General features: G+C 37.6%; 2 protein-coding genes across 2 annotated transcripts; one reads left to right on the top strand and one right to left on the bottom strand.

Annotated features, from left to right (window-relative positions):
• Positions 1-13320: 13320 nt before the first annotated feature.
• RanBP3 (ran-binding protein 3) lies at positions 13321-21344 on the top strand. Its single transcript, XM_067760973.1, has 6 exons — positions 13321-13475; positions 13675-14078; positions 14157-14294; positions 14369-14638; positions 14711-14860; positions 20070-21344. The coding sequence occupies exons 1-6, from the start codon at positions 13460-13462 to the stop codon at positions 20397-20399; spliced, it is 1308 nt and encodes a 435-aa protein (XP_067617074.1). The 5' UTR covers positions 13321-13459; the 3' UTR covers positions 20400-21344.
• A 23121-nt stretch (positions 21345-44465) lies between these two features.
• On the bottom strand, positions 44466-265667 carry Hmgcr (HMG coenzyme A reductase). The gene is made up of 7 exons (XM_067760972.1): positions 265026-265667; positions 85981-87133; positions 69562-69649; positions 61962-62537; positions 56111-57426; positions 49051-49420; positions 44466-46527 (listed from the first exon to the last, which is right to left on the bottom strand). The coding sequence occupies exons 2-7, from the start codon at positions 86381-86383 to the stop codon at positions 46455-46457; spliced, it is 2826 nt and encodes a 941-aa protein (XP_067617073.1). The 5' UTR covers positions 86384-87133; positions 265026-265667; the 3' UTR covers positions 44466-46454.
• Between the last annotated feature and the right edge of the window lie 5567 nt (positions 265668-271234).

The raw sequence follows: 271234 nt of genomic DNA, 5'->3' as shown, positions 1-271234 counted from the left end.
TTAGAAAAAAATTATTGTTCTGGCCTTGAGCTCGAATCGAACCTTAAATCATTTATCAATAGGCCAATAAAAACAAAAACAATTGTTAACAAGTAAGGAAGGCTAAGTTCGGGTGTAACCGAACATTACATACTCAGTTGAGAGCTGTGGAGACAAATTAAGGGAAAATCACCATGTTGTAAAAAGAACCTAGGGTAACCCTGGAATGTGCTTGTATGACATGTGTATTAAATGGAAGGTATTAAAGAGTATTTTAAGAGGAAGTGGCCCATAGTTCTATAGATGGACGCCATTTAGGGATATCGCCATAAAGGTGGACCAGGCCTGACTCTAGAATTTGTTGTTTGTACGATATGGGTATCAAATGAAATGTGTTAATGATAATTTTAAAAGGGATTGGGCCTAAGTTCTATAGGTGGACGCCTTTTCGAGATATCGCCATAAAGGTGGACCAGGGGTGACTCTAGAATTTATTTTGTACGATATGGGTATCAAATGAAAGGTATTAATGAGTATTTTAAAAGGGCGTGGGCCTAAGTTCTATAGATGGACGCCTTTTCGAGATGTCGCTATAAAGATGGACCAGGGGTGACTGTAGAATTTGTTTGTACGATATGGGTATCAAATGAAAGGTGTTAATGAGTATTTTAAAAAGGAGTGGGCCTTAGTTCTATATGTGGACGCCTTTTCGAGATATCGCCATAAACGTGGCCCAGGGGTGACTCTAGAATGTGTTTGTACGATATGGGTATCAAACGAAAGGTGTTAATAAGTGTTTTAAAAGGGAGTGGGCCTTAGTTCTATGGGTGGACGGTTTTTCGGGATATCGCCATAAACGTGGACCAGGGGTGACTCTAGAATGCGTTTGTACGATATGGGTATCAAATGAAAGGTGTTAATGAGTATTTTAAAAAGGAGTGGGCCTTAGTTCTATATGTGGACGCCTTTTCGAGATATCGCCATAAACGTGGACCAGGGGTGACTCTAGAATGTGTTTGTCCGATATGGGTATCAAACGAAAGGTATTAATAAGTGTTTTAAAAAGGAGTGGGCCTTAGTTCTATGGGTGGACGCCTTTTCGGGATATCGCCATAAACGGGGACCAGGGGTGACTCTAGAATGCGTTTGTACAATATGGGTATCCAATGAAAGGTGTTAATGAGTATTTTAAAAGGGCGTCGGCCTTAGTTCTATAGGTGGACGCCTTTTCGAGATATCGCCATAAAGGTGGACCAGGGGTGACTCTAGAATTTGTTTGTACGATATGGGTATCAAACGAAAGGTGTTAATGAGTGTTTTAAAAGGGAGTGGGCCTTAGTTCTATAGGTGGATGCCTTTTCGAGATATCGCCATAAAGGTGGACCAGGGGTGACTCTAGAATTTGTTTGTACGATACGGGTATCAAATGAAAGGTGTTAATGAGTATTTTAAAAAGGAGTGGGCCTTAGTTCTATATGTGGACGCCTTTTCGAGATATCGCCATAAACGTGGACCAGGAGTGACTCTAGAATGTGTTTGTCCGATATGGGTATCAAACGAAAGGTATTAATAAGTGTTTTAAAAAGGAGTGGGCCTTAGTTCTATGGGTGGACGCCTTTTCGGGATATCGCCATAAACGGGGACCAGGGGTGACTCTAGAATGCGTTTGTACAATATGGGTATCCAATGAAAGGTGTTAATGAGTATTTTAAAAGGGCGTGGGCCTTAGTTCTACAGGTGGACGCCTTTTCGAGATATCGCCATAAAGGTGGACCAGGGGTGACTCTAGAATTTGTTTGTACGATATGGGTATCAAACGAAAGGTGTTAATGAGTGTTTTAAAAGGGAGTGGGCCTTAGTTCTATAGGTGGATGCCTTTTCGAGATATCGCCATAAAGGTGGGCCAGGGGTGACTCTAGAATTTTTTGTACGATATGGGTATCAAATGAAAGGTGTTAATGAGTATTTTAAAATGGAGTGGGTCTTAGTTCTATATGTGGACGCCTTTTCGAGATATCGCCATAAACGTGGACCAGGGGTGACTCTAGAATGTGTTTGTACGATATGGGTATAAAATTAAAGGTGTTAATGAGTATTTTAAAAGGGCGTGGGCCTTAGTTCTATAGGTGGACGCCTTTTCGAGATATCGCCATAAAGCTGGACCAGGGGTGATTCTAGAATTTGCTTGTACGATATGGGTATCAAATGAAAGTTGTTAATGAGTATTTTAAAAGGGCGTGGGCCTTAGTTATATATGCGGACGCCTTTTCGAGATATCGCCATAAACGTGGACCAGGGGTGACCCTTGAATGCGTTTGTACAATATGGGTATCAAACGAAAGGTGTTAATAAGTGTTTTAAAAGGGAGTGGGCCTTAGTTCTATGGGTGGACGCCTTTTCGGGATATCGCCATAAACGTGGACCAGGGGTGACTCTAGAATGCGTTTGTACAATATGGGTATCAAATGAAAGGTGTTAATGAGTATTTTAAAAGGGCGTGGGCCTTAGTTCTATATGTGGACGCCTTTTCGAGATATCGCCATAAACGTGGACCAGGGGTGACCCTAGAATGCGTTGGTACAATATGGGTATCAAACGAAAGGTGTTAATAAGTGTTTTAAAAGGGAGTGGGCCTTAGTTCTATGGGTGGACGCCTTTTCGGGATATCGCCATAAACGTGGACCAGGGGTGACTCTAGAATGCGTTTGTACAATATGGGTATCAAATTAAAGGTGTTAATGAGTATTTTAAAAGGGCATGGTCCTTAGTTCTACAGGTGAACGCCTTTTCGAGATATCGCCATAAAGGTGGACCAGGGGTGACTCTAGAATTGGTTTGTACGATATGGCTATCAAATGAAAGGTGTTAATGAGTATTTTAAAAGGGCGTGGGCCTTAGTTCTATATGTGGACGCCTTTTCGAGATATCGCCATAAACGTGGACCAGGGGTGACCCTAGAATGCGTTTGTACAATATGGGTATCAAACGAAAGGTGTTAATAAGTGTTTTAAAAGGGAGTGGGCCTTAGTTCTATGGGTGGACGCCTTTTCGGGATATCGCCATAAACGTGGACCAGGGGTGACTCTAGAATCCGTTTGTACAATATGGGTATCAAATGAAAGGTGTTAATGAGTATTTTAAAAGGGCGTGGGCCTTAGTTCTATAGGTGGACGCCTTTTCGAGATATCGCCATAAAGGTGGACCAGGGGTTACTCTAGAATTTGTTTGTACGATATGGGTATCAAATGAAAGGTGTTAATGAGTATTTTAAAAGGGAGTGGGCCTTAGTTCTATATGTGTACGACTTTTCGAGATATCGCCATAAACGTGGACCAGGGGTGACTCTAGAATGTGTTTGTACGATATGGGTATCAAATTAAAGGTATCAATGAGGGTTTTAAAAGGGAGTGGCCCATAGTTGTATATGTGAAGGCGTTTTCGAGATATCGACCAAAATGGGGACCAGGGTGATCCAGAACATCATCTGTCGGGTACCGCTAATTTATTTATATATGTAATACCACGAACAGTATTCCTTCCAAGATTCCAAGGGCTTTTGATTTCGCCCTGCAAAACTTTTACATTTTCTTCTACTTAATATGGTAGGTGTCACACCCATTTTACCAAGTTTTTTTCTAAAGTTATATTTGCGTCAATAGACCAATACAATTACCATGTTTCATCCCTTTTTTCGTATTTGGTATATAATTATGGCATTTTTTTATTTTTCGTAATTTTCGATATCGAAAAAGTGGGCGTGGTCTTAGTCGGATTCCGGCCATTTTTTACACCAATACAAAGTGAGTTCAGATAAGTACGTGAACTGAGTTTAGTAAAGATATATCGATTTTTGCTCAAGTAATCGTGTTAACGGCCGAGCGGGAGGGCAGACGGTCGACTGTGTCTAAAAACTGGGCGTGGCTTCAACCGATTTCGCCCATTTTCGCAGAAAAGAGTTATCGCCATAGAAGCTATGCTGTAACCAAATTTCACAAGGATTGGTAAATGTTTGTTCGACTTATGGCATTAAAAGTATCCTAGACAAATTAAATGAAAAAGGGCGGAGCCACGCCCATTTTGAAATTTTCTTTTATTTTTGTATTTTGTTGCACCATATCATTACTGGAGTTGAATGTTGACATAATTTACTTATATACTGTAAAGATATTAACTTTTATTTTAAAATTTGAATTAAAAATTTTTTTTTTCAGAAGTGGGTGTGGTCGTTCTCCGATTTTGCTAATTCTTATTAAGCAGACATATAGTAATACAAGTAACGTTCCTGCCAAATTTCATCATGATATCTTCAACGACTGCCAAATTACAGCTTGCAAAACTTCAAAATTACCTTCTTTTAAAAGTGGGCGGTGCCACGCCCATTGTCCAAAATTTTCTTAGTTTTCAGTTTTGCGTCATAAGTTCAACTCACCTACCAAATTTCATCGCTTAATCCGTATTTGGTAATGAATTATCGAACTTTTTCGATTTTTCGAAATTTTCGATATCGAAAAAGTGGGCGTGGTTATTGTCCGATATCATTCATTTTAAATAGCGATCTGAGATGAGTGCCCAGGAACCTACCTACCAAATTTCATCAAGATACCTCAAAATTTACCCAAGTTATCGTGTTAACGGACAGACGGACGGACATAGCTCAATCGAATTTTTTTTCGATACTGAGGATTTTGATATATGGAAGCCTATATCTATCTCGATTCCTTTATACCTGTACAACCAACCGTTATCCAATCAAAGTTAATATACTCTGTGAGCTCTGCTCAACTGAGTATAATAAACCATGAGCACTTGGGAATGTCAAACAAAGTAATTGACAATAAACAAAAATCCAGCATTATCAGTGATTTGCACCAGATGGCACAACGCTTAATAAATGTAGTTGGTAAAAGGAATAGAAGTAGCAAATTTGCCAGTCAAACAAACCACCGCTGTATAGCTAATGGTTAGCGCAGAGTGCCTAAAGCGTACTGATGATGAAGGCTTAGCACCCTTCGAAATGTATCTATCTGCGCAGCTATGGCAGGTTGTCTGAAAAATTTTCTACTTACTATTCCAAAAACAAAATACAATTTTTCAAATTTAGAAAAATTAAAAAATAACAATAATTATCATTAGAAAAAAATTATTGTTCTGGCCTTGAGCTCGAATCGAACCTTAAATCATTTATCAATAGGCCAATAAAAAAACAAACAATTGTTAATAAACCATGAGCACTTGGGAATGTCAAACAAAGTAATTGACAATAAACAAAAATCCAGCATTATCAGTTATTGTTTATAAACCATGAGCACTTGGGAATGTCAAACAAAGTAATTGACAATAAACAAAAATCCAGCATTATCAGTGATTTGCCCCAGATGGCGCAACACTGAATAAATATAGTTGGTAAAAGGAATAGAAGTAGCAAATTTGCCAGTCAAACAAACCACCGCTGTATAGCTAATGGTTAGCGCAGAGTGCCTAAAGCGTACTGATGATGAAGGCTTAGCACCCTTCGAAATGTATCTATCTGCGCAGCTATGGCAGGTTGTCTGAAAAATTTTCTACTTACTATTCCAAAAACAAAATACAATTTTTCAAATTTAGAAAAATTAAAAAATAACAATAATTATCATTAGAAAAAAATTATTGTTCTGGCCTTGAGCTCGAATCGAACCTTAAAACTATTTACTTTAAATTGAATGCCATATTTTTAAAAAGTGAATGTTGTAACGATTATACTTAAATGATAAATATAACGTTTTTTCGATATCTACTTTGGTTAAGTTAATAAGCAGTAATCAACTGTCATTATTTTATACAAAGAAACCATAATTAAATATACAAAACAAAAATCTTTCATGGCATAGGTTTTATTTCTAATTTAAAATCAAGATAAATTAAAGGTAAGTACTGGGAAAAACTATTATTTTGCAATATCCACTTAAAATGGGAAAACACAGTGTTGCACAAATTAAAACCAGCTGGAGAAAAATATTTTACTAGTTTGAATTATTTTTTATTTCAAATTTATTGCAATTTAAATTCTAATCGATTCAACCCAAAATCTATCTGCAGAAATACAGAGAACATCAACAAATTTACGAGGAAGTCGACTCGCATTAAATCTACTCAAGGAAACCAACATCAGTCAGAGATTTTGGCAACTTTTGGCTCATATATAGAATATTCGGTAAATATTTCCAGATTAAGGCTGACGACAGAGTGGAAGTGAAAAGCTTTGCTATAATATAAACAATAGAAAGCTCTGAAACTGATTTCTTATTGAAAATTGTAAAAGATGACAGAGGGTCAGAAACGTGTCAAGCTTGTAAAATATATAAAAATATGTTAGCAAAGCTTATGGCGAGCATTTTGCGTCAGCCTAAGTTTGAGTCACTGCAAAATACGATGGGTCCTTACACTCCTCATTACATTGATAGGTAACGTAGCCTCCGGCCAGAATACTTGGGTCTTTTGTCTATGGTTCCTAGCACAAACAGGGAGGGTTCGGTACGTCATTTCAATGGCCAAAATCCAAAAGATAGAGGTCAGTGCGATATAACCTCATCAGAATGGAAATGTAGGAAAAAAAACCATCACTTGCAAAGTCTAAAAGCTCTAATAGCCAAAACACAGGACGAAGTTTTTTCTTATGCTTTACATGTAGCAAAAGTTGAAAATTACCGAATTCTAAAGGTCAGATGGCGCCAGTGTCGCTCGATTTGCTTTTCTCCATCAAAGTACATGCTTTATACTGATCTGTCAGAGCACGATCCTGCATCGAAAATCTTATCCTAATAGGGCAGCTCATCCTGAACTATGTATCCTAATTGGATACGAAATACGATTCTAAGGGCTTGGAAATCCTCGCAAACATGAGAATCGGGATATTGCGTTTTTAGATTTGAGAAAACAATTTAGGCTGAACGTCAAAAAAGCGGCCAGAAAATCGACTCGACAAAAAAACTAAGGCCCCTATTATGAGCTTTTTTCGATCTTCGATCTTTGCTGGCTATCGAACAACGAAAATCGAGCTAAAAATTGGTATATTGACATCTAATCTCTGTTATAATTTTCGTTGTGTATCTTATTTTGAAGCGAATAGAAATTTGTTATCGACGCTGTATCGAATTAGAAAAATATTGTTTGAAATTGTATTTGTATTAATATTAATATATACAACAATATAATAATATTAATCGTATATAGTGTAGGATGCTTTATTTTTATTAAAGTTAATATCCACACAAAAATTATTTAAAAGAAAATGTTATATTTTCATGATGCAAAATTGAATAATAATGAAAACTTTGAAAATGGTAAAATCAATATTGAAAATTAAAATATTGTAAAACATATTAAAATTACAAAATTCTGTTACTTTGAATAATAACAAAATTAAATAAAAATAATCAATTAATATAATTTAAGGACCCTACATATATGTCCAAGGTCGTGAATACAAAACAACTGGAAGACTGATTTAATAAATTGGACAAAATACGTTTATAACAAAACGAACTTGCAGAAAGGATCAGGTGGAAAAAATTCCGAGTGCATTCTTGTACCGGATGCTCAGTTGAGACAATCCCTAGCGCAAAATGTGAGAATGGTTGCCAATTTCAAAATGGTTGGAATAGACTTGGCTCTTGTACATTGTTGCAGCCATTCATCTTTACTGGATAGCAAGTCCATGAACCCTTCTATGGTCATTATGAAGTTTAGTTTTTAATACATGTAACAACATGTTCAGAGAGTTACAATGTTTAGAAAGCTACAATTGCGCGTTGAAATTCATTTCAGCGTTTTATACTTCTGGCTAGATCCAGTACTTAAGCTTTTTTCTTCATAATAAATAATTTTCTTTTTATATTATTTGACAGATGGTGGGAATGTGCTTTTCTGAACGGTAGAATGTATCGAATTATCGAACCATGACACTAGTCTTGATCGAATGAGTGCCATAATACCGAATGAAAATTCGTTCGATCAGCTCTTTCGACCACAGTCGAAGATCGAATTTGTCTCATAATAGGGGCCTAAGTTTAGCCGACGGAATCGTGCGGAAGGAATTGCTGGTGGCATAAGTTTCGTGGATCGCACATTCGTAAGAGACAATAGGCACTACAAAATTGGGATTCATCGGTTAGGGCAACTATTTCTACCTAAGCCTTTTCCATGTTATTTTTCTTGAAGCGTTATTGCAAGACGAACATGGCATTCAAACCCCACTGATAGGGCTGGTAGATAAATCTGATTTGGTATTAGATTGCAAAATTATCGATGGGAGTACCAGCAGTTTCCACCGTTACTTTTTTTGAGGCTATTAAACCATTTTATCCGGTCGTATTAATGCGGAGCCAGACAAACAGTTTTCACTTAAATGCAGCAGCAACCCGCGAAAAAAAAATCCATACACATCACTTCTTCGTCGATTTTAAAGCCGCCTTCGACAGCACGAAGAGGAACTGCCTATATGCCGCTACGTCTGAATTTGGTTTCCCCGCAAAACTTATATGGCACCAGTAGTAAAAGACTTCGTTCATTTGAGAACCAGCATCAACACTAACAACAACATCATCTCTGAAATCCAGTGAAGAATCACTCTAGCCAATAAATGCTACTTTGGACTAGGTAGGCAATTAAAAAGTAAAGTCCTCCCGGCAAACGAAAATCATACTCTACAAGTCACTTATCGTACCCGTCCTGCTATATGGTGCAGAAGCATGGGCCATGACAACATCAGATGAAGCATACCAATTTGTAACTAGGGCCTCGAGATAAAGGCCAAAACGTGGACCAGGGTAACACTAGGATGTGTTTTTATATTATGGGTATCAAATTGAAGCTGTTGATGAGTGCTTTAGTGCAGGGTAGTTTCATACCTATTGGTGACTAGGGTCTCGAGATTGGGGGCAAAACGTGGACCCGGGTACCCCTAGAAAGTCTTTATACAATATGGATAACAAATGAAAGCTGTTGATGAGTGCTTTAGTACAGGGTGATTTTCATACCTATTTGTGACTAGGGTCTCGAGATATAGGCCAAAACGTGGGCCCGGACACCCCTAGAATGTGTGTGTAATATGGATATCAAACGAAAGCTGTTGCTGAGAGCTTTAAAGTAATTTTCATTGTGATATTCGATTTAGTCGCATCGACCTGGCAAAACTGATAAATATGCAAAGCCAAAATAAAGACATGAATTAATAATACCCACATACCTATTTACATACGTCCAATTCGATTTGCCTGAAATTTGGTATATAAATTTGCCTATATTAGTATTTACGATCGTTTTTTTCGGGAAGTAGACCAGAGACGGCCTGGGAATTGGATTAGGACTAGGACTGGGACTGAGACTCGGAGTGGGACTGGGACTGGGAATGGGACTGGAACAAAATACATACCACCCTCTGGGACTGGCAATAAGAGATGAAGAAGAATGGGAAAAACTTGAGAGAAAGAAAAGAGGGAAGGAGACTGAGAAAGAGATAGAGTGAGACGAAGATAGAGATGGATGAAGCGAAAAAGACGGAGGGAGGAGTGAATAAAAGGATTAAGAAAAAGTGAAGAGGGTGGGGGGTGGAGGGCAGAGTTAGACGGGAAAAAGCTTATTAAAATGTATGCAGATAGACCAAATTCAGGGCAGAACAACGTATGACGGATCTGCTAGTAAAAATATAAAAATCAAATTCTGTGTGTGTATGTGTATATTCGCTATGGAAACGTTTTTACTACACTTCAATCATCACCAAATTTTGGTTATAGGTTCCTTTGATTAACGGGAAGGTTTTAGGCTAAAAATAATTTCGATATATGTGATCCGGTCTATGGAAAGGTGGCTTATGACTAAAAAAAAACAGCTGTTAACAACTGTTTCTCGCAATTTCTTTTGTGAGTCATAAGCCATCTTTTCATAGACCGGGTCACATATAAAAGGGGCGTGTCACCTCCCATACAAATGGAATCTTTGGTACTGCATAACTTTGAAGGTATACTTGCCAGAACTTTGAAATTCAGTAAGGTGTTATATGAGGTCAATCCCTAACACCACCAAGAAAATGCGGAATTGGGAAAAGGGGGCGTGGAACCTCCCATTCAAATGGAATCTTTGGTACTGCATAACTTTGAAGGTATACATGCCAGAACTTTGAAATTCAGTAAGGTGTTTTATGAGGTCAATCCCTAACACCACCAAGAAAATGTGGAATTGGGAAAAAAGGGGCGTGGCACCTCCCATACAAATGAATATATTATTCTGCATATCTCTGTATTTATTAATGGTAGGATAATGAAAATTGGTAAGAAGCTATATGACGTTAAGTTCTAACACCTCAAGTAGAATGTAGAAGGGGGAAAAAAGGGGATTTTTCAGAACTATGGTGCCGTACAAACTTAAGTTATTTTAACACCTAAAGTTTGACTGAATTGTTTAGTTTGGCTGTTATGCTTTTTGGACGTTTAGTAATCTGCCGCCGTTAAAAAAATTTGTTAGCTTCAATCTATCTACATGCATCTTCTATAAAAATAAAATTATGTGTTTGTGTTCCCTATGACAATGTGTTTCCCATACTTCAATCATCACCAAATTTTGGCTTTAGGTGACTTCGATCAAGACGAAGATTTTTCATATTTCAGAATTAAGAATTTTAAATTAAAATTTTTTTTTTGGCTATGCAAACGGGCAATCTTAGCTCCCAAAAATGATCATGTTAACAAAATCAATGTTAACAAATTCAAAGCGAATTTACTGGTGAAGTGACGAAATATAAATCGATCGACATAGTTACAGATGAAGATAAAATTGTGAATTATCAAATTGAATTTCTAAACTCCTTAGAACCACCTGAAATGCCTGCGCATATATGTATAAACTTTGGAAATTTGGTTCACCAATCATGCTTCTTCGGAATTTAAACCCCGCAATGGAACCAGACTTAGCGTTTAGAAATTAATGCCGAATATAATCGAAGCAACAATCATCAGGGGTAAAAGCAAAGGTGAAGATATGCCCATACCACGGATCCTAATGATTCCTACAGATTTGCCATTCAATTTTAAGCTCTTACAGTTTCCTGTACGCCTTTCTTTTTCAATTACAATCAACAAAGTAAGAGGGCAATCGCTTACTGTTGCAGGATTAAAATTAGAGAGTTCGTGCTTTTCTCATGGCCAGCTATATGTTGCTTGCTCTAGAGTTGGAACGCCAAAAAATTTTTTTATTTTTGCACCGAACGAAAAAACCAAAAATATTATTTACCCACTTGCATTACAATAAGATACAATAATAAAATGTTTTAAACGAAAATTTCACCAAATATGCGTACAAAATTCAATTAAATTTACAGTACAATAAACTAAATTATCAACAAAAAAAACAGAAAAAATAACGGAATATTTATTCGATCTCGGGCGTTACAACGTACGCCGGGTAAAGCTAGTTCTTTATAAGCCGAAGGCCACCAACGCAGAAAGGTGTTCTATGCAAAAAAACTATGGATCGGGACCCATATTTCGGACCCTATCGGGGTCATTCTACGGTTTTTTGTAAATAACTTTCGACAGAAATAAAACTTTTGATTTCCGCTATTGGATTCGTGTCTTTTGATACCACCTTTGATAATTTTTAATAAAAATTAGGTGGGGTGCAATAATTAGGTGGTACGCGAAACCCGCGCCGCGCGGCGCCACGCGTCAGTCGTATTAACGCTGATCTGCCAAGTTACGCTTATATATATATATTTTTTTTTAGTTTATCCAACAAATCGGGAAATAATACCACAATTTTTTTAAATTTATTAGTAACAAGTTGGCCTTAATCTAATTCACGAGAGTACTTGTATTTGAAAATTTGGTTTTTGCTGCTATATATATAATAATTTACAAGATTTTCTAAATCTCGGATTAGCACATATTCGTAAATTTAATTATTTTCAATTTGCACAACATTTTTTTTTCAATCGAGATCAATGATTATACTGGATGAAAAGTGTGATATCTTAGGCTTAAACGCCAAACTTATAAACAGCTGTGATCACCTGATTTTCTACCAACTATATTGCATTCATCCCCCGTTTTTTTCTATCATTCGTTAAAGGTAGGAGTTCCGTTTGGACCGGATGTGCAACCATCTGTTTTGATTTTGAGCGGGTACGATTTTAAATTATGACTTTATTACTCATTTTATAGTATTTTTATATGGCATTTCCAATCCGTACGATTATTTCCAATCTGCATTGGAAATATCGCCATATGCTGTTATTTCTTAAACCAATTGAAATAACGCCATATGGCCTTATTGCGTATAGGTGGTGTACCGTCTTGTAAAACGTTACCTTTTTTCATTTCCGGTTTCAGATTCAGTCTAAATGGCATTTTTTGAAACCTCTCTCGATATTTTTGATCGTATTTGAACGTGAATTATCTCGCAATCGAACTCGAAAAATTAAGGAAATAAAAATTCGCCAATTTTGTTGAAACGATGTCACCTTTATTTAGAGAATCGCCCACAAATTACACACACAAGATTGCGCATTGCGCATGTAAACAAAAGATCAGCTGTTTTTATGGGCAATTTTTACGTCATTTTCCTTTAGCTCTTGTTTTTTTCTCTCTTTCTTTCATTCGCTCAAGCAGTCAAGTGTGACGTAGACGCGCAGAACGAAGCAATTTTGAACTCGTGAATGCACAATCTTCTGTGGTTGATTTGTGAGAATCGCCTTATTCGCAAATCTTCCGATATTACATGCCAACCTAATAAAACCGCACTGCGTTTTTTTAGCGCACGCAAACAACCGGCGTTTTTTGCCCCAACCCAAATAAGCATGCGTTGCGACAATGTAAAGCATGTGTGCAAACGTCAAATCTAAATGTCACGCAGAACAAAAATTGGAAATCGAGTTAGGTTTTCACGCAGCAAATTCAATTTGGGTTGCTCTCAAACAAGTTGTATGTGCATGAGACATTTTTGACAGAAAATGACTTGCGTGCGTTTATATTAGGTTGGCATGTTAATCCCAAAGCTTGCAAATGAAAAATTTATGTCAACTGGGAAATTGCTATTAAAAAGCAATCAGACTTTTACACATTTCTGTTAACACCAGCCCCCAGGTAGTTAAGTTGTGAAACAAACAAACCTATTTGTCACTTTCATTCTTGGCGGAACGATACAAGGTGGCAGCATGGTTACATACCTACAAACATATATACAAATTCTATGTACTTTGTTTTTGTAAATTCGATGGACCAATGTCAAAATCGTACTGCTCCGGAAGTTGATGTATCAAATCAAATAAAAAAAGTTTATAATCAGCTTTCCCATGCTGCTACCTTGTATCGTTCCGCCATGCTTTCATTTGCTTTGCACTGACATTCGGCGAACGCTTCCTTTCTTGGCGACGTTTGACAATTCAGCAGTTCAATTTGCAGAAAAACTCGAAAACACTTTCATTTTTTAACAAATTTAAATAGCTCGGAAAATGTCTGAAAACAATGGTAAGTGTGAAAAAACTGTCAACACTGCATCCGTCATAAATTAAAAGCGGTGCGCAAATGTTTAATAAAAAAATTTTGCGTATGTGTGAATATGAAAAGCGGCACAAATGAGAAAAAGCAATTGGAGAAAAAAGCTACCCGAAACTTTCTGGAAGTGCAAGCCGGCTACCTAAAGTTTGGCTTCATTATTTTCTTTCAGATACCTCCAACGAATCGAACAGTCTTGGAAGCGACTCAATTTTACAATCATCACGATTAGCGGCGGCAGCTGCAAATCCTATAATACGTTCAGGAGTATTACGACCATCCGTACTTGGGCCATCAGTTTTAGGTGCAGGTGCATTGGGGAATAGTACCACGGCAAATGCGATTACTAATTCGACAGCTGCAAGCAATAATGGTGAAAGGGATGAGGACGATTCCGTGAGCAGCACAACAAATCATAACCCTTTTATGCGGGAACAGAAAGATGATGACGATGAAGAAGAGCCTGAAAACAATGAAGCTGCTTGTGCTGTAGAGGGTGCTGTTGGCGGTGAAGTAGCAGAAGAGAGTAAATTGGCAAACGAAAAGAAACAGCACGAGGATGATGAGACGGACGAAGTGAGTATGAAGTTTTTGGTTAATTTAAAATTAGGATAATAATTTAAGTATAAATATCACCTTTCTTGTACGATGCAGCGTACTGATCCGCTCACAATGCTGCGCAAAAATGGGCTGGAACGTGCCAACCTTTTTGCGGCTGCTAAGAATTCAATACCACTTGTCGAGAAATCTGGATTTGTATTTGGACAAAATGTGCACGAACGTGTTTTGGGTGTAAGTATTTTCTTGAGTTATTTGATTTTAAATTTGTTTTTTTTTTTATTATGTTGATATATTTTATTTTAAAGGAAAATGTTAAACCAGATGGTGGTGCAGTGGGATCCGAGAATGCTGAGGCCTGCGGCAGCTCTACATGTGGTGATCTTTTATTCTCTAGTGTAATACAAAATGCTGCTAAATCCGGAGAGAATGATAATAAAGGTGCCACACCAAAGGAGAACGAGACAAAAACACTTACCGATGTGGCGCGTGAATACGAAGAAAGTCGCGCACAGAAACGTAAATATGAAGAGGTGGAAACGTTTACTGGCGAAGAGAATGAAAGAAATATAGTTGATGTAAGTTTAAAAACAAAAAATGCATTGAAGCCCATAAAGTTTAAACGTAATTTTTTTTTTTTTAATATACAGTTAAGCTGTAAACTGTTTGCATTTGTCAATAGCAACTGGGAAGAGCGTGGACGGGGTAGTCTACGTTTGAATGATTCCAAAAACGAACAGGAGTGTTCACGTGTTGTGTTTCGAACGTGCGGCAATCTACGTCTATTGCTGAACACAAAAGTAAGTTCAAAAATTATTTCATTTGTGTATGTACATTTTTGCACAAATTGTTCCAAGGATTTGTGGAGCTCAATACGTATGTAACGAAACACGTTTGACCGAACCCTCAAACCCGTAGGAATCAATGTGTGCGTCTGTGTACATGTACATAACATAATTGTGTGTATATTGTTTACAGCAAAGTACTGTTGCCATTGACCAGTTGGCATGCTTCAGAAAACTCCATAGCACTACCTCCGCGCTAAATGTCATTAGCACCCAGATAAATTGCGGTTTGAATCAATACCCCCACCATAGAACAGTACTCGTAGCGCTAGACCTATCAAAAGCCTTTGATACGGTCAACCATGGCTCATTACTGCAAGACCTGGAAGGGTCTACCCTTCCCCCATGTCTTAAAAGGTGGACCGCAAATTATCTGGGTGGTCGGCAGGCATCGGTGCAATTCAGAAACGAAACATCAAAGCCAAGGAGAATTAAACAATGGGTGCCACAGGGTGGTGTCCTATCCCCACTTTTGTTTAATTTCTACATATCTAAGCTACCTTCACCACCGGAAGGAGTCACAATCGTTTCCTACGCCGATGACTGCACAATAATGGCCACAGGCCCAGGCCCAGAGATCGATGAGCTATGCAATAAAATAAACGGCTATCTCCCTGATCTCTCCAGTTTTTTCGCCTCGCGAAACCTGGTATTGTCACCGACTAAATCTTCCGCGACCTTATTTACAACATGGACGCCCCAAATGTCGACCATATTGAACATCCACGTCGATGGAACTACGCTACCGACTGTCCTACACCCCAAAATCTTGGGTGTGACGTTTGATCAGGATCTACATTTTGGTGCGCACGCAACCGCAATTGTTCCGAGAATTCAGAGCCGTAATAAAATCCTCAAATCCCTTGCTGGCAGTACCTGGGGAAAAGATAAAGAAACGCTCATGACCACATACAAAGCAATTAGCCAGCCGATTACGTGCTACGCGTCATCCATATGGTCGCCAAGCCTAAAAACTACCCACCTGAAGAAACTACAGGCATGCCAAAATACTGCTCTCAGAATCGCCACGGGCTGTCTTCTTATGTCCCCAGAACACCATCTGCATAATGAGGCGAGAATACTCCCCATCAGGGATAGAAATGAGATGCTGACCAAACAGTTCTGTTGAATACCCAGAAACCTGGGCATCCCAACAAACATCTGATTGACGAACCAGCACCGCCTAGGGGCCTAAGGAGTCATCTCCGTAAGCATTTTGAGGAAATACGGCACCTGAGAACCCAGCCGTATGAAGCGAAAAAACACAAGCAGGTCCTTGGTGAACTCCATAGACAGGCGTCGGACTTTTATGTCGGGAATTGCCCGGTGAATCCAGTACTTGAAGAAAAATATCCAGAACTCGCGGAAGAGGAACGCATACTCCCCAGAGAAACGCGTGTCACTCTTGCTCAACTTCGTTCTGGATACTGTAACAGGTTAAACTCTTACCTATCCGGAATCAACCCCGACATACAAAATGTATGCCCCGCTTGCAATGTGTCCCCACATGACACCAACCATCTCTTTAATTGTAATGTGGAACCAACGCTTCTAACACCCCTTTCCTTATGGTCCACCCCTGTTGAAACGGCAAGTTTCCTTGGACTCCCGTTAGAGGATATTGATGACAATTGGTGATCGGTCGCGGCTATTAGGTGGGGCGAGCATTGCTACAACAACAACCAGTTGGCATGCATGCTTATGAAACTTTTGGAATTACAATTTTTCATGGTGCAAATGGCAGAAACAAATAGTGAATAAGAAGTTCTAGTTCATTTATTTGTAACCTCCAATTTTACATAATAAATTTAGGATATTTCAACAAAATTTTAAACGATCATTAGGCCCTTTTGTGAGAGAGCGATCAGCTGACACGTTCTTACGGAAAAACCGAAAATTGTTTTGATTTCTACTTTCCGGGCTACGTACGTACGTGCGTTGAACGTCGGTGAGTTTTCGTTTACATTGCACACTCTTAAGTTAGGTCATGGCAGTTGACACGTTTTTTCTACGTACGTTCGTGGGTAAATGCCGCTTTACTGTTGTAACATTAAAATTACGAATGTCAAGGGGAGTGTTACCAATATGGGCAATCTTTTAAGAGATATGTGTTCGATACGCTCCGGCGCTGGAACCCAACTGTCACGAAAACGAACCTAATAATTGCCAGCTTTTGAATTAGATATTGTCGTTGTAACGATAACACTCTTAGAAGGATAGGGGAGTGTTATCGATGTTGATGCTCCTTCCGGTAACATACACCATTAATTTACTAATCCGACCATCTCGGGAACGATTTAGTATGACGACATGAAACCTACTAGGCCCTACCGCCCCGGTTGCGGCCCGTACGCTATGTGTTTCGTCATATTATATTTTTGATGAAAATGTTCACAGAAACTCCTTGTTAAGCAAATCAATACCTTTTTAACATATTATTATTATTATTATTATTATTATTAGCTTCTTTATTTAGCCGTAGCTATTTAAAACTTTCAGGTACAGTTTAGTATTACAAAATCGGTAATCTTAGCAATAGCTAATTGGCTCATTGTGAGCTATAATGCTCTCTAATATGATATATTATCAGTCTTTTGAATACATTAATATTTCTTTGGTTTTTTTATATTGCTTGGCAATTCATTAAAAAGTTTTAGGCCTTTATACATTAAAACATTTTGTGCCTTATTGGATTTATAAAATTTAATTCTAAAATTATTCTTGTTCCTTAAGCCGTAGGGTTGCACATCTCCTACATATGCTATTTGGCTCGTTAAGTACTTTGGTAGTAGGTGATGTTTCATTTTAAACACCAAAAAAAGTACGTTCATAATTGTTCTTTGATTGATATTTAACCATTTCAGAGTTTCTAACATATATGTGATTGGTGTCAGCCTATTACATAATAGTATGCACCGCATCCCTTTGTTTTGTAGTTTTTGCAGCCTGTTTTTCATCTGTGTGGATCCCAGGAATAAAATGGTCGAACAGTATTCAAAATGTGGCTTGATCATTACATTAAATATCTTTACTGCGCTGTTGATAGGTATATTTTTGCGAATTCTTCGGAAAATTCCAATTTTTTTCGAGATTTTGCTGCAGATATAATCTATATGCTTATCGAAATTAAATTTTTTGTCGATGACAATGCCTAGATATTTAATTTCGTCAACTTTATCTATTATTTCATCATTAACTATAATATTATCTTCTGATTCGCCGTTGATTTCAATTGCTTTCGTTTTTTTAACGTTGAGTTTTAGCTTGTTCATACTAATATAGTTATAGATAAATTTTAAGTTATAGTTCAACCTAGCAATACACTCCACACATGAATTTCCGGTAGTATATAGTAGTGTATCATCTGCAAATTGACAGATTTCAACTCCTTGTAGTATATTAGGAACAGAAGAGTACCAAGCACTGCACCTTGTGGTACGCCTAGTGTTATTTGTGCAGGCTCTGAGATGCCTTCTGCGACTTTCGTGCGTTTATCTGTTACTCAAGTAGCTTTCGAACCACTGATTTTCGACTCCATCAATTCCATACCTTCTCATTTTCTCTACCAAAATACACCTGTCAATTGTTTCGAATGCTCGCTTGAAGTCCAGAAATACAGCAGCTATGCATTTTTCCTCATTCATTTCTGATTTCCAGTTAGAAATTACTAAAATTAACGCTGTCTCACAGCTATGTCGCTGCCGTAATCCTGATTGGTTTTCGGATATCAGTTGATTCTTCTCCATATAGGCTTCCAATTGCTTGTGTACCACTTTCTCAAGTATTTTACTCTCGGTCATTAACATATTAATTGGTCGAAACTCTTCTGGATTCACCGCGTTTTTTACTTTTTCCACTGGTACCACCATGGATATTTTCCAGTTGCTGGGAAATTCACCACTCTTTAGAGAATTTTAATAATTTTCAGGAGGGTTGGTCCTATTATTTCGAAGGCGCACAGTATAATGTTTGTCGAGACGCGGTTGTAATCTTTTTTATTGTTCATGACTTTAATAACGCTAAAGAGATCGTTTAAGTCCAATGTTTTAAATTTAAATTGCGTTCCACATGGCTTAACATAGTTAGTACGTGACACTTAGGGAATATCTCTGTTGAGCTCTTCAACACTTTCTATAAAAAATGTATTAAGCTCATTAGCTATTTCCACTTTATATTTTAATACATGGCCTTTCACAATGCCTATTTCAGTTCTTTCTTCGTTTAATACGAGTTGCTTTATTGTTCTCCACATTGCTTTTTGGTCTTTTGAAGTATCAATTTTATTAGATATATATTTGTTTCGCGCACTTTGGGGCTCCTTAGTATAGTAGTTTATATAATCTTTATAATTTTGCCAATCCGCAAACGAATTGCTCCACCTGGCTAACTTGTATAATTGTATTTTAGTATGCTTCATTTTGCGTAGATTTTTCCCAAACCACCCATCAAACTTTTTCTTTTTTGTAACCATTTTAGTAGTGATCATTTTATCAATGGACTCTTTTAGTTTATTACTTAAAATACTAGCCATGTCGCTTAGACCTCTATTGCTCCTCATAATATTTTCAAAATTTGTATCTTGCAGTTGTCTTATCAAAAGATCCTTATCAAATTTGAATTTTTGATCAGTAATTTTTATTTTATCACGGTTAATTTGCCGGTTTTTTAGATTTATCTCATTTGATTCGTGGTCACTTATTTTATAGTTCATGTTCACCTTAGCTTCAACATCAGGCATATTAGTCACTACATAATCAATCAATGTAGCGCTAGTAATCGTAACTCTTGTTGGTTCTGAAACAACTTGCGTAATACGCCGTGCCCTGCTGTTGGGCTGTCGTACGCAGGCACTGTCGTGGCTTCTGGGGGAGCGCCCTTGTTAAAACATTTAATTTGGTTTTTTTTAAATTGAATTGACGCTTGTCTACCATAAATAGCGAGTGAAGCATATGGTTCCTTTATCTATTGGAGTAGGATTGTTGTTTTAACATCAAAAACACTATCCGTAGGTGTATGAAGGTACTACGGATATGGCAGTCTGTATGCTACATTACTTCGGGTTTAAATATTACTGTCGCCTCTTACGATAGGAATGCCTTTTCGCAGAAAATTTCAAGTCCGTTTACCCACATTCATTATAAATATTGTAATTATTTATTTTCAGGTTTGGGCAGGTATGGTTGCTCAAAGACCCAGCAACAAATCACTACGCCTTACTGCTATGGATAATACGGGTAAAATCAAAATATTCTTAGTTATGGGACGCCCAGCAGATATGGCGTTATTGCACAAAGAATTGCTAGCACGTATCGAGCTGCGCAAACTCTCACACCCCGAAGAATGTAGTGCGCCAGCTGAAACGAAAAATGGTGTCGGATCTACAGCTGAACATGAAGATGAGGTAAAAGAGGCGGCCGCTACTGCAGTACCAGACCACGAGGAGCCCACGGAACCAAGCCCTAAAAAGTCACTTAATACTGAAAAAGAAAACTAATATGTATAGCGTTTTTTATATATTTATATAAAATAACAACAATGATAACGAAAATATTCTAATTTATGATTGATAAGAAAATAAGGAATGAAAAGAAAAACACATTTTAGGAGTAGTATTCATGAATTGCATAAATATGGACTGTGAATGACAACAACAAGGATAAATAATGATGCCCATTTTAACTGCTAAAGAATAAAGCAAAATACAAATTTAAAAATAACTAAAATATCATTATGGTTATATACTTAATATTGGAAAAAAGCAAAAATTAAATTCCCTTTTGTATTGTATAGAAACAACGAATTATGAAATGCAGTAGGTAACAACATTAAATCAAAACGTGTAAAGAGCGCACAAATGATAATAACTGTTTATATGATCAAATATTTATTAAATTTGTTTTGTCAAATTTTTTTTGGGTACTTAGCGGTTAATTAAACAATTTCTCACTCAAACGTGCGATGGTGCTGAAGTTGAAAAACAAAGTTAATTTGAATGCAAGAAATTTTGAAACGTATTCATCTCTGAAATAAAAACATTTTATATTATAAACCAATAAAAATATTAAATTAAAACTCCGATTTACTACTTTTAATTCATTTACTTTTTTAATTTTCTCTTACTTATTATCATAAAAAAATACATACTTGCTTGCACCAGTAAAATAATTTCATATCCATTTTATACATATTTTTATGCGAATTGTTTATAGAATATTTAAATGTATTAGAAAGCCTACCAATCATTAACTAAATACATGTTTTTATGTATGTTTTTGATGTTCCCGAATTATCAATTTTTTTACATAAATCATTAATGAGGTTAGTCTAAATAAAAGAAAGATAATGCTAAGATAATAGAATATTTCAAAGAAATGAAGAAAAATGGTACATATATGAAAATTAAAATAAATTTAAATTTCTGTTCCTTGTATTACGTAAAGTTCTGGTTTTTTCACTTTTGTAGCTGTAATCTACCATCAGCATACTCAGACAAGTTAGCATTTGAAAAAATAATACGTAACCAGAGTAGTCGGGAAGGTTCAACACGAGGAATAGTGGTAAACAATAAACCAGCCATACGCACTTAGGGTTCGCTACAGGAAGGATACGCCTTTTAGTTCGCCAAGTTTATAACAAATTGTAAATTAAAGCAAGACACAGTTTTACTGTCGTATTCATGCAGATACAATGGTTAGTTACGAGTTCTCTGATGAGATTTGGTTGTTATTATTATTCTAGTTTTGTGTCTATTTTCACATGGAAATTTTAATTTTTGATTTCTATTTACCAAGTTATTAAAGTCTAATTATGGCTACATATAAGCCTTATTCATAAGTGTACATTTCTGGCAGAGAAAGGACACGTCAAATTTATTTGCCAAAACATGTTAAGATTTGAATTTGGAATCAATAAAAATGTCTGCTCTGATTTCTAAAAGATTTTGGGTTGATAATAGAATTCGATTTCTTTTCCTATCCTACTTATATTCTAAATGCAAAGTTCTCTTAAACTACTGAAGTAATCATAATCAATTTTTGTAAACTTATTTTTAGGAGCTTTGAAAAGAACACCTTGCATGTGTTGCCACTAAGTATGTCTTTAAAACGTTGCCACCTATTTGAATTTCTTTGAAAATTATACGATTCTTGCAAAAAGGGGTAAGAAACGAAAGCCAGTAGGCTTACCACATGGGGCCTGGTGACAAGAATATTCAGTCTATATAAGGTCTTTATTGGCCGACCAGTTTAACCTAACCTAACCTTACAAGTCCGGGTTGCAGTCTAATGTTACGTACCAATGAAGAGTGATCCAGATACGGGTAGAAATTTAACATGCAAATACAACATCAAATTGATCCATATGGGTCACATTATTGTTGCATTTGTATCTGGATCACGTTTCATTGGAACACGAGGTAAGGATGTCTTCGCGAAGCTAGGTTAGGTTAGGTTGCAAGGGCTGAGCTGAACACTATGGTAACAGCTCACTACTTAGGCCACCAATGGGCCCATTGTAATACCCTGTACGGTCTCAAAAGAGGACCCCTACCCTGCCTAAAGCGGGTCAAACCACCTCGTGGAAATTATAAATTTTGCCAGAGCCTTTACTTCATAGCAAGAGACCTCAGCTAGGTCATGTAGAAAAGGTTTACCGAGGATAGCCATCATACGCCTACTAAGCGCTGGACAGTGACAGAGAAGTGCTGGACGCTCTCTTCCTCCTCTGTACATCTGCAGCTGCGACAAAAGTCGAAGGTCGCTACCCCCATTCTAGCACCGTGCGTGCCTATTAAGCAATGCACTGTTAGAACCCTTATCAGGGACGATAGAGCTGATTTGTTTAGAGTCAGAAGCGCTTCTGTGCGCCCCTTGTCATATGAGGGCCAGGTTTGCCTGGATGTCTCACACGAAGATATGACTGACCATAGTCCATTTGCGATTCTTAAAGTGCTTGTGCTCACACGAAGCGTGAAAGTGGCCATGGGTATGCCTGCCGAATCATTTCCCGGAAGGATATGGTCGGTGGTGCCCCTTCTGGCCAGCTCGTCTGCTCTGCAATTGCCTTCGATATCACTGTGCCCAGGTACCCATATAAGGCTGATACTGAAGTGCTGAGCCATCTCGTTAAGAGATCTGCGGCATTCAGTGACCGACTTTGCGTTGTCGACGAATGAGTCCAGGGCCTTTAATGCGGCCTGGCTGTCTGAGGAAATAAACACCCGTTTACAATCCTTAGGCATAGACCCGAGATAGTTCACAGCCCTGTGTATTGCCAGCATTTCCGCTTGGTAAACACTACAGTGATCCGGTAGGCGAAAAGAGACCTCTAGACCCAGATCCGGCGAAAAAAGGCCTGCTCCAACCTTCCCGTCAAGCTTAGAACCATCCGTGAATATGTTGATGTCACCCGGTACCGTATGTTGTCTGGTATTCCAGTCCTGTCGCGATGGTATATATATACTGTAATTTTTAACGAAGACGTTATTTGGCGTGCAGTAGTCAGTGCGCGCCGGTATTGGGACTGGGGCGCTCGTGCCCAGGTTTATCGCGTGTCCACCAGATCCGTTTGACCAGAGACCTGTCTCCCTTATGCGTAGAGCGGCGATGACCGCTATTTCCTTCGCCACCAGGTCAAGAGGTGGAAGGTATAGCATTGTGTTAAGTGCTTCAGATGGAGTGGAGCTGAGAGCCCCGGTGATGCAGAGTTCCGAACTCCGTTGCACCTTTTGAAGCGTCTTAAGATAGGTAGTTTTAGCTAGTGCAGTCCACCAGACCAAGGCACCATAAAGAAGAATCGGCCGCACAATGGCTGTATAAATCCAGTATGTCACCTTGGGGGAGAATCCCCAGGAGGTGCCAATTGCCCTCTTGCAGGTGAACAGCGCTGCTGCTGCCTTTTTGCATCGCTCCACTATATGGTCATTCCACAATAGCTTCCTATCCAGAATTATACCCAAATACTTGACTCGATCGCTAAACGCTAAAACCGTACCCCCAACTCTTGGCGGTGTTAGATTTGGCACCTTATACCTCCTCGTGAAGAGGACAAGCTCGGTTTTGTCCGGGTTCACTTCCAAGCCTGTGGCTGTGGCCCAGTGCGAGATTTTGGATAGTGCCCCTTCCATTAGGTTGCAAAGAGTTTGCGGAAATTTCCCCCGCATGGTGACGCAGATGTCGTCTGCATACGCGATCACTTGGTGACCTTCCGATTCCATGAGGCGGAGTAGTTGGTTGACGGTAACCACCCAAAGTAGCGGAGAGAGATCACCGCCCTGCGGAGTCCCTCTGCCGACCGGTCTGCAGATCACACATCCACCTAGCTCAGTTTTAATCTGCCTACACGTAAGCAGATTGTATATAAACTCCACCAGGCACGCGTCCACCCCCAGATCGGTCAGCGCCGAGGTGAGGACTCAGGGCGAACGTTGTTGAAAGCACCCGCTATATCTAGGAATGCCACCAATGTGTATTCCTTGAGGTCTAGCGACCTTTCGATAGCGGATACCAGTGAGTGCAAGGCCGTGTCAGTTGACCTGCCCTTAGTATAGGCATGCTGTGCTTCCGAAAAAAGCGACGGCTCAATCCTCCTCCTGATGTGATCCTCTAGAAGTCTTTCAAGTGCTTTAAGCAGAAAAGAAGATAGGCTTATAGGCCTATAATCATTTGGTTTAGAGTGGGAGGGTGTCCCTGCCTTGGGAATAAATACCACGTTGACTTCCCTCCACGATACTGGTACGTAATTTAGCCTAAGACAACCTATAAACATCCCTTTAATCCAGGACCTTATAAGTTCGGCAGTATACTGGAGCTGAGCCGGAAAGATTCCATCCGGCCCCGGCGATTTGTAGGGCTTGAAGGTCTGTAACGCCCAATCTATCCTTTTATCGTCTGTGATTTCGCTTATCAGCTGATCATTAGGTGACCCTCCGCTGACAAAACTTGAAGACACGCCCGTTCCTGCTGGGAAGTGCGTATCCATTAGCAGGTTTATGGTTTCAGCGCTGGAGTCCGTCCAGTGCCCATCCGGCTTTTGGACGTAACTTAGCTGAGTTGGAGATTTTGATAGCACCTTCCTTAACCGGGAGGCCGCGGATGCGGATTCAATCCTGCCGCATAAATCCCTACAGGAGGATCGCTTTCCATTCCGGATTGCTTTTTTATATATATTATAAGCTTTATAAGCAGCCCATGAGGATTCATGTCCATCATGCTTTGCTTTATTGAAGGCCGCCCTACATGACTTTCTAAGTTTATCAAGATCAGCCGACCACCATGGTGGTTTGTGTGTTTCCAAAACCTTTTTAGCCGGGCAAGCCCTATCTAAAGCAATCCTACAATTTTGACTGAAATTGTTTACAAACAAGTCCAGCTCCTCCTCGCTTTCTGGGACTCGTACCTCCTCAGATAGCTTTTTACCTACAATCTTCTTATAGTAGCCCCAGTTAGTTCTTCTAATGTTTTGTATATACTTAGGACTTGCGTGCGCCTGCGATATAGAAAAACTTATATATCTATGGTCAGAAAAGGAGTGCTCCTTTAGAACCCTCCAAGAAACGATAAGGTCACTGAAAGAGTATGCGACCAGTGTTATGTCAAGGACCTCTTTGCGGTTCCTCGTAATGAAAGTGGGATCATTTCCCCTATTACATATACTCAGGTTAGTGCCTAACAGATAGTTGAATAGAGACTCACTTCGGTCATTTGTATCTCTGCTGCCCCACTGGTCGTGATGTGCATTTGCGTCGCCTCCGAGCAACATAAAATCGGTTCGTGGATTTTCCGCTCTCACGAACTCCTTGACATTATCCGGTGGTAATGAGCCTTGGTGATCGTGCGCTAGGTAGAAGGAGGCGAGTTTAAAGATCCTCCCTAGCCCCTCGACGCTGACCGCTGTCAAATCCCCATCGCTATAGTTGGGTAGAAGAAAAACATTAAGAGTAGACTTAGCCAATATATATGTGCGAGGCTTACCCTTTTCCTGAGCGCTATAAAGCTTATACGCTGGTGACCGCAGGCCACAGATCCTATTGCCAGTGATCCACGGCTCCTGGACTAGAACGATGTCTACCACACCTGAAGACAGGTGCAGTAGGAGTGCAGCTGATGCTGCTTTGCAGTGATGCAGGTTTATTTGGAGGACCCGGATCACTGCTTGTTTGTGCTCTCCCCCGTGAGCGTCGCGTCGGAATCGCCATCCTCCAGAAGCTGACCCTCAGAGTATAACCCTCTGAGAGCCAAGCTTTCGCTCGAACTTGCCGAAGCATAGCCCCCAGCTTCTTCGCCCTCGTCTACCTCCATCTCGTCTTCACTGGGGGGGAGTTCAGCCACCTCCGCACGAGATGCAAGGTTTACCAAGGCTTCGACATCAGCCTTATAAACCTTAAGGCTTATATTTTTGAAGCCGTAGCTTACACTGAAATCCTGCCTTTTCAACGCTTCGACGCTTGCGCTGTCGAGCAGCAGGACTATCTGCATCGTGGCCAGTTCAGTCTTCTCAACGTTAACCACCCTCCAGTTTTGGGTCGGTAGACCCGGGTTGTACTCCTGGAGAAGTTCCAGGATATCAGCGGGGTCCGTTGGCGTCACTGGAACCCAGGGTCGCGCCCTTGGTCGTGAGGGGATATCACACGCCTCCATTACCTTGAGGCGCGCCCCCGGATAAACCTCCCCTATCAGCGAAACGGCGGCTTTATAAAGCTTCGCCGATCTGGCGTCGTCACGCGCAATTAGTTTTATATTGTCCTGGAACCACCCCGCATCGGTATAAGAAGGCGGCGGACCAGGGTTATCTTTCTTGACCTTAACGGCCACAGTAGCGAGCGCTGCCTCGAGCCACTTCCACTGCTGTTTCGGGATCCTGCCATCTTCGCTGCTCTCATCCATCACACCAATGATCTGCCGATCCTTGGCTATTTCGGCGAAAGACCGAGTCCAGCCTCCCTGCACCTTGGCCCTTTTCGGCGCCGTAGGGTTGGCTTCATCTATGGACCGCTGGCGCTTCGAGGCTTCATCGCTCTCGACCCAGTCCGATCTGAACTCCGGCAACATTTGCTTCGCCCAAACAAGATCACGCTGAGCCTTTGCCCAGTCCTCCGCGGAAACTTCCCCCTCCCTAACCGGTGAGGAGGCATTCCTACGCAGCATCCGGGCAGCCCAGCGCTTGTCCTGATGACTGGGCTTTTTGCCTCCCTTGACCCTGAGCCGGCCCCCACACCCCTGGAGCCCCCAGCAGCCAAACCGCCAGACGCTTGACGCTGAGTGGCAGCCGTGCTGGTGGCTACGGGATGGGCGGCAGCCGCCCCAAGGGCCTCCCGGTCGGTGGCCCCTCCCCGAGAGGTACCGGCCTTTGGAGTACCCTGACTGGATTTTACCTCAGCCCTTTCCTACCTAGGTTTGTCCTTGGCCCTATAGCCGACCCCTCCCCTCGCCCTGAGGCCCCCAGCAGTTGACCCACCAGACGCTTGTCGCTGGGTGGAGGGCTTGCTGGTAGGGCCCAAGGGAGGGGCGGTAGTGGCACTGATGACCTCCCGGTCAGTACCCCCTCCATGAGAGGTACTGGCCATCGGACTGCTCGAACCGGATAAACTCTCGGCACTTTTCTGCCTATCTGCCGCTGCAGCAGCGAACCTCTGAGGAGTTCTCTCAGTTAATTTTAGGCCCGGCTGAGCCGTAGCCTTAGCGGAGCAAGCTCCTAACGACTTCTTCTTTGGAGAGTCGCCCTCCTTATAATTGTTTAGAATTTTATCCTCCATACTTTATACCCACGAGTAGCGGAGAAGGGGAAAGGTCCACCCGGACAGAGATCCGCGATGTCCGGGTAAGGCTTAATAGCATCGAAGGTCGCCCGGTATTCGATGCACTCCGTTAACCACTGGGCTATTTATGGGCCCCCAGCCAGGCTGATCCTCGGCACGGGTCGTATAACACCTTGATCCAGCCCATTTAAGGAGAGGGAGAGAGAAAAAGGAAAAAGGAAGAAGAAGGAAAAAAAAGGGTTTGAGGAGAGTGGGAAGAGAGGTCGCAGGTGCCACCACGAGGAGGCTCCGCCCCACATGAGGGATGGAGGGTGTAAAAACACCTACGAGTCGAAGGTTTGGGATGACGCCGGTGAGTGCAAGGCGCAAAACACCCCCATGAATGGCACCCTTCGCGAAGCTAGCACCTACTTGAAATTTGGTGAGGCATAATACTAAGTTTTTCAACAGGTACATTGTTAAGTAGGGCTGTCACACATTTATAATCCCTTTTTATCTCGGTAAGGGCTCATCAATTTAGTACTCTTATCAATTAGGGGCTACAGCTACATGGAATTTCAATATCTCAAAGGATTTTGGAGCCATTAACAGAAATGTGACTCAAGTAGCTATAGGGCTGGGAGCTATCAAAAAATTTGTAAATTAGTAGTTCGGGCGTACGGTTATTTCGGAATCATTGCTGGACCAAATAGAGTTTCTTCCGTAACTTCTTAGGGTCTTTGGGAAAGCTTACTGTCGGGATTATTTCTTGGCCCTTTCCGAATGCATAAGAAGATTGCGATCAAGATCAATTCGTTACCATTTTGTTAACAGAATTTGTTTCAGAAACGTCTAAAGCAAAAACTTACAAAATTAGAAACAATTATCAGATTAGAAATAAACAGGGTATGTATATTGTTACAATCAATATGTTTTAAGTTGTCAGTGACATTGCTCGAGGTGATAAATATTTGCGCCGTTTTATAGCACATAGATGCTTTCAAACACGATTCAATTTTGCTTCTGGTGGTAGGGAAATGTATGAAATTTTTGCCGTATTTCCTCATAATGCTAACGGAGATTACCCCTTAAGCCACTAGGAGGTGTAGCTTCATCAATCAGATGTCTGATGGGGTGCCCAGGTTTCTGGGTATTCAACAGAAACTGTTTGTTTAGCATTTCATTTCTCTCCCTAATAGAAAGTACTCTCGCCTCATTGTGTACGTGGTGTTCTGGGGACATAAGAAGACAGCCTGAAGCTGTTCTGAGAGCAGTATTTTGGCAGGCATTAATTTTCTTCAAGTGAGTAACCTTTAGGCTTGGCGACCATATCGGGGACGGGTAGCATGCAATCGGCCGGCCAATTGCTTTGTAAGTAGTAATGAGCGTTTATTTCTCTATACCCCAAGTGCTGTCGGCAAGAGATTTGAGGATTTTATTACGGCTCTGGATTTTCGATACAATTGCGGTTGCACGCTCTCCAAAATGTAGAGCCTCATCGAACGTCACACCCAAGATTTTAGGGTGTAAGGCAATCGATAGCGTGATGCCGATGTCGGGATCAAATAGATTATATAGCGCTGAGTGGTGGGTGATAAGCGCGAGACCGCCTCCATTTCCGCTGTCGCGATCTTTTCTGTGGACTATATGTTCAGAGCAGGTCTGCAGAGCACATATTGCTGTGTGTTTGGTCTCTTGGATCGCTGTAATGCGGATGTTATGCCGTTTCATTAAATCAACTATCTCCGTGATCTTCCGAATTAACCCATTACAGTTTAACGGCAGAATTCTGAAGTGTAACGGGTAAGTGATATGTGACTACGCCTGAGTTGAGGGAGGCCAAAACGCAATTTCTGTTGTGGCCCTGGCACTGGACGTCCCTGGGTAAGCATTTGGGTACCCGGTGTAATTGGGTTTGCGGCCTGACAGCATGGCGCGATGAAACCCTTCGGGGGTTGCTTTCGCTGAGACCAGAACATCTAGGAAAGTGGCACCGTCCAAGGCTGGAGCCGCATTGGCCAGATGTCGCAAACATATATATTCTGTGCTGGCAAATGGTGGTAGGGACTAAGAGTCTGTTTTCCTGACCTACTCGAATGCTAGTGTCGAGCAGAGGGTGAGAAGAAAACAGGGCGGGGGCTGATGCTCGGCATTGCTACCGACTCTACTACGGAGATTGTACTTATGAGTAGGAGCGGCCGTATGAGCTGGTGGCTCCGTAGGGCGCGAGCAGCACCGGGCACTTGTTGTGACTTGCTCAGCAGTGGGGCTGCTAGAAGGTAGTAGGGGCACTAAGGCACAGACTACGGGACGCCCTTGGGCGTGAACAGCAGGAGCCACAAAAGATTTATAAAAGATACGACAACGTCGGGTTTTGGGGTCTAGCCCAGAAAATCCTGTCCGATTCAACCATCCCTTGCGTGACAAGAGTGTGACCGTCCTAAAAAGATTATTTTCCGGCAAACGCAGCAAAACCATTTCTCTGGACCGGGGTCAGGTACAGGTCCCGGATAGAATTCGATACCCTCTCGGAGCAGGAGAATATGACGCAGTCCCGCTGCAAGGACCTGTTGGGAGGATGAAAATTTGTGGGAGGGACGCAACAAATTAAATGGGGTTACACTGAAATGACAGCCCTTGGTCGGGAAAAATCCCGAGTAGCTCCGGTTTATAGAACCGGCTGCCTTGGGAAGCGAGATGGTTTGTAATTATTTTTACAGTGAAATCAAAGCACTTTCACTAGCGATTAAAAAAAATCATAAGCAAGTACATAACCGTTTTTCGGAGTACTTCTAGTACTGCGAGCACATAGCTGTTTTCGATCACTTCTAAACCAAAAGAGATATAAAAAACGGCATATGCAGAAATGTGGGCTCTATATAGTGGTAATAAAATATGCAATAAAAAAATGTGAAAAAAATACATTAGCGCAGCGACGATTTGTTCTTTTATGCTCGTCATATGTCATATGTAAAGTTATTAACAAAAAAGTGCAAAGGAGTTCAGGTTTTGTGCAAATGGTCTAGCATCACAGTTGGTGCAAATAAACGTAGCAAGTGCATAGCCGTATATTTGCAAACTGGTGTAGTATTTTTACACAAAACGCCAACAAATTATACGGCTGTGCATTTGCTACGTCATGGTAAATACACAACATCAAAAACCGTAGTTTATGTTTTCAACATTGAATAGCAAATGATTTGCTCAGTGTTAGACAAACCTTATATCAAATTATGATCCCAAAATTTATCGCTAAGTTGCGATATGTTTACGAAAATTGTCGCTAAGAAGTGACCTCATTTAACCGTATACGTTTACGTTTGCACGTGAAAAAAAACGCCTATCCTAGCTTAGATAATGCTTAGGAGACCCATATAGCGGCAGTGGTTAAATAACTAGCTACAGCCACAGGGTGTACCGAAAAGCAGAGACACAACCCTCTGATGGCCATAGGTTTTGTCCCTGTTTCGTTTTCACCATCGGGATTAAAAAAGTCATGAGCCTGGGTATTCGCGCAATTTTAGTGATGTAAATTGCATGGCGCCAGCGCCAATGCGGTGCCAGCTCAATGGTAGCTCATTTACGCAATGACTCCAAGCGAATTTTTGACGCTACTTAGTAGTGAGTGCGTAGTACATTTCACTTGCGCTATTGAATGAAACGACTTTTGTGTGTCAGGCAGGAGTTTGGTGTTATTGGCGCTACTGGCAATGATGACACTGAGCTGATGACGGTAGCGCTAGTAGTTCAGCTTTTGAATCAGAGAAAGAATTGATGACCCGTGTAAATTATTATGGCTTTGGCTATTATTGGTTGTGTATTTGAACCAAATAAATGTTGCGGACATAACAACCGGAGCCATTTTTGAATTGTATATTTTATATTTAATGCACAATTAATATGGGTGTGTTTGAGCAGCCAAATAATAACAGTAGTATTGCTAAAGTGCTGCTTAGTTGATGGAATGTAGCTAATTTCCTAGTGATGATCAATAGATTGTCAACATTTCGTTCAACGAACGCGCGAAATTGCCACATCTGCTCAAATTTTCCATTGTTGATTTAACTTAAGCTGTTATGCCAATATTTTTCAGCCAGCTTATTTCAAATAGGTCATTTTTCCAAAAGCAAAATAAATTACAGCAAAGATTAAAAAAAACACGGCTATTATATGATATTTAGTTACTACATATGTACGCATGTATATAATATAACAGCGCCACTTTCCATTTAACATTTAATTAAAAGCACACTGATTGTGGGAAAAGATTTATTCGATATAAAACTTAAAGCCCAAAATAGACGTGCACAAGTTCTGCATGCAGCGCTGGATTTAACGTTCTTATCTTTGTCTTGTAGACACATGTTACATCTTTCTAGCAACGCCATGCAGCGCTTTAAGTCAAATTTCGAACGATATCTTTTAAGCTAATTTAAAATTGATGTTAACCAACGAAACTGAATTTTTAAATCGAAAAAATTGCGCTAAGTTGGAGTTTCATATATTTAATAATCAAAAAATGTTAGCAATTTTGTACCGTGTCCGCTACGTTCGTGTATCATATATGAGCAACCTTATACATATATACCTTATACTACGGAAATTACTTGAACGTGGTGAGTTATTTCTGTTTTTCGTATGGGACGTGGCTGTATAGACTTTGTAAACTGTAAACTAAAAAAAAAAAACTGAAAAAAATTAGGTGATTTTCAAATACTTCCTAAAACTTCGTCAAAATTCGTAAAATTTTTGTTTGTTGTTTTTGTATTTTTTTTACTATAATCTTTAAAAAGCTTAAATCTTCAATATTTGTAATTACGAATTACAAAAAAAAAAAAAAAACCGTTGGACGTGGAGCACTTCACGCATATTGTTATATGGGACAGGGAACCTGTTAAGCTTAAATGGCTATACAATTTATAAAGTAATATTTCTGGATTCAATTTTCCATTATACAGTTTAGCTATTGAACACGTTTTGGAAGAAATATTCATCTATTAAGAGTAGCAAATGTTTCTTTGTAACACATTTCGATGCGCTTAATTCGAATCCGCTACAGAATTGGCCTAGCGCACGCAAATTCGGCCATAACTTAAAAAAAATGCACAAAAACCAGTGATTTTTTGCGTTTATAAGGTTAGGCCTGAACCACGACCCTTTAAGTCTACTTTTTTGGTGCCTAGAAGTTCACACATTCATCAAAACAAAAATATAGCTGATCTGCTAATCCAAAGCATGTTATTCGCCATCAGAATTGGTGTGTTTCGTCCCCAACCTAAAAAAAACTGGTAAAGTTACTGGCTATAGAACGATTGAGGTTAGGTCCGAACCGGTCATAAAAAATTGGCGGTTGAGCGACTGAATTGGTACCTGCTAGGCCAATTCTGATAGTAGATTCAGATTTAGCGAACTCAATCGCTTTTAGTTCTTTCGAAGATCTGAATTTTGACCCATGTTATATAAATTTGAAAAGAAAAAAGTTTATATAATTCAAATAAAAAAAGAGGGCAGACCATTACTACATATTTATTTTTTAACTTTTTAAGCACAATAAATAAAAAAAAAGTATGTTAGGAAGAGTCCAATTTACAACTTAGAAAGCAAATATCTAGGTTTTGAATGCTAACTTAGATAACGGCAAAATCCCTTTTTTCTTATGGATAAATCTCTTCAAAAAAATTGGATTGCTACAATACCCAGCCGTGCAGCGTTGTCGACGGTGTGGTAGTATAGTGCTACGCTTGCCACACGGAAGTTCCTGAGTTCAAGTCCCACCACCAAAATTAAAAAAAAAAAAATGTTTTCGAAATAGAAAACAGTTTTTCTATGTGGGGTCTCCCCTCGACAGCGGTTTGGCAAACACTGCAATTGTGTTTCCTCATTCATCTGCCTTGTAGATGCCGTTCGGCGTCGGTATAAAAATGTAGGCTCTGTCCCGCCAATTCGTAGTAAAAATTCAAAAAGCGGCATGACTCAAATTGCTCATCTTAGGTCTCCTTGCAGGTAAATCGCGCCAAATTATTATTTATTTTTTTTTCAACTATTCTTTCTTCCAATTATAAATTTTCGGCGGCGGTCCCAAGTTAAACTTAACCCAATTCAGTGTTCACTCACAACTTGTATGTTGTATCTGAGAAAAGATACCATATGCTAACTTTGCCAATCCATTTTTTAGTTTATTTAATTGATTTTGGGCTGGATTAAGTAAAATGTACCATGGAGCTCAAGGCAACATCCGTCGCAACTTCTAAGTTTTTCCAAGCACAAAACTATAAGCACAGTGCGTTTTTCAAATTTTTCATACTCAACTGCTTCCAGCTCACGGTCTATTATCAGTATTTTTTAGTCGCGTTTTTATACTCAGCGTGCTCTACGCACAGAGTATATTAACTTAATTTGGATAACGGTTGGTTGTACAGGTATAAAGGAATCGAGATAGATATAGACTTCCATATATCAAAATAATCGGTATCGAAAAAAATTTGATTGAGCAATGTCCGTCCGTCCGTCCGTCTGTCCGTTAACACGATAACTTGAGTAAATTTTGAGGTATCTTGATGAAATTTGGTATGTAGGTTTCTGGGCACTCATCTCAGATCGCAATTTAAAATGAACGAAATCGGACCATAACCACGCCCACTTTTTCGATATCGAAAATTTCGAAAAACTGAAAAAGTGCGACAATTCATTACCAAAGACGGATAAAGCGATGAAACTTGGTAGATGGGTTGACTTTACGACGCAGAATAGAAAATTAGTAAAATTTTGGACAATGGGCGTGGCACCGCTCACTTTTAAAAGAAGGTAATTTAAAAGTTTTGCAAGCTGTAATTTGGCAGTCGTTGAAGAAATCATAATGAAATTTGGCAGCAACGTTACTCCTATTACTATATGTGTGCCTAATAAAAATTAGCAAAATCGGATGACGAACAAGCCCACTTAAAAAAAAAAATTTAAGTCAGATTTTAAGAAAAAATTGAATATCTTTACAGTATTCAGGGCTGTCATGGAATCCACGTCGGCTTTGCGTTTTGTCAGAATTACAAACCAATATTGATTTAAATTGGTGTCATAAAACCGTATTGGTTTTGCTCTTTTCGAATGTAAATAAAAGCGATGTTCGAATCAACTGTTTTGCAGTGTTATCGGTGCACGGGCAATTTGATGTTAATTTTTTGGCAAAATTTTATAAAATAATTGTTTTGTGCATCTAAAGAGAAATAAACAAATTTATTGACATCAAAATGGCATCAGCAGTTGTAGCATTTATGTTATTGGAAGAAGAAAGTTGCGAGAAGGTCAAAAGGAAAATTTTGAGAGATCGCAGCAATCCATTTGAGTTGCCAGAGACAGGGTTAAAAAATATTTCTTAATGTGGGTTTCTAAATATTTATAGTGTTACATTACATACTATGTATCGTATAAAAATAGAGGATTTCCGAATGGTATTGGACATCATTGAAGGACGCTTAACTCGCTCGAAAGTTCTGCCAGTGCCAGTAGAAGCACGGTGTCAACGATTTTAGATGATGTGCTTCGCGAAGCCCTTCGCAATATCTGGATGTTTCTCCATAAATTCAGTCAAAATACTGTTTTGCATTGAATTTTTATGTTTTCCCCTATTAAGAATGAAAATATATGTAAACAAGGCGAATTCACCTGGTATGGATTCGCCTTGTATGTAAATTTACATTTATTTTTATAAAATAAACATTTATTGACTTACATTTTTAGAAAATACTCAACTGCAAGAGAAATACAACTATGAAAAAATGAAATCCAACAGCATTTAACTGAATGGATTGTTTCCGACAGCAAAATCGATATTATCGGATTCTGTGACACCAAAAACCGACACTAATGCCAATTCGAACATTAAACCGATAACATTGGATTTCATGACACCGATCCGCCCTTTTTTATTTAATTTGTCTAGAATACTTTTAATGCCATAAGTCGAACAAAAATTTACCAATCCCTGTGAAATTTGGTAGGGGCATAGATTCTATGACGGTAAGTGTTTTTTGTGAAAATGGGCTAAATCGGTTGAAGCCACGCCCAGTTTTTATACACAGTCGACCGTCTGTCCTTCCGCTCGGCCGTTAACACGATAACTTGAACAAAAATCGATATGTTCTTACTAAACTTAGTTCGCGTACTTATCTGAACTCACTTTATTTTGGTATTAAAAATGGGCGAAATCCGACTATGACCACGCCACTTTTTCGATATCGAAAATTACGAAAAAAAAATGCCATAATTCTATACCAAATACGAAAAAAGGGATGAAACATGGTAATTGGATTGGTTTATTGACGCAAAATATAACTTTAGAAAAAACTTTCTAAAATGGGTGTGACACCTACCAAATTAAGTAGAAGAAAATGAATAAAGGGCGAAATAAAAAGCCCTTGGAATCTTGGCAGAAATACTGTTCGTGGTATTAGATATATAAATAAATTACAGATGATGTTCTGGGTCACCCTGGTCCACATTTTGGTCGATACCTCGAAAACGCCTTCACATATACACCTAAGGGCCACTCCCTTTTAAAACCGTCATTAATACCTTTAATTTTATACCAATGTCATACAAACATATTCCAGGGTTACCCTAGGTTCATTTTCCTACATGGTGATGTTCCGTTATTTTGTCTCCAAAGCTCTCAGCTGAGTATGTAATGTGGTTACACCCGCACTTAGCCTTCGTTACTTGTTTTAAATATCTTGTATTCTCTTTTCAAAACTGCAAAAATTTATGCAAAGTTATCCACTATATAATGAAAACAATTGTTTTAATTTTTCTTAAATTTAGTTTAACGTTATTATTATTGTTTTTTAACTTACAGCAATAATTAAAACAATTTAAAGAAAAATAAAATACCTAAACTAAAAAATATGAGAGCAAATAAATAGTACGTTGATTTTAAGTCCATTTTCGTAAGTTTCTATGTTTTACTACGTACGTATGTATATTTTATATACAACTTTCATAAATGACAAGGAAACTCAAAAGAAGTTAAAAAAGATAATTTACAATTTTAGAGTTTAAGGCTTTCGATATTATTCATGATGATGTATGCATACAACAGGTATTTAGTTAAAACATTATGGGTACATGAGTATGAGCTCAAAATAAATAATCGTTTATTACTTAAGATAGCGATGTTAGTATGACAAGTATGAATGTGTCTACGTATGTATGCATACGTGTATACATTTTCAGTGGATTGGGTCAAAAAAGTTGCCAAAGGCTTTATTTTTATTGGGTTTTTGCGATCAGTTCAATTATTTTTATTTATTATGATTTGTAGGCTAGTCTGATCTAATTTATGCTGGGGCAAATAAAAAGATTAATTCACCTTACGCCCGACGCACGGTGGGGTATTTGATCAATCAAGCAATCTAGCTGGCCAAAAGTCGATTTTTTCAATATATTTCAATTTTTTTTTAAATATACTACCTGGCGTTTCTAGATGTCCACTGAATAGTATACATATGGTTTTTATTTTATTTATTCAGTGTTTATTTAAAAGTAAAAGTTCAATACACTCGATGTAATTTATGTTTGAAAGAAAATTGCAAATATAATATTTGGGAATATAAAGAAGCAAATGAATATGAATTGTTATTGTTGTTGTTGTTCACGAAAATTAATTTGTCGAATGACTAATGAAGAGCGGCTGTTGTGTCTACCTCCACGGCTATAGTTCAACTGCTTGCTATTTCTGCTTGCTCACACGACAACTGCTTATTCGCGCATTGTTCACCACGACTTCTCATTATTTCCACTATCTGTGCTCATTCCCACATTCGGCCATTCTGTACTACTCATCTGCCTCAGATGAGCTACTTCCAAATTCAGCGTTGTCACCATAATCAGATAGCTCGTCGCCTTGCACCCATGCTTTCATCTTATCGGCACTTGTTGTAGTTGAGGCGGGTCCCTCACCATCTCCCACCTTTTCCACTTTGTAGCGATCAAACCCTTTCGCTGCTATCACTCTGTATGGGCCCAAAAACTTCGGTTTTATTTTAAGGACGACTCCGAACTGGGTACGTTCGATAGCTACGAGGTCATTTGCTTTGTACGTTGTTGCAGCCTTGCGCTTGCGATGGAATTGCTTTCGGTTCTCTTCTTGAATTTTACCTTTGGCATTTTTTGCGTTCTCACGCGCTTCTTCTCTGCTTTGGTTAAAATCATCGATCCAATCCTCTTCAATTAATTTCATTATTTCCTCTTCATTTTTAGCTCGCATCTTAACTCCTATTAATAATTCGAACGGTGTTGCCTGAATAGCTCGGTGGAACGTGTTGTTTAACACCCTTTGTAACACAGGTACTTGTTGAAACCATTTATCTAACATGTCTACACAGAGCTTCGTTAGTACAGATATGATAGTTGAATTCAGCCTCTTCACCTGACCGTTACCTCTCGGGACACCTGCGGTTACATGTAGAAGTTTTACACCATGGCTCAGGCAGTAATCTCTGAACACGTTTGATATAAAAGCGCCGCCTCGATCTGCGATTACTCGGTTGGGGTAACCAAACGTATCCGCCACTATTTCAAACTTTTTGACGACCTCTTCGGCATTGAGCGTTTTGGTTGGAAAAAGCCAACAAAACTTCGTAAAGCTATCTATCATTGCAAGAATATAGCGATACCCTTTCGTTGTTGTAGATAAGGGACCTAAATGGTCAATATGCAAGGTTTCTAGTGGTCGCTCACCTTTTGGTATGGGATTAAGGAACGACTCCTTCTTGCCTTGCCTCCGCTCCGCTAAAATACACTTCACACAGGAAGCGATACACGCATCGATTCTTTTGGTCAAGTCAGAAATAAAATACTCACGCTCGATTTTTCCTTAGTCTTTTGGTGGTGGAAGTGGCCATCTTCATGTGCTGTCCTAACAATAGTGTTTTTCATCTGCTCTGGAACGACATATAAAAAAGAACCGTTGACATTTTTACACAAAATACCATGTTGAACTACATAGTCCTTATAAGGCCCGTGTTTTAACGCTTCCATTATAGCACATATCGTTCCATCTTTTGATTGTGCTTGGCGTAACCTAGTTGCGATGCCATCTGGTTGCGCGCAAAGAACTACTGGATTTCGACTGAGAGCATCAGCATGCTTCATTCTGATGCCGGAGCGATGTTCAACCTCGTATTGATAATCTTCCAGCAAAAGTGCCCAACGTGCAATGCGCGTAACTAAATCTTTCTTCTTTAAAGTAAGAGCAAAAGCCTTACAATCAGTTACCAACTTAAAAAACTGTCCTAGGAGGTATGTGCGAAATTTTTTCACCGCTTGGACTACGGCCAATACTTCTAATTCGGAGCTTGAGTAACACGCTTCGGCGTCACTAGTTTTTCTGCTCATAAAGCACACCGGATGTAACTGGTCGTCCTTGTTGCATTTCTGCATCAGCACTGCACCGTACCCGTGTTGGCTTGCATCTGTATGCAGTTCGGTATGCCGACCGTATTCAAAAATTTGCAGGCCTGGAGGGTTAACTAATTTTATTTTTAGTTCATTAAAAGCGCGTATTTCGTTTTTTCCAAAGTTAAATTTTGCACCGCTCTTTAAAAGCTGGCTTAATGGTCTCGCTACTAAAGCATACTCTGGAATAAACTTGCGAAAGTACCCCGTTAGACCCAGAAAGCTCTGCACCTGCTTCGTAGTTCGCGGCTGCGGAAAATTCATAACGGCCTTGATCTTGTGTGGAGAAGGGGAAATCGTACCTGCCGTAACCAGGTGGCCCAAATACTCTACCTCGGACCTTAAAAATTGACACTTCGACCATTTAATGCGCATACCATTTTCCTCAGCGCATTTCAAAACCTTCTTCAGTCGCTCTAATCCTTCTTCTACGGTTTTAGCGAGTATAATTAAGTCATCGACGTAAACGATGACTATGTTTTTATTTATTAAGTCTCTGAAAACGTAGTTTATGTAGCGTTGAAAAACGCTGGGTGAATTACATAATCCAAAGGGCACGCGTTGGAATTCGTACTGCCCCTTTTGCGTAACGAATGCAGTGAATTTTCTGCTCATCGGCTCTATTTCCACATGGAAAAATCCGTTCTCCAAATCGATGGTGCTGAATACAGAAGCTCCTTGTAGTTTGTCCAATTGGTCCTCGATAATAGGAAGCGGATAGTGGTCACATCTGATTTTCTTATTAAGCTCGCGAAAATCTATACACAAGCGGTGCGATCCGTCCTTCTTTTTTACAAGAACCACTGGACTAGCATAATCGGAAGAACTTTCTGCTATGATTCCTTTTTGTAGCCACTCTTGTACCTGCTCATCAATAATCTTTTGCTCATAGGGCGGAAACCTCCGCGGTCTCTGGAAGATGGGTACTTCATCCAACGGGATGATTTTCATCCGAACAGGTAATTGCTTCGGTACCGCTGGCGAATATTCTTTAACCACTTTGCAAATGTCTTTTACCACGGATTTGTCGCATACAGCCGCAAAATCAATTTCGCTGCTTACTGCTTCAAGCTTGATGTCGGCTAGGAAACATGTACTATCTTCATTGCGAATGCAATCTTTAGATCCACCTAACCTCTGCACCATTGCCAACTTGCCGGCATTTATGTTTACTACTGCCTGTTCAATTATGTTGGCCCCCAATAACATATTATATTTCATACAGCTGTCGGTCACGATATGCGTTTCAATCTCTTTGTAAATATCGCCATTTATTTCCATATCGAGTTTGCAAACACCTTTAGTGCCCACCTTAGAACCCAATCCAGCCACGGATATTGATTTGCTTCTGTTATAAGATGTCGGTTTTAATATTTTAACTACGGACTCTTTGATTACGCAAATGTCGCTTCCAGTGTCAAGCAAGCCGTCGATGACGACCCCATTGACCTTCATTGGCACACGCATATTGTTCACTGCGACAACATTTACCAACGATGACTTTGTTGCTTTTGGACAATCACTACGCTTATGGCCGAAGTCATTACATCCGAAGCACTTTGGACCTTTGTGTTTTTGAGGACACATATGGAACTCATGCTCGCTCGAACCGCAATTAAAACAATAACGTGATTTAGGTTTTGACTGCATCGTTTTGCTTTTGTCCGAACTTCTATCATGCGTAACTCGCTGTTTATCTTTTTGTACGCTCTCACTCTTTTTTAGTTTCTCGTATATTATCAGTTTCTCTTTGAATTCGTTTATGGAATTTGCCCCGTACAAAATCGTTTTACGCTACCTGTATCGTTGATACCCTGTATAACATAACTTATAATAGAAGCGACGTCTACTTCTGCCTGTGAACCTATATCAATCATTTTGTACAAGTATTCACGGCAACTTTCGTTGTGGTTCTTTTTTGTTGTTGCCATTTTTCTATGTACGTCCGCTGCGTTAATTCTTGGTTTAAACTCCGTATATAATGAAGATTTTAATTCCGAGTATGAGCGAGGTTCGGCTTCACATTCAATGTACAGTTTTGCAGTACCGCTAAGGGATCTTTTACAGAATATGTAGCGTTGCAAATCAGTCCATCGAAAAGTATCGGCGAAGCTCTCAAAATCTTGTAGCCATACCAGCACGCTCATAGTTTCGTCTCCGGTGAATTTTTTGATTATGCCTTCAATATCATAAAATTTATTTTTGTCGTACCACCAACTTCTCTCTCCTCCATTCGCGTAAAGTTCGTCATTGTGTTTTCGAATTCCACTGAACGGTTACTGATCTTCAGGTTTCTTCTTCTACGGCCGCTCATTTCAGTTTTCCGTATCACTACAACAACTGTGCTTCTTTTAAGACGAGAATATCCCGGTTGAGCCCCCACGTTATGGTTTTTATTTTATTTATTCAGTGTTTATTTAAAAGTAAAAGTTCAATACACTCGATGTAATTTATGTTTGAAAAAAAATTACAAATATAATATTTGGGAATATAAAGAAGCAAATGAATATGAATTGTTATTGTTGTTGTTGTTCACGAAAATTAATTTGTCGAATGACTAATGAAGAGCGGCTGTTGTGTCTACGTCCACGGCTATAGTTCAACTGCTTGGTATTTCTGCTTGCTCACACGACAACTGCTTATTCGCGCATTGTTCACCACGACTTCTCATTATTTCCACTATCGGTGCTCATTCCCACATACATACCCCAAAAATCATCTACAACGTTAACGAAGCGAACCGTTTTTTATACCGCATGTTTTAGCTGATTTCTTCTACTTGTAATACTAGTACTTTTCAATATTAAATTTTTAAAAACCTTGCAAACAAAAAGATATATCTTTTTTTCATGGCATGTCATGTCAATAATTTTTTGGCAATACATAAGCTTGTGTTTGTTTCAAAGTTAAATAACAAAAACGGCTGCACATACCCGCGATTGTTTGAGTGGTGCTCAATTTTGTAAGAGACTGATACCCCTATTGGCAAAAGGTGGCAACCTTGTGAAAACAACAACACCTAGGTGAAAAGTCTTAAATGTAATACTATATCGATGTACCAAATTTGATTCAAATCGGTTAAGCCGTTTCCGAGATGGTAGTAGATATACAAGGAAATATAAAAAAGGTGAGGTGGCAACCCTAAGTGGCAACCCTACTTAAGTATCAGTAGAATTGCGGAGTAAAACACCCTTCGTTTGATATTCATATTGACATATGTACATATCTCATGCAATGCCAAAAAATGACCCCGGGGCCCTCCGAAACCGTTGGCTCGACCCATAGTAACTCTGCGCGGAACACCGTGAATTTACTGTCAAATATTTCCTTTCATAACAATGAAGTGAGAAAACTACTGTTTTAACAGAAATAACTGTTTTTTTTTTTTAAATGTATGAAAACATTTATTTGAAGCAATTTTTTAATTTTATAATTTGGGAAAAATTTAAACAACGTGACATCAGGACGGACAAGGCGACAACTGTTTCGATTATACCTTGTAAATCTCTTCAAAGCCTTTTCAGCCGGGAGTGGGAGTCGAACCCGCACTCCTACGATAGTTGAAATGGTTACAAACGCATTCAGCTACGCCATGCCTTCGTTGTTGTAACTGCTGTTTTAATTTTGGCCAGCTAGATTGATCCAATACCCCACCGTGCGACGTTTCGCTGAATATTGCAGCATCCTTAGGGGCAACACTATTTATTTTCAAATTAAGTAAACAAACATTTTTATGTTGAAAACCACATACATACATATAAATTAACACAGTAGTTTTAATAAGTAAACAAAAATTCTACACTTACAACAATATCGGACAATATTAACATTTATTTATCAGTACCACCTTGCGTGTTTTCTAAAAACACAGAAAGGACTATTAACAAGAAGGAAGATAGCGATAATATTGCCGCAGCATACATGCTTTGTTTAGATAAAAAAAAAAATAGTTATGACAAGACTACCACGCAAGGTGGTACTGATAAATAAAGGCTTTATTTTTATTTATTTTATTTTGTTGTTGTTGTTGTAGCAGTGCTTGGCCCCTTACAATAGGTGAGACTACTAACAAAATTTCATTAATATCCTCTAACGGGAGTCCAGGGAAACTTGCAGTTTCAACAGAGGTGGACCAGAGAGAAAGCGTTGTTAGAGGCGTTGGTTCCACATTGCAATTTGAAAGATGGTTAGTGTCATATCAAGCAGGACATACATTATGCAAACTTTTAGGGTCCCTTTGATCTCTGATTGAAACATACGAGTGAGCTAATTATAAATAGCAACAATACTAACCGTAACCAAATTCTACATGGAAAGATCCATATATAGAACAAATATACATCCCTATCAGTTTTACATATGCACATATCGGCAGATGTAGGTCTTAAAATTACGATTACGAGTGCAACATTTTTTTACTTTTCCTCTTTGTTTTTTTTATATTTTTTGAAATTCCTATGCATTCAGATATTTTCTATCATCAGTTTTATACTCAAAAATATGTATTGTCTATATCTCTACAAATGTATGTATGTATATGAAGAATGTATTCATGCACGTTATTAGTATTTTTTGTATTTTACAAAAAAAGTTATTCATACAGCACCGACCTTTAAAATACATATGTATGTACGTATGCATTTATGTATGTTTGTATGTAAAGCACAAATTCTATTTAGATATTTAAAATGAAAAATGAAATAGCTTTGTAAGGCTTTTTAATACAGATTCCCCATTACTACATAGTAGATACTCCTACATATCTGTGATAGCAACAAGCAAAAACAGCCTAAGTTCTATACGCTAATATGGAAGTTAGGCTTTTATCGCTCATGACAACAGATGAAAAATTACTAACACAATAATTGCAATAATGTAAATATTTCTTTGTTTTAAGTATTTTTGTTTTCATATTTTTACATAACAAATTTTTTTAGTAATGATATGCGGGCAATTTCATGTCAAATCGATCATTATTTTTTTATTTATTTTTCAAAAGAGTTATGCGAAATTCGAAGTATGTAGTACTATTTTATGAGACTTTAAACTTTATTTATAGTAATTTTGAAATTTTTCTAGGTGTAAATATAATTCCAATGATTTTCGTCTAAAAAAATACAATACTCTGCAAAGTAGATCATCATTTAATAACAAAATAAAGTTTTAAAAATCATTAAAATTTAAAAGTTTTAAATTTTTAAGTTTTGAGTAAACCCTTTTTCAAAATAAACTTCGAAAAATTCGAAATATATTAAGCTTTTATAGCCCCAATACTCCTGGATTTCTAAATCATGATTTTAAAATTCATCTTGAGAATTTCAAAACATTAATTTGTAAAATTTACAAACTTTTATATAAAAGTTATCTTAAAATTTCAGTATCATTGTTCAATTTCTTAATTCGTAAAGCGAATTTCTTATAGGATCATTTTAGATGCATCATTTAAATTTACTAGCTCTGATCTTGATTTCAAATTTCTTAACAAAAACAATTTTTCAAATTCGAAAAGGATTAAATTTTCATAATCGCTTAGTTTCTAAATTTTTAAAATAAAATTGAAATATTAATATTAATCATATTTCATCATCAATGGGTAATATTATAAATAATTTTCTGAGGATATTTTTATATCCATTATAAGAATATCGAAACTGATATTTGAAGTTTTAGAGTAACTTTGAAACATTTTAAACTTTCATAGTTGTTAAATTTCTTGATTTATAAGAAGTATTATATCTTTTGAGATTTATCATAAGAATTTAAAAGTTGTGATGTTTTAAGTATTTAATAAGAATTTCCTTTTTTCGAAATTTGTTAAATTTTAAGCTCCATAGCTGTTAAGTTTTCTAATTTTGAAGTAACATTTCTCGGGATCTTTTGAGATTCATTAAATTACAATTTAAAAGCTTGGAAAGCTGTTTGTTTCAAGTTTTGAGAAAATGTTTCTGCAAAAACATTACCTTTTGAATTTCGAAATATTTTTAGCTGTCATAGGTCATTAATTTCTTGATTTGTAAGGAATGTTTTACCCATGGCCTTTTTAGATTCATTATTAGCTTTTCAAAACAATGAAATTTTAAGTTGGTAAGTGGGCATTTTTTTTTTTCAAGTAGATAAACTGTTGAATTTCGAAAAATTATAAACTCACAGAGTTGTTAAAAATATTAAAATTTACAAACCATAACTCGTCTGAGGACCTTCTTAGATTCACATCTGTCATTTCAGAACTCTAATATTTTACGTCTTTAGATAGTAATTTTTTCAAGAACATCAATTTTGAATTTCGTTTTAAAAATTCTTGATTTGAAAGGAATAAATCAGAATCTTGATGGACTCATCATTGGAGTCTTAAAACTCTGAAGTTTCAAGTTTGATTAAATAGTTTTTTTTAATGACATTCATTGTTGAATTTCAAAAAATTTTAGCTGTACACTTTTTTTCATGCCATTTTCTTTCAAATAAATATTTCTTTGATTCCTAGATTCATCGTGAGAATTTCAAAACTGAAGTTTCGAGTCTTGGGCAAAATATTTTCGAAAGATTAAATTTTCGAAACTCAATGAGATGTTTTTTGTTTATTCCAACTAATGATCGATTTGACGTGAAATAAGCCATGCCGCTTTTTTGTTTTGCTTGAAGCTGTTACTGTTTTTTTTTTTGTTGTTTTAATTTAAATGCCACATTTATGCATGTTTGCAGTTATTATAATTTGGATTTTTCTTTAATACATTTCGCTTCTTCCTATGAATAAAAGTACTACTTAAATGTTACTCCTAAAGTACATCATTTCGTAAGAATTTTAATTGTCGTTGCACATTTAACAAACTACTATTTTTTTCTTCAAGTTTCAATAATATTCAAATACCTACTACATATTTTTGTTTGCTGCTTTTTTCCCTAATTTTTTGCTTGTTACAAAAAAAAAAAAAAAAAACCAATGAAATAATTTGACTTGTTTTCTACTGAATTACAAAGAAAATTACAACACTTTCAAATACTTTGGCATCCTTTTGCTACGCATTGACGTAATTTCCTTAACTTTGTATGTTAAAATTTATGTTGTTATGATGTGTGATAACAGTCCATCCAGAAACTGGAATACTTTTTAGCTATCTCCATGATATTTCAGAGCTAAACATTTTTGCATTATGTAGTTGAAGAAAAATTGCCACCTGCGCTGGAACACAATCGCTGTCAGCTGGTCACTAATAAAGTTGGCGCTACCATTGTAGTCGCTTTTTTCTTTTTTTGTAAAACAAAACTACTTTTGTGTATGCCTTCAATGAATGCCTGCACAATAGCTCACATGTGAGATAAGAATAATGTTGTTGGTTTAACAAGCATTGCTTGCATATATGTCATTTAGCCTTAGCTAATGTTACTACAACTTGATACCGTTACATTGAGGGGATTTATTTTACCGGGCGCAGCTATGGAAGACCTGTAAATAAAAGGTGAAAAAATGTAGTATAAGATGTTTGTAATTAAAGTTGTGATTCGTATACATACATATGCATATAGGGTTATTCCATGCAATTTTTCTTAAACCTAAATTTCGAAACTTGTTCGAAATTTAAATTTTATTGTGGAAAATGATAATAATAATAATCATATAGAATTATTTCATTTAACGGTTAACGTTTTGGTAGTTATATTGCGATCTTTTCGGGACTTTGAGATCCTTTAAGGATTATTCCGGACTTTTTGTTTTAAGTACTATTTCGAGATTATTTTGAGACAGTATATGGGAACGTATCGGGATTATTTGCATAAATATTTCGGGATTATGTGGCCACTATGTTTAGATTGTATGAAGCCATTTCAATTACAATATCGGGATTATGCTAGCGACTATTTCGGGATTATATTGGGTCTATTTTGGAATCATTTAGCAGGCCTCGTAGACATTCATTAAAAAAAAATGTAAGGCGCAATAACCTTCGAAGAGCTTTTAGGCCGCGCTTTTCCTGCTTCTTTTTAATTTTTCCTGCAAATTGGCGGGATGGGATCTACTTGTTTTATGCCGACTCCGAACGGCATCTGCTAGGCATCTTGGCAGAAATACACTCGGAGTGCTTGCCAAATACTGCCGAGGGGCGACCCCGCTTAGAAAAATTTTCTTCTAATTGAAAACCCTTATTTCTAAAATTTTGATGTTGCTTTGCCCGGGGAGTGAACCCAGGGCATTCCGTGTGGTAGGCGGAGCACCCTACCATCACACCACGATGGCCGCCGTTTCAGTTATTATTCATTTATGAACACAAAAAGTTATCGGGATGTTGTTATATTCAGATTGTTACTGGCATATTATTGGGTTTTTATCGACGAGTTATGGGCTTGTTATCGAAAACAACTTATGGAAGAGTTACCGCTTTATTATTGAGAAACTATCGACGTCTTATCGGATTATTATCGAAAAATTGTCGATCTGTTCTCAAAAAAATTTAGATTTTTATCGACTCAGCGACATATCGAAAAAATATCGATTTCTTATCGAAAAATATCGATTTTTATCTAGAAATATAGATTTGTTACAGAAAAGATCGATACATTTTCGATAAATCGACATTTTTTCGATAATAAGTCGGTGAGTCATCGGTTTCGTTTGCTATCGATAACAAATTTTTAACTTTTCCATAACAAATCGCTAACTCGTCTATACCTCACCGACACCAAACCAATAACAAACCGATATCTCATCCAAAATAAATATTAATCGGGTAACTCGCCGACGAACTTTTCTTATCAAGAAGCTTCTCCCACCCAGTCATCCTGTTCGCCTTTTTCTCCATATCCCTTGTAAGTGGTATAGATAGATCTCTCTGTTGATTTCGCTCCAAAAAACCCCAAAAAACAAAACGAGATTGTATTCAATTGGTGGAGTCTGGTTTAGGCAGATTCAAGTTTTTCAGCTCAGATAGTTGATCGCATATATCTCGACATCAAATTTCATTTCCTCTCCTTCAGTTTTTCAATCATCTCCATACCATGAATACTTCCAGAGATATGATTAACACCCTTATTATGAACTCATACGATACACGATAATCGCTTGCAATCTGTTATACCGTATTATGAAATAAATTCTAGCGTGTGAACCCGATCGTTAGCGTTTATCGTTTATCGTGATATTGCCATACGCTAGCTATCGCATCAGCTGTTAAATTTTCTACGCTAGATATCGTTGATAAATTTTTGCACGATACGTTGGGAGCTATTTAAATAAAAGGAAATATAAAATTAAAAATCCAAAAGAATCTAACTAAAGCCTCATTCGCAACACTCTTTTGCAACACCCTGGGCAAGAAACCTTAAAGTGGCATAAACCTTCAAAATATTTGGGATGGATGACCTATTTTTACGGGCGCGCAAACTGCCTTCTATTTCTGTTAAGACATACTCTGAAATCTATTTATTTATTTCTAGTATGTCAAGTACTTACAGTGTAGAGTTCATTTTAAGAAGATTGGAAGCATCTCTCAATTTTCTTCTTTCTAAGGCCTTTCTGCGAGTTTCGTCAATTTGTTCATGTGAGTTTCCATAAAAGGCAACAGAGTTTGCAGAAAACATGTTATTATTACATCTTTTAAAAACTTTTGCCACTTTTACGTACAAGACAATTGAATTTTTAGTATTTGCTTTTTGTTTTGCTATCTTTTTCGTATAGATTCACAATAATTTGTAAACAAAACTCTGCTGTCATTCACAATAGTCCATCTATCGGGCGTGTGGAAATCGCAATATGAAATCTGATTTTTTACGATACGCTAGCAAGCGTTTATCGTTTATCGTATGAAAATTCATAATAGGGGTGTAAATTTTTCATGGTTTTAGAACATTTTCTGTGATGTATATCGGAGAAAACTGTTGACCGATATACATTCCAATTGAAAGTATAAATTTAACATGAAATGACCCATATACATATAAATGCATGTATGTATTTTTTTTTTTGTATACTCACCTATTGTGTCGCATATGACTCTTTACTAGGTCACTGTTTACCAGCGCTGCCATAAGACTCAGTTCACCAGCCATCACAGTAGCGCATACAATTTGTGCTAGCTTCTTAGCATTCTCACCGGGTTGCATTTGATTGGCGCCGCGTACTCCTAGCATATCGAGACATGCCCCTTGTCCCGGTAGACCAGTGCCACCACCAACGGTACCCACTTCAAGCGATGGCATTGTGCAAGTCATGTATAAATCTTCATTCGCCTCACCCCAGCATTCCATGCCAGTTGAGCAATTACTTGACGTGACATTTTGTGCTGGATCTTGACCGGTAGCAAGGAATACGGCCGTGACCATGTTGGCTGCATGTGCATTGTTACCTGTAAATATATAAATTTGTATGAGCTTAAGAGCAAAGTATAATGGAATTATTGGATGCTGTGTGTATGAAAAATAAAAAAGATATTAAACCCAAAAACAGTTTGAAAGGCCAATATAACGATCTTTGTTGACAGACCGGTTGCTTTAAAGTCAATAGAGTCGAGCTTTTAAAATCGGATATTGTGGGCATCTCGCACATCCTCGCTGGCTTCCATATGACATTGGAATGTCTCCCTTTGGTTGCTCTCTGTGCACAGCAACATAGAAGGGTATGTATTTGCTAATGAGATAGCCAGACAACGTTTCGAAATGAATATAAGCGAAGCGAACAGCTCCATCCATGCTTTATCTCCTGAAGAAAGTTTTCGAGTACACCATTAGGGCAATGAATTTACGGTGGACCAACCGAGATGGTTGTGAATTGAGTGAGAGTACTCATGGGCGTCATCACAGGTCACTGTGCTATTGCACGGTTTTTACTGTCTGGCAGAAAGATAGATCGTTCCCACCTAAAAATAAATAAATGTAAGGCGCGATAACCTCCGAAGAGATCTAAGGCCGAGCTTCTCTTCCAATTTGCGTCGTGCTCCTCTTGATTTTTCCCTACAAATTGGCCGGACGGGACCTACATGTTTTATGCCGACTCCGAACGGCACCTGCAAGGCAGATGAGTTTTCACTGAGAGCTTTTCATGGCAGAAATACAATCGGAGCGCTTGCCAGACACTGCCGAGGGGCGTTCCCACCTACTTAAGTTTAAATGGGAAAGCCAGCGATTTGTTGAAGTCTTGAACTTTTGCCTTCATCCGGTACTAATCGGGCGAATTCAGAATGAGTAAAAATGTCTCCAAGCGGGAAGTTCCTATGTACGCGAAAAACCAACTTCACTTGGCGCGATTCAGAGATTAAGACCGAGCTTCTGCTACAATTTGAGTTGAGCTCCTTTTTAAATTTTCCTGCGAATAGGCGGGACTGTGGAACTCTGTTTTAAGCTGACTCGGAACGACAGTCGTCGCAAGGCTGATACATTTTTTTTGAAAAGCTTTTCATGGCGGAAATATGTACACTCGAGGTGTTTTCCAAACCGGAGGCTACCCCGCTAAAGAAAATTTTTTTCTAATTTAAAATACTTTTTTCAAAATTTTTGATGCTGCTTTACCCTGGACTTGACTCCCCAGCATCTTCGGTGTGGTAGGCAGAGCACGCTACCACCACACCATGGCGGCCACGTTAGGTGGCAAAAATAACCAAGCTGAAAAGACCTGAGAGGTCCAAGTGGTTCGTAGGACAGTCGTGTGACGGCAAGTATCAGCTTTACGCAAATATGAACCTAGTGCAAAGAATAAAAGTCCAAATGATAAAGACGCTCCGCCCCAGAAAGAATTCCTATCGGCACCCTATAGTTGAGAGGGGTAGATGGAGGAAGTCTTGATCTTCCTTGGTACTCCCAATTGCCGTCAGACATCGCGAAAAAGGGATAGCTGGTATGAATTGTTACGCAACAGCCCAAAAGCCGTAGGCAGTTGATCGGAATAAGTATAAAAGCGTCAATTGTTCGTAAGCACATCATATATTTAATTTGTTGCATATATTTAATTTATCATTAAAGTCTGGTATCTTTTTGGATGAATGGAAAACTACTGTCACGGTTATTAGCATCCCTAAGCTATACCATCACTAAGGCGATGCTAAGCGATGTTCACGTCAATAATCAAATCATGTATACACATATATAAAGCAGCCGAGAGATGTCACACACAGATGCATTTACTTATACGCCTATGTGTGTGCGAGAGACTGTAAACTACAAACTCACATACATCTGAGAGACGCTGAAAAGTAGAAAATTGTAAACAAGTAGAAACTATATGAGAACTATAAACACTCGAAATAGTTGGTAAGTTCTGGAAATAGAAGAGCCTAGATGTATGCAGCGTAAACTATAAAAGCGGCACAAGCGAGTAAAATGTAATTCAGTTTGATTTGAATTGTCAAGCAGTTACGAGTAAGACGATATCTAGCAAGCAATAGCACTATTATTTTGAAAGTCAGTTTCCTTTAAGCTATCAGTTTGGTTATTAAGCTATTCGTTGCACAGTTTGAGTGTTATTGTGAAGTATTTTAATAAAGGCCATTTTTCCATTATTCAATATTGGAGTTATTTATTCAACAGTTTAGCGATACGATCCTAGCAAAAGGGCAAATAAGAGGATTTGCAGGAAATTCGTTACAATTGGTGTCAGAAGAGGAATTGTTGAATAAATTCCGAAGATTGGGAATACAACTTGGACATGGCAAAGTTCAGTGAATTGAAGATCCAGCAACTGAAAAAGGAGTTGGAGAACCGTGGATTAAATACAACCGGCAATAAGATCGAACTTCAAGCACGGCTACGAGAGGTAATGGAGTCGCAAGGAATTGATGTGGACGAGTATGCCTTTTATCCTGATGGGGACGAGACAACAACAAAAATTGAAGAGAAAAATGAAACATCGCAGACAGTTACGAGCACAGACTTGAACATGATATTGGCTGCAATAGCTGCTCAAACATCGACAGTATCATCAATGTCGTCACATATATCATCCCAACTAGAATCGCAGGAGACACGCATAACATCGAAGATTGAAGCACAAGAAACGCGTATGTCGGAAATGTCGACACAGATTACTTCAAAGATGGAGACACAACTGAAAGAACAAGAGGCACGCATAACAGTACAACTCGAAGCGCAAGAGGCGCGTATATCATCAAAACTCGAAGCACGTATGGACGAGAAAATAACGCAGTTTGAGGAAAAAATCGAAGCCGAGGTGGATGCTTTGAGAGGTCGTATACAAGAGTTGCAATTAAACCGCCCAGCTGTTTCAGCAAGCAATCCAAAGGTAAAAACACCATCCTTTGACGGTTCTGTTCCTTTCCAGGTCTTTAAGCTACAATTTGAGAAGACGTCGGCAGCTAACAACTGGAATGCTGAAGATAAAGTTGCAGCTCTGTTCGTGGCATTGAAAGGGCCAGCAGCCGAAATCCTACAGACGATTCCCGAAGGAGAGCGGAACAACTATGAAGCATTGATGGCCGCTGTCGAGAGACGTTATGGAAGCGAGCATAGAAAACAGATATTCCAAATTGAGTTGCAAAACCGCTACCAAAAAGCAAATGAGACATTGCAGGAGTTTGCTTCAGATATTGAAAGATTGGCTCATCTTGCAAATGCCGACGCACCCGTGGAATACACTGAAAGGGTAAAAATCCAGAGTTTCATAAATGGCATACGGGACGTGGAAACGAAGCGAGCTACATACGCAAACCCAAAGCTGACATTTGCTGAAACGATATCACATGCATTGGCTCAGGAAACGGCCTCACTATTGAGTAAACCAGCATACAAAGCTCATCGTGTGGAAGTGGACAGACCAGAATGGGTAGACACAATTTTGGAAGCACTGAAGGGATCACAACAGAAAAATGCCGGAGTTATTAAATGTTTCAAGTGCGGCAACCCAGGTCATATTGCACGACATTGCAGCACCGGTCCCAATAGCTGCAACAATGTGGGTGGCCGTAAACGCAAAGCTGGCGGAAATGAGCATGAGCGTGTCGAATGTAAAGAACGAAAACTTGCACCGGCTATTGAATGTCCCGTGATATCTGTGTCGCAAATTGGAAGGAAATCAAGCAGTCTTACCGTCAGAGGGAATGTGGATGGTAAAGAACGTGTACTGACTGTAGATACGGGCGCATCTCATTCCTTGATCCGATCTGACTTGGTCAACAGGAGAGTAAAACCGTTACCTGGAGCAAAGTTGCGTACGGTCACTGGCGAGTATAACCAAGTTCAGGGAGAAGTGATACGTGAAGTATTGATTGGGAAGGTCATGGTTCTACACAAATTTGTTGTGGCGGAGATTGTTGATGAAGTTATATTGGGAGTGGATTTCTTGGTTGACCATGACATCAAGATCGATATGCAGAGAAGGGTGATGCGTTATGAGAACCAAGATGTGCCACTTAACTTTAGTTTGGAAAAAGGGTTCAGCAGTAATCGGGTACTGGTGGAGAAGACTCGACGAAGGCCACGAAATTCAAAGGTAAAGGTTGATGGAACAAATGGGCCAAACAAATCAATACCGAAGGTACCTGTGAGAGAAACACTGGCATTGAAAAGCCCTAACGGACGTACTGAAACGAAGAAAGAATGCAAGGGTGGTTTCAAGCCAAGGCACACTACTGTTGTGAAGCGTCGGAACGATACTGATTATGCAAAGGAAATCCGTCCAGCGCAAGCTCTGCGAAGTAGTTCTTCATTGGTCAAGCAACAGAGTGCGAGGGAACGATCCAGGATAATGAGTAGTAAGATGAAACACAGGTGCGACAAGGAAAATAATTCGAAAGGTTTCTTGGCGGGAGATTTGGTACTGTTATACAACCTTCACCGGCGGAAAGGTGTTCCATCCAAATTTCGGTGCAGTTGGGAAGGCCCGTACAAGGTTGTGAAGAAGATCAGTGATACCATCTACCGCATACAAAGCATTGAGAAACCACGGAGTAGAAGAGTGGTACATTTGGCGATGCTAGCAGCGTTTAGATCGAGAGATTTGTCTGATCGGGACGATCAGACTTAGGTGGAGGGCAGTGTCACGGTTATTAGCATCCCTAAGCTATACCATCACTAAGGCGATGCTAAGCGATGTTCACGTCAATAATCAAATCATGTATACACATATATAAAGCAGCCGAGAAATGTCACACACAGATGCATTTACTTATACGCCTATGTGTGTGCGAGAGACTGTAAACTACAAACTCACATACATCTGAGAGACGCTGAAAAGTAGAAAATTGTAAACAAGTAGAAACTATATGAGAACTATAAACACTCGAAATAGTTGGTAAGTTCTGGAAATAGAAGAGCCTAGATGTATGCAGCGTAAACTATAAAAGCGGCACAAGCGAGTAAAATGTAATTCAGTTTGATTTGAATTGTCAAGCAGTTACGAGTAAGACGATATCTAGCGAGCAATAGCACTATTATTTTGAAAGTCAGTTTCCTTTAAGCTATCAGTTTGGTTATTAAGCTATTCGTTGCACAGTTTGAGTGTTATTGTGAAGTATTTTAATAAAGGCCATTTTTCCATTATTCAATATTGGAGTTATTTATTCAACAGTTTAGCGATACGATCCTAACAAAAGGGCAAATAAGAGGATTTGCAGGAAATTCGTTACACTTCTTTTATTCAACCTATTCATAAAAGTGGTAGTAAAACTGACGTTGCAAACTATCGGCCAATATCGAAAATCCCTGTCATTACAAAACTTTTTGAGAAAACGGTGATGTTTAAATTATCGTCCGTAGTTAAGCGTTATATTTGCCCATGTTAGCATGGCTTCGTTCCGGGCGTTCAACAGTAACTAATCTGGTCGTTTTTTCGAATTACTGCATCTCGTCTTTTACTCTTGCTTGTCAAGTTGACTGCATAATACGGACATATCTAAAGCTTTTGACATAGTTTCGCACAAAGCTCTTTAGGCTAAATTGCGAAAAATGGGTTTCCGCTCAACATGTTTACAATGGATTTATTCATACTTATCCAATAGGATAAATTTTGTTGGTATTGATAACGTAAAGGCATCATCTTACGTAGCAACCTCAGGTGTGCCCCAAGGTAGTATCCTTGGTCCGCTTTTCTTTATTCTCTTTATCAATGATGTAAGTGCTTGTTTCAAGCAATGCAATTATCTCCTTTACGCTGATGATTTGAAAATTTTTTTCAGAATCAAGAACGAGTCTGATACTCTCATACTACAATCTGAGTTAAATAATTTTAATGAGTGGTGCTGTAAAAATAAGCTTGCGCTGAATGCCAACAAATGTTATGTAATAACTTATTCTAAATTATGTAATAAATTGATTTCGTCTTACTATGTCTCTAATAAGCCGTTACTTAGGGTGAATAAAATTTGGGATTTAGGTGTTGTATTTGATTCGTCTTTTACATTCACCGATCACTTAAATTTAATTATCCCCAAAGCATATTCCTTACTGGCTTTTATTAAAAGAAATGGATCCCAGTTTAAGGACCCATATACCAAAAAACTATTATACAATGTCTTTGTAAGGTCAAGGCTTGAGTATGGTTCCATAATATGGAGTCCTTATTATGAGGTGCACAATAAGATAATCGATCGTGTACAAAAATATTCATGAAGTACTGTTTATACGATATAAACTTCGATTTGCCTCTTCCTCCATATATCTCTAGGTGTAAGCTAATTAATCTTCACAGAATATTAGAAAGTAGAAGAGTAATTACATCTCTAATGCTTATTTATGATATTTCCAATGGAAATATTGATTGCCCAATACTTTTAGAGTCTTTGAACTTTTATGTTCCATCACGGACTTTGCGCCAATATACTATGTTTGCAATTGACCAGTTTAGGTCTAATTACGCACTGTATGTCCCGATCACTCGCGCTCCAATTGCTATTAACTCAATCAATTATAATTATTGATTTTTCGATATCTCGTCGAAGTTTCAAAAATATGTTATTTTCCATTTTAAATTAACTTTTCTGTAAAAAAACCTTATGTTTAATATAGTCGGAAAGATTCTTGTAAATCATAGACTGAATAAAGAAATATGAAATATGAAATAAATACACGAATTACCAAAATATTACACTTACCACCTATACTTCCCGCCATAGCGCTTCCCGACATATTCTTTAGTTTATTGCACTCCACCAGCGTTTTGGCGTCCGTTTTCAAAACGGTGCGTAAAGTTTGCGCTGAAATAATACATTCAGTGACTACACGTTTACCGCGTCCCTTAATCCAATTAATAGCTGCCGGTTTTTTATCACAACAAAAATTGCCACTTAACGATATGATTTGCATGTCTGGAAATTCCAGTTTAATACAACGCAATGCCATCTCTGCACCTTTCGACACCATATTCATGCCCATTGCATCGCCTGTTAGCGCAACAAAACGTATATACAACTGTGGTCCATCCATTGCAATAAGTAATTCCTTCAAACGACCAAAACGCGATGTTGAATCAAATTCAGATTTAATTTTTTTATAATTTTGTTCATCGTAAATCCACTTCTTCGCTTCGGCAGCGCGTGAAACGCTCGCAAAACGTACACAAGGAGCACGCGTCATGCCAATATCTTCAACATACGAAGTAACACCGCGTACGGAGAGCGCCTTACAGCCGCGATTCGTAGATGCAACCAATGCGCCTTCGGTTGTGGCCATTGGTACAAAATATTTACTACCATCTAACAGTAGAGGACCAGCATAGCCAACTGGAATTGGTACATAGCCGAGCACATTCTCACAACAGGCATTCATTACTTTACGATAATCAAAATTCAAATATGGCAGACAATCCATACGTTCTTCTGGCAACTTGGCGCGTGCGCTGATGACTTGTCTGCGTATGCGTACACCACGCACTGGATCATCTAACACTGATTCAATTTTGTGTAGTGGACAATGTTGTCCAGCTGAATTGACAATTAAAAGCACTTCTTCATCTGTCAGATTGGCTGGACCACCCCACTCTTCCGTAGATTGTAAAATTTCTAAACATTCTTGTAATGGGCGCGGTGGTCGTGGTTCTTCGGGTTGAAACAACTGTAACGGCAGTAATTGTTCCATATCAATTATATTTTCTGTTTGTGTAGCAGTATTTGTATAGTTGTGTTCTTCAATTGTAAATAATGGTATGCGTGGAGCGATTGCTGCCGCCGGCGGTGACACAATCACTTCAGGAACTTTACCGACAAGTTGAGTTTCAGTTGAAGCCGTTGATTCTGTTTCAAAGGCGGGTAAATCGGTTGGCTGGGTTTGTGATGATTTTACTGCTATAGCAACTGCAGATTGACGTAGACGATCATGTAAATCATTCCGATGCTCAAAGAAGATGAATTTAACAACCAATGCGATGAGTAGTATGAGAATGACAATTTGATCCGCGCTCATAGTAAGCCATCTAGTCATTAAGGGGAAGAAATGGAAGAGCAGAAAAGCAATAAATTATAAAAAATCGAAATAAAACAGTTTAATAAAAATAATAAACGTTCCGCGTCATTCAGTTCTAAGTGGAAAGATGTTTGCACCTGACACTCACTTGATAATGAGTTTCTAAATATATTACATAATATTTGGTCTGGTTTAGCACTGTACGATAGGGATTACACCGATCTATCCTAATAGAATGGTCATAACTTGAAAGTTTTGTTACAAAGTTCGCATCTGAGATATTATTAAAGAAGGTCATATCTTAAAATCCGTAATAAGGTAAAAGAGGAAATGTGGCGAAAAGGAAACAAGACAAATAAGAGAAAAGATAGATATGAAGCTTTAATTCCTTCTCATAAGGACTTAAATGGTTAACATGGTATAGATGGGACTAGCGTACTCGGCAAGACGTTGTCCTGCCCTACATTTGATAGGTGGACCTCCCTTCCCCTTTCACTCTCCATATCATCGAATATACTGCTACTTTTTCCATTTCTCCTTCTTATTCCTGTCCTTAGCTTATTAGCTTGATATCGCTTCTCTTCTCATTCTGCTTCTCAGTTTTACTCCAGAACTGATTAAAACTCCCACTCTAATTCCCACTCCCTCTATCCTACTCCCACCTAAATTACCTACATATGAAATTTATATACATACCAAATATTGCATACCTCCTTCAAATAATTATGGACACCGCTCATTTTTTCAAGATTTTATATAGCCAGACCACGTGAACATACTGTAAAATTTTTGTCAAGACCGGTTGAGTACTTTGGATGCCCATAGCTCACACACACACATAATGTAAATTGCAAACAGATAGCAAACCTGTGCCAAACCTCGGTAGGGGAGTTTAGAATTCTGCACATTTTAGGTATACGAAACTACATTAAAATCAGTTATTATAAAAATGATCGCGAAATGTTCGGTAAAACCAGAGTTCGGTAATATTCGAAAAGTTTTTATTTTTTAGATAATTATTCGAATGAAATTTTTTTCTGCGATGATCACTTCAAAATGTTTTCATACGTTAAGCAGTAAGGGGATCTTTTCACTTAGAAACAAAAATAATTTATCTTTCATTTTTGAACTCTATTGAATAAATTTTCCCCAACTCTGCTTTTCAGTAATTTTTTAATGTGATCACTAGAGTAAACTGACAGTCAACGTGTCAATAAAACGGAAAGATTTTCAGAGCAACCAAAAAGACATTGATTGTAAGAACAACCCCAAAGAGCCTCGAAATAGTCTAGAAAAGATCGCACAAAACAAACTTGAAATTATTGCGAAATGCTGTAAAACAGTCCACACATTTTTCTAAAATGGTTCCGAAAACAATCTTGGTCATAGGTTAGGTTAGGTTGAAGTGGCCACCGATGCGAGCACCAGTGCACTTAGGCCCAAAAAGGTCCCATTGTGATACCACGTGGATCTCTCCCCTACTTAAACCAACAGCTCGATACAGCAAACGTCAGGAGTTTCTTGTGTTCCAACTTAGCCAGATCACAAAGATCGTGAAAGAAGGGAGATCCCAGAAATTTCTCCCTCTTGTGCCAAAGCGTGGGACAATCGCACAGAAAATGTTTGACTGTTTCTATCTCCTCTTTGTCTTTGCAGCACCTGCAGTAATCATTATAGGGAGCACCCAGCCGTTGTGCGTGCCTCCCGATTGCTATGTGGCCGGTTATAAGTCCAACCACCAGAGATATGTCCCGGTATATTCGAGTGTCCAGGCACCCATACCAGACTGAGGGAAGTTTGCTCAGCGATCTCGTTAAGAGATTTTCGGCCCTTCTCTACTGTCCTGGACTTACATGTGGCCGATCCCAGTGCTTTTAGTGCAGCCTGGCTGTCAGAGTAAATACAAATTTGGTTATAGCCGTGAGCGGCCTTCCCCAGGTGATCAACGGCCTCATTTATAGCAGCCACCTCCGCCTGAAAGACGCTGCAATGATCTGGTAGGCTAAATGATAGATTCCACCCTAGTTGAGGTGCAAAGACACCGCTACCCAACTTATAATCCAGTTTGGAGCTGTCAGTATAAATCTGCAGCCTATCGCTCAGGTCCGTCGGCTCCTTCAACCAATAATCCCTATCCGGAGCCCAGTCGGAGCGTAATAGTCCGACGAAGGCGAATCCAGATACTTAAGGTTAGCTGCATGGCCATCCACATTGTCTCTCCATTCGGATAACTCTCGCAACCGCAGAGCAGAAAAGGCTGCACATTGCTTGGCCATTAAATCTATTGGCATGACATTAAAAATAGTGTCCAGCGCCTCCGCAGGGGTGGTGCGCAGGGCACCCCCTACGCAGATTAAAGCACTTATTTGTTCCTTCTGGAATACCCGTAGGTTTGATTTAGTATCTAGGCTCGTCCACCAGACCACAGCCCCGTATAAAAGAATTGGTCTAACCACAGCGGTCTTGGTCATAAAAAGCAATCAAAATTTAGTGCAGTACCCCCAATTATGTCATCGATCTCTACGACCCATTATAAATAAAACAAGTGAGGACGGCTAAGTTCAGATGTAACCGAACATTATATACTCAGCTGCCAAATTACAGCTTGCAAAACTTTTAAATTACATTCTTTTAAAAGTGGGCGATGCCACGCCCATTGTCCAAAATTTGACTAATTTTCTATTTTGCGTCATAAGGTCAACCCACCTACCAAGTTTCGTCGCTTTATCCGTCTTTGGTAATGAAGTATTGCACTTTTTCGGTTTTTCGAAATTTTCGATATCGAAAAAGTGGGCGTGGTTATAGTCCGATTTCGTCCATTTTAAATAGCGATCTAAAATGAGTGCCCAGAAACATACATACCACATTTCATTAAGATACCTCAAAGTTTTCTCAAGCTATCGTGTTTACGGACAGACGGACGGACGGACGGACGTGACTAAATGAATTTCTTTTTCGCCCAGATCATTTTGATATATAGAAGTCTATATCTATCTCGATTTCTTTATGCCGTTACGGGGTACCGTTATGCGAACAAAATTAATATACTCTGTGAGCTCTGCTCAGCTGATTATAAAAAGTGAAAACTGATGGTAATCTTCATTAGAAGCAATTTAATTACCACAGTTAAGGGATGTGGCCAACCTTTTCAACTGGGAGGTGACAGACCGCCTGATTCCCTATCTGCGCTTCGAGGAAGATCTTAAAGACACAATAGAGGTGGATGATTTGCGCAAGGGTCTTCAAATGGCAGACGAGGCGATACATGTGTACACAGATGGTTCCAAAGTAGTGAAGGTGTAGGGTCTGCGGTATGTGCTGATCCGAAAATAAACACATCCTACAAGCTGCCAGATCACTGTAGCGTTTTCCAAGCGCAAGTATTAGCCGTAACCCAAGCAGTAAAAAACTCTGGAAGAGAATAGCTTAAACTGCAGCCGTGTTAACTTTTATATTGACAGCCAAGCAGCAATTAAGGCAATAATCTCGCATAGCATAGCATCTAAAAGTGTGTTAGAGTGCAAGCGGTATGTGGAAAGAATCGGGACAGGGAAAAGCATACATCTATATTGGGTCCCAGGGCAAAAAGCAGATGAACTATCTAAAAAGGGCGCATTCCTTGAAGCTTGCTCCGTAAGAGAAGGCGAGAGGTGCACATGATCGACCAAGCGGGAAAGGCGTGGGTTCACGCGCAGGGCTGGGTATTCTGATTGGTTAAGTCAAGTGGTTTAAGTCCTAGAAAACTTCTAGCATTTGCCAAGAGAACGGAGGTACTTTATAACATAGGTCCTGGTTTTTGATAGGGGGTTTTCAGTTTGGTTGTTAAAATAAACTTCTGGTAACACTACCGACTAATTCAGTCTATGTGAGGTCCTCCTGGACCGGCCACTTCAACCTAACCTAACCTATGGCAATCTTCACTTCACTACTTCTTATTCAGGTTGATCGGCAATCTCTTCTTTGTTCTATCTGTTACTTCATATTCTTCGTTTTTGCTGTTCTGATTTGTTTTTTAATGATATTCTTTGGTATCTAAAGGTTATTTAACTTTCGTCTCGACGGTAGACTTCCCAATTGGGAGAAATCAAAGAGACAGGAGTTGCATATGATCCATCAAACAGGAAAGAAGGGGACAGAAGCGCAGAGCTGCAAAATTTCGAAAGTCATGTACAAATCATACGACGTTAAAACCAAAGTTGCTCATATCTCTAAAGAGAGAAGATTTAAAGCTCACGATGGGCGTACTAACTTAACACTGCCTTCTGGCGTCACATATTTTTAAGTGAGACCTCGTCAGTAACATCAGATGTAGGAAGTGCGAGCTGCAGAAACAAACCATTGAGCACGTTCTGTGTTCGTATCCTGCATCCGCAAGGTCAAGGCTATAGCTACTACGGGCGGCGGAGTTGCCTTTTCTGTCATTTCACTGAACACACAAGTACACAAGTGGTTAAGAGTGAATGTCCACGTACCATACCGTTATCAAAGATGTTAACACATTAAAAAAGTACATATTCAACTATTTACTTCAATTTCTATACTTACTTGATAATCATATCCGACAATTCACCCGACTCCGTACGATTTGTATTTACATTCAAATTTAAATGTGGCGTCAAAGTTTTTTCCACTGTATCATAATCACTGCTCGAGAATACCACACGACTGTAAATGTGTACAATCATCAAACCAGTGGTCATTATAATTTTAACACGTTGCACCACAGGATTCGTCTTTTGCTCTTCATCATTTAATGCCTTCAGCAGTATTGAGTCTTTAGCTTTGGCACGCACCAACGCCATATCCACACCATTGCGTGACAAGTCGAGTATCAATGACAAACAAGCCGGGTAGAAGGTCATAAATACCACATAATTAACTATAACTGACATAACGGCAAATGTGCATAACACCTCCAAACGTTGTACGCCCGACAGTGTACCCACACCAATAACCAGCGTCTCTACAATTGTATCCAGCGTGATGGCTGGTCCCAACAACTCCAAACCACGTGCTATATTATTTGTCACTTCAGCTTGATTAGTACCGGAGAGTGCTAATTGTGCAAGTGTACCGGAATTTGAGAGATCGATAAGTAGCAGCATAAAGAAAAGAGCATCTCTGTTTTTGGAGGGAGGAGATATGATAATTGTTGTAATATAGACAAATATATGTAATTGTCATATCAAATTTATAGTAAAAATGTGCAATTTAATATTTGCATAACGTAATAAGGAAATAATATTTGTATACATTTAGATTTCATATGCAGAATCGTAATTAGTTATGTACGGTTTGTAATTTTTAAGAATTTTGCTCTGTCGAGTCGGGTTCCAAATGAATACTGGGGCGGATTCGGTTCCCTTAGGTATCCAGAGCATAGTCTGCGTGATTGCACTCTATGAAATGTGAAAGCGGACGTGATAACAAAAAAATTCTGTTATTTTTTTTAGATGTATCAGCTTAATACCAATTTCATACAGAGCGTTAATGAAACAATTAGTCAATGTTTCTACATTAAAGCCCTTATTGAACTCAATATTCCATACAAAATACAAATTTTAATTATCTTATTGAACGATCGATCGATCACGTTTTGCTTGATGGGTCAGATTTTATTGTCAATGTAACAAATGACAGTGAAAAATAAATTATTTTCATTAATTTACGAAAAATAGACAAATGCCGAAAAATTAAAATTTTATTTTCGCTGCACTTGCAGCAAAAGATAATATGGCTTACTCAAAAACGGGCACATATTTGGTTAGGTGCAACAGCTCTGAGCAGTTGCGCATGTATTCTATTTGGATAGTCTTAATAGTAAAGGAGGGAACGGCTGTTGTCCATTTTGACAATTTTTTCTAAAAACTTATGCCCCTATTAGGGGGCTAAGATACTTGGCTTGGATATCATAAGTGGTTTCAGGCTCTGGATCAGGGACTGATATCAGTCTTAGACCGGCCATAGTGACGAATGTCACGCGTGATTAGTTATCACGTCCTGCACGAGGTGCCCCTGCTTCTACTGATAATGGCGGATCTAGAGAGGACAACTCGATAAAACCCGCACCCCTTGAGTCATTGTGCCGAGCTCAGGGGAGGGAGAGTCAAGATCGGTACACAACGGTGACGAACTGGACTGTTTAAGGACTTTGATTTCACTTTACATTTTGACTTGATGACATTGGGCTGGTAGGTGCGGTATTCTGCCACTTTAGTAGGTCGGGGTGAAACCCTACCAAAATGGCTGGTAGGCTAATGCTGCACCTGCCCACGTCCCGTTAAAACCGTGGCGGGCCTCAAGGTACGTTCCGGCTCCGTCGCCGTTAAGTTGGTGGTGTAGGTGCGGTTGAAGATTTTCCCGCTTCGCGTCCGGTCTGGCTCTGAACGCATTACTCATAAGGTAATGCGTCAACCCTCGCGTGGCCTCCCTGCGTAGCATAGATAACCACGAGATCGTTAAAGGGCGACTACACAATCGGCTCCGGATAGCGGCCTTGAGGGGGGACTTTTTTAGAATGGACAATACTAATACGAATCCGCCAAGGATGGGGTGCGGAAGAAGAGCGCTTTTGATGGAAATCCGTCAAATCAATCTTCAGCACTCTAAGGCGGCTTCCGCAAATTTGTTGCTCTGCCTTGAAAAAGGCGGAGTGGATATAGTCCTTGTCCAGGAGCCGTGGCTGAGTAGTAACGGCAGTAAGATATCTGGATTAAGGACTGGAAAATTCAACACCTTGGTGCATGCGGAGGCAAGTAGGCCTAGATCCTGTGTGCTTGTTAAAAAAGAGATTAAAGCTTTTATTCTCTCTAATTTCAGCAATGCTGACGTAACCACGGTCTGCCTCGAGCGAGGAAGTAATGAAATGTGGGTGGTCTCAGCGTACATGCCCCACGGGGACGTAGTGGGACCACCACCTGCGATACTGGGTGAAATCACCGCTGAAGCAAGGCGGAGAGGTGTTGGCGTGATCATCGGTGCCGATGCAAATGCCCATCATAGCATTTGGGGAAGCTCGGATACCAACACTAGAGGTGAGTCTTTATTTACTTTTATTGTAGATGAGGGACTTTGTATATGTAATAGGGGGAATGACCCGACTTTTATTACTGCGTTAAGGGAGGAGGTCCTGGACCTCACCCTGGTTAGTAGAGAACTGGAAGGTCGGATATCTGGATGGAGGGTTCTCAACGAGCACTCCTTCTCTGATCACCGATATATTCAGTTCTCAGTGAACGAAGAACGTCCCGGTAAAATATCTTTTAGGAACCCTAAAAGTACTAACTGGGACTTGTATTGTAGGAAGCTGGGAGAGCTACTGCCTGCGGTGCCTATCATTAGTTCGGGCCTGTCCGAATCTGAGATAGACGTTCTGGTGGAAAACTTCACCTCGGCAAGCAATAGCGCCTTTCAGCTGTCCTGCCCATTGAAAACTTACAGGGGGAAGGGCAAGCCGCCCTGGTGGTCGGATTCTCTTGACGACCTAAGAGCGTCCAGTCGGCGGCTCTTCAACAGAGCCAGGAGGAGTAAATTACCCTCGGACTGGGAGCTCTATAAGGTGAGTCTGGGGATTTATAAATATGAAATAAGGATAGCCAAGCGAGATGCATGGCGAAGCTTCTGCGAAAACGTAGAAGGCTGCAATGAATCCGCGAGATTTAGAAAAATACTCTCTAGGAACCCCGCTCCTCTGGGGTATCTGAGAGATGATGGTGGGGACTGGTCGATGAGTAGCGAGGAGTCCCTAAGGCTTTTACTGGACAATCATTTTCCCGATGTCCGAGTTGCGCAGGGATCTTCGCCTGCATGGTCGGCGGTCGTTGGCCATGCAGAAGTGCCTGCCATTCCAATACGGGAAAGTCAGATAACCTGGGCTATAGGGTCGTTCAAGCCCTATAAGTCTCCGGGCCCGGATGGAATCATTCCTGCGCAGCTTCAAAGGTCTTTGGGGATTTCCTGCCGCTGGTTGGCCATCATATATACTAACTGCCTCAGGCTTAACTATATCCCGAAGTCTTGGCACACGGTTAGGGTTATTTTCATTCCGAAGGCCGGCAGAAGCTCTCATGTATCACCTAAGGATTTCAGGCCAATCAGTCTCTCGTCGTTTCTTCTTAAGACGTTTGAGCGGTTGATTGACCTGTACCTACGGGAAAGGATACCTCGGGGGTTACTGTCGACTTCACAACATGCGTACTGCAAGGGCAGATCGACGGAAACGGCTCTCCATTCGATTGTAAAGCAAATAGAGGGGTCCCTAGAACACAAAGAGTATGCTCTGGGTGCCTTTCTAGACATCGAGGGAGCTTTTAACAATGTCTTACCGGGGTCAATCGAAAGAGCTCTGGTGGGTTTAGGAGTCGAGGCGGCTCTGGTTGAATTTATTAGCAAACTTCTATGCGGCAGAATTGTCGCAGCGGAGTGGGGAGGGGCCATAATTAAGAGGAAGGTGTGCAGGGGCACGCCACAGGGGGGTGTCCTATCTCCTCTCCTCTGGGTTGTGGTAGTCAACGAGCTTCTTGTGGAGCTGGAAGCCAATGGTTGTCGGGTGGTTGCCTATGCAGATGACCTCGCTATCCTAGTCAGAGGCAAATTTCTGGGCGCCCTGCGCGATGTTCTTCAGGGCTACCTGGATACTGTGGCTAGGTGGGCTGAATCATGTGGATTGGCGGTCAACCCGGGAAAAACGGAATTGGTCCTTTTCACAAGAAGATATAAGGTGCCCGATTTCAGAACTCCCTCGATTGCAGGGGTACCGTTGGTACTTTCTGATAGGGTTAAATATTTGGGGATTGTTTTGGACAAGAAACTGTCCTGGAGACCCAATGCGGAAGATCGGGCCAGGAAGGCCGCCATTGCCTTGTACTGCTGCAGAGGAGCTATCGGAAAGAGATGGGGACTCTCGCCAAGAATAGTACACTGGCTTTATGAGATGGTGGTCAAACCGATTCTGCTATATGGGGTGCTGGTCTGGTGGAAAGCACTGGACACGGCGAGCACCTCCAAAATGTTAGTGTCAGTGCAACGGACGGCGCTGATCGGTATCAGTGGTGCTCTCAGAACAACGCCTACCTTGGCACTGAACGTCATGCTGAACATATACCCAGTAGATATTGCGGGAAAGGCGGCCGCGGCAAGGTCGTTGGTCAGGCTTCGTGATATGGGATATAGACTTTCTGACCGCGGACACTCTAGCCTTCTTACCAGTTTCGACTTCATCCCGGACAGAACGGACTACTGTATGCCGATAACAGCTCCCTATACAACCTTCACCCCAGTTATTCCAGAGAGAGAGGATTGGGGAAGAGGAATTATCTGGGGCATGGGACCGGTTAACTTGTTCACGGATGGGTCAAAGCTGGATGGAAAGGTTGGTGGGGGGGTCTTTTGTCAAGAGCTAAATTTAAGCCGCAAGTTTAAGTTGGCTGATCACTGCAGTGTATTCCAAGCGGAAATTGCTGCGATTAAGGATGCGGTGGATGGAATGCTATCCAGTGCTACCACGGTTAGGGAATTTAACATCTACTCTGATAGCCAATCGGCTATCAAGGCCTTGAGCTCAACTACAGTGCGATCGAGGGTGGTCTGGGAGTGCCTGACCTCGCTTGCGATTGCATCGAATTATTTTACAATTAAGATTATCTGGGTCCCGGGCCATAGTGATATCCCGGGTAACTGTCAAGCGGATCTCTTAGCCCGCATCGGTACAACTGAACCGGATGAAGATGGCTGTAGGGACTTCGGGATCCCGCTGGCCACCTGTGGATTGCTCCTCCATAGCTGGGCCTCGAATCAGCTCAGCAAACGTTGGGCGGATACCACGTCTTGCAGGGTAGCAAGATCTTTCTGGCCGAAAGTGGATGGCAGGAGGTCTGCTGAAATAATTGGGTTCACTAAGGCTCACCTATCAATGGTCATTGGGGGTTTGACAGGGCACTGTCCCATGGGTATCCATGCGGTACGTCTCAATATACTGGAAACTCCATCCTGCTGCAGCTGTATGGAGGATGATGAGGTGGAATCACCAAATCACTTTATGCTTGATTGTCCAGCTTTTGCCAGAATTAGGCGAAAGTACTTCGGTCGCGACTCACTTGGATCTCCCGAGGATATATCCAAAGTTGAGATCGGTATCATTCGGAGCTTTATCGTTGCTACCCAACGATTCTCTAAGTAGCTGGATCTAGGTCACCGTTATTTTTGGTGTATGTGGTATCACAACGGACCTTCGTGTTGTCCAAGTGAGCTATCCTTATCAGGGATGCTACCACCTAACCTATGCCCCTATTACCGTTTACAACTCAACTCTGTTTCACTTGAAATTTTGCAATTTGGTATTACAGATTACAACGCAACCTCTCAAAAACAGTGTCAGTTGAAGTTGCGTGGTCTAACAACTTTTTGTGGCATTACCGTTTACAACCTTGTGTTGTTGTAGTTGTCAAAGACATCAAAATCTGACTACTGATTACTAGGAGTTGTCTCATACAATTTTGCAATGGTTTTGAAAAACTGGAAACGTTTTACCAGACGGTTCACCACCTAATTTTTAACAAAAAATTTCAAAGTTGGTATCAAAAGATCCTTTTCGACCTCAGTTTTTAGAATCCGCAAGCAAAAATTAAAAATTTAATTTCTGTCATATCATTTCGTTTAAAATTTTCATGTTGTTGTTGTGTTTTGCCAGATTTTGTGTACACACCAATGCAGAAAGGTGTTGGACCCAACCAGGGTTATTTTTAGAAATCGCGGCCAGAGTCCGCCAACGCAGAAATATGTTCTGTGCAAAAAAACTATGGATCGGGCCTCATATTTTGGACCCTATCGGGCATTTTATGGGTTTTTGTTAATATCTTTCGATAAAAATAAAATGTTTAATTTCCGCTTTCGGATTTTTAAAACGGATATCGAATCGTGTCTTTTGATACCACCTTTCATACTTTTTGAAAAAATTAGGTGAGGCACCTTCGGAAAAAATTAAAAAAATGGAAAGCGAGTAATTAAACCTTTTTTAAATTCATTTAAACAATCTTTATAATCAAGAATTTTGTACACATTTATAGAAAAAACAAGTTTTCAACCAAAGATTACATTGAACATCTTTTTGGCCTTCTGGAGCGACAACCCGAAGTTGGACGAGGCAAGGCGCAGTTCGGATGCAGTCAAAATAGGTGAAATTATGCGAACGTGAGTCCCATCGATACTACCCACTACTCCTGGGAATCCTGTTTTAGATTAAAATGCGGTTTTTGTAGCGCTTTGCTCTGGAGTCATATGGGTTTTAATCCACTTTGCACAAATATGCTCCTCAATATCTAAAACCTCTTTATTAACTATAGATGTTGTCCAGTCCAACACTAAAATCATTTCCACAGCATTATTGATAGCTTCGGTCAGCAAGGAGTGTAGTTTTAAAATAGGGGTACAGCCGTCCCTCGTGCAATATTCTTCCTTACTTAATCGAAAATAACTTACAAATCTGCAAAATAACTTCATTGGAAGCTCATCATTTGTCACTTAAACGTTTTCTTACTTGGTGCTTGATAGTTCCAAGGGATTGGAGTGATCATGCGAATTTTTTTGCGTTTTCGCGACATGTCAATTTTGTCACCAAAATTTTCGTCGTTAGAATATAACTTTAAAATTATTTAATTCATATCCATTTTACTATTAATAAAAAAATCACTTTTGCAAATGCTTGAATTTCCGTCACAAATTGATCAGCTGTTCATTTATCTGTCAACTCATCACTTTTTTAGGTTGGCAACATCAATTCAACTTCAACTGAAGTAAGTTGTAATCGTAATATCAAACAGGAGTTGAGTTGTCTTAAAGTTGAGTTGTTTTAATTACAACCCAACTAAGTTGAGTTGTAAACGGTAATAGGGGCATTAAACATCAACATAGAAAAAGAAAATTACTGCTTCCTTATAAATCATTTACGGTATAAGTCCTGAGTCTCGTTTTTGTATCTTTTAGAATCGAGTCTTGCATATTTTTCTTAGTCGTTAATTGTAAAGCACGGAACTCTAATTTTTTGAAAGAACTTGGTTGTTCGCGAACGGTTCACCGATTCTGTACATCACTAACCAGTGTATACATAAGGGTCACTTCTATTTTACATATCTACAAATCTTATACTTACTTTAAATCTGAGATATCGCTGCCCAGGAACTTTATTATTGTCGTCGTAAAAATAAAACTCGAAAAGACCGTAAACAGTCCAGCGATTCCTGCAAAATAAATGTTATTATTTAATTGCAAGTTTTTATGTTTCACAGTACTTTAATGTCTTGTCCATATGTGGAATGGTAAATATGAGTGGGTGCTGCCCAGTGGGCAAGTTTATCTGATTTTAGGTCAAAATCAAATATTTTATTTACGTGTGTGTACATACATAGCTAATTTTTACAAAAGAATTTAAACACTATTGAGTCAGTTCGGGATTGGCCTTTATTTTAAAATGGCAGCCATGGAAAACAAAATCAAAAATTTAGATAAAAAAAGTTTTTTCAGTTATAAACAAGTTTTTCTAAGGTCGCCCCTCGCTATTGGTTTGTCAATCACTCCGAATGTATTTCTGCCATGAGAAGCTCCTCAATGAAAATGTATCTGTCTTGCAGCTCCTGTTCGGAGTCAGCATAAAACATGTAGGTCGCGTTCCACAAATTTGCAGGAAAAATGCATCAAGTATTTATGATGTTTACGATCTTTTTTATCTTGGGATATGTCTCGATCTATTTTCTAGTATATCGTCTGATGACAAATTTTGCCCTCTCTCGAGTGCCCGCCGATTCCAACTCAACAACAAACACTTGAAGAAAGCCATATCAAGGGATTATACTGAGGAGCGTCCTACCTCAAAAATGAGTTGAAGAACACTCCTCTTCCTTTTCGTTTATAACTGGTTCCCAAAAAATCTAGACAATTGGTAAAGTTTAACAAAGCGCATTCATTCTTCCTTTCCGATAACTGTCGCCAGTTGATCTTCACAACCCCACGGGGCTTCTGTAGAATTACTTTCGGGGCAAGAGAATTTGAATTCATTCGCACAGCATGTCTTGCCGGTGTAGCATGTCTTCCTGTGCATGTTGATTTTTAATTCGATACAATTTTTTTGTGTCCATAATTTTTCGGAATATTTTTTTTCTCTCAAATACTGCAAGGATAATCTTAACTGAAGAAGATGGTTATGATAAGAGAAATGTGGAACATAATTTTTGTTCGTCAAGCAAAGCCTATACTATTCCCTCGAGAGAGGAATGGGGGAGGGGATTCATCTGAGGCAGGGGAGTATTTTGTCAAGAGCTAAATGTAGGCCACAAGTCTAAGTTGGCTGATCACTGCAGCGTCTTCCAAGCGGAAGTTGCTGTGATTAAGGATGCTGTGGATGAAATGCTATCCAGTGCTACTACGGTTAGGGAATTTAACATCTACTCTGATAGCCAAGCGTCTATCAAGGCATAGAGTTCAACTATAGTACGATCGAGAGTGGTCTGGGAGTGCGTGGCCTCGCTTGCGATTGCATCGAATTTTTTTATGATTAAGGTTAGGGATTTTGAGATTCTGCTGGCCAGGTGTGGTTTGCCACAGCAAATGCGTCTAAAGTTAGCTCAGCAAGGGTTGGGCGGACACCACCTCTTGCAGGGTAGCAAGATCCTTCTGGCCGGGAGTGGATGGTATGAGGTCTGCAGAAACGATTGGGTTCACTAAGGCTCATCTATCAATGGCCATTGTGGTTTTGACAGAGAACTGTCCAATAGGAATCCGTTACTTGGATAGCCAGACGATTTATCCTAGGTTGAGATCGGTCTCATAAGAAACTATATCGTTGCTACACAACGATTCTCTAAGTAGATATAGTTACGTCTTTTATGTGGTATCACAACGGACCTTCATGCTGCCCAAATGAGATTTCCCCTGCCAAGGCAGCTACCACCTAACCTAAGGCATATACTTTACAAAGGTGAAAGTATTTCGGTCGTGACTTACTTGGATAGCCGGAAGATTTATCCAAGGTTGAGATCGGTCTCATAAGAAACTATATCGTTGCTATGCAACGATTCTCTAAGTAGATATAGTTACATCACCGTTATTTTATGTGGTATCACAACGGACCTTTATGCTGTTCAACTGAGCTTCCCCTACTAGGCCAGCTACTACCTAACCTACCTAAGGCCTATAATTTACAATCGTCTATTCATGGTTACGGTTTAAGGTTTCAAACCTTTTCCTTTTAATAGTGACGTGTTTGCCAAGACGCAGTCCCTTCGACAGGAGGAGGTCCCTTGGTTCGCCGATAGATCCATTGCCACTTTAGCCTGTACTGAGAAGCAAAACAAGAGACGACACTGGTAGGGCCACTAGCGTATGCCAGGAATCGAAGAAGTTGAGTACTTCTACTAGGTTTATCTTCTCCAGCATCGCGTTGAAGAAATCGTACTATAGAATGTTTCCTTATTTGAAACTCTATTTTCTCTTGAGCGGATCGCCAATTCAGCACCCAAATTCCATCATTCTCTAAGGCTAAAACTCCATCGCCAAAAATTTCTAAAACAAGGCGCAGAAAAGTATGCAACAGTTAGTACCATATGGTCTCAAGGATTAACAGCCTAGCTCCCATACTTTGACATAGGACATAGGCCGTTATTCCTTATGACCATATGGCTCTAAATGTTGAATACCTTTCTGCGCACTTGATACTGTTTTGGAATTTTTGGCGATGGAATTTTAACGTTAGCGATTGTTGGAATTCGGGTGCAGAAGAGACGTAAAACGTGACACTGTGTGTCACGCTCCAAGTTTGTTCATGTTTGCTGACTGTGAATGTAATAGGAGCATAAACAATGTTTTCAAAATTGGCGACGGTTGCTTTTATTTATATGTACAAAAGAACTAAATGCTGCATTACGTTTTTGAATCCTCACCCTGGGATGACTACCGTCAGCAAAATAAAATAAAAGGCATTATAGGCTGGGATTTCAAATAACTCTTATTGAGCAAAATTTAAACCTAAAAGATCAAACTGTAGGGGCTATGCCACCTCCAGGAGAAGTACCACCCATACGCTCCTTACTATACAGCTTATCGATAAATGGCTTGGTTTTGACTTTTTTGAACTTTTCTATAAAAGCTTAAAAATAAATAATAATTTTTGGGTTTTTTTAAATTTTATGTACCACCGATCTCTAAGTGTTGGCATTGTTAATGTTTTAGATTTCAACAAAATAGTAAAAAGTAGTATTAAAAGAGTGCTAAATACGACGGCAACGATTAATATTGCCTGCAAGTGAGTGGCCTTCGTTCTTAAACTTTAATGTTTTTTGAATGTGCAGTTTCATTGCGTTTTTGCTTGTGCACAATGTAAAAATGTCGTTTCACTTCAATACTCCAGTTTTGGATGTAATAAAATCAAAAACGTATTTGCAATAAAGCACGTTGAAGTAATTAACAAGTCTCAAAATGTATCTAGCTAAAGCATTTTGCCAAAAAAATAAGAAGATATGGTGGTATGCGCATACATTAGGACAGAGCGACAAGCGACCTATACCGTGAAATTTTTGTAATGAACAATTTAAAAGTGTTGATTCGTCTCAAAAATTGTTTCATCTTAATGCTAGTTAGCTAACGTTGATTTGGGAAGATTGTCTGGTTATTCTTTACTTTAGCTCACAACTGCTAAAACTGGTCCAAAAATATCGGGAGAGGGGTCAAAAGACGCGCTTTGATCCCAGGGCAACGAATCGGAAAGCGGAAATTGAAATTGAATTTTATTTCTTTCCAGAGATATTTGCAAACAAAATTTTTATTTTTCATATGGTCGTTGTAGTTTTGATGTTTTTGTTGTACCCACAAAAAAAAAAAAAAACTGAGTAAAAGTGTTTTGCCCGGGTTTAGAAAGGTGTTTTGCACAAAAATACTATGAATAGAACCCCCGGTTTCAGAGCGCTCCGGGACCATTTCTCGGTTTTTTTTGGAAATATCTGTTGACAGAAGTAAAAATTTTAATTTCCGCTTTAGGATTCGTCGTCCTGGGTCCAAAACGCGTCGTTTGACAACTCTCACGATATTTCTGAACGAGTTTTAGCAGTTGTGAGCTAAGTAAAGAATTGCCGTTTCAGTTCTAAATATAAAATGAAAATGTTTCTAAATTTTTCTAACTTTTTAAACTCTTGAAAGAATGAATGAAATTTATAACGTAGACTTGTACGCCTTAAAATTAGATTTCTATTGAAATATTGAAATTAAAGGGATATTAAAAACAAAAATGCGTTAAATGCGTTGTTATTGTGGAAAAGAGGAACCGAAATGTGAATGGTTTCTTATTTTAGATAAACATTTAGCCCAACAAAAAAGTATTGTATATTTTTTCGTACTTTACAGGAAAAATATGAAAAATTGATACATTTTTGTATTCATTTTTTCCAAATTTTGAAATTTTTGGCAACACGGGCCTTTGATGATTACATGGTTCTTGTGGTATTTTTTCGGTACTTAAAAAAAAGTTGATGCCACTTTTCGGAGTAATGTTATGTTTGGTTTGTGATGTTTTGGTTTCGGAATTTAGCACCAAAATAGTGTAATTTGAAAAAGTTTGGTGTAATTGTACAGTGTTACAATTTTCCGAGTGAAACTAATTTTGAAGTCAACACTGTTCCCCGTTGTATTGAGCAATGACAGATGTGAACAGCAAGCCGCAGTGGTAGCGTGATCCGCCTTTTACACCGATATTCCTTGGTTCAAGACCCAGCCGAAGAAACATTCAAAATTTTTGTGTATTATTATAATTTAAATTTTATTATACTCAGCTGAGCAGAGCTCACAGAGTATATTAATTTTGTTCGCACAACGGTACCCCGTAACGGCATAGACTAATCGAGATAGATATAGACTTCTATATATCAAAATGATCTGGACGAAAAAAGAAATTCATTTAGCCATGTCCGTCCGTCCGTCCGTCTGTCTGTCCGTAATTACGATAACTTGAGTAAATTTTGAGGTATCTTAATGAAATTTTGGTATGTAAGTTCCTAGGCACTCATCTCAGATCGCTATTTAAAATGAACGAAATCGGACTATAACCACGCCCACTTTTTCGATATCGAAAATTTCGAAGAACCGAAAAAGTGCGATAATTCATTACCAAAGACGGATAAAGCGATGAAACTTGGTAAGTGGGTTGACTTTATGACGCAGAATAGAAAATTAGTAAAATTTTAGACAATGGGCGTGGCACCGCCCACTTTTAAAATAAGGTAATTTAAAAGTTTTGCCTGTCATTTGCCAGTAGTTAAAGATCTCATGATGAAATTTGGCAGGAACGTTACTCCTATTACTATATGTGTTCTAAATAAAAATTAGCAAAATCGGATGACGAACACGCCCACTTTAAAAAAAAATTTTTTTTTTGAAAGTCAAATTTTAACAAAAAATTGAATATCTTTACAGTATATAAGTAAATTATGTCAACATTCAACTCCAGTAATGATATGGTGCAACAAAATACAAAAATAAGAGAAAAATTCCAAAAGGGCGTTTTTCATTTAATTTGTCTAGAATACTTTTAATGCCATAAGTCGAACAAAAATTTACCAATCCTTCTTAAATTTGATAGGGGCATAGATTCTATGACGGTAACTGTTTTCTGTGAAAATGGGCGAAATCGGTGGAAGCCCCTTTCGCTCGGCCGTTAACACGATAACTTGAGCAAAAACCGATATATCTTTACTAAACTTAGTCCACGTACTTAACTGAACTCACTTTATCTTGGTATAAAAAATGGCCGAAATCCGACTATAACCACGCCCACTTTATCGATATCGAAAATTACGAAAAATGAAAAAAATGCCATAATTCTATACCAAATACGAAAAAAGAGATGAAACATGGTAATTGGATTGGTTTATTGACGCAAAATATAACTTTAGAAAAAACGTTTTAAAATGGGTGTGACACCTACCATATTAAGTAGAATAAAATGAAAAAGTTCTGCAGGGCGAAATCAAAAGCCCTTGGAATCATGGCAGGAATACTCTTCGTGGTATTACATATGGGGTATTCCATCCCATTTCGACCAATTTTGAACCCGACCTCTTTAGAATTGGCTGAAAATTTTTCTTCTTTTTCTAGCTTTCGAAAGACGTTTTTCAGAATTTTTTCAAACTTTGTCATAAAACTCAAAAAAAGTTATGAATTTTAAAAAAAACACCGTTTTTGTTTTCAAAATGCTATAACTTTTTCAAAAATTGACCGTTTGGGATCTTTTTTTTTTAAATAAGTTTTAAAATGTACTTTTCGGAAAAAATACAAAAAAATTTTTAAAGTTTTTTTTTGTAATTTTTCAGTTTTTCGAGATTTTTCGAATTTCGCCATTTTTGTTTTTTCTCATAAAAAACTTCAATTCTGCAATCATCCCCCCTAATCCCGGAGTGGGCCGATAATTTTTTTTTTATTTAATTGAAAAAAAAAAACGAAAAATTTTTTTGTATTTTTTCCGAAAAGTACATCTAAAAACATATTTAAAACAAGTAAGGAAGGCTAAGTTCGGGTGTAACCGAACATTACATACTCAGTTGAGAGCTATGGAGACAAAATAAGGGAAAATCACCATGTAGGAAAATGAACCTCGGGTAACCCTGGAATGTGTTTGTATGACATGCGTATCAAATGGCAGGTATTAAAGAGTATTTTAAGAGGGAGTGGGCCATAGTTCTATAGGTGGACACCTTTTCGAGATATCGCCATAAAGGTGGACCAGGGCTGACTCTAGAATTTGTTTGTACGATATGGGTATCAAATGAAAGGTGTTAATGAGTATTTTAAAAGGGAGTGGGGCTTAGTCCTATAGGTGGACGCCTTTTCGACATATCGCCATAAAGGTGGACCAGGGGTGGACTCTCGAATTTATTTGTACGATATGGGTATCAAATGAAAGGTGTTAATGAGTATTTTAAAAGGAAGTGGGCCTTAGTTCTATAGGTGGACGCCTTTTCGGGATATCGTTATAAAGGTGGACCAGGGGTGACTCTAGAATGCGTTTGTACAATAAGGGTATCAAACGAAAGGTGTTAATGAGTGTTTTAAAAGGAAGTGGGCCTTAGTTCTATGGGTGGACGCCTTTTCGAGATATTGCCATAAAGGTGAACCAGGGGTGAATCTAGAATTAATTTGTACGATATGGGTATCAAATGAAAGGTGTGAATGAGTATTTTAAAAGGGAGTGGGGCTTAGTCCTATAGGTGGACGCCTTTTCGAGATATCGCCATAAAGGTGGACCAGGGATTACTCTAGAATGCGTTTGTACAATATGGGTATCAAACGAAAGGTGTTAATGAGTATTTTAAAAAGGAGTGGGCCTTAGTTCTATAGGTGGACGTCATTTCGAGATATCGCCATAAAGGTGTCAATGAGTATTTTAAAAGTGGGTGGGCCTTAGTTCTATGGGTGGACGCCTTTTCGAGATATTGCCATAAAGGTGGACCAGGGGTGCCTCTAGAATTTGTTTGTACGATATGGGTATCAAATGAAAGGTGTTAATGAGTATTTTAAAAGGGAGTGGGCCTTAGTTATATAGGTGGACGCCTTTTCGGGATATCGTTTTAAAGGTGGACCAGGGGTGACTCTAGAATTAGTTTGTACGATATGGGTACCAAATAAAAGGTGTTAATGAGTATTTTAAAAGTGGGTGGGCCTTAGTTCTATAGGTGGACGCCTTTTCGGGATATAGTTATAAAGGTGGACCAGGGTTGACTCTAGAATGCGTTTGTACATTATGGGTATCAAACGAAAGGTGATAATGAGTATTTTAAAAGGGAGTGGGCCTTAGTTCTATAGGTGGACGCCTTTTCGATATATCGCCATAAAGGTGGACCAGGGGTGACTCTATAATGTGTTTGTCAATATGGGTGTCAAATTAAAGGTATTAATAAGAATTTTAAAAGGGAGTGGAGGTAGTTGTATATGTGAAGGTGTTTTCGAGATATCGACCAAAATGTGGACCAGGGTGACCCAGAACATCATCTGTCGGGTACCGCTAATTTATTTATATATGTAATACCACGAACAGAATTCCTGCCATGATTCCAAGGGCTTTTGATTTCGCCCTGCAGAACTTTTTCATTTTCTTTTACTTAATATGGTAGGTGTCACACCTATTTTACAAAGTTTTTTTTTAAAGTTATATTTTGCGTCAATAAACCAAGCCAATTACCATGTTTCAACCCTTTTTTCATATTTGGTATAGAATTATGGCACTTTTTTCATTTTTCGTAATATTCGATATCGAAAAAGTGGGCGTGGTCATAGTCAGATTTCGGCCATTTTTTATACCAATAGAAAGTGAGTTCAGATAATTATGTGAACTGCGTTTAGTAAAGATATATCGATTTTTGCTCAAGTTATCGTGTTAATGGCCGAGCGGAAGGACAGACGGTCGACTGTGTATAAAAACTGGGTGTGGCTTCAACCGATTTCGCCCTTTTTCAACAGTTTTCGTCCTAGAGTCTAAGCCGCTACCAAATTTCACAAGGATTGGTAAATTTTTGTTCGACTTATGGCATTAAATGTATCCTAGACAAATCAAATGAAAAAGGGCGGAGCCACGCCCATTTTGAAATTTTCTTTTATTTTTGTATTTTGTTGCACCATATCATTACTGGAGTTGAATGTTGACATAATTTACTTATATACTGTAAAAATATTAAATTTTTTGTAAAAATTTCACTTAAAAAAAAATTTTTTTTTTAAAAGTGGGCGTGGTCGTTCTCCGATTTTGCTAATTTTTATTAAGCATACATATAGTAATAGGAGTAACGTTCCTGCCAAATTTCATCATGATATCTTCAACGACTGCCAAATTACAGCTTGCAAAACTTCTAAATTACCTTCTTTTAAAAGTGGGCGGTGCCACGCCCATTGTCCAAAATTTTACTTATTTTCTATTCTGCGTCATAAGTTCATCGCACCTACCAAGTTTCATCGCTTTATCCCTCTTTGGTAATGAATTATCGCAATTTTTCGATTTTTCGAAATTTTCGATATCGAAAAAGTGGGCGTGGTTATAGTCCGATATCGTTCATTTTAAATAGCGATCTGAAATAAGCGCCCAGGAATCTACATACCAAATTTCGTCAAGATATCTCAAAATTTACTCAAGTTATCGTGTTAACGGACAGACGGACGGACGGACGGACATGGCTTAATCAATTTTTTTTTCGATTCTGATGATTTTGATATATGGAAGTCTATATCTATCTCGATTCCTTTATACCTGTACAACCAACCGTTATCCAATCAAAGTTAATATACTCTGTGAGCTCTGCTCAACTGAGTATAAAAAAGATCCCAAACGGTCAAGTTTTGAAAAAGTTATAGCATTTTGAAAAAAACACCGTTCATAACTTATTTTGAGTTGGAAAACAGTGTTTTTTTCAAAATGCTATAACTTTTTCAAAAATTGACCGTTTGGGATCTTTTTTTTAAAAAAATATGTTTTTTAATGTTTTTAGTTTTTTTTTTTTTCAATTAAATAAAAAAAAAAAACAAAATTATCGGCCCACTCCGGGATTAGTGGGGATGATTGCAGAATTGATTGAAGAAAAAAATGGCGAAATTCGAAAAATCTCGGAAAACTGAAGAATTACAAAAAAAAAAACTAAAAATTTTTTTGTATTTTTTCCGAAAAGTACATTTAAAAACATATTTAGAAAAAAAAAAGATCCCAAACGGCCAATTTTTGAAAAAGTTATAGCATTTTGAAAAGAAAAACGGTGTTTTTTTAAAAATTCATAACTTTTTTTGAGTTGGATGAAAAAGTTTGAAAAAATTCTGAAAAACGTCTTTCGTAAGCTAGAAAAATAAGAAAAACTTTCAGCCAATTCTAAAGGGGTCGGGTTCAAAATTGGTCGAAATGGGATGATGTTCACCTTGGTCCACATTTTGTTCGATATCTCGAAAATGCCTTCACATATACAACTAAGGGCCACTCCCTTTTAAAACCCTCTTTAATACCTTTAATTTGATACCCATATCGTATAAACACAATCCAGGGTTACCCGAGGTTCATTTTCATACATGGTGATTTTCCCTTATTTTGTCTCCAAAGCTTTCAGCTGAGTATGTAATGTTCGATTACACCAGAACTTAGCCTTCCTTACTTGTTTTAAGAATAGTTATTTTCAGCGTTTCTTGGGGATGAAATTCACACCATTTTAGTTTTTGTATAGAACAACACCACACAGTTTTGAACCAACATTTTTTTTGGGTTTCCGAATCGCCGCAGCCTAGTATAATTTATACTCGTATGTGTGTACGAACTACCAAGATGTTGACAATTTCGAATGATAAGATCTTGATTTTGAAAATAATTAAAGCTTTTGAGCTAATGCTCCAATTTCAATGCGAATAACTTCTTTACAGAATTTTACGGCATTCTTATTGTATGACTATAAAAGGTTGGCAAGCCATATCTATGGCCACAAGCGGTAACATCCAAGGTCGCGTTTAGTCGAAAATAAGTTATTGCTGGCGTAATGTGCTTTCTCATGGCTTTTTCCCAACAAGTGACGGGTTTTATGGACTAACAACCAAAACGCCATTTTCTTAATTTTTTTATTTGCTCGAATATAAAGACAATGTTCGCTGAGAAAAACAGCTTAAGTTATTCAAAGATTTTCTTATATTGGTAGCGAATCTCATGCCGTTTCAAACGGTTTATAATATTTGTTATTCAATTTTTTTTATAAAAGTAAAACGGAAGCACAACCTGGTTAATTTTATAGCTATTTTGGCCTTGCCAAAGGTATTCACCAGAAAATCTTTGTATTTTAGCTATTAAAAGTTGTCCTCCGCTCAAACTTACTGTGCTATTAAAACCTTGAAGTTACGAGTTATCGCTTACGAGGCAAGAACCAATATTTTTGAGGTGAATATATGTACATACATATGTAGAAGGTAATATAGTGTGTGGTATTGGTATACTGTATCGAATACTAGGCAGAGATAGAGCGGTAACTACAATGTGAGAACAAATATGGGAGCAAAATACGTGGTGGAGTTGATATGAACGAAATCATACAGCAACTCAAGCAAACACGTCATCTACATATAAGTCTCAGAGCATATACACAATTTTATGCATGAAAGTGCACGAAGAGATGCATAAACTGGTATTTTGTTAGAAATAAAGATCCAGAGATGTGATGGCAAACATGAACAAATGCGTGATTTTTATTACTGGTTAGGTATTCAGGTTTAAGTTGAAATTTGTTCCTTTTTAGGGTTTTGTTATACATGAAGAATAGACTACAAACAAAGAAAAAAAACTATTGAAATATATATAAACAACGTAAAACAAAATAAAATTTTTAATCGACTAATTAACCATCTGTTATCGAAAAGTTTTGGATTTATTATTTATTTGAAGAATTATCAATATGGGATTGATTTGTTACCAGATTTTTATATGTTATCAAAAGGATAATAATTTGTTATCGGAGCGGTATCGAAAGGAGTGTTATCAATTTACTATCGGCATGTTATCCATTTGTTAACGATGACTCATGGATTATTTATGAAACAGATACCTATAGAACTTCAACATAAAATCGATGACACATGTGTAACCCTTCGAGAACAAGCACATAAGAAACCATCAAGAAGGCGATGACAAGATGATAACAAATCGAAACTTCCACGATAATGATTCACTATCCATAATAAACCGATAGTAAAATAATAAAAATTCGGTATCGATTGTTATCGATAACAAGCCGATGAAGCTCTTTTCAAAAGCCCGAAACTATTTTTTTTTGTAAAACAGAGGTACTGTCATGGTTTAACTTCAACCCCTGGGCGAGCTCTAGTTAACTTTAAAACATTTATTTCCTAGACGTACATCGGGTACAGCTGAGCAGAGCTCATAGAGTATATTAACTTTGTTCGCATAACGGTACCCCGTGACGGCATAAACTAATCGAGATAGATATAGACTTCTATATATCAAAATGATTTCGGCGAAAAGGGAAATTCATTTAGCCATGTCCGTCCGTCCGTCTGTCCGTAAACACGTAAACTTGAGTAAATTTTGAGGGCTCTTAATGAAATTTGGTATGTAAGTTCCTTGACACTCATTTGAGGTCGCTATTTAAAATTAACGAAATCGGACTATAACCACGCCCACTTTTTCGATATAGAAAATTTCGAAAAACCGAAAAAGTGCGATAATTCATTACCAAAGACGGATAAAGCGATGAAACTTGGTAGGTGGGTTAACCTTATGACGCAGAAAAGAAAATTAGTAAATAACAGTGGCACCGCCCACTATTAAAAGAAGGTATATATATTTTTTTTTATTTACTCAACATGTGTTGAGGATGATTGGCGACTAACCCGATAATGCCGGATCAAAATGTATATGAAACGATTTTGGTTTTTAATTCGCACCACGCCAGTTTTTAAATCTCATTTCAAGAATTTTCTTTTGTCTAATTATGTGTTGTATCAATATGTGGCTTGTTGTCACGTTTTTTCACTATCCCGTGATATTCCGTTATGTATATGACCAAAAACTGTTTGGTTTTTAATTGCCACAACGCGAGTTCTTAAATCTCAATGTTCCTCCGTTATACACAAAAGCTCCGTTATTCACAGTAGTTCCGTTATTCAATAATATTTAAACTCCGTTATTTCTTATAAATTCTTTTTGGCACCACGCCACTCACAAACTACGCAATAATTTGGTTTTTTAATCAGTAATATAAATATATTTCAAAAAAAAATGTGTCACTTCATGTTGGGAGGAGAGAAGCTATCTTTAAGACAGGCCCAAGGATGCTCTGCCCATCCCAACATCACACGTTCACGATTCAAGTTGTACTGTCAAGAAGGCAATTTAAAAGTTTTTTAAGCTGTAATTTGACAGCTGAGTATGTAATGTTCGGTGACACCCGAACTTAGCCTTCTTTACTTGTTCTCAGTTGCAGTTGCAATTTTTTGGATATATGTAAATTATCGTTTGTTCAAATTCTTTCGTTGCTTTCCAAAGATTCGACAGCCCTAGAGATAATACAGAATATGGCCTTCTTAATTTACGAATATGTTTGCCTTGGAGTTTATGCAAACCTGCTACTCACACTTCTGGTTTTTCGCGTTACCATCAATTGTAGTTTATGTATGTGTGCTTGTGTATGTGTATTATTACACTAAAAGAAAAAAGCTGGTAAAATCAACCAAATTCAGGTCAATTCAATCGATATTTCTGTCAATTTTGATCACGCTACGCCGCCTTGTTCTGGTCCTTTAGCTTACAGTTATTAATGTCACCCTGAGAATACTAACTTAAAATAACAGATGTTAAAATAACAGCTTTCCGTCAGCATTAGATAACAGTGTTGATATGTCGAAGACTTTTGTAGCACGATAGTCATAAGAATAAAGTTAGGTTAGGTTGAACTGCCCGGTCAATAAAGACCTTATATAGACTGAATGTGTCCATAGTGTTACCAGATTGTGTTTGACGACCAAACGGAAGAACCCCAATCAGGTGCCGGGATATATGTTATAGAATAACTCCGTCCTCTTGGCAAATACTAGAAGTTTTCTAGGACCCAGCTTAATTGCTGCCTCAAGATTTGGCAACTCTTCCGCCCCTAATAGCTGGAACCTTGACTTGGTGGGTGCAGGATATGAACACAGAACGTGCTCAACCGTTTCGTCCTGCAGCTCACACTTCCTACACTTCCTGTTACTAGCGAGGCCTAACTTATAAGCATGTGACGCCAGAAGGCAGTGTCCAGTCAGTATGCCCATCGTGAGCCTTAAGTCTTCTCTCTGCAGAGATATGAGCCACCTTGTGAGTTTAATATCGGCTTTGCACATGATCTTAGAAATTTTGCAGTCCCGCGCTTTTGTCCACGCCTTTCCTGCTTGATGGATCATATGCAACTCCTGTCTCCTTCTGATTTCTCCCAAAAGGATTCGGACGTCAGTAATGAGCGTAATTTTCTCGTTAAAATTAGCTGGTGCATTTGCCTAATAACATTGACTGTTGAAATGACCAACGAAATCAGTTATTTTAAAGGAAAATCGGTTAGATTGATTGAGAATCTTAACTTAAGACCAACAATTTTTCTGCTGTTGAAATAACTAAAAAACCTGATTTGTTGATTTTACTAGCTTCATTTCTCTCGGTGTACTAACAATTTGTTGATTTTTATTTGATTTTTTATTTACAATTCAAATTTAAGTAATCACTATTTCAACAAAGCTTCACTGACAATGGCAAACACACTTGGCTACTACATTTTTATTAGCGCGGCAATTAGCGTTTCATAAAGAAAATTTCGGTTGTGGCCATCAGCGTTGAGTAAATAAGACATTGACCTCGAAACTTATGATTAAGGTGTAAAATTCAAAAATTTGCAAATTGTATTGACTGTCTATCAACAAGAATAACTCCGCTAAGGTGAATTTGTGTGTTTAATGGTGAGTCCATGATGACCTTCAACTAAAAATTTGGCGTAATGTTATTTTTATGAACTATGCAACAGTTTACGAACTGACCGGCATGAAATTTGTATTTGTTTTGAGATCATTGAAAAATTTTCAATATCCGATTTTCATGGTGCGTGACTGAGCGGGAAAAACCGCATATATCATTCTTGCAATATCGTGTAATCCAAATTTGTTTCAAACGTTTCGTAAATAGTTATGTCCTGTTCATACTAAAGCATTTGATCTCAGATATTCATTTGACTCGAGCGACTGATTTGACTTAAAAAGGTAGATACATTATATGCAAATTCCAATTAGAAACACTATCGAAACTAAGTCTTTCTTTACTTAGTACCGTTCTTTAAACGACCGGTTAATACTGACTCATTTGACAACAACGGTTGGTGATCTGCCGCTGAATAAAATACATTAACCCGACGAATGCCGGTACCGATAAAAATAGTAACAGGACAGAAATATACATTAATTCATAACCAATAATCGAAAAGCGCAATGGTGTTAGGCTCTATAGCTTGCGAATAAGCCACGATATACATTATTTAATCAACAAGCACCGATGAACGTCCTCAAGTAATATCTAATAAAATATAGCGGTCTTGTTGATGGAATCGTTCAAAGACGAGAAACGACGTGTAGAAGGGATTCCTGAACACAAAGGAAAATCTGACAATTATTTTACCTACGACCTTACCATACAGCCCGCCAATCTGGGGAAGGCATTTTCAATGTGTAATCCCTTCTATGGTTTGGATTTGTTTTCACTGGGTGAGCTACTATAGCTAGATGATAATAGAAACACAAATGCTGGTTACCTTAGAAAATCTGGTGCTGCAACATTAAAAATGGAGGCAATAGGTCCCAGCAAATGAATATGATCGCATCGATGCAATTATTGGGCCACCAAAAGAGCCTTCGTTGGTTTAGGCGTCGATGGAGATTAAGTTCAATTTATTAAAAATAATTTGTGCAACAGAACTGTCGCAGCGAAGGGATGTGAGCCCGCAATCGACAGAGCAAGTGCGCAAGAGACAAGTTACAAGGCATAAAGCTAGAAACCAGTGGGTGCCAAGTGTTGCTCACAAAGATGAGTACGCATGCGTTCCAGGCTTATCTTGGTATAGTGCTTTTATATAATATGTATATATTATATAATTATAATATCCGCCCTCAGAACTCTTTTGATTAAGGTTAGGGTTAAAATACATTAAATATTTTAGACAAGTCCAGCAAACGCTTGTCAGACACTACCTCGTGCAAAGAACCGATATACTTTTGCCTTGGAAGTGTATAGCAGACGGTCTTCGAAAATTATTGGGATCACAAAGGGTTATGATGACTAGGGTTCTGACAAATCCATGTCCAATTTCCCCTAAAGCATTCAAGTAAGCCTTTGCCTGTGCTGAAAGTATTTGGGTCATACCTCACTTGGATTTCTGGAGGACCTATACGTTTTTATTCAAAGTATATACATATGTAGTTGCTAGATAAAAATTATCCAAATAGCTAAAGGCTACGTCACCGTTATTTTATGTTTTATGACACCGAACCTTCATACTGTACAAGTGAGCTTCTCCTGCCGGGATAGTTACCACTCAACTTACTAAACTACCCTACCTACAATCTTACAGGAATCAGAAGAAGAAATAAGTTCTTGATTTGTTTTTAGTTTAAGTTTAGGTTGAACTAGGCGACCCGTGAGGAACTCATATAGACTGAATAAGTCCATAGAGCAGACAGAAGTTTGCTCAACGACCAAAAATACAAAAACCAGGACCTATGTTGTAGAATAACTCCGTCTTCTTGGCATATTTGCTTACTAAGAACTATGCTACTTAATGCTTCTAATCTGATAGCTGTGCCACTCTTCATAGCTGACCTGGCGAGCAGAGGGCACGAGCACAAAACGTTCTCGATCATGTCCTCTTCCAACCCACACTTCCTATATTTGCTATCACCAGACCAAAAAATCTGAGATAATTAAATGAATCAACCCTTTACCTAGCCTTTTGGCGGACACTGTACATACATACACAAATTAATTTTATATACTCACCTAATATGTATTTGGAACCAAGCTTATGCAGATTGCAAAACTGATAGTAACAATAGAGTACGGCCGTACAACGTACAATTGTCATCAATATAACATCAGCCGCATTGTATTCGGCTTCTAGGCCATCACACGACTGACTCCAACCGCGACATGGACGATGACGACTAGATGTTGCCGACATTGAAGGTGGCACAGATGAGGATGTTGGTGATGTACCAACACCACCCATACCACCGACATCAGGACCAACACCAACGCCTACACCCACGCCGACGCCGCTGCCAATGCCAACTTGTTTGTCAACTGTCAACATACATGCTGTCAGTGTGAGTAGTGCGACAATCACCTCCCACGGATGGGACGCACAAAATTCACCGTGTGCACGAAATAAACGTCCAATCATTTTGGCTATGAATCTCTGGTTTAAGTACAATTTTGGCTGCGATGTACGTAATGTATAGCCTGAATAGAGAATCTTGAATTTGAAGTCCGTTGTTAGTGTTGTTGCTTGTGTTGCTGCAATTTGTAAGCACAATTTTTTCCAAGTTTTGGAAATGTTGCTTTGTAAAATGTAGGGCGCTCTTGCCACTTTACAATGTTGTTGTTTTTTTCTATTGTTCTGTATTCTATCGTCTGTTATACTTTATGTGAATGCAGGAAATGCAAATATGTACGCAGTAAAACTCAATAATGTTGGTGGAAGGTAAGTAAATGTTGTTGCATCGAGGGCGTGTAAGGAAATTGTTGAAAGTAGCAAAATTATTGCAATGTTAAGTAAATATTTTTATTTTTAGTTTTGCTTTAGTTGTCAGTCAAGCACATACGTTGTTTCTAATGGATCAGCACAGCTGGAAGCAATGCTGGTTGTTGTTGTTGTAGCCGCAGTATGTTTGCGCTAGGAATCCCTCCCTTGTCACTTGTTTGCTCGGCAAATAGTTTCAAGTGCCAACTCGTTTCTTGTTGACGGTTTTCAAGTCCAGACTGCGTTCCGTTTACACTTTACAAACAATTATAAATAAATTGAAGTTTTATAATTTTGTTTTATTTAGTATTTTTATTGAGTTTTGTTTACGTTTCTTGTGGTTTGCTTGCTTTTTCAATGCTTTTTTTGCTGTTCTAGTTTAACATTTGTATTATATCAGTCAACCGAGATCTGTAAATACAAGATAAGAATATTTACTATAATTTTTATGATTGCTAACAAGAATATATTTTTATTCTAAAAAGGGAAAGTTAGTCGAGTGAGAATAGCATATTATAGTTTAAGCAGCATTTCACGGTTGGTACGGGACAAATCGTATGGTTTTTTCATTTTTCGACCTTAATTATTATTGTTAGTTGTGTTTTTTATACTCAGCTGAGCAGAGCTCACAGAGTATATTGTGACGAATATTAGCAACACTAAGGCATACTATCATCTCTAAGCCGGTACTAAGCAGTCACTTGTATCTACATAAACAAATCAATCATTATGTCTACACATATGTACATACAGCAGCGGAGAGGTACTCACAAAAGTATGCAATCATCAGCAAAGTAGTTCTCACACATACACATGCATATTTCTGAGATACTCACAAAAGTATGCAATCTTCAGCGAACTAGTAAATTCAAGAAGAAGAAGCGCCTAGAAGTATGCGAACGAGGAAACCGAAGAGTATAAAAGAGCGCAAGCTGAGCAATCATGGAATCAGTTTGATTTAAGCAAGCTATTGGTTGTGAAGTATCAGTGTTATTGTGAAGTACTTTAATAAAGGCCATTTTGCATTATTGAATATTAGAGTTATTTATTCAACAGTTTAGCGATACGAACGTTAGTAGAAGGTGTAAAATAAGCGGAGTTCACAAAATTCGTTACAATATTAACTTTGTTCGCATAACGGTACCCCGTAACGGCATATACTAATCGAGACAGATATAGACTTCTATATATCAAAATGATCTGGACGAAAAAGAAATTCATTTAGCCATTTCCGTCCGTCCGTCTGTCCGTAAACACGATAACTTGAGTAAATTTACTATATGTGTGCTATATAAAAATTTGCAAAATCGGATGACGAACACGTCCACTTAAAAAAAAAAATTTAAAAGTCAAATTTTAACGCAAAATTTAATATCTTTACAGTATATAAGTAAATTATGTCAACATTCATGTCTAGTAATGATATGGTGCAACAAAATACAAAAATAAAAAATTTCAAAGTGGGCGTGGCTTCGCCCTTTTTCATTTAATTTGTCTAGAATACTTTTAATGACATAAGTCGAACAAAAGTTTACCAATCCTTGCGAAATTTGGTACGGGCTTAGCTTCTATGACGACAACTGTTTTCTGTGAAAATGGGCGAAATCGGTTGAAGCCACACCCAGTTTTTATACACATTCGACCGTCTGTCCTTCCGCTCGGCCGTTAAAACGATAACTTGAGTAAAAATTGATATATCTTTACTAAACTTAGTTCACGTACTAACCTGAACTCACTTTATCTTTATTGGGCGAAATCCGAGTATGACCACACCACGCCCACTTTTTCGATATCGAAAATTTTGAAAAATGAAAAAATTCATAATTCTATACCAAATACGAAAAAAGGGATGAAACATGGTGATTGGATTGGTTTTTGACGCAAAATATAACTTTAGAAAAAACTTTGTAAAATGGGTGTCACACCTACCATATTAAGTAGAAGGAAATGAAAAAGTTCTGCAGGGCGAAATCAAAAGCCCTTGGAATCATGGCAGGAATACTGTTCGTGGTATTACATATATAAATAAATTAGCGGTACCCGACAGATGATGTTCTGGGTCACCCTGGTCCACATTTTGGTCGATATCTCGAAAACGCCTTCACATATACAACTTAGGGCCACTCCCTTTTAAAATACTCATTAACACCTTTCATTTGATACCCATATCGTACAAACACATTCTAGGGTCACCCCTGGTCCACCTTTATGGCGATTTCTTGAAAAAGCGTCCATCTATAGAACTATGGCCCACTCCCTTTTAAAATACTCTTTAATACCTTCCGTTTGATACCCATGTCATACAAACACATTCCAGGGTTACCCTAGGTTCATTTTCCTACATGGTTATTTTCCCTTATGTTGTCTCCAAAGCTCTCAGCTGAGGTGTAATGTTCGGTTACACCCGAACTTAGCCTTCCTTACTTGTTTACATCTATAGACGTTTACGCTTAAACTTTATATGGACTGGTAAGCTTCAAACTTTATCTACTCTTCTGAAATTGATGCGAATAAAATGAGTACTACTAAATTTCAATACGCATTATACTCAGAGGTAACTGAAATATGTGTCTATGTTTGACCTCTACAATAATTCTTGTATCACCTCTTAAAATGGTGCGTGTCTACAATTCATCGCAACTGATTGAGCTATGTGTTAAGCACTATGGCCATCAGAGGGTTGTGTCTCCGCTTTTCGGTACACCCTGTGATGTAGCTAGTTATTTAACCACTGCCGCTAGAATAAACGTATACGCGTCTAAAAAAACACGGCTATTATTTACGACCTCGATGCATCTTTATTTAGATCTATTGTGGTTGACCTTTCACCCTAAGACTGTGTGTGGGGCTCTTAATGTATTTAAGAACCTTTTCAGGCTTTTTACTCCATATCACGAAGAGATAAAGATTCCGCCACACAGCTGTTAGATCCTTTGCCTTTCCAGAGCGGCGCGTTCGCAGAGATTGTGAAACGGTATCTCAACATCCAGCTCACAAAAGCGACAGATTTGTGTATCGGATAGATTTAATTTACTTAGGTGATATCGTAGACTACAGTGTCCCGTATAGTACCAAGTAAGAGTTCGTAGGTAATCTATGCTTAGATTAATGAGTTTGGCTAATACTCTCTTTGCTGGCAGTATAAACAATTTGGTCTGTCTTTTGGTTTCTTTTGTATCCCAGTTACTTGTGGTTTCCATGGTGTGTGCCTTTGTGAGTCCGCAGAAGAGCTCTGGACCATAGAATGCTGCTATAGCACACTGTTTGGCTAGGTAGACTGTCTGTTCTGATACCCGGGAGACCATACTAACCAAACCTTTCTTTTGCTCTCAGATCATTTAGGACTCCAATGCATTCATCCACAAGCTTAGAAGTAAATGGAGAGACTATGAGGCACGTAAGACTGTCTGGCTGTCTCAGGATAATCCTCTTAGTAGATATTCTCTACCACAAACTTCTATTGCATGGATTTCTGCCTGAAAAAAGTGAGGTAGCATCCCATTGGTACCCATTTCTTGAAGTTCGGCCTATATATGTCAGATCAAAGTTTTTAAGTCATCAATTTTTTATCCATCCGATTATAGGATTTCCTGTTGGACACGTAATAAATCCGTGTGATGTTGAGCGTAGGCGACATTGCATCACATGGTTGCAATACTGGATTTCCTATGAATTTTCTTATTACCTGTGCCTCTTTCCTTATTAGAATAGAGAAGTGAGATATTCCCACTAAGGCACTAAGCACATCAGCACATAGCACCCGTTATCCCAAAACAAACTAGTCGATTCAATTTTCTTGATTATGTTATGGCTGTTTTTTGCGTTTCGGCTACCAAACTAATGAAGCATATGTTAATATCGTCTTGGGAGATAGCCCCCATGTTTTGCCATAAAATCGTGTGCAGGCGAAGAAAACTTTTCCTGGTTGGTTTAAGGTAGCATCTAGATGACCGCTCCACGTAAGCGTTCTGTCCAAAGTAACCCCTCGGTATTTTGTTTTTATTAAAAATTGTTTTTTGGTGCCACACAGCGATCATTCTTATATGGAAAATTTTCTTCTCCGGTTAAAAGGCACTAGGACAATTTTGTTAGGATTGATAGAAAGTATTTTGATCAAAACTTGTTTGATAGCTTGAAGTGTCTTCTTATAGAAAGCATCTGAAATGCCAATAAAAGCACAGGGGGCGATATTTTTAGACCTCAAAGCCTTTTCAATTTTTACCGCGAGGCTATGAATAACCGTTTCTGTGGATTTTCCTGATTGATAGGCAAATTGAGTCTTAAACAGAGGGAGTTTGTATAGGTTTACCTCCCTTATATGCTGATTCAAAACTTTCTCCACTCCCATTAGGAAGGCTAATTGGTCGATCCGACGAGGGCAGTTGCTCAGATTTTCCTGGCTTTGGTGTGAATACTACCTTAACCTATGTCCACCTGTTGGGTATTTAACCGTGCAATAGAAAATCCTTATGTAAGTTGGATACACTGAAAGAAAAAGACTGGTAAAATCAACCGAAATACGGGTCAATTCAACCGAAATTTCTGTCAATTTTTATCCATCGCAACAAGATGTTGAATCAACTGCGCATAAATCGTTGATTCGTAATTGACCGTTTTAGTAGTCAAATGAACAAAAAAAGTTGTTGCGACAGCTTTGTACGAAAGTACCTATGTTGCCATATACATACATACGTAAATAAGTGAATACATAAATACATACTGACATACTAAATAATTTTTTCATCGGTTCCAGCACCAACTCCAGCTCTGTCTCTCCTGAGAGGATGCCTGAACTTGTCAATACTTTTATTAATACGTTTGAGTTTAAGTGTGTTAGTGAGTGTGACGTAATAAAGTCTATCTTGTCTATACAATCGTGTGCCGTGGGTAATGATGGGGTTTCGTTAAAATTCGTAAAAATTGTTCTTCCTTTTATTGTAAATCCTCTGACCCACATTATTAACCACTGTTTTACAAGTGGTTGTTTTCCTTCTGCTTGGAAGAAAGCAATAGTTGTGCCTGTGCCTAAGAAACCGCTTGCTGCGGATCCTTCGGACTTCAGACCGATTAGTATCGTACCATCGTTCTCAAAAGTGTGTGAATCTTTAATGGCTGAACAAATATCTAATTTTGTTAGAGAAAACAACTTGCTCTCACCTCTACAGTCTGGCTTTAAGCCTAAACACAGTTGTGCCACTGCTATGGTAAAAATCATGGATGACATCAGAGGGCCATTTGATAATGGCGACCTAACCATTCTTTGCATGTTGGATTTCTCTAAGGCATTCGATTCGGTCAGCCACGAGCTATTGTGCTGGAAACTCCGTCACTTCTTTGCCTTTTCTGATAGTTCCATTAAAGTCATGGCTAGTTACCTCCAAGGTAGGGAACAAAAGGTCAGAGGAGAGAAAGCTTCGTCAGAATTCAAATCCATTAAAGCAGGTGTTCCTCAGGGATCAATTCCTGGTCCTTTATTATTTAGTATGTTTGTCAATGATGTGTTTTCCGTGTGTAAGTATGTTAACGTCCACGCATATGCTGATGATATTCAGTTGTACCTTTCTAATCGTGTTGGCCTCGTTGAAGACTTATGCTTCAAAGTAAACTGTGATCTGTCTGCTGTTTTCTGTTGGGCTGAAAACAATGCTTTATGTCTTAACGCTGCAAAATCGTACGTTATGCCGATATCCAAAAATGAAATCGACCCTGAAAGTATTCCATCTTTAAAGATTGGCTCGCAGGCACTTAGTACCACTGACAAAGTTAAAAATTTTGGCTTTGTATTAAATAACAAATTAACTTCTTTCGACCACGTTAATAAAGTAGTCCGCAATGTTTATGTTATACTGCGGACCTTACGCATATCGGCACCGTTCACACCACAGGAAACTCGTCGCAAGCTTGCAATGCAGCTAATTGTACCCCAATTCACATACTTTGAACTTGTGTATACTAAACTTGACTCGGAGTCCGCCAACAAGATCAATGTAACCTTCAATAATGTTACCAGGTACGTGTATGGGGTAGGTCGATACGATCACATATCACCCTGGAGGGATAAAATTCTGGGATGCAACATCCTTAATTACTTGGCTACCAGAAACTGCATGTTCATGTTTAAACTATTAGAATGTAAGCTCCCCAAGTATCTTTATGACAAACTGCATTTTACCAGGTCTCAAAGAAACCGTAAATTGGTGGTTCCGATGTTCAAATACTTAGCGTCTAGCAGATTGTTTTTTATTAGCGCTGTTAGACTTTGGAACGCTATTCCCGAATCAATTAAAGTAGGGCTGAATAATAGAAATTCAAAAGCATTATATTGAAATACTTCGCAGATGTTGATATTTCTTCTATATTTTGACTAAAATACTATTTCTAAAATAATCTTTATGTCATCTAATTTCCTTGCTTCTCCTTTCATTGTTTTCTGTACCTCTGCTATTCATGTGTCTCGATTAATTTGTAATAGTTATAAGATTAATTTAAGTAAGTGCATATATTAAACGCATACTTTTATGTCAGTAGGTAAATTTTAGTTTTCTTTAAATTTTTATATTGTGAACTTCCCATTTACATAAAATGTATTAGCATAAGTTTTTAATGTCAGTTGATGTGCATATAAAAGACTTAAGTTCTTAGTTGTACAAATTTGTTAAATAAATGAAATGAAAAAAATGAAATGAAATGAAATTTGGCTCATATTTGGAACACATAATACATGCAAGAATAGAAATCGACCTGCGTAAAAAATCGACGCTAGGTGCCGCATGGATCGAGATATTCGCAAAATTCGCATCTGTGGTCCGATTTGGCTCATATTTGGAACACATAATACATGCAAGAATAAAAAGCGACTTATGATCGAGATATTAACAAAAATCGTATTTGTGGTCCGACTTGGCTCATGCTTGGAACACATAACACATACAAGAATAGAAAGAGACCTATCAAAAAAAAATCGCCGCTAGGTGGCACAAGGATCGAGATATTCACAAAAATCGTATTTGTGGTCCGATTTGATTTGGTCCATATTTGGAACACATAATACGTACATGAATAGAAAGCGACCTATGATGCCCGATTTGGCTCATATTTGGAACAAATATTGCATACAGTTCAGTAGAAGTGACATCAAAATATTTTGGAGTTGGAGAAGGGACAAGCATACGTGGCGCAGAGTCGAGTAAAGTCTTTGGAAGGATTATGTATTGAGGACTTAGGTTGTAACAAATTGTCAGGAAAGAGTCCTTGTAATAATGAGTCACTAAATGAACTAAATAGAATGAGAAATAATGGGCAATTAAATAAAGACTAAAAACTTGAAAATAAAATAATTAAAAAAAAATTTTTAAGTTAAACGGTTTTATTGAAAACAATACTTACATGAAATAATAATAATACGAAAAGCTAGAAAATAATTAGGTAGGTTCTAGGTACTAGTCATCACACTCCTTATCAATCTAGGGCGTTGATCCGACAATTAAATAAAAGCGTTGGACGCGTCATATTTCTATTGATAGTCATAAGTAAAACCAACTGAACCTTAATCAGGTTATGGTACGCCTCACATTTTTAGAAATTTCCCGCGCCCAACGCTTTTATTTAATTGTCGGATCAACGCCCTAGATTGATAAGGAGTGTGATGACTAGTACCTAGAACCTACCTAATTATTTTCTAGCTTTTCGTATTATTATTATTTCATGTAAGTATTGTTTTCAATAAAACCGTTTAACTTAAAAATTTTTTTTAAATTATTTTATTTATTATCTTATTAGATACGTTCGCGTGAGTGAAAATTCGTAAAAACGTTAACAAAATGTTACTAACTTTGGAAAAATATTGTTCGTTCAAACAAATCTTTTGCAACAAGAGGGCGCAATTTCGCATTTCGCTTGGAGGAGAAGTTGCAAAATTGTACCCGATAAATAGGTGTCCCCGTATCTCATAATTTTTTGCACAGTAAATTCAAAAAAAGGGTTTTTCGTTTTGTATTGATAACTGAAAAACTATTTTTGTTGTTCTCCCATTTTGTGTGTTTTTTCGATTTGGTGGTTTTCTTCTTTTGGTCGCACCATCGTCATAAGTAAAAAGTAGAGAGCGCAGTGAGCGTAAAATTCTCTTTGGAATTTGCTCATGTATTGACTGTTGATCGCTGTTGAAATGACCAGTGAGATCAGTTGTGTTAATAAAAAAATCAGTTAGATTGATTAGGAATCTGTCAATTTTACAGAATTTTGTTAACTTAAGAGCGGCAATTTCTCTTCTGTTGAAATGCCTTAACTAATTTGTTCGCTTGACAAAGAACTCGGTCGAATTAACCATAATTCGATCAATGGTTGATTCAGTGCTGTAGCAAAGAGAATGGGCTGAAAATAAACAAAGCCCCATTGCGCTCGCTAGATGAGCTTTGTTTCTAGGCTTTATTTTTCGACCAGTAATGGTGGGCAAGCCTATCATTATATGTGGGTGTCGATAGCCTGCAATGTGGTCCGGAAAGTGAGTTTTAAATAAGACTTGTTTGCTTAACTAATCAATCAAAATATTCTCTACAACATTCGACCAACATGTGAGGGAAAATATTACCGTAGCATCCAATACTATATTTTTTTCCATCTACAAGCTACGTTGTCCACAGTAAATATATTTTCAATCAATTTCCTTTCAAAAAATCAAAGAATTTGCGTGAAACCCGATTACGAAATGAAATATCTGGTTAACATTCAACTGCAGAAAATCACCAACAGATTTAATGATTACAATTAAAGAAGATTGCGATAATATTGACAACAGTTTTAACAAGTAAAGGTGTCTAAGTTCGGGTGTAACCGAACATTATATACTCAGCGTGAGCTTCAATTGTACATTTCATTACAGATAAATAACTTTTCTACATAACACGTGGCACCCCCCGTATAAAAAAAAATTTCTCCCCATTTCCTCTTGCAATAAAACTTGATAAGTCAAATATCATTGATTCAAAACTATTTTTTGCTAAGCTATAGCTTATTATTCTATATCCGGTGCCACGCCCACTTTTTAAATTTTGAAGTTTTTCCTATTTACTGTTATAAATCCACTTGGGAAATGAAATACCATTGATATAAAGCTCTTTTTTTTTGCAAAGATATAGCTTATTTTATTCGTCCAGGACCCTTTTAAAAATCTTTTATATAAATGGGGGCGTGGTCCTTAACCGATTTCGTTAATTTTTCTTCAAAGCATTCATTATAGTAAAGGCAACCTCTCTGCCGAATGTTGTTACGATAGGTTTAACGATTTTTGATTTATGATTAATAATATTTGTAAAATTGATTTTATCACAAGTGGGCGGTGCCACGCCCATTTTAGAAAGTGTTTTCAAATTTTTATCAAGAGTCTCAATATCAGTCCACATGTCCAATTACAACATTCTAGGTGTATTATTTACTAAATAATCAGGTTTTTTGTGTTTTCCAAAATGTTATATATATATATAAAAAGTGGGCGTGATTATCAACCGATTTCCCTCATTTTCAATACCAATATATTCTGGGTCCAGATAAGCTCGTGTACCAAATTCGGTGAAGATATCTCAATATTTAATCAAGTTATCGTGTTACCGGACAGGCGGACGGACGGACGGACATGGTTCAATCAAATTTTTTTTCGACACTGATGATTTTGATATATGGAAGTCTATATCTATCTCGATTCCTTTATAGCTGTACAACCAACCGTTATCCAATCAAAGTTGATTTACTCTGTGTGCAAAGCACGCTGAGTATAAAAAGAGTTCACTAACCCAAAATGTATCGCTCTTATACCATTACAAGGACAACAGAAACTACATACCCACTATGGGCGGCTTACAACAATGGGACACCGTGCAACAGAGTGCATTTTTTAAGTAGATATGCATACATATACATTGCAACACTGCATATAATATCAAAATTGATGTAATTTATCGATGAATGCTTGACATAATTTCATTATAAGAAAATTATTCACACTTGTGACTAGCAAACGGAAAGCGGTTTACTGGATCGATGGTAGCTTGTGGCATTATCTGCTGCCAATCGCAAGTGGCCAATGGCCAAGATGGGGCAGTATGTTGAATTTAGCTTTGGCAAGCAATATGATTTCTTTCATTGTATGAAAGCAGCTTATATTATGACAACTATGGAAAAAAGAAAAAAAGGAAAGAAAAAACGGTGTGACAACGGGTTGAATGTAAGGAGATATAAAAAAATGCAAAATTTACTATCTGAACTTGAGCAGCTTGAGCTTAAACAGAAAAAGCATTAAACTGTGAGCCGTAAAGAACAGCAAATTACAAGTAAGGAACTCGTAAGTTAGGATGAAAGTCATACTGAATACTACACTAGGTTGTACGTTTTGGTAACAGAGTTGAATATTTTGGGAATTTGTTGCCTTGACTTCGGCTGTGTGAATCTGGCACCCGCCAGCGGATATGGGAGTGTAAAGATGGTCAAGATTTCCAAAGCAAAGCTCCAGACGTTATCAAAAAGTCGCGTCGGCGTCCAGATGAAAGCCACATGTGAATAATGAAATTAAGAGGTAAAGCGGCAGCTAACAAAAATGGTTGTTGGTTATCATCGTTTCGACACACAGCCATGAGAAAAACGGCGACTAGTGACGACAAGGTAACGCATTGTGGGATTCTCTGGAACAGAGGCAAAGATGCAGGGCGTTACATCTTAACCAATCTGGATCAGGAAATGATAACTTTACTCAGGAGGAAGTCACTGTGGCGAATGTTATGTTATGTAGTCGTCTACACTATGCAATTCCAAACTCCAGCCAGTAGTAAAAATGCGCTGCTACAACAACAACACCGTAAGCACAAGATAACGAAAGCTACACAAAAACATTTACGCAGGAACGAAACCAACAGTCAATGTCTAAAAATTTTGAGAAACAGAGAGTTGACTGATAGCTGGACGATAGAAGATTTAAGACTCTAGCACATTGGACGATGAGCTTGTTTTTAACTATTACTATTTGTATGCAGTATTTGCGTGTATTTTATTTTAACAAACTAGTGAAACGCACCAAGAAATGCTCGGTATGCTAAGCGCAACAGATTATAAAAAAGGATACATAAACAGAAGTGTGTTTAAGTTAAAACCGATTATGTGACTTGGTATGAGTGTGTATAGGCCGGTTAAAGGAATTGACTTTTCTGCACTGTAAGAAGTTTTTTTGATGAGTAGCAGTTACACTATTAAAATTTTTTTAATCTTTAAATTACTGTTTGATGCCGGCACTGCTGGACCGGGTTTTCAAGTAAAATAAAGAGTTGTGTTTATATTAGTAAACGAGAACAATCGATTACCGAAACAAATAAAGGAAAGGAAAAAGGAAAGAAAAGGTAAAAATATAACCGCTATCGGATCAGATTGTTATCGGCGGGTTATGGTAGTGGTATACATTTATTTTTAATGAGTTATCGATTTATTATCCATTTGTTACCGGCGATGTTTGGACGAGTTGGCGATTTTTTATTAAAGAGTTATACATTTCTTATCGATAGCAAACGTTATCGACGACTCATCGATTTATTATAAAAACAATTTCGATTTGTTATAGAAAAAATATTGATTCGTTATCAAAATTTCATAGCGAAATGTTAGGCCGGTTGACGACAACCCTATTCTTTTCCACAGCAAGCCGACATTTTTCTGATAACAAATCGTAATCGTGATTTCTTCGATAACAAATCGATGTTTTTTCGATAGCAACCCGATATTTTTTTGATAAAAAATCTATAGCTTTTCCGCATTAAACCGATAGCACAGCCATAATTCAGGAACTGTAAACCGGCAACTCTTCGATAACAATTTTTATCGACAGAAAGCCGAAAACACGTCGATAACAAACCAATAGCAAGCCAATAACAATCCGATAATAATGCAAAAACAGTCCCGAAATGACCTCAAAATAGTCCCGGGATGATCCCAATATTACTGCAAAAAGTCTCTCAATGATACCAGAATTCTCCAGAAACAGAACAGTAATGATTTCAAAATGGTCCTGAAAATATCTCTGAGCATGCATTTAAAAAAAAAATTCGAAAGCTTATAAAAAGGGTTTATATTGCTACAAATCGGGCTAAAATCTATTCGAAGGTATAAAGCGCCTTGTCTTTATTTATATTTCTAAAAATACGACTTTTATAAAAGGACTAGGGTACCCCACAGACTTTGCTCTGTCCGAAAATTAGTTTGCCTACATTTAAAAATTAAACATCGCTTCTCTTCATCATCTATCCCATTCTCTTCTACTCTATCTTCCATTTTTTTATAATTCTTGTCCATCCCTTATACCATTAGTCTGCCTCCCTCTCCCTAATCCCAACTGCACTCCCAATCCCATTCCTACTCCCACACCCACTCCTACTTCCGCTAAACTTCACATTCCCATTTACAGTCCTATTTCCACTCTCACTCCCTAATACCAACTCCACTCCCAATCCTATTCCTACTCATCCCATTCCCCCCATTTCCCTCCTTCTCTCACCTCAATTTCCTCAAATATGGAATCTACATACCAAATTTGTATTCTTGCTTCTCCTGTCCGACCGATTTCAATATCTTTGTTTGTCCAAACCTTTACGAAACTATATAAAAATTACTCAACTTTTAAAATCGCTATCATTTTTATAAATAAGATACAGATAGATAATTGACCCGTTCTCCTGCCCGATAATATTCCTCACGGCGATGTTATTACTCTACAAGTAAACATAGGCAATTGTCCTATTGTAGCTTCTGCAAACAAAAAAAAAGCTTTTAACTTCTTGCCTCTTTCTCCTTCTCACCATAATTGATCACTCTCACTCCTTCTTATCTTCTCCCTGCTTCCTTGCACATGCTTTCTCTCCTTTCCATCTTATCCTCGCACTTTCTTCATTTTTATCTCCTTTTTCTACTCACACTTCCTTTCTTCTCCCTAACCATCACTTCTCTTTCTTAAATTTCCACTCCGATCTTTTTGTTTTCCTTTTTCGAAAGGCTGTCTAAATAATACATTTCAAACAAAATTGCACCACAATTTTTTTTTTGGAATAGGTCGGCCTTTGGTCCACATGGCGGAAAGAAAGATTTCCATATACATATGTACATAGCTTGTCGAAGCGAAACTCCTGTACTAAATTTTAAGCAAATCGAACCATAAATAAGATTCCCACTTATCTCAAATATTAAGCTAGACAAAGAGGTACCCCTGTACCAAATCTTAAGCAAATCAGAACATAAATACGATTTATTACAATAGGTCGAGCCTTCGTGGACTTTCCGAAACGAAAAGTTTGTATTAAATCTCTGGCAAATCGCACAATAAATACGACTTATTACAATAGGCCAGCCCTGTTCCAGCTTCCGGAAAGAAAAATTTCTCAAATAATTAGCTAGTCATGGAAGTACCCCTTATAGAGAATTTGAAGCAAATCGCACCATACACTATTTTATTTAGTAGTGGCCCCTGCTCCACTTCCCGCAATGAAAAGTTTCTCAAATATTATCTTTGTCAATGAATTACCCCAGGTACCAAATTTCCAGCGAGTCGCATAATAAATAAGATTATTTGGAATAGGTGGGCGCCTGGTCAACTACCCGGACCAAATTGTGAATCTACAGCTTCCTTAAATCCCCTTGAACACACACATCAATTTTCATCAAAATCAAATTATATACATACATATAAGATATTGAAATTGACTCAATTTTAATTAAACGTACCATACGAGAAGTGCAAGGCGTACGTATTAATTGTGGGCGGGGCTAGTATGAGCATAATCTATTTTAAATTACATGTTCTAAAAACCGATTACCTACATTCGTATTGATGTGCGCGGTTTAAATTGTTGAATTCAAGTTTGCCTCCTTTGATGGCATTACTGCAACAACGATTCACTGAATCACGAATACTACACATATAAATGCACCAAATATCACACAGTCAGTGTGGTGCGGCATGTGATTTTGCGTCACGTCACATGCAGGCGATGGATTGTTGTTAGCTTGAATGATTTATTATTAAATATTTGCCGCGCTGTCGCATACAGATGCGGCACCACCCTTGTCGATGTCAATCCTTTAGCATTTCGCTTTCGTTATTTGTAACTCCTTCATAAGATATTCATAGTATTTCGTTATTATTGAAAAAACAAAAAAAAATATGTGCATAAGTATCGATGAATATGTACTATGTTAACTTTTTCCGATGATAGCGTCATTTTTTGGATGCGCATTTAGATATCCCAGACACGTTCTCGGTTGGATTATTTTGAAATGACAACAATGTACACACATATTTATACACACTTACATAGATATTTGTGAGTACTTTCATATGAAAAAATGTGTAAAGCATTGCGTTAAAAAGTACTTCACTTGAAATAAATTGCTGTGATATCCATAATGATCAAATCATATCATCATACAAATATGTGTTCAAGCATATTTATATTTGATTTAGAGCTGTGTGCGGGATATTGGAACTTCCGTAATTAATTTTAAATTTGGATGGGCAGCATAAGTATAATATTGAACAATTTTTAGGGCGACACTATAATTCAGCGGGGTCGGATGGTATCTTCCCGGCTCAAGCACAGTTAAGGTTTATATTTGTAAGCTGTCCTTTGGCTTAATTATGTACCTGCATTATGCAGGAAAATTAGGTTTTACACTAAAGGCGTGGAAATCCTCTCACTCCACACCCAACGATTTTAAGCCTATAAGCCTATCTTCTTTTCTTCTGAAATCTTTAGAAAGACTTTTGGAAGATTTTATCAGGATATTGATCGACCCATCGCTTCTTTCGCAAGCTCAACATGCATACCGTAAAGACAGATAAACCGAAACTGCTCTACACTTATTGGTTCGACTTCAAATGATACACACTGGTGGCATTCTCGGAGATAGCAGGTGACTTAACAATGTTTTTCCGTAGTCAATCACTCCGGCCTTAACAAACCAGCGTATCGACATATGCTTTACTTAACTTAATTGGCGTTTAACCGGTTATGGCCTTCCAACAAGGTGCGCCAGTCGCTACTTTTCTCTGCCAATCGACGCCAATTGGTCACACCAAGTCCTTCCAGCGATGTGGGGCCGTCCTCTGCTTCGACACATCGACGCATGCCTAATGGAGTTAATATACAAACTGTTTACTCACAGAAGGATTTGTACACAGCTAGGTGGTGATAGGGTCCATAGGTTGGTAAATAGAGGTACCCCGTGAGGTGATCCCTCGCAGCTACTTTGGGTAGTTACAGTTGACCGACTACTACAACTCATGGAAGTAGAGGGCCATGAGGTCAATACTTCAATATCGACTTGGCATAAAACACGTTACTAGCGAATTCGGCATTTTAAAGTAGTCTGTCGGGATCGGGATGTTTACTGTTTTGCCCATCTCAAGTTTTCATATATCAATGTGGATATTGTATGAATATATGTATGTATGTCGGTAGGCTATCATGTTAGCATGCAAATACATATACAAAATATTTTGTTTTTTCTAGTGATTAAATATTAAAAGATGGGTGCGTCGAAATATTAGATTTGTTATATGTGACCCGGCCTATGAAAAGGTGGCTTATGACTACAAAAAAAAAATTACTACTACTAAGAAACTGAAGAAATGCATTGTTTATCTTTAACAGCGGTTTCTCGCAATATCTTTTTTGAGTCATAAGCCACCTTTTCAAAGGCCGGGTCACATATATTGTTGAAGCGCGTGTGGTTTGAACTATGAGTGTGCGCATGTGCAGTAGATATTGGTCTGATTGAAAATTATAATCAAAGCGGTGCGCATCATCATTAGTTTGTGCTTAACCGCCTCAGCTATTTTGACCTTTTCTCGATAAGTGATGCCAATTGTGAGCACTAACGGCGATTAAGTCTTTTTCCACCTGACTCTTCCAACTCAGTGGAGGAATTCCCTTTCCTTTGCGGTATCGACTGAAATACTTCCTTGCAGGAGCGATTTCGTCTGTTCGTATAACATGACCTAGCTAGAGAAGTCTTTGAGTTTTTATTCACTGCACTATCTTCACGCGTAAAACTCATAGAGCTCATCATTATACCTTCTTCGATACTCGCCCTCGTCATCAAGGACAGAACCATACATCTTTCGAAAAACTTTTATTTCGAACACTTTAAGAGCCATCTCATCTTCTCTCAATACCGTCCATGATTCCGAGCCATAAATCAGAACAGGCATGATGAGCGACTTGTAGAGCGTGAGTTTCGTTCGTCGAGAGAGGACTTTACTTTGTTGTTGTTTGACATTGTTTTTGTTGTTAATGCTGGTTCCCAAATAGAGGAAATCCTACACATTCTCGAATTTATATCCAACAGTGCCGTGGCTGCCAAAGTGCGAATGCGCCGATTCTTTCTTCAATGACAGCAAGTACTTCACCTTGTCCTCATTTAGCGCAATACCTAATTTGTTTACCTCTTTATCTAATACAGAGTAGAAAGAACTAACGGCGCGTTTGTTAGGACCAATAATATCAATATCATCAGTATACGCCAGTAATTGTACGCTTTTACCATAGATTGTACCACCACGGCTTAGTTCTGATGCTAGATATATGTTCTCCAGCATTATGTTAAAGAAACCTCCCTTTCGTGCGCCTTGTCTGAAGCTTTGTTTGGTTCGAATGCCTTGGAGAGGTTCTTCCCGTCATTTGGTTCGGGGTCATTTCCGGACTAATTCAGCATTGATTTCGGGACCCTGTTTATGTTCGTTGCAGGTTTCTTTCTTTAATGGATAATTCCCTGCTCGGGGTAGTTCCTTCCTAGCATTTAGTTCGAGATCAGCATTGACTGACTAATTCAGCATTGATTTCGGGCCATTTTATGTCCGTTGCAGGTTTCTTTCGTTAATGGATAATTGTGCGAATACTTGGCAGTTTTGGAATTCATTCCGGTACCATTTCGGGACTGTATTACGATCACTTTGGGACTGATTTGGAATCATTTCCGGATAATTTCAGTGTGGTTTTTAGGTCATTTCGAGACCTCTTCGGACTGTCTTCGAATCACTCTGGGATGGTTTTCGCGAGAATTTTGGAATTGTGTTCGAGATAAGTTTTCACCTTTAAGTCGGGTTTTTTACGGAATCATTTGGGGACCATATGCTGATCGTTTAGAGATTGCTTTCAGGGTTGATTCCAACTTATTTCGTAAATATTTTCCAAATAATTTCAGCAGCATTTCGAGAAAATTTCGGGATTCCTTTCAGGATCGCCTCGTTTTTTTTTTTTTTTAATCTTTACAACTCAGAGTTTATTCGAACTCGACAAAGAATATTTTGTATGTGGGTTAGAGCGATATCCAAGCAATCTTGGAAAAGGGGACAATGCAATCTTGGAAAAGGGAACAATGTGGCGGGTATTTTGTTTGTATGGCAAAAAAAAAAAAAAAAACAAAACAAGTCATATTTTCTTAAAAACTCGAGTCTGACTAAAAGCTCACTTTTTATGCATAAGGCCTTTTATCTTCGCGCAGACGGAGCCAAAGAAATCAGAAAATTAAATCCATTCTGGTTACCAAGTTTTTCGAAGGAAAACTCTCTAAATGACTTGATATTGAAAAGCCTCTATATAATACAATGTCATGCGTCAATCGTAGTAGTGACGTAAACTTTCTATCGATTTCGCTTACATCTTTGCTATTGAATCTTTATAAAGTTGGCACACACATTTCTTCTAATAAGGGATATCAAATTACAAAATGTATCATGAGTAATTGGAGAAAAGTCATTAAAGTAATATTAGTTAAGCATTGTGCAACTGCAACCAATTACTTAAATGAAAACAAAAATGCCTTTTTTTTATATTTTACTTTCGTCATAGTTTAAACTTATTTCAGATGTTCGAATGTTATGAACAAACAAAAAATTAGCAAAAATAGAAGCAATCAAGCTTTATGTTTACGTTATTGGTAAAATAAATAAATGAATTCGTAAGTAGAACAGATGATTGCTACATTTTCACACAACTGTAAATGTTTTAATTAATTTTAATATGCGCTTTTGCTCTAAAAAAACAACAAAAACTAAAAAGTACGCACGGGAAAATTGATTTGCAAGAAGTAACTCAGAACTAATTTCCTTTACTTATTATACAGTTAATATGTATAATTTATATGTATGCAGAAAGTCAAGTTGCTTTTAATACCCAGCTGTGCTTGTACATAGGGTATTATAACTTTGATTGGATAACGCTTGGAAGGAATCGAGATAGATATGTCCGTCCGTCCGTTAACACGATAGTTTGAGTAAATGTTGAGATATCTTCACCAAATTCGGTATACGGGCTTATCTGAACTCAGAATAGATTGCTATTGAAAATAAGCGAAATCGGACGATAGCCATACCCACTTTTTCGATATCGAAAATTTAGAAAATGGGAAACGTGAGATATTCGAAAACGAATACCGCTAATCTAATGAAATTTGGTAGGTGGATTGGTTTTATGACGCAAAACATAATTCCAAAAAAAATTTGAATATGAGCGTGGACCCACCCACATTTAGAAGAAGAAAATTTGGAGGTTTAACAACGGCGATGGTTACTACGACATGTTTATGAATTTCACTTCTTCATCAGCTAGCTTTTCGCGAGCTGAGTATTGAACTCGAGATCTCCAACACTCATACTTTATACTAGTGCAAAGGCAGATGCCTTTATCCACTCGCTTTGCAAAACGAGCAGAGGGGCATTCATATGGCTGAGTGGATAAAGACCTTTGCACTAGTATAAAATATGAATGTTGGAGATTTCGAGTTCAATACTCAGTTCCCGAAAAGCTAGCTGATGAGCAGTTTAAGAGAAATAGTAAGTGTACTATTGTGACATATGTAAGGGTATATTCGTGTCAAAAATTGGGCAAAATGAAGCATTGAAAGTAAAGCACCCTATATGTACAGCCTCTATATCCTTTTTGTTTCTTTTGAACGAAAATGAGTTGAGAATAGAACCTTATATGTATTATTGCGCAGTCTTATAACACTATTAACCACGCACAACAAACAACAACAGCGTTTCAAGTCCACAGTGGGGTATGTAATGTGCGCTTTCACCCGAACTTAAACTTTCTTACTTTTTATACTCAGTTGAGCAGAGCTCACAGAGTATATTAACTTTGATTGGATAACGGTTGGTTGTACAGGTATAAAGGAATCGAGATAGATATAGACTTCCATATATCAAAATCATCAGTATCGAAAAAAAATTTGATTGAGCTATGTCCGTCCGTCCGTCCGTCCGTCCGTCTGTCCGTTAACACGATAACTTGAGTAAATTTTGAGGTATCTTGATGAAATTTGGTATGTAGATTCCTGGGCACTCATCTCAGATCGCTATTTAAAATGATATTTTAAAACGATATCGGACTATAACCACGCCCACTTTTTCGATATCGAAAATTTCGAAAAACCAAAAAAATGCGATAATTCATTGCCAAAGGCAGATAAAGCGATGAAACTTGGTAGATGCTTTAACATTACGACGCAGAATAGAAAAAATTTTTAAAAGTAAAATTTTAACAAAAAATTTAATATCTTTACTGTATATAAGCAAATTAAGTCAAAATTCAACTCCAGTAATGATATGATACAACAAAATACAAAAATAAAAGAAAATTTCAAAATGGGCGTGGCTCCGCCCATTTTCATTTAGTTTGTCTAGAATACTTTTAATGCCATAAGTCGAACAAAAATTTACCAATCCTTCTTAAATTTGATAGGGGCATAGATTTTATGACGGTAACTGTTTTCTGTGAAAATGGGCGAAATCGGTGGAAGGCCTTTCGCTCGGCCGTTAACACGATAACTTGAGCAAAAACCGATATATCTTTACTAAACTTAGTCCACGTACTTAACTGAACTCACTTTATCTTGGTATAAAAAATGGCCGAAATCCGACTATAACCACGCCCACTTTATCGATATCGAAAATTACGAAAAATGAAAAAAATGCCATAATTCTATACCAAATACGAAAAAAGGGATGAAACATGGTAATTGGATTGGATTATTGACGCAAAATATAACTTTAGAAAAAACTTTGTAAAATGGGTGTGACACCTACCATATTAAGTAGAAGAAAATGAAAAAGTTCTACAAGGCGAAATCAACAGCCCTTGGAATCTTGGCAGGAACCCTGTTCGTGGTATTGCATATATAAATAAATTAGCAGTACCCGACAGATGATTTTCTGGATCACCCTGGTCCACATTTTGGTCGATATCGCGAAAACGCCTTCACATATACATCTAAGGGCCACTTGCTTTTAAAACCCTCATTAATACCTTTAATTTGATATCCATATCGTACAAACACATTCTAGAGTCACCCCTGGCCCACCCTAATGGCGATATCTCGAAAAGGCGTCCACCTATAGACCTAATGCCCACTCCCGCTTAAAATGCTCAGTAACACCTTTCGTTTGATACCCATATCGTACAAACATTCTAGAGTCACCCCTGTCCCACCCTAATGGCGATATCTCGAAAAGGCGTCCACCTATAGACCTAATGCCCACTCCCTCTTAAAATGCTCAGTAACACCTTTCGTTTGATACCCATATCGTACAAACAATCTAGAGTCACCCCTGGCCCACCCTAATGGCGATATCTCGAAAAGGCGTCCACCTATAGACCTAATGCCCACTCCCTCTTAAAATGCTCAGTAACACCTTTCGTTTGATACCCATATCGTACAAACATTCTAGAGTGCACCTTGGTGCACCTTTATGGCGATATCTCGAAAAGGCGTCCACCTGTAGAACTAAGGATTACTCCCTTTTAAAATACTCATTACCAGCTTTCATTTGATACCCATATCGTACAAACAAATTCTAGAGTCACCCCTGGCCCACCCTAATGGCTATATCTCGAAAAGGCGTCCACCTATAGACCTAATGCCCACTCCCTCTTAAAATGCTCAGTAACACCTTTCGTTTGATACCCATATCTTACAAACATTCTAGAGTCACCCTTGGTCCACCTTTATGGCGATATCTCGAAAAGGCGTCCACCTATAGAACTAAGGATTACTCCCTTTTAAAATACTCATTACCAGCTTTCATTTGATACCCATATCGTACAAGCACATTCCAGAGTCACCCCTGGCCCACCCTAGTGGCGATATTCCGAAAAGGCGTCCACCTATAGACCTAATGCCTACTCCTTCTTAAAATGCTCAGTAACACCTTTCGTTTGATACCCATATCGTACAAACATTCTAGAGTCACCCCTGATCCACCCTAATGGCGATATCTCGAAAAGGCGTTTACCTATAGAACTAAAGCCCATTCCCTTTTAAAATACTCATTACCACCTTTCATTTGATACCCATATCGTACAAACACATTCTAGAGTCACCCCTGGGCCACCTTAATGGCGATATCTCGAAAAGGCGTCCACCGACAGACCTAAGGCCCACTCCCTCTTAAAATGCTTAATAACACCTTTCATTTGATACCCACATCGTACAAACAAATTCTAGAGTCAGCCCTGGTCCACCTTTATGGCGATATCCCTAAATGGCGTCCATCCATAGAACTATGGCCCACTCTCTCTTAAAATACTCTTTAATACCTTCCATTTGATACACATGTCATATAACCACATTCCAGGGTTACCCTAGGTTCATTTTCCTACATGGTGATTTTCCTTATTTTGTCTCCACAGCTCTCAACTGAGTATGTAATGTTCGGTTATACCCGAACTTAGCCTTCCTTACTTGTTATAATTTCATTTGATTTTTCAGTTTCATGAAATCATATGTGCACACGATATTCATAAAGAGTCTGATTTGCATACAGCGAAATCTATAAAGTGTAATTTGGTTGTTACTTAATAAATTTGTGATTTTGTTATTGCAATTGCTGCAGTTTTCCATAAGTTTCTTTCAAGTGTTTTGGCGCGTGGCAGTAATGTGAAAATGTTTTATACAGATTTGTTAAAAAAGTAAAAGATTATACTGGCACGCAAAATAAAAATGTGGTATACAGATTGGAACAATCCTATTATTATTATGACAAGGCCTCGATGCACTGCGACCTTTATTAAGATCTATTGTGCTTGACTTTTTGCATATTTCATATTTCATCCTAGCGCTCACAAAATCGAATGATTTGTGTATCGGACCGACTTCAATGTCCCGAATAGTACCCAATGAGAGTTCGTAGGGGTTTTCCGTGAGGCTTTGAATAGCCTTCTCCGTGAATTTTCCTGACTGATAGGCATATTGCGACCACCGCACGTGGCATTTTTGCTTGGTTTAGACGCGAAAAAGTAAAAATTTTGAAGTAATTTTTTGTTTTTTTTTGAAATCTGAAAGCAGTTTATTTTTAAAATGTCCACAGTATATAACGGCAATTATCATTTCTTATAATTTTTGTTCTTTATTGAATAATCTGCTGTCAAACTGTGCGTTGTTGATCACGCGTTAAGTAGTACAATTTGCAGAAGTGTGAAATAACGCGTGGTTTAAAATTAAATACAACTTTGTAGTGAAACAAAAGCTAAAGCTTGGTTATTCAAAATCTACACGTAATTATATTATTTTCCCAGTGTTCAAAAGTTTTTTGGTTGTGTATTTTTTACGCAATTATGAGTTTTTTAATGTGTATTATTTTTGTGCTGAAAATATTATAACGAATTTACTGCAAATCCTCTTATTTGCCCTTCTGCTAAGTTCGAATCACTAAACTGTTGAATAAATAACTCCACTCTTCAATGATGCAAAATGGCCTTTATTAAAGTACTTCACAATAACACTTATATTTCGCTTACTGATAACTTGCTTAACTCAATATGAAACTAACTCTACTATTGCCCGACAGATTGCGTGCTTAATCAAAACTGATTCTAGCGCCTCTATCTGTCGCCGCCTTTTATACTCTTTGATTTCCTCGTTCGCATCTTCTAGGCGCTTCCATTTCCAGAATCTACTAGTTGATCATCAGCTATCAAATTTCTCAGCTGTAACTACAATTCCACGATTTTATAGCTTCTCTCATTGCATACTTTCGGGAGTATCTCAGATATATGCATGTGGTTGTGCGTTGCTTCTCAGCTGCGTATACGTACATATGTGTAGACATAATGATTGAATTATTGATGTGCATTCACGTCACTGCTTAGCATCGGCTTAGAGATGACAGTACCCTTAGTGTTGCTAATATTCTTTACAATATATAAAACCGTGAAAAGAAAAGCCTGCCAAAAGTTTGAACCACGCTGTACCACAATAATATTTGAATTTCTACAATAATTCAATATTATTGCATATAACCAGGGCTGCTCAACTCCTATACACTTGTAGCACTTCATCATAGCACTTGGATATGATATAAAAATTTACAAAAACAAATTTACTATAAAAAAAATATAAAAAAATGTGACAGCACTGAAAAAAATTGTATAACAAAAAGTTTTCATATATTTGGTGTGTGCGAATTTTGGAATTAATAGCGAGTAATAGAATTGTCCTTTAGTAAAGAATGGGACCATGTTCCACTTCCCTTGTTTAAGGATACTTTTGAATGAGTATGAAATTATAGACTTTGATTTTAGTTACATGAAAAGCAGGTTAGAAAGCTTGAAAATAAGTTTTCAGAGCCGATTCAAAGATTTCGACGGAATTAAACAAATTTTTTTTACAGTCCCATGACTTGTGATATATTATCGCAAAGTCCACAGTTTCAGATGGAATTGTGCAATTTACAAAGTGATTCATTCCTTAAGGAAACAAAATTACAAGGCATTGATTTTTGGAAAAGTACGATTATAATAAATTAAATATTAAAATACTTGTCTATGTTTAGTAGTACATATATGTATATGTGAAAAAGCCTTTTCCAGCCTTAAATTAATCAAAACGAATTTAAGAAACTCCTTGATCCGAGACCATTTAGAAGCCATTATACAATTATCCACATATAGTGCAATAATAGACATTAGGGGGACTCATGTAACCATATAAATGCCTTATAAAGTGTGTAAACGTATAAATTTATCTAGTGCGTAAACGAGCTGTCAAATTTTGTATGAAAAATCATTTACACAATTTGTATAAATTTACGCGCACATTTCATTGTGTAAACGCGGTATACCAAAGGAATGCAACCTTGCAGACATTACAGCAGGCATTTTCATCAGAAATCTCCAACATCAGCAAGTAAAGGCGTTTTAGTTTTGATTTTTCACTTAATCTTGGCATTTTTTAATTTGTATAACAATCAAAAAAAATTTGTTTTGCAATAATACAGCTGATAAACAATCAAGTTTATCAAGAGTATTACTAGGTGCGTTCATATAACCGCGTGTGTAAATGGATATAATTTTACACCTTATAAGTTTATATGCTTTCATGAGTCCCCCTATTGAAGATGTTATCAAAACATTCAAATAAAGTTGTGACAGGCAACATAATTATATTAAGTATAGACATTATGAACTTGTTACTGCGTTTATTCCATTTAACTTAATGCCTATTCAATGTTTGTTATATTATTATATGTAGATCTATACATACATAAAATTGCTTGAACTGTATTACAATATTATTTACAAAAAAATAATTCCATTTAAAAAAAAGGACGTGTGGCACTCGGGGACTGCCGCGGTAAAGCTATTGCATATTATCAACTTATGCAATTATAATATTTATGCAACATTTTGTTTTCTTTGATATTAATTCAAGTTACACTTTTTAAGCGTGGTGACCGATAAGAAAGCAAATTTTTTACTTTTATTGAATAAATGAGAAGATAATATTGGTTAACAAAATTTTTATTATTATCTTACAAGATATGTACATACATAGGTTATTCAGGAATATTTATAATTGAAATTATAGGTTTATGGAAACTGCAATAGAAAACATACTGTTACGAATATTAGCAAAACTAAGGGGTGCTGCTATCTCTAAGCCGATGCTAAGCAGTGACGTGAATTCACATCCATAGAACAATCATTATGTATCTACATAAACGAAACAATAATTGCGTCTACACATATGTACCATGTACGTATACGAGCAGCGGAGAGTCAATGCACAAACACATGCATATATCTGAGATACTCCTATAAGTATGCAATGAGAAAAACTATAAAATTGTGCAAATGTAGTTACAGCTGAGAAGTTTGAGAGCTGCTGGACTAGTAGATTCTGGAAGCGCCTAGAAGATGTATAAAAGGCGGCAATTGTAGAGGCGCTGGAATTCAGTTTGATTTGAGTTGTCAATCAGTTTCGACTAAGACGCTATCTAGCGAGCAAGAGCAGTATTATTTTGAATAGTAGAGTTTTATTTGAGCTATCAATCAGTTTGGTTATTAAGCAAGCTATTCGTGGCACAGTTTGAGTGTTATTGTGAAGTACTTTAATAAAGGCCATTTTGCATTATTACAAATTGGAGTTATTTATTCAACAGTTTAGTAATTCGAACTTAGCAGAAGGGCAAATAAGAGGATTTGCAAGTAAATTCGTTACAATTGGTTTCAGAAGAGGAATTGTTGAATAAATTCCGAAGACTTCGAATACAACTTGGACATGGCAAAGATAAGTGAATTGAAGATCCCGCAACTGAAGAAGGAGTTGGAGAGCCGTGGATTGAATACAACCGGCATTAAACTCGAACTTCAGGCACGACTACGAGAGGCAATGGAATTAGAAGGAATTGACGTGGAAGAGTATGTCTTTCATCTTGATGGCGATGACACAACAAAATTGGAGGAGAAAAATGAAACACCGCAGACAATGGCGAACACAGACTTGAACATGATATTGGCTGCAATATCGGCACAAATGTCTGAAATGTCATCACAAATATCCACCAGCATGTCATCACAGCTGGAAGAACAAAAGACAAATATAACATCCTAACTGGAAGAACAAAAGACAAATATAACATCCCAACTGGAATCACGTATAGCATCCCAACTTGAGTCACAGGAGACACGTATTACATCCAAGATGGAAACTCAACTGGCAGAACAGAAGACATATATGGTATCCCAAATGGAATCACAGGAGATACGTATATCCGAAATGTCGTCACAAATAACATCCAGGATTGAAACACAGGAGGCACGTATATCCGAAATGTCGGGAAAAATTTCAGCACAGGTATCATCGCAGATCTCTGTACAACTAGAAGCCCGTATGGACGAAAAAATAATGCAGTTTGAGAACAAAATCGAGGCTGAGGTAGATGCTTTAAAAGGTCGTATACAGGAGCTGCAACTAAATCGCCCAGTTATTTCAGCAAGCAATACGAAGGTAAAAACACCATCCTTTGACGGTTCTGTTCCTTTCCAGGTCTTCAAGCTACAGTTTGAGAAGACCGCAGCAGTGAACAACTGGAATGCGGAAGATAAAGTTGCTGCACTGTTCGTGGCATTGAAGGGGCCAGCAGCGGAAATCCTATAGACGATTCCCGAAGGAGAGCGGAGCAATTATGAAGCATTGTTGGCTGCTGTAAAACGACGTTATGGAAGCGAGCATAGAAAACAGACATTCCAAATTGAGTTGCAAAACCGCTACCAAAAAGCAAATGAGACATTGCAGGAGTTTGCTTCAGATATTGAAAGGTTGGCTCATCTTGCAAATGCGGACGCACGCGTGGAATACACGGAAAGGGTAAAAATCCAGAGTTTCATAAATGGCATACGAGATGTGGAAACGAAGCGGGCTACATATGCGAATCCAAAACTGACATTTGCTGAAGCAGTATCGCATGCACTGACTCAGGAAACAGCCTCACTTTTGTGTAAGCCAGTTTTCAAAGCACGCCGCGTGGAAGTAGAAAGGCCAGAGTGGGTAGACGCAATATTGGAGGCGCTGAAAGGATCGCAAAAGCGGAGTGAAAAAGTTATCAAATGCTTCAAATGCGGGAAGTCCGGTCACATTGCACGTCATTGAGATCTTGATCCTAGTACCTAGTTCCAACAATGTGGGTGGCCGTAAACGCAAAGCTGGAAGAGATGAGCCAGAGCGAGTAAGAGGTAGAGATCGAGAGCTAGATCCAGCTATTGAATGCCCTGTGATATCTGTGTTGCAAATTGGTAGAAAATCGAGCAGTCTTACCGTCAGAGGGAATGTGGATGGTAAAGAACGTGTACTGACTGTAGATACGGGCGCATCTCATTCCTTGATCCGATCTGACTTGGTCAACAGGAGAATAAAACCGTTACCTGGAGCAAAGTTGCGTACAGTCACTGGCGAGTATAACCAAGTTCAGGGAGAAGTGATATGTGAAGTCTTGATTGGAAAGGTCACGGTTCTACACAAATTCGTTGTGGCGAAGATCGTTGAAGAAGTCATATTGGGAGTGGACTTCTTGGTTGACCATGACGTCAAGATAGATATGCAGAGAAGGGTGATGCGTTATGAGAACCAGGGTATACCATTTAACTTCAAGTTGGAGAAAAGGTTCAGTAGTAATCGAGTACTGGTGGAGAAGACTCGACAAAAACCACGGAAGTCAAAGGCAAAGGTTAATAGGTCGAATGGGCCAAATAAAGCAAAATCAAAAGTACCTGCGAGTGAAACACTGGCACTGACAAAACCTAAAAGAAGCAGAAAAACGAAGCAACGAATTTCCGAGAAAGAATGCGAGGGTAGTTTCAAGCCGGAGCGCACTACTGTTGTGAAACGTGGGAACGATACTGATTATGCGAAGCCAATCCGTCAAGCGCAAGCTCTACGAAGTAGTTCATTGGCCAAGCAACAGAGTGCGAGGGAACGATCCAGGATAATGAGTAGTAAGATGAAACACAGGTACGACAAGGAAAATAATTTGGAAGGTTTCCGGGAAGGAGATTTGGTACTGCTATACAACCCTTACCTTCGAAAAGGCGGCAATTGTAGAGGCGCTGGAATTCAGTTTGATTTGAGTTGTCAATCAGTTTCGAATAAGACGCTATCTAGCGAGCAAGAGCAGTATTATTTTGAATAGTAGAGTTTCATTTGAGCTATCAATCAGTTTGGTTATTAAGCAAGCTATTCGTGGCACAGTTTGAGTGTTATTGTGAAGTACTTTAATAAAGGCCATTTTGCATTATTACAAATTGGAGTTATTTATTCAACAGTTTAGTGATTCGAACTTAGCAGAAGGGCAAATAAGAGGATTTGCAAGTAAATTCGTTACAATACGTTTGAGACTTGATATCCTCTAAATATCTTGAAAATACCGCGTCAATGGTGGCCCCATATTTTGTTGGGGATTCTTTTGAATCATTATTTATTTTCAAATTGAATTTTTCAAAAAGAATAACTTGTCAACCGCTCTGATTTTTTATCAGCGAAATTGATGTTGAAATCGCCGGCCAAGATAACTAATGAAACTTTAACTTTCACTTTAACTTTATTTTTAACTTTAACTTTAACTTTATCTTTCACTTTAACTTTAACATTCACTTTTAACTTTAAATTTAACTTTGACTTGGACTTTAACCTTAACTTTAACTCTAATTTTAACTTTAACTTTAACCCTAACTTTCACTTTATCTTAAACTTAAACTTTAGCTTTAACTTTAACTTTAAATTTAAATTTAACTTTAAGTTTAACTTTAACTTCAACTTTAACTTTAACTTTGACTTTAACTTTAACTTTATGATAGAGATCCAATTTTATGTATTTGGCCTGTTGCTAACACCGAACCTCTTTCGAACCTTTTTTGACAAATATCCGTTACGGTTTTTTTTGATTTAGTGACCAAGCCCGCGATAAAATCTATGCAATAGCTTAAAAAATATTTTAGTTTTTCTCATGTATGATCAATTATGAACAAAAGAACAAGATAAGGCTATAAGAAAGTTTTTGTTTGGGCACGACGCAAATTGGTATAGAAGCTCGGCCTAAAAACTCTTCGGAGGCGATCGCGCCTTACATTTATTTTCATTTATTTATAGGAAAATTGAGTCCTACACGGACAGAGATAGACCCCATCCAATTCTGGTGACTTGAATGGGCCTGAAAATAGAAAGTCTAGCTTTGTTGCTAGAATCTAAAAACCCAACCCCACGGTGTAACTGAAACACTGATCAATATCCGTTGATCGGCCGCCCAACTAGTTGGTACCAATCAGCTGAATTGGGTATTCAAGTCAACCAGCCTTGGTATGGCCGGGGAGGACTATCTAACCTCGCCATTCCATTTTGGGTTGTTGTTGTTGTTGTAGCAGTGCTTTGTCCCACCTAATAGCTGCGACCGATCACAAGTTGTTGGTGTCATGTGGGGGCACATTGCAAGCGGGGTATACATTTTGTATGTCGGGGTTGATTCTGGATATGTAGGAGTTTAACCTGTTACAGTATCCAGAACGAAGTTGAGCCAGAGTGACTCGCGTTTCCCTGGGGAGTATGCGTTCCTCTTCCGCAAGTTTTGGGTACTGTTCTTTGAGTACTGGATTCACCGGGCAATTCCTGGCATAAAGGTCCGACGCCTGTTTGTGGAGTTCACCAAGGACGTGCTTGTGTTTTTTTGCTTCATACGGCTGAGTTTTCATTTGCCGCATTTTCTCAAAATGCTTACGGAGATGACTCCTTAAGTCCCTTGGCGGTGTTGGCTAATCAATCAGATGTCTGTTGGGATGCCCAGGTTTCTGGGTATTCAACAGGAACTGTTTGGTTAGCATCTCATTTCTCTCCCGGATGGGGAGTATTCTCGCCTCATTATGTAGATGGTGTTCTGGGGACATAAGAAGACAGCCCGTGGCGGTTCTGAGAGCAGTATTTCGGCAGGCCTGTAGCTTATTCCTGTGGGTAATTTTTAGGCTTGGCGACCATACAGGGGACGCGTAGCATGCAAACGGCTGGCCAATTGCTTTGTCTGTGGTAATGAGCGTTTCTTTTTTCTTTTCTCCAAGTACTGCCAGCAAGGGATCAGGGATATACCCGCGGTAGGTATGCCTGTCGTAAGAGGCGACTAAAATACCAGATTCAAGGGGCTGTGTAGCGCAACCCTTCAGGTTGCCAGCGCAATATATAGCTTCTCCAAACCCAATTGTCAACCTCACCTATCCGCGGCGAATCCTGTTTCACTAACAGACAAGGCTCTGGCTACCCCAAGCACCTCATGGAACTTGGGGGTGGGGAGGGAGGGAATGGCCTGAAGGTTTAATGTGGCCACATAAATCGTTCCCGAGATGGTCGGGCTAGCACCTTAATGGTACTATGGTACTGGAGCATCGATAACACTCCCAAAGCATTCGGGGAGCAACCTTATCGCTACAACAACAACAACAACAAGGATTTTTTACAGCTGCGTGTTCACCAAAATGTAGATCCTGATTTCGGGTTAATGGCACCCGGTTGCACGGCAACTCCAACGCGAGTTCCGTGCTTGTCTCAGTATCCCTATTTCATTGATTTTGTTATCTCAATATCTGATTGACATGTTAATCAACATGAGATTTGTGTTTTGTCGCAATTTAGGAAATGTGACCAACCTTTTCTGCCCAACCCACAGTGGGCGATTTGGATGCTCTAGCGGCGTTTTATTCAATTTTCAAGTTTAATAATGCAGAAATTTTGCATTTCCTATCGATAACGCATACTTCAATTAGTTAATAATCGATAGTTAATTACCACTTCCAAGCAAATACGAACAGCTGTTACCTATCAAACACAACATATTTTTTAGCAAGTGCTTTACGATTTTTTTTTTTTTTGCCTTATAGAATGTTCTTTTCATTTCGCTGTAAATAATAACATTTTTTCCTATTAACTTAAAAGTTTACTTTATAGTTTACAACAAGTAAGTACTACATGTAGAATATGTTTGGTTGATCTGTTTATGTATGTGTTACTTATAAAACTCTGTTGAATTTAATTGTATTAACAACATGATATTGGTAGCCTACACCTGTATTTCGTGGATTAGAAATTAATAAAATTCAAGCGTATTCAAGTTAAGTTTAAAGTTTTGTGAAAGCGTGTTTTATTGTGTGTTCAAAATGTCTTAGTTGAACCGCTACTACCCACTACCCATCAATTTATCATTTTTTAGACACAATGACCTCAGTACCAAAACGCAATTTTTACTTAGTATGGCTGGACGAAAAAATACCCAGGAAGAAGTTTCTTGCTATCGAAAACTACGCTTTCGGCACAGTTCTTAAAAATAATAACCTAAGTATTCAGCAGCGTTTTGATTGTAGTCTCCTTGAATATGGATTATCAAGTCTTCATGCCTGGATTAGGTTTTTCGAGTGTGTCTTGCACATTTCTTATAGGCTTCCAATAAAAAAGTGGAAAGTTCACAGTACTGACAAAAATGCTCTTGAAGAAAATAAAAAACGCATACAGGAAAACATACGAAAAGAAATGGACCTATTGGTGGACATACCATTGCCTAGTTCTGGTAATACCAACAACGGAAACACCGCAAGATTTTTCCAACAACCACATTTGGCTGCTCGTACAACAGGAGTGGACGAACTTTTGATTCGCCAATTCAGTGTAATCCTACATTGGTCTGCAGTGTAATCCTGCATTGGTCTGCGGGGGTGACATTAACCCGGAAGCATTTGGGTCATGCGCTTTGGACACTGCCGAACATTTTGTTCGTTTGTACCCCTGGTTTTACATGCCTTCCTCTGTTCATAGAATTTTGATTCATGGAAAAGACGTTATATCCCATTTTTCTCTTCCACTTGGTATGCTGTCGGAGGAAGCCCTTGTGGAGATATATTTATAAAACAGGCGGTGTCACTTTTATTTCCAAAAATGTATACACTATTGCATTTTGCACCTTCCCTTTTATGAAAACTTCTATCCTGCCAAGTTTTATTTTGATCGGACAAGAAACAACTGACTTATTAGTTTAACGCCGCTAGGGATATCAAATCGCCCACTGTGCAGCCGTGCCACAACAATGTATGATACACTGTTGACGACGAACTGGTCTGCTTAAAGGCGGCACCTCCCTCCAACGCTATGCACCATCTTGTTATGATCCAAAACGCCCGTTAGCTATGAACCAACTACCGATGTCATCTATCAGCGCAAGTGTCTTTTCAGCATGAATAATTACTTAAATGTTCCATAGAGTGAGAGCGTCATATAATTCCTTGTGTATAAAACTATCTGAATAGTCAAATATCAGACAGTGATGTTTACAAGTACTTACGACACAAACACTCACAAGATACATCAATGTTCCATAAAGCGATGTGCCCGTTCGTTGTGAGTATATCTATCTGAATGTCATGTGCCACCAGACAGTCATACTCACAAGTACTTACGACACAAACACTCGTAAGATACATATTCGTTAAACATGGTACCTAACCACTTGCACAACAAGATACATCTCATTAGTCCCAGGTACTTGTGCGCTTAGGATCATGTTGCAACTGAATACAGCCAAACGTTCCATTCAGTTTTATCTGCAACTTAGATCTGCATTATTTGCTACTTATACATGCCCACATATATACCTTCAATTTGCTACAGTGGTATACAACTCTAAAAAACTCCCTTGTTGTATAAACTTCCTGTTTATTTTTTTCAATTACGCTCCGTTTATCCACAACCTTTTCAACCATAGACCTGTGTTGGAAGGCTTTCCCGCCCCAAGCAATATCTTAGCAAAAGCAGTCCGCCCACTGCTGTCATCTGACATCGTCAAATCTTACCGCATTTTTTGATGTGGGCATCCATTCTGCGAGCACCGGCCCACTCGTACAATTATCGATTGTTTTCAGCTGACGATAGACATACGCTTCTCCTTCTCGCTCCGTGTTTCAGCGGTTGTCACAATTATTCGTCTGCCACTCAGGGTCAGCTTTTCAATGAAATTGGGTATATTGAGACAAGCAAGAGACCGAATTCCCTTGGGTCTTTGGCCCTCAAGGGAAAACTAGTCTACTCAGAGCGTGTCATAACGTGAACTCTTTTTTGAAACCACAGCCACCGCGATGCTCCCACAAGGGGGCCATCCCAAGACAAGAAGGTGAGACCTGGATATAAGGCAGTATACTCAGATCACAACTGGCTTTTCCTGCGCCCGCGGTGGCACTTTTTATAAGAACCATGCTTAGGGTCCCGCAGGGTGATACGCCGCGCCCACTCTGCTCCCTTGCGAGTAAAGTCACCTTACTCATGGGTTGGTTTGCTATGGTATTTTGGTCGCTTTTTACGACCGGTATACCTACCGTGGGCATATTCTAACCACTAACCCACAGGGGGAAGCCTGCTATACAGTCCCGAAAGTGAGTTTTCAGTAAGAGCTTATGTAAGCGATCTACTGAATTCGAATCAGATGAACCCCATTTTAACATATTCATGCCCTGATGTACAATTCAATACTCATTTCACCAACTTTAGATTTCCAAAATATTAAACGAATATATTGCAAACTTCACGAGGCGCAATAATTTAAAGCGTTTATGACATTTATTATTTAAAAACAGAAGCAAATTTATGAAAAGTTCATTGGAGCAATAAAAATGCACTCTTTTGTAAACGACAAAACGCACAATTCACTCACCTATTAAATCATTATGTCAAAAGCGCAGAGCAATGACGAGAGCATTGTTGAAAATGCACATTATATGTATGTATGCATCTATAAAAATTTTGTGTAAAAAAAAAAAAATTTTTTAAGTAAAATACATAAATATGAATAAAACAAATATGTCAACAATTTCGTGCGCTTATTTCGTAGAAATGCAATTAAAATGTTTTATGCGCTAAAGCATTTCACAGATAATCGAGCATGCGATTCCTTTAGCTCAGATGACAAGAGCATTTGGAAATTAGGGTGGTCGAATAGCATGTTTTATACAATTTGAAAACAATTTCGGTCGTTGAAATTTATCTTAAACGAAGATATCCCAAAATCATAAAAAAATCTTAAGTATTTGTGGTCATTTGCAGTTTAAAGTTAATCATTAAACAGTATAAGGCTATAGAATAACCGAATCTTATCTGTTATAGCTAATATCTGTATTTACATTTTGGTTTGCACCAAAAAATAAGCAAAATTTCGGAGTGTTCTATGAAAAAGTTTAGATTAGATCGCTAAATTTTCTCTCTAGTTTTACTTTTTATATTGTGCAAATGATGCATTCAGAATTCCTATAAAAAACATGAGTCGGTGTCTCCGATGAACGCCCAAAGTACTCAACCGATCAAAACCATAGACCAGCAAAGCCTATTCAAATTATAATTCAACAATTTAAAACTGGTCAGAAAATTACAACAAAAAAAATTTGATGTTGACGAAATTTTCACAGCAATCTCTCGTGGTCCCCCGCACTTTTTGTATCAATATACAATTTTGCAAAACTGGGCAGAGCCTCGCCCCCGGCCAACATAAATTAAATTTTGCCAAAAATCCGGCATGTTTGGCTAAAGCTATCATATATAAGCATAGACACTCTAAATATTTATTTGTATGGAATTTTGGTAAAGTGGGCTGTGCCACATCTCCTATTTGGAATAAATTGAGTTCGCTATAGCTCCCCAATTTTAAGCAGGGATCCAATATTTGGTACAAAGATTCCATATATGAGGAAAATTATGTGGTAGAGTTAGAAATAGTGGAAGTCGGAGTGGGAGCGAGAGTGAGAGTGGGGGTTGCGGTAGTAGCGTATTTTTGAGTGCGAGTGAGAAATTAAATGAGATGAGAATTGCATCTATATTCAAATAACAGACAGGAATAAAAAGTTAGCGAGGGTGGGATGGATGGGATAAAGAGTGGTACGCGGTAGGAAAACCAATTATCGGAGAGAACAGCATCTGTCAGATATGCTAGTTAAGAATAATGTTGAAACGAACTACACAATTTTGTCTTACCATCATATTGTGGGCCTGTTTTTCTAAAGGTATTAAGTTGTAGTTAAGGCTCGTTAGAATTCCCTTGAAGTGATCTTGGATTTAGTCGGGTTCATCTGGCTATTATTTTACGAATTCTTTTGAAACCAAGTAAAAATTGCTTGTACAAATTTTGAAAATTAATAATCTGTTTTTTTTTTTATGGGAAACCGGGTGTCAGCAAAACTTGAATAATCGTGCACCCTGGTGGTATGTATTGCTGATGTGATGATAATTTAGAAATGAAATTGTACCACTGTATTAAAACCAGAAACGATATAATAGAGAGACATTGCATAGACGAAAAATAGTGTGAGGCAAGCTTCACAAAATTCTAGTAGGTCACATTCACCACTTACCACAGCAGAATTTGTTAAACTACCACTGTCTTTATTTGTTATTTAATAATTATTTGTACACTTTTTATTTAGCTAATGTGTTCAGAATTTTAACTTTTACTCACTAAAACTCCTATCAGTGTATTTCTGTGCTTAAATTATGTTAAAAATTGTGTTAAAATTTTTGGTGTGGTGAAAGTGACCTACTAGAATTTTGTTACGCTCCGCTGCTTTCCACCGAAGTTCGCGCATGCAATATCTTTATATTCCAAAATTTTTGTTAAAACTATCGGCAATTGAATATCCATCTTTTTATATGTGCACAAAAATGTATATTAGACCGTATATAAAAAGCAGCAGATTGTCTTACATCAGCGAATAACAAAATATTACTAACATTTTTTGTAAACACCCAAATGGATGCCACTTTTGAATATTTTCGTAATTTTTTTTTCGGCAGCTCATTTAAACATATAAAATACATATGTTTGTTGATTAAATCAACCATAAATTATCTCTCTGGTGAAAACATTTTCATTTTGGGGTATCATACTTTGGAAGGAGCTAGCCGAGTTATAGATTTTGCAAAACTCGCATTGATTTTTGACAATTTTTCTTCCGACGTGTGTTTTAGATTTTCCTCAATACAAAGTGTTAAACATTTTTTTAAAATGTAAATAAGTTTGAAAAACACACGCAGGTCTTACAACCTTAGACTAACAAAGTTGCTTCTATCATTAAAAAGAGAGGACTGTAGACTCATGACGGGTATTCTGACTGGACACTGCCTTCTGGCGTCACATGCCTTTAAATTAGGCTTGGTCAGTGATAGCAGATGTAGGAAGTGCGGGTTGGAGGAGGATACGATCGAGCACGTTCTGTGCTCGTGTCCTGCGTTTGCCAGGCTAAGATTCCAGCTATTAGGAGTGATACAGTTGTCAGATCTAGAAGCAGCAAGTGGCTTAAGTCCTAAGAAGCTTCTAGTATTTCCCAAGAGGACGGAGTTATTTTATAACATAGGTCATGGTTTTTGATAGGGGTTTTCAGTTTGATCGTTAAAACAAACTTCTGGTAACACTACAGACTCGTTCAGTCTATGTGAGGTCCTCGTGGACCAGCCAGTACAACCTAACTTAACCTAAGTTTGAAAAACAATTGTCAAAAATCAATGCGAATTTTGAGGGACATATAACTTGTACTTTGTTGTTAGGCCAAAATTGATTGTGCTACAAAACTGCGAACTTAAAAAAATTCAGAGAACTCCAAATAAAAAGTTAGATATTTCCTATAATTTTCTCCGACTTTCGAATTATTTCGTTTTTTAGATTGGATTGCGTAGTTTCAGCTTTAAATTTCATAAAAGTCTTCTCTTAAAATATCGAAAATAAAAAAAGAATTTAATTGACGAAATTTTAAAAAAATGTACACTGCTATGTTCCTGTTCGCTGCTGTATTCAGTGGTCGCCTCTCTAAGCATTGCACCAGTTCAACTGACCTAACCACAATTTCCTAGTTGAAAACAATTAGAATTTAACTTTTAAATTCCCCCATTATCATTTTCCAACACCCTTTTATCCTTACCATAAAAAATATGTTTGCCAATAGATCGGTCCATAGTTCACCTACAGAAAACAGCATCAAACTTCATCCCTATGGTATTCGGTCGTACAAATATGTCAAGTTAAGCCTTGAATTAGCGAAATTCGCCATGTAGGTAAATCGTTTGTTTTAGATAACGAACCTAAGTTCCCACACATTTACATTAGCAGTTAAACTACCGTTGGTTAAACGACACTTTTAAGTAAATACAAGAATCGATAGCCTCCGCAGAGATTTTAGGCCGAGCTTCTCTTCCAATTTGCGTCGTGCTCCTTTTTAATTTTTACTACAAATTGGCGGGACGGGACCTACATCTTTTACGTTTACTCCGAACGGCATCTGCAAGGCAGATGAGTTTTTCCTGCGAGGCTTTCCATGGCAGAAACACACTCGGAGTGTTTGACAAATCATTAAAGGATTGATGTTGCTTTGGCCGGGAATCGAACCCATGATCTTCGGTGTAGTAGGCGGAGCACGGTACCAGCGCACCGTGGCGACACCTTTTTTTAAAAGGATATTTAGCTGAAATCATGCACAGCGTTCGTTAATTCGAATACTAAAATTTATTGGCGTACGTAATAATACCGAACATATCTACACAGTAATGCATCTATTCCATTTTGCTATCAAGTGACTGTATCTACTACTTGGATTTTCAACAATATTCGCCTCATACATTTTAGTCGATCGATTTTTGTTAATGAGTAATCAACACTTCATGTGAAATGCTTTCCATTTTTGAAAATTCTACAGAATCAAGACATAGCCGATGGTGGCCTGTGTGAATGCTTAATAATGTAAATGTTAAATATTACAAAAAAAAATATTTAAAAAGGAAAGCAACGCAAAATGTGGGGAGTGTCATTGCTAAGTGTGGCATAGCATACAAATTGAGAATATTCGATGATGCAAGAAATACCAGCAAATGTGGCAAATTTACACTGAAATTTAACATACAGTAAAAGAAAAAAATCTGGTAAAATTTCTGTAAATTTTTATCCATCGCAAAACGCTGTTGAATCAACTTCACACAAGTTGTTGATTCTGAGTTGTTGTCAAATCAACAACGAAAAAACAGTTCATCAAACGTTAGCCATTGCTTTGTTATAAAAACATAGATACGAGGCGTCATCCTACCTCCCAGGAAATTTTTACTGAGCTTCTTCTTCCAAATAGAAAATTTTGTCTCTAATTGAAACAACTTTTTTCTAACGATTTTGAAGTTGCATTCTCTAGGTTTTGAACCCAAGACCTCCATTGTGGTAGGCATACTACCATCACACCGCGACGGTAGCGTATCTATTGTAGCTCTCTATTTAACAATTATTACTGTCACCCTAAGAATACAAATGAAAACTGTTGAAACAGCAGATTTCCGTCTGAGAATAAGAATAACAGTGGATGTTGATATGACAAAGATTTTATTGGCGCCATAGTCATAACAACATATTAGTGAGCGCCGTGAGCGTAAGTTTACTGTTGAAATGACCAATGAAATCAGTTCTTTTAACAGAAACATTAGTTAATGATTAATAATCTGTCCTTTTTATAGAATATTGACAACTTGAGACCAACCGATTTTCTTGTGTTGAAATGACTAAAAAAATTTATTCTCTTGACAAAAACTCAGTTCTATTAACCATATCAATTAACCGATAGATTTAACTGAACGTCTGTTAATTCAAGAACAATACACTTTATTTGTTGACTTTACTAGCTTAATTTTTTCGGTGTAGGTACATAAATAACAAAATAACAAAATAACACAAATAAACACCCTCCGATACAATGAAGTAACTTAAGTGGCGTAATTATTTCTTGGTAATATTAATATTCACAAAATATGGACGTAGGTATTGAAAAAGCAAAGAGAAAAATAAACTGTCAAAACTCTAAGAGACAAACCAAGAAAGACATAGAAGATATTCGTAAGCTGGCAGTGCTTGTACAACGGATTACTATGGGGAAAGCCCAGAGTCAAAAGCTTTAGACAATTAGAACGTGTACATGTCTGTACTTACTTACTTACAAACATACATTTTATACAGCTTAATTAAATTTTGCTGGGGCTCACTCACTCACAAAGCATAACATTTATTATCCTGGAATCACCAAGTACAGATACTAAGAAGAAGATACATTGCAGCATCGCAGCATTTAATGAAATTGAATACAAAAGATTTAAAGAATTTTCAGCATCACATAAGTTTAAAGTCAATGGTTGATTCTTCAGAATTTTTGCATATACACTCATGTTCAAAGTAATAGGTACAAAACAGTTTTATTCGCCACCAAATAATGGGTGTGTTCGAGCCGTCAAATAATAACAGCATTATTGCTAGAGTGCTACTTAATTGATGAATATTGTTGCGCAGTGAAATTTTTTATGTTGCCCTTTGATTTGCTAGTGATGATCAATAGATTGTCAACATTTCATTCAATATACGCGCAACGTTGCCACAATCAAACTTTGCCGGAAAACGTAATTCCCTGTCAATAGTTACACTGCTGCAACAACTGCAGCTTCAACAAGTAAGGAAGGCTAAGTTCGGGTGTAACCGAACATTACATAATACGCTGATAGCTTTGGAGACAAAATAACGGAAAATCACCATTTAGCAAAATGAACCTAGGGTAACCCTGGAATGTGTTTGTATGACATGGGTTCAAATGGAAGGTATTAAAGAGTATTTTAAAAGGGAGTGGGCCTTAGTTCTATAGGTGGACGCCTTTTCGAGATATCGCCATAAAGGTGGACCAGGGGTGACTCTAGAATGTGTTTGTACGATATGGGTTTCAAATGAAATGTGTTAATAAGTATTTTAAAAGGGAGTGGGCCTTAGTTCTATAGGTGGACGCCTTTTCGAGATAACGCCATAAAGGTGGACCAGGGGTGACTAGAATGTGTTTGTATGATATGGATATCAAATCAAAGGTGTTAATGAGTATTTTAAAAGGGAGTAGGCCTTAGTTCTATACGCCTTTTCGAGATATCGCATAAAGATGGACCAGGGGTGACTCTAGAATGTGTTTGTATGATATGGGTATCAAATTAAAGGTATTAATGAGGGTTTTAAAAGGGAGTGGCCCTTAGTTGTATATGTGAAAGCGTTTTCGAGATATCGACCATCGGATCGGATTTCGGCCATTTTTTATGCTAAGATAAAGTGAATTCAGATAAGTACGTGAACTGAGTTTAGTAAAGATATATCGATTTTTACTCAAGTTATCGTGTTAACGGCCGAGCGGAAGGACAGACGGTCGGGTGTGTATAAAATCGGGCGTGGCTTCAACTGATTTCGCCCATTTTCACAGAAAACAGTTATCGTCATAGAATCTATGCCCGTACTAAATTTAACAAGGATTGGTAAATTTTTGTTAGACTTATGGCATTAAAAGTATTCTAGACGAATTAAATGAAAAAGGGCGGAGCCACGCCCTTTTTAAAAATTTTCTCTTATTTTTGTATTTTGTTGCACCATATCATTACTGGAGTTGAATTTTGACATAATTTACTTATATACTGTAAAGATATTCAATTTTTTGTTAAAATTCGACTTGAAAACAAATTTTTTTTTTTTTAAGTGGGCGTGTTCGTCACCCAATTTTGCTAATTTTTACTAAGCATACATATAGTAAAAGGAGTAACGCTCCTGCCGAATTTCATCATGATATCTTCAACGACTGCCAAATTACAGCTTCCAAAACTTTTAAATTACCTTCTTTTAAAAATGGGCGGTGCCATGGCCATTGTCCAAAATTTTACTAATTTTCTAGTTTGCGTCATAAGGTCAACGCACCTACCGAGTTTCATCGCTTTATCCGTCTTTGGTAATGAATTATCGCACTTTTTCAGTTTTTCAAAATTTTCGATATGGAAAAAGTGGGCGTGGTTGTAGTCCGATTTCGTTCATTTTAAATATCGATCTGAGATGAGCACCCAGGAACCTACATACCAAATTTCATCAAGATACCTCAAAATTTACTCAAGTTATCGTGTTTACGGACGGACGGACAGACGGACGGACATGGCTAAATGAATTTCTTTTTTCGCCAGATCATTTTGTATATATAAGTCTATATCTATCTCGATTAGTTTATGCCGTTACGGATTACCGTTATGCGAACAAAGTTAATATACTCTGTGAGCTCTGCTCAGCTGAGTATAAAAATCTCTTAAAAGAAAATAGTTAGAGTTATAGCTAGAGGTGTTATACTTATTTCCAATGATCAGAATAACGGTAGCTTTGAAAACCACCCCGTGAGCAGCACTGTATGATATTCTGCACATCCCACCTGTAGTAGCTCAGATTATAACTTTATCATATGCAACTAGGCTTAATATCTCCATATAGCTTGAACGAAAGCCGTACGACCAGAGTAGTATAGCGTCATCTATATTGAGGCCGACAGACTACTTCAACACGTGGCCGAGCTTCGATGGCGATCTTTAAGTGAAATGTCCCAAAATACGGCGCTGAGGTATAACGATGGTACTAACCTCAAAAATAGGGGTAAGGTCTGCGGGATACTGCGCTGATCCTGTTTTAAATATATCAGGCGGAAGTGGCAGCCGTGGCCAAAGCAGAGATGGAAGAAAATATTGACAACTGGCAGCCATAAAATCTTTAATCTCGCATATCACAGTACCTGAAAGAAATGCGTTGCCTTGAATGAAATAAAAAATGTACGCATTGAGTTATCAAACACCAAAGCTGACAGCACCAGTTATCAGGAAAAACAATTTACAATGACAATTCTTTGAAAATTTAGGAAACTTCAATTTGCTCATATTAAATCGTTCCCTTAATTGTGTTTGTTGCCGGATACCAGATCTATATCCGACAAAGGACCATCAACATCGATAACACTCGCCAAAACCTTAGGGAAGTGTCTTTATCGCTACAACAACAAGAAAAGACTAGAGATTGGAATCGATTAACAACGTCAGCCGCACCAAGGCGTAGAAGTTCAGCGCTATCATCACATTCTCGCTAGTGTTAGTGCAGCAAAACCACAAAACTTTAGTTATTACTCATGCTGAGCATGGAACCAAGCGCTTAAATTATGTCTCAGTTCATGTGGAAGTCTTATAGCATTATGCTAACAAAGTTACCCTTATCACTGAAAAGGGGGTGAATATACTTTCATGAAAGTGCTGGTGTGAAATTTTTTTAAATAAAGCTTCTTCAGTAATAGCAGATTTAAGTAAGTGCGGGCGGCAGCTCTATTACGATACAATTTCATGTTCATTCAAAAAGTTAGTTATGGAGAAAAACCTTACCCTCTCAAGTGACATATCATCGGTCTCATCGAAGACTAGCAGATTTCACGATCGTTAAACGAGCTGTGCTGTGCTAGTCGTCCACGCGAACAACGAACTGTGCTAGTTTCCCATGCAAAGAGCAGGGAAGGTTTAGTCTTCCATAGAACCGACGATATTCATTTTGGTAAAGGGGCCATCGCAATTTTTTCGTTTAATAAAAGAAATGAGTAAAAGTCTTCCTAAAGTTATGTAAATTAATATGTCTTCTATGTAGTATTTTGTATGTATCATAAGTAACAGCCTAATATTCAGAAATCATATTTAAATTGGGGATATAGTGGCACACGAAATGTGGCACTTTGCAGTTTGTTTTTCTTCTTTTCACAAATTCTTGGATGATTGATGCATGTTTGAGTTATGAATGAAATAAACAATTTGCTCCTTTTGTTATTGTGAGGTACTTTGTTGCTGCGGTTTTGCTAATGATTGTGGCATGTTTATATTGTAACAGACATTCGAATTTTGGACTGGAATGTCAAGCAGATGGGATTGGGCTTGGGTTGCATAATGGCAAATTATAAAATACGTGTTTGTTAAAATTGTTTAAGTTGTAAAATTGTAGAGCAGCCAAATTATTGATAACGTTTCCAATACCCACTTATTCATTTCAATGAATCAATATATTTTGTTATATATATATATATATATATAATACTCACACTATTGATTATTTACTATTTATTTCGATTTGATCTTTTCTTTTAATTTTTTATCATTTGTAACCACTGTGCCAACGTTAAATAAGCACTATTATTATTTCACACAAACACAGGATTTTATTATTGTAGTTTTTGGTGGAAGCAGCAAAAAGTACCTAGAGTGCTACTCTGTAAAAATTTTCAAAAATATTTGTTTTTACAGTTATTTATTGCTCGCTGCTTGTCTTTTATCGTTTATCGATGAGAATTGTGAGTTGAGGTTGAGGTCAACCACAACATCCGCTCTGTTTTTGTTTGTACTAAAACATTCTCATTCAAATGTAAAAATCGTCATAAATCTAAAATACAAAAGGAGTAAGTGTAAAACCCAATATAAATACGTATACAAATATCTACGTACCATTCTGTACTAAAGTACCTGTGCTTTATATTAGGCTCATTTACTTCAATAGTGTCATAACTCATAAAGCATGATTTTTGAGTTAATAATGTATAAAGGTACCCAATATCATGATCTATGTTGTATAAAAAAAACTTTGTAATCCCTTAAAAACTGAGCAGGTGCTATAAATATGAAAAGAAGCCTTTATATGCGCAACGCATGGCAGTTAAAATCTTTGAAAGATTCCCTGAAAAGTTGTGGTTTTTGAGTTAGAACACTATTTAAGTAAATGAGCGATATTTATGTACCTTCACACCTATATGTGCGGGTATTTTTGCGTGGATATTTACATTTATGTATATTTGTATAAATGATTTTGACAGCCAAGTTTTGTTACGAAATGTTTACAATAGATTTGGTGCTAAATTTAAAGATTTCACCACAATAATTTAGATTTATTTCATGAGTAAACTTTGTACATACATATGTAAGTATGTACTTGCGTATGTGATACAAATTGTATATCGACAAATGTGAATGAAATATGTGAATGGATTAGGATTTTGAGATTTGGTATAGGTAGCAACAAAGCAGCACTTAAGGGCGCGAATAGTTTTGAAAATTTTTGATCATAATTTATATTTGCAATTAATCATATGCATCACATCAGTCATTTCATAGCTTTTGATTTCACATCATCAGTCATGTTGCGCTGCCAATTCAATCCGTCCGATTGCAGTGAAACATTCTCAAAGAATAAACAAAAATAAAATATATAATAAATAAGAGCCCACGCTTACCAGATCACCGCAGTGTTTTTCAAGCTGAGCCTATAGCTATCTAGGAAGCTGCTCGCTATCTAATCAACCTGCCGGCGACTAACTCTATTTAAAATTTTTCCGACAGCCAAGCTGCCATAAAATTCCTACAACGTAGTGATACATCGTCACTAGAAGCGTTAAAGTGCAGGGAAGCTCTTAACAAGCTATCGGATATGTGCAATCTGAGCATAATATGGATTCCAGGCCACAGTAACATCTCGGGAAACTGCGCTGCTGATGAGCTAACAGGTGAAGGCACTAGCTTGCAAACAATCACCTCTGGGTGAATCTTGCAAGCACTGAATGCGATACCAATTCACGGAATAACCTAACACGATATGGGCCATGAAGCCAACATGTAGGATGTCCAAACAAATCTGGCCCAGGCTGGACGAAAACAGATCGCAATCGGTCATACTTCTTAATCGCCTCTCTATTAGCCCATTGTTGGTCTTCAAACAGGTCACTGTCTTATGGGCTCCCATGGTGGTTACATGGACCTGGATTGTCCCGCTCTGTCGAAGACAAGGTTCCGATGTCTCCACAGACACTCCTTTGGGTGGCTTGCGGAGCTAGAATCAGCAAATATAAACGACATTCTGCGCTACATTAGGCAAACGTAACCAGCGCATTTGCTTAATGGGTGTATGAATTTTTTTCTACAGAAACACTCTACGTAAATCCTCGCTTGGTGCTGCGGAGGTGGCCGCTTTCACCTAACTTAATGCATTTAGTTCAATGTGTTTGATTTTCGCTTTTCTTTTGAAAAACATCCAATTTTAGAATTTGTTTGAAGAATGCCCCATCTCTGAATTTTATTCAAAACGCGCTATTTCAGAATTTGTTTCAAATACTAACGCTCTATTTAAGCAAAAGTTTCAATAAAGAAACTCACGCAAATACCTCGTAACCATGGAAACTTCGTAAAGAAAATAATTTTCCATATGAATTTGCGAGATTTACGACATTTGACAGGCTTTTGCGAGTTACCACGAGTTGTTCTAATATATTTTGACGCGATATGAGGTATTCTTTAACCAAAATCTGAGATAACGAGGATTTGAAGCCAATCCCGAAATAGATCGTTTTTGAAAAACATTCTAAGGGAACCCTTTCAAAACAGGTAGCCGAAAAAAGACGATATTCCACTCATCGGTCGATATCATATCACCAGTCACATATGACATGATATCATTTGAAATAATCGAGTAAGTCGTAATATTTGAGTTATAAATGCAATCCTGAGTGTATGTTTGGCTCGAGCCAAGTAGCTAATGAAAAGCCGCTTTGATGCCATAAAACTCGTCTGAACCTACTGAGTACTACATGTATTTGTTTTACAACCAACCTGAGTTGTTTATAAAATCAAGAATGTTTGCCATCCCTATTTCCGCTAATCTTCCTAGATCTTCCCAAAACGGGCTTCCGAATGAGGGGTTCTAGCCAGAGCCGGGCATTTACACAGAAAATGCTCGACATTCTCTTTTTCATCTATGTCCTTACAACTTCTGCAGTGGTCATTGTGCGGAATATCCATCTTTTCCGCATGCGTGCCTAAAGCCCAGTGACCAGAGCAGACCCCTATAGGTCTATGAGTGTCGGCCCTGGATCTCCCCTAGCAGATACTTTGTTTTCCTTTTGTTGTAGTCCGACCAAATAGCTTTTGAAATCGCATAAACCGCGGTGCTCTTCCATTTTTGTCGAGCTTTGTTCACATAAAAATCTCGAATAACTCCTACACTGGTTATGCCCCAGTGTGACGGTAATTTGAGCGACGTAGAAATTTCTAGGGAGTGCGAGAAGATACCAGCTCCCACCCCTGAGTCCAACTTAGAGCCATCAGTGTAAATTAGTATGCCGCTACCCACTGGAGCCGCTCCCCTCTTCTAATCATTCCTACTTCGAATGATAGTGCTGATGATGCCCTCAAACTGAAGTTTACGGGGATTATAATCTATTTCGGAATTTAGTATTCCCGTCGGGAGTAGATTAATGAGACTGGCATGCCTCTTCTGAGTATCCTTCCAACACCCAGACTGTCTAAGTCTCAGTGCGGTCTGCGCCTCTGTACATAGTATGTGCATGTCTATCGGAAGCAGGTTTAAGATGGGGTCCAAAGTAGAAGTTTAAGTATTTATTGTAACTATCCATTGAATATAAGACTCAAGCGTTTATTGCCAAAGGTATAGAATTCGTGTCACATTACACCAGTTGATCATATTTTATATTCCCATCTTATTTAATAAACCTGATCTCATAGTATCACCGATCATTTCAGTTTGATTAAATTTTAATCTTAACTTTTATTTAATTGTTTAATTATACTATTTTAATTTATTCTTAATTTCAATTTTAATTTTGAAATACATTTTCTTAGCATACCATTTCACATAAAATTCATGTCTCTTTTGTTTAATATACATAAATAATAGACGTCAAGAAATGTTTTCAACAATAATCATAACTCTTTCAGCTATTTGCTAATATGAAAATAAATACTGAAAAAATATGTCGACTCGTGAACAATCACATAAATATCAACACTACAGCAGATACATATGGCAGCCACAGTGGTGTGGTGGTAACATGCTCCGCCTACCACACTTAAGATCCTGGGTTTAAGCCTCGGGCAAAGCAATATCAAAATATTACAACCCAGTTTTTTCGATTAAAAACTTTGTTTTTAGCGGGGTCGACCCTAGGCAGCGATTTGGCAAGAACTCCGAGCGTGTTTCTGCCATCAAAAGCTTCTCCGTTAAAACCGCCTGCCTTTCAAATGCCATTCGGACTCGGCGTTAAACATGTAGGTAGCGTCACGCCAAGTTGTAGGAAAAATTAAAAGGCGTACGACGCAAATTGGTATAGAAGCTCGGCCTTCTCTTCGGAGGTTATCGCGCCTTGCACTTTTATAACAGATATATCTAACGCTCAATGCTAACAGCTCCGACACATAAGCAGTTTTTCATATAGATGATTTTAACAGAAGCTTATGCATTATGAGTAGATTGCACGTATTTTTATGGAGAACGGTAGAATGAGCGTCACTGGCGCCATCTGATATTGAAAAGTAGCCATCTCCCAAATTTTGTTCCAAGCAAAGCATAAGAAGAAGAATTTGACAGTTGCTTTGGGTAAGGGTGTTAGCACACTTTGCAAGTGAAATTATTTTTCCCACTGGCTGGTAAATTTTCTAACATTTTTCGCAATTAAAAACTGCAATATAACAATCGATTACGACACAAAATATGTTAGCAAGTATTTTTGTTGTATAGGCAGAATGTTTATAACAGTGCTTCGCGAAATTTTGTATGTGAATGGGCAAGGCGTAATAAACTTCAATTGCCACGTCTGAAGTTCCTTCATATTTACAAACGCAACATCTTGGTTGATTGTGGCGATGTTATTGGAATGCATAAGCTTGTGTTAAACGCATCTATATGAAAAATGTCATTGTGTCACCGCCTTAACACATACATTCACCCCTATTATGGTTGTCAATAGTTAGAAAATTAGTGTCGATGCTCATGAATTGGTATCGGCGTTGTCAAAGTTGATAACTAGGCTAAAACAATATTGAAGTTTTGTTGACGTGACGGGGCCATTTTATGGGTTTTTGTAAATATCTTTCGATAGAAATAAAATGTTTAATTTCCGCTTTCGGATTCTTAAAACGGATGCCGAAACGTGTCTTTTGATACTGCCTTTGATACTTTTTGAATAAAATTAGATGAGGCATCTTCTTGTAAAACGTTGCCGGAAAAAAAATTAAAAAAATGGAAGGCGAGTAATTTAACCTTTCTTAAACTCATTTCAACAATCTTTATAATCAGCAATTTTGTACATATTTTTGATAGCTGCCGTCAGCAAGGAGTGTAGTTTTAAAATAGGGGTACAGCCGTTCCTCGAGCAATATTCTTCCTTACTTAACCGAAAATAACTTACAAATCTGCAAAATAACTTCATTAGAAGCTGATCATTTGTCACTTAAGCGTTTTCTTATTGGTGCTTAGTAGTTCCAAGGGATTGGAGTGACCATGCGAATTATTTCCGTTTTCGCGACATGTCAATTTTGTCACCAAAATTTTCGTCGTTATAAAATAAATTCAATATTATTTAATTGATATCCATTTTGTTATTAATAAAAAATCACTTTTTTAGGTTAGCAACATCAATTCAACTTCAACTGAAATAAGTTGTAATTCGTAATACTTTGAACAAGTTTTGTTCAAACTACTACGTACTACGATGCCAGATTTTATACTAATGGGAGGGAATGCGAATATTAAGCCTTAAATGTAGTTCGCCATGTAAGACAGACTAGAAAACCTTTTAAGTTGGAAATATACATTTTCGTGTCTTTATATATTGTCTTTATTAAATTTTCTTCGACATGACCACTCAATGGAATGGGAGACGAGATTACGGGATTACCACAAAGGTTTCAAACATTCGTAGTAACAAAAAAGGGCATTATTGCTAATTGGAGTCAGAGTTGACCTCGTTCATAAACCAAATAACAAAAAGATTGCCAATATTCGCAACATCACTAACATTTATGTATATATATTTTTAGTGGGTTTTGGGGTCACAAGAATTTGCTTGGACGGTATTGGACGTGTGCTTATCCGCACATCCGCATCCGTACACATTGCCGGGGCAGACGATCCAGCGAGTTAATGGATTTATAATATGCTAACAACAAATATATGGCTTGTATATTTATTTTTTTCATATACATATGTATGTATATTTGTAAATATATATGTATCTAAGATATATATCTGGTTGCACCGGCATTTACATTTGTATATACATATGTATGTGTATCTTAATAATAAAGATTTTCCACTTGGCTTCCTGTTAATGCTCTTTTCACCTCACTCACCTTGATAAGCTCTTAATTTTTGGGTTAAATTGTTGCAAAATCGTTAGAGCGAAATTCATCATAGCCAACATTGCTTGCATATCACCCAGAAAGGCGCACATTTCTATGAACAATTTGTACATGTGACCACAACTAAATCGCTGCCATGTCATTTCACTAGATTGAGCAGATGTAAAGTTTTGTAACATTTTGTATTCACTTAACACTGTTGAACCCAAAATTTTTTAAATTTGGAAAAATTCATGCTTTGAATCATTTCACAAACTGTCGAATTTGTTGTAGCTTAAAATGATGCAATCAATTACAAAAGACCATGGCCACGTCCAGAGTGATAGGAGATTTGTTAAAAAAATTGAGTGATTTCGGTCTACAGTTACTGTGTCTTGTACAAACTACTCTGAGTATGGCTGAGACTTTGCAACAAATCGAATATCGAATGGAACGGAATGTCAAATTATCTCAATTGGTAGGTTGAAAACGCCCTTTCGCAAAATATTTTTCACAAACGCCCTATATTAGAATTCGGTTGAAGAATCCCCTGTCTCAGAAAAATTTTACATAACGTCATATCTACATCAGTAGTAAATAGTCGTGAATTTAACCGTGGAAAAAAAAATTGCCTCGACCATATTTTCAAAAATATCGAGTGGCATTCCAACTTTATGTGAAGTTAGATAAGTTGTAAATTTACCCAATAGTTAATTCCTTCCCATGTAAGTTGTTTTGCCAACTGCAGTGAGGTTCCAAGATAGGGTGTATATTCTACTCAGCAGTCGAGATGATATGTTATCTGCCTTTGCTTAGGTCTGTTAATTTATACCGAACTTCATACACTAAGGCCCGGTTTTTCAGTACAAGTTTGTCAGTTAAACTACGATTAAACTTATTTTGCAGCTATTCAGTCTACTTTAACTGAAGTTTAAGCTGAGCTTAAGCGGTCGACCTGACAGAGATTAACTCTAGTTAACATATTAGTTATTTACGTTTGTTCGCAATGTCGTCGAATATACCCAACAAGCATTTCGGCTTGAGTAAGCCACTCGAGCTCATATTGATAATTAGCATATTCCTAAAATCTCAAGAGTTGTTTCGAAACAGTGGCTCAACTTAAGAATCATAGTGTTCTCAGCAAAAAAGTAAATTTGGTATAAAGCAAAAAATGCTGTTATCATAGTTGAAAAAACATAGTTCTACACTTCTTGAGTACAAGTTGTGATTCCCTAATTAGACTCAAATGTAAGATTCTTATACTACAGTATTTTTACGAAAATAAAACAAAATGTATAACTTTTTTCTAATTTATAACGCTACATTACTGCTACCAATCAAGTGTTTAGTGTTGGTGGTACTACCTTGGAGAAGATTTTTTCAACTTCATCTCAACTCGATATCCGATGTAGAATTTCAATTGGATACATGTGATGGATATTCATTTGAGAACTAGTTATTTTTCAAAATCTCTCAAAGATTAGAGAGTAATTTGAGACTAACGTTGGAGATTAACTCGAGAACTACAAATTTTACAAAGTTTCTCAAAGTTTGGATAGTTATGGGAGAATGATGTTTTATATCAACTTGAGAACTATCAGGTCTAAGAATAATTAAAGACTTATGCTGGGTATCAACTTCAGAGCTAGATATATATTTCTATAAGGGTGGCGAAATATTTTTTCCGTGTTTGTTGGGTAAACAAAATCCAGTTGCTGCCGTATCTATAAATTAAGTAGATAATAAACGAGTAAGGAAGGTTAGTTCGGGTGTATCCGAACATTACATACTCAGCTGAGAGCTTTGGAGACAAAATAAGGAAATATCACCATGTAGGAAAATTAACCTAGGGTAACCCTGGAATGTGTTTGTATGACATGGGTACCAAATGGAAGGTATTAAAGAGTATTTTAAAAGGGAGTGCGACTTAGTTCTATAGGTGGACGCCATTTCGGGATATCGCCATAAAGGTGGACCAGGAGTGACTCTAGAATGCGTTTGTACGATATGGGTATCAAATTAAAGGTATTAATGAGAGTTTTAAAAGGGTAGTTGTATATGTGAAGGCGTTTTCGAGATATCGACCAAAATGTGGACCAGGGTGACCCAGAACATCATCTGTCGGGTAGCGCTAATTTATATATATATGTAATACCACGAACAGTATTCCTGCCAAGATTCCAAGGGCTTTTGATTTCGCCCTGCAAAAATTATTCATTTTCTTCTACTTAATATGGTAGGTGTCACACCCATTTTACAAAGTTTTTTCTAAAGTTAAATTTTGCGTCAATAAACCAATCCAATTACCATGTTTCATCCCTTTTTTCATATTTGGTATAGAATTATGGCATTTTTTCATTTTTCGTAAATTTCGATATCGAAAAAGTGGGCGTGATCATAGTCGGATTTCGGCCATTTTTATACCAAGATAAAGTGAGTTCAGATAAGTATGTGAACTAATTTTAGTAAAGATATGCCGATTTTTGCTCAGCTTATCGTGTTAACGGCCGAACGGAAGGACAGACGGTCGACTAATAAACACTGGGGCGTGGCTTCAACCGATTTCGCCCATTTTCACAGAAAACAGTTATCCTCATAGAATCTATGCCTCCACCAAATTTCACGAGGATTGGTAAATTTTTGTTCGACTTATGGCATTAAAAGTATTATAGACAAATTAAATGAAAAAGGGCGGAGCCACGCCCATTTTGAAAATTTATTTTATTTTTGTATTTTGCTGCACCATATCATTACTGGAGTTGAATGTTGACATAATTTACTTATATACTGTAAAGATATTAAATTTTTTGTTAAAATTTGACTTTAAAAAATTTTTTTTTAAAAGTCATCCGATTTTGCTAATTTTTATTTAGCTCACATATAGTATTAGGAGTAACGTTCCTGCTAAATTTCATCATGATATCTTCAACGACTGCAAAATTACAGCTTGCAAAACTTTTAAATTGTCCAAAATTTTACTAAGTTTCTATTTTGCGTCAAAAGGTGAACCCACCTACCAAGTTCCATCGCTTTATCCGTCTTTGGTAATGAACTATCACACTTTTTCGATTTTTCGAAATTTTCGATATCGAAAAAGTGGGAGTGGTTGTAGTCCGATTTCGTTCATTTTAAATAGCGATCTGAGATGAGTGCCCAGGAACCTACATACCAAATTTCATCAAGATACCTCAAAATTTACTCAAGTTATCGTGTTAACGGACAGACGGACGGACGGACGGACATGGCTCAATCAAATTTTTTTTCGATACTGATGATTTTGATATATGGAAGTCTATATCTATCTCGATTAGTTTATGCCGTTACGGATTACCGTTATGTGAACAAAGTTAATATACTCTGTGAGCTCTGCTCAACTGAGTATAAAAACAATGTTGCCGCACACAGAAGCCTACCCCAAAGACGGCCTTAAATTGTGACTGAAAAACTGCTCTTAGTCTAAGCTTAGCTTAGCCAATTACTGAAAAACCGGGTCTAAGCGAGCTCTTCTTAACTTAAAAACATAAGTTTTCCAGACTTACGTACACCCGTATATTTACACTTCGAACTTCTTAAGTACTTTATTCCTTACTGAAATTAGAAATATAAACTTCAGAACATAAAGAATAATGTACTTATGTTTGTACATACACTGTACATACAAACATGTTGAAGAATGTATTAAACTGTCTCGAAAAGAATTCTAATATTTTTAATATACAAAAGGTTTTGATAATAAAAATACTTATCTACAGATTTTTTTTTTATATAAAATACTTGAAGTCATCAAGAGTGGTCGAGTGAACACTTTAAAAGTAGTGTACATATGCATGTACTTGTGGATTTACAAATAAAATTTCATGCAAACAAAATTTTCATCTAAGTACACGCATATGCCATGTAATAATGTTTACGCATAAGCATATGCAAATGCATAAGTACCGCTTAAGTATCAACGAAATAACACTCACTTTTGCTTCACTACTTAAGTGATGGGTGCGGTGCCCAAGTACGAATAAAAATGAAAGTGTTGAAAAATGTAAGAAAGAATATATGGATACCTCTAAGAGCACTGGAAAAAAATGTGGAAAAAATGGAAAAGAGGTTATAGAAAAAAAGAAATGTTTTATAAAGAGGCACGCAGACACTCAAGAACAAGCAGAATTGGGAAAAATCGTTAGGCAAACATGTCATCTCGTTAGTGTTAAGTAGAGATCAAGATTGAGAATAAATTTCAATCTTTTTTACAAGCATTCAAGTATTTTTGCTTGGAAATTTGAAACCGTTTACCGGTTTAAGCAGTTTTTCAAATTCTAGTAAATTTAAAAACTTTAAATTACTTGAATCGGTTTTTGTTGGGATTTTAAATCCAACTTTAGCAAATTTCAAAGTGTATTTAAAAGAGAGCAACAGAATGGCATCTGTCTTAACATCAGTATTAATGCAGGTGTACTAGAGTTCAAAGCACAGAACCAGCAAAGCTAGCTGATAAAGAAGTGAGTGGAGTTCTTATTTGGTGGACAGCCGCACAAAAATGAACGTATACCAAAAAACCTGAGGGGGCATGCAGATTATCAATGATTAGAATACGGTAGCACTAAAAACGACCCTGACAGCATTGCATGCTATTTTACACATTCCGCCAAGATACCCAATGGGCTCGGGGCAGCGTGAGCGCAGGCTTTTTAATATCGGACAAACGAAATATGTCGTCCCGTGCCGGAGCTTCCAAAAAAATCATGGGGCTACAATTGAGCCGGAGGGTTGGCGCCAGGGTGTAGAAATGGCAGAACTTACTATACTACTATACACGTCTATACCGATAGTCCTAAATTAACGAAAGGGGTGTTTACTGTGTCGATCCCATAATAGAAAGATCCTACTGCCTGACGGATTACTGCAGCGTCTTTCAGGCGGAAATTATAGCAAAACTCGCTGAATCGACGGTAGGCGTTCCAATCCGCGTGGGAGAAATCAAAAGGAGACAGGAGTTGCGTACGATCCATCAAGTAGGACAGGCGTAGACAGAAGTTAGAATCACAAAGTAGCTCCTATCTCTGAAGGGAGAAGGCTTAAGGCTCACGATGGACACTGCCCTCTGGTGTCACATGTTTATAATAGGGCTGGGACTACCCGCATATTTGAATATCCGCATATCCATACGGATATCCGTTGACATGGATAAAATCCGAACGGCATGGATATCCGGTTAATATTCGTTTGTGAAACTATCCGGATATCCGGATTTATGAAGATCCGATTAATAACCGTATTTTTGGATATTCAGTGAAAGCACCAAATATTTTTTCACAATATAAACAAATGGCAATCTACAAACATATTTTGTGAATAATTTTTTGATGCTTGCTTCGTGCAATTCTGATATGCAGATATCAACTTTTATATTCCAGTATCCGGACATACGGATATCCGGATTTTGCGTTTACGTATCCGGATAGCCGGACAGCGGATATCCGGATTTCCCATTTGTGGATTCGGATATCTGGAGAGCCGGATTTTTTGCAAAACTATCCGGTTATTCGAATATCCGGTTTATCCGGATAGTTGAAAAATCCGGATGCAGTTCACAGCCCTAGTTTATAAGTTAGGCCTCATCAGTAACTGCAGTTAGGAAGTGCGAGCTGCAGGAAAAAACGGTTGAACACGTTCTATGTTCGCGTCTTGCCTCCCCAGATCAAGGCTCCAGCTATTAGAGGCGGCAGAATTGCCAGATCTCGAGGCATCAATTAAGCTTGATCTTCGAAAACTTCTAGTATTTCCCAAGAGGATGGAGTTATTCTATAACATAAGTCCTCGGGAACAAAACGCTGACACTCGTTGAATGTTTAGGGGAGTGTTGCGGATATGGGCAGTTCTTTGACGGATAGAAAAACTATCACCTTATCGTACTAGCTCGCATGCCTCAAGAACGATCTTTTTTGTACCCCTCGAACCAGCGAGTCTGTAGATGTTTAGAAAACCCTCTAATTAGAGGTTCTAATCTAAATTATAAGCAATCTAAATACCGTGAATGTACTAGTTTGAAAAAAAAGCTTTAAATGTGAAATCCGCATTTTTTAAACTAATTAACAGTGTAATAAAATAAGAACTCCAATCGAAACAAGAATGCTGCAATCCATTAGCATCGCGCTTAAAGTAAGAATTTATACAATTTGAGTGATAATTAAATAGTTATAGACATAAATGTATACACTTTGAGTTTGTTATTGACTGTTAAAATGAACAATAACCAATTCTGCACGAAGCTATGATCTGTCATTTATGAAATGCACCAAGCTTTACTCTAGATATGGGCATGGAACTATGTATTTGATTCGGACTCCGTACGTTTTATGTTGCACAGTGGGATGTTTGAAAAATGCAAGTAATATAACATAATTCTATATCCTGACCACTCATATACCTGTGATGAACATAAATGCGTCAGTTATTTTCTTTAAAATGGAGAAAATTTTATGAAAAAATACATTTTAAATATTAGATTGTGCAACTGCCACGGCCTTGGATTTTTGGTCGAAGTGCTCAGTTTTACAGTCGAGTACTCTTATTCAATGAGCTGCCTCGTACATATTAATATTGTGAGAAATATTTAGTGAAGTGTCATTGATTAAATACAATTTTCCCTTAAATTAATGAAAAGTTGTATGGAAAAACAAGAAATTCTTACAAGTTAAACTGAGATTTTCCTCAATTTAAAGAAATTTTTTAGGAAATGTTTTCCTCATTTTATGTAAGTATTTTTTTGAGTGTAGATGTTGGTTTGCGAAGATCGAAATTGTTTTCAAAATGTTTGATGTTGCTTTGCCCGGGACTTGAACACAGGACCTTCGGTGCGGTAGGCAGAGCACGCTACCATACCGTTTCGGCTTAAAAAACTAAGAAAGTAAAAATGTAAATGGGTCTGCCTTATTTATTTTAAAAGTATTATAAGGTTCAAAGTGCAGATTTTCGAATAAATTAAAAGCGATAACTTACAAAGCAACACATGCCTTCGATACGCTTAGTCTGATTCCGTAATCAGAATTTTCCGAACGTGTTGTGGTTTGACCCTTACAAACTGGAAACTGGAAAAGAATCAGTGGTGGTAGAGCGTGTTGTGAGGTTAGTGCTGAATCGTGGATTCGCTTGGACAATTATGAAAGCGGTTTGGGATTCAGCGCATCCTTCAGTACGATATCGAACGCTCGACGAGACCATTTTGGTTTACGTATCTTGATATGAGTACTTAAATTTTAGTATTTCAATTCAGAAATGGTTTTGAACCTATCAAAATGTTTTCCATTGTGAACAGTGTATGTTTTTAGCTTTTGATTAAAAAAATAATTTCATAAATAATCTCAAAGAATAAATGTTAGTAATATGCAATTCGATAGCTAATTTCGTATCGACCAGTTTTTATCGAACGTTGGGTACAACGCGACGACATTCTGTAATATGGAAAGCGAAAACGATCATCTGATACTAGTTCTCGTTCGATATCGAACTGCGGGAAGCCACCCCTGAACTCGATTAAAGCTCAGGAGCGTTATTATGTAACTCGATTCAAAAGAAATTTCTTTCGGATTTGAAAAAAAGTATGTGATTTGACAGCTTTCGAACCGCATTTCCAGTCAAATAGAGTTATATTATATGGCCCCAGGGCCCGTATACTGCTATACGATCACGTATCAAAAAACAGTTTCACTCAAACGATAAATATGAAACTGTGAAACTATTCGTTTACATCATAATAAATAATGGATCTAATGAGTACTCGTAGCCCCATATTTTCTAAATCCGATTCAACATTTCAGAGCTATTGCTATACAAGAAACGGATTTCAATCACGCATCGTAGTATAAAACATACTGTGGCGAATTTTCACATCACTAAGCTGTTATTAAAATAAATGCACAACAACAAAAACATTAAAGCAAGCTACATAAACACATTAATCATTATTTACACACATATATAGAATGCGACGAAGAGATTACTCGCGCACACACATGTACTCATCAGCAGAAGTAGTTACTCACCGATACACATGCATATGGCTATAAGAGAAACATAAACTACAAATAGTTATACATGTATATAGCTAATAACCAGCAAGGGATACAATTGTTCTGGAATACAGTTTCGCGAAATGACTAGACCTTAGGAGAAATGGATGAAAGAGAAGACTGACAGTATAAAAGGAGCGCAACCTGAGGAATCACTAATCAGGTGTGATTTAAACACGCTTGTTGGTTGTGAAGTAAAATTGTGAAGTAGTACTCCCAAAGTAATCCTAATAAAGACCAGTTTGCAATACTAAATATTGGAGTGATTTATTCGACAATTTATCGATTCGAACGTCGGCTTAAGGTGTGGAATAAGTGGAATTTCACTAAATTCGTTACAATACCTTAGTTTTTATTTCAATAAACACCCTACTTCAGCTCAAAATGTATTGAATGGAATAGAAGTAGCAATTTGTCAGTCAAACAGACCACCGCTGTATAGCTAAATGGTTAGCGCAGCGTGCCTAAAGCGTACTGATGATGAAGGCTTAACACCCTTCGAAATGGATCTATCTGCGCAGCTATGGCAGGTTGTCTGAAAAAAAAATTTGTTTTCTACTTACTATTCCAAAAAGAAAATAGAATTTTTCAATTTAGAAAAATTAAAAAATAACAATAATTATCATTAGAAAAAAAATTATTGTACTGGCCTTGAGCTCGAATCGAACCTTGAATCATTTATCAATAGGCCGATAAAACCAAAAACAATTGTAAAATGTCTCGCGAAAGTGTAAATATTTTTATTAAAGTTCGAGATAAAAAATATGAATTAAATACATCTCTCATCCTCTGTGAAGCCTACGAAGCATATTTTGGCTGTCCTGTTTGGAATCAATACAAGACATGGGATCCACATATTGGTTTTAGTTATTGTAAAAGATGTTTGGAAGGTAGGCAAATTTTATTTAAACAGTAAATTAAATAAAGTAGACATATTGATTTCTCTTTCTGTATATTAGGTTGGTATCGAGGTGAGAAAAAATCTATGAAATTTGCAACACCAAGAATCTGGCGAGAACCAAAAGACGACGTTAAAGACTGCTATTTTTGCATTATGAATCCAAGTAAAAGACGTAGAGGTGAAAATGAAAAAGCTATCGAATCTTCAACTGCTCCAGTCGCATACGATCTGACACGACCACTACCAGAGCCACCGAAAAAATTATCGCAGAGTGGATCATCTCATAGTTCTTATAAAAGCAATGCCGATAAGGGGGTTTTACCGATACCAGAGCAACCAAAACATCATTTCATCACCACTGAAGATTTTAATGATTTGATTAGAGATTTCAATTTACCCAAAAGTAAAGCAGAGCATTTAGGCTCTTCTTCGAACAACGTTATCAAGGCCAATATAATGAAAACATGATGGGGACTATTTTGGGGTTTATTGAGGGATAGTACCTATGAACATAAAAGAAGAGTAAAAGTGTACGCTTTTAAATCATTTTCCACTTTTTTGTAAGTTATTCCGATATTAAAACTTAATAAAAATATTTATTTGAATTGTTTCATTGTCAAGTATAAACTAAAACAACAGATTTTGAAAAATTTCGTTCAAACGGCTTCCTAACCAGGAAAGCAAACTTTTTCATGCCATATATTTTTTTTCGTCAAATTACGACCTAAAGAATTGAAATTTAATGCTTTGAAGTCAAAGTCAAATTTTGTGTTGACCCGTGTTATCAAGAACATAGAACACACTCTGAACTGTTGTAAATAGTAAAAATTTCTCTGTGTGCACCATAGAAAATGAAATGTTTTTCTTTTTTTTACATTCTATTGTGTATGCATAAACTGCGCGCTTTCAGTGACACAACTTTTTTGATATATTGCCAACATGTTCTCATCAGTTGAGTGATAGAAGTTGATTTTATGAAGGGCAGGTTGAGCCAACTCTCAAATGAAAAAATTATTCTTAAATTTTAAGGAGAACTTCTTAAATTAGTTTTCACTCTTTAAAATATTATGAGTAAAATTTGTATTCATAGCCGACAGTTTTAAAAACGTCAGAGGAGTGCAAGATAGCGGTTAAAGCTCCTCATGGCACTTGGGGGTGGCGAGGGAGGTATGGACTGAAGGTTTAATGTGGCCATATAAATCGTTCCCGAGATGGTCGGGTTAGCACCTTAATGGTGCTGTGTTACCGCAGCGTACCGGATCTGTATCCGGCAAAGGACCATCACATCGATAACACTCCCCAAATCCTTCGGTGAGAAACCTTATCGCCAAAACAACAACAGCGGTTAAACACGTTGAGTGAATTTAGCAAAAAAAAAAAACTATGTTCGATAATTTGACGTAGTATTCGAAGAGTTGAGTTGATCAAAAATACTTAACGATGCGCTCAGAAAATTATCACTCAACAATTGATCAACAGTTGTATTTGCTGAAAGCGCGCATTGTAGAACTTTCTAGATGCAACACTATGGGCACTTTCATCGAACACACATTTTCGTTGATACGTTGCAAACGTGTTTCGGTTGGTTAAATGATCTGCCAAATGAAATAATTATGCTTAAATTTCAAAGAAAAGGACTTAAATTATTTTTCAGACTTCAAAAAATGTTTTCATAACCAATACTTTGATATGTCAAAGAACTGCCAGACAGCCGAATAAACAACTCTACAAGAAACGCTGATAGTTTTACTAATACACTCACACTTGTAATTGACAATGCTGATCCTGCGATGATGTAAACATTGATACTCAAATTTATGTATGTTCATTTGTTCGCTCACGCATGTCCGCATGTTCCCAACGACAGCCTATAATCATGGACATCAAGGACTCAAACTGGGAAAGCTTCGGACACCTGGTACAGAACAAAAGAACATACAGCAGATACCAATATGCATGTGAGACAGATACATAATTCTCAACGGAATTTTATGTATGCGAGAACAGATTATCCGATTTAATCACGTTGTCACTACTGACTGTCATATGACAATCTAATGATTATCACGGTTGTCTTGTTATTTTTTAAATTCCGCCATTTTCAACCGACGAAAACCATATAAAAACAAGTAAGGAAGGCTAAGTTCGGGTGTAGCCGAACATTACATACTCAGTTGAGAGCTATGGAGACAAAATAAGGAAAATCACCATGTAGGAAAATGAACCTAGGGTAACCCTGGAATGTGGTTATATGACATGTGTATCAAATGGAAGGTATTAAAGAGTATTTTAAGAGAGAGTAGGCCATAGTTCTATGGATGGACGCCATTTAGGGATATCGCCATAAAGGTGGACCAGGGCTGACTCTAGAATTTGTTTGTACGATATGGGTATCAAATGAAAGGTGTTACTGAGCATTTTAAGAGGGAGTGGGCCTTAGGTCTATCGGTGGACGCCTTTTCGAGATATCGCCATTAAGGTGGACCAGGGGTGACTCTAGAATGTGTTTGTACGATATGGGTATCAAATGAAAGGTGGTAATGAGTATTTTAAAAGGGAATGGGCTTTAGTTCTATAGGTGAACGCCTTTTCGAGAAATCGTCATAAAGGTGGACCAGGGGTGACTCTAGAATATGTTTGTACGATATGGGTATCAAATGAAAGCTGTTAATGAGTATTTTGAAAAGGAGTGATCCTTAGTTCCATAGGTGGAAGCCGTTTCGAGATATCGCCATAAAGGTGGACCAGGGGTGTCTCTAGAATGTGTTTGTACGATATGGGAATCAAATGAAAGGTGTTACTGAGCATTTTAAGAGGGAGTGGGCATTAGGTCTATAGGTGGACGCCTTTTCGAGATATTGCCATTAGGGTGGGCCAGGGGTGACTCTATAATGTTTGTACGATATGGGTATCAAACGAAAGGTGTTACTGAGCATTTTAAGAGGGAGTGGGTATTAGGTCTATAGGTGGACGCCTTTTCGAGATATCGCCATTAGGGTGGGCCAGGGGTGACTCTAGAATGTGTTTGTACGATATGGGTATCAAATGAAAGGTGGTAATGAGTATTTTAAAATGGAGTAATCCTTAGTTCTATAGGCCTTTTCGAGATATCGCCATTAGGGTGGGCCAGGGTGACGCTAGAATGTGTTTGTACGATATGGGTATCAAACGAAAGGTGTTACTGAGCATTTTAAGAGGGAGTGGGCATTAGGTCTATAGGTGGACGCCTTTTCGAGATATCGCCATTAGGGTGGGCCAGGGGTGACTCTAGAATGTGTTTGTACGATATGGGTATCAAAAGAAAGGTGGTAATGAGTATTTTAAAAGGGAGTAATCCTTAGTTCTATAGGCCTTTTCGAGATATCGCCATTAGGGTGGGCCAGGGTGACGCTAGAATGTGTTTGTACGATATGGGTATCAAACGAAAGGTGTTACTGAGCATTTTAAGAGGGAGTGGGCATTAGGTCTATAGGTGGACGCCTTTTCGAGATATCGCCATTAGGGTGGGCCAGGGGTGACTCTAGAATGTGTTTGTACGATATGGGTATCAAATGAAAGGTGGTAATGAGTATTTTAAAAGGGAGTAATCCTTAGTTCTATAGGCCTTTTCGAGATATCGCCATTAGGGTGGGCCAGGGTGACGCTAGAATGTGTTTGTACGATATGGGTATCAAACGAAAGGTGTTACTGAGCATTTTAAGAGGGAGTGGGCATTAGGTCTATAGGTGGACGCCTTTTCGAGATATCGCCATTAGGGTGGGCCAGGGGTGACTCTAGAATGTGTTTGTACGATATGGGTATCAAACGAAAGGTGTTACTGAGCATTTTAAGAGGGAGTGGGCATTAGGTCTATAGGTGGACGCCTTTTCGAAATATCGCCATAAAGGTGGACCAAGGGTGACTCTAGAATGTTTTTACGATATGGGTGAGTAAGGGAGTAATCCTTAGTTCTATAGGCCTTTTCGAGATATCGCCATTAGGGTGGGCCAGGGTGACGCTAGAATGTGTTTGTACGATATGGGTATCAAACGAAAGGTGTTACTGAGCATTTTAAGAGGGAGTGGGCATTAGGTCTATAGGTGGACGCCTTTTCGAGATATCGCCATTAGGCTGGGCCAGGGGTGACGCTAGAATGTGTTTGTATGATATGGGTATCAAACGAAAGGTGTTACTGAGCATTTTAAGAGGGAGTGGGCATTAGGTCTATAGGTGGACGCCTTTTCGAGATATCGTCATTAGGGTCGGCCAGGGATGACTCTAGAATGTTTGTACGATATGGGTATCAAACGACATGTGTTACTGATCATTTTAAGAGGGAGTGGGCATTAGGTCTATAGGTGGACGCCTTTTCGAGATATCGCCATTAGGGTGGGCCAGGGGTGACTCTAGAATGTGTTTGTACGATATGGATATCAAATTAAAGGTATTAATGAGGCTTTTAAAAGCGAGTGGCCCTTAGATGTATTTGTGAAGGTGTTCTCGCGATATCGACCAAAATGTGGACCAGGTGATCCAGAAAATCATCTGTCGGGTACTGCTAATTTATTTATATATGCAATACCACTAACAGTATTCCTGCCAAGATTCCAAGGGCTGTTGATTTCGCCTTGTAGAACTTTTTCATTTTCTTCTACTTAATATGGTAGGTGTCACACCCATTTTACAAAGTTTTTTCCAAAGTTATATTTTGCGTCAATAAGCCAATCCAGTTACCATGTTTCATCCCTTTTTTCGTATTTGGTATAGAATTATGGCATTTTTTTCATTTTTCGTAATTTTCGATATCGATAAAGTGGGCGTGGTTATGGTCGGATTTCGGCCATTTTTTATACCATGATAAAGTGAGTTCAGATAAGTAGGTGGGCTAAGTTTAGTAAAGATATATCGGTTTTTGCTCAAGTTATTGTGTTAACGGCCGAGCGGAAGGACAGACGGTGGACTGTGTATAAAAACTGGGCGTGGCTTCCACCGATTTCGTCCATTTTCACAGAGAACAGTTACCGTCATAGAGTCTATGTCCGTACCAAATTTGAGAAGGGTTGGTAAATTTTTGTTCGACTTATGGCATTAAAAGTATTCTAGACAAACTAAATGAAAATGGGTGGAGCCACGCCCATTTTGAAATTTTCTTTTATTTTTGTATTTTGTTGCATCATATCATTACAGGAGTTGAATTTTGACTTAATTTACTTATATACAGTAAAGATATTAAATTTTTTGTTAAAATTTGAATTTAAAAAAAATTTTTTTTAAAAAGTGGGCGTGTTCTTCATCCAATTTTGATAATTTTTATTTAGCACATATATAGTAATAGTAGTAGCGTTCCTGCCAAATTTCATCATGATATCTTCAACGACTGCCAAATTACAGCTTGCAAAACTTTTAAATTACCTTCTTGTAAAAGTGGGCGGTGCCACGCCCATTGTCCAAAATCTTACTAATTTTCTATTCTGCGTTATAACTTCAACCCATCTGCCAAGTTTCATCGCTTTAACCGCCTTTGGCAATGAATTATCGCATTTTTTCGGTTTTTCGAAATTTTCGATATCGAAAAAGTGGGCGTGGTTATAGTCCGATATCGTTCATTTTAAATAGCGATCTGAGATGAGTGCCCAGGAATCCACATACCAAATTTCATCAAGATACCTCAAAATTTACTCAAGTTATCGTGTTAACGGACGGACGGACGGACGGACGGACGGACATGGCTCAATCAAATTTTTTTTCGATCCTGATTATTTTGATATATGGAAGTCTATATCTATCTCGATTCCTTTATATATGTACAACCAACCGTTATCCAATCAAACTTAATATACTCTGTGAGCTCTGCTCAACTGAGTATAAATAAGTTTAAAAAATGAAAAAGAGAGCATTTCAAAGCTCCATGCTAAAAGAAAAAAATCGAAAATAATATTAGACAAGTAAGAACGGGACTGTGCCGAAGACTTCATACCTTTCATGAATGGGGCTGAACAATAATCTTATCCCGTTCGTAATCTCCGAATAATCGGATGTATAAGATAAGAAATATATAGTGAACAGATCTACATACCTTAACGATTTTTAAGATAAATATAAAATAAAAAACAGGTAGGTACTTTGTGTGAGGATGCAAAGTTTCAGGTTTTTTGTGGTCTGCGTGTTAAAACTATGACTACGAATCACGTATTCCAACAATATATGACGTAAGCGTAACTATTTGGTGAAATTTGATGAATTTTGAAGCTTGTAGCCGTAAAAAGGGGGCAAAAATTAGAGTTTATATGGGGTATATAATATATATACCACCGATCTCTATGATTTTTTCAGACAATAATATATGCTATATACGTAAGGATATGGTGAAATTTAAAGCGTCTAGCTGTTAAAATGGGGAAGAAATTGCGCGAAGTTTCTTATCTGAACAATCGGTTGTATGAGATATATACTATATATACCACCGGTATCTATGATTTTCTCAGACAACAATATATGCTATACACGTAAGCATTTAGTGAAATTTGAACATATCTAAACGATTTTTAAGATAAATATAAAATAAAAAATAGGTAGGTAATCTGTGTGAGGATGCAAAGCTTCACGTTTTTTGTGGTCTGTTTGTAAAAAATATGACTTCGAATCACGTATTTCAAAAATATATGACGTAGACGTAACTATTTGATGAAATTTGATGAATTTTGAAGCTTCTAGCCGTAAAAAAGGGGCAAAAATGACAGTTTATATAAAGTATATAATATATATACCACCGATCTCAATGATTTTTTCAGACATCAGTATATGCTATACACGTAAGCATTTGGTGAAATTTGAAGCTTCTAGCTGTTAAAATGGGGCCGAAATCGTAAAAAAATATATATATACTATATATATATACTATATATACCATCATGTATATATTATATATATCACCGATCTCTATGATTTTTTGACACAAGAATACATACTATATACGTAAGCAATCGGTGAAATTTGAAGCTTATAGCTGTTAAAATGGGGTAGAAATTGCGAAAAGTTTCTTATCTGAACAATCGGTTGTATGAGATATATACTATATATACAACCGATCTCTATGATTTTTTCAGACAACAATATATGCTATATACGTAAGCAATCGGTGAATGTTGAAGCTTATAGCTGTTAAAATGGGGTAGAAATTGCGAAAAGTTTCTTATCTGAACAATCGGTTGTATGAGATATATACACTATATACAACCGATCTCTATGATTTTTTCAGACAACAATATATGCTATATACGTAAGTATTCGGTGAAACTTGAAGCTTCTAGCTGTTAAAATGGGGCTAAAATTTGCGAAAATATATATATATATATATATACTATATATATATATATACTATATATACCACCATATATATACTATATATACCACCGATCTTTATGATTTTTTCAGACAACAATATATGCTATATACGTAAGCATTCGTTGAAATATGAAGCCTCTAGCTCTTAAAATAGGGCACATTGTGAACTCGAATTCTTATAAAACTATTTATTTTAAACAAATAAGAAACTCGTATGCTTTTATCACGTACAAAATTAAAAACGTAATGAAATAAAGTAAATAAAAACAAAAAGCATTGTTTCATTTTTGGCGGAATATAACAATGGTCATTTATTATAGTATAACAGCCAAACCTGATATCTACAGTAAACTATCATTTATGACACTTTCTGATAGTTAGAGTGTCAGCACTGATCCAGGAAAAGTAATGAGAGAGAGCAGTACGGCTATATAATTAATCAGTAGGCCATGTTGGTGTATAAGAAGGAGACAAAAACTCACACGTACACAGTTGTTTACATCACATTTGCGCAAGTCCCCTTAAGTTTGTGATAGAAAGTTTGTATGAGGCGCTGATCGTTAGGTTGACATTGCTGACAATCAGATGATAGTCATATGATACTCAGTATTCTTGTAGGGAAGTTGAGCAAATGTAGTGAACAAAATTTATTCTCCGTAATTGGACGTTAAAATCCAACCGTTGAGTGTATCAACAATTGATAAATAGTTGTGTTTGCTGAAAGCAAATCATCGGCATTGATAAAAAATATTTATTCACTTGTTTCTTATGTCTGTTAGAGACACCCCATATAACTTCCCTCTGAGGTTTTTGGGACTTTTTTATAGTCCCTTCTTACGGATATGTTTATAAGATTCACTTTTATTCACTTAGGTCCACTTTCAGAACGGCAAGTTATTTTTTAAATAAAAAATAAATTAATTAAAAAAAAAAAGTTTGTCAAAAAAGGATGAGTTCAACCCCTCATATCAGGCTAACTCCGAGTTAAAAATTTAAATGCATCTTTTATTGCCGACTATTCAAATATGAACGCTTTTGATACGTGCTAAAGTTTGAACGCAGCATAAATGTCATTTGCTACAAGAATAAGTTGAGCAGCCAACTACTTCTCATTGTACAACAACAATTTGTCTGATAGATGGGTGGGTGGTAGTTTACTAATTTGCACACTTCATTTAAATTTTTTTTTTCAGTCCGCTCACATATAAAAAAATTTAGTAGCTATGCTCGCTACATTCATGAAATAAAAAGTATTAGGATATTTTTTAAAATTTAAAATATAATTAATAAAAATTGTATATACAAAAAAAAAATTGGTAAAAATACTGGAATCGAACCTGCGACACACACTTTCTAATCGAGAGCGCTATTACCTGAGCTATTCCAACTCGTTCGGCAACGTGTCAACTTTATACTGTACTTAGCTTTTTCGCCATGTTTTGTACCGGCAACGAGTCATTGGCAATTTGACGAGCTTTCCCAACTTAGCAAGGGCATTAACCTGGGTCGATTTGTATGGACGAAGGTTATCCGATATCGCGCCATCGATAGGATTTGGGTTCAGAAAAAAAGCTCCACTACGCATACGCAAAAAAATAATTTTTCGACCAAAACACTCCCCAAAACCCAAAAAATATTGTAACGAATTTGCTGCAAATTCCTCTTATTTGCCCTTTTGCTAGGTTCGTATCGCTAAACTGTTGAATAAATAACTCCAATATTGAATAATGGAAAAATGGCCTTTATTAAAATACTTCACAATAACACTCAAACTGTGCAACGAATAGCTTAATAACTAAACTGATAGCTCAAATGAAACTCCACTATTCAAAATAATACTGCTATTGCTCGCTAGATATCGTCTTAGTCGTAACTGCTTGACAACTCAAATCAAACTCAAACTCCTCGCCTTTACTGTCGCGCCTTTTATACTTTTTGATTTCTAATTGCATACTTCTAGGCTTTTCCATTCCAGAACTTACTAGTTAGTTTCGGCTACAAAATCGCCAGCCACAACTACGTGCACAAATTATTGCCCTCTCTTGTGACAACTCAGATAGATATATGCATGTGTTTGTGCATTGCCGCTCCACTGCTCGTATACGTACATATGTGTAGACGCAATTATTTATTCGTTTATGTAGATACATAATGATTGAATTATTGATGTGAATGTTTGTAGTTTACAGTCTCTCGAGTACACATAGGCGTATAAGTAAATGCATCTGTGTGTGACATCTCTCTGGGCTGCCTTATATATGTGTCTACTTGATTTGATTATTGACGTAAATACTGCTTAGCATGGCCTTAGTGATGGTATAGCTTAGTGATGCTAATATCCGTGACACTGCCCTCCACCTAAATCTGATCGTCCCGATCAGACAAATCTCTCGATCTAAACGCTGCTAATCTTTACAAATGAACCACTTTCATTTTGGTTCGTGGTTTGGTAGTGGTTTGTATGCGGTACACTACATCGTTGATCCGTTTTACAACTTTGTATGGGCCTTCCCAGTTACACTGCAATTTCGGGGACAAACCTTTTTTTCGTTGTGGGTTGTATAGCAGCACCAAATCTCCTTCCTGAAACCCTTCCGAATTAATTGCTTTATCGTACCTCGCTTTCATCTTGTCACTCATAATCTTTGCACGTTGCCTTACCAGATCGTGTATCTCTCTCAGCTCTTCTTCCAAGACATCAGTGGATTTCTTGACATTCCTCTCCGCATCGGCATCTATCCCATACTTCAAATCAGCTGGCAGTCGAAGGTCATTGCCAAAAATTACCTTTGCGGGAGTTTGGCCCGTTGTGTCATGTACTTCCGATCGGTAGGCCATCAAGAATAATGATATGTGTGTATCCCAGTCCTTATGGTACTTGTCTACTACTTTCCTTAAATGATCCTCCAATGTTCTATTGAAACGTTCCACCATACCATCGGACTGAGGATGCAATGCAGTTGTCCGTGTTTTTCGAATGCCCAACTTCTTGCATATTTCTTGGAACACAGCTGATTCAAAATTCCCGCCTTGGTCAGAATGTAACTCCATTGGTACACCATACCTTGCAACCCATTCGTTTTTAACCACTTCTGCTACTGTTTCTGCTTCTTGGTTTGGGATTGGGTATACCTCTGGCCATTTATTGAAATAATCCATAACCACCAGTACGTATTTGTTTCCGCGGTTGCTAGTAGGAAATGGACCTGCGACATCCATGGCGATCCTTTCAAAGGGTGCACCTGAAATATACTGCTTCATCTGGCCATGACTTCGGGTTTTGGGCCCTTTTGCTCTGTTGCATACCTCGCAATTGGCAATCCACTCGGTGACCGACTGACGGCAACCAACCCAATAGAATCTCTGCTTAATTTTCTCGAGTGTATTCGTGATTCCAAGATGACCTCCACTTGGACCATTGTGCAGCTCGCTGAGCACGTCAGGAATCCTCTTTCTGGGAACAACTATCAGTTTCTTCTTGCATTGACCATCCTCACTCTCCCATACTCGATGCAAGCAACCGGATATCAATTCTAAACTGCTTCACTGTGCCAAATATGACTTCGCAATGGGAATCTCTGCTGACATCTCCTCTCTGCTTGGTCTTTCGTTTCGTTCTAGCCCTTGCATAACATGTGACAGATCTGTATCTTCTAGCTGACACTTCCTTAGTTGTTCCTTGTCCCATTCATCCGTACACGTTATAGTCATAGGCGGACATCTATAATGTCTTCTTTAGCCTCGGCCTTTGAACAGTGCTTGCATTCCAAACTACATGGTCTTCGTGACATTGCATCAGCATTTCCATGGGTACTACCTTTTCGATGCTCAATGGAAAAGTCATAGCTTTATAGTCGCTCGATCCACCGTGCCAATTGTCCTTCCGGATTACGGAACTGCAGAAGCCATTTCAACGCTGCGTGATCTGTCCTGACACGGAATCGCTGGCCGTAGAGGTATTTGTGAAAATGTTTAATGCACTCTACCAATGCCAACAGCTCTCTCCGCGTAACGCAGTAGTTCCTCTCTGGTTTTCCAATCGAACGGCTGTAATATGCAACTACCTTTTCCTGTCCATCGACCAGTTGTGATAAAACGCCTCCTATAGCATATCCACTCGCATCTGTATCTAGAATAAATGTTGCTCCTGGAATCGGATATGCTAACATTGGGGCAGTGCACAAACGCTCCTTCAATGTTTGGAAAGCCACTTCTTGCTCCTTCTTCCATTCAAAAGCTTTATTTTTTCTTGTAAGCCCATGGAGGCTATGGGCTACGCTGGAAAAATTTGGTACAAATCGGCGGTAATATGTGCACAGCCCAAGAAAACTTCTCAATTCATGTAGGTTCTGTGGTATTGGCCAATCCTTTACAGCCACTATCTTTTCGTTCGCAGTGCAGATGCCCTCTGTCGTTACCTTGTGAACCAAATAATTTACTTCCTTTTTAAACAGAGCACACTTTTTGGGTCTTAACTTCAGACCAGCGCCAGCTATTCTCTGGAAAACTTCCTCCAAGTTCTTAAGATGTTCATCAAAATTCTTGCCCAATACGATGATGTCGTCCAAGTACACCAAGCATGTTTTCCAATGTAGTCCTTTCAGTACCTGGTCCATGAGTCTCTCAGAAGTAGCTGGTGCATTACGAAGTCCAAAAGGCATCAGTGTAAATTGCCAAAGACCATCACACACACTGAAGGCTGTTTTCTCTTTATCTTCCTCCTTCACTTCAACTTGCCAGTAGCCGCTTTTCAAGTCCAGTGTGGAAAACCATTTCGTACCAGATAGCGAGTCCAGAGTGTCGTCAATTCTTGGCAATGGGTAGCTATCCTTTTTCGTTACGTCATTCAACTTCCGGTAGTCCACACAAAACCTCATTTTTCCATCCTTCTTTCTTACAAGTACTACCGGTGAGCTCCATGGACTAGCTGATGGTTCGATGACGCCGCTGTCGCTCATTTCTTGAATGATTTGACTCACAACTTCCCGCTTCGCCAGTGGAACACTACGTGGAGCTTGACGGATCGGCCTCGCATCTCCAGTTTCAATTTGATGTTTCACAACGTTGGTGCGACCTGGTTTAGAATCATCCTGGCCAAATATGTTCGCGTACTTTAGGAGCAGTTGTTTTGCCTTACTCTGATATGCTTCCTCTAGCCCCTGCGTCCATGCCGTGATGTCATTTGAAAGATCAGTATTACTAGCTGAAACGTGTTCCTGGAGCTGTTCACAGTTAATAACTACTTCAGCCTCTTGGCATCTTCCCAAAATACCTCCTTTAGTCAGTTTGAGTGGTGACTTGAACTCATTGAGTACTCTTACCGGAATACGTCCATCTTGTTTTGTCATAGCCAGGGTTTTTCCTACAAGTATGTTTAGTGCTGATTTGTTTGCTGCTTCGACAACCCACAATTTGTTTGTCCCACAATCTCCATCAACCTTTGCCCAGATGACTGCTTCGGATTTTGGTGGTATTTGCTGACTCTCTTCCACCAGCACTCGTTTACTGCTGTAGCCTCTCTCGTAGCCGAAATTAAGTGGTACATCCATGTTTTTATATCGCATCGTCTTGCTTTGCATGTCGATCTTGATGCCCTGGTCGATTAAGAAGTCCACTCCAATTATGATTTCATCAACAATTTCTGCCACTATAAAATTGTGTACTACCGTGACGTTCCCAATTGCGACTTCACATTCTACTTCCCCAATTACCTGGGTGTCCTCTCCCGTGGCTGTACGTAATCTTGCTCCAAGAAATGGTCTTATCTTTTTGTTGACTAAATCCGCTCGAATGATGGAATGAGATGCACCCGTATCTAAAGTCAGTAAACGTTCCTTTCCGTCCACATGTCCTCCAACAGTAAGATTGCTCGATCTTCTTCCAATCTGCGAGATAGAGATTATGGGGCATTCAATTGCGGGAGCCAGCTGTCGCCCCTTGCGGCTGACTCGATTTAGTTTAACGATTGAGTGGTCTTAGAGATTTGCTCATCACCTTCTGCTCTGCGTTTACGACCACCCACATTGTTGGAGCTATTGGGACCGCTGCTGCAATGTCGTGCAATATGACCTGGGTTGCCGCACTTGAAACATTTAATAACTCCGGCATTTTTCTGTTGTGATCCCTTCAGTGCTTCCAAAATTGTGTCTACCCAATCTGGTCTTTCCACTTCCACACGATGAGCTTTGTATGCTGGTTTACTCAATAGTGAGGCCGTTTCCTGAGTCAATGCATGTGATACCGTTTCAGCAAATGTCAGCTTTGGGTTTGCGTATGTAGCTCGCTTCGTTTCCACGTCCCGTATGCCATTTATGAAACTCTGGATTTTTACCCTCTCGATGTATTCCACGGGTGCGTCCGCATTTGCGAGATGAGCTAACCTTTCAACATCCGAGGCAAACTCCTGCAAAGTTTCATTCGGTCTTTGGTGACGGTTTTGCAACTCAATTTGGAATATCTGTTTCCTATGCTCGCTTCCATAACGTCGTTCTACAGCAGCCATCAATGTTTCATAACTGTTCCGTTCGTACTCTGGAATCGTCTGTAAGATTTCCGCTGCAGGCCCTTTCAATGCCACGAACAGTGCAGCAACTTTATCTTCCGCATTCCAGTTGTTCACTGCTGCGGTCTTCTCAAACTGTAGCTTAAAGACCTGGAAAGGAACAGAACCGTCAAAGGTTGGTGTTTTTACCTTTGGATTACTCGCTGACCCTGCTGGACGATTTAATTGTAACTGCTCCATACGACCCTTCAAATCATCGACTTCTGCCTGAAATTGAGCGGTTTTTGGCATCCTGCGCTTCCAGCTTTGATGTTACCCTTGCTTCCTGTGCTTCTAACTGTGAAGACATTTGTGCCACCTGCAATTATAAGCGCTCTGCTTGTTCTTCCATCTTTGATGTTATACGGGTTTCCTGCGATTCCAGTTGTGAAGAAATTTGTGTCGACATTTCTGAAATACGTGTTTCTTGTGCTTCAATCTTCGATGTTATGCGTGTCTCCTGCGATTCCAATTGTGATGACATGTTGGTAGATATTTGTGATGACATTTCGGACATTTGTGCCGATATTGCAGCCAATATCATGTTCAGGTCTGTGTTCGCCATTGTTTGCGGTGTTTCTTCCATTTTTGTTATTTCCTCGCCATCAAGATGAAAGTCATACTCTTCCACATCAATTCCTTCTGCTTCCATTACCTCTCGTAGCCGTGCCTGAAGTTCAAGTTTAACGCCGCTTGTATTCAATCCACGGCTCCCCAACTCCTTCTTCAGTTGCTGGATCTTTAATTCACTGAACTTTGCCATGTCCTTGTTGTCCTCTGGAACTTATTCAACAATTCCTCTTCTGACACCAATTGTTACGAATTTGCTGCAAATTCCTCTTATTTGCCCTTTTGCTAGGTTCGTATCGCTAAACTGTTGAATAAATAACTCCAATATTGAATAATGGAAAAATGGCCTTTATTAAAATACTTCACAATAACACTCAAACTGTGCAACGAATAGCTTAATAACCAAACTGATAGCTCAAATGAAACTCCACTATTCAAAATAATACTGCTATTGCTCGCTAGATATCGTCTTAGTCGTAACTGCTTGACAACTCAAATCAAACTCAAACTCCTCGCCTTTACTGTCGCGCCTTTTATACTTTTTGATTTCTAATTGCATACTTCTAGGCTTTTCCATTCCAGAACTTACTAGTTAGTTTCGGCTACAAAATCGCCAGCCACAACTACGTGCACAAATTAATGCCCTCTCTTGTGACAACTCAGATATATGCATGTGTTTGTGCATTGCCGCTCCACTGCTCGTATACGTACATATGTGTAGACGCAATTATTTATTCGTTTATGTAGATACATAATGATTGAATTATTGATGTGAATGTTTGTAGTTAGTTTACAGTCTCTCGAGTACACATAGGCGTATAAGTAAATGCATCTGTGTGTGACATCTCTCTGGGCTGCCTTATATATGTGTATACTTGATTTGATTATTGACGTAAATACTGCTTAGCATGGCCTTAGTGATGGTATAGCTTAGTGATGCTAATATCCGTGACAATATATATACATTTTTGTTTTTTTTTTTCAAAAAACTGTTGTAAAAACGTTGGCGGCGATAACAGTTTTTTGAAAAAAAAAAACTATTTTTTGGGGTTTGGGGAGCGTTTTGGTTGAATAATTGACCCTTTTGCCATTTTTTCGCAAGCTCGAAAGTTATTTTTTTGGGTATGCGTAGTGGAACTTTTTTCCTGAGCCCACATCCTATCGGAAAATCGATGGCGCGATATCGGTTAATAAATCGACCCAATCTAAAGGGCATACAATAAAATGTTCTCGAAAACACTCAATTTTTGGAAGTAAACAACCAATATGCGCATTAAGGTGGTACTTAATAATCAAATGAACGATTTTTTCAGTCTAATCCCTTCAAAGGCTAACACCACGGTAATAGTCGTACCATATAAATTTGGACTTTGATTGACGACGATTAAAACTTGTCGCATAGCGGACCAAGTTCGGATTTCGCGAAGGGAAGTAAAAAAATTTTAATATATGTATTTTTTTTTAATGAAATACCCAATGTCGATAGTGTTATGGTTGAAGATATTACATATCAACGGCTGAGTAGAATACACCCTATATACATATGCTGTCAGTTCGAAAACGCCCTATCTGAGTTTATTTTTCAAGAATACCCTATTTCAGAATTGGTTTGAAAAATGCCTTATCTCAGAATTCGGTTGAAGAATGGGCTTTTTCAGAATTGTTTTCAAAAAAGCCCCAACTAATATGAAAATACACATATTGAATATAATCTCGAAAAGGGCGTTTTTGAAAAAAAAAATCTGAAATTTTGTTTCCTGAACAATATTTTCAAATAGGGCATTTTCAAACTGGCAGCCGAGATAGCGGGATATTCCACTCAGCAGTGGTTATATGTACTTAAATTATAATCTCGATTACCCTACCGTCTTCAGTCGGTACCAAGATTTGCAAGTGGTACCTGCCACTATAGCATTTTCAGTTTGGGGTGTTCAGATAAAAAGAATTATTTTGATTCTTTGAATCTTAATTTATAAGACATATATTTGGGCGTGATATAAATGTTTCATACAAAAAAAGTTCTTTTCATTTTTTTTTGAGCCACCCTAATGTGCATACATATTTATGTGTGCAACCCAGCCAGCACATTCATCTTGTTCAAGCTGGTAACTGAAAGAAAACTGTATGCTACTTAGCAGAGATGATTGGGTGGACTCGGATAGGTGCTTTGCTGCTGACGGTAGTACACCGACCATGCAAATGTAAACTGTAGGGTAGAGAAGCGCGGTCTATTCAAAGGACCGAGGCCTCCAACTATTTTTAAGACTACCTGATAATTGTAGTGTCTTTCAGGAAATCTTTACTTTTAGCGACAGACAAGCGGCTATCAAATCGCTTGGGATTGTAGGAGTACTAACCGGACATTGGCTTATTGGTAGGCACGCACGCTATGACTGCCTTTTTCTCGATGCTGTAGAAGTTGTAAAGTTGACGAAGAGGAGGAAACGGTGGATCATCTAATGTGCAACTGCCCGGCGTTAAGTGGAGCTATGCAACGAAGCCTGGGAGTTCAGGTCCTTGAAATGATGCGAATGCCTCCGCGGCAGGCACTACAACCTTACCTTACCTAGCAGGGTAGGAACTACCCGTAGAAGTTTATCTCGAAGTTACTTCGAGAAAAATCTTGCTAGTTACTTCCTAACACTTCCGGTTTAGGCCCTTCAACATTGTACCAAAGTGTAAATAAGCGACGATGGGAAAACCGGTCTTTTCATCGGCGAAGATGCTGTATTTATGCTCTGGTGCTGCAAAAAATATTTGATGCTCTAGCTTCACTGTTGAATTTTCGTTCCAGACTTTGCCGGCTTTTATTAGCTGTATAGCTTCTAACAACTCGTATCTAATGGAAACGATGGGTTATATTTCTTCGTTTCAGGTTAATGTTTTCTTTTTGAGATTGTGATTATCACAAATAATGTATTGTATCTGTGTCTGACTTAAAAAGTATTACTAAAAATGGTGAAAATAATATTTGCAGAGGTGTTTTGCTTTCAGTTTCTCGGTGTTTGTTTTAAGTGTTGTTCTGTTTTGTTTCAAATTCAAAAACACATTGCTACCGGGTTTTTTTTATCACAAATGAGCTCGCTTTTGTGAAATTTTTGCAAAGGCATTTTGTCTTTTCTTTTGGTAATTGTTTGCGCATATTCATATTTTTTGGTCTTTATCAAATCAAAAGAATCGCTATAAATAAATGATTATGCTTTCTTTAACTTGTGAAGCTTTCAATTAATTTTACGAGAATCTATGTACATATATGGGCATGAAAAACGATATCAAGTTTTCTGTGCTTTATACAACCTAAATTGGAATATATAAAAAGTAGTTATTATTAAAATATATTTGCTTCAGATATTAGATCACATATGGATTTTCAATTTACGCTTGATAGTTAATTTCTAAAGGAGGAATGGGTATCTATGGATGGCAACTCTCTTGACAATCAAGTTATTTCGTCTATTGTTATTGCATTACTAATTTTGTCATCGTTTGTCACATCAAAAGGCAGCATGAAGGTTGGCGACTGAACTACGACGCATGTTCGATTCCAGATCTGGTGGAAGCTCTTTTTTTTTTTTAATAAAAAAAAAATATTTTTTTAATTAATTAACTAATCGACTTTTTTATTAAAATATTTTTAAGATTTTTGTTGCAATAAATTTACTTCTGTAGCATTGAAGGTTACCCGTCAAGAAGAAATTCTTAATACTAAAGATCCAATCAATAGTCTTAGATTCGATAGGTATATAAATATAAAACATCGACAAAAGTCTCGATACAGAGCAAATATCAGTACATATATTGAAAGTTTAAGATACTTTTCGGCTTCTATTCAATATCACCGCGTTTCATGAGCTAAACAAGGAAAGAAAATTAAAGAAAAGGAAAGGAATTAAAAATATAATCGAAGAGCTATAGAAAGAATATCGACTTGGATAGTAAATCGATAGTCAGTATTATTTCGATAACTAATCGATGTTTTTTTCGATATGAAAGCGATAACTTTTCGATAAAAAACCAGTGTCACGTCGATAATTCACCAATAATATGCCGATAACAATACGATAATAATAACATGCCGATAACTTTTCGTATTCATATATTAATTTTCCCGAACCCTGATAACCCAAAATAGTCCTGAAATGATCCTCAAATAGACGCAAACATAATACTAAAGTCATCTCGAATGGCTTCTGAATGATAGAGATGATATAGATAGAAGTACAATATTCCCCAAATGTGCCCTAAACCTTGCCGAAATCGAAGCCTAAACCAATCTCGAAAACATCCAACACATTCCCAAACCGATCTCAAAATAGTTTGGTAGAGATCCCAACATTACTAAAAAATATAAATTAATGACTGCGAAAAACGAGAAATAAAGATATGTATCTCACCTAGAAAGCCCATTTTTGTTTTTTAATAACGGTTGTTAAATGCAATCTCTAATTTATAACGTTCTTGACCGTTCAAATTTGAAGAGTACTACGACTCTACACACAGTTCTAGAATTTTAAGCAGTATTAGACATTCTTAAAAAGCTTTAGTTTGTGCTAAAGATGACAATTTTGAGCTTGATATATAACTGTATAGTTATAATATAATAATAAACAAGTAAGGAAGGTTAAGTTCGGGTGTAACCGAACATTACATACTCAGTTGAGAGCTATGGTGACAACATAAGGGAAAATAACCATGTAGGAAAATGAACCGAGGGAAACCCTGGAATGTGTTTGTATGACATGTGTATCAAATGAAAGTCACTAAAGAGTATTTGAGTGGGCCATAGTTCTATAGGTGGACGCCATTTAGGGATATAGCCATAAAGGTGGATCAGGGTTGACTATAGAATGCGTTTGTACGATATGGGTATCAAATGAAAGGTGTTAATGAGTATTTTAAAAGGGAGTAATCCTTAGTTCCATAGGTGAACGCCGTTTCGAGATATCGCCATAAATATGGACCGGGGGTGACCCTAGAATTTGTTTGTACAATATGGGTGTCAAAAGAAAGGTGTTAATGAGTATTTTAAAAGGGAGTAATCCTTATTTCCATAGGTGGACGCCGTTTCGAGATATCGCCACAAAGGTGGACCAGGTGACCCTAGAGTTTGTCTGTACAATATGGGCATCAAACAAATGGTGTTAATGAGTATTTTAAAAGGGAGTGGGCCTTAGTTCTATAGGTGGACGCCGTTTCGAAATATCGCCATAAAGGTGGACCAGGGGTGACTCTAGAATGTGTTTGTACGATATGGGTATCAAATTAAAGGTATTAATGAGGGCTTTAAAAGGGAGTGGTGGTTGTTGTATAGGTGGTCGCCTTTTCGAGATATCGCCATAAAGGTGGACCAGGGGTGACTCTAGAATGCGTTTGTACGATATGGGTATCAAATGAAAGGTGTTAATGAGTATTTTAAAAGCGAGTAATCCTTAGTTACATAGGTGGACGCCGTTTCGAGATATCGGCATAAAGGTGGACCAGGGGTGACCCTAGAATTTGTTTGTACAATATGGGTACCAAAGGAAAGGTGTTAATGAGTATTTTAAAAGGGAGTAATCCTTAGTTCCATAGGTGGACGCCGTTTCGAGACATCGCCATAAAGGTGGACCAGGGGTGACCCTAGAATTTGTTTGTACAATAAGGGCATCAAACGAAAGGTGTTAATGAGTATTTTAAAAGGGAGTGGGCCTTAGTTCTATAGGTGGGCGCCGTTTCGAAATATCGCCATAAAGGTGGACCAGGGGTGACTCTAGAATGTGTTTGTATAATATGGGTATCAAATTAAAGGTATTAATTAGGGTTTTAAAAGGGAGTGGTGGTTGTTGTATAGGTGGTCGCATTTTCGAGATATCGCCATAAAGGTGGACCAGGGGTGACCCTAGAATTTGTTTGTACTATATGGGTATCAAAAGAAAGGTGTTAATGAGTATTTTAAAAGGGAGTAATCCTTAGTTCCATAGGTGGACGCCGTTTCGAGATATCGCCATAAAGGTGGACCAGGGGTAACCCTAGAATTTGTTTGTACAATATGGGTGTCAAAAGAAAGGTGTTAATGAGTATTTTAAAAGGGAGTAATCCTTAGTTACATAGGTGGACGCCGTTTCGAGATATCGCTATAAAGGTGGAGCAGAGGTGGCCCAAGAATTTGTTTGTACAATATGGGTATCAAAAGAAAGGTGTTAATGAGTATTTTAAAAGGGAGTAATCCTTAGTTCCATAGGTGGACGCCGTTTCGAGATACCGCCATAAAGGTGGACCAGGGGTGACTCTAGAATTCGTTTGTGCAATATGGGTATCAAACGAAAGGTGTTAATGAGTATTTTAAAAGGGAGGGGGCCTTAGTTCTATAGGTGGACGCCTTTTCGAGGTATCGCAATAAAGGTGGACCAGGGGTGACTCTATACTTTGTTTGTACGATATGGGTATCAAATGAAAGGTTTTAATGAGTATTTTTAAAAGGGAGTGGGCCTTCGTTCTATAGGTGTTCGCCTTTTCGAGATATCGCCATAAAGGTGGACCAGGGGTGACTTTAGAATATGTTTGTACGATATGGGTATCAAATGAAAGGTGTTAATGAGTATTTTAAAAGGGCGTGGGGCTTAGTTCTATAGGTGACGCCTTTTCGAGATATCGCCATAAAGGTGGACCAGGGGTGACTCTAGAATGTGTTTGTACGATATGGGTATCAAATTAAAGGTATTAATGAGAGTTTTAAAAGTGAGTGGTGGTAGTTGTATATGTGAAGGCGTTTTCCAGATATCGACCAAAATGTGGACCAGGGTGACCCAGAACATCATCTGTTGGATACCGCTAATTTATTTATATATGTAATACCTGTCAAGATTTTAAGGGTTTTTTATTTCGCCCTGCTGAACTTTTTCATTTTCTTCTACTTAATATGGTAGGTGTCACAACCATTTTATAAAGATTTTTCTAAAGTTATATTTCGCGTCAATAAACCAATCCAATTACCTCACCATATTTCATCCCTTTTTTCGTATTTGGTATAGAATTATGGCATTTTTTTCATTTTTCGTAATTTTCGATATCGAAAAAGTGGGCGTGGTCATAGTCGGATTTCGTTCATTTTTCATACCAAGATAAAGTGAGTTCAAGTAAGTACGTGAACTAAGTTCATTAAAGATATGTCGATTTTTGCTCAAGTTATCGTGTTAATGGCCATGCGGAAGGACACGCGAACGACTGTGTATAAAAACTGGGTGTGGCATCAACCGATTTCGCCCGTTTTCACAGAAAAGAGTTAACATCATAAAATCTATGCCCCTACCAAATTTCAAAAGGATTGGTTAATTTTTGTTCGACTTATGGCGTTAAAAGTATCCTAGACAAATTAAATGAAAAAGGGAGGAGCCACGCCCATTTTGAAACTTTCTTTTATTTTTGTATTTTGTTGCACCATATCATTACTGGAGTTGAATGTTGACATAATTTACTTATATACTGTAAAGATATTAAATTTTTTGTTAAAATTTTACTTTAAAAAAATTTTTTTTTTAAAGTGGGCGTGGTCCTTCTCCGATTTTGTTAATTTTTATTAGGCGTACAAATAGTAATAGGAGTAACGTCCCTGCCAAATTTGATCATGATATCTTCAACGACTGACAAATTACAGCTTGCAAAAGTTTTAAATTACCTTCTTTTAAAAGTGGGCGGTGCCACGCCCATTGTCCAAAATTTTACTAATTTTCTATTCTGCGTCATAAATTCAACTCATTTACCAAGTTTCGTCGCTTTATCTGTATTTGGTAATGAATTATCGCACTTTTTCGGTTTTTCGAAATTTTCGATATCGAAAAAGTGGGCGTGGTTATAGTCCGATATCGTTCATTTTAAATAGCGATCTGAGATGAGTGCTCAGGAACCTACATACCAAATTTCATCAAGATACCTCAAAATTTACACAAGTTATCGTGTTAACGGTCGGACGGACATGGCTCAATAAAATTTTTTTCGATCCTGATTATTATACTCAGTTGAGCAGAGCTCACAGAGTATATTAAGTTTGATTGGATAACGGTTGGTTGTACATATATAAAGGAATCGAGATAGATATAGACTTCCATATATCAAAATAATCAGGACCCAAAAAAAATTTGATTGAGCCATGTCCGTCCGTCCGTCCGTCCGTCCGTCCGTCCGTCCGTCCGTCCGTCCGTCCGTCCGTCCGTTAACACGATAACTTGAGTAAATTTTGAGGTATCTTGATGAAATTTGGTATGTAGGTTCCTGGGCACTCATCTCAGATCGCTATTTAAAATGAACGATATCGGACTATAACCACGCCCACTTTTTCGATATCGAAAATTTCGAAAAACCGAAAAAATGCGATAATTCATTGCCAAATGCGGTTAAAGCGATGAAACTTGGTAGATGGGTTGACGTTATGACGCAGAATAGAAAATTAGTAAGATTTTGGACAATGGGCGTGGCACCGCCCACTTTTACAAGAAGGTAATTTAAAAGTTTTGCAAGCTGTAATTTGGCAGTCGTTGAAGATATCATGATGAAATTTGGCAGGAACGTTACTACTATTACTATATATGTGCTATATAAAAATTAGCAAAATTGGACGAAGAACACGCCCACTTTTTAAAAAAATTTTTTTTTAAATTCAAATTTTAACAAAAAATTTAATATCTTTACTGTATATAAGTAAATTAAGTCAAAATTCAACTCCAGTAATGATATGATGCAACAAAATACAAAAATAAAAGAAAATTTCAAAATGGGCGTGGCTCCGCCCATTTTCATTTAGTGTGTCTAGAATTTTTTTAATGCCATAAGTCGAACAAAAATTTACCAATCCTTTTGAAATTTGGTAGGAGCATAGATTCTATGACGTTAACTGTTCTCTGTGAAAATGGTCGAAATCGGTGGAAGCCACGCCCAGTGTTTATACACAGTCCACCGTCTGTCCTTCCGCTCGGCCGTTAACACAATAACTTGAGCAAAAACCGATATATCTTTACTAAACTTAGCCCACGTACTTATCTGAACTCACTTTATCTTGGTATAAAAAATGGCCGAAATCCGACCATAACCACGCCCACTTTATCGATATCGAAAATTACGAAAAATTAAAAAAATGCCATAATTCTATACCAAATACGAAAAAAGGGATGAAACATGGTAACTGGATTGGTTTATTGACGCAAAATATAACTTTGGAAAAAACTTTGTAAAATGGGTGTGACACCTACCATATTAAGTAGAAGCAAATGAAAAAGATCTACAAGGCGAAATCAACAGGCCTTGGAATCTTGGCAGGAATACTGTTAGTGTTATTGAATATATAAATAAATTAGCAGTACCCGACAGATGATTTTCTAGATCACCTGATCCACATTTGGTCGATATCGCGAGAACGCCTTCACATATACATCTAAGGGCCAATCGCTTTTAAAACCCTCATTAATACCTTTAATTTGATATCCATATCGTACAAACACATTCTAGAGTCAACCCTGGCCCACCCTAATGGCGATATCTCGAAAAGGCGTGCACCTATAGACCTAATGCCCACTCCCTCTTAAAATGCTCAGTAACACCTTTCGTTTGATGCCCATATCGTAAAAACATTCTAGAGTCACCCCTGGCCCACCCTAATGGCGATATCTCGAAAAGGCGTCCACCTATAGACCTAATGTCCACTCCCTCTTAAAATGCTCAGTAACACCTTTCCTTTGATACCCATATCGTACAAACATTCTAGAGTCACCCCTGGCCCACCCTAATGGCGATATCTCGAAAAGGCGTCCACCTATAGACCTAATGCCCACTCCCTCTTAAAATGCTCAGTAACACCTTTCGTTTGATACCCATATCGTACAAACATTCTAGAGCAGGGGTGACCCTAATGGCGATATATCGAAAAGGCGTTTGATACCCATATCGTACAAACATTCTAGAGTCACCCTTGGTCCACCTTTATGGCGATATCTCGAAAAGGCGTCCACCTATAGAACTAAGGATTACTCCCTTTTAAAATACCCATTACCACCTTTCATTTGATACCCATATCGTACAAACACATTCTAGAGTCACCCTGGCCCACCCTAATGGCGATATCTCGAAAAGGCGCCCACCTATAGACCTAGTGCCCACTCCCTCTTAAAATGCTCAGTAACACCTTTCGTTTGATACCCATATAGTACAAACATTCTAGAGTCACCCTTGGTCCACCTTTATGGCGATATCTCGAAAAGGCGTCCACCTATAGAACTAAGGATTACTCCCTTTTAAAATACTCATTACCACCTTTCATTTGATACCCATATCGTACAAACACATTCCAGAGTCACCCCTGGCTCACCCTAATGGCGATATCTCGAAAAGGCGTCCACCTATGGACCTAATGCCCACTCCCTCTTAAAATGCTCAGTAACACATTTCGTTTGATACCCATATCGTACAAACACATTCTAGAGTCACCCCTGGCACACCCTAATGGCGACATTTCGAAAAGGCGTCCACCTATAGATCTAATGCCCACTCCCTCTTAAAACGCTCAGTAACACCTTTCATTTGATTCCCATATCGTACAACTAGAGACACCCCTGGTGCACCTTTATGGCGATATCTCGAAACAGCGTCCACCTAGGGAACTAAGGATCACTCCTTTTCAAAATACTCATTAACAGCTTTCATTTGATACCCATATCATACAAACATATTCTAGAGTCACCCCTGGTCCACCTTTATGGGGATTTCTCGAAAAGGCGTTCACCTATAGAACTAAAGCCCATTCCCTTTTAAAATACTCATTATCACCTTTCATTTGATACCCATATCGTACAAACACATTCTAGAGTCAGCCCTGGTCCACCTTTATGGCGTTATCCCTAAATGGCGTCCATCCATAGAACTATGGCCTACTCTCTCTTAAAATACTCTTTAATACCTTCCATTTGATACACATGTCATACAACCACATTCCAGGGTTACCCTAGGTTCATTTTCCTACATGGTGATTTTCCTTATTTTGTCTCCATAGCTCTCAACTGAGTATGTAATGTTCGGTTACACCCGAACTTAGCCTTCCTTACTTGTTTTGATATAAGGAAGTCTATATCTATCTCGATTCCTTTATATATGTACAACCAACCGTTATCCAATCAAACTTAATATACTCTGTGAGCTCTGCTCAACTGAGTATAAAAACAAGTAAAGGTGTCTAAGTTCGGGTGTGACCGAACATATATACTCAGCGTGAGCTTCAATTGCACATTTCATTTCAGATAAATTACTTTTCTACATAACACGTGGCACCGCCCGTTTAAAAAAAATTTCTCCCCATTTCCTCTTAGATAAGTGAAATATCATTGACTCAAAACTATTTTTTGTTAAGTTATAGCTTATTATTCTAGTCTACGACCCTTTTAAGCTTGTTTTAAATTCAAGTTGTCGTGGTCTTTCACCGATCTCGTCCATTTTTTCTAGAAATATTTCCTGCTATAGGTAAAATTTGTGTAACCAATTTTACTAACATCCGTTAATTTTTCTTCGAGTTATGGCTCCCGAAACATAGAAAATTGCTTAGTCATAAAAGGGCTGGAGCCACGCCCATATTTTAAAATTTGAATCTTTTTCTATTTATTATTATAAATCCACTTGGGAAATGAAATACCATTGTTATAAAGCTCTTTCTTGCAAAGATATAGCTTATTTTATTCGTCCACGACCCTTTTAAAAATCTTTTATATAAAAGTGGGCGTGATCCTTAACCGATTTCGTTAATTTTTCTTCAAAGCATTCCTTATTGTAAAGGCAACCTCTCTGCCGAATTTTGTTACGATAGGTTTAACGATTTTTGATTTATGATTAATAATATTTGTAAAATTGATTTTATCACAAGTGGGCGGTGCCACGCCCATTAAAAAAGTTTTTTTTTTTCAAATTTTTATCAAGAGTCTCAATTATCAGTCCACATGTAAAATTTCACCATTCTACGTGTATTATTTACTAAATAACCAGGTTTTTTGTGTTTTCTAAAATGTTATATATATAAAAAGTGGGCGTGGTTATCATCCGATTTCGCTCATTTTCAATACCAATCTATTCTGGGTCCAGATAAGCTCGTGTACCAAATTTGGTGAAGATACCTCAATATTTACTCACACTGATGATTTTGATATATGGAAGTCTATATCTATCTCGATTACTTTATACCTGTGCAACCAACCGTTATCCAATCAAAGTTAATATACTCTGTGTGCAAAGCACGCTGAGTATAGAAATCAAATTCAGTGAATATTAACTACGAGGTCGCCACTTTAGAGTTTTCGAAAAACGTTAAAATTTTAAAATCAATTGCCAAATTTAAGTCGAAATTTTCTATTTTACGATGACCTTAAATGTTTTAAACACTTAAAAAAATAAAATTTTTATTTTTAAAATTAACAAAATGCTAACCTCAAAACGCTATTGTTTTCAACACAATGCAAAGTCACTCAACAAATTTTGAAAATTTAAGTTTTGCGAATTTCGACGAAATTTTCCGACTATTTACATTTATAAAGTAAATATTTGGGTTTAGCAATTTATTTCATTACGAATACAATGTACACCTGGAATGAATGCCCATGAAAATTTAGATAATTTTCCGCATGCTGCTTAATCAGAAAAATAAAAATTTATAAAACAGCGTAAATGTATATTAGACAAATTTTAACAATCAAATAAACAATTCGCAATAACAAACAAATACAGTCATGCATACAGCAGCGAACACGAATATAGCAGTGGCAATGTTTTTTTTTTATCAAATTCTTTCTTTCCATAATTTTCGACACAAAAATGTCGAACTTTTTATTTGGATTTCTCTGATTTCTTTGCGTATGCAGTTTGGCAGACCAATCAATTTTAGTCTTTCTTGCAAAGTACAAATTGTAGGTATCTCAAAATTCGTATTGATTTTTGACAATTTTTTTACGAAGCCTGTTTTAAATTTTCTTCCATACAAAGTGTGGAACATTTTTTTATATGGCAGGAAATCTGCGACACCTTCAGAAAAAAAATTGTCAAAAATCGTTCCGAATTTTGATAGACGTATGACTCGTACTTGGTTAGACTAAATTGATTGGGCTCTAAAAACTTCAAAAAACTCCAAGAAGAAATTTCAAAATTTTCGTAAATTTTTCTGGAGTTTTTGAATTTTTTCAAATGTCATAGAATTATTTTATTAAATCAAATTCACTAAATTTTATAAAAGACGCCACAACTATTTTTGTGTTAATTGCTGTACTTGCATGTGTATGTTTAGATTTTATTAAACTCATGCTGTGACGTAAGATTCTAAGCATTTCAATATTCAAGTCTGCAAAGTACACTTCCAAGCAGGCCCAGTTAATTGGACGGTTCTGAGTTAGGAGGGTAATCCAACTGTAATCCTGGTATTTATACAAAAATGTTGATATGCTCTGTCCAGCCCCCGAATGCCGTCCTTTGCTAACGCTAAAACTACATTGCCAAAATTCTCTAAAACAGTATCATGTGCGAAGAAAAGTATGCAACATTTAGTACCATATGGCAATAATAAATAACCGTCTAAGTTATACATATATAAAAGTATAGGTGTTATACTATTTTCACACAGACGGCTTATTGAATAATAAAGGCAATTTTCTACATTAAGACGCTTATTGAGCTCAATCTTCCCTACAAAATTCGAATCTATTATTATTTCATTAGTAGCTAATCGAATGCCTAATGAAGTCAAAAGCACAATGCAACTCTGTTGGCAGTGTTCCGCTTCCGTTTCCGCTTCTTAGTTTTTGGTGTGTTCAGTGCTTAAAAATGTCATTTGTCAAAGCAAATGTCATTGTCTGCATGGCGGAACGATACAAGGTGGTCGCATCGAACAGCTGATTATAACCTTTTTTATTTGATTTGATACATCAACTACCGGCGCAGTGCGATTTTGACATTTGTCCATCGAATTTACAAGTACATGGAATTTTTTTTGTTTGTAGGTATGCCACCATGCTCCCACCTTGTATCGCTCCGCCATGATTGTCTGTCTCATCCTTCATACTAATCGAGCAGTTATTTCTGTGTGAAAGCAAAAATTTACGATTTCATTAGCAGGTGAAATGAGATCATTAAGTTTCTGTGTGAAAACAGTATTAGGCTGTTATTATTTATGACCATATGGTACTAAATGTTGCATACTTTTCTTCGCACTTGATACTGTTTTAGAAAATGTTGGCGTGGAGATTTAGCATTAGCAGAGGTTTGAATTTTGCGGCTACGTTTACGTTTGCGCGTAAAAAATGTTTGCCGCCGCTTAGATAATGCTTAGGAGATCCATCTAGCGGCAATGGTTAAATAATTAGCTACAGAACAGGGTGTACCTAAAATCGGAGACACAAACCTCTGGTGGCAATAGTGTATAACATATAGTTTCTGGGTTGCGATGAATAGTGGACACCCACCATTTGTTGGGGTGATACATAGAATTAGTGTAGAGGTGAAACATAGACACATATTTCAGTTACATCTGAGTATAATGCGTATTTAAATCTAGTAGTGTGTACTAGTTTTATGCGCAGCAATTTCAGAGGAGTATTTAAAGTGTAACGCTTAGCAGTCTATATAAAGTTTAAGCGTAGACGTCTATAGATGTAAAAAAAAACACAGCTAATAATGTTGTGGTTCCGATATTTATCTGGAACAACTTCGAAACCACAGGGTGGCTCTGTAGATTTCTATTTTTGTAGATTTTTGATGGCTAAACGCTCTTACTTGGTAGCAATTGAACACATATATACTAGGGAGTGGTATCCGTAATTTAGCAACTCTTTCCTACTCGCACCCCATACATTTTTACTTTAGGTCTGAAAACAGATAATTAAGGTTATGATTTCCTACATTATCTTCAGAAAACGGTACATTTTCTACGTCAAACTTTATGGAACCAACAAATTTTTCTTGATCATTTACAGAAATTAGCTACAAAATATTATCAGAAACTAGACACACCACAAAAAAGTATCTTATATATTATTTCTAATTGCTCTTTTTATGTGCAGGTCCCTTTTTCGCTCTTATTTAGAAGCCAAATCTATAAATAAAGTTTTGGTTGTAAAGATGGAGACTCGTGCTATTAGCGAGCTTTGGACATTATTGGTAGTAGTGCTTTTGTTTAGCTATATTTAATTAAAATTATTTGTTTAAAAATAAACGATTGTGAGCACACAAATAAATCTATTTGTACTATGGCACTATTGTGGATATTTGATTAGAACTAACACTGCATTACCGACAGCTGCTAACATTCGCCAGATGGCAGAGCAAGCGCATGTAAGTTTTTATTGATAGATGATTGATTGACAGAACAGCTGATTTCTGTTGACATTTGATATGAAACTTTTATATTTGTTGCGCAACATGCGCACGGGTCCGGATAGTCTAACAAAATTTTAATAAACACTGTTAAATGCTCTTGAAGTTAAAACCTGCGCGTTTAACTTCGATAGCAATAATCCGTAAGGAAAATTACAAATTTTGCTTCTGTCAAAATATATTGACAAAAAAAAAAAAAGGAACCACAAGCCGAAACAAAAATCGGAAACAAAGTAAGAATACAACGATAAAAGAAAAAAGCTGGCAAAATCAACCGAATTACGTATCAATTCAACCGTTATTTCTGTTAATTTTTATCCATCGCAATAACGTAACTGTTGAATCAACTACGCACATATTATTGATTTTAAATTGAGTGTTTTAACAGTCGAATCAACAAATAAAAAGTTCATCAAATGTAAGCCACAGCTCTGTTAAAAAAATAAGTAAACACAATAATTGCAAGGCGACCCCGCTCAGAAATTTTTCTTCTAATTTAAAAAGCTTTTTTCTAAAGATTTTGATGTTGCCTTTTTCAGGCCTTGAACCCAGGATTTTCGGTCTGGTAAGCCGCTAAGCTCTGCTCTGTTAACTAATAATTACTAATGCCACCCTGAGAATACCAATGCAAATTATTAAAATAACAGATTTAGATCAACATAAATAACAGGGATGGCTGATATGACAGAGATTCCTGTGGCACGATAGTCATAAGAACAAAGCAGAGAGTGCCTTGAGCGTAGGTTTCTCTTTAAAATTAGCTGTTGCATTTGCATAATATTGACAGTTGTTCACTGTTGAAATGACCAATGAAATTAGTTCTTTTAGCAGAAAAATCAGAATTTGTAATTTTTACAGAATATTGTTAACTTTAGACCGACAATTTTTCTTTTGTTGAAATAACTAAACAAATTTGTTTTGCTGACAAAAAACTCGATTGAATCAACCATAATACGAACAATTTTACTCATTATCTGTTAATTAAAGAACAACAAACCTGATTTGTTGATTTTACTAACTTATTAGTTTGATAATTTGTTTTGAATTTTAAAGTAGAATTTTAGGCAACGATTCGGAATAAATTTATTTGTAAACAAGAGGCATCCTATTATGTGTACACATGTGTTGAGTGCTGCCAACTCTCATAGAACGGATCCGATCGCTCCAATAGTGATTCAGATAATATAAACTTCATATCATAATCAAGCTCAAGAATTACGAATTACTGTAGCTTGTTGAGGTATCAGTAACATAAAGCACAGATAAGATTAGTTTAACTTTCCAACAAATTTAATCCTGCAATAGATTTAGGAAACATACCTCACCAAAGTAAATATCCGAAGGACAATAGAGCTTATAAAACAACAACGTCATTTCCATATAAGCCAGTGGTGCACAACGCCGGCACAGCTTCGAATACAAACGTGACTTTTTTTGTAGTAGTATGTGTTTACATGAAGAATGCCTGTGAATAGGATTCGCACATGAAATGTTTACTGTTTGCAGTACAAGCCGAGACTGATTGATTGCTTGTTTTACGGAATTTGTGTCGCTGCGCTCACACGACATATTAGTTTTACGAAGCTCTCGAGTGCACCACTGATCTAACCCCTTATTGGATTGTAGATGGATTATAGTACACAAACTTTTCGTTTGCACTTAAAACAAAGTGGCCTCGTTGTTCACTTTAATGGGTGGTGTGCTTAAGCGGGTTTACAAGAGGGAAATGTATTTTATTTCACGCTTGCGGTTATCAAAAGCCAAAGGTGAGGTGAATGCGCCTTTCTTAAAACCAATAACAAATGCTACTATAATACTAAATATGTATATACACACAAATGCCTATTGGCAATATTTCCAAACTCACACTGTGCAAAAAATATTATATTTTATTTTTCGTTTTCTCCAACTTTTCTTTTGTTTTCATATCATGGAGCCGACAATGTGTTGTTGCAAATAAAATAATAAACAAAAAACTTATTTATTTATGTTATGCATGTTTACAGGCGTACAAAATTGGCTTTTTTTTTTGGAAATTTTTAATTTGCTGTGAAATGTGAAAATAACCAAAAACAATTTGTAAACGTGCGTACTTAGTGAAAATTTCTCACTTTAAATAAAAGCTTATTTAATTTCTTAAGAGTTCTGTTTCATGCATCATTCCTAATTTTGTTGCACGATGCCAAGAGGATATCGTTCCACTTCCAGACGCATTTTTAGTAGACAAGGGCGAAGCCTCGTCAAAACAGCTAGTAGGTTAATGCGATACAAACGAGCACACAAACAAAAAACTTAATAAGCGAGTACGAGGAAGGCTTTGAAGCGGCCGTCAGGATTGAGGGGCTCACTTTAAAGCAGGCATGCTTAACGAACGAAACGATATCATTTCGTTACGATAATCAACGTTAATAAACGAAACGAAGTGACTTATTAACGTTGATTATCGTAACGAAATGATATCGTTTCGTTCGTTAAGCATGCCTGCTTTAAAGTCAAGACACAATACAAAATATGAGTACACAAGAAAAACTTATAGCGTTTTCTTTTCTGAAATAAATTGTTGCCTAAGTAAATGGTAAAGCCCTAATAGTGTTACTCCTACCCCAGAAAATTTTCAACATTTATAGTGCATACAAAGAACATTTCATCTCACCATATTCACTCATATCACAAATCACCCAAGAAGATTGCGCATTGCGCATGTAAACATTAGATCATCTCTTTTTTATGGGCAATTCTTACGTCATCTTCCTTTAGCTCTTGTTTTTTCTTTCTTTTATTCGCTCAAACAGTCAACTGTGACGTAGCTGCGCAGAACGAAGCAATTTTGAACTCGTGAATGCGCAATCTGGTAGGTGATCTGCACTCATATTAACAGAGTATATGTGGAACTCAAGAGCGAATTGAGAGTTTCACAGAGTTCCACTGCCACACCGCCATTTTATACAGGGTAAAAGTGTAACGCTTTTGCGTTGCGAGCAGGCAACAATTTTCACAAAAGAACCAAATACCCCGTAAAGGCGTTGCCTGTTTTTTAGAATGGAACAACAACCCTTGCGCGGCGTATAAAAAGCGTAACACTATAGCCAGAAAAGAAAACACTATTATTAACGAACTTCGTCGCATATCGTGATGGCGGGAACGACAAACACGTGATTCTTTTAAGAGGCTCACTTTCATACCCACACAAGCTTCGAAGGGAAGACTCAGAACGAGCTGCTGAACCACATATTTCAGGCAGGATGCTACCGTCAAACCGAAGATCGTGTCCAAGGACATATTGGCCAGGCAGGTTCTTTTGGAAGCCGGGAGGAGTGGCGCAAAAGAGTTATGTATCCCAAACAGGAACCCAAAATGAAAAAAAAAAAACAAAGGAAAAGATAAGCTTTAGTCCGGAGAGTCTTTACCAAGGAAACACTTCGAAAGGAGAAACAGTGGCGCCAACAAGCCTATAAACCACCTTCTTTCCAAGCCCCTAGGTCAAATAAATCAGCTAAAGAAATAGCAAATCAGAAACATTTGTGATAAAACCAGTGAAAGCCAAAGGTACATTCAGGCAGAAGCCTTATACCCCTCCAGAAAAGAAGCCGGGAAGAGTGGCGCAAAAGAGTTATGTATACCAAACAGGAACCCAAAATGAAAAAAAAAACAAAGGAAAAGATAAGCTTTAGTCCGGAGAGTCTTTACCAAGGAAACACTTCGAAAGGAGAAACAGTAGCGCCAACAAGCCTATAAACCACCTTTCTTCCAAGCCCCTAGGTCAAAAAAATCAGCTAAAGAAATAGCAAATCAGAAACATTTGTGATAAAACCAACTAAAGCCAAAGCTACATTCAGGCAGAAGCCTTATACCCCTCCAGAAAAGATATTGGAAAAGAAGATACCAGGGAGCTACGTGTCTCTGCGTTCGCAGCAAACCAAGAAAATCGTGGTCGTCAAAATAAATCAAAATTTCGGCAACGACAGTAATCAAAAGGACAGCGGGAGGAAATTCAGACGGAACGCAGAATAACAGCCGGATAAATTAGATCTTGATACATATGTCAGTCCAGAGTGGTTTCTCAGCTATGAACACAAGAACGCAGACTAACAGCCGGACAAGTGAGATCTTGAGATGTCAGCCAAGCTCATCTTAACATAAAGATTACCGTGTTTTTGTTATCAGACTCCCGATATAACCTTAGTTTCGACTGCCTGCTGCCAAACGTAAGTGGCTGGAGTCACCGGAGTATAAGGTCATACATAATGAAATAACTTTTTACTTCAACTATCGAGATCAGAGACAAATACCGAACGCGTTACGCACAAAACACTGAATATTGGAAGCAACCACGCTTGAAATACCTCTATGCTACGAAGGGGAAACAAGTAAAATGGAGTTGCGAACAATATGCCACAGGATGACAAGACGGGAAAAGTTGGAAGCGGACGTTCTGCTCCTTTCCCAACCTCGAAGAAATGAATGACTGATCACGCTCTTCAGGTGGCAAAAGCAAAAACGGTGATCGTTATTTTCACGAAGAGGCGGTTTCCCACTACCATTAATATCACGGCTGGAGACTAGGAAATAGACAAACGCAGCTCTACAAAATGTTTGTGTTTGAGCTTGATAGCCTATCTTCTCGAGGAATATTTTAAGAGCATATTATAGGAAATCTGAGTCGATTGTTGGGAAACAATGGGCAACCAGAAGTCATGTACAAGGAATCTGGTCGCATCAACCACCTTAGATTCTATACGCGTGTACGGTGCAGAACATTGGGCAGCTGCAAAGTAACAGCAGAGGAGCGGCAGTATTGCAGAAAAGTGGACCACGAAATTAATTCCCGACAGAGTCGATGTCCACAGAATGAAAGAGATGAAAAGCCCCAACTGCGAATACTGCGGAAATCTGTATAGACGGCATACGCCACACCTTCCTCGAATCCGAACACGTTGCTCAACAACGATATAGTTTGGAGGAGACACTAGGCAACCTAGATTAATTTACAGTGGCTGCCGAGGGACACTCTTAGGCCGGCTAGTCCATTGTAACACCACTGAAGCTAATGCTAATTCGTCAATTTATCCGTAGCGCATCAGGCGATCAATTTCACCAGATCCAAGCTCCACTAAACAGTCGATGAAGTGCTTGTTAGAGCAGCAGGGTTTCTGCAAAGGAAATGTTTTGCACTTTCCATATCCTCCTCAACCCTAAAGCTCAGACAGAAGTCATTTGTGAGGACTTCGCCGTGTACTCCCATCAGACAGAGCTGTGTACACATTCAAATAAATGGGCTTAAGGAGAGACGATTAAGATTAAGGACTCTAGATCAGTGAATGCAGACAAGAGCCAGGGGCATTAATCAGATGATTCAACAAGGAAGAGGTTGCCACATCAATAAGCATAAAGTCGTCTAAAGTTCACTTTCTTTCATATCCGAAGTTCTATTTGGCGCTGTACAGTGAACGGAAAATATCGTGCGGTTCGAGAGGTTAGGCTTTATTAGGTAGTCTTTCAAAAGATGGAAGGGATTTCTAAACTCGGGTGAATCTCGAAAATCCAGAAAACATTTTTCCGAAAACCAAAAAATTTTAAAAGAAAGAAAATAGTCTAAGATGGTATTAGGCTTCCATCGCTTTCTTCTCATGTTTGAGATAAAACTACTCAAATTGAGAGTTAGCAAATAACCTATTTTAAAAACTTGTACATATATATTATAAGAAAGCTTGCAACGCTACGCTCAAATACATTTCATAGCCAAGGAACAAGATAAGAAACCAAGTTAAATATGAACATCTCCAATGGAGATTCAGCAAAAATTTTAACTGGGTACATTAAATTGTGCATGCGAACAAACATACATTGGAATGCATTTCGCCCCGGCTGGTGAAATCTTATTTCAAAAACCAACAAAGAAAAAACTTACAACTATTAGAGTCGAATTGGGATTCTTTATTTTTATTAGTATAATACCATTTGTTGGAAAAAAAGAAAAATGAGCATGGAAAATGTAATGCATTTTCATCATTGCATTCGCTAACAAATGCACAAATGTCAAGGACTTTTCAGTAATTCCATTGAAGCTTTGACCTCGAAAATGAGTGCAATTGCGGCGGCGGATGCAATCTGAGCATTTTTTCCGCATTTTTTATTTTTTTTTGTATACTCAGCGTGCTTTGCACTGTATATTAACTTTGGCAACATAACGGTTGGTTGTACAGGTATAAAGGAATCGAAATAGATATAGACTTCCGAATATCGAAATTATCAGTATCGAAACAAAAATTTGAGAAAGCCATGTCCTTCCGTCTGTCTGTCCGCCTGTCCGTCTGTTACCACGATAACTTGAACAACTATTGAGATATCTTCACCGAATTCGGTATAAGGGTATATCTGGACCCAGAATAGATTAGTATTGAAAATGAGTGAAATCGGATGATAGCCACGCGCACTTTATATATATATAACATTTTAGAAAACACAAAAAAAATGATTACTTAGTAATTAAAAGCACCTAGAATGTTAAAAATATTGAGACTCTTTATAAAAATTTGAAAACATTTTTGATAATGGGCGTGACACCGCCCACTTGTGATAAAATTAATTTTACAAATAATATTAGTCATAAATCAAAATCCGTTAAACCTATACTATAAGCAATACTTCGAAGAAAAATTTAAGAAATCGGTTAAGGCCCACGCCCACTTTTAAATAAAATACTTTTAAAGCGGTCGTGGACGAATAAATAAGCTATATCTTTGCAAAAACGAGCTTTATATCAATGATATTTCTTTTCCCAAGTGGAATTATTACAAGAAATAGGAAAAAAATCAAATTTTTGAAAATGGGCGTGGCACCGTCCCTTTAATTAATGGTACATACTTTACTTTCTAAATGGAATTATAAAAAACAGTTAGAAAATATGCAAAAATTTTAAGATGGGTGTGGCACTGCCCCTTTTTTGACTAAGCAATTTTCTGTGTTTGAGTCGAAGAAAAATTAACGTATCGTAATAAAATTGGGTACGCATATTTTCTAGTAAAACTGGGCGGCATCGGTTGAGGAACACGCCTACATTTGTATAAAAGAAGTTCAAAAGGGTCGTATACTAGAATAATAAGCTATATCTTGGCGAAAAATAGTATTGTATCAATGATATTTCACTTACCAAGTTTTATTGTAAGAGGAAATTGTTAGACATTTTTTTTAAACGGGCGGTGCCACGTGTTATGTAGAAAAGTAATATATATGAAATGAACTGTACAATTGAAACACACGTAGAGTATATAATGTTCGGTTACACCGAACTTATACACTCTTACTGATTTTTTTTAAATTCTATTTCGAGGGTGCAGTGCTATTTAAGCCCTGCTATGTTGCACTGTCGTAAAAGAACATGCCTAAGTAAATAAGTATTTGGTGTATAAAAATACAAATATTTCCGTATGAAAATTGTTTATTCACTATGAACACAGCTGGTACCAATATTTCCGAGTCTCATTTAAAATTAATAAAATTATTAAATTTATACTTAAATATGTATATAGATTTGAGTTTTCACTGTTGTGTTATTTGCAAAAAATATTTGTTTTGCTTAGCAAATATATTTAATAGCTCTGGTATTTATGTAATTGAATTCGCCAAGTATGGTGTGAAGTTATTTTCGGCATTTTAGTTATACATGATTTTGAAATTCCAATCCATAATAGTTATTATAATAAATTTAGAAATGATTTGGCGCTTTCAAAGCGACGTCATCCGGATTGGAATATCCTAGGTATGATTTATTTTTTCTGTCTTATTTTTATACTCAGTTGAGCAGAGCTCACAGAGTATATTAACTTTGATTGGATAACGGTTGGTTGTACAGGTATAAAGGCATCGAGATAGATATAGACTTCCATATATCAAAATCATCAGTATCGAAAAAAAATTCGATTGAGCCATGTCCGTCCGTCCGTCTGTCCGTTAACACGATAACTTGAGTAAATTTTGAGGTATCTTGGTGAAATTTGGTATGTAGGTTCCTGGGCACTCATCTCAGATCGCTATTTAAAATGAACGATATCGGACAATAACCACGCCCACTTTTTCGATATCGAAAATTTCGAAAAACGAAAAAGTGCGATAATTCATTACCAAATACGGATTAAGCGATGAAACTTGGTAAGTTAGTTGAACTTATGACGCAGAATAGAAAAATGGTAAAATCTTGGACAATGGGCGTGGCACCGCCCACTTTTAAAAGAAGGTAATTTACAAGTTTTGCAAGCTGTTATTTGGCAGTCGTTGAAGATATCATGATGAAATTTGGCAGGAACGTTACTCTTATTACTATATGTCTGCTTACTAAAAATTAGCAAAATCGGAGAACGACCACGCCCACTTTTTAAAAAAAAATTTTTTTTAATTCAAATTTTAAAAGAAAAGTTAATATCTTTACAGTATATAAGTAAATTATACCAACATTCAACTCCAGTAATGATATGGTGCAACAATATACAAAAATAAAAGAAAATTTCAAAATGGGCGTGGCTCCGCCCTTTTTCATTTAATTTGTCTAGGATACTTTTAATGCCATAAGTCGAACAAAAATTTACCAATCCTTGTGAAATTTGGTAGAGGCTTAGATTCTAGGACGATAACTGTTTTCTGTGAAAAAGGGCGAAATCGGTTGAAGCCGCGCCCAGTGTTTATACACAGTCGACCGTCTGTCCTTCCGCTCGGCCTTTAACACGATAACTTGAGCAAAAATCGATATATCTTTACTAAACTCAGTTCACGTACTTATCTGAACTCACTTTGTATTGGCGTAAAAAATGGCCGAAATCCGACTATGACCGCGCCCACTTTTTCGATATCGAAAATTACGAAAAATGAAAAAAATGCCATAATTATATACCAAATACGAAAAAAGGGATGAAACATGGTAATTGTATTGGTCTATTGACGCAAAATATAACTTTAGAAAAAAACTTGGTAAAATGGGCGTGACACCTACCATATTAAGTAGAAGAAAATGAAGAAGTTTTGCAGGGCGAAATCAAAAGCCCTTGGAATCTTGGAGGGAATACTGTTCGTGGTATTACATATATAAATAAATTAGCGGTACCCGACAGATGAAGTTCTGGATCACCCTGGTCCACATTTTGGTCGATATCTCGAAAACGCCTTCACATATACAACTAAGGGCCACTCCCTTATAAAACCCTCATTAATACCTTTAATTTGATACCCATGTCGTACAAACACATTCTAGAGTCACCCCTGGTCCACGTTTAGGGCGATATCTCGAAAAGGCGTCCACATATAGAACTAAGGCCCACTCCTTTTTAAAATACTCATTAACACCTTTCATTTGATACCCATATCGTACAAAAAAATTCTAGAGTCCCCCCTGGCCCACCTTTATGGCGATATCTCGGAAAGGCATCCACCTATGGAACTAAGGCCCACTCCCTTTTAAAATACTCATTAACACCTTTCATTTGATACCCATATCGTACAAACAAATTCTAGAGTCACCCCTGGTCCACCTTTATGGCGATATCTCGAAAAGGCGTCCACCTATAGAACTAAGGCCCACGCCCTTTTAAAATACTCATTAACACCTTTCATTTGATACCCATATTGTACAAACGAATTCTAGAGTCACCCCTGGTCCACCTTTATGGCGATATCTCGAAAAGGCGTCCACCTATAGAACTAAGGCCCACGCCCTTTTAAAATACTCATTAACACATTTCATTTGATACCCATATTGTACAAACGTATTCTAGAGTCACCCCTGGTCCACGTGTATGGCGATATCCCGAAAAGGCGTCCACCCATAGAACTAAGGCCCACTCCTTTTTAAAATACTCATTAACACCTTTCATTTGATACCCATATCGTACAAAAAAATTCTAGAGTCCCCCCTGGCCCACCTTTATGGCGATATCTCGGAAAGGCATCCACCTATGGAACTAAGGCCCACGCCCTTTTAAAATACTCATTAACACCTTTCATTTGATACCCATATTGTACAAACGAATTCTAGAGTCACCCCTGGTCCACCTTTATGGTGATATCTCGAAAAGGCGTCCACCTATAGAACTAAGGCCCACGCCCTTTTAAAATACTCATTAACACCTTTCATTTGATACCCATATTGTACAAACGTATTCTAGAGTCACCCCTGGTCCACGTGTATGGCGATATCCCGAAAAGGCGTCCACCCATAGAACTAAGGCCCACTCCTTTTTAAAATACTCATTAACACCTTTCATTTGATACCCATATCGTACAAAAAAATTCTAGAGTCCCCCCTGGCCCACCTTTATGGCGATATCTCGGAAAGGCATCCACCTATGGAACTAAGGCCCACGCCCTTTTAAAATACTCATTAACACCTTTCATTTGATACCCATATTGTACAAACGCATTCTAGAGTCAACCCTGGTCCACTTTTATAACGATATTCCGAAAAGGCGTCCACCTATAGAACTAAGGCCCACTCCCTTTTAAAATACTCATTAACACCTTTCATTTGATACCCATATAGTACAAACAAATTCTAGAGTCACCCCTGGTCCACCTTTATGGCGATATCTCGAAAAGGCGTCCACATATAGAACTAAGGCCCACGCCCTCTTAAAATACTCATTAATACCTTTCGTTTGACACCCATAGTGTACAAACGCATTCTAGAGTCACCCCTGGTCCCCTTTATGGCGATATCAGGAAACGGCGTCCACCTATGGAAATAAGGATCACTCCCTTTTAAAATACTCATTAACACCTTTCATTTGATACCCATATCGTACAAACAAATTCTACAGTCAACCCTGATCCACCTTTATGGCGATATCCCTAAATGGCGTCCACCTATAGAACTATGGCCCACTCCCTCTTAAAATACTCTTTAATACCGTTCATTTGATACACATGTCATACAAACACATTCCAGGGTTACCCTCGGTTCATTTTCCTACATGGTTATTTTCCCTTATGTTGCCACCATAGCTCTCAACTGAGTATGTAATGTTCGGTTACACCCGAACTTAACCTTCCTTACTTGTTTATTATGTGAGTATTTTTAACACTCGTTCGAAGTAATTTTTTTGGGAGAAAATTTATTTACTGCTTACCTAAGTAGATTTTATCGACATAAATTTCTTGGGATTACTTTTGATTATTTACCTGTAAGTAAAGAAGAAAGAAAAATACTGAGTCAAAATGAATTCCAAGTTGTGAAAATAGTATACTATAGGAAATAAAATAAATATTCTATGGTCTAGAGTCGTTCTGCAGACTCACAAAGGCAAACATTAAGAAAATCATAAGTAACTGGGGAACAAAGTAGTTCAGACAACACTGGATTAAATACCTAGGGCACACTGGCCAAATCGTTAATGCTTCCAGCCATGAGAGTATCAGCCAAACTCTAAGCAGAAAGGACAAACGATTTCTCACTGTGTACAATACGGGACATTGTAGTCTACGATATCACCTAAGTAAGTAAAATCTATCATCTGATACACAAATTTGTCGCTTTTGTGAGCGGGAGAATGAACGCTGGTTCACATCAAAAGCCTTCACACACATTAATAGGCTGAAGGATCAAACACAATATATCTAAATAAAGGTCACAGTACATCGAGGCCTAATACCAATGAATAATGAGCTATTCAACTCCCCTCTTCTATCGTATATTTGGAGTTTCGGCTACTTGATATTGAATATTATTTACCGATTTTGCACACTTTACCAATAAAAATATCTCGTTATAAAATCTGTATGTATTTGAAATGCTCCTCGCAGCTGTAATTCTATCTTTGTATCACGATAAGATAATTCTTTTTCGATCTTTCCTCCCGTAAAGCTGGCACCACCCCCAAATTTAAAAAATTGTAATTTTATGGCACACCTTCTTGTAATGACCCTTTCAGAGTCAGAAGGCACTGCTTTATATCAAATATATTGCTTATTATATTGTAACGAATTTGGGGGGATTCCGCTTATTTGAAACCTTCTGCTAACGTTAGAATCGCTAAACTGTTGAATAAATCACTCCAATATTTAGTATTGCAAACTGGTCATTATTTAAAATACTTTGGGAGTAGTACTTTACAATTATACTTCACAGCCAATTGAGTGTTTAAATCAAACTGCATCATTATTACTCAGCATGCGCTGTCTTTATACTCTCCGTTGCTTCGTTTGCATATTTCTCCTAAGGTCTAGACGTTTCACCTTCTAGAATTATTGTGTCTCCTGCTTGGTTACCATCTATATACATATATATTTTTAGTTGATAGCCATATGCGTGTGTATGTAACTACTTCGGCTGATGACTACATGTGTGCGTGTGTGAGATATCTCTTCACTTCGAGCTGCTGGTTATATGTGCATGTACATAAGTTTGCCTGCTTACTGTATTTGTTGTTGCGTGATTATTTGCTAACAGCCTAGCGATGTCAACATTCGCCACAATATTCATCTACAATAATTTTATCTCGATTCCAATTCAGATTCAGGTTCGATTCCGGATTCGGTTTTAGTATCGGATGTAAATTTAGATTCGATATCGGTTTCGTACCTTTCTCTTAACTATGTTTTGTTACTGCCCTTTAGTTTGGAAATTTTCTTTTAATTGCATTTCCTTTCGGTTCATTTTCTCCCCCTTCCGTTCCATATCTTTTCTTTTTCTCTAATTCTCTTTTGTTTTATTTTCTTTACTTTTCGTTGCTGATCTTTTCTTTTCTTCTTTTTATACTCAGCTGAGCAGAGCTCACAGAGTATAGTAACTTTCTTCGCATAACGGTAATCCGTAACGGCATAAACCAATCGAGATAGATATAGACTTCTATATATCAAAATGATCTGGGCGAAAAAAGAAATTCATTTAGCCATGTCCGTTCGTCCGTCCGTAAACACGATAACTTGAGTAAATTTTGAGGTATCTTGACGAAATTTGGTATGTTGGTTCCTGGGCGCTCATCTCAGATCGCTATTTAAAATTAACGAAATCGGACTACAACCACGCCCACTTTTTCCATATCGAAAATTTCGAAAAACCGAAAAAGTGCGATAATTCATTACCAAAGACGGATAAAGCGATGAAACTTGGTAGTTGCGTTGACCTTATGACGCAAAATAGAATTAGTAAAATTTTGGACAATGGGCGTGGCACCGCTCACTTTTAAAAGACGGTAATTTAAAAGTTTTGCAAGCTGTAATTTGGCAGTCGTTGAAGATATCATGATGAAATTTGGCAGGCACATTACTACTATTACTATATGTGTGCTAATTAAAAATTAGCGAAATCGGATGAGGAACATGCCCACTTTTAAAAAAAAAATTTTAAAGTCAAATTTTAACAAAAAATTTAATATCTTTACAGTATATAAGTAAATTATGTCAACATTCATCTCTAGTAATTATATGGTGCAAAAAAATACAAAAATAAAAGAAAATTTCAAAATGGGCGTGGCTCCCCTTTTTTCATTTAATTCGTCTAGAATACTTTTAATGCCATAAGTCGAACAAAAATTTACCAATCCTTGTGAAATTTGGTAGGGGTATAGACTCTATGACGACAACTGTTTTCTGTTGAAGCCACGCCCAGTTTTTATACACAGTCGACCTTCTGTCCTTCCGCTCGGCCGTTAACACGATAACTTGAGCAAAAATCGATATATATTTACTAAACTTAGTTGGCGTACTTATCTGAACTCACTTTATCTTGGTAGAAAAATGGCCGAAATACGACTATGACCACGCCCACTTTTCCGATATCGAAAATTACGAAAAATGACAAAAAGTCCATAATTCTATACCAAATATGAAAAAAGAGATGAAAAGTGGTAATTGGATTGGTTTATTGACGCAAAATATGACTTTAGAAAAAACTTTGTAAAATGGGTGTGAATGGTAGGTGGTATTACATATATAAATAAATTAGCGATACCCGACAGATGATGTTCTGGGTCACCCTGGTCCACATTTTGGTCGATATCTCGAAAACGCCTTCACATATACAACTAAGGGACACTCCCTATTAAAACCCTCATTAATACCTTTAATTTCATACCCATATCGTACAAACACATTATAGAGTCACCCCTGGTCCACCTTTATGGCGATATCTCGAAAAGGCGTCCACCTACAAAACTAAGGCCCACTCTCTTTTAAAATACTCTTTAATACCTTCCATTTGAAACCCATGTCATGCAAACACATTCCAGGGTTACCATAGATTCATTTTGCTAAATGGTGATTTTCCCTTATTTTGTCCCCCAAGCTTTCAGCTGAGTATGTAATGTTCGGTTACACCGGAACTTAGCCTTCCTTACTTGTTTTTCCTTCCTTTTGTCATATTTTTTTTAAATCTTGTTTTTGTTTAATTTTATTTTTATTTAATTAAAAAATTTTTTTCTTAAAGAATTGCGCATGTTATAACACGCGCAACTCGCTGAACTCTCCCATACAGTAAACAAATATTGTTTAAATATCAAATACTTAAAAGTCGACTTGAAGTAATGAAAAGGTCACTCCGTAAGTCATTTCAAAAGGAAGCACACGAATTTCTCTCCAACGAGAAATCATGTAGCTGAAAACGTAGCGTGCCCGTAACTGTGCAGGGCTAGATAGGTGATCCTCAACGTTTGCTTTTCCTTACCGAAAAATGTTTGTAGATAGGTAGAGCAGTGGTGGACAAACCAAAGCAAATGGACTTGAGGTGGTGAAAAGTCATTCCAAGCGGAATAGCAGGCGAATTGTTCCCCAACGAAAATTCTTAGTGCTTAGGACGAATCACGCCCATATCCATGCAGACATGATGATGATCCTCAAAAGTTGCTTTTCATTACCAAAAAAATATTTGTATAGAGGTATGCAGTGGTATACAAACCAATAAAACCTTATACTCTATTTGTAGGCAGGTTATCGGTCTGAAATAAGAACACGCATTTTCTGTTTCAGAACTAAAAATTAAGCGTAAGGTTTCAGAAAATCACTAAGTAATTTAAGAATTAACTTTGTTTCTAAACACGGTGACAACCCATATATAACGGTACATGATTTTTAATTACATCAAATAATCATAATAACAAATAAAAAACAAAAATTTTCATTACCAAATTTTCAATTTAATAAAGCAACCCGACCCTACTTTAGTTTTGTTTGCAAAAAGAGTTGTGAAACTTTTTTAATTTAGTGATTAGCAAACAAGCGTTTATTATCTTGTATATCTGAGCTCAAACGATATTCTAAAACAAAATGCAAAGGCAAATAAACAGCGTATACATATTTGTATCTACACATGCATAGGATACATTAGGGTGGGCCATACATGGATGGAAACGGAATACTGGACCGATTTAGAAAAAATTATTTTGTATTCTTTTCAAACAGGGTTCGCTTTTATGCAAGATTGTGCAATGCCCGCCGATATATATGTAAATATGTACATCGTAAATTTGTGCTAAGTCATTATGAACATTAAAGCACCACCCCACCGCACGCTTCGTTTTTTTAAACGGTTTTATTTAGCTGACTTGACAGGCAGGTCGCACGGCCGCATGCACGGCCGTTGTGAACGAATTTTGTAATGGAAATTCAAGTAACTTCCCGATAAGCTACAAGCTTGATACTTGGAATATAGTTTAGAACCCGATGACAATGCAATAATGAGAAAAAAATCGCCGCTAGGTGACGCAAGGATAGAGATATTCACAAAAGTCGTATTTGTGGTCCGATTTGGTCCATATTTGGAACACATAATACATACATGAATAGAAAGCGACCTATGATGTCCGATTTGGCTCATTTTTGGAACAAATATTACATACAGTCTGGTAGAAGTGACATCAAAATATTTTGGAGTTGGAGGAGGGACAAGCATACGTGGCGCAGAGTCGAGTAAAGCCATTGGAAGTATTATGTATTGAGGACTTAGATTGTAACAAATTTTCAGGAAAGTCTTTGTAATAATGAGTCACTAAATGAACTAAATAGAATGAGAGATAATAGGCAATTAAATAAAGACTAAAAACTTTAAAATAAAATAAGTAAAAAAATTTTTTTAGTTAAACGGTTTTATTGAAAACAATACTTACATGAAGTAATAATAATACTAAAAGCTATAAAATAATTAGGTAGGTCCTAGGTACTAGTCATCACACTCCTCATCTATTTAGGGCGTTGATCAGACAATATGGTTGGCTCATCTCATCAGCTGATTTAATTTTTTCATTTCAAAAGAAGATGGCAAACTCAAAATGAAACCAAAAAATTGAACACATTTTCTTACAACACCCAAAAATTTCAAAGTTTTATGTTTTCCATTCTATTCCATTCGAACAAAGGTATGTTGTTGCTGTATAGATGAGCCAACCAGCTATCAAATTACTATTGTGTAAGCTAAATTGAGTTGTATGAACACCACTCAATTTAAATCGAAATTGCCTCAATTTATTTTTCTGTTTAAACCAGGATTGGGCCTGTAAACTGTTTATATAGTTTAAAGCAATTGTTTACATGTAAACAATGTAATTGTTTACAAGCTAATTGTTTACGTAAACAATTCATTTTTGTAAACAATTGTGAACAATTCATTTGTTTGCTTTTTTTTATGAGTCAGAGACAATCTACTACTAATTAAGCATTTTCACTATTTTTCAAACAGTTTTCCAAGCTTGTAAAAAAATAATAAAAAAATACGCTTTAATATTTAGTATTTTAATATTTTTTATTCATATTCACTGTCCGATTCTTCATTGTTTTGGTCAATTTTCATTTTATAATAAAAAAAAAGTAACTTTTTGGACCTTTCAAATCGATCTGTTTGACTTGACAGTTTACAATATAAGTTGAAATGACATATGCTGGTATATGTTTACAATTGTTTACATTATTTACAATTGTTTACAATGAAAGTGTAAACAATCCAAAAAATGCTGTAAACGCGCAACCCTGGTTTAAACATAGTATTAGGGCCTCATTCTCTATTTCGAAACGAACGTTCGTTTGTTAAACCATGGCAACATATTATTTGACAATTGCTTTCGCCTTCCTGTTTGGCATAAAGTAAGAAACGTAAAAGCCGAACGAAAATGTTAAAGAATAACATTGCTAGACGAAATCATTTGGAGGCGAATCGTTCGGCTGAGCTATCGTTCGCAATATAGAATGAAACCCTTATATAAAAAACAATCGATGTACATATTGGAACGATTTTCCTTAAACAAATAAAAAATTTAATTTTTCTTAAACGGTCTAATATGTATATGCATGTATGTGGTTGTCCTTACTGAAGCATGGCTGCATATTTGGTTTAAAAGAAAAAAAAAATTTGTTTGTTCTTGGTGATGCCAGCATAAAATTCCAATGTTGCCCAGTAAAGTCGCAACGCATTTTATCAGCTTAATTCAATTTAATTAAAGCGAACAATCCAGTTTGCCAAAAAATCCGCATTCAAATCTTACGCTAAAAGCATACAAGGTTCCCATACATACTGCAAGTACATTAGACCTACCAGAAAAACAGAAAAAATATGCAAACCCACACAGTTCACTGAACATTTGGTGGAAATAAATTCACTTTTAGAGGTCGGGCGTGCCCTAGTGAATATTACTCGTCCTTTAAACATTGCTTAAAAACAAAAAATGTTTCTTTTTTATCTCCGGTTCACGATGTTTGCAAAGATTTTCTCTTTCAGATAGAATTGGAGTTCATCGCTTCTACACACAAAGAAAACGATATAAAATATTTAGGTTTTTTTCAGACTCCAGCAGGAAAAATTTTTTCCTTTCATTTGTTCAAAACATCAAAATAAGAAAAAATTTAATATTTGTCGCAGTTTACCTCCGAGGAGAAATAGGCCGAGTTTCCGTGCTCCTTTTTAGTTTTCCCTAGAACTTGGCGGAACGAGGCCTAAGTGAAAAAACTTGTTTCCCAAATTTTTGATGTTATTATGACAGTAAAGGAGAGGGATTCGTTAACTGTTACGGTTCCTCTTAAGGTCACAGTTATGGTTACTGTTATCGGAAATACACTGCTTCTGTATTATTCATAATGGTGGAGGTTTTGTAGATTACAACTAACTTTAATGACCCAATTGGAATACTGATCTCGACTCGTTCTCCGACTCCCTAATTAAAGCTTCAAACAAGGAGAAGAGATAGATCCACCATTAAGCCATGCCCGCCTGTCTGTTTGAATGCAAACCAGTCGCTCAATTTTTGAGATATCTTGATGAAATTTCGTGAGGGGGCATATTTTGGTGTCCGATCGATGTTGTTATTGTATTAACGATAATGGCACTCCCCGAAGGTTTTAGGGGTGTTATCGATGTTGATGGTTCTTCGCCGGATATAGATCCGGTACGTTTCGGCAAAAAACACCTTTAAGGTACAGGCCCGACCATCACGGGAACGGTTGACACGTAACTGACTTGCGGAAGCTCTGAAGCTATAAAGCTTTGTATTGCGCTTATCAACCCCTTGAATGTGCCCGATTGATATTTGTCGGAAACGACTCTATTGGACTACTATAGCAAGTGTCCTGGAATGCAAAAAAGCATTGGAGGGACTTCGCTCGGGCGGACCATAAATCTATACGAGGTCATAAATGGTTACAAGGTAACGAAAAGGCAGCAGTAGTGATCCATCAAGCAGGAAAGGCGTGGACAGAAGCGCGCGCTGAAAACTTCTAAAATAATGTGCAAATCCTACGACGTGACTCACAAAGTTGCTCATATCTCTAAAGAGACAAGGGGTTTTCCCCTTGATCGTCAAACTCTCAAATTCTGGTACACTATGGACGCATTCAGTCTATGTGAGATCTTTGTATTTACTTTTTAGTGTTGCCATATCGCCACAGTTATTTCCACCTCGATTTTGTTATGAAATATTTATTAACATGAGTAGGATAATCGACTTTTTATAATTTAATTTTTTAATAGAAGCAAACAAAAATTCAAACTCGGGCCAGACCGTTCTTTCTAAACTTCAAAATCGTTTAAAAAAATTGGTTTGAAATTACGATGTGCAGAGACTAATCTTATAATTTTAAACGAACGATTCTTGTATATTTGTATAGCCGAACGATCTCGGGAACGGCTCAACTGATTTAAATGAAATTTGGCGCAGAGATAATGTATCACCTTCTAAGACTTACTACCTAGATGTTGCCACTCAGAATGCTTCACAAGGTTGCGACCTATTCGAAATAAAAAAAAAAAATTTCATGAGATATGCCGATATGGGTATCAAACGAAAGGTATTTAACTCCGCATTACAATAGGGACATTTTTGAGTAGGGTTGCCACCTATTCGAAATTAAAAAAGAATTGCACGAGATATGGCGATATGGGTATCAAATGAAACGTATTTCACTCCGCATTACAATGAAGACATTTTGAGTAGGGTTGCCAACTATTCGAAATTAAAAAAAAAATGGCATGAGATATGCCGATATGGGTATAAAACGAAAAGTATTTCACTCCGCATTACAATAGGGACATTTTTGAGTAGGGTTGCCATTTAGGGTTGGGGTAGATAGACGAAATAGTACTCTACTAACTCATATTCTATTAAAGCTTTAAAGGAGAACATTAAAGTTAAAAATCTTCGAAAAAAATCTTACACATGATTCGATAAATTTTCTTAATTTCACACAAGCTAATAAAATTGAAATGCAATATCAAGGCACCGTGGCAAATTCTAGCCAAATATATTAAAATATATATTTTTTGGCAAATATGAAATGAATAATTGCAATTTCTCACAGATTACTATTAGAAAGATTTCTCACCATATCAAAAAGATATCTCACCATGGTAATTTGCTACCGTTGAACACTAGAGGCATATGTTCAATTTGAAAACGACACCTAACCATTTAACTAGTTGCCAACAGATGAAGCTTAGGGAATTAATTTGACATTTAATTAAACTAACTGATAGTTGTCATTCGTGAAATCTACAAGTTTTTGGAATGTAATAAAATTTTGAGACTTTCATAGTGTATAACTAAAAGAATGTTTGAAATTAATAATTCGGCGCATGGAGATACTTGAGAAACGTTGCCAGCACAACGAAACGTTGACGAGCAAAGCTCGGTCGCCCAGGTACTGAAACTTAATGTTCAATTTGCCCTCACTGAGAATGATGCCATATATTTAAAATTATTTAAAGAGTAAATGACTAAATATGATAAAGGTGCCAAAAAAAATGATATTTTGGGACTTCAAAAGCTAAAGGTATTAATTTTTTCTGCCCAGCCTAATGCACGTATCACAAAATTCATGAAACTTAAAATACGCAGCCATAAAACATATTTGCACTCTTACACTGGCAAACTTGCACTTGCACATGAATATATTATTTAAGAGCATCGCAAAAGTAAAAGTTGTCAAAAAATAAAACTAAAATTTTGATAGTTTAAGCTTAGGAGTTCAATTGTCTGCGATATAAAATGAGTGTGGGGGTACGTGGCGTGTGGCATGATGGGCAGTGGCAACTTGGCCATTGAAGCGCTCACATAAAATAACAATGATAATGCATAAACTTTCTAAAAGTGATTACTAATTAATTTGTATTCATAAGCGTGAAATATTAAAGACTTGGTATATCGCCGTTGCATCGCACGCATTTCCTGCGGTTTTTATGTTGAATTTTTTTTTTGTGGTTGTTTGTTTGAACGAAATTGGCAACGGTGGCGAATAAATAATTACATACATACCTATGAATTTGAAAGAAAAAGACAAATATTTATTTGGATTCCCCAAGCCTTACCTATTTTGTTTGACATTTAAGAGGTAACAATTGCAGGCAAACCATGGCCCAGCGGTTGAATCACAACTCACATATGTTTGTTATCGGTTCGTTATCGCCGAGTCATTGGCAGCTTAATGGTCTTTTTTATCGGCGGGATACAGATGTGTCATAGATAGAGATGGGAAATGGGTAAATGTCCAAATGGTAAATACCCGGTAAATTGGGTATATATGGTAAAAATGGGTAAATAGTATTTTATTTATTTATTTACTAAATACCCAAATATTTACCCAAAATGAGGGTATAAATTATGTTTTAGGAAAAATAGCAAACAAATACAGAAAATCAATTCGTCTTACAACCAATTTCTAAAATTGGAATATAAATATTTATAAAGCAGCCCAAATGCTCAAATTTTAACACATCAAAGTTTATATTATACCAATGTACGTATTTATGTTTGAAATATGATATTACATTTACAAATCAAAATAGTATTTAGTCACTCTCGCTGAAAGTTTCATAATCCCGAAAAGAAGTATGGGGTGTGGACTATGGGAAACCGGTGGAAGTAGATGGCACTTCATCTAATGAGTTTGTGCTTTCATCCTCGTCTGCATCAACTTATATTTTGTCGTACAATTTTTTGTCGTACTATAATTTTGTCGTACACCTTCCTAGAAAAGTTTCCAATTGTGTGATAGTTCTGAAACAAGCTTTTGCCGCATTATCTGTTGTTAATCTGTTTCTTCTTTTAGAGTGAATAAAACTTTGACAGCTGAATGAGCGTTCAGTAGCAGCTGAAGTGCATGGAGCAGTCAATATACGAACTGCTATTTTGCTCAATTCCGTGGTCGCGCAAATACTTTTCCACACGTGGAATTATCGCTTGCCATTTCATTGTGTAATTTGTTTTAATACTTACAAGAAACTGCCTTTCTGTTCCGCAATTTCTATGAAGGTGGTAATTCCTTAAAAAGCTCTACCCAGAGTGGATGCTCCACAATGGAAAATGTAGTACCAGATACAATTATAGCCTTGGATAATTTTTCATGTAATATCTCTTTACACTCTTCCGTCATTGCTTGCACTAAGTTCCATGATTGGAGAGAACTGGATGAGCTGGAAATATCGCTAGCATTAATAGAAGGGGAATTCGAAATTGTTCCTGAATCACAGGGATTTATTCCCACAATATATGTTTTAACCAAGCTTGGAAATTTAAAACATTTGGAGAAATGATTAGCCATTTTGTTAACATTCGCCCAGTTGTACACTTTACTGCAATATTTGCAAGAAACTGATTTGGCGTTTGTATGTGACTCAAAATGTTTCCATATTTTAGCGCTCTTGGTTCTTCCCATGATTTAGCCTAAAAGAAATGTAGACTTAACGAATTTCATTGGTATTGGCTTATTAACAATACCTACCGTTTCTACAATTTTAATTGTTTTGTTTGCGCAAATATATGTAGATTTGTTAAATTTTATCAACATTCACTTTTGGAAAATCAAAACAAATATGTATTTTCAAATGACGTACACATTGAATTTCTGACATATGATTCCAACGAACCTTGATTCAAATACTTTTGAAAATATCCAAAAAAAGGTAGAAAAAAGGAATATTCCGGGTATTTTCCCGGTATTTACCCTGAAAAATGGTAAATACCGGGTAGAATCCCATCTCTAGTCATAGATATTATATTGAAGTTTTATACATAGTTATCTGTTTCATGGCGAAATGATGAATGGTCGCTTACAAATCAATAACAAGCCCAATACAATTTGTTAACATTACGATAATGGATCCCAAACTTTCTTATAACGAATCGAAAACTTATTGATAACAACTATTTTTTAAAACTCGGTTACCTTTCGATAATTATCCATAATTTTTTAACAAATCGATAGTTTTCTTTAACAAGTCGATAACTTTTTGATAACAAATGGATGCCTTTATTAAGAAATCGATAAATTTTCGATAACAAATCGATAACTTTTTGTAACAAATCCATAATTTTTCGATAACAAACCAATTGTTTTCCAAAACATATAGATAACTTTTTGACAACAGATCGATAACTTTTCATTAAAAAGCTGATAACTTTTCGGTAACAGCCCGATAACTCGCCGATAAAAAATCAGTAACTCATTGATACCCTTTGTTATCGACAGCTTATTTTTAACACTTTGATAACAAATCGACAAATCATATATACCTCGTCAATAACACATCTACAACAAACCGACAACGCGTCGATAAGAAATGGATAGCACAACCATAAGCCGTCGATAACAAATCGTTACCACTTTGATACCAAATTGATAACTGCCCGTCCTGTTTCAGTTGCGGCTTCGGTTTTGACTTTTAATCTTTCCTTTTCTCTCCTCCTTTCCGTTTCCTTTGTCTTTTCCGTTCCGTTCTCTTCCTTTCATTTTTGCTCCCTTTAATTGACTTAACTTGCTGTCTGGTTTCGCTCATATCAACTCTATTTCGTACATTCTTCCCATATTATGCTATTGGGTGGGAAGTTCAGTCACACGCACATATTCTGTATTCCCTCATGTGGCATTCCACTTCCAAAGACTACGCTTAAGCTTACCTTACGCTTACATTCTAAATTTCCTCTCATCGTGAGCAAAGATGTTTCACATCAAAAACCCTTCAGATGCTATCGCAAACAAATTTCAAACTACTCAACAAGGCAAAAAACTACATTTTAACTTATAACATCTGGTATCTTCTTACTTCATTAACTAGCATTCAACATCTAACATCTCTTGTCAGAAACCGTTTGCACAAGTTTTTTGAGTCATTTAAAGCGTATTTAAATTTTATGCGTACAACTAAGTTAATAATGAGCATCCGAATGTCCGTCAATAAAGTAAAGTTTACGATAGTTTTTCGCATTTGCCCGAAACAGGAAACAACTTATACACATAGTTACGTAAGTGAACCACACACAGAGAGGAGCATAGGGCAGGGCACACAATGTTGGTATATAACCCGCTTGACTGACTGGAAATGTTTAGGAATCCCAACTAAAAGGGCAGTAAAGTAAAATAAGCTTCGGAATTGTTAGTGCCAACTTACTTTTGGTACAGCTACGTGAGCACAGTTGACATCAGCGTAATACATGTGCTTATGAGATAGCATAAACTTATCGATACACGAGGGTGGAATAAGAAGTTTTTGAAATGGAGCTCGTTTGGAGTGTGCAGTTAGATAATACATTTTTTCAATGAAGATAATTGTTCTAAATCTTAATCTACATAAATGATTTATTACATCCCAAGAAAGAGAAGCCCTTAGTTACCACTCCTTCCAAATAAAAAGTCAGGTTTAAGTTTGCAAATATGCACAATTCTTACATATTTTTAGTAACCTATTGAGAATTACAAAAATCCCTAAATTGCACAATATTTAATGCCAATTTAATACGGGTTAATTAAATTTATTACACTTGTTTTTTAAAAAATATCGAGGTTTGGTCAACTGTCATGACGGGAAGATGAATCGATTCGCCATATTTTCTTGTGTAAAAGAAGCGTGACATATACACCCTCTTGACTTAGTATAGCCTCACCTAAGCTCACTGAGCAGGGTTACTAGCGCTACTACAACGAGAAGGTAAGAATGACCTACTTTAATTTCAAACTTTTACTTCCTCATTCAACGTATTCCTCGATTTCCCCTCGGATGTTTACATACTCAGACGCAAGTTATTTTTACCTACAAAGTTGCTTTCGAACCAAGCTGCTTTTTACAAATATAAAACTTGTAAAAAAGGTAAACAATTCACTTTATGTCCAGCAAACTTGGATACGCTGCTGCTGCAGCTGTTAAATATTTGATGGTACTCTGAAACTTATTGTATAAACAAAGGAAAATGAAAATAAGTAAAGAAAGCTAAGTTCGGGTGTAACCGGACATTACATACTTAGCTGAGAGCTTTGGAGACAAAATAAGGGAAAATCATCATTTAGGAAAATGAACCTGGGTGACCCTGAAATGTGTTTGTATTGCATGGGTATCGAATGGAACGTATTAAAGAGTATTTTTAAAGGCAGTGGGCCATAGTTCTATAGGTGGACGCCATTTCGGGATATCGCCATAAAGGTGGACCAGGGGTGACTCTAGAATGTGTTTGGACGATATGGGTATCAAATGAAATGTGTTAATGAGTATTTTAAAAGGGCGTGGGCCTTAGTTCTATAGGTGGACGCATTTTAAATATATCGCCATAAAGGTGGACCAGGGGTGACTCTATAATGTGTTTGTACGATATGGGTATCAAATTAAAGGTATTAATGAGGGTTTGCCCGGAGGGAGTGGCCCTCAGTTGTATATGAGAAGGCGTTTTCGAGATATCGCCCAAAATGTGGACCAGGGTGACCCAGAACATCGCTAATTTATTTATATATGTAATACCACGAACAGTATTCCTGCCATGACTCCAAGGGCTTTTGATTTCGCCCTGCAAAACTTTTTCATTTTCTTCTACTTAATATGGTAGGTGTCACACCCATTTTACAAAGTTTTTTCTAAAGTTATATTTTGCGTCAAAAAACCAATCCAATCACCACGTTGCATCCCTTTTTTTGTATTTGGTATAGAATTAAGGCATTTTTTTTTTTTTCATTTCAAAAGTGGTCGTGGTCATAGTCGGATTTCGCTCATTTTTAATACGAAGATAAAGTGAGCTCAGATTAGTACGTGAACTAAGTTTAGTAAAGATATATCGATTTTTGGTCAAGTTATCGTGTTAACGGCCGAGCGGAAGGACAGACGGTCGACTGTGTATAAAAATTGGGCGTGGCTTCAACCGATTGCGCTCATTTTTACAGAAAACAGTTATCGCCATAGAAGCTATGCCCTCACCATTTCACGAGGAGTGGTTAATTTTTGTTCGACTTATGGCATTAAAAGTTTTCTAGAAAAATTAAATGAAAAAGGGCGGAGCCCATTTTAAAATTTCCTTTTTTTATTTTGTTGCACCATATCATTACTGGAGTTGAATGTTGACAGAATTTACTTATATAATTTAAAGATATAAAATTTTTGTTAAATTTGATTTTACTAATTCTTATTTAGAACACATATAGTAATAGGAGTAAGGTCATCATGATATCTTCAACGACTGCCAAATTACAGCTTGCAAAACTTTTAAATTACCTTTTAAAAGTGGGCCTCGCCCATTGTCCAAAATTTCACTAATTTTCTATTCTGCGTCATAAGGTCAACTCACATACCAAGTTTCATCGCTTTATCCATCTTTGCTAATGAACTATTGCACTTTTTCGCTTTTTTCGAAATTTTCGATATCGTAAAAGTGGGCGTGGTTATAGTCCGATTTCGTTCATTTTAAATAGCGCTCTGAGATGAGTGCGCAGGAACTTACATACCAAATTTCATCAAGATACCTCAAAATTTACTCAAATTATCGTGTTTACGGACAAACGGACCGACGGATGGACGGACATGGCTAAATGAATTTCTTCTTTCGCCCAGATATGTTTGATATATAGAAGTCTATATCTATCTCGATTACTTTATGCCGTTACGGATTACCGTTATGCGAACAAAATTAATATAATCTGTGAGCTCTGCTCAGCTGAGTATAAAAAAAAAACAACAACAAATTGAAGGGCTTCTTTGTAATCACAATGCTAACACAATTTTTGAAGCACAATCCATTAAAATGAAGATAAAATGAGGTACAAAGCAGAACAGCAACAACAAAAACAACCAAGATAAAGAAATCTGTTAAATGCTAAGAAATAATCAAGCGTATGATGCGCCCGGACCGATATTAATAAATAGCTGACCTTAACCCAAATGCATGCTTGTAATATCGCAAAGAGCAGACCAGAAAAACGCGTTGCCGTGGTAAAAGATTTGAAGTCGTGGGAATGTGCAGAGCTAAACAGAACAAGTTAAAAAGGAAATTTCTGTATTTTGAAAGGTCGTCATAGCGATGAGATAATAGGCGGTAATTTTTTTTTTTTTTTTTTTTCAAGGAACGAATATTCAGACTTAGAGATTCCGCAAGCGCCTGCGAAAGTAAAGGAAATCAACGAAATGATTTTTCAATTCACTTTCATTTGAGTGAAGCGGAGTAAACAATCAAACGAGCACCTTGTACGTGAATCACTAAAGCAAATACAATATGCTACCTGCTGTCAATATTCGTTAAATCGTATTTTTTTTGTATTTTTTTATGAATGTCGAATTGCACAGAAGGTGCACGATAAAAAGTGTCATGTTCAGGGATCGTAACTGTAACTGTTTTTCGCCATAAAGTTTAATTGAGATTTTGTCTTGATATTTGTTGCACCGCTTTCTACTGAAATGAGAAGAAAGAATCGTTTTATTTAAGTTTAGGGCCGGACTTTTATTCTGCCCTAAATAAATAAACTTTTAAAATAAAAGTCCTTATTTAATAATTTCTTTCAGATTAAAAAATTAAAAGTTCGGAAATAATTTTTTCTAAAGTATTTGTACTATAAAAGGAATAACAGCTTGGGTCCCTGGGTTGCTCATGATACAATAGTTATTTTCCGATTTAAAAACATAATTACGATGTGAAATTAAAAACTCAAAAAATAACTGTTATTTCCTGAGCGAAGTCAAAATTTGTATAGTAAAACTCAGAGCAATAAGGGCGTCATTCATCATATTACGATATTAAAACGAACGATGTCTCTTAACGATTTTGTCTAGTTATGCAAGGATTGGAAGAAAAAGAAAATATAAGGAAAGAAAAGGAAGGAAAAGGAAAGGAAAAGGAAAGGAGAGGATAAGGAGGAAAAAGGAAAGGAAAACAAAAGAAAGGAGAGATAAAATGGAGAGGGAAAAGAAGAGAGAAAAAACGAAAGGAAAGGATAACAACCGTTATTGACAAGTTATCGGACTTTTCTTCAAGAGCAGTTGTTATTGATAACAAGACGATAAAACGTCGATAACAAACCAATAATATACCGATAATAAATCCGATAATTACAGTCCGATATTTTTTCGTACCCATAGAGGCATTGCTAAATTATTCCAAGAGTCCCAAAATGATCCCGAAATAATCAAGCAAATAATTTCAAAATGTTCCCTACCACATTCACAGATTAATCTCTGAGTAGTACCTAAAATACTCCAGAAGTGTTGTCAAAATAGTCTCGGAATTATCACAGCATTACTGCAAAAGTCTCGAAATGAACCCAAAATTATCCCAGAACAGTCCAGATATTACCTAAAATTGGTCCTAGAAATTGTCTGTGCTCTCAAAAATATACGATCCGTGCGTAGTATGGCTTTTCTGGTATAACTTTTGAGGAATAACTATTCTTTGCAGGCCCTTCTAATACCCTAACGTTAAGTTTACATAATGTTAATTCACATAGAGCAGACGAGATATACGATTTCCTAAACCTAATTCGGTCGCAACAGTTTTTAAATAACCTTAGGCAATAAATCACACTAAACGATCTTAGCGATAGTCTAAAAATATTCGAAAGACCGCAAAAATTCAAAAATTAACATATCAAGGCTAAAGCAAATGTCAAATGAAATGAGGCCCTAATTTCATTTGTCGATAGGCTGTGTAAAAATTATTCCCTAGGGAACGTATTGGTGTACTTCTTATGTATTATTATTATTAGTATTAATAGGTCTGGAAGCACTGCGACCTTTGTGCAGATCTATTGTGCTAGACTTTTAGCCTAATTTTGTATCTGGAGGCTTTTGATGTATCTAAGTACCTCTTCGGGCTTTTTACTCCATATCACATAGGGATTAAGAGTCCCACCACCTAGATGGGATGTCTCTACCTAGCTAGAGCGACGCATTCGCAGAAAATGTGAACCGGCGTTTCATCATCCAGCTTCTTATAATTTGTTTGATTTAAATTTTTACGCTTCACAATAATTTGCAATCCCTGATAAAAATTTGATATTTGCCCTTGATAGTGTCTGCATGCGCATATGCACGTCGGCACTAAGATATTAAAATACAAGCTAAGAAATTTAGTGAAACCAATGGATAAGATAGCTTTAGGGTAGTGATGTTACAGTTATGTGCAACGTTTTCGCATTCACCCTACGATTCTTGACCCTTATCGAGCTTCAATTAACTAGTTTACCTTTGCATCTTCCCATACTTGCTGTAAAATGAAAAAACAAAAACTTTCTAATTAAAACCAACCAAATTCCACATCTTTCTGTTATAAGAAAAGTTTCCTAAGATCGCCTAGTTGTCGTAGGAATCAAAATTAAAACTGACACAGCAGCCAAGGCAATTTTCTCAGTGTATGCTAGGTCAGGTTAAGACAGCGTGCATGAGAGACTCCCATACTTCCACCCTACCTTATAAATACTTATAAATAAAAAAAGGTATAACACATAAATTTTGGTCGCGATAAGAGACCGCTAAGTATGCCTTCACAGGTTAATCCTCGATCCAAAAATTATATGTGATATTTTATATGTGGTACTCTTGACATCGGTAGTACCGTCTGAAGGGGTCCCTCGTTTATATCCAATTCGGAATCTTTTCTGGTCATCTTATTAGCAAATTCATTTCCTACAATATTGCTGGTCTCGACAACCCAACAATGGGAGACTTTGAAATGCGCTATATACAGACATTTGTAAATTGGTTCGTGAGGATATATTGCCTTGGAATAGTCTAGTTGTAATTTTCTGATAGGGTTGAATTTATAGGGATTATTTCATTTAAAATAAGGTTTCGGCTACATATTACTGCTGCATTGTGCCATTGGTAGGCATTGTGGGCTAAGGTTATTCACTAGCTTTAAGAGACAGTCGTCAACCTGATATTTCTCTATGGGGTACAGCTATGGTCGAAGGCGTTGGCATGGCGAGTATTACCAAAATTTTAGTACAGCGGTAGTCGGTATCGACGGAGCTTTTAAAACAGAACACACCTTGACATTGAATTTTATGATGTACAAGCATCCGGTGGATGTTGCAGGCAAGTGGCTGCGGCCTGGGCGTTGATCAGGCCTCTTAATAGTGGCTTCAGGCTTTCAGACTTCGCGCGAGTGAACTAGTGAACAGGATCATGAATATAGCCAAGTTGAAAAAGATTGTTGTTTAAAAAGGTTGTCGACAGGTTTTTCTGAAATTTTCGGCGTAAGAGCGATCACTGCAGCTTCTTCAAGCAGAATGCAGATGCCGTGTTTTTCTGTACATATGGATTTTGGGTCACCTAAGGAGACGGTAAATTGACATTCCTTCCTTTAAAGTAGCGAAATCGTCTGGTCGGAAATGGACAGCTGGCGGATAATAGTGATTGGAGTTGTGACGGTCCACGGTTCAATGGGCATCCATGCGGTTTGTTAAATCAAATACACCGAAAACCCATTGCTATTTCGTGATACTGTTTTTAGTTCACAACTGTATGACCAATCATCATGCAACAATCATTTGGGAATACAAATTAATTTTTATTTGTTCGCTCATCTTGCTACTACGTACAGTCCCAAGAGTATTTATACGCACAAACAGCAGAAACTTATGCAAACTAACATTGACTTTTCCGTATTTAGTTCAAATATTTTCATTTTTTTGAGTCTTAATTTAGTCGCTACGACAAAAGTCAATCGAGCAATTGTCTCATGCATTTGTTATGTTTATTATGGATTTTCAAGTTTCAGAATTGCATAATAAAAACAAGCAAAACAAATTCATATTGGTCAATAAAATTTACATGCAAGCATTTAATTAGAAAATTATGCAAGCATTAAATATTTTATTTAGAAGGTTTATGTTTGTTTGCGTGCTCTTTTTATACTCAGTTGAGCAGAGCTCACAGAGTATATTAGGTTTGATTGGATAACGGTTGGTTGTACAGGTATAAAGGAATCGAGATAGATATAGACTTCCATATATCAAAATCATCAGGATCGAACAAAAATTTGATTGAGCCATGTCCGTCCGTCCGTCCGTTAACACGATAACTTGAGTAAATTTTGAGGTATCTTTAACCACGCCCACTTTTTCGATATCGAAAATTTCGAAAAACCGAAAAAGTGCGATAATTCATTACCAAAGACGGGTAAAGCGATGAAACTTAGTAGGTGAGTTGAACTTATGACGCAGAATAGAAAATTAGTAAAATTTTGGACAATGGGCGTGGCACCGCCCACTTTTAAAAGAAGGTAATTTAATATTTTGCAAGCTGTAATTTGGCAGTCATTGAAGATATTATGATGAAATTTGGCAGGAACGTTACTCCTATTACTATATGTATGCTTAATAAAAATTAGCAAAATCGGAGAACGATCACGCCCACTTTAAAAAAAAATGTTTAAAGTCAAATTTTAACAAAAAATTTAATTACAGTATATAAGTAAATTATGTCAACATTCAACTCCAGCAATGATATCGTGCAACAAAATGCAAAAATAAAAGAAAATTTCAAAATGGGCGTGGGTCCGCCCTTTTTCATTTATTTTGTCTAATATACTTTTAATGCCATAAGTCGAACAAAAATTTACCAATCCTTGTGAAATTTGGTAGGGGCTTAGATTCTGGGACGATAACTTATTTCTGTGAAAAAGGGCGAAATCGGTTGAAGCCACGCCCAGTTTTTATACACAGTCGACCGTCTGTCCTTCCGCTCGGCCGTTAACACGATAACTTGAGCAAAAATCGATATATCTTTACTAAAATCAGTTCACGTACTTATCTGAACTCACTTTGTATTGGTATAAAAAATGGCCGAAATCCGACTATGACCACGCCCACTTTTTCGATATCGAAAATTACCAAAAACGAAAAAATGCCATAATTCTATACCAAATACGAAAAAAGGGATGAAACATGGTATTTGGATTGGTTTATTGACGCAAAATATAACTTTAGAAAAAAACTTTGTAAAATGGGTGTGACACCTACCATATCAAGTAGAATGAAATCAAAAAGTTCTGTAGGGCGAAATAAAAACCCTTGAAATCTTGGCAGGAATACTGTTCGTGGTATTATATATATAAATAAATTAGCGGTATCCAACAGATGATGTTCTGAGTCACCCTGGTCCACATTTTGATCGATATCTGGAAAACGCCTTCAAATATACAACTACCACCCACTCCCTTTTAAAAGCCTCATTAGTACCTTTAATTTGATGCCCATATCGTACAAACACATTCTAGAGTCACCCCTGGTCCACCTTTATGGCTGTATCTCGAAAAGGCGTCCACCTATAGAACTAAGCCCCACGCCCTTTTGAAATACTCATTAACACCTTTCGTTTGATACTCATATTGTACAAACGCATTCTAGAGTCACCCCTGGTCCACCTTTATGGCGATATCTCGAAAAGGCGTCCACCTATAGAACTAAGCCCCACGCATATCGTACAAACAAATTCTAGAGTCACCCCTGGTCCACCTTTATGGCGATATCTCGAAAAGGCGACCACCTATACAACTACCACCACTCCCTTTTAAAACCCTCATTAATACCTTTACTTTGATACCGATATCGTACAAACACATTCTAGAGTCACCCCTGGTCCACCTTTTTGGCGATATCTCGAAAAGGCGTCCACCTATAGAACTAAGCCTCACGCCCTTTTGAAATACTTATTAACACCTTTCGTTTGATACTCATATTGTACAAACGCATTCTAGAGTCACCCCTGGTCCACCTTTATGGCGATATCTCGAAAAGGCGTCCACCTATAGAACTAAGGCCCACTCCCTTTTAAAATGCTCATTAACCCCTTTCATTTGATACCCATATCGTACAAACAAATTCTAGGGTCACCCCTGGTCCACCTTTATGACGATATCTCGAAACGGCGTCCACCTATAGAACTAAGCCCCACGCCCTTTTGAAATACTTATTAACACCTTTCGTTTGATACTCATATGGTACAAACGCATTATGGCGATATCTCGAAAAGGCGTCCACCTATAGAACTAAGGCCCACTCCCTTTTAAAATGCTCATTAACCCCTTTCATTTGATACCCATATCGTACAAACAAATTCTAGGGTCACCCCTGGCCCACCTTTATGGCGATATCTCGAACCGGCGTCCACCTATAGAACTAAGGATCACTCCCTTTTAAAACACTCATTAACACCTTTCATTTGATACCCATATCGTACAAACAAATTCTAGAGTCACCCCTGGTCCACCTTTATGGCGATATCTCGAAAAGGCGACCACCTATACAACTACCACCACTCCCTTTTAAAACCCTCATTAATACCTGTACTTTGATACCGATATCGTACAAACACATTCTAGAGTCACCCTGGTCCACCTTTTTGGCGATATCTCGAAAAGGCGTCCACCTATAGAACTAAGCCCCACGCCCTTTTGAAATACTTATTAACACCTTTCGTTTGATACTCATATTGTACAAACGCATTCTAGAGTCACCCCTGGTCCACCTTTATGGCGATATCTCGAAAAGGCGTCCACCTATAGAACTAAGGCCCACTCCCTTTTAAAATGCTCATTAACCCCTTTCATTTGATACCCATATCGTATAAACACATTCTAGAGTCACCCATGGTCCACCTTTATGGCAATATCTCGAAAAGGCGTCCAAATATAGAACTAAGGCGCACTCCCTTTTAAAATACTCATTAACACCTTTCGTTTGATACCCATATTGTACAAACGCATTCTAGAGTCACCCCTGGTCCACCTTTATGCCGATATCTCGAAAAGGGGACCACCTATACAACTACCACCACTCCCTTTTAAAACCCTCATTAATACCTTTAATTTGATACCCATATCGTACAAACACATTCTAGAGTCACCCCTGGTCCACCTTTATGGCGATATCTCGAAAAGGCCACCACCTATACAACTACCACCACTCCCTTTTAAAACCCTCATTAATACCTTTAATTTGATACCGATATCGTACAAACACATTCTAGAGTCACCCCTGGTCCACCTTTATGGCGATATCTCGAAAAGGCGTCCATCTATAGAACTAAGGCCCACTCCTTTTAAAATGCTCATTAAACCCCTTCATTTGATACCCATATCGTACAAACAAAGTCTAGAGTGACCCCTGGTCCACCTTTATGGCGATATCTCGAAAAGGCGTCCACCTATAGTACTAAGCCCCACGCCCTTTTAAAAGACTCATTAACACCTTTCGTTTGATACCCATATTGTAAAAACTCATTCTAGAGTCACCCCTGGTCCACCTTTATGCCGATATCTCGAAAAGGCGACCACCTATAGTACTAAGCCCCACGCCCTTTTAAAAGACTCATTAACACCTTTCGTTTGATACCCATATTGTAAAAACTCATTCTAGAGTCACCCCTGGTCCACCTTTATGCCGATATCTCGAAAAGGCGACCACCTATAGTACTAAGCCCCACGCCCTTTTAAAAGACTCATTAACACCTTTCGTTTGATACCCATATTGTAAAAACTCATTCTAGAGTCACCCCTGGTCCACCTTTATGCCGATATCTCGAAAAGGCGACCACCTATAGTACTAAGCCCCACGCCCTTTTAAAAGACTCATTAACACCTTTCGTTTGATACCCATATTGTAAAAACTCATTCTAGAGTCACCCCTGGTCCACCTTTATGCCGATATCTCGAAAAGGCGACCACCTATAGTACTAAGCCCCACGCCCTTTTAAAAGACTCATTAACACCTTTCGTTTGATACCCATATTGTAAAAACTCATTCTAGAGTCACCCCTGGTCCACCTTTATGCCGATATCTCGAAAAGGCGTCCACCTATAGAACTAAGGCCCACTCCCTTTTAAAATGCTCATTAACCCCCTTCATTTAATACCCATATCGTACAAACAAACTCTAGAGTCACCCCTGGTCCACCTTTATGGCGATATCTCGAAAAGGCCACCACCTATACAACTACCACCACTCCCTTTTAAAACCCTCATTAATACCTTTAATTTGATACCGATATCGTACAAACACATTCTAGAGTCACCCCTGGTCCACCTTTATGGCGATATCTCGAAAAGGCGTCCATCTATAGAACTAAGGCCCACTCCTTTTAAAATGCTCATTAAACCCCTTCATTTGATACCCATATCGTACAAACAAAGTCTAGAGTGACCCCTGGTCCACCTTTATGGCGATATCTCGAAAAGGCGTCCACCTATAGTACTAAGCCCCACGCCCTTTTAAAAGACTCATTAACACCTTTCGTTTGATAACCATATTGTAAAAACTCATTCTAGAGTCACCCCTGGTCCACCTTTATGCCGATATCTCGAAAAGGCGACCACCTATAGTACTAAGCCCCACGCCCTTTTAAAAGACTCATTAACACCTTTCGTTTGATACCCCAAACTCATTCTAGAGTCACCCCTGGTCCACCTTTATGCCGATATCTCGAAAAGGCGACCACCTATACAACTACCACCACTCCCTTTTAAAACCCTCATTAATATCTTTAATTTGATACCTATATCGTACAAACACATTCTAGAGTCACCCCTGGTCCACCTTTATGGCGATATCTCGAAAAGGCGTCCATCTATAGAACTAAGGCCCACTCCCTTTTAAAATGCTCATTAACCCCCTTCATTTGATACCCATATCGTACAAACAAAGTCTAGAGTGACCCCTGGTCCACCTTTATGGCGATATCTCGAAAAGGCGACCACCCATACAACTACCACCACTCCCTTTTAAAACCCTCATTAATACCTTTAATTTGATACCGATATTGTACAAACACATTCTAGAGTCACTCCTGGTCCACCTTTATGGCGATATCTCGAAAAGGCGTCCACCTATAGAACTAAGCCCCACGCCCTTTTGAAATACTCATTAACGCCTTTAATTTGATACCCATATCGTACAAACACATTCTAGAGTCACCCCTGATCCACCTTCATGGCGATATCTCGAAAAGGCGTCCACCTATAGAACTAAGCCCCACGCCCTTTTGAAATACTCATTAACGCCTTTAATTTAATACCCATATTGTACAAACGCATTCTAGAGTCACCCCTGGTCCACCTTTATGCCGATATCTCGAAAAGGCGACCACCTATACAACTACCACCACTCCCTTTTAAAACCCTCATTAATACCTTTAATTTGATACCCATATTGTAAAAACTCATTCTAGAGTCACCCCTGGTCCACCTTTATGCCGATATCTCGAAAAGGCGACCACCTATACAACTACCACCACTCCCTTTTAAAACCCTCATTAATACCTTTAATTTGATACCCATATCGTACAAACACATTCTAGAGTCACCCCTGGACCACCTTCATGGCGATATCTCGAAAAGGCGTCCACCTATAGAACTAAGCCCCACGCCCTTTTAAAATACTCATTAATACCTTTAGTTTGATACCCATATTGTACAAAGACATTCTAGAGTCACCCTCTGTCCACCTTTATGGCGATATCTCGAAAAGGCGTCCACCTATAGAACTAAGGCCCACTCCCTTTTGAAATACTCATTAACGCCTTTCGTTTGATACCCATATTGTACAAACGCATTCTAGAGTCACCATGGGTCCACCTTTATGCCGATATCTCGAAAAGGCGACCACCTATACAACTACCACCACTCCCTTTTAAAACCCTCATTAATACCTTTAATTTGATACCCATATCGTACAAACACATTATAGAGTCATCCCTGGTCCACCTTCATGGCGATATCTCGAAAAGGCGTCCACCTATGGAACTAACCCACGCCCTTTTGAAATACTCATTAGCACCTTTCGTTTGATACCCATATTGTACAAACGCATTCTAGAGTCACCCCTGGTCCACCTTTATGGCGATATCTCGAAAAGGCGTCCACCTATAGAACTAAGGCCCACTCCCTTTTAAAATGTTCATTAACCCCTTTCATTTGATACCCATATCGTACAAACAAAGTTTAGAGTTACCCCTGGTCCACCTTTATGCCGATATCTCGAAACGGCGTCCACCTATGGAACTAAGGATCACTCCCTTTTAAAATACTCATTAACACCTTTCAGTTGATACCCATATCGTACAAACAAATTCTAGAGTCAACCCTGATCCACCTTTATGGCGATATCCCTATATTGTACAAACACATTCTAGAGTCACCCCTGGTCCACCTTTGTGGCGATATCTCGAAAAGGCGTGCACCTGTAGAACTAAGCCCCACGCCCTTTTAAAAGACTCATTAACACCTTTAGTTTGATACCCATATTGTACAAACTCATTCTAGAGTCACCCCTGGTCTACCTTTATGCCGATATCTCGAAAAGGCGACCACCTACACAACTACCACCACTCCCTTTTAAAACCCTCATTAATACCTTTAACTTGATATCCATATCGTACAAACACATTCTAGAGTCACCCCTGGTCCACCTTCATGGCGATATCTCGAAAAGGCGTCCACCTATAGAACTAAACCCCACGCCCTTTTGAAATACTCATTAACACCTTTCGTTTGATACCCATATTGTACAAACGCATTCTAGAGTCACCCCTGGTCCACCTTTATGGCGATATCTCGAAAAGGCGTCCACCTATAGAACTAAACCCCACGCCCTTTTGAAATACTCATTAACACCTTTCGTTTGATACCCATATTGTACAAACGCATTCTAGAGTCACCTCTGGTCCACCTTTATGCCGATATCTCGAAAAGGCGTCCACCTATAGAACTAAGGCCCACTCCCTTTTAAAATGTTCATTAACCCCTTTCATTTGATACCCATATCGTACAAACACATTCTAGAGTCACTCCTGGTCCACCTTCATGGCGATATCTCGAAAAGGCGTCCACCTATAGAACTAAACCCCACGCCCTTTGGAAATACTCAATAACACCTTTCGTTTGATACCCATATTGTACAAACGCATGCTAGAGTCACCCCTGGTCCACCTTTATGGCGATATCTCGAAAAGGCGTCCACCTATAGAACTAAGGCCCACTCCCTTTTAAAATGTTCATTAACCCCTTTCATTTGATACCCATATCGTACAAACAAAGTCTAGAGTCACCCCTGGTCCACCTTTATGCCGATATCTCGAAACGGCGTCCACCTATGGAACTAAGGATCACTCCCTTTTAAAATACTCATTAACGCCTTTCGTTTGATACCCATATTGTACAAACGCATGCTAGAGTCACCCCTGGTCCACCTTTATGGCGATATCTCGAAAAGGCGTCCACCTATAGAACTAAGGCCCACTCCCTTTTAAAATGTTCATTAACCCCTTTCATTTGATACCCATATCGTACAAAGTCTAGAGTCACCCCTGGTCCACCTTTATGCCGATATCTCGAAAAGGCGACCACCTATACAACTACCACCACTCCCTTTTAAAACCCTCATTAATACCTTTAATTTGATACCCATATCGTACAAACACATTCTAGAGTCACCCCTGGTCCACCTGCATGGCGATATCTCGAAAAGGCGTCCACTTATAGAGCTAAACCCCACGCCCTTTTGAAATACTCATTAACACCTTTCGTGTGATACCCATATTGTACAAACGCATTCTAGAGTCACCCCTGGTCCACCTTTATGGCGATATCTCGAAAAGGCGCCCACCTATAGAACTAAGGCCCACTCCCTTTTAAAATGTTCATTAACCCCTTTCATTTGATACCCATGTCGGACAAACAAATTCTAGAGTCAGCCCCCGTCCACCGTTATGGCGATATCCCTAAATGACATCCATCTATAGAACTAAGCCCCACTCCCTCATAAAATACTCTTTAATACTTTCATTTGATACACATGTCATACAAACGCATTCCAGGGTTACCCTCGGTTCATTTTCCTACATGGTTATTTTCCCTTATGTTGTCACCATAGCTCTCAACTGCGTATGTAATGTTCGGTTACACCCGAACTTAACCTTCCTTACGTGTTAGTTTTCTTGTGCAATAATTGGGCGTAGTCATAGTCAAAATAAGAAAGAGTTATCTGCTTAGGTCAATCTTATAACAACTACCGTCCGAAGTGGTCTTAATATATAAAGGCGTAACGGCTTCCCGCGTGAAACCAAAATACTTCAGACCGATATCCTTTCTCCTATTCTTCTTCAAATGTTTTTTAGACGTATATATTGGAGCCATTTTGTATTATCTCTTGTCAAACTTAATTTGGAGACAAACCGATTTCGGCGCTGTGCTATTCTCAGTGTCAGAGAACGAAACGGAACCGAAAATCGTTCAGTAGACCATTGGCCCTATAGCACATGCTGCACTATGCCAAACAAACTCGGTGGGTCAGTTTCATGAGTACCTAGGAAATGTAAAAGATTCAAAAATGACACTGAAGATGGCACAATGGCATCCAAATTTGACTATGGATGACGGAAAATCGTTCTAATATACATAAATCAAAGGTATAAAGACCAGAACCTGAACGGAGGGCAGACTCTTTATTAACCTTATCTAATCTAACCGAGGGAAGTCGGAAACTCATTTAAATTATCTTAGCGGTAACAAACCAGCAGTCCTTATTATTCTAAATTTCAGTTTCCGGAATTTACTGACTACTAACTACTGTCCCGGCTGGATATTTTTTTAAAAAACCTTCTTGAAACCGAAAAACCAGCGATTCTACAAGTGCCTCTATCTCTACTTAATAACTTACCACATCTCGGTATTCGCATCCCTAACAGTCACACATTTAATTGCGAGTAATATAACAATCATGCGCATCCACCACATTTTCTGCCATTCTACCATTCTCTACATCATCAATATTTTATTTCATGTCAGCTACGACACATAAAATAATTTCTAAATATATTGCTAAAATTCTCTACCTTCACGCTTGGTTAGTCAACTTTTTTTACACTATATTTTTTTGATTTTAAATGCTTATTACAAACGATGCTTCCTTCTAGCGATTTGACTTATGTTTTGCGCCGATTTACATTATGAATCGTGCAATCTGTCATCTATTTTTGGTTCACTTATGCCATACTGCAAAAATATTTATTACAACGATTTTCAGTAATTTAGCTTAGTCTGTATATATTACAATGCTCATTTTCATAATCACTCTAACATGATGGTGGTGATACAAGCTTCACTAATGGAAATTGTAATAAGTGAGGATAAGATTGAATGAAATGATACAAATACTGATAATCAAAGGGAAAGAGAAAAACTGCATTTAATTGGAAATGTGTGGAAAAAATGTTGTAGGTGTCCTTGTGCAATTAAGATCTGCTAAAAGATTCCTTTAAAAAGCGAATAATTTTATCGCACCCCAAGGTTATTACTATGCTCGTTATTGCTAAATGTCACTTCACTGCAAACAGGATAATGGGAATTCTTATGATTTTCATTTTTCGCATGTGACGGGTCCTGCGCTTCGGGGAGTCTGCTTATCGCTACAAATGGAAGGTTAGAGCAGTTTGAACTGGCCGGGCCGTGGGGACTTCACATAGACTGAATAAGTCCATATTGCTACCAGAACTGTAAAACCCTATCAGAAACCAGGACTGATAGCTGTGCCATTCCTAACAGCCTAAGTCTTCAGCGCAGGGCATGAGCCTGCTTTCTTTTTCAACCCGCGCTTTCTGCATCTCCTATCACAACATTGGAAACAATTCAGAGATGGAGCGGTTTTGAAAACAAAATTTTAGGTAGGTCGCCCCTCAAACAAACTCTAAGTAGGGCGTATTCAAAACGGCAGCAGAGATAGTGCGGTACTACTCTCAGCAGTAAGTGTATTCAATTAAAATAGTAAAAATATCTCTTACATAAAAAAATTCATTTAATTTTCAATAAAAAAAAACCCCCACTCTAAAATTGCAAATTAATTCTCTAAATAATTATGTAAATAAAATAAGCCACTCAAAGATGTGAACGTGATCTTGAAAGCAATCAATGAAATCCAATTAACGCAGTTCTTACAACAACAACAAAAACCAAGTCGCCTACAGCAGTGAACAGCAAAATAGCAGTGGTAATTTTTTTTTCAAATTTTGTCAATTGAATTCTTTCTTTTTTCATATTTTAAGAAAAAACTATGAATTTTGCAGCAAAGCAATATGGAGATATTTCCGAAAAAAACTCGAAAATTTCAGAAACATTTACGAAAATGTCGAACATTTTATTTGGAGTTCCCAAAATATTTTTGAGTATGCAGTTTCGTAGCCCAATCTATTTCAAACTAACAAAGTATAAGTTATAGGTCTTTAAAAACCCACAGTGACTTTTGACAATGTTTTTTCCGAAGTGTGTTACAAAGCGTGAACATTTTTCTTATACACCCCAGCGCGTTAGGGGGCTTAGAATATAACCGCGGAAGGTATGCCTATCGTAAGAGGCGACTAAAATACCAAATTAATTCAATGGGTTACCAGCGCAATATATATTCAGCTTTTCCAACCCAATTGTCAACCTCACCTACCCATGGTGAATCCTGTTTCTTTAACAGCCGAGGCGACCCCAAGTTCCTTATGGATCTATGGGGTGGGAGGGCGGTATGGCCTAGAAGATGTCATGTGGCCATACCAAATCGTTCCTGAGATGGTCGGACTAGTACCTTAATGGTGCTTGTTACTGGAACGTACCGGATCTGCATCCGGAAAAAATCAACATCGTTAACACTCCCCAAGGCCTTCGCTACAACAACAACAACAACAACATTTTTCTTATATGGAAAAGAATCGTTAACAGCCTTCAAAAAAAGTCGCCAAAAGCCAATGCGAATTTTGAGGTACCTATAATTTGTGTTTTTTTTCTCAAACATTAACTTGTAGAACTAGACAACTGCATAACTACTCAAAAAAATTCAGAGAACTAGAGAATAAAAATGTTTGCAAAATTTTCGAACTTACTCGAAAATGTTTTTGTTTCAGTTACAAACTTCTTACAATTTTTTTAAATATCACTGCTATTTTTCTGTACTTTGCTATGCCAAGAAGTTTAATGTTTACGCAAATGAACATATTTATTATGCAAATCAACTTAGATTTAAAATTTTTTCATATACATATTATTATTTTGCAGAGAAGAACACACCTGCATGAAATTGCCTACAAATGTAAGATCAATTGATGACTGCCTCCGCAAAAACACCAGCATCAAGGTCATTGACATGGCTGTAAGCAACCAGCAATCAGCTACGAAGAAACATCGCGTAAAGTAATGAACGACATTCTCATTCAAAGAAAGCATGTATGTTAGGGTGGGTCGATTTGTAGGGACGAAAGTTAACCGATATCGCGCCATCGATTTCTCGATAGGATTTGGGCTCAGGAAAAAAGTTCCACTACGCATACCCAAAAAATTATTTTGGATCCTGCGAAATTTCATTTTTTTTTTACTTTTTTTCGACTTCTATTTTTAAGGTTTTTTTCATGACCTACTAAAAAAAATGTTCATATGGGCATTTCCACAGTAACGGACGCAACATTTGTACGCTTTTATGTGCGTCCAAAACAATGAAAACAAAGTAAAAGTTTATATACATATATTGATATTGTTATAAAGGGCTGACGGAGTGCTAGATTTTAATATATACGGGAAGGATCTTTTACAAATAAGTACGTAGTTATAAGCAATTATAAAGTGATATGACGCGACAAAAAATAGAAGTTTTTTTGAGGCGCATTCAGAAATATACAAAAATCAGCAAATTAAGGATTTTTATATATACAATATATATGTTAATAAATGCGAACAGATGACTGTTATTCGTAGGTTTATGAAATATGATAATTTTCTCTTACTTTTTTTAATTGAGTATAGAAGAAATACGGACGCGACATAACGGACACGACAAAATTCCCATGAGTTAGGAAATATAATTTTTTCATTATAACACTTCAATTTTATTGAAAATAAAAACTCAAGTAACATTATAGTAAAAACGACTTAAAAAATTAAGAAGAAAGTTATTAGTTTTTAGTATGGTCTATTTTAATTATTTTCTTTAATGAATAGGCGGTCCGAGCAACTTCAATAAATTTACTGTCGAAATATGAAAACCAATGCATACTTTTAACTTCTTTGATATTTGGAACATTTTGCCATAACTCTGACAGTTGATTAGAAAAACTATCAATTTGTGTTCCTGAGATATACAAAATGTTAACACCATCAATGTTGTTCTTAGCACATTCATAGATGCATAACGCATCACCGAGAATGATATTTCTTGCTTTAACGATTTGCCAGACTTTTCGTTTAACTACGGCACCTATTCCCTCTACAGCACCTTTGCCATGTGAAGTGGCGAAAAAATTCCACTCTAAGATTCCGCAATGGAATTCAGCTGCAAGTCTTGGAATACTAGAAAGAATAAATTTATTTTTGAATTGGGAAGTGCTTCCATCAGAGAAAATATAAATGCTGGTAACTCCTTTGTACTGGTTTTGTAAGATATTGATAGTTTTGGAAACAAAGCAGTAAACGTCGAATTTACTGTGAGTCAATCTATCACTGATAACAGCATAGGACTTGGTTTCACCAAGAACCCAAGCTACGCACGTAAATACTTGGCAATAACTAAAGTGGGCATCTTGAATTTCGTTTTGGCATGTCAAGCGATAATTTTCAGCAAAATCAACTTTAATAACAATTTCATTAGCTGCTAAATTTTTCTTTTTAGTTTCAAAGTAATTTTGTTGGTGAAGTTTAACAAAACAATGCATTTTAAAAGCTGGTAGCTGAATCTCTTCATCATGAATTAAGTCGCTTAATGGACCAATAGTGTAGTTTAAAGTTATGCGATCGTCTACTTTTCTCCACTGTTTCCATTTGATTTGCGTATTAAATTTATTAATAAACTGTATTGGAACTAGAGCGTCTTTAATATCGCGTACACAGCTGTCACAAATATTAGCCATGCACTTTTCATTCATAACGTCACAGCAAACTGATGTAAGAAATAAATCAGCTTTGGCAGGAATCTGCGGTATAATGTTTGCACAGCCTTCTAGTAAAAAAATTAAATTTGCATGGTACATACAGATACACATATTGTGTCGTAAATTATTGATTAACTGAATGTAAGTTGGCTTAGATCGAATAAAAATAGTTTTGCAGACTTCTTCCTCGGTATATTCGGCTTTGAAAAGTTGATTTGCTTCTGTTAAGGTCATAAGCATAAAACGTTTTGAGACTATTTTCCCATTGATTAGCATTGTATCCTTTCTCCCAAGAGCTTGAACGCTGATTCCATCTTGCAAAAAGAAATTTTCAATTAATTTTTCACGCATCTGGCTTTTTGATGACTTGGTAGTATTTCCATCCATCGTTTCTGTTGGCCTAAGATATTTATTGCATAAAGATTTGAGGATAGCTAATTTTCTATTCAGGTTTTTAGGTAACGCACGCTCAACTTTTTTCATTGATTTTCCCATCGTTTGCTTACAGCTGTAAATTTCGCAATTCAAATTATCAATATTATTTACGCTTTTTTTGCCGCAAAACGTGTTGCCTAACACGGTCCTTTTCTTTCTTCTTTTCTAATAAATTGCTATCACTTTTCATTTTTTGCGATAATCTTTTTCGGTACTCTTGCTTTCGTTTAGCTTCTTTCTTCTTGTATTCCTGCCATTTCTCGACGTTTTCTTTCCTTTTCTCTCTATATTTCATTGTTATTACTTTTCTTGTTTCTTTTGCCGTTTTTGCCATCTATAAAATTTTACTCTTGTGCAATTTCTTCGACTTTATTTAATAATATTTAAGGATTGCGGTAATGGACGCGACGAATTTCAAACACCAATAAATTTTATTAATCGTTTTTGCCGAGAGTCAATGGCTACTTGTCTTAAGTGAAATAATTTATTTGCTTAAAGTCTGAAAGCAATTTACACTTCAACACTATGTGCACTAATGAGAACAATAAATGCTGTTTTTCGGTAACGGACGCGACATACGAATATAAACCGAGGTAATCAAAAAAAAAAAACTACCGTTATTCGATCTCCACTAAGTCTGTCTGCTTGTTAAACATTATGCTACTATCAGTAGAAGATTTTTAAATTTTAAAAACATCAAAGTATTACTTTGAATAAGGGAATATAACAAGGAAAAAAGTTGGTATATTTGGTGAAAAGAGTTAGATTTTTGCAAATTTTGTATATTCGTTGTATATTTCGGCTCAAAATTAAAAGAAAATAAAAATTCTTTTATATTTATAAAGTAAACACATTTGAGACTTACTATTCATCAACAAAAAGTTTTCAGGAACAGTTTCGAGTTTTGCACTCGTGGTTGACATTTTTGTGAAAATACCCATATGTATATTCTGTCTGACCCAAAAATGTCCGCTAAAAACGTTGGCGACAAACGAAAACCAAAGGTGAAAAAAAGTAAAAAAAAAAATGAAATTTCGCAGGCTCGAAAATTATTTTTTTGGGTATGCGTAGTGGAACTTTTTTCCTGCGCCCAAATCCTATCGAAAAATCGATGGCGCGATATCGGTTAATAAATCGACCCAGTCTAATATATGTAATATATATATTTGTCAATATGTTATGGCAGTGAGTTTGGCAGAACCGGAGGCGAAACCGAATAAAACATCGAAAACGAAAGTCGATACAGAAAACTTTGGCACAGCTTCATACATACATATGTATCTAAAAAAATGTCTAGGTGATGGCGAAGTACCGACTACTCAGAATCGGAGTTATATCATCCTTAACATAAGTACCTACATAAGTATACAAAACTTCCATTATTGTCATAAATTTTCTGATTGTAACACACAAACAATACAAAAAGCGACACGATGGAAACGTTTTTGTTGATTTTGTACCTTCTGTGGGACGTTTTACCGGCTGGATCACTTGGCTGATTCTCAGCCTGCTGTTTGCTATCTTCCTAACAGATAAGCAAATATTAAGGGATACGGTATGTTTTTTGTACGCATGTGGCTTTGAGAAGCACAACACACAAAATTCAGGTTTTATATTTCACTTTTTTATGTAATACACAGAGGTTGTTGTAATCTTCCGCAGAGGTGGTACAAAATATGACAAAACTGATTACAAAAAAAAAATATAATAAATGAGATTCGACAAATTTGCAGTGTGGCTGAATTAGGCGACTTTAGCAAACAAGTCGTATTCAGCTAAACCAAATGATCACTAACGAACCAGCCGACAACACTAGACAAACTACGAAGGTGGTTCGATAAGTCGTGAGACAACTTAAAGGGGTCGCATTCACAACATACAACTGATAAGTGATTCGTTGGATATGTAACACCTTTTGAACCCATATATGGTTAAGATAACTAGACGAAGGAGCGGGAGAGATAAATATAAGGGGAAAGAGAGAGATTTGGGGAAGAGGGAGAAAGGAAACTGCAATCTAGCAAAATATATGTATATATGTATGTATGTGAGGCCACGCCCTTTAAAAAAAAAAACTGTAAATCGCTATGTCTTGGAAAATTGTTTCAAGATGAGTACGAGAGAAGAGTGACAACAACAACATGAGGTAGGAAAAGGAGAGAGAAAAGGAAGTAAAAACATAGCAGGGAAGGAACAGCTAGATTGAAAAGAAAATGTGGAGTGAAAGGGAGAGTAAGAGATAGAAAAAAGAGGAGTGCTTTGCCAAAAAAAAGTGAGAAGATAGAAAAAGAAGTGCGGAGAATGAACGACAGTTAGGGAAAGAAGGATAGGAGCAAAGAGAGGACGAGAAGGGGTTTGAAAGGGAAAAGGCAGAGGAGATGGAAGGAAAGGAAAATGGGAAAGGGGAGCTTGGCCAGAAAGCCCGAAAACGAGATGGAGGAAGGGGAAGGCCGGAAGCAAGGGAAGCAAAATAGAAGGGAGAATGAGCAGAAGAGAGTTAAAGAGATACATAAAGAGAAAAATGGAGGTAAGTAATGAAAGAAAAGAAAAAGGGGGAAGGCACGAGCGAAAATTTTTGTTTGAGTACAGTGAGTTTGGGGCAAAAGTAAATCTACAAGGAAAATGAAAAAACAGAGGAAGATAAATTTCCGCCATTCCGCCTGAAAGTAGAGCGGCGGGATGTCGGTGACCAAGAAAAGAAACCTCCTAATCGCGGGTCTAATGCCTAAACGCAGGCTAGTTTTACCACAGCAAGGGGTGTGATGTGTCCGACGGGTTTCCGTTTTCCTATATTTAAAATTTATCGATAAGGTGGTAGCACGACTAAAATAAATTACTCAGAAAATAAAATGCAACGATTTGGATATGGATATAGAGAGTACTTAAGGTCGCAAATGAAAGCGCTACAGGAGATGGTTTGGACTGGGAGATCGAAGGTATAAGAAAGCCAGTTAGCTCCGAGAGGGGCGGAAGGCGAGTTTTGACAAACTAGAAGTGCTGGGAAGAGTACGAAGCAGATAAAATAAAAAAGCAAATTTCACAGTATCGGAAAGCGTTAAGAACAGTTAAGATGAAGTTGGTGTTAGTCAAGATTTTGTCTTTCTCCTTGAATCTAAAGAGAGGTAATGCTGTGACTTTGGCTGTCTCCAAGACGACGACCAGTCCTTGACTCTGAATCTAATTGATCGTCGCTGTCCCTTCGGGTAGCAGTCTGTATACAGGTGGATTCCCAGTAAATGATTAGGATGTTGCTAGACGAGCCAATAACAGTACTTCATCATTCAATTCAATGGAATTTAGTTAACATGGTGCATTTGTAGCAACATTTAAGGCGGTTAACTAGGTGCCACTAATATCTACGACAGCTATTAGAATAGCCATGGAGACTTTGTGATGGCGCTTGTAGTTCATCCGCCTCCTAGGCATATCAGAAGGTACACAAACGAGCTAATTGAGAAATAAAAATTACTATCATATTCTGTAGAGTTGATTAAGCTGGAAAATACTCGTAATAGGACATCTTAGGTCCCACTTTCAATGCAATGATACAAAGAGAGTATTTCCCTATTGTCAACATTGTACTTTACGACCCACTCTTGTTGATACCAACACTGGACTTTTGATCACATAATCATGTATGGCGGCAATTGCAGTCATTGTGGTCACAACAGTCACAAAATATTAAATAATTCCGCGCATAAAAGCGACTAGTGGTTACAAATGAAGACACATACCATACCAACTATATTTGTTGGATCGAGATGGTGGTCTTGAAAGTTGAATAGCAGTTCAGATGTTAAATGTTTGCATATACGCTTTACAACTACAAATTGTTGATATTATTATGCTTTAGAGATGAGCACCTGATATGGAGATTCACCGAAGAAGTGCTAATTTAGAATTGGTCAGAAAGTCACATCACAGCTCAGACACAACGGCTATTCCTTAAAACCCGCCGAATGTGCCAGCTACAAAATCAGGTAGCTGCCAACTTAGATATCAGCCGAGGCAAAGTTTTGACGAATTTGGGTAAGAAACAACAGGTGTTAAAACCAAGGACCTATATCAAAAATTTGGGTCGCTGGCTTTAAGACATCGCTTTGACTGCCTGACTTTGAGTGCACATACGTTTCTTCTCAATCACGCTAACCAATAATAGCAATCACGGACAGATAATCACAGTTTTTGTCATAGGAACTATTAACTCCAATGATATAAACAATAATCCTGTGATATTAAATATCGCACAAAACTGCTACAAAGACGGCTATGCAAAAGTTCCTGATTCGATGAATAGTTCATTTGTGCACTAAGATGTCCCAGAAAGCTGCGAGCAATCACAATCACGGCTAAAAATCGCTGCAACTGAGAAAACAGAATCACATATCATGTTGCTTCTCAAAAGTCGCCACTTTTAATAGCCGTGTTTTTTTTTTACAAGCGTATACATTTACGTTTGCGCGTAAAAAAAGGCTTATCCTCGCTTAGATAACGCTTTGGGGACCCATCTAGCGGGAGTGGTTAAATAACTAGCTACAGAACAGGGTGTACCTGAAATCGGAGACACAAACCTCTGGTGCCATAATGTATATAACATATAACTGAATCAGTTGGGATGAATAGTAGACACGCACCATTTTAAGAGGTGATACATAGAATTAGTGTAGAGGTAAAACATAGACACATATTTCAATTACATCTGAGTATAATGCTTACTGAAATTTAGTAGTACAAATTTTATACGCAGCAATTTCAGAAGTGTATTTAAAGTTTGACGCTTAGCAGTCCATATAAAGTTTAAGCGTAAACGTCTATAGATGTAAAAAGTAAGGAAGGCTAAGTTAGGGTGTAACCGAACATTACATACTCAGCTAAGAGCTTTGGAGACAAAATAAGGGAAAATCGCAATGTAGGAAAATGAACCTAGGGTAACCCTGGAATGTGTTTGTATGACATGGGTATCAAATGGAAGGTATTAAAGAGTATTTTAAAAGGGAGTGGGCCATAGTTCTATAGGTGCACGCCTTTTCAAGAATTCGCCATAAAGGTGGACCAGGGGTGACTCTAGAATATGTTTGTACGATATGGGTATCAAATGAAAGGTGTTAATGAGTATTTTAAAAGGCAGTGGGCCTTAGTTCTATAGGTGGGCGCCTTTTCGAGATATCGTCATAAGGGTGGACCAGGGGTGACTCTAGAATGTGTTTGTACGATATGGGTATCAACTGTTGTTGTTGTTGTAGCAATGCTCGCCCCACCTAATAGCCGCGACCGATCACAAATTGTCATCAATATCCTCTAACGGGAGTCCAAGGAAACTTGCCGTTTCAACAGGGGTGGACCATAAGGAAAGGGGTGTTAGAGGCGTTGGTTCCACATTACAATTAAAGAGATGGTTGGTGTCATGTGGGGACACATTGCAAGCGGGGCATACATTTGTATGTCGGGGTTGATTCTGGATAGGTAAGAGTTTAACCTGTTACAGTATCCAGAACGAAGTTGAGCAAGAGTGACACGCGTTTCCCTGGGGAGTATGCGTTCCTCTTCCGCGAGTTCTGGATATTTTTCTTCAAGTACTGGATTCACCGGGCAATTCCCGACATAAAGGTCCGACGCCTGTCTATGGAGCTCACCAAGTACATGCTTGTGTTTTTTCGCTTGTTGTTGTTGTTGTTGTAGCAATGCTCGCCCCACCTAATAGCCGCGACCGATCACAAATTGTCATCAATATCCTCTAACGGGAGTCCAAGGAAACTTGCCGTTTCAACAGGGGTGGACCATAAGGAAAGGGGTGTTAGAGGCGTTGGTTCCACATTACAATTAAATTTTTTCGCTTCATACGGCTGTGTTCTCAGGTGCCGTATTTCCTCAGAATGCTTACGGAGATGACTCCTTAGGCCCCTAGGCGGTGCTGGTTCGTCAATCAGATGTCTGTTGGGATGCACAGGTTTCTGGATATTCAACAGAAACTGTTTGGTCAGCATCTCATTTCTCTCCCTGATGGGGAGTATTCTCGCCTCATTATGCAGATGGTGTTCTGGGGCCATAAGAAGACAGCCCGTGGCGATTCTGAGAGCAGTATTTTGGCAGGCCTGTAGTTTCTTCCGGTGGGTAGTTTTTAGGCTTGGCGACCATATGGGTGACGCGTAGCACGTAATCGGCTGGCTAATTGCTTTGTATGTCGTCATAAGCGTTTCTTTATCTTATCCCCAGGTACTGCCAGCAAGGGATTTGAGGATTTTATTACGGCTCTGAATTCTCGGAACAATTGCGGTTGCGTGCGCACCAAAATGTAGATCCTGATCAAACGTCACACCCAAGATTTTGGGGTGTAGGACAGTCGGTAGCGTAGTGCCATCGACGTGGATGTTCAATATGGTCGACATTTGGGGCGTCCATGTTGTAAATAAGGTCGCGGAAGATTTAGTCGGTGACAATGCCAGGTTTCGCGAGGCGAAAAAACTGGAGAGATCAGGGAGATAGCCGTTTATTTTATTGCATAGCTCATCGATCTCTGGGCCTGGGCCTGTGGCCATTATTGTGCAGTCATCGGCGTAGGAAACGATTGTGACTCCTTCCGGTGGTGAAGGTAGCTTAGGTATGTAGAAATTAAACAAAAGTGGGGATAGGACACCACCCTGTGGCACCCCTTGTTTAATTCTCCTTGGTTTTGATGTTTCGTTTCTGAATTGCACCGATGCATTCCGACCACCCAGATAATTTGCGGTCCACCTTTTAAGACATGGGGGAAGGGTAGACCCTTCCAGGTCTTGCAGTAACGAGCCATGGTTGACCGTATCAAAGGCTTTTGATAGGTCTAGCGCTACGAGTACTGTTCTATGGTTTGTTTGTTAATTTGTTTAATGGGTATCAACTGAAAGGTGTTAATGAGTATTTTAAAGGGAGTGGGCCTTAGTTGTATAGGTGGACGCCTTTTCGAGATATCGCCATAAAGGTAAACCACCGGTGACTCTAGAATGTGTTTGTACGATATGGGTATCAAATTCAAGGTATTAGTGAGGGGTTTAAACGGGAGTGGCCCCTAGTCGTGAAGGCATTTTCGAGATATCGATCAAAATGTGGACCAGGGTGACCCAGAACATCATCCGTCGGGTACCACTAATTTATTTATACATATAAGTGATACCACGAGCAGTATTCCTGCCATGATTCCAAGGGCTTTTGATTTCGCCCTACAGAACTTTTTCATTTTCTTCTACTTAATATGGTAGGTGTCACACCCATTCTACAAAGTTTTTTCTAAAGTTATGTATACTTTGCGGCAAACAACCAATCCAATCACCATGTTTCATCCCTCTTTTCGTATTTGGTATAGAGTAATGGGATTTATTTTCATTTTTCGAAATTTTCGATATCGAAAAAGTGGGCGTGGTCATAGTCGGATTTCGCCCATTTTTAATACCAAAATAAAGTGAGTTCAGATAAGTACGCGAACTAAGTTTAGTAAGAACATATCGATTTTTGTTCAAGTTATCGTGTTAACGGCCGAGCGGAAGGACAGACGGTCGACTGTGTATAAAAACTGGGCGTGGCTTCAATCGATTTCGCCCATTTTCACAGAAAACAGTTATCATTATAGAAGCAATGCTCTTACCAAATTTCACATGGATTGATGACTTTTTGCTCGACTTATGGTATTAAAAGTATTCTAGACAAATTAAATGAAAAAGGGCGGAGCCACGCCCATTTTGAAATTTTCTTTTATTTTTGTATTTTGTTGCACCATATCATTACTGGAGTTGAATTTTGACATAAATTACTTATATACTGTAAAGATATTAAATTTTTTGTTAAAATTTTACTTAAAAAAATTTTTTTTTAAAGTGGGCGTGTTCGTCATCCGATTTTACTAAATTTTATTTGGTAATAGGAGTAACGTTCTTGCCAAATTCCACCACGATATCTTCAACGACTGCCAAATTACAGCTTGCAAAACTTTTAAATTACCTTCTTTTAAAAGTGTGCGGTGCCACGCCCATTGTCCAAAATTTTTTTTAATTTTCTTTTGTGCGTCATAAGGTAAACCCACCTACCAAGTTTCATCGCTTTATCCGTCTTTGGTAATGAATTATCGCAATTTTTCGGTTTTTCGAAATTTTCGATATCGAAAAAGTGGGCGTGGTTATAGTCCGATTTCGTTCATTTTAAATAGCGATCTGAGATGAGTGCCCAGGAACCTACATGCCAAATTTCATCAAGAAAGCTCAAAATTTACTCAAGTTATCGTGTTCACGGACAGACAGACGGACGGACGGACATGGCTAAATGGATTTCTTTTTTCGCCCAGATCATTTTGATATATATAAGTATATATCTATCTCGATTAGTTTATGCCGTTACGGGGTACCATTATGCGAACAAAATTAATATACTCTGTGAGCTCAGCTCAGCTGAGTATAAAAAAAACACAGCTAATATCACCAGCTCAGGGATTAGATTAATTAACTTGAACTGTATTGTCTTGAGATACAAAAATTATATGCTTAGCGGTGCGAAAGATATAACAATTTAACGTTCATACGGAACGTGTTTTAATACTTAGTCCAGCGCACATCTCTAACAAATAGTTATGCATATATATTTGACTGGTAGTAGAGTAGCAAGTTACATATTGCTTGTTTATATCATTTTTCAAAATTATTTTTATTTTTTTCATTTGCAAACTAAAAACCCGAACACACTGAATATACAATCGACATTGGTTCAAGTTGTTGTTGTTGTGGGGCGGACCAAAGAAATAAGCAAATAAAGAAATACAACGCAATTCCGCACCCAAAAATGCAACACCAATGCATTTGTATTAACCAAATTGCCTGGATGTGCGTGACCGTCATCACAGATGGCGATATTAACCAAGTAAGTAATATGGATATACGCCGCCGATAAACGCCGCCGGCCCCGCCGATTTTGGTTGTTTTTCGCACGCCGCCGCCGAATATCAAAAATATCGGCGCGGCGGCGGCGGCGTCCGGCGCGTTACTATATTTTCTACTCGTTTAAGACTATTTAGGCCATTTATTGTTCATGTCGAAAATTGGTCGGATATTGTCGAAAGTGGTATCAACGGATGCGCATCACTGCCCGAGTTATAAGAAACTAATTGCGAAATTTAACTCTTTCTAATTGTTCAAAAGTTATTTTAAATAAAATAATTAAAAACAATTTTTAAGTTAAACGGTTTTATTGAAAACAATACTTACATGAAGTAATAATAATACTAAAAGCTAGAAAATAAATAGGTAGGTCCTAGGTACTAGTCTCTATTCACGCATCAAGCAAACGCCAGATGGGCCATGGAACCTACATGTAGAATATCCAAGCAAATCTGGCCTAAGCTGGATGAAAAGAGATCGCAATCGGTGATACTGTTAAACCGTATCTCTATAAGCCCACTAGTGGACCTTCTCACAGGTCACTGTCTCATGGGTACTCATGGTGCCTATATGGGCCTACAAACAAATGACTTCTGCCGCAGCTGTAGGGACGAGGAGGAGATAGAAAGCGTAGAGCACTATCTGTGCCACTGTCCCGCACTGTCAGAAACCAGATACCGATGCCTCCACAGACACTCCTTCGAGGGTCTTGCGGAGCTTGAATCTGCAGACACGCCCTGGTTTAGCCTCACTGGGGTCTAAACATTCTTCGGAAGTAGGGAAATAGGTAATAGGGGCCCCCGCGTGGTAGCACAACGGGCCACAACGACTTACGTGGGTCTCCGCTTGGACAGCGGAGGCAGCCACTTCAACCTAACCTAACCTAGGTACTAGTCATCACACTCCTCATCAATCTAGGGTGTTGAGCAGACAATTAAATAAAAGCGTGGGGTGAAATTTCTAAAAATGTGAGTAGCATAATCTGATTAAGGTTCAGTTGGTGTTACTTATGACTATCAATAGAAATTTGACCAGTCCAACGCTTTTATTTAATTGCCTGATCAGCGCCCTAGATTGGTGAGGAGTGTGATGACTAGTACCTAGGATCTACCTAATTATTTTCTAGCTTTTAGTATAATTATTACTTCATGTAAGTATTGTTTTCAATAAAACCGTTTAACTTAAAAATTTTTTTAATTACTTTATTTTCAAGTTTTTAGGCTATCCATAATTTCTCATTCTATTTAGTTCATTTAGTGACTCTTTATTACATGGACTCTTTCCTGACAATTTGTCAAGTTTTTAGGCTTTATTTAATTGTCCATAATTTCTCATTCTATTTAGTTCATTTAGTGACTCTTTATTACAAGGACTCTTTCTTGACAATTTGTCAAGTTTTTAGGCTTTATTTAATTGTCCATAATTTCTCATTCTATTTAGTTCATTTAGTGACTCTTTATTACAAGGACTCTTTCCTAACAATTTGTCACAATCTAAGTCCTCAATACATAATCCTTGTGTGCTTGTCTCTCCTCGAACTCCAAAATATTTTGATGTCACTTCTACCGGACTGTATGTAATATTTGTTCCAAATATGAGCCAAATCGGACATCATAGGTCGCTCTCTATTCATGTATGTATTATGTGGTCCAAATACGGACCGAATCGGACCACAAATACGAAAATTTTGAATATATCGATCTTAGCGCCACCTAGCGGCGATTTTTTTCACAGGCCGCTTTCTATTCATGTATGTATTATGTGTTCCAAATATGAGCTGAGCCAAATCGGACCACAAATACGATTTTTGTGAATATCTCCATCCATGCGCCACCTAGCGGCGATTTTTCATCGGGTTCTGAACTATATTCCAAGTTTCAAGCTTGTAGCTTATCGGGAAGTTACTTAAATTTCAATTAATTCAATTCGTGACAACCAGCCAACTAACCCCTGTCAACTCAAGCTAAATAAAACCGTTTAAAAACAGGCCTTTCGATGTCAGCTTAACACGGACTATGCATCATCCAATTCGCCAAGTTATTAAAACAAAACATTAAAAGTTAAGTTATATAATAAATTTATATGCTCACTTTGCATATTTTTTTCAAAAAATTAATAATGAACGATGTATTCAAATAAAATGACCAAAGGCGAACATGTTTTCAAATTGTCCTCAAGTTGTTTAAAAAAGCAAAATACCCAAAAATGTGCCGATTTAAAAAAAAAAATTTATATTGCGATTGGCTGAAAGAAAAAGCGAAATCAGTGATGAAAAATCCTTTAGTAGGTTCTAGGGGTACAAACACTCATTTGAAATGATTCTTACCTCATACTTAAGTTGAGGGTATATGAAGGGTTTGAAAAATTACTTGGGCTTACATTCAAACATCTGTTGTTTATTTGCGAAACTATACAATAGCATCTGAAATGTTAATTTTGATTTTCACACTTCATCCTTCAACAGCCAAGTCTCCCGGTTTGACATAAAGTTGGCGGTCCTATCCAAACTAGTCCCTTGGAGTGAATCACATTGATTATAGCTTATTAACCAAGTTAAATATCACCTACACGGCACGGCTCCTTTTACAAATGTGAATACGTAGGCACATATACACATATTTACCAGGTGAGGTCCCTTGGAGTGAATCACATTGATTATAGCTTATTAACCAAGTTAAATATCACCTACACGTTACGGCTCCTTTTACAAATGTGAATACGTAGGCACATATACACATATTTACCAGGTGAGGTGTTGTCCTTCGCAAGAACATCCACTTAGTTTGATTATGATTTTGAAGGCGGCATCCTTGGCCTAATAGTCACTCCCTAACGTTTCAAGGTGTTTCTATGGTGTATCTCGGCACCATATCGCGACAAAAGCATCCGTTAGAAAGTCTTCGGAGCTACATCTAGAGCTTCTAGGAAAGTGACGTCGACGAAGGTATGAGTTCAAAGTAGCAGTCCTATAGCTTCTGTGCTGGCATATGGTGTGAGGGTCAGGAGGCGTGGTAGCGACTGGTGGTCGGGATTGCTACTGTTCGCACATCGGGAATTGTAGCTCTTAAAAACAGCCGAAAAAACTGGAGGCGCCCTGTGCCACGAGAGTCGTCAGTATTAATAAACCATTAATAGCAACCGTAAGTCGCCTTTGTGCGTGACCGCCAAAGAGCCACAAATGATTTAAAGAAATTCTGTTCGCGACGATTATTGGGAGTTAACCCTAGGTGAAACTATGCTTTGCACGAGATATACAGACAAAATTTTGGCTATTTAATGTATCTCCATTTCTTTTCAGCAGACGCAGCAGTACCAATTCCAAAGACCGGGGTTAGGTTCGAAGCCGCTCTGGAGTAAGTGAACGAGGGATAATCCCTCCGCAAGGAGCTACTCCTGAAAACCCCGGATCTTTCCGAAATTGCCAACACGTTGATTTCCTTAAATACATACAAACAAAACTTTTTCTAAATACTATTTTTTTAAATAGAAAAATTAAACTTTTTAAAGTAAGAACATCGGCGCACGCCGGCGCGCCGCTTACGCCACCGCCGCCGATAAAGAGATCGGCGTAAACCTCTAGTAAGTAAGTAGTACTAGTTTAGCAAACGTGAACGAGAGAGACGAGTAACGACAGTGCGGCAAGTGTATTTACAAGTTTTGCCTGCCACAAATGGTGCAATCAGTTGAAATTTAGTACTTGTAGGACATGACGAAAAACACAAAAAAAAAAATTGTATTAATTTATAAAACAAAAAATTTTAGAAGCAGTGTTACCATATTTTGAGATATAATTATTCTAGAGTTATAAAACAAACAAGCAAGGGTGCCCAAGTTCGAGTTTAGCTGAACATTAAATACTCCGCTTAAAATTTCCATCGTATATTTCAGAGTTTCACTTTTTATGAGAAATATTGCTTATTATAAAGGAAAAAAGTGTACATTTTTCTTCCACTTATGGTTCTTCTTCTACAGAGGCGGTGTTAAGCCCATTTCCAACATTTTTTTATTAAAGCAAATTTTTTTTTTTATTATATATACTTATAATTTGAAGGCAAAATGGCATTGATAAAAGAAATTTTTGGCAAAGATATTGCCTATTGCATTCGCCTAAGATCCATTGAAAACCGTTTTACATAAAAGTTAGCGCGATACTTATCTGATTTGGTACATTTCTTGCAGGCCTATTTAAGGTTATAAAAAAAAAAAATTAGTTGTACTAAATTTTGTCAAGGTACAGCACTGGTCTTCGAGTTATAGCTCCCAAAACGCTAGAAAATGTTTGTTCGAAAATGGGGCGGAGCTGCGGTTCACTGCACATTACGTAATAAACTTTGCTGTACTTTACGGTACGTAATGTACTGTGTTTCATTATACCATACGTAATGTATTGTTCTGTACTTAAAGTAATGTACTGTATTTACTAGATATACTGTACTGTACTATTTGTTACATAATGAACTGTAATGTACGGTACATGATGTACTGAACTGTATATATATATATATAATGCACTATTCTGCTCGGTACGTGTTAGAATTTTTGTTGAGAATATTCGCATGACAGATATGCATTCGGGGTATTTGCCAATCCACTCTTGGAGTCGCCCCCCATTTTTCTAAAATATTTTGAGTTAACTTCTCCCGGGACCTGAACCTACATAGGTGTAAATTCAGTATGCAATTGAGAAGATATCTTTGCTGAGGGGGTTGATGGCAAAGTAAAAGGAAGCAGCTGACTGCAGTGTAGCCGAAATATATTGGCATTAAAAAAAACCGAAAACCCTGTTTTTCAATTGGGGTTTCAGACCTTGAGCCGGCAAAAAATCAATATTGAAGCAGCTGACCTTGGAACTCCGCTGGCCACTTCCTCTCTGCTTCTGAGCGGCTGGGCTTCAAGCCAGCTATGCAAGCGCCACTCTTGTTAGACGTTAATATGTTTCTAGTGAGCAGCTTCTTAACTAGGCACCCAGCCGAACGTAACCTCACATGGCCGCGGAGGCGAATAAAATCCGCAGGGCCGAAGTTTCGAGGGGCAAAAAAAATAGGTCAAATGGCAATCTTGCAATGGAATGTGCACATTCGTTACAGTCCCCTAAACATTCGGAAGTATATTTGTAGGTAAAACAACAACAACATAGTCAATATAACCAAGCTCTCTCTATCTTATATGTATGTTCATGCATTAATTTACTCAAGACAGAGGGAGAGCGCGTAGAAAGGGAAGATCGCGTAGGAAGGCGGAGAAGGAGAGGGAGGATAGTAAGGAAATTTTGTAAACATATGAATTCCATAGTTCGAGGAGAACAAAGTCTGCATGATATCCATATCCGGCAAAGTACTGGCATTTTGACAACACTCCCTAAAATCTTCGGGAATTTTCTTACTCTTAATAAAACAACAATAACGATAACAACCATCCCATTCTAACCTAGTATTACAAAGTGTAACAACTAACAAATGTACGTACAAAGCGTCTCCCTAACAATCTTGTTTCATCATACCAATTAAACCTCTATCAACGTTATCAAATTAGTGGCATCCTCAAATTGGACAAAACGCTTTTATAGTTTCGGCGGTCGTATGTGATACTCCCATTGTGACCAAGCTTGCTAGTAAACATATGGGCATATGTACATACTTTGTAGCATGTTGTTGCTGCTTTGCTAGCTTGTAGGTATGTATACATATAGGTTCATGCGGTTGGGAGTATAAAATGCCGGATACACCAACTGCCATGACGATAAGAAATGACTACAAATGATGAACGTCCGTAATGGCATAGAGACACAAAAGAGACATATAAAAATAAGCATACACTTAATAGGTACCCACATTGCCGAACGCTGTCAGCCCGTAGTCGTTTTCGAGACGTTTTGGTAAACAATTTGTTCAATGTGCAAATAATGACTTTTTGAAAGAAGAGTTTCAGGATTCTGTAACAAAATATTTGTCAGGGTCGTAGCAGCTCATGCAGCTAGACAGCTTCTCACTCCGCTTGTACGGGCAAGTATTGCGGCTAAACTCCTAATAACAATAACTATACTCCATATACCTCCAAGGGGATTGAAACGCCACCATGAAGAGAAAGTGGTATCAGTGCCGCCTAATGCCACCGACTTCTACGGCTCCTCGAAACAATCATTACGGTCGTGGCACGGCCTTAACGGCCAGAAGCCAGTTTGAAAGCCCTTATCAATACTTACACTCTTCACGACTATCAGCTGATGTATCAGCTTTCCTACATGATCTGATCTTGATAACAAGAACTTTTGGACTGACAGTGACATAAGTACGACAATGATTTGCGCCTAGCCTGCCCGGGTGAGCGAATTCCTCGAAGAATATTCAGAAGACATCCTAATTAGATTGAGTGAGATAAAGAGAAGCCAACGTCTCAACGACTAGCAACAATACTGGTGTTGCCTAACGCCGCCGGCTTCTACGGCTCCTCGAAACAACTATTACGATCGACTGAGCTTGATAACAAGAACTTTTGGACTGACAATGGCACGGGTATGACAGTGATTTGCGCCTAGCCTGCCCGGGTTAGCGCATTCCTCTACGCCTATACAGAAGACGTCCCAACTTTATTGTGTGAGATAAAAGGGAGGCAAGAGTTGAGCGCGAGAATCAAAGTGTCAAAGGTCACGTGGAAGTGTTATGACATTCGTCTAATGGAAAGATGATAGGGAAGTGTCTTTATCAATACAGCAACAACTATCCAACCAGCACACCTGCCTTTTGCACACACAAGTCCCTGACTTCCTTGCTGTTTCGTGGAGATATTTAGATAACTGTTTAGCTCATTGCCCAGACTTACGTCGGTTCGAGGTTAACTTCGTTTTGTGGCAAACTGGGTAATACACACATATGAGCATGTATTGGTTTACCTATGTTTGTAAGTATATGTGAAAATTTAGCCTTCATGACGACAAGGATTTACGGCGCATTATTAAGATGTCACTGCGAGATGTCGAGTGGAATGGAGCGCATTGGGAGTACGATATCGTAAAGTACACATGTGCCCATGCACAGCCGGATTAACAGGTAGGTAGAATAGGGAGTTGTCTATTCGGGGGCCCCGAAAAATGAAACAGACTTCTAAAATTTCGTACAAACATAAAATTCTAGAGAGTGAAAGAAAAATATAATCAGAGGCGACTACCGACAAACTAGACAAGGTTCCTAAAAAGGACATTTCCGAGTCATCTCACAAATTGTATGAGCGTGCAAAGAAGTGTATCGAAGTGAATGCAGATTATATTGAATAATAAAAAAGGTTTATAACTTTTCTTCAGTTGGAAGGTCATACTGGTGAAAGTTTAGCGAATCAAACTTTAAAGTTTCTTACTGAAGATTGTGGTTTAGATATTCAAAATTGTAGAGGACAATAATATGACAACGCATTAAACATGTTCGGGAAGTATAAAGGTGTGCAAGCAAGAATATTGAGTTTGAATGAGAATGCGATCGATGTTCCCTGCAGCGCTGCCATATATTTTTTTTTCCAAGTCGTCAAACACCACCCAAAAAATCGTCAAAAATCATCATATCTATGCCAACAACCAAAGTCGAGTTAGGACGAAATTGGTTTATTACCAGGTGACGTACGATGAGATCGCCGGTTTTATTCAACAATATTATCTTTAAAAGCGGTTTCCTGAAAATTTTCTTTGGTTGTTATTTCTTGTTGCCACATATAACATGTAAAAGCCTTTTTTAATTTATTCCGTTTCATTTTATAAATGACAAAAAACGTCTTAAAAGATAAATTTTGTATTACATAGAAAAGGTACTTGTTTTCAGTCTATTTCGTTTCTTAGTTAAAATTTTTCGCGTTAATTTTTTTAGCATGTTTATTTGCGGTTCAATATTATGACAGGAAAAGTTATTTAAATTTAAATAATTTTAAGCTCCAGGCTTGACAATAATTAAAAAATAAAAGTCCGGATTTAACTTTTATTACCGGACTTTTATTTTCAAAAGTCCGAGTTTAACTAGTTCTATCGGACTCAAAAAATAAAAATACAGATTTTACTTTTATATGTGGGCTTTTATGGAAAAAGTTCGAAGAATAAAAAGGATGCATGATTCGACATGATATTGCTCTAGGGATACCTGGGAACTTAAACATTTTCACCTAGGACATTTTTTTGACCAGGACTTTTACGACTCCGAAAAAAAAATAATTATTTTCCGTCCCTGATCATAACAATAATAAGATAAAATTATTTTTAGGCCTTGAGCTCGATTCGAACAAGCGATCTTACAAGTCAGTAGGCCGATATAACACCAAAAATTGTAAGCTTGAGCCAGCAATATTCCTTTTAATGTATCAGTTTCCAGACGGTTTCTGATTTTTATTTTGTTTAAACATTACAAAAAAAAAAATATTTTGTTTAAATTTATTTTAGAAAAATTCGTTCTACATTCGCAGATGAGTATGACAACGAATGCAGCGTATATAGATTCAGCTCTTTTGGTAGTAGAAATAGTTTTCCAAAAAAACTTCTGGGGGAACTTTAGAAATGTCTTCAAAACTTGTCTTAAATTCTAAAAACTTCAATTACCTATACTCGCTCTCAATATCCTGCGAAGAATGTTGCAAGACCAGATGAAAAGAACAACTTCTTTGGGATCCATGAAACTTAAGTTTTGTAGTACAACATTGTTAAAATCAAAACGCTTTTTAATTTGATCATACAGTTCACTATAGAAATAACACAATCTTGTTTAAATTTTACTTTTCCTTACTCGGAAATGTTAGAGGCAGTCTTAAATCGTCATTTTTCATTAGAAAATCGTCCAAGCGCCATTCTACTTGAAAATCGTCAAAATGACGAGCGTCTGTCAACGCTGGTTCCCTGTTCCGCGCATTCCCTTAACTTGGTTGGAGAGCATGCTGTGAAGTGCTGTTTTTATGCAGTCATTATATAATTTTTTCTGCTTCCACCTATCGTTGGGGTGTATTAAAAAATAAAATAAACAATGAAAAAACTTTGATGACATTGTCAACTACACGCTGGAAAGCACATTCGAATGCGACGATGATGAATCACAAAATAGTGATACTCGTTATGAGACGACGTATATCGCGAATAAAATGCAAAAATTAGAATTTGGTTTCATGTTGATTTTATGGAACTCTATTTTGACTGCTATGCGTTCAGTGAGTAAGTCATTGCAAAGTGACAAAGCAAGTTTGCAAACGTGTGGTTTTTGGTACGGATAGTTAGAAGAGAGTTTTGTTTCATTCCGTGAAAAGTTCAATGATTTCGAGGAAAAAACAAAACAATTATTACCTGGTGTAGGTTATACAGAAATCGTAAAACGTACTCGTCGTAGAAAAAACGAACCTAATAACGGAAATGCTCCAGCAGTCCAGAAGTAGAATTCTCGCATCGCGATGATTTTAGGACAAAAGGTTTCCTCGAAATCATCGACAATCTTCACAGTGAAATCAAACGACGTGCGAAAGTGTATATGGAAGTTTCAGAGAGATTTGCATTTCTCATCAACTTTTCTCTAAGTGATGGAGACCTCCACGAAACTATAAATAACTTAGTTCGTTTTTATTCTAGAGATTTGGAAGAATTTTTCATTGAAATGAAACAATTTCAAAGTTACGTGAACTCCAGATACACTGATGCACAAAAAACTCATAGTCATTAGTATAAGATTCTAATGAAAGATCAATTAGCCGATCTATTTCCTAGCACAGAAATAGCTCTTCGGATTTTTTAACATTAATGATCACAAATTGTTCTGCCGATCCTTCTCGCAATTAAAAATAATCAAAGCTGTTGAAGGCGCTATAACGCGACAAGAGCGACTCGAGATGTTAGGTATACTTTGTATTGAGTCAGATTTATTGAACAAAATCGATATTGATGAATTAATTGATGAATTTGCCGAAAACAAATGTAGAAAATGACATGTTTAAAATGTAGTTAGTAATATTATAGATATTATTACATTGTGACAATAAAACTGTTATGAAAGATATAAGTTTGTATTTTTTAATCGAAAAAATAAGGGAACGGACGTAAAAAACGGTCCCCAAATTGATGGTTGCCTAGGGCCCCGTTGAGGGTTAATCGGACCCTGTGCCCATGCATATTGCAACATACAAACATGCGTGTGCTTGTAAGGCCTACACGGGCACAACGCAAATGCAACACCAAATGCAACTCAATCAACATCAACATCTTTGGATATTTGGTCGCAATAGACAGCCCACATAGTTTAGGCCAATAGACGGCGATACGACAAATATGTTGCTTCAACAAAACGGCATTCAACAATGCACCAGCAAGCAACAAAATGCATTCATCATTGCGCTGTGGTTGTTTATTGTTGTTGCAGTCGTCTGCTTCGATAGCTTAACTTTTGTACTTTTTGTTGATGCATTTGGAGGCGTGTGCGGTATTGCCTTTTGGTTTATTGTCATTATTTAACGTTATTGTTATTGTAGTTGTTGTTTTTCTTTTTATTATTCTTGCTGTTGTTTTTGTGTTTTTTGTTGTTTTTCTTTTTATTATTCTTGCTGTTGTTTTTGTGTTTTTTGTTGTTTAGATTAACTGTTGTTTTTGGTCGGCCTATTGTTTGTTTGTCATTGCTTGCTATTGCTTTTATAATTTTTTTTTAGTTTTTGTTGCGGTCACGATTATTGTTGTTGTGGCTGTTATTGTTATTGTCGTTGGCATTGTCGTTGTTGTTGCTTGCTGTCGTCACTACTATGTCTATAAAGTAGTTTTACTCGTAAATTGTTAACGCAATGCCAGTCAAATATTTATTCAATGCAGAAGCTAGCAAAACACACTCCAGCACAGTGCCGTGTAATAAATTAGCATAGGTAGTGTTATAATGGCTAGTTAGCAAAGAAGAGAACTCGAATGAAGCCTACGTGCATTCTAAAAGTGCCCTTGGTTGGGAAGAAGGGCGACATCCTGTCGCACTGTTCTGACTTGTGTTGTATTCCTTCAGTGCAGTAATACTGGTATAAGGTCTGTACACCGAAGTGATCAGCGCGATCATGCATGAATCACTAGAGCAAAATTCTCAAGTTTTAGCCTACCTTCGCCTAATCGTAAAGAACTGAGTCTTTCTGGCAGTTTCAAATACCTAACAGAGCTTCTGATACCTGAGGTAAACTGGAGGCTAAATACAGTGCATAGTGTCAAACAAGCTTACAGGACTCTGTCTCTCTGCAAAAGAGAGATAAACAAAAAGTGGGGTTTGAAGCCAGATGTGATAGACGAATCCTAATAAACGGTTGTTTGGTAGAAGGTGGTGGTAGTGAACTAAATGCATATATAACATGTTACATCAAAATTCTTGGCATTGGGAGTTGGATTCTTATTTCCACAAAGAGGGATTGTAAGTATGGGAGCTTACTCAGAAGTTTGGCATCTAAACTTTCACGAACGGATCCAAAATGGCTTACGGAATGAAAGGTGGAATCTTTGCAACACATCCGGTCAAGTCCATATCTTTCATACAAAGCCATATTTAATAGTACAAACCGGGAAGCCATCTTTATCCAGAATACTCTTTGAGCGCTGAGTGTAGGGAGTGGACCATGAAGCATCGTAATATAGAGGGCAGGGAGATCGCTTCTTGATGTTGCAGGAGCGAAGGAGGTGCTTGCAGTACTGAGTTAGCGAGGCTAACAGTAGGATACAGCGTTTGTAGACCTGTATAGTATCTAAGAGCATGTGACCATCCTGAAAATAAAAACGATCTTTAGCCGTTATTGGGACGACCCAAAGGAGTATATTCAGATGAGTTGCGGCACTCAACATTGCACAGTTAAATTATTTGGAAAACCGTTTCTCGAAGACTTCCTAGCCAGGGGCGGAAACTGTTATTCCTTTTATAATATAATTCCTTGCAAAACTATTAATTTTGGACTTTTAATATATTTGGATCAAGATAAAAATTATTTTCAGATATTTATTACATGAGTCCGATAGAAATAGTTGAACTCGGACTTTTAAATATAAAAGTCCGGAAATAAAAATTAAATCCGGACTTTTATATTTTAAGGCCAAAATAAAAGTCCGGCTTGATAACACAAAGAAATGGCTTATCCGAATTTAAAAAAAATTTTAAAATAAAAATACAGGAAAAAGTTCGAAAAATAAAAAGGACGCATGATTCGACATGATATTGCTATAGGGATACATGGGAACTCAAACATTTTCACCTAGGACAATTTTTTGACCAGGACTTTTTCGACTCCAAAAAAAATAATAATTATTTTCCGTCCCTGTTCCTAGCAAATGAAAATTTTAGGCTTCGGGAGTTCCATGGCCCAACTTTAATCAGCAGCGAAGCTTACGCCTCAATGTCTTAATTATACTTAATTAGGGCTTAAACGTTTAAACGGTTCTGGCCGTTTACCAAGCCGAGCCAGTCGCTTCTTTGTTGAGCTAACTGGCGTCAATTGGTAACACCGGCTTAATTCATGTCCCACCTGGTCCTTACAGCGGAGTGGGGGACGCCCTCTTCCTGTGAGGGGTTGTAATCCACCAACAACTTGTATTTCTTGTGCCCCTTGTATGAACATTCTGTCGATATTCATGTGAGTGTTGACATATCGGCAGGTAAAATTGCGACAATGTTGATTAATGACAAATTTTGTACATCGAATTATCAGTTATCAACAATCTCTTGCGTGTGCCAGTGATACGTTGCAGAGCTTTCAAAATGACCTTCACAGTGAAAATTTACGGAACGTGATGCTTTCTAAACTCTCTCTTGAATATTGGTCTCTTATTATGAGAATTCCTGTGCAAACCTCAAGCGTAACGGCCTCTTTCGAAAATCATCTTAAGTCGTATTTTTACAGCTCTTTGGATACTCGAATGAACAGTCCTTTATACCTTTATTAAACAGTTATATATATTTCCTGTTGCTATTTTATTGCACAACACTGCACTGCAATGTGGCATAAGTTGCTGAATAGAACTGTCTGCCTGCCTCAATAAGTATTCATATTACACTTTTATTTTGTATTCAAAATAAATTTTTTTCTTTTTGCTTTGTTTACTTAAATTGCATTTTTTGTCTTCTTCTTTTTGGAGTTTTCTTTGGAGTTCATACAAATAAACATACTGCTCTAGACAAGCCGCAGGCATTTAAAATAAAGAAGTACAATATTGCATCTAAGCACAAGGCTCCTCTAAAAACATAGACCTACATATGTTTACATGTACATACATATGTATGTATATAAAATAAAAAGTTAATAAAAAAGAAATGTGACACAAGCACCGAAAATGCATAAAAACTAGAGTGAACTGCGAGATTGTTTGGATATCGTGGCCCCATTTCAATTGCGCCAACATCTACACAAATTAACATCAAGTATTTTCGGATAGAGTTCAAAGTGTTGAATATAAAATGTCTGCCTCGAATGTTCAGACTTGGTGGGGTGACATAAGGTCAACGGCCAGTAGATCAATTGATGTTATGACCACTTCAAAAAAATTAAGAAAAAAAATGCTCTCTAGACTTTAATTTGAATAAGTTCTATTTTTTGGGAGAGGACCTCATTGGACCAGTTTTGTATCCCTTTTTTCACTAGAATGGGACCAAAATTTAGGAAAGGGAACGCCGTATTGAAAATTTGAAATAAAAAACATTATATTTTATTCCCCTAAAAAAATACAGCGAAAACATTAAACCTACCTGTAATTCAACGTTGCTAACATTTTAATACGAGGTACGAAACAAAATAATTGACCTTTTGGGCACTTGTGAATAAAAGCGTTGACTTTACGACCATTTCGGAAAATAGGATGGTCATAACGGCAATATCGTTGACACTGTAACTATTTGAAATTTTGACCAATTCATATGATCATAACATCAATTGATTTTGTGGCCATTTGAAGTTGGCATAATGTCAATTGACGTTATGGCCGTTGATCTTATGTCACATATTCTATTTATTTATTTGGACGTCACACGTCACGTATATCTACATTAAAACACACTTTTTCTTAATCCTTTTATTCACTCCTCCCTCCGTCTTTTCGCATCATCTATCTCTATCTTCGTCTCACTCTATCTCTTTCTCAGTCTCCTTCTCCTTCCATCTTTAATATTCTCTCAAGTTTTTCCCATTCTTCTTCATCCCTTATTGCCAGGCAAATCGAATAGGACGTATGCAAATAGTTATGTGGGTATTATTAATTAATGTCTTTATTTCGGCTTCGCATGCATATTTATCAGTTTTGCCAGGTTGATGCGACTAAATCGAATATCAAAATGAAAATTACTTTAAAGCTCTCAGCAGCAGCTTCCATTTGATATCCCTATTACACACACATTCTAGGGGTATCCGGGCCCAGGTGTTGGCCTGTATCTTGAGACCCCAGTCACCCAGCGGTATAAAAATTACTCTGTACTAAAGCACTCATCAACAGCTTCAATTTGATTACTATAATGTAAAAACACATCCTAGTGTTACCGTGATCCACGTTTTGGCCTATATCTCGAGACCCTTCACAAATAGGTATGAAAACTACCCTGAACTAAAGCACTCATCAACAGCTTTCATTTATTATCCATATTGTAAAAACACTTTCTAGGGTACCCGGGTCCACGTTTTGGCCTCAATCTCGAGACCCTAGTCACCACTAAAGCTAAAGCACTCATCAACAGCTTTCATTTGTTATCCATGTTCTATAAACACATTCTAGGGGCACCCGCGTCCACGTTTTCGCTTATATCCCGAGACCCTAGCTACCCGCGGGTACGAAAAATACCCTATACAAAGTACTCATAAACAGCTTCCATTTGATACCCATATTGTACAAACATATCCCAGGATTACCCAGGTCCACCTTTTGATTTCAAGACCCTAGCCAGAACGGGATAAAAATTATCCTACGTCTGTCTCCTGGTTCTAAGCTACCCCTCCACCAATTTTGAGCCAAATATGTTCATCCGTTCCTCCCTCTTCAATCACTCTTTTTCTATTAAAAAAAAGCGCATCAAAATCCGTTGCGTATTTTTAAAGGTTTAAACATTCAGAGGGACAGAAAAAGCGACTTTGTTTTATACTATGTAGTGATGTACATCCATACATACCTATAAACCTACGCCCGAAGTTAAATAACGCAGCGAATGCTATATATGTACGTATGTATGCGTCGCATCATGCCTCACTCAAAAGCAATTAGCGCGCACAGTTCACAGCGAACAACCACACAAACACATTTTTTGGTAAAAATGTTACTTTTGTTTAAACAATTTGGCTGATATAAGAAAGGAATCAAGTATTTTTTTTGATGCAGATCGAGGGTAAATATTTCAAAGTTTTACTGAAAAGTGGAATGTTTTAAATCCATCCATTCGTTTATGAGTTATAGCTGTGTAAACAAAAATTTTATGATTTTTTGCTACATTTTGGCAATTTGCCATGCCCCTATAATATATATCTTCAAATTATATTAACTGTACCATCTAACGTAGCTAAGCTTTCAAATGCAAAAAACCGTTTAAAATCGGAGTATTCTGTGTGAAGTTATGTGCATACATGGCATTTAGCGACTTTATTTTATAAGATTTATAGATAGATAGATACTGCCGATGAGCGGAACATTTTCAACATTACATGTTTCTTAAGTATCCCCCCACCCATTTAAATTAAGTCACCCAAAATTAAGAAATCTGCCCAAAGGAAACAATCCTAAGGCCAGTAACAATCCTTGTTATCGATTAGTACTAACATGAATCTTTGAGAGCCGAGAAGCCCAGCTTTCCTCTCTTCGTAAATTTTCGAAATTGGTGACTTTGGGCTTAGGGGATGTGAAACATTTTAATATAATATAAGCAACTGAGTAGTCAACTTATGTGTCCTACAAGGGGTGGAATGTAAACCGCGTATTATTAAAGGCCTGGAAGCACTGCGACCCTTGTGTAGATCTATTGTGCATGACCTTTCAGCCTAATTTTGTATGTGGAGGCTTTTAATGTATCTAAGTACCTCTTCAGGCTTTTTACTCTATATCACATGAGGATTAAGGGTCACACCACCTAGATGGGAGAGTCTCTGGCTTACCAGGTAGACGAATTCGCAGAGAATGTGACCCGCGTTTCATCCTCCAGCTCGCAGAAAAGACAGATTTGAGTATCGGATAGTATGATGACAGGATTACGACAAAACATGGGGCTCATTAGGAACAGCTGTAGGTTCTCCCAAAACGAAGTCGGCTGAGGATGCAGTTAGAAAATTTAAGATATACTCGAATAGCCAAGTGGCTAAAAAAAGCCTTGAATCAACTGTGAAATGTTCAAGGGCACTGAAACGTATGTGGATTGCTGTAGAGTTGGGCGCGGGTGTCTAGATTTTGTACAGGCAGATCCTATCTCTTGATATTTTTGGACTTGAGTGCATGGCAGACGGTGCTCCGAGATCATTGGGCTCATTAAGGCCCATCTGTAATTGGTGATTTGTGTTCTGACAGACCGCTGTGCTAGAAACTCCTTCTGAAGCTGCATTGGGGATGATGCGGTGAAACTATCGATCTGCTTAATGGTTTACTGTCGCGTTTGCCTAGAGTGGGCTCAATCGTATATCCCGAGGATTTGTCCAAGTCCAGAGCAGTTCTGTTTGAAATTTTATCTTCGAAACGATTCTCAAATCAATTACAATTACGTACGGACCTCCACCCTGTCCAAATGAGCTTCTCCTACCGAAGTACAACTAGTGGTTCCTTAGTCTGATTATCTAAATTGCATAAATTTAATAGGTCATCACGATTCTTAGTTCAGTCTCGCAGTAACTCACTATGGAATTTTCGAAATACCATAGCTACGCGTCATTAATTCTAACGGGGGCCATGAAAATATTGCTACCTAGATCTGAAGGGAGCTCACTAAAAATATATCAAATTTGGCTACGATTGAATTCGAATAAAAAATAAAAATAAAATTTTTCTCATTTCATAGAAATTTTCCTGAATAAAAATTTTTTTTTAGAAAGTGTTTTCCTTATTTCAGGTAAGCATTTTTTTCCTGAGTGTACTTATGGAGCTCTACTTGAAAAGAAAATTAGTTAAAAAAACTATTGTAGAAAAAAAAAAAATAGACAATGTAATCTAAATTCCAATGCACTTCAAATTCCAAAAATAACAAATAAATTAAATATGCAAACTTAATTAACAACTAAATTACTACAACTAATTGCACTTAGCAAAGCAGGTCACAAAAAAGCGTGTGGGTAAAAAAAAGTGTGAGCTCAAAACAATCCAGAAGTGCATAAATTAACAAAAAGCGGGAAATAATTTGTATTTTAGATGTGTGACAGGTTTTAGTAAAAAAAATACCATAACACAACCACAATTTTTATTTGAAGGAGTCAAGTACCTAATGAGAAATAATCTTTATCAAGGACCGAACTCATTCGACTTTTGCAACGTTTTTGCGTTAGCGTTTTGATTTTTGTCATTAGGAAAAAACTTTTCTAAGTTTTTTTAAGATAGAAAACAAAAATATTTTGCAAACTTGAAAAAAGAAATTTGGGTACTCATATTCACTTTATAATATTGAAGGTTGTTAAATTAACCACACTACCAAATCAAGACTGTGAACATTCCTAAATTTGTCAATTTTTTATTATTGATAATTTATAAAAACTTACATTTTTTTTTTTAATTTTTGTTTTTTTGTTTTCATGATTATTTAGATTTTCAGTTCGTTGAATTGCTCAAGAATTCAATTTGTGTTTTTGAGTTTCAGTCAGCATTTAAGTTTTTCTAAATTTACCAGTAAAATAAACATAAGCGAAAGCTAGACAATTTTGTTTAAAGTGGTATTTTTGATTTCCATGCAAAGCAAATACAAAAAATTTACAATGTGCTAAAATGTCTAAATTTAACCACTTTGTAAATTATCCAAGCCAAATTAGAAGGGACTGTGAGCAGCAGGAATTTAAAGTTTTGAAGACATCCTAAAAGAAGCACTGACAAGGTATGTCAAAACGTAAGTTTTCGAATTCCTCGAATTAACTAAGTCTAGGCTGTTCAAAATCAGCTGTTAACACAACGTAAGCGCTAAGACGGCGCAAAAGTCGAATGTGTTTGGGCCTTTACTGCAAACGAGATTTATCAATTCTATAGCTAGCAGACCCGGCAGACGTTGTTCTGCCCTTACTTTGGTCAATCTGTATAACTTTTAGGAAGTTTCCACTACTTACTCTCCCTCCCCCTATTACCCCTTTTTATTTATCCTTTTATTTATGCCACTCTCTGCGTCTCTTTCTCTCTCTCCGTCTTTTACATATCTTTCTTTCTCGCTAACTCCCTACCATTCTCCATCAATCCCTACCTATTTATCTTTGTCTAACTCTATCTCTTTCGCAGTTTCTTTCTTCTTCTCTCGTTTTTCTTCTCTCTAGTTCTTTTTATACTTCTCCATTCCTTATTCCCGTCCCAGTCGTAGTCCCAGTCCCAGAGCGTTGTACGTATTTTTGAATGCTGTTTTATAAAACCAATGAAAATAAAAAAGTTTGGTCTAAGAAAAAATTAAAAATTAATGGTGGACCCCTCTCTGCGTATCTTTCTCTATCTCCGTATTTTTCATATCTTTCTTTCTCGCTAGCTCCCTACCCTACTCCAGCAATCCCTATCTATTTATCTTTGTCTAACTCTATTTCTTTCGCAGTTTCTTTGTCCTTCTCTCGTTTTTCTTCTCTCTAGTTATTTTTATTCTTCTCCATTCATTATTTCCGTCCCAGTCCTAGTCCCAGTCCCAGTCCCAGAGGGTTGTATGTATTTTCAATGCTGTTTTATAAAACCAATAAAAATAAAAAAAATTGTCTAAGAAAAAATTACCCCCTTTCCCATTTTGGGTATGAAAAATAGATAAAATTCGTTTCTCAAACCTACTCAATATACTAAAAAAAATTCATGAGAATCGGTCAAGCCGTTTCGAAGTAGTCCAACCACAAATACTGTGACATGAGAATTTTATTTATAAGACAATAATAGTGGTAAGGTTTTATTTCACAAAAATGTTAGGTTTTTCCATTATGCAATTAAAACGACATAACAAATTCCTACGGGGTGCACCCACAAAATCTAACATACTCTCATACATGCAAATGTGGTTAAAACAAGTGTCCAAAGCACGCCTGCGAACAGCTACTGGTTAAATTTGTAATTAACGCGGTACGCGGTACTAAAAACCTTTTAGCGAATTCCAATAAGTTTTTTTTTCAATATTTTTGGTTAATAGGAATGGTAGCCACAATGGCGTTTTGGCTATTAAATACGATATTGAAACAACTCTTTTAGCTCGAAAATATAATTTAAAAAGTATCCAAATAGGATAACTCTTTTGTAACAAAAAATGTTATCAGAGCTAATGGACTTCCGTATTTAAAACAAAGGAGATGAGACAATAGAGATTGGTGTTAGGTGATTGGGAACCATGATTGGGAGAAAGCTTGTCTTAAATTATGTCTGTTACTTTGATGACACAAAGGATACTAACGCTGAACTCTATGCTTAGCTATTTAACAGGTATAACGCCTCATTGTTCACTTCCTGCGAGTATATCCTGCTTTTTTAATCCGCTTTCAAGCATTTTGAAACCACAATGTTGGCTCCTTTGCGCAAGATTTTTAGAACCCAATGTCGTTTTCTTCAGTCAGATTTTTTATAAGCTTATTTTTGCACACGAGCAGCGGGTCCATTGATCAGGTTGTTTTGGCTCTTTTTAAATTTTAATTCATTTAGCTTTCTAAAGCATAGCGACTACTCACACCTCTAGTTACCCTTATTCCAACAGTATCGCAAGCATCGATGCCCATAGTCTTTACTAATACACGCGCATTCACTGTAATAACTCTGCACAAAATACGATTAGCAGGGATGAGTCGCAATGGAGCCTACGACTATAACCAGTTTTGTTTTCTTTATATCGGTTGAACTGATCTCTTTTGTTTGAGTATGTCCTACGTAAAGACTACGTAAGGTTACCTGTTTATGCCGGATTAGGTACTGTCGTACCGGTTCCCTTCATATCTTATGTTCACTGTCCTCTGTCACCCCTACCCGAATGTTTTATTATAATTCAGATTGATCAATAAAAAGCATACCCATAAAGAAATAGGGGGCTGAGTCACACCCCACATATTTTTCAGGGATGAGTCGCACAGTTTCTTCACGAAAGCGATCAGTAACACTTATGGCGTTCTCTTTTATAAACCACTTTGGACCACTTGAGGGCAGTGCGCTGTCACCACGTCCATTAAAAAAAAAAGTCCCGCCCTGTTGGTTTTTCTAAGCTCTGTCGTAAGTTTGTATGATCCATTCACAAAATATTGCCTACTGATTAAGAAAAGAACTACAATTACTTACAAATTCGGCCAAAGTTTTTACCAGAAAAGAAATCGCCATTATTCTTACATGCTCTTTGTTCGGCAGGCAATCGCTTACCACGCGAACGTTAGTTTATCTAACATTTTATCGTGACTTATGTTAAGTTCGTGGGCGAGCTATCGATTAGGGGGGTCGGTAGCTTAAATCTTCGGAAATGGTTTCTGTGATTAAAACTGTTTTGGTTTTTGTTTTTAATCAAAGTAACTAATACGCTTTCGGAACTAAAAAATATTGCTTTCTGTGTTATCAAAGATCAGCTGAATCCCTCCAGCATTATCTAGCACCAAGTTAGTGAGTAATTAAATATACGTCACTATGAGCGGCTGACCAGCTGGGACTTTGGTGTGCACTTACAGCAACTATTGTACCAATAAAAACAACTAAGCAAATTTAAATAGCAAAATTCACAAAAAGCCAGAAAACGAAAACGAATAACAATCAAAGACAACAAATATTTAGCACGTGATTTGGCAGCGCCGCGTCTTGGGTAGGAGAAAGTGAGCGAGTGAGTGTAATAATTATGAGTTTTTATTTTTGTTTTATTTTTTCTTTATCCGTGAATCAAAATAATCGAAACTACAAAATCAGCCACAGTATTATGTATGAACAGATTAAAGATTGTAGGCTGTTCAATACTATTAATGGATGTAGGATATAATAGCAGACTCAAGCGTTCAACTCGAAATTGGTATTTGACTAAGCGGTTGATCCCGATACCGTCAATTATCAGCGACTTATAAGTACCGAACCTGCTCAACCCGAGCATTCGTAGGTTTTACCGTGCGTATCTTACATCCTTTTTCAAGACTTAAAATCTCAATCTAACACCCCACAACACTTTGGCAAAGAACTTTTGTACTGACCCAATTGCGAATTTTTAAAGATCTGCCATCCCTATCACCATGAAATTTGTACCGTGGATTCCACCGGTTCCGGTAAAAATACGCTACAGCAAAGAAAAAGCGTCACCAACCCACAGCAAAGAAGAGCTAATATGCAACTGTCGCTGGATGTGCGACTATCGAAGAAAACAACATTGTAGCAAAAGCAGCACAGCAGAGGTATTAACTGTGTCTTAAATCCGTCATAATAGCTGGTAGATTATGAAATAGACGCAGAAGAAACAGAAATGAAATTTGAATATTTTACTTTAATTGTATAATTTTTAAGCGTAAAGTGTTCATCATTATAATCGCGGTATTTAGCGCGCATGACGCAAGTATGAGTGCGTGAGTACAAAGCCAAATATAAATGATGGTTTAGGGTGGTTTCGGTGGGAGAGAGTGGGGTGCCAATCAATTGAAATGCTGGGCACCGAAGTGAAAAATGTATGTACGAAAGTAAACTTTTGTAATTTCAGTCATGCTTTTAAACATAATTTCTGTTTTACTTTTTAATAAACAAATACATAAATAAAATATTTGTAAATGCGCATACAGTGGCTCACAACCACAATGGGATAGCAATTACAAAGCACTAATTCTGCTACGATTATAACAGTCTTACTAATACTGTCACAGTTTCAGTTTTGTAGAGACATAAAAATGGGTAATTGCCGTTTTCGCTTATTTGTCATTTTAACTGTCACTTCGTAGTCAAAAGGTACAGCAAACGCATTTTGTCGTAAAGCAAGCCGTTTTCATTGACATGGCAAGGTTTGCGGTTAAATTTGACCTGGAGAAACCAAGCATTCATGACTGTTCATGCTCAGCTCGCATTAAGGATTTGGCACACATTTTCGCATTTTGCTCAAATGGGCCATTTTTGGATTAGCATCATACGAACGTAAAACTCAAATAAAAACAAGTAAAGGTGTCTAAGTTCGGGTATAACCGAACATTATATACTCAGCGTCAGCTTTAATTGTACATTTCATTTCAGATAAAAAAAAATGTCTCCCCATTTCCTCTTACAATAAAACGTGATAAGTGAAATATCATTGATTCAAAACTATTTTTTGCTAAGTTATAGCTTATTATTCTAGTCTACGACCCTTTTAAACTTGTTTTATATCTAAGTTGCCGAGGTCTTTAACCGATCCCGTCTATTTTTATTAAAAATATTTTCTGCTATAAGGAAAATGTGTGTACAAAAACTTCATTACGATCCGTTAATTTTTCTTCGAGTTATGGCTCCCGAAACATAGAAAATTGCTTAGTCATAAAAGGGGCGGTGCCACACCCATTTCCAAAAATTTTAGTGTTATCCAATGTAATGTTAAAATTCAATTTAGAAAGTAAAATTCTATTGATACAAAGCTCTTTTTCGATATAGGTTATTATTTTCGTCTACGACCCTTTTAAAAATCTTTTATATAAAAGTGGGCGTGGTCTTTAACCGATCTCGTCCATTTTTTCTAGAAATATTTCCTGCTATAGGCAAAATTCGTGTACAAAATTTTATTACGATCCGTTAATTTTTCTTCGAGTTATGGCTCCCGAAACATAGAAAATTGTCTAGTCATAAAAGGGGCGGTGCCACGCCCATTTTTAAAAATTTGAAGTTTTTCCCATTTACTGTTATAAATCCACTTGTAAATGAAATGCCATTGATATAAAGCTCTTTTTGCAAAGATATAGCTTTCCACGACCCTTTTACAAATCTTTTATATAAAAGTGGGCGTGGTCCTTAACCGATTCCGTTAATTTCTATTCAAAGCATTCCTTAAAGTAAAGGCAACCTCTCTGCCGAATTTTGTTACGATAGGTTTAACGATTATTGATTTTTGATTAATCTTAACCCCTTGATCCTTATTTTTGGAAGATTTGTTATTCTAAAATGTCTTCTAAACTTTGACTTATATGTGTGTCATTTTATAGGCGAACGACTGTTCATGTATGTACAATAAGACTTTGTCTGCATATTTAGTTTGTCTTTAATGCCAATTTCAAAAAAAAAAAAAAATAAGTAATTTAACAATTTAGCTGAGTAGTTATGGTTTCGCGTGAGTGCGCTCTGCATGCCAAATAACACAATTATGTATTATGCAATTGCCTGTCTGTTGTAGCGTTTGCCATAATTTTATTATTGCTTAGAAATCCTTTGTGAATGACTAATTTGCAAAAAAAAAAAAAAAAATGAAAATTTATAAAAAATATCTACTTATTTTTTGGTTTCAAAACCTAAATCGAAGCTATTAGAAAGTTTTTACTGTACATCACACGACACCACCCTCATAACTTTTCCTCCTTTACAATGTAGAAAAAATGCTTTAAATTGTTTTTCAGTTTTCACGTTATGTCGGAAATTATGTTCCTGCAATTAACGGAAATTGCAGTTATGTCGTAATGGCTCACAATTCGAATGGGCAGTGCGAACTCTTCATAAATGCTATAATCTCGCCACGGTCTGTCGGCTACTTTCCGCGCTGTCATTAATGAATCACTTTGCTGCAGCTGCTGTGATGGACTCATAGCGGCCTAACGACAGCAGGAAGAATGCTGCATGGTAGTTGTTGTAGATGTCGCTGTCGAAAAGCTGTAATCGCATACTTTTTTTAGTTTAATCGACTTTGCTTCCTTTTTTTCTGGGACGAAAATTTTCTACATCATGTTTTGTGACAATGATAAATGCTAAGAGTTCTGTTTATAAAATTATCCCTTTACCCACTTGCTGTAATAAATATGAACTCCATTGATTTATTTTCATTTAATTTTTTTATGATCGCGGGTTCGAATCGAGCACAAGGCCTAACAATAATTTTTTATCATTATTATTGTTATGATAAATTTTTTCTTAATTGAAAAAATTTTTAAATTAGAATAGAAGAAAGAAAAAATTTAGACAACTGCCAAAGCTCGTTGTATAGATCCATTTCGGGAACTGCTAAATTCCTTCATCGGCAACGTTTAGGCGCCGCTGCTATGACCATTCAGCCATCACAGCGGTTTTTTGTTTGTCTTCATTAATCCTACTTCTATTCTGGTTCGTGCCAATCGATATTCACAACACTGCGACATCTGTTGCAGAATGGCTGTAAAAATTGGACTTGTTTGTTGGCAATGCTGCCATAGTGTCACATTTTATTGACACTTTTTCCCCGTGCTCTGGGATGTATTAACAATTTTTGTTGTTATATCGGCCTACTGATTTTAAGATCGCGGGTTCGAATCGAGCTCAAGGCCTAACAATAATTTTTTATCATTATTATTGTTATGATAAATTTTTTCTTAATTGAAAAAATTTTTAAATTAGAATAGAAGAAAGAAAAAATTTAGACAACTGCCAAAGCTCGTTGTATAGATCCATTTCGGGAACTGCTAAATTCCTTCATCGGCAACGTTTAGGCGCCGCTGCTATAACCATTCAGCCATCACAGCGGTTTTTTGTTTGTCTTCATTAATCCTACTTCTATTCTGGTTCGTGCCAATCGATATTCACAACACTGCGACATCTGTTGCAGAATGGCTGTAAAAATTGGACTTGTTTGTTGGCAATGCTGCCATAGTGTCACATTTTATTGACACTTTTTCCCCGTGCTCTGGGATGTATTAACAATTTTTGTTGTTATATCGGCCTACTGATTTTAAGATCGCGGGTTCGAATCGAGCTCAAGGCCTAACAATAATTTTTTATCATTATTATTGTTATGATAAATTTTTTCTTAATTGAAAAAATTTTTAAATTAGAATAGAAGAAAGAAAAAATTTAGACAACTGCCAAAGCTCGTTGTATAGATCCATTTCGGGAACTGCTAAATTCCTTCATCGGCAACGTTTAGGCGCCGCTGCTATAACCATTCAGCCCTCACAGCGGTTTTTTGTTTGTCTTCATTAATCCTACTTCTATTCTGGTTCGTGCCAATCGATATTCACAACACTGCGACATCTGTTGCAGAATGGCTGTAAAAATTGGACTTGTTTGTTGGCAATGCTGCCATAGTGTCACATTTTATTGACACTTTTTCCCCGTGCTCTGGGATGTATTAACAATTTTTGTTGTTATATCGGCCTACTGATTTTAAGATCGCGGGTTCGAATCGAGCTCAAGGCCTAACAATAATTTTTTATCATTATTATTGTTATGATAAATTTTTTCTTAATTGAAAAAATTTTAAAATTAGAATAGAAGAAAGAAAAAATTGTCCGAGACAAGATCATATCACCTGTCGGCTACCCAACGGATTGGGTTAATAATCTACAAATCGTAGAAAAACCAAATGGTAGGCTTCGTATTTGCTTGGACCCAAAACCACTGAACTCTTGCATCAAACGTGAGCATTTCTTAATTCCAACAATTGAGGACTTAACGTCCAAGCTTGCGAATAAAACATGTTTTTCGGTGCTTGACCTTAGCAGTAGATTTTGGCAAATGGAATTGGACGAGGACATTTCAAACCTTACGACATTTATGACACCATTTGGGCGGTTTAAATTTAATCGGGTTCCATTCGGGTTGAACTGTGCACCTGAAATGTTTCAAAAGAAAATGATCGAAATTTTTGGAGACATTCCCGGTGTTATGGTATATTTTGATGACGTGGGCATTTATGCAGACAATGAAAAATAACATGACGAAATCATGGCACAAGTTATTGATCGGGCAAAAATGAACGGTATAAAATTCAACCCGGACAAACTTCAATTTCGTAAGACCGAAATAAGTTTCATGGGTAATGTAATTTCTGGTGGGGGAATCAAGCCAAAACCAAAATACCGGGACGCAATTCGTGGAATGAAAAGGCCAAATGACAAAGCGGCTGTTTTACGATTCTTGGGTTTGTTGAAATATATTGCTCGTTTCCTTCCAAATCTGTCAAAACAAACGGCCAATCTGCGTAACTTAACAAGAAATGATGTCCCATTCAAGTGGTGTGAAGAACACGAGTCGGAATTTCAAAACTTGTTGAGCATCGTCTCATCAGAACAAGTGTTGGCAATATATAACCCGGGCAAAACATTCACGGTTCAAACGGATGCACCAAAGCATGGTTTGGGCTGTGTGATAATGCAGGAGGGACGCCCGATTGCATTTGCATCAAGAACACTGAGTAAGAGTGAGCAAAAATGGGCTCAAATTGAGAAGGAATTATTGGCAATTGTCTTCGCGTGCCAACGCTTTCATTTTTTCCTTTACGGACGTAACTTCACAGTTGAAAGCGATCATAAACCACTTGAAACACTGTTTAAGCGTGACGTTGATGACGTAACAATGCGCCTGCAAAGGATGTTTATGTTTTTGCTAAAATATCCCAACTTGTCGGTTGTGTATAAGCCAGGTAAAGAGATGTTAATTGCCGACTGCCTTTCAGGGGCACAGTTATCGGAAGTTGAGGAGGTAAATGGCTTATCCGGAATCATTCATTCGGTAACAAAAACTGTCTGTGCCACGGAAGAAAATTACAACTTTTATCGCAAAATTCTAAACGGCGATGAAAAATACTCACGAATATGCAATTATGTTGAAAATGGGTGGCCAAAGTTTCATCAGCTTGATGATTTGAGCCAACAATTTCACAAATTCATATCAGAACTGCATGTTGAAAATAAATTACAAAAGAAGATTGCTAGTTGGTTGGATGGTGCTCATCTCGGAATAGAGAAGACGCTTGCTCAGGCTCGAATGCTCTATTATTGGCCAAGAATGAATGAGCAAATTAAAGATCTTGTTACGTCATGTACCATCTGTGAAAAGTTCAAGCGAAATAATCAAAAAGAGCCTTTAAAACGGGAAGGGGTGCCGAATTATCTATTTGAGGTAGTAGCGATGGATTTGTTTGAATATGCGGTACGTGACTTTCTGGTACTGATAGATGCATATTCGAATTATCTGGCAGCCTTTAAGCTCAATAACAAAACATCGGGGCATATTATTCAAAGCATTCGGGAAACGTTTGACAAGGTCGGATATCCAACTATTGTGACGAGTGACAATGTTCCATTTAACTCGGCTGAGTTTGATCGATTCGCGACTGCATTTAACATCCAATTCAAATATTCAAGTCCAAGATACCCGCAAAGCAATGGCTTAGCGGAGAAGGCTGTTGCAATTGCGAAGAATATCCTCAAGCGGTGCTATGAAGCAGGCGAAGTCGATCAATTTCAGTACCGAATACTTGAATATAATACAACACCTGTCACAAGTATGGGTATAACTCCTTCGGAACTATTCTTTGGTCGGCTGGTTAAAACCAAATTACCGATCTCTGGTTCATTATTGGTCAGAAACAGTATCGCGGAATCGCAAATTAAAAAAACAATGGAAAAGAAAAAAGAAGTGCAAAAATATTTCTATGATCGAAATGCGAAGTCATTGCCAGCATTAAGTGAGGGTGATTTGGTAATTTTTAAAAAGAATAGTAAGGAGTGGAATTACGGAAAGATCATTGGAAATATAAACGGTAGTTCATATATTATTCGTGACGGCCTCGATAACTACTTTAGACGAAATCGCAGGTTTATTGCAAAGACAAAAAATTCCGATTTTGATGCGTCGGAATTGTTATTTGAGGAAAGTATCAAAAATGACTGTAATGGTCAGAACAAATTTAGCGAAAGTAAAATAATACCAAACGGGTCTGGATCTGGCATGGGGGTTGAAAATAACTGTGAGGCGAATGAGCGTGAACCACCAGCTGGGGTCGATTTGAATGAATCTACGTCTACGGACGAATATGAAACGGCTGGTAGTGAGGGTTCAGGAGCAGAGTCGGAAAATGAAGTATCGGACCGTGATCCTGGTTTAGATCATGCGTATACAACTCGTAGTGGTCGCAACATAAGGGCTCCACAAAGATACGGGTGGGACTGAATTAATTAAAAAAAAAAAAAGAGCGTGTAATATTGCGTTTGGTGTTACCAGAGCTGTCAGCCAAATTACACTGTCAGATTGTATTGTCAGTATTGTCAGTTGAGCATCAACCAGCAGCGTACATTCACGTCAATTTTATAAGTATCTTGTAATAAATAATAAATAAATCTACATATATTGTAAATAAAACAATTGAACTAAAATATAAAAAGTATTGTTTCCTATACTTTTTACAAAATCTAGAGACATATTCCCTTACCAAACACTGAGCAACAGTTTTAGCCTCAATGTCCTTTAAAGGATAAGCTTCTGGCCACCTTGAAAAACGATAAATTACTGACAAAATGTATCGGTACTCATTGGATGGTGGTAAATGTTCAAAACGACCGGGTGGTATGGGAATCTTTTCTAACTGAGATTTCGTGTGCCTGCCAACTTTACATTTTTGGCATTGTAAACATTGCTTAGACCATTCATTTATATCTTTATTAATTTTAGGCCAAAAATATAAATGAGTGATTTTCTTACGAGTTGATCTAATACTATGGTGGGAAACATCATGAATTAAATTAAATATTTTCCTTCGAACAGTAGACAAATCACACCAAAGGAGCTTGCCAGGGGAAAATTCTATTTGTCTTAATTGATAAGATGAAGTTTCCGATTGATTAGCTGTTAAGTGTTTAAGCTGTTCATCGAGTTCTTCGTCTTTAGCTAAAGTTTCAAAGTAAGGAATATCCAATTTAACAGAATCTACTCCTGGTCGCGATAATGAATCTGAAACAATATTATCACTGCCTTTAATGTATCGAATATCTCCAGTGAATTGCGAAATGAAATCCAATTGGCGAGCTTGCCTGGGAGATCGCTCAGTTTTTGTGAAAAGAGCTGTTGTAAGCGGTTTATGATCAGTAAGAACAAAAAAATCTCTGCCCTCAACAAAATATTGAAACTGTTTAATTGCTTCGTAAATAGCTAAAAGTTCTTTGTCGAAAGTGGAATACTTTATTTGGGCTGGTTCAGTTTTTTGCTGAAAAATGAAAGAGGCTGCCACTGGTTATTAACATATTGATGTAAAACACCCCCTAATGCTGTGTTTGAAGCATCAGTGCTAATAGAAACTGGGGCGTCTGCTTTTGGAAATGCCAATAATGTTGCATTTGAAAATGATAACTTTGCAGATTTGAATTCAGTTTCACACTCTTGGGACCATTTAAACTCCTTACCTTTTGTAATTAGCTTCTGTAAATTTGTAAGATGTGTATATAAGGGAGAAAAAATGTTTGCAAGATTTGGAATGAAACGATGATAGAAATTAACCATACCTAAAAATCTTTGTAGCTGCTTGATTGATGTAGGAGCTGGAAACTGTAATAGCTTGAACTTTTTCTTTAGTAGGTCTAATACCATTAACGGAAATTTTATGACCAAGAAAAATTAGTTCTTGAACTCCACAAATACACTTAGAAGTCTTAACCCTGATGTCATATTCAACTAATCGCTTAAAAAGACTACGAAGATGTGACTTGTGTTTCTCATGAGATTTGCTGAAGATCAAAATATCATCAAGATAAACATATACAAAGTCAAAACCTCTAACTACTTGGTGCATAAAGCGCTGGAATGTTTGCGCCGAATTTCGCAGACCAAAAGGCATAGTCGGAAATTCGAACATGCCGAAGGGGGTCATGATTGCTGTTTTATGAATGTGCTCTTCTGCTATAGGAATGTGATGATAAGCACGACAAATATCTATCTTTGAAAAAATTATACACCCTTCAAGAAAATTTGAAATGTCTTGAATATTGGGAATAGGATATCTGTCTGGAATTTTTATTGCATTTACTTTCCTATAGTCGCCACAAGGTCTCCAGTCATCGATACCTATAGGCGCCATGTGCAGAGGCGACGAGGATGGTGATGAAGACGGACGACAGATTCCTTTCCTGACACATAAAATCTAACTCTTCTTTAGCAATCTTAAGCTTTGCAGGATGAAATCGTCTAGCTTTGTGGATAGGCACATTACTCTTTGTTATGATACGATGGACAACATTGTGTTTAACAGGGGGATTGAAATCGATTTCATTAAGAAGAACTGGAAAATCTTTCAATATATCACCCCAGTTAGAACCAATGTTAAAAAATTTTGACGTAGGGAATTGTTTCTTTGAAAGGACTCCTGAAACCTTTATATTAGTTTTTGGATCAATAAGATTTTGGGATTTGATGTCTATTACAAGACCATATTTGCTTAAGAAATCAAGAAATCAGCACCAATGATTGGCTCTGTGATTTCAGCAATGTAAAATAATTGTTGAAAATTACGACATAAATTTAAAATTTATGTAAATAGTTTTGATCCAAAAACATCTATGTTTGTGTCATTCGCTGCGGAAAGAACTTGTGTTGGTACCTTCGAAACTTTGAAACAAAATGATTTCGGAATGGCGCTAATGTCTGCACCAGAATCAACTAAAAATGTTAACTTAGAATTTGGGTCAAAAACGAATAAGCGACTAGAAGGAAAAATGCTACTGTTCGTCGCTTTTACTGGTTTTTTGAGTAACTACAGGGTTGGATACATTTATTGGCCTTTTCCGAAAATTCCCCATGATACCAACACAAACCTGATGATGATAACTGTCTTGGCTTCGACTTAGATCGAGACCTAGACCTTGACCGAAACGAAAAATTTTTCTGAACACTAAGTTTTTGTATAGTATCAGTTAATGTTTGAATTTGTTTTTCTAAGCGACTAAGGTGGTCATTTTGCTCAGATGTTGATGAAGATGTTGCTTGCACATGACCTTGCTTACTTGACAGAATGATTGAATCTGCCATGTTTAATAATGTCTTTGTCTGGATTAGGCAATGTTTTAAGTGAAACTTTTATTTGTGTTGGTAATTTACGAATCCAAAGTTGTATAATGAGTTTGTCTGAAATCGATTCTGACTGTCCCGCTATTTGTTTAAGCGTGCGAAAAAATTCCGATGGTTTTATATCACCTATGTCTAGATCTGCCAGAAGGGACTCTAAGCATTGAGATTTACTAAGAGAGCTTCTTTCAGTGTAGAATATGCTGTCGAGGCCGAATTATTCCAATTATCATTAATAACCTGTATGACATCAAAAACCGTTGCAGTCATATCCTGTGATAGCGATACTATAAGGAATTCATACTTGGAAATTTCGCTAGTAATACGAAATTGAGTCTCAGCTAAAATAAACCATTGGTGAGGATATTTATTATAAAAAGGGGTAGTTTTAGGTTTGAGGAATTTGAATGCTGAATTTGAGGAGCGGGCGAAGAATTCTGATTTTGCTCTAGAGACATGACCGGTTATTGATTTTGTTCTAGAGAAATTATCGCTTGTTGACTTTGTTCTAAAGACACAACTGGTTGATACAAATTAATTAAACTCCTATTTCTAGTTATAATCGGACTTTGCAATATAGGCATAAATTAGTCGTAAAAAATAAAAAGAGAACAATCACAAATAGAATCTAAATAGCCAATAGCTTCTACTTAAAATAGTAGTTTGTATATATACCTAGTATTGTATATATACCTATTAATCACTTACAATTTGTAAATTTTACATAAGGTCAGGAACATATGATATTGGATTCACGACGAAAGATGCTTGCGGATGTAAATAAATTATTATACTTGCAATTGATTAAAACTTGAAACATTCATTTGTTGAAGATGCGGAGTTCACAATCGTGGGTCAGCTATGAATTGCTCGTCCAATCACCAGACTTTCTTTCTTTAAAATGTCATGTAATTAGCGTAGTACATTAATATGCATATTGACCATATAACATGAAATCGGCAACTATTTTGTATATACAAAATTATCCACCGGTCTGGTTAGCTGCTGTACAAATAGGTTTTTTGAATTTGTACCCGTTGGCGTAAATGCAGAAAACGATGAGTTGTTGATGCTAGATGATAATATTCATTGAAGTAGAATCCTGCTGAAGTATGCCATTGTTGCCAGAAAATAAGGTCGTTACTCCGCTGGAACTGCTTAAGAATGTTCTTTTTATCGGGGTCACCAATTTATTGAAATCGTCATCAATTTTATTAGTTGTTTTAATAAATATTTATTTAATTGAACTTTTTAAGTAGAGAAAATCTTGTAGAATAATTTTCGTTTTACAAATTTTTATTAACATATTTTCTAACGCCTATTTGATCTCTTTTTATATATTTCAAATATCAATAAAAATAAAAAGTTTTAACAAACAAAGTGAGTGAAGCCCGTTACACCTTACACTGCTTCATCTTTATAACCCTGTCACATAAACTTTTCTTTTACTCATCTTTCCTTTAGCACCATCAAACACATTGTTGTTTTAGCTCTCTCTTCCATAGATTCTTGTGCTCGAATTGTTCTCTCGTGCTGTCCTTCCTCGCCATCATTTGCAAATGAAAGACATAGAAAACATTCTTATCGGAACCCGCGTACTGAAGCAGAGGAAGAGGGCAGTCTCCACACAGTTTGAGAAGGGACTTGTTTTGCGACCAAGTGGATTTAAACGGTCAAGCGCAAAATAATCTAAGTACGTCAGTAAGATCATACCACCAACACCTGATCCCTCACCAGGTCAGCCTGCCAGCAAATAATACATGTATATGACTGTGAAGCGTTCTCAGCGCAAATCTTGCCTCAGACGGTTTCCCGATAGGTATGTCATGAAAATGATGCCACAAACTTCATTGGAAAGATCAAAAGCACAGTGGAATCAAAGAGCTGCCAGACTTTTTTGGGCAAGGCTAAAATACCTGTCATTCAAAGATGTTAAAGATCGAAATCAAATGTTAAATCGGCACACCCCAGCAATCAAATGCCCCACACAGATTAGTATTCTCTTGCTGAGTCCGTTGAGTCGGTTGAATGGAGCTTGATTCGTACTTTTACATCGATTGATGACCAGACAAAGTTTCTGCAGGATAACATAAATAAGTTATTTGATGATCACGTTCCACTAAAAATAAAAACACCTAAATACAATAATAGCCCTTGGTTCAATGCTACATTAAAACACCTTATCCACCTTCGTAACCAAGCCTACTCACGGTGGAAAAGGTACAAAACAGTCGAAGCGCATAGTAGCTTTAAAACAGCTCGGCTTACTGCAAAAAAAGCCATAAGGCTGGCCAAGGCAAATTATTTTAAGTATAAGTTTAGTTCTGCTTTGAATACAAAAGAAGAGTGGAACAAAATCAAACAAATAGGAATTGGTAAGCCCTAAAGTGACCTGTCTCATCCCCCTGATGTCGACATCAACGAAATAAATAATACTTTTGTAAGACTACCTAACTCAGCCGACAATGTGTGTATTGATAACTACTCCGTGTGTGTTAATGTTGACACTAGCCCTTTTGAGTTTGTTTGTGTCGATAATTGTGATGTTGTCCAAGCCATACTTTTTGTGAAGTCTAACGCAATGGGGCTTGATGGTATATGTTCAAAGTTTTTAAAAGTCATTCTTCCCAAAATCCTTCCGCACATTACTTACTTGGTCAACTCAATTTTGACGACAGGTGTCTTCCCAATATACTGGTAAACTGCAAAAGTTATTCCAATCCGTAAACAAAATAATGAGTATCGACCAATAGCCATACTTCCTTTCCTCTCTAATGTCGTTGAACGTATTCTACATGGGCAAATCGTATCATATGTACATAAATACAAGCTCCTGTCAGACAGTCAGTCCGGTTTCAGGTCAAAGCGGAGCTGTACAACAGCACTATTATCTGTGACAGAAGAAATTCGTGAGCGAGAGGATGAAAGTTACATTGCCTTCTTAACACTTCTTGACCACTCTAAAGCTTTCGATTCTGTAGACCACACTCTGCTCTGTAGGAAGCTGGAAAACTTATTTAACTTCTCTGGTCATGCAGTCTGTATAGATGGTAAAAAGTCTGACTTCCTACATGTCTTTAGAGGCGTCCCTCAAGGCTCTATCCTGGGTCCTCTGTTATTTGTTCTGTATATCAATGACTTACCCGATGTCCTTAAGTATTGTAATGTTCATATCTACGCTTATGATGTGCAGTTGTTTACGTGTTGTCCTAGCTTCTGCATAAGTAACTTAAACCACGATTTGAATCAAATATTTTCATGGGCTGCTATGAATGGCTTATGTATAAACCCGAATAAGTCAAAATGTATTGCTATTCATAGAAGGTCTTTTCCCACTAATGATTTAGAGAATGTAGTGTTTGACAATTCCGTTATAGATACGTAGATACGGCGAAAAACTTATGTGTAATTTTTAACAAAACATTGACATGGAAAGACCATATTTTTAGAACGGTTGGAAAAGTGTATGTATGCTATGGTTAACACAATATTTCACGCCTTTGCACATAAGACTACTTTTGGCTAAAGCGTACTTAATACCTACGCTACTCCTTGGGTGTGTGATTTACTCAAACTGTGACTATGTGTGCAAGAACGAACTAAATGTTGTTTACAACAACATTGTTAGATATGTTTATGGGTTGAAAAGACTTGATCACGTATCACAACATGCTGAAAGGTTGCTAAAAATTTCTTTCGAAAATCTTTTAAAAGTCAAAACACTGTCCTTTCTCTATAAATTGATACACATGAAGGAACCTGACTATCTATATCGTAAGCTTATTTTTCTGCAATCATCAAGATCGGTGCTTCTTCTTATGCACATTAGATACCGCACGCTAACCTCTGAACGCCAATCCTTTGTTACTGCAATACGTCTTTGGAACTCCCTACCTACAAGTAATGCTCTGCACTTCAAAAAAGAGGTAACATCATTTTTTAACGACTCTTAAACTGGATCTCAAATTGTTGTTGTTAAAATGTTCATTTCTAAGTCCCTTTTCCTTTCACTGTGTCTCCTTTTTTCTTTAAATAATATTCGATCTATAATCAGCCAAAAGTTATCATCACTACTGCTGTCTTTTAATATTTATTAATTACTTTTCTTTAGTTTTAAGATTTACATCTACATACATAAATATTTAACTATTATCTGTTATATTTAATTTAAATTGATTAATCTAATTTATTATTATAAATGTTCAATTTTTATAGCTCTTGCTATTCATGTTGTTGTTGTTGTTGTAGCGATTAGTTACTCCCCGAAGGCTTTGGGGAGTGTTATCGATGTGATGGTCCTTTGTCGGATACAGATCCGATACGCTCCGGTAACACAGCACCATTAAGGTGCTGGCCCGACCATCTCGGGAACGATTTATATGGCCACATTAAACCTTCAGGCCATCCCGCCCTCCCCACCCGCAAGTTCCATGAGGAGCTTGGAGTCGCCAGAGCCTCGTCTGTTAGTGAAACGGGATTCGCCGCTCGAAGGTCAGGTTGACAATTGGGTTGGAGAAGCTATATATTGCGCTACACAACCCCTTGAATCCTTGCTATTCATGACTAGCACTGTTAAGTAAATAATTTGTCAAAATTGTTGTGCTAGGAACAAATTTTCAAACAAATACATACATACATACAAAGTTTTTCTAAGCGAGGACGTCCCTGTTGTTGTTGCTGTTGTAGAAAAGGTTTCTCCCCGATGGCTTTGGGGAGTGTTATCGATGTGATGGTCCTTTGCCGAATACAGATCCGGTACGCTCAGGTAACACAGAACCATTAAGGTGCTAGCCCGACGATATCGGGAACGATTTATATGGCCACATTAAAGCCTCGGGCCATCCCACCCTCCCCACCCCCTAGTTCCATGATGAGCTTGGGGTCGCCAGAGCCTCGTCTGTTAGTGAAACAGGATTCGCCACGGATAGGTGAGGTTGATAATTGGGTTTGGAGCAGCTATATATTGCGCTGGCAACCTGAAACGGTTGCGCTACACAGCCCCTTGAAGCTGGTATTATAGTCGCCTCTTACGGGCATACCTACCGCGGGTATATTCTGACCCCCTAACCCGCTGGGGGACGAGAACGTCCCTCGGTGATAGCTTTGCAAGAAGAGTATTTCCGCTGTGGAAAGTTTCCCAGTGAAAATTAACCGGCTTGCAAATGCCATTCGGGAGCGACATCAAACATGTACGGCGACTAGTTCCTCGGCTTGCAAATGCCATTCGGAATCGGCATCAAACATGTACGTCGGCCAGTTCCTCCAATTTGTGAAAAAAAAAAATTAAAAAAGGAGCACGACGCAAATTGGGGAAGTTCGGCTTAAAACGCTTCGTAAATGCATATGTCTCGCCAAGTTATTAATTGCATTAGTTACTATTAGGACGAAGAAGATAACTTTCAGGAGTTGAATATAAAATATGTATTCCAAGGGTGAATTGTGCAATTAGTGAATTAGCGGATCATTCCTGCAACTAAGTACATTTCCTATACACATTTAGTTATTCCAATCTAATAAAAACAACTGCAGCATACACTTTATGGTGCAAACGAAGCTCGATGCCATATAACCTAGTATATAAAAATAACAATAAATAACAGCAAAAACGTTAAATAAAATAAATAGCAAAAAGCATGGCATGTAGATATTGCAAGGAGTTTCATACTAAAATACATACGTTGATGTACATATCTACGGATTCCTTTGTGCCTTGTATGCTAAATTTTCTATTCGATTACGAAATGTTGTTGATGCAATGGAATTGTCTGCGGCCGCTCTGAACAGTTCATCATTTGCCATATGAACATTGTATACATTTTGTATTTAGTACAAAGCTTCCTACTGCCCCATATGTCTGGCTGTTTTGAGCAGACAAAAAAGCAAAAGAATGCGATAAACGCATGGTTAAGCAAGTCAAAAGAATTCCATTGGCAAGCGAATTACAAAACTGGAAGATGGCAACGCGTGCATGAATACTTCTCATGGATGCACTCAGCCCATCTGTTAGTTGTCAGAAAAATTCAGATTAAACTATAAATAAGTGTAAGTGGTCCATGACCACAAAAACGTTTTGCCAATACCACCAGCTGTTGGATATGAGTGCTTAATAGCGGCAGGAGGAACAACAATGACTTATACAAACTTGGATGGAGGTACCAAAAACATAAGCATAAGCCATTGAGTTATCCATTTTGTACTGCTACTGCGGATATTGGGGATTACCCGTAGCGGGTTAGAGGGTCAGAATATACCCGCGGTAGGTATGCCTGTCGTAAGAGGCGACTAAAATACCAGATAAAGGGGTTATGTAGCGCAACCCTTTCGGGTTGCCAGCGCAATATATAACTTCTCCAAACCCAATTGTCAGCCTACCTATCCGTGTTTCACTAACAGAGGGGGCTCTGGCGACCCCAAGCTCCTCATGGGGAGGGAGGAATGGCCTGAAGGTTTAATGTGGCCATATAAATCGTTCCCGATATCGTCGGGCTAGCACCTTAATGGTGCTGTGTTACCGGAGCGTACCGGATCTGTATCCGGCAAAGCACCATAACACTTCCCAAAGCCTTCGGGGCGTAACCTTATCGCTACAACAACAACAACTACAACATGTATTTAGTATTACTACACGTTTAATTTATGATTTTCGAACTACTAACCACTGCCACTATCAATGACATAAAACTAACCTGTCTATTGAATATGCATACATCAACTTGTGCCCACATACATACATATATAATTATACTGACCTTTTGCTTCAATTGTCCTTATGAAATGCCCCTGGTATATGTACACAATAACGCAAATAACGCTATGTATTCCCCGGAATTCGCAAGATAACACTTTTGTTTGCTTGCTACGTTCCAAATCCGCCCGCTTATATCATTCAAATTCAATTATTTTTTACTTTTCTGTTATTAGCATTTCCGAAAACAAAAAAAAAATTTGTTATTATATAATTGTTTGTGAAATTTTGGCCAAACACCCGCTACCGATATTATTACACTCGTGTTTACCAATTGTGAAAATCTATCTGCACAATTTTTTTTTTTTTTATATTTTGCCCGTTTTGTTATTTGCCTCAGCAACAGCAAATACTTCCTTCCTTATTACTTTATGGCTTTTACTTTATTTTGCAATATTTTCTTCGCTCGCTTATGTCGTTGCTATTGGCTCCTCGCCACACAACCGATGGTTTCACTTTTCCGTTTTTAGTCGCGCACTCCACGCAATTTCACTTCACTTTTTTCCAAACTTGCTAATTGAACGTGTTACAAATTTTGCTATCTGTCTTTGTGGACGCTTTTAATAACTTTTTGTTTCCTCCGCGTTATCACCGATTTAAGCCAGCACAATGGACCAACTATGCACCAAGTTATCTGGAACTCAACACCAAACTTGTCCACGAAAGTAAATTATTTACGAATGGCTGATGTAAGTGATTGAAAAATGTCAAAAACATATGGTCGTTCGCTTGTTGTGCCACCAATCGGAAAATAGCAAATTTATAATAAATATAAGGCTTTCTGTAGGTTATTGCAGCAAGTGACCTGAAGGTTTTGATGCCAGACCATAGAGGATAAATACAATAAGTGCCGTCACTCGTTATTTTTTTGGCATTTACTCGATGTATACTGAGAGGTAGTCGCTACTTTTTTTTTGGCCGAGATGTTTATAAATGTCTTCTATACATTTTCGTGGGGTATTTGTGTTTATTTTTCCGACTGCATTTAATTAACTTACTTAATTCTCTTTCCAAAAATCACAGTTGCACAAGGGGCCGACACGGCATGGATAAATGCGAGACAATTAAAAATGTCCCTCTCATAAAACATTCGGCATCAATTTTTTAAATTTCCAGCGAAATACTCGCCACAAAATAACTAGTGACGGCTCTTATTGTAGTTATCCTCTTTGGCCAGACTGACGCGCGTGGCCCTGGGGTGTCTGCTTTCCTTAACTGCGCGTTTCGCGTGTTAGATTCTGAAAGCAGGGTTCTCCGGGCTGAGGGCGATTTTATGCTCATCATTATCATATCGCTGAGTTATTAAGCGCCGAATTCGACTCCTTATGCCCCGCGTAGCTTCAATCAGAAGTATGTTAGGATACATAGGTTTCTGAGTAAGGTTTGTTCAGAATTTCCATTCTCTACTTTATGGAAAATATTCCCTGGCAAAGTTGATGTAGTCCTAACGCCATAGTCATAACCATATTTTTACTTATCCATATCAATTGGCATCAGTTTTTGGTGCCTTAGGCCCGGTTTTTCAGTACAAGTTCAACTCAGCTTGTCAGTTAAGCTACGCTTAAACCAATTCAGCAGTTTCTCAGTTTACTTTAACTGAAGTTTAAGCTACGCTTAAGCGGCCGATCTGTCAGGTTTAAACTCTAGTTAACCTATCAGTTATTTGCGTTCGTAGGAAATGGCGTCGAATATACCCAACAAGCATTTGTGTTTGAGTACAATTAGAGCACATATTTCCGTCTTTCAGTGAGTTTTACAGCTCCGGCTCACGCTCAATTCTCACGGGAATGCTCTGGATCATTGAGAGACTTGAGAAGCAGATGTCGTGGAATTTTCGCACACGTGAAATGTTATAGGCAGATGTCGCCGCTGTTTTTCATTTAACTCATACGGCGAAAGGCTAAGCAGCGACATCTATTTTTGAAAAAGTGGGTATATTTAAGGCCACGTTGCCAACCTAAAAAGAAGTAATTAACAAATTATCTGGCTCACAAATTGAACCATTGCATTTACATACAAAATTATTTATCTGGCTCAGGATTTTGCCACCGGATGATAGTTATTGATAATTAGGCAAACTTCTAAAATCTCAAGAATCATAGCGTACTCAGCAAAAGAGGGCACTTTTTATAAAGCAAAATATGCTATTACTTAAGTTGAAAAAGTGTAATTAACAACTTGTGGTTCTCTAACTTGACTCAAATGTAAGATCCAATGATGGTGATGTGGGATGTTCGGTGTGGTATGCGGAGCACGCTACCATCACCCCAAGGCGGGAGCCTATATAATTTAAAAAATAAAAAATAAATGTAAGGCGCGATAACCTCCCAAGAGATTTTAGGCCGAGCTGCTCTTCCAATTTGCGTTGCATTCCCTTTGAATTTTTCCTACAAATTGGCGGGACAGGACCTACTGGTCCTATTGGAGTGCATGCCAAACACTACCGAGGGCTTAGAAAAATATTTCTTCTAATTGAAAAACCTTATTTCTAAAATTTTGATGTTGCTTTGCCCGGGGTGTGAACCCAGGGCATTCGGTGTGGTAGGCGGAGCACGCTACCATCATACCACGGTGGCCGCCATATAATTTATTTTAGATTAATTACGCTTCATTACTGCTATCAGCCAGGTGTTTATTTCTCACAATAAACAGCTGTTGGTTTTGGTGGTACCTCCTTGGATATTTTTTTCAACTCCACCTCAACTCGATATATACAGACCAATTCTAAATATTCTCGCGGATTTTTTTATTCCCGCGGAAAAATTCCTCTAATTCTTTTCTCCTAGGGAGAAGAATAATTGGGGAATAGGAGTTTCGAATTTTCGAAGTCAGCTGTTTTGTCAATTGAAATTTCGTTGCGCATTTCTTATTTTGTTTAAAAAATTGTAAACTTTAATTATTGTTGCCAGTTTGTTTGAAATTAAGAAATAAGGTATAAACAATGCACATTATTGCATTTCATGTGGTAATCACTGAAATGAGTAATGAATTGGTGCCACAGCAACATCAACAGAGGAGAAGAAGACCGCCAGGATAACACAAATCCGCCGGAGTTGCCTGCATTCATTCTGCAAAGCAATTTTCTGGCGGCCAAGTCGAGTTGAGTTCGCCTTTCGCCATATGCCAAAATCTATTTAAGCCTTCTTAAAAAATCCTTGCGCAATTTCTGGATGGCTGCATAAAATATGCGAAGAGCTTTTCCGTTGCTTATGATATATTTTTCGACTTAAAGAATATTGTGGTTGTTGTTGTTGTTGTTGTATTAACAGTGAGAATATTTTGGTAGAATGTAAATACAAATTTTAGCACAAATTTGTACAAATAAGTGTTCTTTCTTAAAAAAATCAATTTCCTTTAACTATTTTGATGCATTCCCTTTAATTTAACTAGTGAAAAAACTCCTATGAAATGGCAGATAAATCTCCCTCACATTCATAATACCTACTTTTCTCCCATAACCGGTTTCCGCTTTTTCGAACATTGTTCAGAATAGGAGAAAAGGGAGAAGTGAAAAAACTCTCACAAGGAATTTTTATTTCGAATACGAGGAATTGGAGAAGGGAAAAAACTCGCACGGAATTTTCGTTTAGAATTGGGCTGAGAATGTAAGATATCAACTGGAGAAATGGGTTGAGTATTCATCTGAGAACTGTACATTTCTTAAAATCTCTCGAAATTAGGATAATAATTGGAAAATATTAATGACGTTGGATATCAACTGGAAAACTTTTAATTTTACAAAATTTCTCAAAGGTTGGATAGTGACTGGAGAATGAAGTTGGATATCAACTCGAGAACTAGGTATCTGGTTTAAGAATAATTAAATAATGATGTTGGATATCACTTCCGAAACTAGATATATAATTCGCCGGAGAATTTTTTTTTTCCATGTTTGTTGGGTACAGAAAATCCAGCTGTTGCCGTGTCTACAAATTATCTAGATAATAAAAAAACCAATGTTGCCGCACAAAACACCACACCCCAAAGGCGGCCTTAAGCTGTGACTGAAAAACTGCTCAGTAGTTTAACTGGAGTTTAAATTTGACTAGAGTTTAAGCAAGATTAGTTTAAGCTTAGCTTAACCATCCACTGATAAGCCGGGCCTTAACCTAAAAATCGTGAAATTTTCATAAACATTAAGAAAACTCAAAAAATTTCAAACATATACCCCGAATAATAAGTCTCTTACTCAAATCGTATACAAAACAAGGAATAAAATATGCAAAAAATTAATAAATTTACCAACTCAAAGATTTTTAGGTTATGGATACGGCGAAAAACCAAAATCCAATTAGTTGGCTATGGTATGGTTATGTATAAAGGGCCAATTAATGGTAACTTATTACCATGAAACCATAACCATATAAAACAGCTGATCGAACCTACCTTATGGATATAAATGTAATCGATTAATGGTGCCATACCATAACGCTAGCGCCATAACCATATCATAGCCAACCAATTGGTTTTTAGTTTCTCACCACATCCATAACCTAAATTTATTTGAGTTGCTGAATTTAATAACTTTTTGTAGATTTTATCATTGGTTTGGATACGTTATGACTAAGAGACTTATCTTTTGTGGAAAATGTTTGTAATTTTTTGCGTTTTCTTCATTCATGAAATTTTCACGATTTTTAGGTTAAGGCACCATTAGTCGATCACATTGGAGATGGTTATGGGTATGGTTACGACCATGGCGTTAGGGTTAAGAAAGTTTAATTTACGCTTTATATATCTTTTGAACTGGCGACCATATCGCAGACGTGTAGTACACAAGCGGCTGGCAAAATATTTTATAATGTTTGAGCTATTATCTGTCCATTCCTCAAATGTTGCCAGAGGGGGATTTGAGGAACTTGTTACGAGGTTGAACTTTGGGTACAATTGCAGATGAATTCTCCCCAAAATAGAGTTCATTATCGAATGTCGCAGCCAATATTGTCGGGTGTCGGGCAGTAATAGCATAATTTCAACTAAATATATGTCCAATACTTCCGAAATATGCCGCGCCGACCAAGTAGTCGGTGATAATTGAAAGTTACGCGAGGCGTGGAAAGATCAGGGAGATAGATGTTAATTTTTCAGTATAACTCGTCAATTTGAGGGTTATTACCTATTGCCATAATCGTGCCATCATACTAATGGTGCAACAATACTGTTTTGTGGTGGCTTTTGGCTCAGTACCCATTTTATTTATGATGAAGGCGTTTAGCGCAGTGGCACTGCTGTGTAATTTCCGGAGGCCATGCTGGTGATTGGCAGTGGAAGTTTGCAGTAAGGTAGGGGAATAGCAAGGCTTCAAGTGTATTGGCTACTGGCGATAACTCCTTCGTTAGCTGGTTTCCCAGGCTTTAGTAGCGGTGTCACTTTCACCATTTTAGGAATGACGAAAGTCGAAAAACAAGGTCCTTAAGGATCGCCATGGCCATCCCGTACGGGACTACTACCTTAGATTAGGGCTGATGATACCCGAAAACCTGGGTATTACCCAGGCTAATTCACCATAGAAGACAAAGTAGCAAACACTTGTATGCGTGCACATACGTACATACAAGTAAGCGAAATTATTCGGTACTAAAAAAGTACCTCGTTTAGGGTTAATTTTGTTGTTGTTGACGATGCGGGAACACCTCCTTACATTGCTACTTCGGGGGTACCTCAAGATAGTATACTGGGACCTTTATTATTTTTAATATTTATTAATGATGCCAGTTCTTGTTTCAAGTTCTGTCATCATCTTTTCTATGCTGAAGATATTCATAATGGTAAAAAGTTACACTGATATTGAAGTTATTCAACGTGAGCTTAAAGCTGCAAGTAGGCACCGACGTATGTCGTACGTACGAACGTTTGTCATACGAAACACGTTTGACCGCACCCTCAAGCCCGTAGGAATCAATAGGGCCGTTCCATTGGTTTATCGAGCTCTGGCTCTGGCTCAAATCTCACTGCAACGATCTGGATCAACTTTATGAGAGCTGGCAGCACTAATATAAAACATCTGTTTTATTGAACATAAGAAGAAACGTACACAAAATTTTAAGATACTGATAGAATTATTAACATTTAAATAGTTTTGCACGTAGGCAAACTATTTATTTTCCTTACATCATCTTCAAGTTGTTTACTCTTTCAATGTTTTTCCTTTAAAACATGGCGAAATCTTTTATGTATACACAAATTTACACATATTTAGTTCAGTGCTACAAT

This window comes from Eurosta solidaginis, chromosome 1 (assembly GCF_040869045.1).
Source record: "Eurosta solidaginis isolate ZX-2024a chromosome 1, ASM4086904v1, whole genome shotgun sequence".
NCBI classification, from domain to species: Eukaryota; Metazoa; Arthropoda; class Insecta; order Diptera; family Tephritidae; genus Eurosta; species Eurosta solidaginis.
This window is presented reverse-complemented; position numbering and strand designations above follow the sequence as displayed.

Excerpts from the sequence above, each read along its gene's own strand:
- RanBP3 (XM_067760973.1), top strand. Across the intron at positions 14,079-14,156 it reads AGGATGATGAGACGGACGAA|CGTACTGATCCGCTCACAAT; the intron begins GTGAGTATGAAG and ends TGTACGATGCAG. Across the intron at positions 14,295-14,368 it reads TGCACGAACGTGTTTTGGGT|GAAAATGTTAAACCAGATGG; the intron begins GTAAGTATTTTC and ends TTTATTTTAAAG.
- Hmgcr (XM_067760972.1), bottom strand. The coding sequence starts at position 86,383 with ATGATTGGACGTTTATTTCGTGCACACGGTGAATTTTGTGCGTCCCAT. Across the intron at positions 62,538-69,561 it reads AGCGATATCTCAGATTTAAA|AGATGCTCTTTTCTTTATGC; the intron begins GTAAGTATAAGA and ends CTCCAAAAACAG. Across the intron at positions 49,421-56,110 it reads TATGGCGGGAAGTATAGGTG|GTAACAATGCACATGCAGCC; the intron begins GTAAGTGTAATA and ends ATATATTTACAG.